The sequence below is a fragment of the Pseudophryne corroboree genome, chromosome 10 (genome assembly GCF_028390025.1).
Source record: "Pseudophryne corroboree isolate aPseCor3 chromosome 10, aPseCor3.hap2, whole genome shotgun sequence".
Taxonomy (NCBI): domain Eukaryota; kingdom Metazoa; phylum Chordata; class Amphibia; order Anura; family Myobatrachidae; genus Pseudophryne; species Pseudophryne corroboree.
In genome coordinates, this window is record NC_086453.1 from 327,773,565 (window position 1) to 327,988,053 (window position 214,489).

At 46.9% G+C, this 214,489-nt stretch overlaps 1 protein-coding gene across 3 annotated transcripts; it reads right to left on the bottom strand.

Annotated features, from left to right (window-relative positions):
• Positions 1-25,592: 25,592 nt before the first annotated feature.
• On the bottom strand, positions 25,593-193,449 carry ANAPC4 (anaphase promoting complex subunit 4). Of its 3 annotated transcripts, none has more exons than XM_063943580.1 (29): positions 193,371-193,449; positions 173,483-173,640; positions 171,957-172,062; positions 171,733-171,865; positions 147,908-147,982; positions 134,241-134,267; positions 127,781-127,825; positions 119,967-120,051; positions 110,335-110,439; positions 110,168-110,251; positions 108,019-108,105; positions 106,737-106,801; positions 103,431-103,473; positions 103,273-103,349; positions 101,573-101,673; positions 100,352-100,403; positions 99,961-100,016; positions 93,312-93,358; positions 93,153-93,209; positions 93,003-93,059; positions 91,060-91,153; positions 89,106-89,203; positions 88,942-89,003; positions 87,410-87,448; positions 87,220-87,321; positions 48,513-48,587; positions 41,542-41,712; positions 40,701-40,824; positions 25,593-25,862 (listed from the first exon to the last, which is right to left on the bottom strand). In XM_063943580.1, exons 2-29 carry the CDS (start codon positions 173,591-173,593, stop codon positions 25,665-25,667), a joined length of 2,376 nt encoding a protein of 791 aa, XP_063799650.1. In that variant the 5' UTR covers positions 173,594-173,640; positions 193,371-193,449; the 3' UTR covers positions 25,593-25,664. The 3 variants fall into 3 exon arrangements, with proteins under 3 accessions (XP_063799650.1, XP_063799651.1, XP_063799652.1); XM_063943581.1 differs by having other exon boundaries at positions 173,483-173,643; positions 193,371-193,436; XM_063943582.1 differs by lacking the exon at positions 193,371-193,449 and adding an exon at positions 193,044-193,301.
• Between the last annotated feature and the right edge of the window lie 21,040 nt (positions 193,450-214,489).

Here is a 214,489-nt window from a genome sequence, read left to right on the forward strand (position 1 = left end):
GGGGGACGGCGGCGCGGCTCCGGGACCGGACGATCGAGGTCGGGCCCTGTGTTCGATCCCTCTGGAGCTAATGGTGTCCAGTAGCCTAAGAAGCCCAAGCTAGCTGCAAGCAGGTAGGTACGATTCTTCTCCCCTTAGTCCCTCGTAGCAGTGAGTCTGTTGCCAGCAGATCTCACTGAAAATAAAAAAAACTAAAATATACTTTCTTTTCTAGGAGCTCAGGAGAGCCCCTAGTGTGCATCCAGCTCAGCCGGGCACAAGATTCTAACTGAGGTCTGGAGGAAGGTCATAGAGGGAGGAGCCAGTGCACACCAGGTAGTCCTAAAGCTTTCTTTAGTTGTGCCCAGTCTCCTGCGGAGCCGCTATTCCCCATGGTCCTTACGGAGTCCCAGCATCCACTTAGGATGTCAGAGAAAGGTAGATTTACCCGCTGTAGCTGTGGAAACCAGGTCCGCGAGCCCCTCCCCAAACAACACTTCACCCTTGTTAGGTAAAACCTCCATATGCTTTTTTGAGTCCGCATCACCGTCCATTGGCGGGTCCATAAGGCTCGTCTCGCAGAAATAGCCATGGCATTGGCTCTGGAACCCAGTAAACCAATGTCTCTTTGAGCGTCTCTCATATATAAGACCGCGTCCTAAATATGGGCTAAAGTTAATAAAACGGTATCCCTATCTAGGATATCAAGGTCAGCTGACAAGGTATCTGTCCAAGCTGCAACTGCGCTACATACCCATGCCGACGCAATTGCTGGTCTGAGCAAAGCACCAGTATGTGTATAAATAGACTTTAACGTAGTCTCCTGCCTGCGGTCTGCAGGATCCTTGAGGGCCGCCGTGTCTGTAGATGGCAGCGCCACCTTTTTGGACAGGCGTGTTAAAGCCTTGTCCACTCTGGGAGAGGATTCCCAACGTACCCTGTCCTGCGTAGGGAATGGGTACGCCATAAGAACCCTTTTGGGAATCTGCAGTCTCTTATCTGGAGTTTCCCAAGCCTTCTCAAATAACTCGTTAAGTTCATGAGATGGGGGAAAGGTTACTACCTGCTTCTTCCCCTTAAACATGTGTACCCTCGTGTCGGGGACAGAGGGTTCATCAGTGATATGCAAAACATTCTTTATTGCAATTATCATACAGTGAATACTTTTTGTCACCCTAGGGTGCAATGTTGCTTCATCGTAGTCGACACTTGAGTCAGACTCTGTGTCGGTATCCGTGTCTACTATTTGTGACAAGGGACGTTTCTGAGATCCTGAAGGGCCCTGTGAGTCGGTCCAATCCGTGGATTGACCCCCTGTTGTCTCCCTGGACTCTGCTTTGTCCAGTCTCTTATGTAATGATGCCACACTTGCATTTAACATATGCCACATATCCATCCACTCTTGAGTCGGCACCACCGACGGGGACTCACTACTCATCTGCTCCACCTCCTCCTTGGACGAGCCTTCCGCTTCAAACATGTCGACACGCACGTACTGACACCCCACACACACCGGGATATAACTATTAAGGGACAATTCCCCAACCAGGCCCTTTGGAGAGACAGAGAGAGAGTATGCCAGCACACACCCAGCGCCCCTTATACTGGAATAACACCAGATAGCGCTTTTCAGTTATAATTAACAACTTCCCCGCTCACTGCGCCAATAATTGTGCCCCCCTCCTCTTTTTCAGCCCTCTGATCCATGTTCAGCAGGGGAGAGTCCGGGGAGCCAGCGTCTCTGCAGCTTCTGTGGAGAAAATGGCGCTGGTTAGTGCTGAGGGATCAAGCTCCGCCCCCTCCAGCGGCGGGCTTCGGTCCCGCTTTAAATTGCAAAAAATGGCGGGGGTTTTACTATTTACTGCCTCCGCAGCCTAATGTATACCAATATGCCAGCCTTGAGGTTTATTGCTGCCCAGGGCACCCCCCCTGCGCCCTGCACCCATCTGTGCCTGCTCTGTGTGTGTTGTGTGGGAGCAATGGCGCGCAGCGTTACAGCTGCGCGCTTACCTCTGTGAAGATCTGAAGTCTTCTGCCGCCTTTGAAGTCTTCTTTTCTTCTAATACTCACCCGGCTTCTATCTTCCGGCTCTGCGAGGAGGACGGCGGCGCGGCTCTGGGACGAACGGCAGGGTGAGACCTGCATTCCGACTCCCTCTGGAGCTAATGGTGTCCAGTAGCCTAAGAAGCAGAGCCTATCATTTAAGAAGGTCTGCTTCTCTCTCCTCAGTCCTACGATGCAGGGAGCCTGTTGCCAGCAGTGCTCCCTGAAAATAAAAAACCTAACAAAATTCTTTTATCAGAGAAACTCTGGAGAGCTCCCCTGTAATGCACCCTATCTCCTCTGGGCACAAGATCTAACTGAGGTCTGGAGGAGGGGCATAGAGGGAGGAGCCAGTGCACACCCATACTAAAAGTTCTTTATAGTGCCCATGTCTCCTGCGGAGCCTGTCTATACCCCATGGTCCTTACGGAGTCCCCAGCATCCTCTAGGACGTAAGAGAAATGGTCTTTAGAAAACTATCGAGTCTCCTATCTGTGACATAATTTATTTATGTTGAAAACAAAAATAATGTAGATTGTCGCAACAATCTAAGGTCTGCGAATCTACTTAGGGAGCCACCCTTCTTTTTTAAACAGTCCCCAGCTGGACGAGGATAATTGGAATTCCATTTTCTGAAATTCTAACTTCCTACTGGGCGTAACCCAACATAATTTCCATCAGCTGTTTTGGGACGTTTAAACACAGCTGCCTTAGTTTCTAACACAGGCTCTGCTACTTCTGAGGACAGAATGGCTTACATAGTACTAATTAGCTCAGGTATGTCCACTGAGCTGAGACCTTCCGAAGTGCCATGAGTCCTCATCTAAACATGTGTAGACTGTGAAGATGTTGTATCATGCCTATGTGATATACTTACCACCGGCCTTTCAGCCTGCCTTTAAGAGGTTGCCATTCCTGCATGTAAGGGTTAATAGGATAACCTATCGCTGGTATAGCAGCTGGCATTATCTGCTCAGCTACACTGGATAATGTCTGTGCAAAGTAGCACATGAAGGTTCAACCAGAACCTGTGCCTGCCTTGGTTACTTAAGAGGCTTTGGAGACAAATAAACCATTTTGCACATAAATCACATTGAACCAGTCCTGATAGGTTAACCTAGCTCTGCAAGACAACATGAAATGAGTGTTGATGCTGCTGTGGAAAGTGTATTTTCCTCACCCTTGCCGCTCTTAGACATAAGAAATAAATCGCACACCTTTCAATGTTATTGCACAATTTGTGACTGTATTCGCTTTAAATTTGTTAAAGTGACATACAATCCGACCCTACCCTGCTTTGCACCAGCATTGAGGATCAGATACACAGAAAAACTGACGGAATTTATAGTAAAGTCAGCAATCACACTAGCAGTCAGTCACAGGTTATAAATTAATATAATAAGCAATATGAGCACATAATCAACTACAAATACATTTCAAGTATGTAGGAGAAACATTTTACTGCATTAACTTATATAGGAGTTTTAAACATATTCAGTTGCACAGCAAAAGAAAACCACAGCAATAGTTATCAGACTCATATGCCTCAGGTACTATATCTAACTATTCATACTCAAAGGTAGATAGAGACAGGTCATGGTGGGAAATTCGGAGGAAACTGGTCATGAACCGGGGGGGAGGGGCGACCAGGGGAGCGTCTAACTCTCCACGGCTAACATCAACCCTAGGGATCGCAGCCTCATACTACCCCTGGAACCTATGATCCCTAGTGCCTAGAGCTGGTGCATCAGCGACTGTTTGGTAGTCTCCTCCCAAAACAGGGCGGCTGTGTCCCTGTTCCTCCTCTAAGCGGAACCGATGCCTTACCTTCTCCCCGTGCTCCGGCCACAGCCTGGTAACGTCTGCTGGACTTGCTAGTTTTATACAACACAAGACTCCTCCCGAAATAGCACTGTACTTGTGGGTAAGCATTGTCGCGACCCGGAGAAGAGTTGTTGGAGCGACTCTTTCTAAGGTACGTATAAGACGCTGTTTAGAAAGATCACTCAGAAAAGACAGTAAGACTATAAAAATAAAATAAAGAAAGCTTATGGCTGCTAAAGCCAGCAGCTAGGGAAGCCAATCCCGTGCCATTTTTTCAATCCCGGGTATCGGGATTGAAAAATGCCCAATCCCGGGATTCCCGGGATTGGCTTTTACATAGGTGGCCGCCCCCTCGCCCCACCCCGCCCCGTACATATAACTCACCATATACCGGGGGCGGGCGGGGAACATGCTGTGAACGCTGCTGGCGGCTCCCACCAGCAGCTAACAGCACAGCGTGACCTCTCACGCTGCGCTGGGGACCCGGAAGCCGGCCAGCGTTTGAGCGTCCTGTGGATGCTCAACACTGATCCCTCAATCCCCGGGATTGGAGCTTGAATCCCGGCCATTTTTGGGCCTAAATCCCGGGATCCCGCCGATCCCGGGATTGGCCACCATACCAGCAGCCCCTAGACCATTGTCCGGCTCCTGCCGCACCAAACAAAAAACTGACTTGACTGAGCCAGGAGGAGGGGGTATATGGACGGGTCCGCTGCATGCTGAGAGTCCAAAAAGCTTTGAACGTTTGGAGCAGATCCGCTGTCGCTCCACCATATATCAATGTATCCTGTGGATACCCTGTGGACCCCGCAGGAGAAAAATTACAATCCCAATGCTTCAGGTAAGGGCCACCAAGAGGCAGGGAGCAGGTACTAATTACCCGGGGCTGACTTGTTGGAGGGGATCGGCAGAGGCCAGGTCCACGGTCTCCACCGCTTACATGCTCAAGCAATTGCAGCAGCATCCTCTTTCCGCGCTGGGCTGCAGTGGGGCCTTAGAGGCTGCTGTCACTGAGCTGCAGCAACAGTCTCCTATGCCTGTGTGGGAAAGGGGATGATCACGCTGATTGCTCCCTCCTTTATATTTGCCCCTGGCTTGGGAGGGTCACGGCACCCCCCCTGTTCTGTGCTGAAAATACCTTTCCTATTTTATTCCTAAGGGGGATGACCACAGCTCTAGCAATTAGGCCAAGCCCCCAAAAAGTACCCGGGCCCGTCCCAGCGCTCTATGGCCCTGCTTCACTTACACAATTATACATAAAAGATGCATAGTAGATGTGAGTCATAATTTTATAATTCATCAATACCCCTTCCCTGATTCTAGGACTTGACGGATAAATAGTCTTCATAGTAGTTATCTGGATATTTCTGAGGCTTAACTTAAAACACATGGATTTAAAGATTAATTTCTCCATGGCATTTATTATTTAATACAAGATATTTATATAGTGCACACATATTCCGCGGCGTTTTACAAATAATATTTGGCCATTCACATTAGTCCCTGCACCCGTGGATCTTACAATCTATATTCTCTATCACATGTACTGTACACACAGACACATTCATGTTAGGGTTAATTTTGTTGGGAGCCAATTAATCTACCATTATATATTGTTTGGATTGTGGGAGGAAACTGGAGCACCCGAAGAAAACCCACCAAGTAATGGAAGAATATACAAACTCCACACAATTAGGGCCATGGTGGGAATCGAACCCGTGACCTCAGTGCTTTGAGGCAGTATTGCTAAGCATTACACCATCCGTATTGTCAAAAATTAAACATTTTTGGACAATAATTAAAATTCCAAAAGTGCTTCGTTTTTCGTTTTAAACTTTAAGCACATATTTACTGCAGTGACAGACGTTGATTCTGGTGCCTGGTTTTCAAATTGTAGGTAGAAATATACGTTATGGTAAGAACTTACCGTAGATAACAGCATTTCTCCTAAGCCCACAGGATCCAGGATACATTGGGATATGATGAAGCGGCAGCGGATTTGCACCAAACGGTCCAAGCTTTTCGGCCTCCCAGCACGCAACGGGCCCGTCCATATATCCCCGCCTCCTGGCTCAGCCAAATCAGTTGTTTTCCAAAGCTCAAGGCAGGAGCATCATATAGAGCCCTAATCAGGCGAGAAGAACCCACATGCGCACCCTTCCGTACAAGAGGGAAGAGGTTTGTCAGTAAAAGGATTCTCAAATCAGGTGCGTCAGGGTGGGATCCCTGTGGACTTAGGAGAAATACCGTTATCAACGGAAAGTTCTTACCATAACGTATATTTCTCCTGCAGGATCCACAGGGATATCTACAGGATACATTGGGATGTTCCAAAGCAATTTAGTGGTGGGGACGTTCCTGATTGGACAGGAGAATCCTTCGCCCAAATTCAGCGTCCTCAGACGCAAAGGTATCAACGGCATAATGTCTAATGAATGTGTTAATGGAAGACCATGTGGCTGCCTTACATATCTGTTCTGCTGAAGCACCACGTTGTGCTGCCCATGATGGACCTACCTTACAAGTAGAGTGAGCAGACACATTAGCTGGAACAGGGAGATTAGCTTGAGAATATGTTTCTGAAATCGTCATCTGAAGTCACCTCGCCACTGTCTGCTTATTAGCAGGCCATCCTCTCTTATGAAATCTGAACTACAATTTCTTCATTAAGATGGAATTTAAACACCACCTTAGGAAGATACCCAGATTTAGTTCTGAGAACTGCTCTATCTGGATAAAAAAAAAATCAGAAATGGAGGACGACATAACAATGCCCCTAAATCAACTGGAAGTCTATTTCGCCCCCCACTGTTACAACTACTGTAAATGCGATGTGGCACACCTATAGATTGGAACGCATCACAGCAGTGTTGCACGACACTCCTGCCCATTTTATTGCGACATGGACCCCTTGGACGGCATATTTTGGCGCTGAACCCTCGCTGGCCACTATATAGTATATAACATATGATATTTAGTTATGGTTATGTGTATGTATTTATAATAAGAATTTACTTACCGATAATTCTATTTCTCATAGTCCGTAGTGGATGCTGGGGACTCCGTAAGGACCATGGGGAATAGCGGCTCCACAGGAGACTGGGCACATCTAAAGAAAGCTTTAGGACTATCTGGTGTGCACTGGCTCCTCCCCCTATGACCCTCCTCCAAGCCTCAGTTAGGATACTGTGCCCGGACGAGCGTACACAATAAGGAAGGATTTTGAATCCCGGGTAAGACTCATACCAGCCACACCAATCACACCGTATAACCTGTGATCTGAACCCAGTTAACAGCATGATAACAGAGGAGCCTCTGAAAGATGGCTCACAACAATAATAACCCGATTTTTGTAACAATAACTATGTACAAGTATTGCAGACAATCCGCACTTGGGATGGGCGCCCAGCATCCACTACGGACTATGAGAAATAGAATTATCGGTAAGTAAATTCTTATTTTCTCTAACGTCCTAAGTGGATGCTGGGGACTCCGTAAGGACCATGGGGATTATACCAAAGCTCCCAAACGGGCGGGAGAGTGCGGATGACTCTGCAGCACCAAATGAGAGAACTCCAGGTCCTCCTCAGCCAGGATATCAATTTTGTAGAATTTTACAAACGTATTTGCTCCTGACCAAGTAGCTGCTCGGCAAAGTTGTAAAGCCGAGACCCCTCGGGCAGCCGCCCAAGATGAGCCCACCTTCCTTGTGGAGTGGGCAATTACAGATTTTTGGCTGTGGCAGGCCTGCCACAGAATGTGCAAGCTGAATTGTACTACAAATCCAACGAGCAATAGGCTGCTTAGAAGCAGGAGCACCCAGCTTGTTGGGTGCATACAGGATAAACAGCGAGTCAGATTTCCTGACTCCAGCCGTCCTGGAAACATATATTTTCAGGGCCCTGACAACGTCTAGCAACTTGGAGTCCTCCAAGTCCCTAGTAGCCGCAGGCACCACAAATAGGTTGGTTCAGGTGAAACGCTGAAACCACCTTAGGGAGAAACTGAGGATGAGTCCTCAATTCCACCCTGTCCGAATGGAAAATCAGATAAGGGCTTTTTCAGGATAAAGCCGCCAATTCTGACACGCGCCTGGCCCAGGCCAGGGCCAACAGCATGACCACTTTCCATGTGAGATATTTTAACTCCACAGATTTAAGTGGTTCAAACCAATGTGACTTTTGGAACCCAAAACTACATTGAGATCCCAAAGTGCCACTGGAGGCACAAAAGGAGGCTGTATATGCAGTACCCCTTTTACAAACGTCTGAACTTCAGGGACTGAAGCTAGTTCTTTTTGGAAGAAAATTGACAGGGCCGAAATTTGAACCTTAATGGACCCCAATTTCAGGCCCATAGACACTCCTGTTTGCAGGAAATGTAGGAATCGACCCAGTTGAATTTCCTCCGTCGGGCCTTACTGGCCTCGCACCACGCAACATATTTTCGCCAATTGCGGTGATAATGTTTTTGCGGTTACATCCTTCCTGGCTTTGATCAGGATAGGGATGACTTCATCCGGAATGCCTTTTTTCCTTCAGGATCCGGCGTTCAACCGCCATGCCGTCAAACGCAGCCGCGGTAAGTCTTGGAACAGACAGGGTCCTTGCTGGAGCAGGCCCCTTCTTAGAGGTAGAGGCCACGGATCCTCCGTGAGCATCTCTTGAAGTTCCGGTTACCAAGTCCTTCTTGGCCAATCCGGAACCACGAATATAGTGCTTACTCCTCTCCATCTTATCAATCTCAGTACCTTGGGTATGAGAGGCAGAGGAGGGAACACATACCCTGACTGGTACACCCACGGTGTTACCAGAGCGTCTACAGCTTATTGCCTGAGGGTCCCTGGACCTGGCGCAATACCTGTCGAGTTTTTAATCATGTGGAAGACTTCTGGGTGAAGTCCCCACTCTCCCGGGTGGAGGTCGTGCTGAGGAAGTCTGCTTCCCAGTTGTCCACTCCCGGAATGAATACTGCTGACAGTGCTATCACATGATTTTCCGCCCAGCGAAGAATCCTTGCAGCTTCTGCCATTGCCCTCCTGCTTCTTGTGTCACCCTGTCTGTTTACGTGGGTGACTGCCGTGATGTTGTCCGACTGGATCAACACCGGCTGACCTTGAAGCAGAGGTCTTGCTAAGCTTAGAGCATTGTAAATGTCCCTTAGCTTCAGGATATTTATGTGAAGTGATGTCTCCAGGCTTGACCATAAGCCCTGGATATTCCTTCCCTGTGTGACTGCTCTCCAGCCTCGCAGGCTGGCATCCGTGGTCACCAGGACCCAGTCCTGAATGCCTAATCTGCGGCCCTCTATAAGATGAGCACTCTGCAACCACCACAGGAGGGACACCCTTGTCCTTGGTGACAGGGTTATCCGCTGATGCATCTGAAGATGCGACCCGGACCATTTGTCCAGCAGGTCCCACTGGAAAGTTCTTGCGTGGAATCTGCCGAATGGGATTGCTTCGTAGGAAGCCACCATTTTACCCAGAACCCTTGTGCATTGATGCACTGAGACTTGGCTCGGTTTTAGGAGGTTCGTGACTAGCTCGGATAACTCCCTGGCTTTCTCCTCCGGGAGAAACACCTTTTTCTGGACTGTGTCCAGGATCATCCCTAGGAACAGAAGACACGTCGTCGGAACCAGCTGCGATTTTGGAATATTGAAAATCCAATCGTGCTGCCGCAACACTACCTGAGATAGTGCTACACCGACCTCCAACTGTTCCCTGGATCTTACCCTTATCAGGGAATTGACCTAGTAAGGGATAACTAAAATTCCCTTCCTTCGAAGGAATATCATCATTTCGGCCATTACCTTGGTAAAGACCCGGGGTGCCGTGGACCATCCATACGGCAGCGTCTGAACTGATAGTGACAGTTCTGTACCATAAACCTGAGGTACCCTTGGTGAGAAGGGTAAATTTTGACATGAAGGTAAGCATCCTTGATGTCCCGAGACATCATGTAGTCCCCTTCTTCCAGGTTCGCAATCACTGCTCTGAGTGACTCTATCTTGAATTTGAACCTCTGTATGTAAGTGTTCAAAGATTTTAGATTTAGAATCGGTCTCACCGAGCCGTCCGGCTTCGGTACCACAACAGTGTGGAATAATACCCCGTTCCCTGTTGCAGGAGGGGTATCTTGATTATCACCTGCTGGGAATACAGCTTGTGAATGGCTTCCAAAACTGTCTCCCTGTCAGAAGGAGACATCGGTAAAGCCGACTTTAGGAAACGGCGAGGGGGAGACGTCTCGAATTCTAATTTGTACCCCTGAGATATCACCTGAAGGATCCAGGAGTCTACTTGCGAGTGAGCCCACTGCGCGCTAAAATTCACTGAGACGGGCCCCCCACCGTGCCTGATTCTGCTTGTAAAGCCCCAGCGTATACTGAGGGCTTGGCAGAGGCGGGAGAGGGTTTCTGTTCCTGGGAACTGGCTGATTTCTGCAGCCTTTTTCCTCTCCCTCTGTCACGGGGCAGAAATGAGGAACCTTTTGCCCGCTTGTCCACGAAAAGACTGCGCCTGATAATACGGCGTCTTCTCATGTTGAGAGGCGACCTGGGGTACAAACGTGGATTTCCCAGCTGTTGCCGTGGCCACCAGGTCTGAAAGACCGACCCCAAATAACTCCTCCCCTTAATAAAGCAATACTTCCAAATGCCGTTTGGAATACGCATCACCTGACCACTGACGTGTCCATAACCCTCTACTGGTAGAAATGGACAACGCACTTAGACTTGATGCCAGTCGGCAAATATTCCGCTGTGCATCACGCATATATAGAAATGCATCTTTTAAATGCTCTATAGGCAAAAATATACTGTCCCTATCTAGGGTATCAATATTTTCAGTCAGGGAATCCGACCACGCCAACCCAGCACTGCACATCCAGGCTGAGGCGATTGCTGGTCGCAGTATAACACCAGTATGTGTGTAAATACCTTTTAGGATACCCTCCTGCTTTCTATCAGCAGGATCCTTAAGGGCGGCCATCTCAGGCGAGGGTAGAGCCCTTACAAGCGTGTGAGCGCTTTATCCACCCTAGGGGGTGTTTCCCAACGCACCCTAACCTCTGGCGGGAAAGGATATAATGCCAATAACATTTTAGAAATTATCAGTTGTTATCGGGGGAAACCCACGCATCATCACACACCTCATTTGATTTCTCAGATTCAGGAAAACTACAGGTAGTTTTTCCTCACCGAACATAATACCCCTTTTTGGTGGTACAGGTTGAGTATCCCTTATCCAAAATGCTTGGGACCAGAGGTATTTTGGATATGGGATTTTTCCGTATTTTGGAATAATTGCATACCATAATGAGGTATCATGGTGATGGGACCTAAATCTAAGCACAGAATGCATTTATGTTACATATACACCTTATACACACAGCCTGAAGGTCATTTTAGCCAATATTTTTTATAACTTTGTACATTAAACAAAGTGTTTCTACATTCACACAATTCATTCATGTTTCATATACACCCTATACACACAGCCTGAAGGTCATTTAATACAATATTTTTAATAACTTTGTGTATTAAACAAAGTTTGTGTACATTGAGTCCTCAAAAAACAAAGATTTCACTATCTCACTCTCCCTCAAAAAAGTCCGTATTTCGGAATATTCCGTATTTCGGAATATTTGGATATGGGATACTCAACCTGTACTCGTATTATCAGAAATGTGTAAAACATTTTTCATTGCCTCAATCATGTAACTTGTGGCCCTACTGGAACTCACATTTGTCTCTTCACCGTCGACACTGGAGTCAGTATCCGTGTCGGCGTCTATATCTGCCATCTGAGGTAACGGGCGCTTTAGAGCCCCTGACGGCCTATGAGACGTCTGGACAGGCACAAGCTGAGTAGCCGGCTGTCTCATGTCAACCACTGTCTTTTATACAGAGCTGACACTGTCACGTAATTTCTTCCAACAGTTCATCCACTCAGGTGTCGACCCCCTAGGGGGTGACATCACTATTACAGGCAATCTGCTCCGTCTCCACATTATTTTTCTCCTCATACATGTCGACACAAAGTACCGACATACAGCACACACACAGGGAATGCTCTGATAGAGGACAGGACCCCACTAGCCCTTTGGGGAGACAGAGGGAGAGTTTGCCAGCACACACCAGAGCGCCATATATATACAGGGATAACCTTATATAAGTGTTTTTCCCCTTATAGCTGCTGTATAGTTAATACTGCGCCTAATTAGTGCCCCCCTCTCTTTTTTAACCCTTTCTGTAGTGTAGTGACTGCAGGGGAGAGCCAGGGAGCTTCCCTCCAACGGAGCTGTGAGGGAAAATGGCGCCAGTGTGCTGAGGAGATAGGCTCCGCCCCCTTATCGGCGGCCTTATCTCCCGTTTTTCTATGTATTCTGGCAGGGGTTAAATGCATCCATATAGCCCAGGAGCTATATGTGATGCATTTTTTTGCCATCCAAGGTGTTTTTATTGCGTCTCAGGGCGCCCCCCCCCCCCCAGCGCCCTGCACCCTCAGTGACTGAAGTGTGCTGAGAGCAATGGCGCACAGCTGCAGTGCTGTGCGCTACCTTGTTGAAGACAGGACGTCTTCTGCCGCCGATTTTCCGGACCTCTTCTGCCTTCTGGCTCTGTAAGGGGGCCGGCGGCGCGGCTCTGGGACCCATCCAAGCTGGGCCTGTGATCGTCCCTCTGGAGCTAATGTCCAGTAGCCTAAGAAGCCCAATCCACTCTGCACGCAGGTGAGTTCGCTTCTTCTCCCCTTAGTCCCTCGATGCAGTGAGCCTGTTGCCAGCAGGTCTCACTGAAAATAAAAAACCTAAACTAAAACTTTCACTAAGAAGCTCAGGAGAGCCCCTAGTGTGCACCCTTCTCGTTCGGGCACAGAGATCTAACTGAGGCTTGGAGGAGGGTCATAGGGGGAGGAGCCAGTGCACACCAGATAGTCCTAAAGCTTTCTTTAGATGTGCCCAGTCTCCTGCGGAGCCGCTATTCCCCATGGTCCTTACGGAGTCCCCAGCATCCACTTAGGACGTTAGAGCAATATATATATATATATATATATATATATAACAAGACCAATTCGTCCTCATACCCAACTCACATTACCTTGCTCCGCGACTCCGGCAGTCGGGACCGGCCGACTATTTCCCCTGATCCCCCCCACTCCTTTCTTTCCCCTCCCCCCTCCTTCTACTTTCTCGCCCCCCCTCTATGCTCTTCTAATGCATATATGTACTAATATGTATGGTGTTCCTGGGCCGTTTTATGGTTCCCCTATCTATTAGCAGCCTATCACTACCATGTGCGCTCAGATACACCTAACATTTTGACTTCCCTTGTTTACCACACTCCTCACTCTTTTATATAAATATTGTTGTAATTGATTATTGATGGAGTGCTGCTTGTACTCTTTTTACGTCAATTGTATTTTCTGCATTTCAAATTTACTGTTATCCACCTAAAAATGAATAAAAATATTTCTCAAAAAACAAACAAAAAAACAATGCCCCTAAATCTGAAAATCTTCTAGTTGAAGCAATAGCCAGCAGAAAAAGAACTTTAGCTGTCAACCATTTAAGATCCACTCTTTTAAGTGGTTCAAATGGGGCAACTTGAAGGGCCTTTAGAACTAAACTTAAGTCCCAAGGCACTGTAGGAGGAACAAAAATAAGATTTTTCTTACCGGTAAATCTATTTCTCGTAGTCCGTAGAGGATGCTGGGACTCCGTAAGAACCATGGGGAATAGACGGGCTCCGCAGGAGATAGGGCACTTTAAGAAAGCTTTGGATTCTGGGTATGCACTGGCTCCTCCCTCTATGCCCCTCCTCCAGACCTCAGTTAGGGAAACTGTGCCCAGAAGAGATGGACAGTACGAGGAAGGATTTTTGTAAATCTAAGGGCGAGATTTATACCAGCCACACCAATCACACCGTATAACTTAAGATAAACTTACCCAGTTAACAGTATGAACAACAACATAGCCACGGTATCACCGAAAACTATAACATAACCCTTATGTAAGCAATAACTATATACAAGTCATGCAGAAGAAGTCCGCACTTGGGACGGGCGCCCAGCATCCTCTACGGACTACGAGAAATAGATTTACCGGTAAGTAAAATCTTATTTTCTCTAACGTCCTTGAGGATGCTGGGACTCCGTAAGGACCATGGGGATTATACCAAAGCTCCCAAACGGGCGGGAGAGTGCGGATGACTCTGCAGCACCGATTGAGCAAACAGGAGGTCCTCCTCAGCCAGGGTATCAAACTTATAGAACTTTGCAAAGGTGTTTGTCCCCGACCAAGTAGCTGCTCGGCACAACTGTAATGCGGAGACCCCTCGGGCAGCCGCCCAAGAAGAGCCCACTTTCCTAGTGGAGTGGGCCTTAACAGATTTCGGTAACGGCAATCCTGCCGTAGAATACGCCTGCTGAATCGTGTTACAGATCCAGCGAGCAATAGTCTGCTTTGAAGCAGGGGCGCCAACCTTGTTGGCCGCATACAGAACAAACAAAGCTTCAGTCTTCCTGATCCGAGCCGTTCTGGTCACATAAATCTTCAAAGCCCTGACTACATCCAGGGACTCGGAATCCTCCAAGTCCCTTGTAGCCACAGGCACGACAATAGGTTGGTTCACATGAAAAGATGAGACCACTTTTGGCAGAAAGTGAGGACGAGTCCTCAACTCTGCCCTATCCACGTGAAAAACCAAGTATGGGCTTTTATGCGATAAAGCCGCCAATTCTGAAACACGTCTTGCCGAAGCTAACGCCAACAACATGACCACTTTCCACGTGAGGTATTTCAACTCCACAGTTTTAAGTGGTTCAAACCAAGGTGACTTGAGGAAACGTAACACCACGTTAAGATCCCAAGGCGCCACCGGAGGTACAAAGGGAGGCTGAATATGCAGTACCCCCTTCACAAAAGTCTGTACCTCAGGAAGAGAGGCTAATTCTCTTTGAAAGAAAATGGATAAGGCCGAAATCTGGACCTTTATGGACCCTAATTTTAGGCCCAAGGTCACTCCTGTTTGAAGGAAGTGAAGTAGATGGCCCAAATGGAACTCCTCCGTAGGAGCAGCTCTGGCCTCACACCAAGAAACATATTTCCGCCATATACGGTGATAATGTTTCAACGTCACGTCTATCCTAGCCTTGATCAGGGTAGGAATGACTTCCTCCGGAATTCCTTTTTCCGCTAGGATCCGGCGTTCAACCGCCATGCTATCAAACGCAGCCGCGGTAAGTCTTGGAACAGACAGGGCCCCTGCTGCAGCAGGTCCTGCCTTAGAGGAAGAGGCCACGGATCTTCTGTGAGCAACTCTTGCAGCTCCGGATACCAAGTCCTCCGTGGCCAATCTGGAACAATGAGGATTGTTCTGACTCTGCTTATTCTTATCATTCTCAACACCTTGGGTATGAGAGGAAGAGGAGGAAACACATAGACCGATCTGAACACCCAAGGTGTCACCAGAGCGTCTACCGCTACTGCCTGAGGGTCCCTTGACCTGGCGCAATACCGCTTTAGCTTTTTGTTGAGACGGGACGCCATCATGTCTATTTGAGGCAGGCCCCACCGATCCGCGATCTGTGCAAAGACTTCTTGATGAAGACCCCTCTCCACCGGATGCAGGTCGTGCCTGCTGAGGAAGTCCGCCTCCCAGTTGTCCACCCCCGGGATGAACACCGCACTTACATGGCCTTCCGCCCAGTGTAGAATCCTGGTCGCTTCTGCCATGGCCACTCTGCTCCTTGTTCCGCCTTGGCGGTTTATATGAGCCACTGCCGTGACATTGTCTGACTGAATCAGAACCGGTCTTCTCCGAAGTAAGTTCTCCACTTGACGCAGGGCGTTGTATATGGCCCTCAACTCCAGGACGTTGATGTGGAGACAAGTCTCCGGGCTTGACCAGAGACCTTTGAAATTTCTTCCCAGTGCCACTGCTCCCCAGCCTCGGAGGCTTGCGTCCGTGGTCACCAGTACCCAGTCCTGAATGCCGAACCTGCGACCCTCTAGAAGGTGAGCACTGTTCAGCCACCACAGGAGAGATACCCTGGTCCTGGGAGACAGGGTGATCCTTTGATGCATTTGTAAATGGGACCCGGACCACTTGTCCAAAAGGTCCCATTGAAAAGTCCTCGCATGGAATCTGCCGAAAGGGAAGGCCTTGTATGAAGCCACCATCTTCCCCAGGACCCGCGTGCACTGATGCACTGAAACCTTCTTTGGTTTCAATAGGTTCCTGACCATGGTCATGAGTTCCTGAACCTTTTCGATCGGAAGACCTTTTTCTGGTCTGTGTCTAGGATCAGGCCCAGAAAGGTCAGACGCGTTGTAGGAACTAGCTGGGACTTCGGTATATTGAGAATCCAGCCGTGTAGCTGCAACGTCTTCATGGACAGAGACACGCTGTCCAGCAACTTCTCCCGAGATCTCGCCTTTATTAGGAGATCGTCCAAGTATGGGATAATTGTGACCCCCCTGCCTGCGCAGGAGCACCATCATTTCCGCCATTACCTTGGTAAAAACCCTCGGGGCCGTGGAAAGCCCAAACGGCAACGTCTGAAATTGGTAGTGACAGTCCTGCACTGCAAATCTCAGGAACGCCTGATGGGGGGGGGGGGGGGGGATATTGGAACATGAAGGTATGCATCCTTTACGTCCAGGGCCACCATCCAATCCCCCCCCTCCAGGCTGGCGATGACCTCCCGGAGTGATTCCATTTTGAACTTGAACCTTTTCAAGTACAAGTTCAGAAATTTCAGGTTTAAAATGGGCCTGACCGAACCGTCCGGTTTTGGGACCACAAATAGGGTTGAATAATATCCCTCTCCCTGCTGGAGATGAGGAACTGTGACAATAACCTATTGAACATACAATTTTTGGATTGCTGTCAACACTGACTCCCTCTCTGACGGGGAAGTCGGCAGAGCCGATTTGAAAAACCGGCGAGGAGGCAAGTCTTCGAATTCTAGCCTGTATCCCTGAGCAACAATCTCTACTGCCCAGGGATCCACCTGCGATTGAACCCAGACGTGGCTGAAAAACCAAAGACGAGCCCCCACCAGATCTGCCTCCCCCCGGGAAGCCCCAGCGTCATGCGTGGACTTTGCAGACGCAGGGGAGGACTTCTGCTCTTGGGAACTAGCTGTGTGCAGCTTCTTTCCCCTGCCTTTTCCTCTGGTAACAAAGGACGATCCCCGCACCTTCTTGTTTTTATTGGAACGAAAGGACTGCATTTGATAATGAGGTGCCTTCTTAGTATGCTGCGGGGGGACATAAGGTAAGAAATTCGACTTACCAGCCGTAGCGACAAGGTCCGAGAGGCCGTCTCCAAACTACTCCTCCCCCTTGTACGGCAAGGACTCCATGTGACGCTTAGAATCGGCATCTCCCGTCCACTGCCGGGTCCACAGGAGTCGCCTAACAGAAATAGACATAGCATTTATTCTGGAACTTAATAAACAAATGTCTCTCTGAGAATCTCTCATATACAAGGCAGCATCTCTGATATGCTCTATGGTCATTTGAATGGCATCCCTATCTAAGGTGTCAATCTCCGCAGATAAGGAATCTGCCCATGCCACAACCGCACTACAAACCCAGGCCGACGCCATAGCCGGTCTAGCAATAGTACCGGAGTGAGTGTAAATGTGCTTCAAGGTAATTTCCTGCCTGCGATCAGCCGGTTCCTTGAGGGAAGCCGTCTCCTGAGAAGGCAGTGCCACCTTTTTGGACAAGCGTGTCAGCGCCTTGTCCACCTTTGGTGAAGATTCCCAGCGTATCCTATCAGTTTGTGGAAAAGGATACGCCATAAGAATCCTTTTGGGAACATGTGGTCTCCTATCTGGAGAGTCCCTAGCCTTTTCGCACAATTCACTTAATTCAAATGATGATGGAAAAGTGACTTCAGGCTTTTTCTCTTTGTACATGTGTACCCTCGTGTCAGGGACAGGGGGTTCCTCAGTAATATGCAAAACCTCTTTAATGGCCATAATCATGTACCGAATACCTTTTGCCACCTTCGGCTGTAATTTTGCATCTTCATAGTCGACACTAGAGTCAGAATCTGTGTCGGTATCTGTGTCATCGATCTGGGATATGGTACGCTTCTGAGACCCCGACGGGCCTTGCGCCACAGGGACATGCATGGATTGGGTACCGGACTGATCCCTAGCTTCTGCCTTGTCTAACCTTTTATGCAATAGATTGACATTTGCATTCAAGACATTCAGCATATCCACCCATTCCGGTGTCGGCGTTGCCGACGGCGACCTGACATTCAAACACTCCCCCTCCATAGTAAGCGAGCCTTCCTCGTCAAACATGTCGACACACGCGTACCGAAACACTTCACACACAGGGAACCCCTTTTCTGAAGACAGTATCCCTGTCAAGGCCCTTTGGAGAGACAGAGAGAGAGTATGCCAGCACACACCCCAGCGCAATAACCCTGGAGACCAACACAAAATGTTTTTCCCCAGCAGCGCTGTGTAATATTTAAACCGCCAATTATGTGCCCCCCCCCCCCTCTCTTTTAAGCACCCTTTCACCGTGTGTAAGCAGGGGAGAGTCCGGGGAGCTTCCTCTCAGCAGTGCTGTGGAGAGAAAATGGCGCTGGTGAGTGCTGAGGGAGAAGCCCCGCCCCCTCGGCGGCGGGCTTCTGTCCCGCTCAAACTTAGTAAAATATGGCGGGGGCTCTTTTATATACATGTACAGAGCCCACCTGTACATGTATATAGTCTTTTTGCCATGCAGAGGTTTATATTGCTGCCCAGCCCCCCCCCCCCCCCCCCCCCCCTGCACCCTTACAGTGACCGGAGTGTGTGAGGTGTATGGGAGCAATGACGCACAGCTGCAGTGCTGTGTGTTAATTCAGTGAAGCTGAAGGCTTCTGCCGCCTGAGACGTCTTCTGACTTCTGTACTTCTGTCTCTGTGAGGAGAACGGCGGCGCGGCTCTGGGGGTGGACGCCCAGTAAGAACCTGCGTTCACCCCCTCTGGAGCTAATGGTGTCCAGTAGCCGAGGAAGCAGAGCCTATCTTTGACAAGAAGGTCTGCTCCTCTCTCCTCAGTCCCTCGATGCAGGGAGCCTGTTGCCAGCAGTGCTCCCTGTGAAAAAGTAGTAAAAAGTAGAAAGAAAAATCCAAACAAAAATGCTTTCAGGCAGAGAACTCTGGAGAGCTCTCTGCAGTGCACCCATCTTGCTCTGGGCACAGTGTAAAACTGAGGTCTGGAGGAGGGGCATAGAGGGAGGAGCCAGTGCACACCCAGAATCCAAAGCTTTCTTAAAGTGCCCTATCTCCTGCGGAGCCCGTCTATTCCCCATGGTCCTTACGGAGTCCCAGCATCCTCAAGGACGTTAGAGAAAGGAGGTTGAATGCGTAGCATTCCCTGAAAAAAAGTGCGCACATCCTGTAGGTTGACAATTTTCCTTTAGAACCATACAGCAGTGGTGACACTTGCACTCTCAAGGAAGCCATCCTTAAACCTTTATCCATTCCTGCCTGAAGGAATGCTAGGATTCTGGGAACTCTGAAAGACCTAGGGTCGTTTCCGTTCACTGCACCATTGAATATAGGCTTGATATACTCAGTGATTAATGCGAGCAGATGATGGATCCTTGCTCTGAGCATTGTTTGAATTACCTGTTGTGAGAATCCTCTTGACTTCAGGATAGAGGTGTCAAGAGCCACGCCATTAAAGACAGTCGATCCAGATGTCTGTGATAACAAGGCCCTTGAGTCGCTAGATCTGGACATTGAGGGAGTAGGAATGGAGCATCCATCGACATCCTCTGCAGATTTGTGTACCAATGTCTTCTAGGCCAAGCTGGAGCTATTAGTATCACAGCACCCTTTCCTTGTTTTACCTTTCTCACCACCCTGGGTAACAGGGCGATGGGAGGAAACACATATGCCAGATGAAAGTCCCATCTCACCGACAGGGCATCCACAAAGATTGCTTTGGGATACTTTGTTCTTGATCCGTATGCGGGAACCTTGATCTCTCTCTGGCAACTCCCATCTGTCGACCAGGGTCTGGAAGACTGCTGGTTGTAGAGCCCATTCATTTGCATGAATGGTGTGCCGACTGAGTAAATCTGCTTCCCAGTTTAGGACTCCTGGAACGAACACTATGGACAGGCTGGAAGATGAAGTTCTGCCCACTTTAACATGTGACTTACCTCTTTCATTGCTTTCTGGTTGCGAGTTCCTCCTTGATGGTTGAGATACGCTACTGCTGTCGCATTGTCCGAGTGGATCTGAACTGGTTTTCCCTGGAGGATGATCTTTGCCTGATTCAGTGCCATGTATATAGCTCTGAGTTCCAATATATTTATTGGCAGGCAACTTTCTTCCTTGGTCCACTGCCCCCGGAAGCAATTCCTTTCTGACACTGCTCCACAGCCCTGAAGGCTGGCATCCGTTGTCAGAATTTCACAATCTGATATCCAAAAGGGTCTCCTTTTGTCCAGATGGGATGTCTGTAGCCACCAGGCTAATGACTTCCTTACTTCCAGAGTAAGGACCATAGTCTGCGTTTTTATTGTCTGATGAAAACCATTCCATTTGATAAGGATCAGATGTTGCAGAGACCTTGAATGGAACTGAGCATACTCCACCATGTTGAATGTTGACACCATCAATCCCATTGCACGCATTGTTGCGTGAATGGATAGCTTTCGACTGTGTAGCAGCTCCTGAATCCTTAAATGTACTTTGGATATTTTGTTCAGAGGTAAAGTTACTCTCTGTAGGCTCGAATCCAACACAGCCCCCATGTGAGTCATCCTTTGTGATGGGACCAGAGACAATTTTGCCCAATTTATGAGCTAACTGTGCTTCTGCAGACACTCTATTGTCTGTTGCAGATAACACAGAAGCAATTCCTGAGACTGTGCCAGGATTAAAAGATCGTCTAGGTATGGAAAAATTCTTATCCCCTGCTGGCGGAGATAAGCTGCCATTACCACCATAATTTTGGTAAATACTCTGGGGGCTGTGGCCAATCCGAAAGGCAAGGCCTGAAACTGAAAATGCTGTTGGAGGATAGCGAACCTTAGATAGCGCTGATGGGACAGGGCGATAGGAACTTGTAGGTAAGCATCCTGGAAATCCAGGGATATCATAAAATCCCCTGGCTCCATGGCCAAAATGATGGAACGTAAAGTCTCCATATGAAAACGAGGCACCCAAATGTACTTGTTCAGCACTTTGAGATTGAGTATGGGCCGGAATGACCCATTTGGCTTCTGGACTAGAAACAGGTTGGAGTAAAAACCCTGTCCTCGTTGTGCAGGAGAAACTTGAATGATTACTCCTGACTGAAGCAATTTCTGAACTGCCTCTTGCAAATCCCTGGCCTTCGTCTCTACCAAAGACGGGATGGTACAAAAAAAAAAACCTTTGAGGAGGGTTTTTCTTGAAAGCAAACGCATAACCGTGAGATACCACTTCTTGCACCCAGGCATCTGTGGTAGACTGCTGCCAGATCTAAGCAAAATGAAGACGTCGGCCTCCCACCCTGGGGTCCCCCAGGTGGAGGCCCGCACCATCAGGCTGATGGCTTATCTTTTGTTTTAGAAGCCGGTCCTCTGGTAGCCCAATGCTTTTTAGTCTTGCCAGACCTGTTGTAGTGGGACTGTTTATCATCACTTTTTCCTTTTGCTTTTCCTTGAGACCGAAAAGCTGAAATTTTTGGCTTGAATTTGTATGTGGAAGGAAACTTTACTTTCTTTTGGAGTCTGCTTCTGACTCCAAAATACTGATTAACTTTACCAAAAAGAATATCTCCAGTAAAAGGTAAAGACTCCAAAACCTTCTTGGATTCTGAATCAGCTTTCCATGTACGTAGCCAAACTGCTCTGCGAGCGGCTACTGCTGAGGCTGATGCTTGAGAGGCAATTGTTTCCATATCCAAGGCTGCTTCTTCCAAAAATATTGCAGCCTATTTGATGGAATTTTTGCTCTCTAGATGCCATTGAAATTTCCCCTTCCAATCCATCCGCCTAGGCAGCCACTGCTTTAGCCATCCAGGGTGAAGCCATGGCTGGTCTTCTGATTGCCCCAGACAGGGAAAAAATGGTTTTTAGAAACCCATCCACTCTCCTATACGTGACATCATTCAATGATGTTGAAGGCAGCGGTAATGTAGATTTTCACACTAATCGAATAACATGCGTATTTACTTTGGGAGCCACCTCCCTCTTTAAACAATCCCCAGCTGGAAGAGGATAATTGGAATTCCATTTCCTAGGAATTCAAAATTTCTTACTGGGCATAGCCCAAGCCTCTTCCATAATTTCTGTCAGCTGCTCTGACCCAGGAAACTCAGTCTTATCTGTTTTGGGACGTTTAAACACAGGTGCCTCGGATTTTAACACAGGCTCTGCTAATTCTTCTAAAGGTAAAATGGCCTTCATTGCATTAATTAACTAACTCAGATATGATTCTGAACCTGGTTGCTGCATGTGCTTTTTTCTAATGGTTGCAACATAAAATAACCTCACCTTCCACATAAAAAGAGCCACAGCACAAGCTAACCATTTTTACAACAGAAATGCTTACATCTGGGACTTCTATACACCATATAAGAACGTCATGCTGATCTCTGCAACACTAAACATTTGATGGAACAGAAGGGTACGTATTGGAGGTTACGACAAGAATTTTCCTGAAGGAATTCGCGACTACGAATGGTGATGACCTTAATGTGAAGATTCCAGTGTGAGACTATATATATCTTATCCCATACTATCCCAGAGGGCGCACTTCTGCACATTGTGACTGTTTTTGTGGACTAAGTGTAAGTGGGGATGACCACTTCAAGCAGCGGTTGCAGCACTACTGATTTGGAGTGCTGGTTTGAATATATTGTATTTCAACTAACTCAGATATGTCCACTGAGCTGAGAACTTCTTCCTCATATTCGTATGCTGAACCAGAGTGTAATGAGTCTTCCTCCTCCGACGAATCCTCATCTGTAACATGTGTAGACTGTGAAGATGTTATTTCATGTCTATGTGATTTACTTACCACTGGCTTATCAGCCTGCTTCTGTTGAGAGGCTTCTGCTTCCCTTGCTGGAAATGATAAACTGCTGGTGGAATGCTGCATATAAGGGTTAATAGTGTAACCTATCCCTGGTACAGAAGTTGGTATCATCCACTCAGCTATACTGGATAATGTCTGTGCAAACACAGCCCATGGGGGATCAACTTGCACCTGTGTCTGCCTTGAATTTTTCTAAAGACCTTGGTGAAAGCTAAAACAATTTGCACACAAACCATCCACAACCAAATCCTGAGAAGTTAACTCAGCTTTGCATGACAAACACGATATGAGTGTTGGTGCTGCTGTGAGTGTATTTTCCTCACCTTTGCAGCTTTAGACATAATAAATAATCAAACACTATCACAGTGTACTACACAATTTGTGACATACAATCCGACCATACCCTGTTTAGCACCAGCACTGAGGATCGGAATAGACAGAAAAAAAACGGACAGAATTATAGTAAAGTCAGCAATCACACTAGCAATCAGTCACAGGTTGTACATTAGTATAATAAGCAATATGAGCACATAATCAACTACATATACATTTCAAGTATGTAGGAGAAAAATATTACTGCATTACCTTATATAAGTCTTAACTGTATTCAGACACATAGTGAAAGAAATTCAACAGTAATAATTATTAGACTTATATGCATTAGGCTCTTATCCAACTATTCGTACTCAAAAGGTAGATAGAGACTTAGTGTTGTATTACCCGCTCAGTAGAATGCGATACAGGGAGACTCACCCTGCATCCAGGACCGATCAATATGTTTGCGAACGCTGAGTGGATCCAGACGCTACTAGTGTACACAATCGCTCCGTGAACCTATAGTGAACACAGACGCCAAAGTGAACACTGACGCACCAGTCACAAAGCTGCCTATACTGCGACTGGGTCCCGAGTACACAGCGTCTCAGACGGAAGCGGAAAAAACAGTTCATGGCGGGAGACTGGGAGGAAACTGGTCATGAACCGGGGGGAGGGGCGACCAGGGGAGCATCTGACTCCCCACTGCTGACATCAACCCTAGGGATCGCTGCCTCATACTACCCCTGGAGCCTATGATCCCTAAGGCCTAGCGCTGGTGCACTCTAGGTGGCAGCCGTACCAGCGACTGTTTGGTAGTCTCCTCCCAAAACAGTGCGGCTGTGTCCGTGTTCCCCTCTAAGCGGAACCAATGCCTTACCTTCTCCCCGTGCTCCGGCCACAGCCTGGTAATGTCTGCTGGACTTGCTAGTTCATCCGACACTGACGCCCGCCGAAACAGCACTGTACTTAAGGGTAAGCATTGTCGCGACCCGGCGGGGAGTTGTTGGAGCGACTCTTTCTATGGTACGTATAAGACGCTGTTTAGAAAGATCACTCAGAAAAATAGTAAGACTATAAAAATAAAATAAAAAATGCTTATGTCTGCTAAAAACCAGCAGCCCTCTGACCGGCTCCTGCTGCACCAAACAAAAAACTGATTTGCCTGAACCAGGAGGCGGGGATATAAGGACGGGCCCATTGCATGCTGGGAGGCCGAAAAGCTTTGACCGTGTGGTGCAAATATGTTGTCGCTCCATCATATCCCAATGTATCCTGTGGATACCCTGTGGACCCTGCAGGAGAAAAGTTTTTTCATGCACGTGAAAATTTCCCTAAACTCTGGATAGAAGTTGATTCTGGTGCCTGGTTTTCAAATGATCAATACGATAGCTACCCATCTAAAATATTCTGGTTGATCAGAGATGTACATTTGCCATTATCAATATAGTATTCATCTTAAATATGTGTATGGGCCCTGTGACTGTCCATCCCTACCATAGGTAGTTTATCTAATGGCTTATGTGACATAAGGTTTGTGCGTTATATTTTTGCAGGAAACCAGAATAAAATGAACCCTTGGGCAACTTACAATGCAAAGTGGCTATGTATAGCTTTTTAAGACAAAGGGGTATATTCACATATTCACTGACTGTAAATCAAGGGAAATCAATCTAAATCGATGTGCTTCCGAGGCTAACACTCATATTTACTAACATTTACAAAATAATATATAAAAAAATCATGTTAGTAAATGTGTTTTGATGCAAAGCAAACACACTCTTGAAATAATATGCTGCCACTTGTAAAAGGGGAAAGGAATCAGCACTCATTAAAGCTGTACTCAAGAGAATCAGATGCAGTCAATTTACCTACAATCAAACTCCCGACGGTCAAAATACAGGCAACCATTGACCGATGGTCAAAAGACAGACAAGGTCAAAATACAGACATTTAAAATGTCGACAGGTCAAAAAAAATCAACATGAGTTTTTGATGATTTTTTTCATTGAAAACGACTTGTTCACACTTTACCATCCCAGTGGACCTGGAGGGGGAATATAATAGTGTGCCGAGCGCAGCGAGCCATGCGAAGGGACGCGGTACACTTATACTGTGTCCATGTCGACCTTTGTCGATATACACACCAATTATTATTATTTTTTCACTTGTGTAGACTTTTTGACCGGTCAACATATTAAGTGTTGGTATTTTGACCATGTCGACATTTTAAATGTCGGTATTTTGACCATGTCTGTATTGTGACCATCGGTCAATTGTTGTCGGTATGCTGACCATCGGGATTTTGATTGTAGGTAAATCATACTGATCCCAGTACAAGGCTTCTAGGAACAATAATGATAGGGATCCGTATATGTGAAATATATAGAGAGGGAATGTTTTATTAAAGGGAAGGTGTCCATAAATGCACAACACTGTAATTGAACTCAAGGTTCCAGACTTTCTTCCGTCACATCTGCAGCTTCCTGGCAACTGTTCTGTGCATCATCCGTAGACTGATAGAACTCTCTCTCTTCCCCTGTTACATCCTGAGAATGAGATTCCCCCTCTTCTTCCTCATCAGCTTCACCATCATCTTCCACATCCATCTCAAACACTCGGACGTGTCGCAAGTTGGAGCTCAGCTACATAAGAAAAATAATATAGTAAATAGCAGCATACATTAGTCATAAAATATACATACACAAACATATATGTATATATTACACACACCCACATACATAGTCATATATACATACATACACAGCCTTTTTACAGCTCCACCAGGTGCTCACAAAAGGGGTAAACATCAATAATATAAGGATGTCTATGCATTTATTAAAAAAAAAAAACCCAAAAGCCACCCTGTAATAATCAGCAAGCCAAATGATGAAATAGGTCACAGTCCCAAGAGCCATTTCGGTGTATGTATATATTTCTCATGGCAGACAATGGCTAACGTCATATGTGCATCATACAGTACCAGGAGGCTGTCTGTTTTACGGTATACAGCAGATCTCTTCACAAAGATCTTTAAGGCTCTGACAACATCAAGAAGACCCATAGAATCTCTGCTGCTGGAGGAAAAGTTGGCACTCGGAGCCGGCAGATGATATGGTCAGCAAAAAACTTTCTACGTTAGAAAGTTAAGACCAATAATATCCAGGGGTTCAAAAGGTGGCTTTTGAAGTGAAGACAGAATTAAACTGAGATCCCATGGTGCAACTGGAGGAACAAAGGGTGGTTGGACATGAAGCAGAACTTTCAGTGAAGACCGTTTCAACCCACTGTCCAAGCCATCCTGCAGGAATGACAGCAGACAAGTCAAGTTGAAGAAAGACGTATGGGCTTGCTTTTGTACACACCAGGGGATGTAAATCCTCCAATACAATGGTAATTTGCAGGTGTGGATCTCTTTCTGGAACTCTTAAGGGTAAATTTACTAAGATGGGAGTTCTGTTTAAGATGGGATGTCGCCCATAGCAACCAATCAGATTCCAGGTATTATCTTCTAGAAGGTGCTAGATAAATGAGAAGTAGAATCTGATTGCTTGCTATGGGCTCCCATTTTAGTAAATTTACCCCTTATGGTCTGAATGACCTGATCAGAGAAGCGCTTAGCTCAGACAATCATGGCTTTAACAGTCATGCCATTAAAGCAAACCGAGCCATGGAAAATGGGCCCTGACTGGGGGCAGCTGGGCAGTCGCTAAGGATAATCCAGCACTTTGCTGAGGATGTCAACATACCACAACCACTTTGGCTAGTTCAGTGCTAAAAGGGTGAGGGAAACTACCTGTGCTTTTGCCATTTCAGCACGTGGGGGTGCTGCATAACCAGCTGAAACAGTAACACTAAGCAAAACTTCCAGGAGACCGTCATTGCGTCCACCATGATTGCATTCTGATGCCTTGGGTGCACACCGTAGCGTGGCAATTTGTGGTTGCATCGAGAGGACATCAAGTCTACCTCCAGCAAACCTCATTTGTCCACAAGCTGGTCAAAGACTTCCTGCTGAAGGGATCATTTCCAGGGATAAACATTGTTGAAAATTCACTTCCCATTTGTCTACGCCAGGAAAGGACATTGCTAATATATCATTGGCACGTGTTATTCTGCCATCAAAAGATCTTGACTGCATCCGTCATTGAGCTGCATGTTCCACCTTTGTGGATGTAAGGCGGGGCATTGTCCGACTGGAACTTGAATGGCTTTTCTCGAATGTGTGACTATTTCCTAAGAAGAGCCATATGAATGGCCCTTAACTCCCAATACATTTATTGGATTGGTCTGGCATTTGTCCAAGTTCAACCCCCTAAACGAAGACCCTGTGTCACTGCGCCCCAGCCCTGCAAACTGGTATCTTTGGTCACTATGTTGCACAGCCAGGTCAACTCTGTTGCAAATTTTGTCTGCAGATATCGATATAGACGGATATAGATGTGCTGTGTGAGTTGTCTATACGGGAGAGGTAGCGTCTCATACAGGAGAAGTAGGGTCAGTCAGCTGGCCGGAGACACAGGAGGGGTGAGACAGCTTTACGTTGGGAGCGCCGCAAATGGAGAATCAGGTACTGGGCTTCACTCCCAGATCACGCTGCCGAGCATACATAAGCTGCTAATCATACCGGGACTCCACAACAAACATCGCGCTGCACAGTGCACAGGAGCCGCGGCCGGAGCGGGGGAACCAGCCGGAGGAGAAAACCTACGTCCAGCACCGTCACGGACATGGTTGGTAGCATAGGGAAAGTTGGCGTACAGAGAACATTTTCGATAAGAACTGCTCCTTCCTGCACGACAAAAACGGAACCCTTCCTTTACCGGAGGACCACATCAATTGAACAAAAGGGCTGTAAACATTATACTGACTACCATTTTTTTCTTTCAGGTATTGCGCTAAAAAATAGATACTAAATATCACCTCAGATATAGCAACATTAATTACAGCTTACATACAATAGTTACATAATTACAAGCGCTCTGTATTCATTTTCATCCTGTTTGTATATGTCACTGTTTTTAATAGAAAAAGAGCAACAGAACATAACAGTAGCATTGGATAATTTGTGTGCGTCTTAGGAAACTGGTTACGGTCTCTTTCATATATGTCTAAAATTAGTTCGATGGCATCACCCTAGTCTTCAGTTAGGACTATCTCAATTATTACTGGAGCTTATAAACATTCATATATCTTAGCTGGTGTGCGGTCTCCTCCCTCATCCTCTTTCTATAAGTAAAAAGCAGATCTTTAATGCTAATCTAAAGGATAAATGTGGCACGAGTACTGACGCCACATTTTTAACCTAAATTTATGCCCCCAACCATCCCCATAAATAATTAAATTAGCATGCATTTTGATAGCACTGCCAGACCCACCAATGAAATATAGTGAAACCCTGCAAACGTAAATAATCAACCTCTTAAATATCACGTCTCCCTGCACCCTCCAAATCACTAAAATGTGCCTTATGGAATGCATGCTCCATTTGTAACAAATTAACATACATCCATGACCTCTTCATATCTAACAAGTTCAATCTGCTGGCTATAACAGAAACATGGCTCATACAATCAGACACGTCCTCCCCTGCAGCACTGTCACATGGTGGTCTCCACTTCACATACACCTCCAGGCCTAGTAAGAGTAAAGGAGGTGGGGATGGATTATTAACTTTCCCAATCTTTCGCATACACAGTTCTACCACCGATACCATCACTCACATTCACATCATTTGAAGTACATTCCATCAGGATTTACACTCCTTTCTCTCTACGTTTTGCAGCTATCTATCGCCCACCTGGGCAACCCAAACAATTTCTGGAAGATTTTTCTGCCTGACTCCTCACTTCCTATCCTCTGACATCTCCACCATCATAATGGGTGATTTCAATATTGCTATTGATAGTCCAAAATCTGCTGCTCATGACTTGAAACTACTCTCTCTAACCGCTCGGCCTCTCCCAATAGACTGACTCCTCTATTCATCAGGAGGGCCACTGCCTTGATCTAGTATTTACCAGACTATGCTCCATTTTTGAACTCACTAACACTCCTTTCCCTCTCTCAGATCACAACCTTTTCACCTGCATGCTCTCCACCATAACTTCAAAGTCATTTAAGTCCTCTAATCCTCCTCAAACCCGCAGAAATATTAACACAATTAATTTTCAAGAACTGTCCACCTCTCTGCAACAACTGCTCTCACCTAATTCTGCATTTACTTCACCTGAACCAGACCCTAGAAATAGCCCTTGACCAAGTGGCTCCATCTACCCATCACACTCCACGCAAGTCTAGATGTCAACCTTGGCACTCTAAATTAACAAGACACCTACAAAAACTCTCATGGAAAGCTGAACGTCAGTGGCATAAAGCGACTTTCTCACATATACTGTAAGACTGTCTACCACTCTTATCGAAATGCCCTGGACTCTGCCAAACAAACATATTTCCAAACTCTCATCTCATCGCCACTATCAAGGCGCAAGATCTTGCTTCCTACTTCAAGGACAAGATTGATAAGATCCGAGATGAAATGGTATGCTCTTCCTCAGCCAGCGACCTGCTCAATTCTCTACCTGAACCCTCTGGCACTCTCTCCTCATTTGATCCCACAAATGAAGATGAAGTGTCAACACTCTTCTCATCCTGCTACTCTACTACCTCTACTCTTGAGCCTATACCCTCACAAGTAAGTAAATCTCTGTCTCCTGTGCTCATCCCAACCTTAACTAACATCTGTAATCTCTCTCTCTACTGGTATCTTTCCTTCACTGTTCAAGCATGCGCTGATTACTCCCATTATGAAAAAAACAAAATTCTGAACCCAACTCTGTCTCAAACTACCGTCCCATCTCTCAGCTACCATGCCTCTCCAAGCTACTTGAGAGACTTGCCTACACTCGCCTCACACACTTTCTTAAATCACACAACTTATTTGACCCACTTCAGTCAGGCTTTCGTTCCCAATACTCCACAGAGACAGCACTGACTAAAGTAGTGAATGATCTGGTCACTGCGAAGTCCAAAGGCCTTATTCACTTCTTATTCTTCTAGATCTATCTGCTGCATTTGACACTGTTGACCATTCTCTTCTCATACAAACACTACAATCCCTAGGTCTTCAAGACATTCCTCCTATCTAATTGCTCCTTCAGTGTTCACTTCTCTGAATCCACCTCCTCTTCGCTACCTCTTTCAGTTGGAGTACCACAAGGCTCTGTATTAGGTCCTCTGTTTTTCTCAATCTATACCTCATCTCTTGGTAAACTAATCAGCTCTTTTGGATTTCAGTATCATCTGTACGCTGATGATACTGAAATCTACCTATCCTCCCCAGATTTGTCACCATCTGTATTGGTCAGGGTCACTGAATGCCTTTCTGCTGTTTCATCTTGGATGTCATCTCGCCACCTCAAACTTAATATTTACAAAACAGAGTTACTTATATTTCCACCAGCCAATAGTAGTTACCAACCTGATATCTCTATCACTGTCGAGAACTCAACAATCAACCCCACACCACAAGCTCACTACCTATAGATGGGTCCTCCGTTATCTTGACTGTTTCTGCGCCTAGACGGAGGTTTAGTCACGCCTAGGCGTTGAGGCGCGACTAGATACTCAGCATGCAATACACATCTCCACCATTGGGTGGCTAATGCTCCACTAATCCAGTACTTTAGATCGAATAGCGGCGGATGGATCTACAAGCTCTGGCAAATGGTCAGTGACGACTGTAATGGTAATAGATGGTGACCAATGGTCAGACGGAGAGCGTTAAAAAAACAAATAAATAGTTTATACAGACACAAACGTGCATGTTAAAACACTTGTGTATGCAGACGCAAGATTGTGTATGCAGACGCAACTAATGTGTGAAATGAATAATGTAGCTCATTGACTTTAAAGTATGTACAGTGCACTAAATACTGTGCGTTTGAAATACATGTATGAGCATCCGAGACCCCTAAGGCATACACCAACACCAATGGGAAGGATTCACTCTTTGCAGTACTTTTACACATGAACTTGTGAATCTCCCATGAAGCGTCGTGGGCTAGCAATGAAGGCTCCCGCCTCCCACGCTGAGAGTCCCGGGTTTGAGTCCCAAAGTGCCAACCTTTTTCTTTTTTTTGTGTGTGACCGTGACATTCACTTTATTATTGATTTTTTCTTTGTTATACATTCAATGGAAGGGTGCACACAGGTTTCACATAAATCAGAGTAAATCTGGAGGAATGACTCATTCCGCTATATACAATACACAGCGGTAATTAGTATAAATTAGTGTATTCTGACGCAACTAACTGAGCAACGCAGTACTGTAGATCGTCGGCGTTTGTGTATTGTACCTGACCCGAACTCCCTCCCTGTCTACTGCATGAACTGTGCAGGCACCCAGGGGGGGAAGGGCGATGGGTGTAGGCGGTGGAAAATACCGTGCTTTTGAAATACATGTACTGTATGAGCGTCCAAGTCCCCTAAGGCATAAACCAACACCAATGGGAGGGAAGTGCCAACCTTTTTTTTTTGTGTGTGTTCCCGTGACAGTCTATTTTTTATTATTTTTTTTCATTGTTATACATTCAATGGAAGGGTGCACACAAGTTTCACATAAATCAGAGTAAATCTGCAGGAGTGACTCATACCGCTATATACAAATACACAGCGGTAATGAGTATAAATTAGTGTATTCCGACGCAACTTACTGAGCAACGCAGTACTGTAGATCGTCGGCGTTTGTGTATTGTACCTGACCTGAATTCCCTCCCTGTCTACTGCATGAACTGTGCAGGCTCCCAGGGGGGGAAGGTCGATGGGGGTAGCGGTAGGCGGTGGAAAATACCGTGCTTTAGAAATACATGTACTGTAAGAGCGTCTGAATCCCCTAAGGCATAAACGGTTTACAATTATTTATATATTTACATAAATATCCTTACTGTACTATACGTGTGTATTTTAGCTAGGGGATTGTGACGCTCCTACAGCATTCCCCCTGTAGCCTGCAAAACTTATACAGTCGCTCACTCCATAGCCAAGTGCTGCCACGAGGTGGGGCTTCATGGCGGCGGCCATTTTGTCAGTTTGCTATGAGATCGAGTCCGGTGTACCGTAATGTGCATAGAGCTCACTTATCCCTATCGCCCCTGTGTATTTTAGCTTGGGTATTGTGATGCTCCTTCAGCATTGTCCCGTAGCCTGCAAAACTTATGCCGTCGCTCGCTCCATAGCCAAGTGCTGCCACGAGGTGGGGGTTCACGGACGGCGGCCATTTTGTCAGTTTGCTATGCGATCGAGTCCGGTGTACCGTAATGTGCATAAAGCTCGCTTATCTCTATCGCCCCTGTGTAATTTAGCTAGGGGATTGTGACGCTCCTTCAGCATTGGCCCAAAGCCTGCAAAACCTATGCCGTCGCTCGCTCCATAGCCAAGTGCTGCCACAAGGCGGGGGTTCACGTGCCTCGGACATTTTGTCACTTTGCGATGCGATCGAGTCCAGTGTATTGTTATGTGCATAGACCTCGCTTATCCCTATCGCCCCTGTGCACTGTATTTTAGCTAGGGGATTGTGACGCTCCATCAGCATTGGCCCATAGCCTGCAAAACCTATGCCGTCGCTCGCTCCATAGCTGAGTGATGCCACAAGCCGGGGTTTCACGTGCCTCCGACATATTGTCACTTTGCGATGCGATCGAGTCCGGTGTATCATTATGTGAACAGACCTCGCTTCTCCCTATCGCCCATGTGTATTTTAGCTAGGGGATTGTGACGCTTCTTCAGCATCGGCCCATAACCTGCAAAACCTGTGCTGTTACTTGCTCCATAGCCGAGTGCCTCCATGGGGCAAGGAGTCACAGGCGGTAGCCATTTCAATTGAGTCTGCCCTGCTTCAGAATTGTATGTGTAACGTACGGTGCATAGAACCTTAACAGTAAAAACGCTCCTGCAGCTTTGCCCTGCTTTATGTAAAACTTGTGTGCACACTTGTATTGAATGTGAAAGTATACTACAGTACGATAGATATAAAAATAAAAAAAATAAAGTGTCTGGAAGAAACTTTCATGCATTCGTACTTTAGGAATCGAACCCTGGACTCTAAGCATAGGAAGCGGAACACTTCACCACTCGGACACTTAGCCGCCGACAGATGAATAAGTCCATTGGTTTTGATTATGCCGTAATGGCTACGGGATTAGGACGCTAACCTACAATATCCCTAACATCAATAGGCAACATGTGCATTTACAGTAACACGTCTGTTTGCGTCTGTGTACACTACTGGTTTTATGTTGATTTCTCTGACTTGGACGCTCACATATTCCTAAAGTACTCTAAATGGACCATACTGTGGCTTTATCACGTTTATTTGCATCTGCATATGCTGTACTAGTTGCGTCTGTACTGTAAATACTGTTATATACTGTATGAAATAATGTAGCGTAATGAGACGCACTAGTAAAGTAGTTCTTACTATGTATTTCAGTATAGTATTTTACGGGAGACCATACGCATGCGTAGTGGTGATTGTAAAAAACGACATCTGGTGGATGATCGCAGCTATTACACTTAAAGGTAACGACAAACGCTCTGTGCGCCTCCCTGCGACTAGGCGCGCCTCCCTGCGACTAGGCGCGCCTCCCTGCGCCCCGGTACGCTGCATATGCCCGATCGCGACTAACGCCTCAGCCAGCCAAGATAACGGAGGACCCATCTGTAGGTGTCATACTTGACTCAGAACTGTCCTTTACTCCCCATATTCAATTTGTATCAAAATCAATTTACATGCATCTAAAAACAGGATTTTGATAACTACCGGTAAGTCCTTTTCTCCTAGTCCGTAGAGGATGCTGGGGTCCACTTCATGATCATGGGGTATAGACGGTTCTGCAGGAGCCATGGGCACTCTTAAGACTTTTCAATGGGTGTGCACTGGCTCCTCCCTCTATGCCCCTCCTCCAGACCTCAGTTATAGGAACTGTGCCCAGGGAGACGGACATTTCGAGGAAAGGATTACCTTTAATACTAATGGTGAGATACATACCAGCTCACACCTCAACCATGCCGCACAACATGGCATTCAACAGAACACACGCCAACAGTCATGAACCAATTACAGCAACATGCTGAAAACTAATAAAACACAACATGTGTAACTCTAATAACAAAACTGAAGGTAAAGTACGCACTGGGACGGGCGCCCAGCATCCTCTACGGACTAGGAGAAAAGGATTTACCGGTAGGTATTAAAATCCTGTTTTCTCATACGTCCTAGAGGATGCTGGGGTCCACTTCATGCCTATGGGGTTTATACCAAAGCTCCAGTATGGGCGGGAGAGTGCGGATGACCCTGCAGCACCGATTGACCGAACTTGAGGTCTTTATCGGCCAAGGTGTCAAACTTGTAGAATTTTGTAAATGTGTTTGACCCCGACCAAGTAGCTGTTCGTCAGAGTTGCAATGCCGAGACCCCCCGGGCAGCCGCCCAGGATGAGCCCACCTTCCTAGTGGAATGGGCCTTCACCGACGTCGGTAACGGCAATCCAGCCGTAGTATGAGCGTGCTGAATCGTACTTCTGATCCAACGCGCAATAGTCTGCTTGGAAGCAGGACACCCAATCTTGTTGGGAGCATACAGGACAAACAAAGACTCTGTTTTCCGTACTCGAGCTGTTCTAGCAACATAAATCTTCAAAGCTCTAACCACATCTAGAGACTTTGACTCAGTGAACGTGTCAGTAACTACTGGCACCACAATAGGTTGGTTTATGTGGAAAGATGAAACCACCTTTGGAAGTTGACGAGTTCTCAACTCTGCCCTATCTTCATGGAAGATCAGGAAAGGGCTCTTGTGAGACAAGGCCTCCAACTCAGACACCCGCCGTACGGATGCCAATGCCAAAAGCATCACCACTTTCCAAGTGAGAAACTTCAACTCTATCTCTTGTAGAGGCTCAAACCAATCCGATTGAAGAAACTGCAACACCACATTAAGGTCCCATGGTGCCACTGGAGGCACAAATGGATGCTGGATGTGCAGAACCCCTTTCACGAAGGTCTGAACCTATGGAAGAGAGGCCAATTGTTTTTGGAAGAACACTGACAAGGCCGAAATCTGGACCTTGATTGACCCCAATCGGAGGCCCGCCTCCACACCAGCCTGCAGAAAATGGAGAAAACGTCCCAACTGAAACTCTTCCGTAAGAGCCTTCTTGGATTCACACCAAGACACATATTTTCTCCAAATACGATGGTAATAATTCGACGTTACTCCTTTCCTGGCCTGAATAAGGGTGGGGATGACTTCCTTGGGAATACCCTTACGGGCTAGGATCCGGCGCTCAACAGCCATGCCGTCAAACGTAGCCGCGGTAAGTCTTGATACACGCACGGCCCCTGCTGCAGCAGGTCCTCGCGATGAGGAAGAGGCCGAGGATCTTCTATTAGCAACTCCTGAAGATCTGGGTACCAAGCCCTCCTTGGCCAGTCTGGGGCAATGAAGATTGCTCGAACTCTTGTTCTCTTATGATCCTGGGCACCTTTGGGATCAGCGGAAGTGGAGGGAAGACATACACCGACCGGAACACCCACTGGGCCACTAGCGCATCCACTGCTATTGCTTGAGGGTCTCTCGACCTGGAACAATATTTCTGAAGCTTCTTGTTGAGACGAGATGCCATCATGTCTACTTGAGGAACTCCCCAAAGACTTGTCACCTCTGCAAAGATTTCTTGGTGGAGGCCCCACTCTCCTGGATGGAGATCGTGTCTGCTGAGGAAGTCTGCTTCCCAGTTGTCTACTCCCGGAATGAAAATTGCCGACAGAGCCTTTACATGTCTTTCTGCCCAGAGGAGGATCTTCGTCACCTCTGCCATTGCCGCTCTGCCTGTTTATGTACGCGACTGCTGTTACATTGTCCGACTGGATCTGCACGGAATGATCTTGAAGAAGATGTAACGCTTGTTGAAGGCTGTTGTAAATGGCTCTCAATTCCAGCACGTTTATGTGAAGGCAGGCTTCCTGACTTGACCATTTTCCTTGGAAGCTTTCCCTGAGTGACAGCTCCCCAGCCTCGGAGACTTGCATCCGTGGTTACCAGGACCCAGTCCTGAATCCTGAACCTGCGTCCCTCTAGTAGGTGAGAACTGTGTAGCCACCACAGGAGCAAAATCCTGGCTTTTGACGACAGGATTATCTTCCGGTGCCTGTGTAGGTGGGATCTCGACCACTTGTCCAACAGGTCCCACTGGAATACCCTGGCATGGAACCTACCAAACTGTATGGCCTCGTAGGCCGCCACCATCGTCCCCAACAACCGAATGCACTGATGGATCGACACACTCGATGGTTTCAATATCTGTTTTACCATTTTCTGGATTTCCAGAACCTTTTCCACCGGAAGAAATACTCTCTGAACTTCTGTGTCCAGAATCATCCCGAGAAAAGACAATCTTGTCGTCGGTTCCAACTGTGACTTTGGATAATTTATGATCCAACCGTGTTGTTGGAGTATTGACAGGGAGAGTGTGATGTTTTGTAACAACTGCTCCCTGGATCTCGCCTTTATCAGGAGATCGTCTAGATAAGGAATTATATTGACTCCTTTTTGATGCAGGAGAACCATCATCTCTGCCATCACCTTGGTGAATACCCTCGGCGCCGTGGAGAGACCGAAAGGTAACGTCTGGAATTAGTAATGGCAATCCTGAACCGCGAATCTCAGATAAGCCTGGTGAGGAGGATAAATGGGAACATGCAGGTAAGCATCTTTTATGTCTACAGACACCATGTAGTCCCCCTCCTCCAGACTGGAAATCACTGCCCTCAGTGATTCCATTTTGAACTTGAATCGTTTCAAGTAGATTCAGATTTTTCAGGTTTAGGATCGGTCTGACCGAGCCGTCCGGCTTCGGAACTAAAAAAAGGCTTGAATAAAACCCCTCCCCTTGTTGTGACAAAGGTACCAGGACTATGACCTGATCCTGGCATAATTTTTGGATTGCCGCTGTTACTGCTTCCCTTTCTGGAAGAGAAGCTGGCACGGTCGATTTGAAAAATCGGCATGGGGAAACGTCTTGAAACTCCAGCTTGTATCCCTAGGACACTATTTGCAACACCCAGGGATCCAGACCAGACAGAATCCAACCTTGGCTGAACAGTTTGAGACGTGCCCCCACCCAAGCGGCCTCCCGCAATGGAGCCCCAGCGTCATGCTGAAGATTTGGCAGAAGTAGGGGTAGACTTCTGCTCCTGGGAACCTGAAGCTGCTGTGGACTTCTTTCCCTTTCCCCTTCCCCTACCCGCAAAGAAGGGGGAACCTCTCACTTTTTTGTATTTATTGGGCCGAAAGGACTGCATGTGTGGGTGATATGCCTTTTTTGCCGGTGCAGGCGCAGAGGGCAAAAATGTCGACTTACCTGCGGTAGCCGCTGAGACTAACGCATCCAGTCCATCGCCAAATAAGGCCTCACCTTTATATGGGAGAGCCTCCATATTTCTTTTGGAATCTGCATCCGCGTTCCACTGGCGAATCCACAACACCCACTGAACCGACACTGCCATGGTAGCGGCTTGTGAACTCAAGAGTCCAATATCTTTCATCGCTTCTAGCATGTATGCGGCAGCGTCTTTGATATTCCCTAACTTAAGGAGTATCTCATATTTATCAATCGTGTCAATTTCTGATGACACGCTTTGACCATTTTTCAATAGCGCGACTCACCCACGCGCAAGCAATTGTGGGCCTGAGCAGCGTACCATTGGCAACATAAATGGATTTCAATGTAGTTTCCATCTTTCGGTCTGCCGGCTCTTTTAGTGAAGCCGTGCCAGGTGCAGGGAGAATTACCTTCTTTGTCAACCTGGACAGTGCACTGTCTAACACAGGGGGTGACTCCCATTTTTTCCTGTCCTCCACCGGGAAAGGATAAGCTATCTGAATTCTCTTGGGAATACGAAATTTCTTTTCGGGATTCACCCACATCCCTTCAAAGAGTGTATTACACTCGTGGGAAGGAGGGAAAGTGAGAAATAAGCCTTCTCCTGAGGTACAGGAGTGGCTTCCGTGACTTCCAGAACATCCCTTACAGCCACAATCATATATTGTATATTTTTTGCCAATTTATGATCTATTTCTCTGGAGTCACTATAGTCGACACAAGAATCAGTGTCCGTGTCGGTATCAGTATTCACAATATTTGCAAATGGTCTCTTATGTGACCCAGAGGGGTCGCCTGCAGATGGAAGAACAGAGCCCTGAAAAATCACATCCTCCACAGATTTTCTCCAGCACTCAGCATGAGATTCAGTTTTATCTAATCTCCTATTGATATGATGCATACTATCACGTATTTCTTTCACCCATGCAAGCTCTTGGTGTGCCGGCAGCGCCACCACATTACACTTCTGTGTCCCTAAAATGGTTTCCTCCGGGGAGGAACTCCCTGCCTCTGACATGTCTTACACACGTGTACAACACACACACAGACACACTGGGACTTATAGGGGACAGACCCACAGTAAAATCTGTCAGAGGGACAGTTTAGGAGCAGCCAGTTCACAACCCCAGCGCCAGTATCTAATGCCTGTGAACACAGAATGCCCACTGACATGCAGCGCTTTTTACACAGTAAAACACACTTGTAAAGCACCAAATTCGCCTGTGCCACCCCCCTTTGCACCCTGATACTTGTAGTCAGAAGTGAAGAAGGACCAGCGATGTCTCTGCAGCCTGAGGAGAGAGAATATGGCACTGAGCAGTGTGCTGGCTGCCTGAGGAAGAAGCTCCGCCCTTTTTACCTCAGAAACTTTTCATAATATTTATACTAGGGGGGGTAGGGCTGTGCCTGGGCATCTTATGCCCCCTTTTTGCCAGTTTATAGAGGTGTTTTTGCTGCCCCCCCCCCCCCCCCGCGCCCTGCAGTGCCTGTGTGTGTGGGTAGCAATGGCGCGCTGCGCTCCCGCCAGCCGCGCTGTACCTCAGCCGTCACTTTTCTTGATAGAAGATCTGTCTTCTTATACTCACCTGTCTTCTGACTTCTGGCTCTGTGAGGGGGGTGACGGCGTGCTGTGGGAGTGAGCATCTAGACACGGCTAGCGTTCAGTACCCTTCAGGAGTTAATGGTGTCCTGTCAGCCAGAAGCAGAGCCATGAAACTCTTCAGGAAGTTGGTTCCTACTTCTGCCCCCTCAGTCCCACGAAGCAGGGAGACTGTTGCCAGCAGTTCTACCTGAAAACAAAAAACCTAACATAAGTCTTTTCAGAGAAGCTCAGGAGAGCTCCCCTAGAGTGCATCCAGTCTGCCTGGGCACATTTCTAAAACTTAGGTCTGGAGGAGGGGCATAGAGGGAGGAGCCAGTTCACACCCATTGAAAAGTCTTAAGAGTGCCCATGGCTCCTGCGGAACCGTCTATACCCCATGGTCATGAAGTGGACCCCTGCATCCTCTAGGACGTATGAGAAAAACATATCTAAAATATGACCATACCTTACACAAGACACTGCAAAAACTCTAATCCATGCACTCATCATCTCCCGCATTGATTACTGCAATAGTCTTCTTACTGGTCTTACCAAAAAGAGACTTTCACCTCTACAATCAATTCTGAATGCAGCTGCGAGGCTAATCTGCCTTGCTAGACGTTCATCGTCTGCAGATCCACTCTGTCAGTCCCTCCTTTGGTTACCTGTATTCTACCGTATTCAATTTAAAATACTTTTACTCACACATAAGGTCATTAACCATACTTCACCTACATCTCTTTGCTCTTCCCAAAATATCTCCCAACCCGACCTCTCCGCTCTTCACAAGATCTACGTCTCTCATTCACACTCATTACTTGCTCTCATGCACGATCGCAGGACTTTCTTCGGGCTGCACCCACTCTGTGGAATGCCCTACAACGCACAATAAGACTCTCCCCTGTCTCCAAACCTTCAAACGTTCCCTGAAAACTCACCTCTTCAGGCTAGCTTATTACATTCCAGAACCGCTCACTCAACCTTCATAAGCTTTCCTATCCGATTATATCCCCACTATACAGTCCGCACATATCTTCCACATATTTTCTCTTTCTTCACTTTCCCTTCTTTCTGACCAGGGTTCATCATTGCTGTGATGTGATATCATGCAACCCACCTAGAACCTTTGCAATCCAGTGTACAAATATGCATTAGTGCCTTTCCTTCTGTATCAGTGCCTATTTCCCTATAGATTGTAAGCTTGCGAGCAGGGCCTTCCTACCTCTATGACTGTTTGTTTATAACCCCGTTTTTGTTTTATCAATGCATCCAATTGTAAAGCGCGACGGATTTGCTGCGCTATAATAAAAACTGTTAATAAATAAAAATAATAAATATTTTACAGTATGTTCCAAGACAATCTGCAAAAGATTCATATATATGCTCCATTTTCTCCACTGTCCGGCAGGGCCTTACAAATAGAGGAAAATAATAAAACTACGATCTGTAGGTAGACTTACCACACATGCTACCTTGCGTATTCCGTTCACAGACACATACTGAGCTTTCATATTTTCCATCAGGCGCCACTGACTCTCCAAGAACACGGTGCGGGTGGGAATGTCAGCACACTGCTCTTCTACTCTGTAAAACGCCACGGAAATAGACATCAGTAAAACATGTGTCCAATGAATATACAAAACACTTCAGGAAACCGGTTGATGTGATGTGCATTTATAGACACGAGATTGGAGCTGGGCAAAGGTGGCCAGACAAGCCCTTACCCGCAGCCTCCGCTCTCTCCCGGCTCTGACCTATGCCCTGCAGGGAGGATGCCAGCACAACCAATCGGTGGGCTCTATAGAGACAGTATTTTATTACATGTAATAAATGTGTGAGGTCATATGGGGGAGGTCTGACAGGGTACGTGGCAAGTTACAAGTGACATTTTGGGTATGTGGGGCATTTCACAGCAAATTAGGAATCTGAGGGCTTCTGGGAGAATTTTGTGATAGGTGAGGGTCTGAGGGCATGCATAATTTTGGAGCAAGTGAGAGCGAAGTGAGTGCAGTTTAATTTGGTGCGCCAGGGTTGTTTGGGGGCTTTTTTTTAGTTCTTGCAATTAACGGTAATGCCTGGCCCTTTCGTAGGTGCAAGGGATGCATGTGTGTCCTATGAAGAATACTGGGTAGCCCATCACTGGATTAGAGACACGTAAGGGCTGGAACAAATTGTTTAAGTGACTTCAGTTCTGGAACAATCGGGTCTAAAAGCATCTATAGGACAACCCCTAAAGCCATGTATTCTAAATAGTAACTACAAAGCAAAATCCGCATATCATCAGAGAGAAGGGCTGCTTACCTCTTGGTTGGATCTCTGATGAACCGGTATTCTGTAGCTTCATCAGAATACACGGAGGACAATGGGAGCAGAGCCAATATCCTATCCTTCCCTTCTTGCTCAGTGTTATCTCTCAGAATCACAGTGACAACATCATCTTCATAGAAGCGAGCATCTAGAAATCTGTACCGGCTGAAGATCATAAGCAGCAGAGTAATTACAGTTCCTTTTTTTTGGGGTGTAGCTTGGCACCCGCAGTAAGGGTCATGCTTCGGAGGAAGGGGGGGGGGGGGGGTGTCTACGGTTAGGCTGCAGTAAGAGAGGGTTAAGGTTATGGGGTAAGGGATAGCTTCCTCCCCGACCCCTGTTGGGATTCTAAACAGCGGGATGAAGCGGCCGGTGATCTGACCGCAGCCATCCCGTACGCCTCCATTTCAGCACCGACCCTATAGATCACCTGTGATATAGGTACAGTTATTTCTGACCAGTATTTTGGATGCTGGGAATATTTGGGCTGTTATTTGTGATTACTTTTTGTGTGACACCCAAAGCTTAAGTATTGTAATAAACAAAACCTTATATAGTGAATAAATGAAATAAACATATAAAAAGCAAGGCAAAAAGCAAGGCAAGTTTAGAACGATTATACAAAATGTCATTTAAGCTATATTCTATATGTTATTGTTTAGAATTTAAATTACGAACATATTTTTCCTATATAACTAAACTTCACATCAGCCGTTTGCTTTCTAAAACACAAATGAGCTGACGCACTGGTTGGGGATCACAGGAACAGAGCATGTCGGCAAGTTGTTTTTGTTGATAGTGTCCAGGCTTTAAAGTACCAATGTCTGGAGCTGGTGACCTGCCTTACTTTATCATCTCAACTGTTCCTCTTCCGCACCAGGGGAGGAGGCCACAGTTAAGCGATATAGACAGGAGAGGAGCCTTTCAATTGGGATGCGGTCAGCATCTCGGCAGCTGACCACTGACATCCCGAAGGTAAGTATCAGGGTGATGGTTAGGTTTAGGGCCTGGGGGTTAGGCACTGGAGGGGAGAGTTAGCTCAACACCCACTAGCCCTAACCCTAAGCACCACCCACTGAAACTTAGCCTTAGCCACCACCCCAGGCATGGTGCGGGTTAGGGTATGGGGCAGAGGAGGGGTGAAATAATAAGAATTTACTCACCGGTAATTCTATTTCTCGTAGTCCGTAGTGGATGCTGGGGACTCCGTAAGGACCATAGGGAATAGACGGGCTCCGCAGGAGACTGGGCACTCTAAAGAAAGATTTAGTACTATCTGGTGTGCACTGGCTCCTCCCTCTATGCCCCTCCTCCAGACCTCAGTTAAGGAAACTGTGCCCGGAAGAGCTGACATTACAAGGAAAGGATTTTGGAATCCAGGGTAAGACTCAGACCAGCCACACCAATCACACTGTACAACTTGTGATAAACTTACCCAGTTAACAGTATGAACAACAACTGAGCATCACTCAACCGATGCTACATAACCATAACCCTTTGTTAAGCAATAACTATATACACGTATTGCAGAAAGTCCGCACTTGGGACGGGCGCCCAGCATCCACTACGGACTACGAGAAATAGAATTACCGGTGAGTAAATTCTTATTTTCTCTAACGTCCTAGTGGATGCTGGGGACTCCGTAAGGACCATGGGGATTATACCAAAGCTCCCAAACGGGCGGGAGAGTGCGGATGACTCTGCAGCACCGAATGGGCAAACACAAGGTCCTCCTCAGCCAGGGTATCAAACCTGTAGAATTTTGCAAAAGTGTTTGAACCCGACCAAGTAGCAGCTCGGCAAAGCTGTAATGCCAAGACCCCTCGGGCAGCCGCCCAAGAAGAGCCTACTTTCCTTGTGGAATGGGCTTTCACTGATTTCGGCTGCGGCAATCCCGCCGCAGAATGAGCCTGCTGAATCGTGTTACAGATCCAGCGAGCAATAGTTTGCTTTGAAGCAGGAGCACCCAGCTTGTTGGATGCATACAGGATAAACAGCGAGTCAGTCTTCCTGACACCAGCCGTTCTGGTTACATAAATCTTCAAAGCCCGGACTACGTCCAGCAACTTGGAGTCCTCCAAGTCACGAGTAGCCGCAGGCACCACAATAGGTTGGTTCAAATGAAAAGATGACACCACTTTTGGCAGAAACTGCGGACGAGTCCGCAATTCTGCCCTGTCCATATGGAAAACCAGATAGGGGCTTTTACATGACAAAGCCGCCAATTCTGACACACGCCTAGCTGAAGCTAAAGCCAACAGCATGACCACTTTCCACGTGAGATACTTTAGTTCCACGGTCTTAAGTGGCTCAAATCAGTGGGATTTCAGGAAATCCAACACCACGTAAAGATCCCAAGGTGCCACTGGTGGCACAAAAGGGGGCTGAATATGCAGCACTCCCTTAACAAACGTCTGAACCTCAGGTAGTGAAGCCAGTTCTTTTTGAAAGAAGATGGATAGGGCCGAAATCTGGACCTTTATGGACCCTAATTTTAGGCCCATAGTCACACCTGACTGTAGGAAGTGCAGGAATCGACCCAGCTGGATTTCCTCTGTAGGGGCCTTCCTGGCCTCACACCAAGCAACATATTTTCGCCATATACGGTGATAATGCTTTGCTGTCACGTCCTTCCTAGCCTTTATCAGCGTAGGAATAACTTCATCCGGAATGCCCTTTTCTGCTAGGATTCGGCGTTCAACCGCCATGCCGTCAAACGCAGCAGCGGTAAGTCTTGGAACAGACAGGGCCCCTGTTGCAACAGGTCCTGTCTGAGAGGCAGAGGCCATGGTTCCTCTGTGAGCATTTTCCACCTGTGGCAGTTCCCACCGACTTGCAATCTGCGTGAAGACTTCTTGATGAAGTCCCCACTCTCCCGGGTGGAGGTCGTGCCTGCTGAGGAAGTCTGCTTCCCAGTTGTCCACTCCCGGAATGAACACTGCTGACAGTGCTTGCACATGATTCTCCGACCAACGAAGAAAGCTGGTGGCTTCCGCCATCGCCACTCTGCTTCTTGTGCCGCCCTGGCGGTTTACATGAGCCACTGCGGTGATGTTGTCTGACTGAATCAGAACCGGTTGGTTGCGAAGCAGAGGCTCCGCTTGACTCAGGGCATTGTATATGGCGCTTAGTTCCAGGATATTTATGTGCAGACAAGCCTCCTGACTTGACCACAACCCTTGGAAGTTTCTTTCCTGAATGACTGCCCCCCATCCTCGGAGGCTCGCATCCGTGGTCACCAGTACCCAGTCCTGTATGCCGAACCTGCGGCCCTCGAGAAGGTGAGCACTCTGCAGCCACCACAGAAGAGACACCCTGGCCCTGGGGGACAGGGTGATCAGCCGATGCATCTGAAGATGCGATCCGGACCACTTGTCCAACAGATCCCACTGAAAGATCCTCGCATGGAACCTGCCGAAGGGAATGGCTTCATATGATGCCACCATCTTTCCCAGGACTCACGTGCAGTGATGCACCGACACCTGTTTCGGTTTTAAGAGGTCTCTGACTAGAGTCACGAGCTCCTGAGCCTTCTCCGCCGGGAGAAACACCTTCTTCTGGTCTGTGTCCAGAATCATGCCCAGAAAGGGCAGATGCGTCGTAGGAATCAGCTGCGATTTTGGGATATTCAGAATCCAGCCGTGCTGTTGCAACACTTCCTGAGAGTGTGCTACGCTGATCAGCAACTGCTCTCTGGACCTCGCCTTTATGAGGAGATCGTCCAAGTATGGGATAATTGTGACTCCTTGCTTTCTCAGGAGCATCATCATTTTCGCCATTACCTTGGTAAATATTCTCGGTGCCGTGGAGAGCCCAAACGGCAACTTCTGGAATTGGTAAGGACAGTCCTGTACCACAAATCTGAGGTACTCCTGATGAGGTGGATAAATGGGGACATGCAAGTAAGCATCCTTGATGTCCAGAGACACCATAAAATCCCCCTCTTCAAGGCTTGCAATGACCGCTCTGAGCGATTCCATTTTGAACTTGAATTTCTTCAGATAAATGTTCAGGGATTTTAAATTCAAGATGGGTCTGACCGAACCGTCCGGTTTCGGTACTACAAACATAGTGGAATAGTAACCCCTTCCCTGTTGAAGGAGAGGAACCTTTACAACGACCTGCTGGAGGTATAACTTGTGAATTGCTGCCAGCACTACCTCCCTTTCCATGGGGGAAGCTGGCAAGGCCGATTTTAGGTAACGGTGAGGGGGCGTCACCTCGAATTCCAGTTTGTATCCCTGAGACACAACTTGTATAGCCCAAGGATCCACCCGTGAGCGAACCCACTGGTGGCTGAAATGTCGGAGATGCGCCCCCACGGCTCCTGGCTCCGCCTGTGGAGCCCCAGCGTCATGCGGAGGATTTAGTGGAAGCCAGGAAGGACTTTTGTTCCTGGGAACTAGCTGCGTGGTGCAGCCTCTTTCCTCTACCCCTGCCTCTGGCAAGAAAGGATGCACCTCTGACTTTCTTGCTCTTTTGCGAACGAAAGGACTGCATTTGGTAATACGGTGCTTTCTTAGGCTGTGGCGGGACATAAGGCAAGAAATTTGACTTCCCAGCCGTAGCTGTGGAAACTAGGTCTGAGAGACCGTCCCCAAACAATTCCTCACCCTTATAAGGTAAAACCTCCATGTGTTTTTTAGAGTCGGTATCCCCTGTCCATTGCCGAGTCCATAAGACCCTTCTGGCAGAAATGGACATAGCGTTTACTCTAGAGCCCAGCAGGCAAATGTCCCTCTGGGCATCCCGCATATATAGGACCGCGTCCTTGATATGTGCCAGGGTCATTAGAACAGAGTCCCTGTCCAGGGTATCTAACTCCTCAGACAGAGTATCCGTCCATGCTGCTACCGCACTACACATCCAGGCCGAAGCAATTGCTGGCCTCAGCAGCGTACCAGAATGTGTATAAACAGACTTCAGGATAGCTTCCTGCTTTCTATCCGCAGGATCCTTTAGGGCGGCCGTATCCTGAGACGGCAGGGCCACCTTCTTAGATAAGCGTGTCAACGCCTTGTCTACCTTGGGGGAGGATTCCCAGCGTAACCTGTCCGTTGGCGGAAAAGGATACGCCATCAGCAATCTCTTGGAAATTACTACCTTCCTATCAGGGGAATCCCACGCTTTTTCACATAATTCATTCAATTCATGTGACGGGGGAAAAGCCACTTCTTGCTTTTTCTCCCCATACATATAAATCCTCTTGTCAGGTACAGGATTTTCCTCAGAAATGTGTAACACATCCTTCATTGCCACAATCATGTAGCGGATGGCTTTAGTCCTTTTAGGCTGCAACTTTGCATCATCGTCATCGACACTGGAATCAGATTCCGTGTCGACGTCTGTGTCAACTAACTGGGATATTGGGCGCTTTTGAGACCCTGACGGCCTCTGCGCTGTGGGAGCAGGCATGGGTTGAGACCCCGACTGTCCCAAGGCTACAGCTTTATCCAATCTGTTATGTAAGGAGCTTACATTATCATTTAACAGCTTCCACATATCCATCCAATCAGGTGTCGGCCCCGTCGGGGGCGACACCACATCTATTTGCACTTGTTCTGCCTCCACGTATCCTTCCTCATCAAACATGTCGACACAGGCGTACTGACACACCGCACACATACAGGGAACGCTCTGACTGAGGACAGGACCCCACAAAGGCTTTTGGGGAGACAGAGAGTATGCCAGCACACACCCCAGCGCTATATAACCCAGGGATTACACTGTACCTTAGTGTTTACCCAGTAGCTGCTGTTTTTATATATATCTATATATGTATACACATATATATATATCTCTGCGCCTAAATTTATGTGCCCCCCCTCTCTTTTTTACCCTCTATTGCACCTGTATACTGCAGGGGAGAGCTTGGGGACCGTCCTTCCAGCGGAGCTGTGAAGAGAAAATGGCGCTGGTGTGCTGAGGAAGAAGGCCCCGCCCCCTCAGCGGCGGGCTTCTGTCCCGCTTCTCATGTGTAAAAATGGCGGGGGCTCACACATATATACAGTGCCTAACTGTATTTATGTATACTTTTGCAATCCGGTATCTTAATTGCTGCCCAGGGCGCCCCCCTCTGCGCCCTGCACCCTACAGTGACCGGAGTGTGTGGGTGTGCTGCGGGAGCAATGGCGCACAGCTGCAGTGCTGTGCGCTACCTTAAGTGAAGACAGGAGTCTTCTGCCGCCGATTTTGATGTCTTCTTGCTTCTGTACTTCTGGCTCTGCGAGGGGGACGGCGGCGCGGCTCCGGGAACGGACGATCAAGGTTAGGTACCTGTGTTCGATCCCTCTGGAGCTAATGGTGTCCAGTAGCCTAAGAAGCGCAACTTAGCTGCAGTGAGTAGGTTTGCTTCTCTCCCCTCAGTCCCACGTAGCAGAGAGTCTGTTGCCAGCAGAAGCTCTCTGAAAACAAAAAACCTAACAAAATACTTTCTTTTCTAGCAAGCTCAGGAGAGCCCACTAGGAGCACCCAGCTCTGGCCGGGCACAGATTCTAACTGAGGTCTGGAGGAGGGGCATAGAGGGAGGAGCCAGTGCACACCAGATAGTACTGAATCTTTCTTTAGAGTGCCCAGTCTCCTGCGGAGCCCGTCTATTCCCCATGGTCCTTACGGAGTCCCCAGCATCCAGTAGGACGTTAGAGAAAATTACCCTGTCCCGCCTGCAGTCTAATTGTCAGGATGTTGGTGTCGGTCATGTGACCACCTGTATCCTAACAGATGGTATAATGTATCACACCCTTTCAGTCCCTGTGCTCTTCTCTAATACAGCAGAAACACTTGGTCCCAGTAAAGTCCCAAGTGGGACCAACAAAACCTAATGATGCAGTACCCTATCCCTATAGCCTTTGTTTCTGCACATTGCCCCTACAAGCCCACCACGCCTCTTCCGGCACTCTGCCGTGGCTTGGCCAGCCTCTGCATTGTATCTTTATAGGACTTAATACAATAGTGTCCATAATCACCTGGTTTCTGAATTCTCACTTGTGCTGTTTAAAGAATTCCCAAATTCAACAGCCACAATATCTTCACTCGTAGCTCTGAGGGGGAAAAATACATAAACATTAAACAGTACCACTCAGGAGAGGTCTGATCATAAGCGTCTTCTGAAAGCAAATACTCCTTTTAAGGCCTCCCGCAATTACCAGAGGTAGATTTTCTGGGGCAAAAAAGTACAATAAAATGTAATAATGTCTTATCTCACATACTGGATACAGCCAATCACTGTACAGCGCCAAAAAGGAGGTGTATAAGACAGCGGTAGCACTGTATTTATTAGAAGCCTAAATCTTGGCACCAATAAAAGTTAGATGGTGTAGCCATACATACTGTGTTACTAAAGGGTGGAATAGTGCTGTATTGCGTCATTGATGGAAGCAGGGGAAAGTAAATGAATGCTATGACCATCGTTTATGTAGTGCCCCCATATTACACAGCACTGTACAGAGAATGTGTCATTCATATCAGTCCCAGCCACAATGAGCTTACAGTCTAATGTGCACACACACACGTATTAATTTTGTCAGAGGACCTGCCAGTATGTATTTGGAGAGATCCGGACTATGGATAGACCGTCAAAAGATCGACACCATATGGTCGACAGGGTAAAAGGGCGACAGGAAAAAGGTAGACAGGTCAAAAGGTCGACAAGTTTTTGTTTTTTTTTACATTTTTTTCAATCTTCGCTTGATTTACCATCCACGTGGACTACGACTGGAAATAGTAACTTGTTCCAAGCGCAGCAGTAGTGGAGCGAGGCTCCTATCCCGAAACATGGCGAGCGGAGCAAGCCCACTAGGGTCTACGCTTCCACTAACTGGGGTCACAGGTGCTGAAAAATACAAAATTGCACAAAAGAAAACCCACAAAAAATAAGATTTTACTCACCGGTAAATCTATTTCTCGTAGTCCGTAGTGGATGCTGGGACTCTGTAAGGACCATGGGGATTAGCGGCTCCGCAGGAGACTGGGCACAACTAAAGAAAGCTTTAGGACTACCTGGTGTGCACTGGCTCCTCCCACTAAGACCCTCCTCCAGACCTCAGTTAGGATACTGTGCCCGGAAGAGCTGACACAATAAGGAAGGATTTTGAATCCCGGGTAAGACTCATACCAGCCACACCAATCACACCGTATAACTCGTGATACTATACCCAGTTAACAGTATGATAACAACTGAGCCTCTCAACAGATGGCTCAACAATAGGCAATAACTATATACAAGTATTGCAGACAATCCGCACTTGGGATGGGCGCCCAGCATCCACTACGGACTACGAGAAATAGATTTACCGGTGAGTAAAATCTTATTTTCTCTAACGTCCTAAGTGGATGCTGGGACTCCGTAAGGACCATGGGGATTATACCAAAGCTCCCAAACGGGCGGGAGAGTGGGGATGACTCTGCAGCACCGAATAAGCAAACTCTAGGTCCTCCTCAGCCAGGGTATCAAACTTGTAGACTCTTGCAAGAGTGTTTTAACCCGACCAAGTAACAGCTCGGCAAATTTGTAAAGCCGAGACCCCTCGGGCAGCCGACCAAGAAGAGCCCACTTTCCTCGTGGAATGGGCTTTCACAGATTTAGGGTGCGGCATTCCAGCCGCAGAATGTGCAAGTTGAATCGTGCTACAGATCCAGCGAGCAATAGTCTGCTTAGAAGCAGGAGCACCCAGCTTGTTGGGTGCATACAGGATAAATAGCGAGTCAGTTTTCCTGCCTCCAGCCGTCCTGGAAACATATACTTTTCAGGGCCCTGACTACGTCCAGAAAACTTGGAATCCTCCAAGTCCCAAGTAGCCGCAGGCACCACAATAGGTTGGTTCACATGAAAAACTGATACCACCTTAGGAAGGAATTGGGAACGAGTCCTCAATTCCGCCTTATCCATATAAAATACAGATAAGGGCATTTGTATGACAAAGCCGCCAATTCTGATACACGCCTGGCCGACGCCACGGCCCACAGCATGACCACTTTCCACGTGAGGTATTGTAGCTCCACGGATTTAAGTGGCTCAACTCAATGCGACTTCAGGAAATCCAACACTACGTTGAGATCCCACGGTGCCACTGGAGGCACAAACGGGGGTTGACTATGCAGCACTCCCTTAACAAAAGTCTGAACTTCAGGCAGTGAAGCCAGTTCTATTTTGGAAGAAAATCGATAGAGCCGAAATCTGGACCTTAATGGAACCCAATTTTAGGCCCATAGTCACCTCTGACTTGTAGGAAGTGCAGAAAGCGACCTAGCTGAAATTCCTCCTTTGGGGCCTTACTGGCCTCACAGCACGCAACATATTTCCGCCATATGTGGTGATAATGGTTTGCGTTCACTTCTTTCCTAGCTTTAAATAGCGTAGGGATAACTTCCTCCGGAATGCCCTTTTCCTTCAGGATCCGGCGTTCAACCGCCATGCCGTCAAACGCAGCCGCGGTAAGTCTTGGAACAGACAGGCCCCCTGCTGCAGCAGGTCCTGTCTGAGCGACAGAGGCCATGGGTCCTCTGAGATCATTTCTTGGAGTTCTAGGTACCAAGCTCTTCTTGGCCACCCGGAACAATGAGTATAGTTCTTACTCCTCTCCTTCTTATTATTCTCATTACCCTGGGTATGAGAGGCAGAGAAGGGAACACATACACCGACTGGTACACCCACGGTGTTACCAGAGCGTCCACAGCTATCGCCTGAGGGTCCCTTGACCTGGCGCAATATCTTTGTAGCTTTTTGTTGAGGCGGGACGCCATCCTGTCCACCTGTGGCCTTTCCCCACGGTGTACAATCATTTGGAAGACTTCTGGATGAAGTCCCCACTCTCTCGGGTGGAGGTCGTGTCTGCTGAGAAAGTCTGCTTCTCAGTTGTCCACTCCGGGAATGAACACTGCTGACAGTGCTAACACATGATTTTCCGCCCATCGGAGAATCCTTGTGGCTTCTGCCATCGCCATCCTGCTTCTTGTGCCGTCCTGTCGGTTTACATGAGCGACCGCCGTGATGTTGTCTGACTGGATCAGCACCGGCCGGTGTTGAAGCAGGGGTCTATCCTGACTTAGGGCATTGTAAATGGCCCAAAGTTCCAGAACATTTATGTGTAGGGAAGTCTCCTGACTTTTCCATAGGCCTTGGAAGTTTCTTCCCTGTGTGACTGCCCCCCAGCCTTGAAGGCTGGCATCCGTGGTCACCAGGACCCAGTCCTGTATGCCGAATCTGCGGCCCCCTAGAAGATGTGCAGTCACCACCACAGCGACACCCTGGCCCTTGGAGACAGGGTTATCCGCCGATGCATCTGAGAATGCGACCAGACCACTTGTCCAACAGATCCCACTGGAAGATCCTTGCATGGGACTTGGCGAATGGAAATTCTTCGTAAGAAGCTACCATCTTTCCCAAGGCTCGCGTGCATAGATGCACCGATACCTGTATTTGTATTGGGAGGTCTCCGTCTAGAGACGCCAACTCCTTGGACTTCTCCTCCGGGAGAAACCCTTTTTATCCTGTTCTGTGTCCAGAACCATACCCAGGAACAGTAGACGCGTCGTAGGAACCAGCTGTGACTTTGGAATATTCAGAATCCAGCCGTGCTGTTGTAGCACTTCCCGAGATAGTGCTACTCCGACGAACAACTGCTCCCTGGACCTCGCCTTTATAAGGAGATCGTCCAAGTACGGGATAAGTACTTCGGCCATTACCTTGGTAAATACCCTCGGTGCCGGGGACAGACCAACGGCAACGTCTGGAATTGGTAATGACAATCCTGTACCACAATTTTGAGGTACACCTGGTGACGAGGGAAATAGGGACATGCAGGTAAGTATCCTTGATGTCCAGTGATACCCTGAAATTTTCCAGGCTTGCAATAATCGCCCTGAGCGATTCCATTTTGAACTTGAACCTTCGTATATAAGTGTTCAAGGATTTCAATTTTAGAATGGGTCTCACCGAACCGTCTGGTTTCGGTACCACAACATTTTGGAATAGTAACCCCGGCCTTGTTGAAAGAGGGGTACCTTGATTTCACCTGCTGGAAGTACAGCTTGTGAATTGCCGCCAGTACTACCTTTCTGCGAGGGCAGCAGGCAAGGCTGATGTGAGGCAACGGCGAGGGGGAGTCGTCTCGAACTCCAGCCTGTATCCCTGTGATACTACTTGCAGAACCTAGGGATCCACCTGTAGGCAAGCCCACTGATCCCTGCAGTTCCCGAGACGCGCCCCCACCGCACCTGTCTCCACCTGTGGAGCCCCAGCGTCATGCGGTGGAATCAGAGGAAGCGAGGGAAGATATTTGATCCTGGAACTGGCTGACTAGTGCAGCTTTTTCCTTCTTCCCTTGTCTCTGTGCAGAAAGGAAGCGCCTTTGACCCGCTTGCTTTTCTGAAGCCGAAAGGACTGTACCTGAAAATACGGTGCTTTCTTTAGGCTTTTGTGAGGAAACCTGAGGTAAAAATTTTTCTTCCCAGCTGTTGCTGTGGATACGAGGTCCCAGAGACCATCCCCAAACAATTCCTCACCCTTATAAGGCAGAATCTCCATGTGCCTTTTAAATGCAGCATCACCTGTCCACTGCCGGGTTTCTACTACCCTCCTGGCAGAATGGACATTGCATTAATTCTGGATGCCAGCCGGCAAATATCCCTCTGTGCATCCTTTATATATAAGACAACGTCTTAAATATGCTCAATGTTAGCAAATATTATTATCCCTGTCTTAGCGTATTAATATTATCTGATAGGGTGTCAGACCACGCTGCAGCAGCACTATTTATGCTGAGGCAATTGCAGGTTTCAGTATATAACCTGAGTGTGTAAATACAGACTTCAGGATCGCCTCCTGCTTTTTATCAGCAGGTTCCTTCAAGGTGGCCGTATCCTAAGACGGCAGTGCCACCTTTTGACAAACGTGTGAGCGCCTTATCCACCCTAAGGGATATCTCCCAACGTGACCTATCATCTGGCGGGAAAGGGTACGCCATCAGTAACTTTTAAGAAATTACCAGTTTCTTATCGGGGAAAACCACGCTTCTTTACACACTTCATTCATTCATCTGATGGGGGAACACAACAGTGGCTGTTTTTTCTCCCCAAAAATAAAACCCCTTTTATGTGGTACTTGGGTTCATGTCAGAAAATGCGTAACACATTTTTCATTGCCGAGATCATGTAACGGATGTTCCTAGTGGATTGTGTATATGTCTCAACCTCGTCGACACTGGAGTCAGACTCCGTGTCGACATCTGTGTCTGCCATCTGAGGTAACGGGCGTTGTTTGAGCCCCTGATGGCCTTTGAGACGCCTGGGCAGACGCGGGCTGAGAAGCCGGCTGTCCCACAGCTGTTACGTCATCCAGCCTTTTATGTAAGGAGTTGACACTGTCGGTTAATACCTTCCACCTATCCATCCACTCTGGTGTCGGCCCCACAGGGGGCGACATCCCATTTATCGGCCTCTGCTCCGCCTCCACGTAACCTTCCTCATCCAACATGTCGACACAGCCGTACCGACACACAGCACACACACAGGGAATGCTCTGACTGAGGACAGGACCCCACAAAGTCCTTTGGGGAGACCGAGAGAGAGTATGCCAGCACACACCAGAGCGCTACATAATGCAGGGATTAACACTATAACTGAGTGATTTTTCCCCAAATAGCTGCTTGTATACATATATTGCACCTAAATTTAGTGCCCCCCCTCTCTTTTTAACCCTTTGAGCCTGAAAACTACAGGGGAGAGCCTGGGGAGCTGTCTTCCAGCTGCACTGTGAAGAGAAAATGGCGCCAGTGTGCTGAGGGAGAAGCCCCGCCCCCTTTTCGGCTGACTTTCTCCCGCTTTTTCTGGAATACTGGCAGGGGTAATTTTACATCTATATAGCCTCTGGGACTATATATGATGTATATTTTGCCAGCCAAGGTGTTATTTATTGCCCTCAGGGCGCCCCCCCCCCCCCCCAGCGCCCTGCACCCATCAGTGACCGAAGTGTGAGGTGTACATGAGGAGCAATGGCGCACAGCTGCAGTGCTGTGCGCTACCTTGGTGAAGACCGAAGTCTTCTGCCGCCGATTTTCCGGACCTTCTTCGTGCTTCTGGCTCTGTAAGGGGGACGGCGGCGCGGCTCCGGGAACGAACACCAAGGTCGGGTCCTGCGGTCGATCCCTCTGGAGCTAATGGTGTCCAGTAGCCTAAGAAGCCCAAACTACCACCTGTTAGGTAGGTTCGCTTCTTCTCCCCTTAGTCCCTCGCTGCAGTGAGTCTGTTGCCAGCAGATCTCACTGAAAATAAAAAACCTAAGTCTATCTTTCTTTCTAAGAGCTCAGGAGAGCCCCTAGTGTGCATCCAGCTCAGCCGGGCACAAGAATCTAACTGAGGTCTGGAGGAGGGTCTTAGTGGGAGGAGCCAGTGCACACCAGGTAGTCCTAAAGCTTTCTTTAGTTGTGCCCAGTCTCCTGCGGAGCCGCTAATCCCCATGGTCCTTACGGAGTCCCAGCATCCACTTAGGACGTTAGAGAAACTTGCGTTGACCTTTTGACTTTGTAGACCTTTTGCACTGTCTATATTTTACCAGCCGATCTTTTCACCATGTCGACCTATTTACTTTGTCGACCTACTGAGTGTCAGCCATATGGTGTCGGCCTACTGACTGTCTACCTTAAACATGTAGATTTCTATACTACACCCGTCTCTGGATTTTGGGGTGAAAGTGGAGTAGCCGAGTGAAAGTCAGGCAAACACGGGAAATCCTATAAACTCCACACAGATAGGGTCTTGGTTGGGAATTAAACTCAAGACCTCAGTGCTGTGAGGTAGTTATGCTAACCACTGTGTCAGCGTGCGGCCTGTCTACATTACAGGTCTTTCTGTCTCTATTTTAACCATAAGTGAATTCCTTTATTTTATACTGTACCGAATATTATCAGATGTCTATAAAGTGGACATTAGTGAAATGTCTGATGCTGAATAGTGCTAAAGAAGCCTGATTATGTCGGTAATGGAATATTAAGTCGACATTTATATAGCTATGTCAACAGTGAACATGTCGACATTGATGAGAAGTCAACATGGTCCGAATATCATCAATCAGCTATTGCTGATAAGTCTACCAATAACCCTAAGCCAGGCATGTCCAAAACTGCGGCCCTCCAGCTGTTGAGAAACTACACATCCCAGCATGCCCTGACACAGCTTTAGCATTCTCTGACAGCAAAACTGTGTCAGGGCATGCTGGGATACGTAGTTTCATAACAGCTGAGGGCCGCAGTTTGGTCATGCCTGCCCTAAGCCCTAAACCTAGTGCTGATGTCAACATTCTGAATGTTGAAATTCTATGTCGACACTGCAAATGACGACTTGATGACTGCCTAACAATATGGTGCCCTGTCATCTGATCACACTTGCTGAAGTCTCAGACAGGGCCGTATAATGTAACTGCTCCTACTGGAAATGAGACTACATAACATACATAAGCGATGGGACTTGAGGCTGTAATTGCTGCCAAAGGTGCAACAACAAAGCATTGAGCAAAGGCTGTGAATACTTACGTACATGTGATTCCTTAGTTTTGTATTTTTAATAAATTTGCAAAAATCACAAAAAACTTTTTTCACGTTGTCATTATGGGGTATAGTGTGTCGAATTTTGCAGGGGAAAAAAAAGGAGATTTATGGTAGACTTACCATGGTTAAATCTCTTTCTGCGAGGTACACTGGGTTCCACAGGGAATACATTGGGGTGTAGAGATGGATCTTGATCCAGAGGCACCAACAGGCTAAAGCTTTAGACCAGTGGTCTCCAACCTTAATTGGGGTGTGAGCTACTTTCGGAAAATAAAACCTCTGAAGGAGCTACCCCCTCCCCCCAATGCGCATGCGGTCCTGCAAAAGTGGGTGTGGCCTCACAACTACAAGTAATACCCCCCCCCCCGCGTAGTGCCAGATACACAAATAATGCCCCTCAGCAGTGCCAGATATACAAATAATGCCTCCCAGCAGTGCCAGATACACAAATAATGCCCCCATCAGTGCCTGATACAATGCCACCATCAGTGCCAGATACAATTCCCCCACAGTGCCATTTAAAATGCCCCCCGCAGCGCCAGATAAAATGTCCCCCCGCAGTGTCTGATACAGTGCCCCACACAGTGCTAACCCTTGCTGGCTTCTTCTACTGCTGCCGGTGCTGCTCCTCCTGTATAAAGGACAGAAGGGAAGGAGGGCAGAAGCGCGCGCCTCTCCTGTGAAGTCCGGAGAGCGGCTGCGGTGAGGGTGACAGAGTCTCCAGCGGCGGCGGGCATTTAAAATATGGTGCCGGTAAGTGAAAAATCAAAAAGGGTGGATGACAGGACAAAGTGCCTAAGTCCGACACCCTCCCAGCAGAGGTAATAGCCAGCAGAAACACGACCATAAGCATAAGGCATTTAAGGTCCACAGACTCAAGAGGTTCAAATGGAGACGCTTGTAGGGCATTTAAGACAACAGACAGATCCCATGAAGCCACAGGAGGGACATAGGGAGGCTGAATCCGTAAAACACCCTGACTAAAAGTATGAACGTCATGAATAGACGCAATTTTTCTCTGAAACCACACGGACAAGGCAGATATATGAATCTGGAGGGAGGCCAGATGAAGGCCTAAATCTAGGCCTTGTTGCAAAAAAGCCAAAAGCCTAGAGGTTCTGAATGAATAGGCATCATCATTTTTAGCAGCACAGCATGTGAAGTAAGATTTCCAGACCCTGTAATAAATCCATGCAGAAGCCGGTTTGCGGGCCTTCAACATAGTTTGAATAACCGCCTCAGAGAATCCCTTGGCCCTCAGGAATGAAGCTTCAAGAGCCACGCCGTCAAAGCCAGTCTGGCCAGGTCCGGATAGACACAAGGGCCATGAATGAGGAGGTCTGGGTGTTGAAGAAGTAGAAGAGGACGCTCTATCAATAGACCCTGCAGGTCTGTGAACCAATGCCGTCTGGGCCACGCTGGAGCGACTAGAAGTAGCATTCCTCTTTCTTGTTTGAACTACCGTAACACACTGGGCAGGAGTGACACTGGAGGGAAAACGTATGGCAGCCGAAAGTTCCATGGAATTGCAATTGCGTCCACGAACGCTGCTCGAGGATCTCTTGCCCTTGATCCGAAGACCGGAACCTTGTGATTGTGTCGAGACGCCATCAGGTCTACATCTGTTAGGCCCCACTTGTCCACTAGGAGTTGAAAGACTTCTGGATGAAGACTCCACTCTCCGGCGTGAACGTCCTGACGACTGAGAAAATCCGCTTCCCAGTTGAGGACTCCGGGAATGAACACTGCCGATATTGCTGGGAGATGGCGTTCCGCCCAACGAAGAATTTTTAATACTTCCAGCATTGCCATGCGGCTTCGAGTGCCACCTTGATTATTTATGTACTCCACCGTGGTGGCGTTGTCTGATTGTACTTGAACAGGCCTGTTCTGTACTAGAGGCAGGGCCAGTGTCAACGCATTGAACACTGCACGCAATTCCAGAATGTTTATCAGTAGGAGAGATTCCTCCCTGGTCCATCGAACCTGGAGAGAGTGTTGCTCCAACACTGCACCCCAACCCCGCAGACTGTCATCTGTTGTCAGGAGGACCCAGTTGGGAGATCCAGAAGGGATGGCCCCTGCTCAACTGTTGGTCCTGTAGCCACCAGCTCAGTGACAGACGAAACCTCCGGAGTCAAGGAGATCATTTGAGACCTGATCCGATGAGGCAGGCCGTCCCATTTGGAAAGGATTAACCTCTGCAGAGAGCGGGAATGAAATTGAGCGTACTCTACCATGTCGAAAGCAGACACCATGCATCGCCGAGTGTATTGACACTCTTGGGCGAGAGAGGAGATATCCTGAAGTTTCAGGAATTTTTCTGGAGACAAAAACAATCGTTGGCTGTGTGTGTCCAGCAGTGAACCATGCTCCGAGCAAGGGACCAGCGAGGACTTTTTCCAGTTGATGAGCCACCTGTGGGCTTGTAGGAATTGGATTGTCAGTTCCAGATGACTGAGTAGAATCTCTTGGGAGTTCGCCAGGATCAGCAAGTCGTCCAGATACGACAGTATCCTGATTCCCTGACAGCGGAGAAGGGCCGTCATTACGGCCATGACCTTGGTGAAGATACGAGGGGCCGTGATCAATACAAAAAGCAAGGCCCGGAATTTATAATGTAGGTTGCCAATAGCAAACCGCAGATATTGCTGATGTGACATGGCAACAGGTATGTGCAGGTAAGCATCATGTATGTCCAGGGATACCATATAGTCTTCGGGTTCCATAACCAGCAAGGTGGAGCGCAGAGTTTCCATACGAAATTTGGATACTCTCACAAACTTGTTCAATGATTTGAGGTTGAGTATAGGCCGGAAGGACCTATTTGGCTTCAGAACTAAAAACAGGGTCGAATAGTATCCCCTGCCTCTCTGAGACAGAGGTACCGGCACTACCATTCCTGTGTCCAGGAGGGATTGTACAACAAAGTGTAGAGCTTGAGCTTTTAACGGATCCGAAGGGAAAACCGTCGTGCAGAACTGGCGAGGGGGACATCTCTTGAAAGAGACTGCGTACCCGTGAGAGACCACTTCCCGCACCCAGGCGTCCGAAGTGGTCTTTAACCAGGCATGGGCGAACTGCAGAAGTCGGCATCCCACCCTGGGGTCCCCCAGGGGGAGGTCCGCCTCTTCATGCACAAGGCTTGTCTTGTTTGGAAGCAGGCTGACAAGCGGCCCAGGTTTGTTTAGATTTGGGCCTAGTGGTTTTGGAAGCACGAGCCTGTCTCGGGTACACCTGATCTTTTGCTTTCCCTGGAGGTCGAAAGGAACGAAAAGTGGTACTCTTAGCCTTCGGAGCAGAAGGATTAGTATTTGGGAGAAACGCAGTCTTGGCAGTTGCCAAGTCAGTCACAATCTTGTTCAGATACTCCCCAAATAGGATGTCTCCCTTAAAAGGGAGCACCTCCAAGGTCTTTTTGGAGCCCAGGTCCACCTTCCAGGACCTCAACCACAGAATTCGGCGAGCCAGGATAGACATAGTAGACGCCTTGGCCGCCATTACACCTGCATCAAAGGCCGCCTCCTGAATATAGTGGGAGGCTGTGGTAATCTAAGACAGATATTGTCTAGCAGTGTCAGAAGAATCCTGAGGCAGCTCATCCTCAATTGCCTGAATCCATGCTTCAATTCCTTTGCAGCCCAGGAGGCTGCCATAGTGGGTCTATGTACAGCACCGGTAAGAGAGTAAATAGACTTCAAGCAACCCTCCACGCGCTTATCCGTCGGTTCCTTCAGTGAGGTGACAGTGGTGACAGGCAGAGTAGATGACACCACAAGACGTGCGACAAGAAAATCCACAGGCGGTAGAGTTTCCCACATGTTACTCAGCTCCGCTGGGATAGGATAACGAGCTAGGATCTTTTTAGACAGGGAAAACTTCTTTCCTGGAGACAACCAGGATTCCCGACGTATGTCAATTAAAGGGTAATGTGGTAAGACTACTTTAGTAACCTTCTGAAGTTTGAACTTATCAGGTTTCTTAGACGTAGTAGTGGGCTCGATCTCATCATCTATTTGGAGAATCAGCTTAATGGCCTCCACTAGGTCAGGAACATCAACCTGGGTTGCAGATTCCTCATCAGAAGCAACTACATCAGTGTCTGACAGATCAGTATATTCCCCATACTCATCTGAAGAATTATCCGAAATATTAGTGGATTGTGAGGAAGAAATGGCCCGCTTAGATGACCCTTTGGCCCCAGAGGGGTGTGGGGTAGACTTGTGACTAACCAAAGACTGATTAAATTGTTGTAACTGGGTAGACAGAGTGTCCACCCAGGGCAGATTACCTACAGGGACAATATGTGGCTGTAATGGTACAGGAGGTTCCACAGGGGGCGTAAGATGTGTTACAAGCGTATTCAGCATACTTGAGAATGCTGCCCAAGGTGGGTCCTGATTGGCCACAGGTGCTGCGGGTTGACTGGGAGGGGTATGGCACCCAGCTCCTGAACCATCAGCTAACACTCCCCCCTCAGGTAAATCTGTGGTGCCAGCACTGCGGGATGCAGGAGCATCCGCGGATTTCCCGCCCTGTGTGGCAGACATTATGGGGAATGTAGCCTTAGAGCGTAACAGTACAATAGAGCCAGACAAATACAATACCTGCAAATAACCCCCTGTGTTATGTGACAGTAAATACAGGGCACAAACAGAGGATTTAAGCGGTATGAGGTGACTGAAAATGAGAATTTACTCACCGGTAATTCTATTTCTCGTAGTCCGTAGTGGATGCTGGGAACTCCGTAAGGACCATGGGGAATAGACGGGCTCCGCAGGAGACTGGGCACTCTAAAAGAAAGATTAGGTACTATCTGGTGTGCACTGGCTCCTCCCTCTATGCCCCTCCTCCAGACCTCAGTTAAGGAAACTGTGCCCGGAAGAGCTGACACAACAAGGAAAGGATTTGGAATCCAGGGTAAGACTCATACCAGCCACACTGTACAACTTGTGATAACCATACCCAGTTAACAGTATGAACAACAACTGAGCCTCAGTAACAGATGGCTCATAACAATAACCCTTTAGTTAAGCAATAACTATATACATGTATTGCAGAGAGTCCGCACTTGGGACGGGCGCCCAGCATCCACTACGGACTACGAGAAATAGAATTACCGGTGAGTAAATTCTTATTTTCTCTGACGTCCTAGTGGATGCTGGGAACTCCGTAAGGACCATGGGGATTATACCAAAGCTCCCAAACGGGCGGGAGAGTGCGGATGACTCTGCAGCACCAAATGAGCAAAGGCAAGGTCCTCCTCAGCCAGGGTATCAAATTTGTAGAACTTAGCAAATGTGTTTGAACCCGACCAAGTAGCAGCTCGGCAAAGCTGTAAAGCCGAGACCCCTCGGGCAGCCGCCCAAGAAGAGCCCACCTTCCTTGTGGAATGGGCTTTTACTGATTTAGGATGCGGTAACCCTGCCGCAGAATGAGCTTGCTGAATCGTGTTACAGATCCAGCGCGCAATAGTTTGCTTTGAAGCCGGAGCACCCAGTTTGTTGGGTGCATGCAGGATAAACAGCGAGTCAGTTTTCCTGACTCCAGCCGTCCTGGCTACATAGATTTTCAAAGGTTACCCAGGGGTGCTCGGGCGCTTTAGGTAGGAGATGATTCACCAAGCGGCAGTCTCTAAGAAGAGCGAAGTCACTCCCATTTACAATGCAAAAAAAAAAGGGGGGGGGGGGGGGGGGGTGAGACTGCGCTAAATTTGATCAATGCAGCAATGATAGTGTAATTAATAAAACACAATTTATTCCTAAAATCAATGCAATAGGTTACAGTTAAAAATTAATTACATGAAGGACAAATACATGTCAGAAACAGCGAGTATATGGTCTATGTTTCATAAAACAATTCTATGGGATTACCCAATACGCCAGGTTTGTAATGTAGAGATTTGGAAGTTTTGAGGTGACCGTTCCGGATTATTTTCCCCTATAGAGCTACAGTCCAGCATGAACAACAGTCTCAGAGATAAGCAATATCCAATGGATAAGCAATTTACCGTTAGAGGGTGGTATGCTCCAGAATCTCTTTGGTGGAGAGCTCCTCATGCATTACGGTTGATGCAGTCCTTTTGTGCGGTTATTGCTATTTGTAGTCTCAGAATTTGGATGGGTCGTCTGGACGAAGTTTAGGGGATGGTCCGGTCCTCCTTCAAAGCAGTTCCTGGCGGGGGTCCCTGGTACACCTGACGCGTTTCGCTGCAGTCAGCTTGCAGCTTTATCAAAGGTATCCATAGTTGAGACATGTGGGGTTTATATACCCCTTCCAATATGGTGGCTAATTAGCCCCTGATAGCACCTGATTGCATAATCACTTTAAAATATATACTTAAAATTAGAGCAAATTTGCAAGGTAGACAGACCTACTTAGGATGGGATGTAGTATACTACATCCCATCCTAAGTAGGTCTGTCTACCTTGCAAATTTGCTCTAATTTTAAGTATATATTTTAAAGTGATTATGTAATTATGCAATCAGGTGCTATCAGGGGCTAATTAGCCACCATATTGGAAGGGGTATATAAACCCCACGTCTCAACTATGGATACCTTTGATAAATCTGCAAGCTGACTGCAGCGAAACGCGTCAGGTGTACCAGGGACCCCCGCCAGGAACTGCTTTGAAGGAGGACCGGACCATCCCCTAAACTTCGTCCAGACGACCCATCCAAATTCTGAGACTACAAATAGCAATAACCGCACAAAAGGACTGCATCAACCGTAATGCATGAGGAGCTCTCCACCAAAGAGATTCTGGAGCATACCACCCTCTAACGGTAAATTGCTTATCCATTGGATATTGCTTATCTCTGAGACTGTTGTTCATGCTGGACTGTAGCTCTATAGGGGAAAATAATCCGGAACGGTCACCTCAAAACTTCCAAATCTCTACATTACAAACCTGGCGTATTGGGTAATCCCATAGAATTGTTTTATGAAACATAGACCATATACTCGCTGTTTCTGACATGTATTTGTCCTTCATGTAATTAATTTTTAACTGTAACCTATTGCATTGATTTTAGGAATAAATTGTGTTTTATTAATTACACTATCATTGTTGCATTGATCAAATTTAGCGCAGTCTCACCGCCCCTTTTTTTTTGCATAGATTTTCAAAGCCCTGACTACATCAAGTAACCTGGAGTCCTCCAAGTCCCGAGTAGCCGCAGGCACCACAATAGGCTGGTTCAAATGAAACGCTGATACCACCTTAGGCAGAAATTGGGGACAAGTCCTCAACTCTGCCCTGTCCATATGAAAGATCAGATATGGGCTTTAACATGACAAAGCCGCCAATTCTGACACACGCCTAGCTGAAGCTAAGGCCAACAGCATGACCACCTTCCATGTGAGATACTTTAGCTCCACTGTCTTAAGTGGCTCAAACCAGTGTGATTTCAGGAAATCCAACACAACGTTAAGATCCCAAGGTGCCACTGGAGGCACAAAAGGGGGCTGAATATGCAGCACTCCCTTAACAAACGTCTGAACTTCAGGCAGTGAAGCCAGTTCTTTTTGAAAGAAAATAGATAGGGCCGAAATCTGGACCTTTATGGACCCCAATTTGAGGCCCATAGTCACCCCTGACTGTAGGAAGTGCAGAAATCGACCCAGCTGGAATTCCTCTATTGGGGCCTTCCTGGCCTCACACCAAGCAACATATTTCCGCCATATGCGGTGATAATGCTTTGCTGTCACATCCTTCCTAGCTTTTATCAGCGTAGGAATCACTTCAACCGGAATGCCCTTTTCAGTTAGGATCCGGCGTTCAACCGCCATGCCGTCAAACGCAGCCGCGGTAAGTCTTGGAACAGACAGGGCCCCTGCTGTAACAGGTCCTGTCTGAGAGGCAGAGGCCATGGGTCCTCTGAGATCATTTCTTGTAGTTCTGGGTACCAAGTTCTTCTTGGCCAATCCGGAACGATGAGTATAGTTCTTACTCCTCTCTTTCTTACTATCCTCAGTACCTTGGGTATGAGAGGAAGAGGAGGGAACACATAAACCGACTGGTACACCCACGGTGTCACTAGTGCGTCCACAGCTATCGCCTGAGGGTCCCGTGACCTGGCGCAATATTTTTTTAGCTTTTTGTTGAGGCGGGACGCCATCATGTCCACCTGTGGCAGTTCCCAACGATTTACAATCTGTGTGAAGACTTCTTGATGAAGTCCCCACTCTCCCGGGTGGAGGTCGTGCCTGCTGAGGAAGTCTGCTTCCCAGTTGTCCACTCCCGGAATGAACACTGCTGACAGTGCTAGCACGTGATTCTCCGCCCATCGAAGAATCCTTGTGGCTTCTGCCATTGCCATCCTGCTTCTTGTGCCGCCCTGGCGGTTTACATGGGCGACCGCCGTGATGTTGTCTGACTGAATCAGTACTGATTGGTTTTGAAGCAGGGGCTCTGCTTGACTCAGGGCGTTGTAGATGGCCCTTAGTTCCAATATATTTATGTGTAGAGAAGTCTCCAGACTTGACCACTGTCCTTGGAAGTTTCTTCCCTGAGTGACTGCCCCCCATCCTCGGAGGCTTGCATCCGTGGTCACCAGGACCCAGTCCTGTATGCCGAACCTGCGTCCCTCGAGAAGATGAGCACTCTGCAGCCACCACAGCAGAGACACCCTGGCCCTTGGGGACAGGGTGATCAACCGATGCATCTGAAGATGCGATCCGGACCATTTGTCTAACAGATCCCACTGAAAGATCCTTGCATGGAACCTGCCGAAGGGAATTGCTTCGTAAGAAGCCACCATCTTTCCCAGGACTCGCGTGCAGTGATGCACCGACACCTGTTTTGGTTTCAGGAGGTCCCTGACCAGAGATGACAATTCCTGGGCCTTCTCCTCCGGGAGAAACACCTTCTTCTGTTCTGTGTCCAGAATCATTTCCAGGAAAAGCAGACGCGTCGTAGGAATCAGCTGCGACTTTGGGATATTCAGAATCCAGCCGTGCCGTTGCAACACTTCCTGAGAGAGTGCTACGCTGACCAACAACTGCTCTTTGGACCTCGCCTTTATGAGGAGATCGTCCAAGTACGGGATAATTATAACTCCCTTTATTCGAAGGAGTATCATCATTTCGGCCATTACCTTGGTAAATATTCTCGGAGCCGTGGAGAGACCAAACGGCAACGTCTGGAATTGGTAATGACAGTTCTGTACCACAAACCTGAGGTACTCCTGGTGAGGTGGGTAAATGGGGACATGCAAGTAAGCATCCTTGATGTCCAGCGACACCATAAAATCCCCCTCTTCCAGGCTTGCAATAACCGCCCTGAGCGATTCCATTTTGAACTTGAACTTCTTTATATGTGTTCAAGGATTTTAAATTTAGAATGGGTCTCACCGAACCGTCCGGTTTCGGTACCACAAACATTGTGGAATAGTAACCCCTTCCCTGTTGAAGGTGGGGGACCTTGATTATCACCTGCTGGAGGTACAGCTATTGAATTGCCGCCAGTACTATCTCCCTTTCCCTGGGAGGAGCTGGCAAGGCTGATTTGAGGTAACGGCGAGGGGGAGTCGCCTCGAACTCCAGCTTGTATCCCTGAGATACAATTTGTACAGCCCAGAGATCCACTTGTGAGCGAACCCACTGGTTGCTGAAGTTTCGGAGACGCGCCCCCACCGCACCTGGCTCCGCCAGTGGAGCCCCAACGTCATGCGGTGGACTTAGTGGAAGCAGGGGAGGATTTTTGTTCCTGGGAACTGGCTGCCTGGTGCAGCTTCTTTCCTCTACCCCTGCCTCTGGCCAGAAAGGATGCGCCTCTGACCTGCTTGCCTTTCTGAGGCCGAAAGGACTGCATTTGATAATACGGTGCTTTCTTAGGCTGTGAGGGAACCTGAGGTAAAAAAGTCGACTTCCCAGCTGTTGCTGTGGATACGAGGTCCGAGAGACCGTCCCCGAACAATTCCTCACCCTTATAAGGCAAAACCTCAATTTTTTAGAATCAGCATCACCTGTCCACTGTCGAGTCCATAATACTCTCCTGGCAGAAACGGACATTGCATTAATTCTAGATGCCAGCAGGCAAATGTCCCTCTGGGCATCCCGCATATATAAGACGACGTCTTTTATATGTTCCATGGTTAGCAAAATAGTATCCCTGTCGAGGGAATCAATGTTGTCTGACAGGGTATCAGTCCATGCTGCTGCAGCACTACACATCCAGGCTGAAGCAATAGCAGGTCTCGGTAGAGTACCAGAGTGTGTATACACAGACTTCAGGATAGCTTCCTGCTTTCTATCCGCAGGCTCCTTTAGGGCGGCCGTATCCTGAGACGGCAGTGCCACCCTTTTAGATAAGCGTGTGAGCGCCTTGTCCACCCTAGGGGATGTTTCCCAACGTAACCTATCCGTTGGCGGGAAAGGGTACGCCATCAGTAACCTCTTAGAAATCACTAGTTTCTTATCAGGGGAACTCCACGCTTCTTCACACAAATCATTTAATTCATCAGATGGGGGAAAAGTCACTGGCTGCTTTTTCACCCCAAACATAATACCCCTCTTGGTGGTAACCGGGTTAATGTCAGAAATGTGCAATACATCTTTCATTGCAGTAATCATGCATCGGATGGCCTTTGTAGACTGTACATTTGTCTCATCCTCATCTACACTGGAGTCAGACTCCGTGTCGACATCTGTGTCTACCATCTGAGCCAGAGGGCGTTTATGAGCCCCTGACGGCCTCTGAGTCGCCTGGGCAGGCGCGGGCTGAGACCCAGGCTGTCCCAAGGCTGCTGCGTCATCGAACCTTTTATGTAAGGAGTTGACACTGTCGGTTAAGACCTTCCACATATCCATCCAATCAGGTGTCGGCCCCGTCGGGGGCGACACCACACTAATCTGCCCCTGCTCCGCCTCCACGTAACCCTCCTCATCAAACATGTCGACACAGCCGTACCGACACACCGCACACACACAGGGAATGCTCTGACTGAGGACAGGACCCCACAAAGTCCTTTGGGGAGACAGAGAGAGAGTATGCCAGCACACACCACAGCGCTATATAACACAGGGATGTACACTATAATAAGTGATTTTTCCCAATAGCTGCTTACTTATCTTATTTGCGCCTAAATTTAAGTGCCCCCCCTCTCTTTTTTACCCTTCTTGTATCCAGATACTGCAGGGGAGAGCCTGGGGAGCTGCTTCCAGCGGAGCTGTGAAGGGAAAATGGCGCTGGTGTGCTGAGGAAGAAGGCCCCGCCCCCTCAGCGGCGGGCTTCTGTTTCGCGTTTTGTGTGACTTAATGGCGGGGGTTTGCACACATATACAGTGCCAGACTGTATTATGTGTATAATTTGTGCCAAAAGGTATTATAATTGCTGCCCAGGGCGCCCCCCCCCCCCAGCGCCCTGCACCCTACAGTGACCGGAGTGTGTGGTGTGCTGTGGGATTAATGGCGCACAGCTGCAGTGCTGTGCGCTACCTTAATGTAGACAGGAGTCTTCAGCCGCCGTTTTCGTCGTTCTCTTCTGTCTTCTGGCTCTGCAAGGGGGACGGCGGCGCGGCTCCGGGAACGGACGATCGAGGTCAGGCCCTGTGTTCGAACCCTCTGGAGCTAATGGTGTCCAGTAGCCTAAGAAGCACAAGCTAGCTGCACGCAGGTAGGTTTGCTTCTCTCCCCTCAGTCCCTCGTAGCAGTGAGTCTGTTGCCAGCAGATCTCACTGAAAATAAAAAACCTAACAAATACTTTCTTTCTAGCAAGCTCAGGAGAGCCCACTAGCACCCAGCTCTGGCCGGGCACAGATTCTAACTGGGGTCTGGAGGAGGGGCATAGAGGGAGGAGCCAGTGCACACCAGATAGTACCTAATCTTTCTTTTAGAGTGCCCAGTCTCCTGCGGAGCCCGTCTATTCCCCATGGTCCTTACGGAGTTCCCAGCATCCACTAGGACGTCAGAGAAATACACAGTACAAAATAACAAACCGTACAAACTGTGTAGCACTATATATATATATATATATGTGTGTGTGTATGTATGTATATACAAGACACTGACGCACCTAGCCCCTCAGGGTACGTAATGTAGTGATAGCAATAATAGGATTTTAATTACCTACCGGTAAATCTTTTTCTCATAGTCCGTAGAGGATGCTGGGGTCCACATTAGTACCATGGGGTATAGACAGGTCCACCAGGAGGCATTGGCACTTTAAGAGTTTTAGAGTGTGGGCTGGCTCTTCCCTCTATGCCCCTCCTACCAGACACAGTCTAGAAACTGTGCCCGAGGAGACGGACATCTTCGAGAGAAGGATTACACAGATAGTGGTGAGATTCACACCAGCTCACACAACAAGGCAAACCAAGCTAACTAGCTTGAAACTCAGCAACAGCTGAAAAACATTACTTAACCAAGTAAAAACGCAGGACAAACTAAAAACAAAGTCGTACTGAATCAAGTAAACACTGCAGGATAACGAAGCGCTGGGCGGGCACCTAGCATCCTCTATGGACTAAGAGAAAAGGAATTACCGGTAGATAATTAAAAATAGGATTTTGGTACTTACCAGGTAAATCCTTTTCTTTGAATCCATAGGGGGCACTGGAGTACTCTTGGGATATGGACCGGGCGTAGCCGGAAATGGCACATATTTAAATATTTAAATTAGTAACTGGCCATCCCCTCGTATTCCCATAGAGCCTTCAATATTTTTACTGGGCCGAACAGGAGTGATAGAGAGGATGAACCATAGAGAATTACATATAACATTATATGAACCTATAACATTATAATATAATGGTCAACAATAAAGTTGACACATAACGTAACTGATAACAATCAGTTGACACCATAACATCGAATGCATTGGTGGTAAAGTGTTACCATAAGATCCGCAGAACTTACCACAAGACAGGTAAACTGCTCTGGGTGGGCGTCCAGTGCCCCCTATTGATTCAAAGAAAAGGATTTACCTGGTAAGTAACAAAATCCTATTTTCTTTTTCATCCACTAGGGGTCACTGGAGTACTCTTGGGACGTACCAAAGTTTCCCGTTGGGCGGGAGAGCTGTTTGGCACCTGTAACACTACACGGCCAAAGCTAGATGCTGATGCCGTAAACGTAGCCAACCTGTAAAAGTGCACCAACATGCGCACTGATGGTCATGCACTGATGACCATGTAGCAGCTCGTCTAAGCAGTTTCGTAGAAACTCCACGACCTGCTGCTCCTGACGTTCCCAAAGAACGTATGGAATGGTCTGACACTGATGTAGGCGGTTGAAGCCCGCTTATGACGTTCACTAGAACGTGTGGAATGGTCTGACCCTGATGTAGGCGTTGTAGCCTATCATGAAGCTAAGCCTGACGTATGACATAAGGTCTGCTTGGAAGCTGGTAAAGCCATCTTCACTACATTATAGAGAACAATGTGTCTGTTCTACGTACAATTGATGTTTGGGTTACATAAACGCATAGTGCGCGTACCACATTCAAAGTAACTTAAGTTCCCGAACATATTGATAACCCAGGAACTACATTAATTAATTGATGCGTGACATTATACTATCTTTGACAGGAAAACGGAATTTGTGCAAAGTTCCGCCCTATGATCATAAAACACCAGATAGGGTGGCTTGCATGACAAGGCCCCCAATGTTAAAACACGCCTTGCTGAAAGGCTAAGGCTAAGAGAAAAGTGTTTACCAATTGAGAAACTTAACATCCACTTGTTGTAAGAATTCAACAAATGAAGACTGTAAAAAAAAAAAACTAAAACCAGATCAAGTCCCTTGGCGCTGTAGGTGGTATAAATGGAGGTCGTCTGAGGAGACCTTGCAGGAAGGTGTGTACAATCGGCAAAGGAGCCAAACACCTTTGCAGGTAAATTGACATGGCAGAGACCTGCACCTTGAGTGTAGAATATAGTCCTTCACCAAACCCAGTCTGTAAAATATTAAAAGACGGGATAACTTGAAAATGATGTTGGAAACTCCTGAGCGTCACACCAACCTATAGAGGCACGCTAAATCTTGTGATAATGAGCTGCCGTACTGGCTTCCCAGCCCCTAACATGGTTTGTATACCAGATTCTGGAATGCCATCCGTTCTTAAGAGAGCGATTTGAACAGCCACCCCGTCAAACGCTGCCGCGCTAAATCTGGGTAAAAGAACGGACCCTGGTGGAACAGGTCCGGACGTGGCGAGAGCGGTGAAGGATCGGCTGCGAGTAGTTCGCGGAGATCCAAGAACCATGCCCTCCGAGGCCAATGTGGCGCCACTAGTATGACTGTCATGGATTCTTGTATGATCCATTTTAGTACCCGAGGAAGCAGCGTAAACGTTGTAACAGATTCACAACGCTGTACAGCCACGCGATCGTGAGAGCATCCCCAGCTGCTGCCTTCGGAGCCCTTGTACTGGACACATACTGGAATGGACACATACTGGGATGTTTGTTTTTTGTTTTTTTTTGCGAGATGCCAATAGATACCCCTGTGGGTAACTCCACCGCTGGACCAACATCTGGAACACTTAAGAATTCAATGCTCAGTGTCCTGGAATAAGCTGCCATCCAGCTGTTCACTCCCAGAATGAACATCGAGCAACTTGCCGCATTGTCATGCGACTTCGAATCCCTCCTTGATCGGTGATGTATGCGATCGCCATTGTGTTGTCTGACCGCACCTGGGCAGTCTGAGAACGGAGCATGTGGGCCGCTTGCCGCAGCGCGTTTGACCGAAATCTTCCGTGATTTGTGAAGTTGATCATTTGGGACCCCAGGTCCCCAACCTCTGAGACTCGCGTCCATTTTTAGAATTATCCAATTCCAGATGCCGGACATTGTCCCTGCGGTAAAATTATGTACTTGGAGCAACTAGAGTAGTGAAACTCTGGCCCTTAGAGACAACCGTACTAGTACAATTTGATGAACTTGTAGGAGCGTGCAAGAACATCCAGGTGAAAATGACCTGAGTGACTCCTTGCGAACTGGAGTGCGTCGAAAGACGTCACTCTCCTTTCCAATAGGCGAAAGGCCAAACGGATCAAGACTGTCCGTGGCTTGCGTACGAACTGTACGTTTTGACCAACAGTTTGTGTGTTGTGTTCAGGCAGGTAAATCCGTTTAATCACGGAATTATCCCTATGCATGAGTCCGATGTTACGGAATGAGGCTTGATATCTCGAGGTTAACAATCTAACCGTGCTGAACGACGCCATTGCACGTTAGTAAGGCCCGTTGCATGACGAAGTTTTGAGACAGAGCTTTAATGAGCAGATCTGCAAACCACGGAACTGTTATCACTTCCAGGGATGAGCTATCACGATAGCCATTACTTGTGACAACCCTAGGCGCCATACGAAGCCAAAACGGTAGCGCTTGAAAGCGAGAATGTTTTTACTGCAACTTAAGTAGGCCTGATGCGTCTAAGTACTTATTCTTGTTGAAATCCAGAATCACTGTGGATGTCAACCTGTAGCCACCAACTGCAGGTATTCCTCTGTTGAATCTGTAGTAAGCGACGCACTTATTGACCTGAAGGGTCAGTATCGGACTGAGTCAGATCGGACAGTCAGTATCGGACAGAGTCAGCCAGCCTTGGAACTAACCCAAACTGGAATAATGACCGTGACTCTGTTGTTGACCGCAGTCAAACTGCTCAATCTACTAGAGCTTGTATGGCGGTGTGCAGAACCGCGATTTTATCTTCTGACCCAGGCAGACCCGTCTTGCAAATTGCAATGGTGGAAAACAATCAACCTTTATCTTGTAAACTGCGAACCCAAAATTGCGGATTCCCCAACTGTGGATGCCCACAACTGACGATCGGCGATGGGCTGGAAACTCATTCTGGCCCTGGCTTTTCAGTGGCTTAGCTGTAAACGCCACTGAAACCCTGGTTAAAGATGCCTGGAAGTAGGTGGCAGCACTTTAACCGTATATTGAGGACAATCAGACAATTAGAGGTTATCGAAAACCACGTTCACTACCACCTGACCCGTCTGTGGCTGTCTGTAGCACGGCCCCGAAAGGACTGAGATGTAAAGACTATATCCTGAGTATATTTATTCTGGAATTTGTCGAAGACAGGACGAAACCTGTAGCCAGCGTAAGGTAATGTTTCTATTCTCGTTTAGAAACGGACGCCGTCCTGTTAAGAACGTAGCGAAAAAGCACGTTGTGCCGCACTAGTGAAGCTGAAAAGCGAGAACTAAACTGGCTGACGTCCACAGAAACTGTACCTAGATATTGAGCAGATTCACAAGTGTGATCAGCGAGAAGCGTAAGCTGTTCTTCTTGTAGGGCAAACGTGAACTGTATTGCCATGCAACCACTGCCCTGTTAAGCCAAAACCCGGCCCAAACCAGGTTAAACAACACCCCTACTGCTGTATACTGTAGGGTACACTGCGACGGGTATCCCTGAAACTGTCAAATTATAAAACAATAATAACAATTGTCCCCAGTCAGTATATACGCCAGCGTCCCCCAACGAGGAACGGCAATAGTGCGTATGTGCAGTCGTATTTGTCCGACGGACTTTGCAGCGAAGCTGCTATGCCTTATACTTACTCCTTATGTACACGGACAAGCAAGTACAGAAGGATAGACCAGTACCGTGACTTAGTACCACGTAAATAAAGTGTGTATAAATCTACATTACAGCACACGTGTTCATCTTGTGCTTGTACAAAACCAAGAAAATAAAATTCCTAACAACACCCCGGCTCCTCTAGAGGCCGAGTGTTGTAGGGCAGCAACTTCCTGGGAAGAACCAGGAAGTAATGTTAAAATGGTGTCCGGCCATGTGCTTGCTTATTGCAAGATTGCGGATACACCAAGCTCTATATATATATATATATATATATATATATAAAAACATAAACATATAGATATATATTAATACATGTATATGTATATACACAGACACACGTATCTGTATACCATCAGTGTGTAAACACACAAACACATATACACACATACATACACACACACACATATATATACATACATACATATATACATACACAGATACACACCGACAGTTATATTGTATATGTAACAGAGACTCTGATATTGGCCACAGGCTTAAAATCCTGATTATTTTGCTGCCTAAACGCAGCTTAGTTATTGGGGCCTCCCTGCGGGCTTCCTCCCCCCCTCTCTCTCCTGCAGAAGAGTATTATTTGCAGGTGCAGGCTTTATTCTGGCTGCCTACTTCCCCCACACTGCTCCCCCCCCCCCCCCCCCCGTTGTTCAGCAGACGGGAGACGGGGAGTGCAAGTCTTACCGCGGCCGTGTGAAGGACTGCATGCCGGAGATTGGTGAGCGGCTGCCAGAGCGGGCCGCGGCAACAGCTGTCCGCGGTCAGCTCGGCCGCTCAGCCCACCAGAGCCGTACCGGGGTAGGGAGGAGGACGGATTGCGCGGACGCTGGACAGACAGGGAGCGGCGAGCGTTCCGGCGGTAGTGGCGGGTACTGGTCGCTAGCTACCCCTGCAAGCGCCCAGCGGCGCCGGGTGACCCGGGGAGCATCGAGCCGCCTGCGCAGTGCCGGGGTTCGCTCGCTGGCTCCCTCTGCAAGTCCAGTGGTGGCAGCAAGGGGTTTTACTAGTGGCAGGCAGCAGGGGAACGTTCACAGCAATTAAAGTATATGACACATACAGTCCCCCCATAATGGGCGGCAGCGTGAGCTGACCGCCTGCAATAGACAGAAAAAGTAAGTAAGTGAGCGGCGGCAGTGAGAGCTGCCTAGCCGCTCAGTACCTGCACCACCTGCGGAGGCCATGACGGGACTTCTCTGTAAGCGCCGTCCTGCGTCCTTGTGCAGCCGGTGGCTGCAATCAGCTGCGCTGATTTTGGTCAATGGCGGGGCCCTTTGTATGAGTACCGGCAGACCATCTGCTGACTAATGCAGCACCAATGATCCTTAACCCGAACTTCTCTGATAAGTTGGGAAGGGATCAGGTAGAAAAAACCAAAATATATATAATCTTGCTTGAAGAATCGAAGGACATTCAGTCCACAGTACCTTCCGACTAGAGGCACAGAAAAATACTGAAGGCTCTATGGGAATATGGAGGGGATGGCCAGTTACTAATTTAAATATTTAAATATGTGCCATTTCCGGCTACGCCCGGTCCATATCCCAAGAGTACTCCAGTGACCCCTAGTGGATGAAAAAGAAATCCTATTTTCTCTTACGTCCTAGAGGATGCTGGGGTCCACATTAGTACCATGGGGATGTACCAAAGCTCCCAGAACGGGATGGAGAGCGCGGAGGCTCCTGCAGAACTGATTGACCAAACTTTAGGTCCTCAGCGGCCAAAGTATCGAACTTGTAGAACTTTGCAAACGTGTTCGACCCGGACCAAGTAGCCGCTCGGTAAAGCTGTAAAGCCGAGACACTAGGGGCAGCTGCCCAGGAAGAACCCACCTTACGAGTAGAGTGGGCCTTAACAGACGTAGGACACGGCAATCCTGCCGTAGAATATGCATGCTGGATAGTGAACCTGATCCAGAGAGAAATCATCTGCTTAGAAGCAGGACACCCAAGTTTCTTGGGATCATGCAGGACAAACAGAGTCCGATTTTCTGTGACGAGCAGTCCCCTTCACATAGATTTTCAGAGTCCTTACAACATCCAAGGACTTTGATGAAATTGAGTCAGTAACAACTGGCACCACTATAGGTTGGTTGATATGAAATGCCAATACAACCTTCGGAAGGAACTGCTGATGTGTCCGGAGCTCAGCTCTATCTTCATGGAAGATCAAGTAGGGGCTCTTAAAAGACAACTCCAACACACGTCTAGCAGAAGCTAAGGCCAACAAAATGACAGCCTTCCACGTGAGAAATTTGACCTCAACCTCCTGTAGAGGCTTGAACCAATCCGATTGGAGGAACTGTAAAACCACGTTAAGATCCCAGGGTGCCGTAGGTGGCACAAAGGGAGGCTGGATGTGCAGAACCCCTTTCAGAAAAGTCTGAACCTCAGGGAGGGAATCCAACTGTTTCTGGAAGAAAATGGACAGGGCCGAAATCTGGACCTTTACGGATCCCAAATGCAGGCCTATATCCACACCTGCTTGCAGGAAGAGGAGAAAACATCCCAGTTGAAACTCCACCGTAGGAAACTTCTTGGACTCACACCAAGATACATATTTTTTCCAAACACGATGGTAATGTTTTGACGTTACTCCTTTTCTAGTGTAACAGTATTGGTGGGGTTGTCATAAAATAACAATACTGACACCAAGGTATATAGTGAAAACAATACAGTTTTACTAGACCACAGGTTCTTTACTACATAAAACAAAACCACCAAGTTGTTCACACCACAACTTGGGGTAACAACAATCTCCCTGGCTGTTTAACATCACACAGCCGCCAGGTGATTATAGACACAGCATACAGTCTATACAACAATGAATCCAGCAGTATAAAGCTTTTTGCCAACAGCACTACAAATAAGCATTCATAACACAGTGTCCTGGGTTATAGTCACCAATGTGTGTAGCGTCCCGCGTCAGTGGAAATGCGTCCTGACAGGAACCACTGACACCGAAGTCCCTTCAAGCATACACAGTCTTCCAGACCCCTGACACTAGCCCCCTTACAGGCCCTAGCTTCTGGCTGCTAGTCAGCATCAGAGGTCCTGCACCTGTGAAAGCTTCAGCCCTTTCTAGGTATTCTACAGGTGCACAATAACTCAGCCATCCTGGCTGCAGAACCCACAAGATCTGGACTGACCTTTGTGGATGGGGCCCGCCCACTTCTCCCATCCACCCCCAGGGACCCTTACTGGTTTTCTACAAAACCAAACTACAGGACCTACAATAGTTCCTTCTGTCTCACTGGGGTTTTCTAAAGTCTGCTGTAGGCATTTTCCAGGTCGTTGCAAAATATGGAATGGATCACATTTCCTTTTTGCGAGGCTCCTTTTGGCTGGTCTGGCACTCCACTTCAGACCGTCTGGTGTCTCTCTCATCACACTAGCCTGTATCAGGGTAGGAATAACCTTGTTCGGAATGCCCTTCCGAGCTAATATCTGGCGTTCAACCTCCATGCTGTCAAACGTAGCCGTAGTAAAACTTGATAAGCGAACGGCCCTTGCTTTAGCAGGTCCTCCCGAAGAGGAAGAGGCCTCGGCTCTTCCAGCAGTAGATCCAGAAGATCCGCGTACAAAGCCCTTCTTGGCCAGTCCGAAGCAATGAGGATTGCCTGAACTCTTGTTCTCCTTATGAGTTTTAAAACTCTTGGAATGAGTGGAAGTGGAGGAAACACGTACACCAACTGGAACACCCATGGAGTCAATAGGGCATACACCGCCATGGCTTACGGGTCTCTCAACCTGGAACAATACCTCCGAAGCTTCTTGTTAAGACGAGATGCCATCATGTCTATTTGAGGTACACCCCAAAGATCTGTTACCTCCGTGAACACCTCCAGATGGAGTCCCCACTCTCCTGGATGGAGATCTTGTCTGCTGAGGAAGTTCGCTTCCCAGTTGTCTACTCCCGGAATGAAGATTGCTGACAGCGCCAACGCATGTTTTTACTGCCCAGAGGATGATTCTTGTTACCTCTGACATCGCAGCTCTGCTCTTCGCTCCGCCCTGTCGGTTTATGTAAGCCACCGTCGTTAAATGTCCGACTGCACTTGAATGGCTCGATCTCGCAGAAGATAGGCCGCTTGGAGAAGACCGTTGTAGACAGTTCTTAGTTCCAGAATGTTTATTGGAAGGCTGGATTCCAGGCCTGACCACCATCCTTGGAAGATTTCCCCCTGAGCGACTGCGCCCCAGCCCCGGAGACTTGCACCCGTGGTCAGAAGGACCCAGTCCTGAATCCCGTACCTGCGTCAGAAGGTCAGTTACAGCCACCAAAGGAGTGAAATCCTGGCTTTCGGCGACAGACGTATTCTCTGGTGCATATGTAGAGGAGATCCCGACCAATTGTCCAGGAGATCCAGTTGGAAGGGCCGAGCACAAAACCTTCCGTACTGTAGAGCCTCGTAAGAGGCCACCATCTTCCCCAGAAGGAGAATGCACTGATGAACGAAACCCGGGCTGGCTTCAGGACATCCCGGACCATTGTTTGTATCACCAATGCTTTCTCCTCCAGCAGAAACACCCTCTGCACTTCCGTGTCGAGGATCATTCCCAGAAAAGACAACTTCCTGGTCGGCTCCAAATGTGATTTTGGAAGATTCAGGATCCAACCGTGTTCCCTGAGCAGATAAGTCGTGAGAACAATGGACTGCAACAACTTCTCCATGGACGATGCCTTTATCAGCAGATCGTCCAGATATGGGATTATGTTCACCCCCTGTCTGCGGAGGAGAACCATCATCTCCACCATCACCTTAGTGAACACCCTCGGTGCTGTGGAGAGGCCGAATGGCAGTGCCTGGAATTGATAGTGACTGTCTAACAGTGCAAATCTGAGATAAGCCTGGTGAGGTGGCCAAATTGGAATGTGGAGGTAAGCATCCTTAATATCCAGGGATACCAGAAACTCCCCCTCCTCCAGACCTGAGATTACCGCTCTCAGAGACTCCATTTTGAATTTGAACTCCCTCAGAAAGGGGCTCAGCGATTTCAAGTTGAAAATTGGCCTGACCGAACCATCCGGTTTTGGTACCACGAAAAGGTTCGAATAACAACCTTTGTTTTGCATACGAAGTGGAACTGGGACAATGACCTGTGACCTTTCCAATTTTTGGATGGCTTCCTGTAGGACAGCCCTGTCTGCCAATAAAGCTGGCAAGCCTAATTTGAAGAAAAGGTGAGGCGGGAGTTCTTGAAACTCCAGTCTGTACCCCCTGGGACACAATATCCTGTACCCAGGAATCCAGACCGAACGACACCCAGACGTGGCTGAAACGCCTGAGTCTCGCCCCCACCGGCCCCTTCTCCAGGCTGTGCGGTCCACCGTCATGCTGAGGATTTTGATGTACCAGAAGCAGGCTTCTGTACTTGGGAACCTGCAGATGCAGGTTTTTGGGATTTTGCCCGACCTCCTCTAAAGAAGGTGTTAGAAGGCTTGGTCCTCTTTGTTTTAGCCATCCGAAAGGACTGCGATGTAGAAGAAGAAAAAGGTTTCTTCGTAGCTGGCGAGGCTGAGGGAAGAAAAGATGACTTACCCGCGGTTGCCGTGGAAATCCACGCATCCAACGCCTCCCCAAATAGAGCCTGACCTGTGTAGGGTAGGTTCTCCACACCTCTCCTGGATTTTGCGTCGGCCGACCATTGGCGTAGCCAGAGTCCCCTGTGAGCCAAGACAGACATGGAAGATATCCCTAGAGCCATCGAACCCAGGTCTTTCATGGATTCCACCATAAATCCTGCAGAATCCTGTATGTTACGTAAAAACAATTCAACGTCACTTTTATCCATTGTATCCAAGTCCTCAAGCAAAGCGCCTGACCACTTTCCAATAGCTTTAGAAATCCATGCACAGGCAATAGTAGGTCGCAGTATTGCCCCTGAAGCAGTGTATATGGATTTGAGCGTAGTGTCAATTTTGCAATCTGCCGGTTCTTTTTAACGCGGTAAATCCCGGGACAAGTAAAACCCCCTTCTTTGACAGTCTGGAAACAGATGCGTCAACTATGGGTGGGTTTTCCCATTTCTTTCTAGCCTCCTCAGGGAAGGGAAAAGCAATCAGAACATTTCTTGGGATCTGGAATTTTTTCTCCGGGATTTCCCATGATTTTTCAAATATAGCGCTTAATTCTTTAGACGCTGGAAAGGTTAGCGAGGCTTTCTTAATATCCGTGAAGTAAGCCTCCTCAACCTGCTCAGGTGTTGTGTCAGCAATATTCAACACATCTAATGGCCTCAATCAACTGCACTCCTTTTGCAAGAGATGTCGCCCCCCGCAGCACATCCCCATCACCGGCTGCCGTGTCAGAATCGGTATCCGTGTCATCTTGTATAATCTGGGCAAGAGCACGTTTTTGAGGATGTACGCTAGGGGCCCCAGAAGGAACAGAACCGGACCAAACCGCCACAGAATTCTGTAAAACCTGAGTTGCAGTCTCAGTCTGCGCTACCCTAGTAGAAACCTGAGAAACGTACCCTTAAGTGAGGCTAACCACTCAGGCTCCCTTGCAGGGATCTGTGATAAAACAGTACAATCCTAATTACATGGAATGGGATCATCCTGAGAGGAATCATCCTCTGCAGCATAGAACACAGAGTCCCTAGACATGGTTTTGGGAGACAGCAAACACTACACACACACACACACACACACACACACACAGTTTCCCCATAAGAATGCCAAGAGAGCCACAGAGATCGGAGCCAACCCACACACAGCGCTTTTTTAGATAGAGGGAAGCCACTACCCAGCGCTTACTGTGCACCTTAATAGGTTACACAGTACAGATATACAGCCTCCCCTTCTACAACCCCCTGGTACTGTACAAGATAGCTGGAGTTGATTTGGAGGGACAGCTCTCCCTGTCAGCGTCTCCACAGTTATCTGCACGCAGGAAAAATGGCGCTGAACGCTGCTGGGTCCGCTCTGAGAAGCTCCGCCCCCTTTCATGGCGCTGCTTCCCGCTCCACTGTTCGTTTACACTGGCCTGAGGATTATGCTGGCATAGGTACCGGGGCCTCTGACAGACTTCAATACCAGTGCAGGGTACGGTGCTGGCTCAGGGAGCCCCTCACAGTACCGCTGAGCCACCGGAGCGCAGTTAGTACTGCGCTCCCACTCTGTTGCCACCATCTTCACACTGGCTCCCCGCTTGCTAAGGGAGCCGGTGACTCACTCCCCACATGAATCTACTGGCTCTGTAAGGGGGTGGCGGCATGCTGCGGGGGTGAGCGATCACCTGTGGCGGCGAACACTCATTCCCCTCAGGAGCTCAGTGTCCTGTCAGCGGAAATAGTGTTTCAGACCCCTCAGGGCGGACACTACTCCCCCCCTAAGTCCCACGAAGCAAGGAGGCTGTTGCCAGCAGCCTCCCTGTGCCTATACTCTAATAAAAAAATAAAACCAGAGAAACTCATATGGAGCTCCCCTAGCTGTGACCGTCTCCTCCGGGCACATTTTCTAAACCGAGTCTGGTAGGAGGGGCATAGAGGGAGGAGCCAGCCCACACTCTCAAACTCTTAAAGTGCCAATGGCTCCTGGTGGTACTATACCCCATGGTACTATTGTGGACCCCAGCATCCTCTAGGATGTAAGAGAAATGTGTGATACAGGAGAATGAAATCCACACAACAGCTACAGGCACACTCAGTCACAGGTACAATGCAGAAATTATTACAGATAAACAATAAAACTGCACTGGACTAGTAAAACTACATATAATACATAATATATGTATGAATATAGATATAACAATGCACAGTAAATACTGGATGTATATCACAGAATACTTGTACTAAATATTCAGATAGCAGTACACTTGTTCTTAACTAACACTGTCTAAAATGACATGTAGAATACTTAAGTGCCTGTAAATGCACAGCGCTGATGAGACAGGCGGTTTTACAGAGGAAACAGTGCCCAGCAGTCTTGGAGATCAGCCCAGCTACCAGTGAAGATGGCGCCAAAATCTGTCAGGGAGTGAGGGAGAGTGAAATGCAGCTCCAGGGCGGGAACAACAGCAGTAGATGGCGCTCGGAGCTGGGGGAGGGGCTACAGATCAGCGCCTTATCCCCTATGCTGGGCCTCACCACTGGGTACTGTGGAGCCTATGTAAAACGGATTTTAGTAAATCCGACCTGTACTCCGTTGCCCTGGTGGATATAGTGGGGTCCCTGTGCAGTACAGTGTCCACGCCAGTGGAACAGTCCGTCTCTTGGGATCCGCGATTTACCGGCAGGTCCCACCTGGGGGACCCTTGTACCTCCTCCCTGATGTGCAGCCACGCGATCCTGGAGAGCGTCAGTGGTGGTGTGCCTGATGACCGGTGCGCCTCCGCTGCAAGTACCAGGGAACCCGGCCGCGGTAGTATACAGCGCCGCTGGGGAGGTGATAGAGCCACAGCACAGAATGTCAGAATGACATAAACAGTGCTGTGGCCCTTGAAGTCTTCTTAAAAATAAGATTTTACTTACCGATAAATCTATTTCTCGGAGTCCGTAGTGGATGCTGGGGTTCCTGAAAGGACCATGGGGAATAGCGGCTCCGCAGGAGACAGGGCACAAAAAGTAAAGCTTTTTCCGATCAGGTGGTGTGCACTGGCTCCTCCCCCTATGACCCTCCTCCAGACTCCAGTTAGGTACTGTGCCCGGACGAGCGTACACAATAAGGGAGGATTTTGAATCCCGGGTAAGACTCATACCAGCCACACCAATCACACCGTACAACTTGTGATCTAAACCCAGTTAACAGTATGATAACAGCGGAGCCTCTGAAAGATGGCTTCCTACAACAATAACCCGAATAAGTTAACAATAACTATGTACAATTTATGCAGATAATCCGCACTTGGGATGGGCGCCCAGCATCCACTACGGACTCCGAGAAATAGATTTATCGGTAAGTAAAATCTTATTTTCTCTATCGTCCTAGTGGATGCTGGGGTTCCTGAAAGGACCATGGGGATTATACCAAAGCTCCCAAACGGGCGGGAGAGTGCGGATGACTCTGCAGCACCGAATGAGAGAACTCCAGGTCCTCCTTAGCCAGAGTATCAAATTTGTAAAATTTTACAAACGTGTTCTCCCCTGACCACGTAGCTGCTCGGCAGAGTTGTAAAGCCGAGACCCCTCGGGCAGCCGCCCAAGATGAGCCCACCTTCCTTGTGGAGTGGGCCTTTACAGATTTAGGCTGTGGCAGGCCTGCCACAGAATGTGCCAGTTGGATTGTGCTACAGATCCAACGAGCAATCGTCTGCTTAGACGCAGGAGCACCCATCTTGTTGGGTGCATACAATATAAACAACGAGTCAGATTTTCTGACTCCAGCTGTTCTTGCAATATATATTTTAAATGCTCTGACAACGTCCAGTAACTTGGAGTCCTCCAAGTCACTTGTAGCCGCAGGCACTACAATAGGCTGGTTCAGATGAAATGCTGACACCACCTTAGGGAGAAAATGCGGACGAGTCCGCAGTTCTGCCCTGTCCGAATGGAAAATCAGATATGGGCTTTTGTAAGATAAAGCTGCCAATTCTGACACTCTCCTGGCAGAAGCCAGGGCTAGAAGCATGGTCACTTTCCAAGTGAGATATTTCAAATCCACCTTATTTAGTGGTTCAAACCAATGAGATTTTAGAAAATCCAAAACTACATTGAGATCCCACGGTGCCACTGGAGGCACCACAGGAGGCTGTATATGCAGCACTCCCTTAACAAAGGTCTGGACTTCAGGGACTGAAGCCAATTCTTTTTGAAAGAAAATCGACAGGGCCGAAATTTGAACCTTAATAGATCCCAATTTGAGACCCATAGACAATCCTGATTGCAGGAAATGTAGGAATCGACCCAGTTGAAATTCCTCCGTCGGAGCACTCCGATCTTCGCACCACGCAACATATTTTCGCCAAATTCGGTGATAATGTTGCACGGTTACTTCTTTCCTTGCTTTAATCAAAGTAGGAATGACTTCTTCCGGCATGCCTGTTTCCATTAGGATCCGGCGTTCAACCGCCATGCCGTCAAACGCAGCCGCGGTAAGTCTTGAAACAGACAGGGACCCTGCTGAAGCAAGTCCCTCCTTAGAGGTAGAGGCCACGGATCTTCCGTGATCATCTCTTGAAGTTCCGGGTACCAAGTCCTTCTTGGCCAATCCGGAACCACTAGTATCGTTCTTACGCCTCTTTGCCGTATAATTCTCAATACTTTTGGTATGAGAGGCAGAGGAGGAAACACATACACCGACTGGTACACCCAAGGCGTTACCAGCGCGTCCACAGCTATTGCCTGCGGATCTCTTGACTTGGCGCAATACCTGTCCAGTTTTTTGTTGAGGCGAGACGCCATCATGTCCACCATTGGTCTTTCCCAACGGGTTACCAGCATGTGGAAGACTTCTGGATGAAGTCCCCACTCTCCCGGGTGAAGATCGTGTCTGCTGAGGAAGTCTGCTTCCCAGTTGTCCACTCCCGGGATGAACACTGCTGATAGCGCTATCACATGATTCTCTGCCCAGCGAAGAATCCTTGCAGCTTCTGCCATTGCACTCCTGCTTCTTGTGCCGCCCTGTCTGTTCACATGGGCGACTGCCGTGATGTTGTCCGACTGGATCAACACCGGTTTTCCCTGAAGCAGAGGTTCTGCCTGGCTTAGAGCATTGTATATTGCTCTTAGTTCCAGAATGTTTATGTGAAGAGACGTTTCCAGGCTCGTCCATACTCCCTGGAAGTTTCTTCCTTGTGTGACTGCTCCCCAGCCTCTCAGGCTGGCGTCCGTGGTCACCAGGATCCAATCCTGTATGCCGAATCTGCGGCCCTCCAATAGATGAGGACTCTGCAACCACCACAGAAGAGACACCCTTGTCCTTGGAGACAGGGTTATCCGTAGGTGCATCTGAAGATGCGACCCTGACCATTTGTCCAACAGATCCCTTTGGAAAATTCTTGCGTGGAATCTGCCGAATGGAATTGCTTCGTAAGAAGCCACCATTTTTCCCAGGACTCTTGTGCATTGATGTACAGACACCTTTCCTGGTTTTAGGAGGTTCCTGACAAGCTCGGATAACTCCTTGGCTTTTTCCTCCGGGAGAAAAACCTTTTTCTGAACCGTGTCCAGAATCATCCCTAGGAACAGCAGACGAGTTGTCGGCATTAACTGGGATTTTGGAATATTCAGAATCCACCCGTGCTGTTTTAGCACTTCTTGAGACAGTGCTAATCCCATCTCTAGCTGTTCTCTGGACCTCGCCCTTATTAGGAGATCGTCCAAGTATGGGATAATTAATACGCCTTTTCTTCGAAGAAGAATCATCATCTCGGCCATTACCTTTGTAAAGATCCGAGGTGCCGTGGACAATCCGAACGGCAGCGTCTGAAACTGATAGTGACAGTTTTGTACAACGAACCTGAGGTACCCCTGGTGTGAGGGGTAAATTGGAACGTGGAGATACGCATCCTTGATGTCCAAGGATACCATAAAGTCCCCCTCTTCCAGGTTCGCTATCACTGCTCTGAGTGACTCCATTTTGAACTTGAACTTCTTTATGTACAGGTTCAAGGACTTCAGATTTAGAATAGGCCTTACCGAGCCATCCGGCTTCGGTACCACAAAAAGAGTGGAATAATACCCCTTCCCTTGTTGTAGAAGAGGTACCTTGACTATCACCTGCTGAGAGTACAGCTTGTGAATGGCTTCCAAAACCGTCTCCCTTTCGGAGGGGGACGTTGGTAAAGCAGACTTCAGGAAACGGCGAGGTGGATCCGTCTCTAATTCCAACCTGTACCCTTGAGATATTATCTGCAGGATCCAGGGATCTACCTGCGAGTGAGCCCACTGCGCGCTGTAATTTTTGAGACGACCGCCCACCATCCCCGAGTCCGCTTGAGGAGCCCCAGCGTCATGCTGAGGCTTTTGTAGAAGCCGGGGAGGGCTTCTGTTCCTGGGAAGGAGCTGCGTGTTGCTGTCTCTTCCCTCGACCTTTGCCTCGTGGCAGATATGAATAGCCCTTTGCTCTCTTATTTTTAAAGGAACGAAAGGGCTGCGGTTGAAAAGTCGGTGCCTTTTTCTGTGGGGGAGTGACTTGAGGTAGAAAGGTGGATTTCCCGGCTGTAGCCGTGGCCACCAAATCTGATAGACCGACTCCAAATAACTCCTCCCCTTTATACGGCAAAACTTCCATATGCCGTTTTGAATCCGCATCGCCTGTCCACTGTCGCGTCCATAAAGCTCTTCTGGCCGAAATGGACATAGCACTTACCCGTGATGCCAGTGTGCAGATATCCCTCTGTGCATCACGCATATAAAGAAATGCATCCTTTATTTGTTCTAACGACAGTAAAATATTGTCCCTGTCCAGGGTATCAATATTTTCAATCAGGGACTCTGACCAAACTACCCCAGCACTGCCCATCCAGGCAGTCGCTACAGCTGGTCGTAGTATAACACCTGCATGTGTGTATATACTTTTTTGGATATTTTCCATCCTCCTATCTGATGGATCTTTAAGTGCGGCCGTCTCAGTAGAGGGTAACGCCACTTGTTTAGATAAGCGTGTTAGCGCCTTGTCCACCCTAGGAGGTGTTTCCCAGCGCTCCCTAACCTCTGGCGGGAAAGGGTATAATGCCAATAATTTCTTTGAAATTATCAGTTTTTTATCAGGGGCAACCCACGCTTCATTACACACGTCATTTAATTCTTCTGATTCAGGAAAAACTATAGGTAGTTTTTTCATACCCCACATAATACCCTGTTTAGTGGTACCTGTAGTATCAGCTAAATGTAACGCCTCCTTCATTGCCAAAATCATATAACGTGTGGCCCTACTGGAAAATACGGTTGATTCGTCACCGTCACCACTGGAGTCATCGCCTGTGTCTGGGTCTGTGTCGACCGACTGAGGCAAAGGGCGTTTCACAGCCCCTGACGGTGTTTGAGTCGCCTGGACAGGCACTAATTGATTGTCCGGCCGCCTCATGTCGTCAAACGACTGCTTTAGCGTGTTGACACTATCCCGTAGTTCCATAAATAAAGGCATCCATTCCGGTGTCGACTCCCTAGGGGGTGACATCCTCATATTTGGCAATTGCTCCGCCTCCACACCAATATCGTCCTCATACATGTCGACACACACGTACCGACACACAGCAGACACACAGGGAATGCTCCTAACGAAGACAGGACCCACTAGCCCTTTGGGGAGACAGAGGGAGAGTTTGCCAACACACACCAAAAGCGCTATATATATATCAGGGATAGCCTTATAATAAGTGCTCCCTTATAGCTGCTTTGTTATATCAAATTATCGCCATAAATGTGCCCCCCCCTCTCTGTTTTACCCTGTTTCTGTAGTGCAGTGCAGGGGAGAGACTTGGGAGCCGTCCTGACCAGCGGAGCTGTGAGAGGAAATGGCGCCGTGTGCTGAGGAGATAGGCCCCGCCCCTTTTCTGGCGGGCTCGTCTCCCGCTATTTAGAGAAATCAGGCAGGGGTTAAATATCTCCATATAGCCTCTAGGGCTATATGTGAGGTATTTTTAGCCTTTATAGGTAATCATTTTGCCTCCCAGGGCGCCCCCCTCCCAGCGCCCTGCACCCTCAGTGACTGCCGTGTGAAGTGTGCTGAGAGGAAAATGGCGCACAGCTGCAGTGCTGTGCGCTACCTTATGAAGACTGCAGGAGTCTTCAGCCGCCGATTCTGGACCTCTTCTGTCTTCAGCATCTGCAAGGGGGCCGGCGGCGTGGCTCCGGTGACCATCCAGGCTGTACCCGTGATCGTCCCTCTGGAGCTTGATGTCCAGTAGCCAAGAAGCCAATCCATCCTGCACGCAGGTGAGTTGACTCCTTCTCCCCTCAGTCCCTCGCTGCAGTGATCCTGTTGCCAGCAGGAATCACTGTAAAATAAAAAACCTAGCTAAACTTTTTCTAAGCAGCTCTTTAGGAGAGCCACCTAGATTGCACCCTTCTCGGCCGGGCACAAAAATCTAACTGGAGTCTGGAGGAGGGTCATAGGGGGAGGAGCCAGTGCACACCACCTGATCGGAAAAAGCTTTACTTTTTGTGCCCTGTCTCCTGCGGAGCCGCTATTCCCCATGGTCCTTTCAGGAACCCCAGCATCCACTAGGACGATAGAGAAAGCTCTTTTCAGGGCTGCCTAGCGCAACTCCACCTGTTAGTGACCTGCTCTGCAGGCACCAATTTACAAATTGAGCTCCAGTGCCTGGAGGCGGGGTTATAGAGGATGCGGTGCAATGAATCCTGGGAACAGTCAAAACTTTAGCCTGTCGGTGCCTCGGATCAAGATCCAACTCTACACCCCCCTGATGTATTTCCTGTGGAATCCCAGTGTACCCCGCTGCAGAAATGAATTTACAGTATTCCATTTTGGAATGAAGCTGTAATATAACAAAATGTGGAAAAAGTGAAGCGCTGTGAATACTTTCCGGATGCACTGTAAGGAATGATTCTGTTCACATGCACAGGTCACTGACATCTGTACCGCCAATGGACAAGAATCTAAGCAGGAAAAATGCCACACAGCTAGAACTTCTCATTATGGGCAGACATCCATTTGCATCCAATACCTTGATAAATCTGTGGATTGTCTGAGAATGATCATCTTGCTGGCGGAGGACTCCAGCATGCGGAACATGACATAGTGCAGATTGCGCGATCGGTCATTCCAGCTGGAAGGCAAGACACACAGTGTGGGTATTAGTCCCATGTTCATGTCCCATAGAGAACCACTGCAGCATAATGCTACATAGATCTTACAGGCAGGGCAGGGAGATCAGCCTTGGACAGGATTCTTCACTGCAAGAGAAACAAAAACAAATGTAAAAACACAAACCACACTAATGGAGATTTCCATGCTCTAGACAGCCCTATATTCATAATCTGCTCGTCCAATAGTAGCCATGCAATCGGGATGGTGACGGTATTCCGGCGTTAGGGATGGTGGCAGTCAGAATACCAACAACGGCATCCTAACGCTTAGGTTTCCGACACCTAAAAGGTAACTATGCTAGCCCTAATCCCTAACTCTCCTCACCTGCAGCCTGACCCTAACCCTCCCTCCCACACAGCCTAAACCTCCCCCGGTGGTGCCTAGCCCTAACCATCCCTCCCCATAGCCCAACCCTTCCTCCCACACAGCCTAAACCTCCCCCGGTGGTGCCTAGTCATAACCATCCATCCCCGTAGCCTAACCCTAACCTTCCCTCCCCACAGCCTAAACCTCCCCCCGGTGGTGCCTAGCCCTAACCATCCCTCCCCATAGCCCAACCCTCCCTCCCACACAGCCTAAACCTCCCCCGGTGGTGCCTAGTCATAACCATCCATCCCCGTAGCCTAACCCTAACCTTCCCTCCCCACAGCCTAAACCTGCCCCCGGTGGTGCCTAGCCCTAACCATCCCTCCCCATAGCCCAACCCTTCCTCCCACACAGCCTAAACCTCCCCCGGTGGTGCCTAGTCATAACCATCCATCCCCGTAGCCTAACCCTAACCTTTCCTCCCCACAGCCTAAACCTTCCCCCGGTGGTGCCTAGCCCTAACCATCCCTCCCCATAGCCCAACCCTCCCTCCCACACAGCCTAAACCTCTCCTGGTGGTGCATAGTCATAACCATACCTCCCTCACCCTAATCCTAACCCTTCCTCCCACACAGCCTAAACCCTCCCCCCGTGGTGCCTAGCCCTAACCATCCCTCCCCATAGCCCAACCCTCCCTCCCACACAGCCTAAACCTCTCCTGGTGGTGCCTAGTCATAACGATCCCTCTCCGTAGCCTAATCCCAACCCTCCCTCCTGGGGCTTATCTTCCCGGTGCCAGTATTCTGACTATGGGATCCTGAACTCCAGGACCCTGCAATCACTGGAATAAAGTACTGCCACTCTACTAGAATTTGCCTCTACAACTCCTGTCCTGCCTATATGTCTGACCGTCATAAATGTTCTCCATTATTCCCACCCCACTCCTTATATCCCTTCCCCAATGACAGCTAGAAGGCATTTCTCATCCATCTGTGGAACCCTCTACATTTCCACGACAGACATAACAATCCTTGCCACTTCCTCCAATATCACCTAATATTATTATTTTCTATGAAGACAATCCAACTTTTGATCTTTCATAGTAACCTATAATTCACGCGTCCCCAGCACCTAATAGACTGTAAGCTCGTTAAGCAGGGTCTTTATCTTCCGCATCTATACACCGTTGAGGAGTAAGTCATAGGTCTATAATAAGATGCCCCTTTTGAACAATGACGTATTATATGCTAGTAACTCGTAAATAAATAATTACCTCTTTGATGTGTGGTATAAAGATATACACTGTTTTTGTTGAACAGACTTTCCTATAACATCCTGTAATATGCAAGAAAACATATAAAAAACAAGTTAGCTACTGTGGGTCCAACAAGCATTTAGTGGTACAAAAGTCACCACTTGGGATAAAAGAAGACTTACAGTTGGTTTTGTCAGACACTGGTCAATAACAGATACCATCTGTCGTTTCATGAAGTGAAGAGACTTTTCTGGATTGTAACGGAACAACAGAGGACTTTCTGAAAAGAAAGAAATACCACATTAATCCTGCAGCCGCTTCTTGTATTTTACCACATTGTAATTGTATTTATAATGAGCTGCAATTAATCTTTAATGAGGTATATTATATAAATCAGATGTCAACAAAAGCAATTAGATGTTCCTTCATTAGGAAAGAGGCCCTGCCCTGCTATGTGCATCTCTGCTAACTGTAATGAGAAACTCAATGGTAGTGTGGTATACGCCAAGTGTGAATTCTTGTATGTATTTGTGAAATTTTGTACAAACACTAACTCTGTGTTGCCAAAGTCTGACAGCACTTACTCTATAGACTGTAAGCTTAATAAAGGCCTTCGTCCCCTATGTACTGTGGTCCCCGCCAGTGGCAAAAGCATTAGCTATGTCCATGGTGTTTAACCATTTCTGCCCATCAGGTGACTAAATAGTTTTAATCATATTTCTAGTCTGTCGAAGGCGGAGTTTGCAAGCTAAAATTTACGGGAAATATTGCTTAAAGAATTGGATTTCTGTTGGAAATTGGTCAGGGCACTTCGCATAAACAATCGTTGTAATTGATTTTGAATGAAGACCAATTACCTCATGAGACATCGGGAAGGGCTAGCTCTATTCAGCAATTCTACTTGGGCTAGACGTTGTTCCAAATCTGCCTGTTGTTGGAGATATTGGGGGTCATTCTGACCCGATCGCACACTGCAGTTTATCGCAGCGGTGCGATCGGGTCAGCGCATGCCAGACGGCAGAGGCGGTCGCTGTGCAGGGGGGGGCGGAAAGGCGGCGTTTGGCCGCCGTTTCGTAGGCGCGGTCCGGCCAACACAGGCGTGGCTGGACCATGTGGGGGCCGGGCCGTAGTGGCTGCGTGACATCACACGCAGCCGCTGCGGGCCGGGGAGCATGAGTAGCTCCCGGCCAGCATGCTAAACCTGCGCTGGCCGGAAGCTACTCCTAAAGTGCAAATGCATCGCCGCTGTGCGATGCTTTTGCACTTCTGCAGGGGGGAACCGGCACTGACATGCGGGGCGGGATAGCCCTGTGCTGGGCGTCCCCCCCGCATGTCTATGGTCATGGTCGTAGCCCTGCAAAATTGCCCTGCAGGGCTACGATCAACTCGGAATCACCCCCATTGTCTCATCAAGCAAGCCCCAGTTTGGATAGCCACACCCCCTTAGAACCGCCTTAAGGGCACACCAATATATAGAGATTGACGTATCAGATGTGGCATTTATTAGCCATATCGGCTTCCAAAGTCTCTGTGAGTGCTGTGTATGCGTCCGTTGTTGACCACATATATTCTGGAAACTGCCATGATCTCGGAGGAAATCTAGAGCTATAGAAATCCCAGGTCCAAGATACCATCGCATGATCAGACCAAATACTAGACTGATGGTAATGTTGCAGTGTCCATTTAACTAGTAAAATCAGGTTAATGAGTGAATACGAATTACACACATGGGAAAAATATGTATACTCTCTGAACGTTGGGGAATAAGTCTTCCAAACGTCATAAAAGTCAAATTCTTTTAAAAGAGCACGAAAAATTAACATGTCAAGTTTCCCTCTCATATCTCTAGCCGAAGGTTACTTATCAAGTTTCATATCTAGTATTAAGTTAAAGACTTCCATAATTACTACTGTAAATGACCCTTCTGAACTTTCTGAAGGACTCCCATCACTTTTTGAATAAATGGTATTTGTCGTGAATTCAGAGCATATATAGAAACGAGGAAGACCTCCTTACGAGAGAGACCTCAGTGCTTTAATATAATAATAACAACAACTAACATTTAGAAACGCTCTATTAATAGATGATGGTAAATAACCTTTACCAGATGTCCTGTTGATAAGCCTAAATAAATACCTTTGAGAGGTGCACTGTTCTGGAGGAAGTTGAACCACTGGTTACCCTCTGTACTTGGTGGTGACATCAGGTTCTCATCTTCATCTTTCAAATACTACAAAAGGATTATGAATAGGATTCTAAAAATGCCTGAAACTAAATTGTGAAGATCCTTAAACAGCACCTGCCGTGACTTGTAATCTAGTGACATTAACACAAACTTAATTACACTAAGGCCTCATGCTCACTTGCACAATTTTGCATGTTGTACACACATTTTGAATGCAAGAAATAAAATGACCCCAGATGCACACAAAATGATACTACTCTCTGGGAGCATTGCAGTGTTGTGGTTTTTCAAATGGTGCTTGAGCCATGCCAAGCAGTGAATGGGAATAATTACCAGTAAAATCCCTTTCTCCGAATCCATGGGGGACACTGGAGTTACATTGGGGTATAGACGACGTGTGAAGCCTGGCACTTTAAATCTTAAGAGCTTTAGCATGGCTCCTCCCACTCTATACCCCAGTTTTTTCAAGTTGATGCAGAACCCCAAAGTGACATGAGCTGGGACTGTGTTAGATTCAGAAACTCCAGAGTTTGGGTGTGTCCAGTTTTGAGGAAAACTGAACCACTCATCTCAAAAAAACCGTAGCACTCAATTGCCTAGTACCCCGATGGGTTCTTTCATAGCCATTGAGTTTAAGAAAGGGCAGACATCCACAAAGAGAGACCATTAGAGATATGAGAGAAGTGGCAAGTAGAATCTAGGGGAAGAGAAGAAAAGGTATGTAATGACAGCACAAGAAGAGGCATTGGAGGCCAAGAAGCGGATGACATCGCCAAGCAAGGAGGTGTAAAAAGAAGAGAAAGGGACCAAGGACAGATATTTGGAGAAAACTAACAGAAAGTGGAAGAGATGGCTAGGTAAAGTTGGCGGTAAAGACATAGCAGGAACAATTGTAAAGGTGTACAGCCAAGGAGGAAAGGGTGAAGGAGGAGAGGCCAATGAAGGAGGAGAGGGTGAACATCTGCATCCGAGGTAGATGAAAAGGGCTAATCTAAACTTTTTGATTTTGGTGGGGTCAACAATAGTGGTGTGGTTATTTTCTTTATCAATAACATTCCCTCCAAGAGTGGGAGTTTCTAGCTACAAACAAGTTTAGTATCATGTGCCAGCTTCTTTAGTGTGCCCTCTGGACCCCATGGGTGCCAGTGTCCCCCAGAACAGATGAAAGAAACAAACTAGGGATGTGGTGGGGACAGGGGCGTTTCTAGAGAGGTGGAGGCCCGTGTGCAGGCTCCGGCTGGGCCCCCTACTCTCTAGCCGGCAGCCTACAGAGCATGCGCAGATCTCCGGGAAAATGACACGGCGGCATTTTCCCAGTGATTTACCTACTGTGCATGCGCAAAACACTGGGAAAATGTCGCTGCGCCATTTTCCCAGTGATTTCGGCGCTGCTGCTGTTGCGCCACGGGACTCCGGAGGGTAAGTAGTTCTATTAATGGGTGCACCCGTTATAAATACGCCAGTGTGTGGGGAGTTCAATAATGTCACAACTCACATGCTTTACCATCTTGTCTGAAGTTGTAAAGCAGACACATAAAATGCTTTAAATCGTTTTATTAACATGTATCATGCTGGGACTGACCAGTTATGAATATTGACATTCTATACTTGCTTACCCAACCCGAAAAACTATTACCTGAAATTACTACACAATCTATAATAAACGTTTTTAAACGACTTCTTATTTTGCTACATCTGTCCTTACCCGAAGAGACATATTAGTCTAGATCACCATTAAACGATACATACAATTAACATTGCATGACTAGAATAAAGAACTTTTGTGCAACTGAACAGTTATGTTTGAGAAAGAATGACAAAATCCCCTGTCTGATTGGACACTTACATTACACATTATTATCAGCTAAGAGTTCTAAAAGCAATATCACTTTACCTGACCAACTCTTTCTACGTTGAAGTATTTGCCTTTCTGGTTATACAAGTCTGGTGCCTAGAAAGAAAGAAACCAACACTATAAACAGAAACACACACTACATGTTTGATAACTACTCAGGGTGATAAGGTTAGTACAGTGGAGACTTACCTCATTGAAGTGTTCAGTAAGAAAGTCTGCTACAAAAGTGATGTCTTTCTGAGTCATCTACACCGGAAACAGACCAATATAAATACAAAACCTATAAACTTACATATAACTGCAAAAGAAAATGTTAACAAACATTATATATATATATATTTTGAGTACCTTGTTCAATTCAGGAAGAACATGATCTTCGGACATACGTAACATAGCTAAAAAATAATAATAAATTATTAGTAAAAAAAAATAAGAATTTACTTACCGATAATTCTATTTCTCGGAGTCCGTAGTGGATGCTGGGGTTCCTGAAAGGACCATGGGGAATAGCGGCTCCGCAGGAGACAGGGCACAAAAAAGTAAAGCTTTACTAGGTCAGGTGGTGTGCACTGGCTCCTCCCCCTATGACCCTCCTCCAGACTCCAGTTAGGTACTGTGCCCGGACGAGCATACACAATAAGGGAGGCATTTTGAATCCCGGGTAAGACTCATACCAGCCACACCAATCACACCGTACAACTTGTGATCTAAACCCAGTTAACAGTATGACAACAGAAAGGGCCTCTTAAAGATGGCTCCTTAACAATAACCCGAATTAGTTAACAATAACTATGTACAAGTATTGCAGATAATCCGCACTTGGGATGGGCGCCCAGCATCCACTACGGACTCCGAGAAATAGAATTATCGGTAAGTAAATTCTTATTTTCTCTATCGTCCTAAGTGGATGCTGGGGTTCCTGAAAGGACCATGGGGATTATACCAAAGCTCCCAAACGGGCGGGAGAGTGCGGATGACTCTGCAGCACCGAATGAGAGAACTCCAGGTCCTCCTTTGCCAGGGTATCAAATTTGTAAAATTTTACAAACGTGTTCTCCCCCGACCACGTAGCTGCTCGGCAGAGTTGTAATGCCGAGACCCCTCGGGCAGCCGCCCAAGATGAGCCCACCTTCCTTGTGGAGTGGGCTTTTACAGTTTTAGGCTGTGGCAGGCCTGCCACAGAATGTGCAAGTTGAATTGTGTTACAAATCCAACGAGCAATCGACTGCTTAGAAGCAGGTGCGCCCAACTTGTTGGGTGCATACAATATAAACAGCGAGTCAGATTTTCTGACTCCAGCCGTCCTTGCAATGTATATTTTTAAGGCTCTGACAACGTCCAACAACTTGGAGTCCTCCAAGTCGCTAGTGGCCGCAGGCACCACAATAGGTTGGTTCAGATGAAATGCTGATACCACTTTAGGGAGAAAATGCGGACGAGTCCGCAGTTCTGCCCTATCCGAATGGAAGATTAGATAAGGACTTTTATAAGATAAAGCCGCCAATTCAGATACTCTCCTGGCAGAGGCCAGGGCTAGTAACATAGTCACTTTCAATGTGAGATATTTCAAATCCACCTTTTTCAATGGTTCAAACCAATGGGATTTGAGGAAATCTAAAACTACATTTAGATCCCACGGTGCCACCGGAGGCACCACAGGAGGCTGTATATGCAGTACTCCCTTGACAAAAGTCTGGACCTCAGGGACAGAGGCCAATTCTTTTTGGAAGAATATTGACAGGGCCGAAATTTGAACCTTAATGGATCCCAATTTGAGACCCATAGATAATCCTGATTGCAGGAAATGTAGGAAACGACCCAGTTGGAATTCCTCCGTCGGAACCTTCCGATCCTCGCACCACGCTACATATTTTCGCCAAATGCGGTGATAATGTTTCACGGTGACTTCCTTCCGTGCCTTAATCAAGGTAGGAATGACTTCTTCTGGAATGCCTTTCCCTTTTAGGATCTGGCGTTCAACCGCCATGCCGTCAAACGCAGCCGCGGTAAGTCTTGAAAAAGACAGGGACCCTGCTGTAGCAGGTCCCTTCTCAGAGGTAGAGGCCACGGTTCGTCCGTGAGCATCTCTTGAAGTTCCGGATACCAAGTCCTTCTCGGCCAATCCGGAACCACTAGTATTGTTCTTACTCTTCTTTGCCGTATGATCTTCAATACCTTTGGTATGAGCGGCAGAGGAGGAAACACATACACTGACTGGTACACCCAAGGAGTTACCAGTGCGTCCACAGCTATTGCCTGTGGATCTCTTGACCTGGCGCAATATTTGTCCAGTTTCTTGTTGAGGCGAGACGCCATCATGTCTACAATTGGTCTTTCCCAACGGTCTATTAACATGTTGAAGACTTCTGGATGTAGACCCCACTCTCCCGGATGAAGATCGTGTCTGCTGAGGAAGTCTGCTTCCCAGTTGTCCACGCCCGGGATGAACACTGCTGACAGTGCTATCACGTGATTCTCCGCCCAGCGAAGAATCTTGGCAGCTTCTGCCATTGCACTCCTGCTTCTTGTGCCGCCCTGCCTGTTTACATGGGCGACCGCCGTGATGTTGTCCGACTGAATCAACACCGGCTTTCCTTGCAGGAGAAGTTCCGCCTGGCTTAGAGCATTGTAGATTGCTCTTAGTTCCAGAATGTTTATGTGAAGAGACTTTTCCAGACTCGTCCATACTCCCTGGAAGTTTCTTCCTTGTGTGACTGCTCCCCAGCCTCTCAGGCTGGCGTCCGTGGTCACCAGGATCCAATCCTGAATGCCGAATCTGCGGCCTTCTAATAGGTGAGCCTTCTGCAACCACCACAGAAGTGACACCCTTGTCTTTGGTGACAGGGTTATTCGCAGGTGCATCTGCAGATGCGACCCTGACCATTTGTCCAACAGATCCCTTTGGAATATTCTTGCATGGAATCTGCCGAATGGAATTGCTTCGTAAGAAGCCACCATTTTTCCCAGGACTCTTGTGCATTGATGTACTGACACTTTTCCTGGTTTTAGGAGGTTCCTGACCAGATCGGATAACTCCTTGGCTTTTTCCTCTGGAAGGAAAACCTTTTTCTGAACCGTGTCCAGAATCATTCCTAGGAACAGCAGACGAGTTGTCGGGATTAAATGGGATTTTGGAATATTCAGAATCCACCCGTGTTGTCTTAGCACCTCTTGAGATAGTGCTAAAGCTGTCTCCAGCTGTTCTCTGGACCTTGCCCTTATTAGGAGATCGTCCAAGTATGGGATAACTAATACGCCTTTTCTTCGAAGAAGAATCATCATCTCGGCCATTACCTTGGTAAAGACCCGAGGCGCCGTGGACAATCCGAACGGCAGCGTCTGAAACTGATAGTGACAGTTTTGAACAATGAACCTGAGGTACCCCTGGTGTGCGGGGTAAATCGGAACGTGTAGATACGCATCCTTGATGTCCAAGGATACCATAAAGTCCCCTTCTTCCAGGTTCGCTATCACTGCTCTGAGTGACTCCATCTTGAACTTGAACTTTTTTATGTAGAGGTTCAAGGACTTCAGATTTAGAATAGGCCTTACCGAGCCATCCGGCTTCGGTACCACAAATAGAGTGGAATAATAATACCCCTTTCCTTGTTGTAATAGGGGTACTTTGACTATCACCTGCTGAGCGTACAGCTTGTGAATGGCTTCCAACACCCTCTCCCTTTCGGAAGAGACGGTTGGTAAGGCAGACTTCAGGAAACGATGAGGAGGATCCGTCTCTAATTCCAACCTGTACCCCTGAGATATTATCTGCAGGATCCAGGGGTCTACCTGCGAGTGAGCCCACTGCGCGCTGTAATTTTTGAGACGGCCCCCCACTGTCCCCGAGTCCGCTTGAGAGGCCCCAGCGTCATGCTGAGGTTTTTGCAGGAGCCGGGGAGGGCTTCTGTTCCTGGGAAGGAGCTGCCTGTTGGTGTCTCTTCCCTCTTCCTCTGCCTCGTGGCAGGTACGACAAGCCCTTTGCTCTCTTATTTTTGTAGGAGCGAAAAGGCTGCGGTTGAAAAGTCGGTGCCTTTCTCTGTTGGGGAGTGACTTGAGGTAAAAAAGTGGATTTCCCGGCAGTAGCCGTGGCCACCAAGTCTGATAGACCAACTCCAAATAACTCCTCCCCTTTATACGGCAAAACCTCCATGTGACGTTTTGAATCCGCATCGCCTGTCCACTGTCGTGTCCATAAGGCTCTTCTGGCTGAAATGGACATAGCACTCACCCGAGATGCCAGTGTGCAAATATCCCTCTGTGCATCACGCATATAGATAAATGCATCCTTTATTTGTTCTAACGACAGTAAAACATTGTCCCTATCTAGGGTATCAATATTTTCAATCAGGGATTCTGACCAAACTACTCCAGCACTGCACATCCAGGCAGTTGCTATAGCTGGTCGTAGTATAACACCTGCATGTGTGTATATATTCTTTTGAATAACTTCCATCTTTCTATCTGATGGATCCTTAAGTGCGGCCGTCTCAGGAGAGGGTAACGCCACTTGTTTGGATAAGCGTGTGAGCGCCTTGTCCACCTTAGGGGGTGTTTCCCAGCGCGCCCTAACCTCTGGCGGGAAAGGGTATAATGCCAATAACTTTTTTGAAATTATCAACTTTTTATCAGGAGCAACCCACGCTTCATCACACACGTCATTTAATTCTTCTGATTCAGGAAAAACTGTTTGTAGTTTTTTCACACCATACATAATACCCTGTTTTACGGTATCTGTAGTATCAGCTAAATGTAACGTCTCCTTCATTGCCAAAATCATATAACGTGTGGCCCTACTGGAAAATACGTTTGAATTTCTACCGTCGTCACTGGAATCAGTGCCCGTGTCTGGGTCTGTGTCGACCGACTGAGGCAAAGGGCGTTTTACAGCCCCTGACGGTGTTTGAGGCGCCTGGACAGGCATTAATTGATTGTCCGGCCGCCTCATGTCCTCAACTGACTGTTTAAGGGAAGATAAACCATCACGTAATTCCACAAATAAAGGCATCCATTCTGGTGTCGACCCCCTGGGGGGTGACATCTGCATATTTGGCAATTGCTCCGCCTCCACACCAATATCGTCCTCATACATGTCGACACCACGTACCGACACACACCGCAAACTCACAGGGAATGCTCTAATGAAGACAGGACCCACTAGCCCTTTTGGGGAGACAGAGGGAGAGTCTGCCAGCACACACCACAAAGCGCTATATATACAAGGGATATCCTTATATTAAGTGCTCCCTTATAGCTGCTTTAATATATATATATATAGCCATTAATGTGCCCCCCCTCTCTGTTTTACCCTGTTTCTGTAGTGCAGTGCAGGGGAGAGACCTGGGAGCCGTTCTGACCAGCGGAGCTGTGACAGAAAATGGCGCCGTGTGCTGAGGAGATAGGCCCCGCCCCTTTTTCGGCGGGTTCTTCTCCCGCTATTTTTCCAGTCAGGCAGGGGTTAAATATCTCCATATAGCCCCTATGGGCTATATGTGAGGTATTTTTAGCCTTGTATAAGGTTTATATTTGCCTCTCAGAGCGCCCCCCCCCAGCGCTCTGCACCCTCAGTGACTGCCCAGTGAAGTGTGCTGAGAGGAAAATGGCGCACAGCTGCAGTGCTGTGCGCTACCTTATGAAGACTGAGGAGTCTTCAGCCGCCGGTTTCCGGACCTCTTCACGCTTCAGCATCTGCAAGGGGGTCGGCGGCGCGGCTCCGGGACCGGACTCCACGGCTGGGCCTGTGTTCGATCCCTCTGGAGCTAATGGTGTCCAGTAGCCAAGCAGCAAATCCACTCTGCATGCAGGTGAGTTTACTACTTTCCCCCTAAGTCCCACGTTGCAGTGATCCTGTTGCCAGCAGGACTCACTGTAAAGAAAAAAACCTAAACTAAACTTTCTCTAAGCAGCTCTTTAGGAGAGCCACCTAGATTGCACCCTTCTCGTTCGGGCACAAAATCTAACTGGAGTCTGGAGGAGGGTCATAGGGGGAGGAGCCAGTGCACACCACCTGACCTAGTAAAGCTTTACTTTTTTGTGCCCTGTCTCCTGCGGAGCCGCTATTCCCCATGGTCCTTTCAGGAACCCCAGCATCCACTTAGGACGATAGAGAAATATAAGTGTGTGTCCAAACTCAGAGGGGTAAATTTACTAAAGATCGATTTTGCAAATCGGAGATCTACTGAAGGCAAAATCGTCAGGAAACTGCATGTCATGTATTACTGAACATGTCAACAGACAGCAATGCACCATCAAAGCACACATCGTATCCTTTACATAGATGCAAATAGAAATGCCAGTCTTACTAAAAATCATGTATGTAAAATCAATCAAACTTGGACCATGATAGAAGAATTAAATAGACCTACTAGTGAACGGAGGGGTCGTCCGAAGCACTACACCAGAGGTTCTCAAACTCGGTCCTCGGGGGCACACACAGTGCATGTTTTGCAGGTCTCCTCACAGAATCGCAAGTGAAATAATTAGCTCCACCTGTGGACCTTTTAAAATGTGTCAGTGAGTAATTAATACACCTGTGCACCTGCTGGGTTACCTGCAAAACATGCACTGTGTGGGGTCCTGAGGACCGAGTTTGAGAACCTCTGCACTACACGGATGAGTATGATCTGTGCAGGCTATTGTGTAATAGTGTAAAGAAAGGGTTAAAAGTTTAACCCTTTATTAATAACAAACAAAACCCACACTTCATACTTACCTACTTCACGGTTGAGCTCAGTCGCCTTGTCCATGTAATAGGCCAGGCTCTTGGCAAAACAAAACACGCAGTTCCCCGAGGAATAACGGACATGCGGTACAGTATGTACCGCGCGATCCGCAATGCGACATTTCCACTGCTCTACACAATGGTGACACACCGACTGGCTAAAAGCATCCGACTCGTAGCCAATCAGTCGTCGGCTGCACCACAACAGAACCAATATTAAAACATAGAGAACACAGTTACTCCACCCCCTCGGAACGGGTGTTAGAAAAACTTTCTTACCTACGTACAACCAGCGAAAGAATGCTTTGAAGTTTTTCATACCGCTGTCTATAACTCTGAAAGACAATAATGAACCAGTCTACTTTGAAGTCAATCCAAAGTTGAAGCACGTGTAACAGTAAATCAAAGTGTTAATCTACTCAGTGTATAAATGACCGTTCCAGCTTCAGTACAGAATTCCTCTTTGGTTTGGTCCTTTCATTAGTAACGGTATCCGGATGATAGGTCGACAGGTCGCCCGAATATGTCCGACATGCATTAGGTTGACGTGGACAAATGGCCGACATGTAAGATGTTGACAGTGCTTATGGCTGACAGGTACAAATGGTCCACACATGGCCGCTACAACTGTCTAGGTAACAGTGCAAGGAAAATAACATTTGGGCCTTACTGTAGAAGCTCATTTGCTTTAAGAATGAAGGAGCCAACAGATGTAATTGCATCTGCAAGAGAGAGAAGAGATCTAAATGAAACAGATACATTTAATATTGAATGACTCAAATAATATATAATATGCTAGGGAATAGAGACAGTGACAGATTTCTATAGATCTCTCACATTGGGGCAGATGTATTAACCTGCAGGAGGCATAAAGAAGTGATAAACCAGTGATAAGTGCAAGGTGATAAACGCACCAGCCAGTCAGCTACTGTCAATTTGAATATTGGAGCTGATTGGCTTGTGTGCTTATCACCTCGCACATATCACTGGTTTATCACTTCCTTATGCCTTCTCCAGGTTAATACATCTGCCCCACTCTATCTATGCCCACACACACACACACACACACACACACACACACACACACACACGTAGCCAGTAAACGTTATACTCAAAGAAGAAAAAAGTGAGTATGTAAGTACTATAGCATTACATATCAGCCATTCCTGATAACCGTACCGCAAGGCAAAATGCATGTCACCATTCATTCACTGCTGTATAATAGGTTGGGGATGGTTACAAAAAGGGCAAGCAATAAAATGACCCATGTAAGGCTAGGGCCACACATAGCGGGTGGCCAGGAGGGGGTTTTTGTTTGCACACGGGTCATGTTCTGCAGAATTCCACAGAACAGGATCCGGCCAGTGACACACAGGATTTCAATAGAAGACACACAGCCGCACTGTGTGAACACATACATTTCAACGTATGTGTTCACATTGAAATCGTCCTGTCATCCGGCCCAACCGCAGCATGCAGCGGTAGGATCCGGCGGCGGCGGTACTGCCGCATATGTGTGGGCGCCTGCATAGGCGCCCATGTGCAGTCTCACTCCGGCCAAGCGGGTCCCACTAAACGGGACCCACTTGGCAGCTATGTGTGGCCCTACCCTAAAGCTCCAATTAATATTTATGACATTAGGCAGAACAGTGGAAAATCTTTATAAACAAATGAACTGATTTGAAGATCCTGCTGTGTGTAAATGATGCAGTGCCGAGAGACTAATTTACACACCTGACATGGCATTAGTGACAAGTTCTCCAACACTTCCCTTCCCGGTGATAGGTCTGCAGTTAATCACGTGCTACACTGCACGTGTAGAATTATATACACATAATATGTCACAAGATGGAATTAAATATGCATTTCTAAGACAGTCCCAGCAACGCACCTTCAATTGCCTTGGAATCAAGACCAAGAGGCTCGTACTTCTGCTTCCACAAGGCCATCCCTTTCAGCTCACTAAGGTGGTACAGCAAAGCCTCAGCTCCACTGCAAACCAGAGACCAGAGATTACAACAATTCCCCAAGATCTCATCTATCCATTACCATTTTATTTATAAAGTAGATTCGTTCTAATTGCTTTCAAACTTTGATGCACAGATAGTCTCAGGTGACAGTCACCATGATGCACAGTGCTCCCATCCCTGCTGCCCCAGGTGACAGTCACCATGATGCACAGTGCTCCCATCCCCGCTGCCCCAGGTGACAGTCACCATGATGCACAGTGCTCCCATCCCCGCTGCCCCAGGTGACAGTCACCATGAGGCACAGTGCTCATATCCCCGCTACCCCAGGTGACAGTCACCATGATGCACAGTGCTCCCATCCCCGTTGCCCCAGGTGACAGTCACCATGATGCACAGTGCTCCCATCCCTGCTGCCCCAGGTGACAGTCACCATGATGCACAGTGCTCCCATCCCCGTTGCCCCAGGTGACAGTCACCATGAGGCACAGTGCTCCCATCCCCGCTACCCCAGGTGACAGTCACCATGATGCACAGTGCTCCCATCCCCGTTGCCCCAGGTGACAGTCACCATGATGCACAGTGCTCCCATCCCCGCTGCCCCAGGTGACAGTCACCATGATGCACAGTGCTCCCATCCCTGCTGCCCCAGGTGACAGTCACCATGATGCACAGTGCTCCCATCCCCGCTGCCCCAGGTGACAGTCGCCATGATGCACAGTGCTCCCATCCCCGCTGCCCCAGGTGACAGTCACCATGATGCACAGTGCTCCCATTCCCGCTGCCCCAGGTGACAGTCGCCATGATGCACAGTGCTCCCATCCCCGCTGCCCCAGGTGACAGTCACCATGATGCACAGTGCTCCCATCCCCGTTGCCCCAGGTGACAGTCACCATGATGCACAGTGCTCCCATCCCCGCTGCCCCAGGTGACAGTCACCATGATGCACAGTGCTCCCATCCCTGCTGCCCCAGGTGACAGTCACCATGATGCACAGTGCTCCCATCCCCGCTGCCCCAGGTGACAGTCGCCATGATGCACAGTGCTCCCATCCCCGCTGCCCCAGGTGACAGTCACCATGATGCACAGTGCTCCCATTCCCGCTGCCCCAGGTGACAGTCGCCATGATGCACAGTGCTCCCATCCCCGCTGCTAGCCACCTTCATACAGAGGGCCCCTCTTCTAAGCTATCAGGAACAGATAGCCCTCTCCCAGTTGCCAGACACCTTGATGCAGAAGGAGCCCACCACTCCAGCAGCGCCTGATAAGCAGAGAACCTCCCTCGCCCATGCCAACCTGCTTGATAAACAGAGTTCCCATTTCCCAGCCACCCTGATCCACAGAGTTCCCCCTTCCAGCAGCACAAGCACACATTTCCATCTGCCAGCTACACTGATGACCCGAAGCTCGTTTCCAGGCCACCAGTGGTAAAACATCTATGCTGAGCCTCAGTCTGCTCATCACTAGCCAGGGATCTACCACTGGCTCATAAAATCCAGCGAGGGGCACACTGACAAAAAGCAATTGTGCTAAAGTTCTGTAGCTAGCATCCCTTACACTACTCAGGCTTACCAACTGAGGCTTACCAACACAAAGAGCAGATGCCACGGTGACAGTAACATACCTTTGTAAGTGACTGATTACTAGTTTTTGAATAGTGGAGTAAGAAGACTCGACGGACTGTCCAAGTTTCTTTAAGCCCTAACGACAAAGAAATGGGGTAAGTTTCACTGTATATCAATGACTTAGAGATATTACTGAGACGAGATCTTGGATACTCACTTTCACAGTCAGTTGATTCATCAGTAACGCCTGGAGCTCAGGACTAAAAGCCAGTAATTAAAACAAAAAGTAATAAAAGTTACCTTGCTGCATAAAATCAATGCGGACTGCGAAAACATATGCACTGAACTGAAGCAGAAGTGCGAACGAAAGGATCGCAGAGCGGCGGCAAAGTTTTTTTGTGCAGTTTCTGAGTAGCTCAAAACCTACTCAGCGCTTGCGATCACTTCAGACTGTTCAGTTCCCGTTTTGACGTCACAAACACGCCCTGCATTCGCCCTGCCACGCCTGCGTTTTCCCGAACACTCCTAGAAAACGGTCAGTTGACACCCATAAACGCCCACTTCCTGTCAATCACTCTGCGGCCAGGAGTGCGACTGAAAAGCTACGCAAGACCCTGTGTGAAACGACATCGTTCGTTGTAATAGTACGTCGCGCGTGCGCCGCATGCGCATAAGTGCCGTTTTTTTGCCTCATCGCTGCACAGCGACCGAAAACAGCTAGCGATCAACTCGGAATGACCCCCCTGTATCTGTTATTGTGTGAATAATAATTTATACTCTGATCTCACAAGATCAACTACTCACTATTCTGTGCATGATGCTTCCCACCCACAGCTGCTCACTATACACTCACAGTAAGTAATGCTCTGTTAACCCCATCTAGACTGCAGGTCATTTACAGCCACACCAATAGCATGTTTGACAGCTTTAAGTCCTACAACTTTGCTTGTAATAAATATTCAAGAACTTAGCGCGCCCATAAAAGTATTATTTTTCATTTTTCGTGGACATATAGGGTTTTATTTGAAAGCCTGATGAAGCTGATAGTGTTTATTATACAAGCTCTGAACAAGAGATGAACAAAATGAGTATACTGTACCTAGCCAGCTATATAACAGAATAAGACTGCTGGAGACTAGCTTCCAATCCATCTCTAACAGGGACTAATTTGTCTGCCCATATTTTTAAAGTGGCAATCGTTTACAAGGCAAAACCACCATGGATTATCCATGTAAATAATTGGCGCTTTAAAAATCGCAGTCTCACAGGAATTCCCGCGCAGACTGCAGCTCACAGGCTGTTACATGAGGCCCATAGTCTGCACAAAGAACTCAAACTATTTATAAACCAATACTGAATGAATAGGGACTGAATCTGGAAAGAACTTAACACTTGTAATTTATTCACTGTATTATCCCTGGTGCAGAATTTTCCTTCCTTCCAGATCCTACATTTCTCAGGGTATTATCCACTCCAGCATTAGATGGATTTAAAACCGATGAAAAAACAAAACTATGAAGCTATTTTGTAAAGAAGCTACCCCCTTCCAATGATACCTTTGGGTGAAGTGGGGGGTGGTATGAAGAATCCCTCCGGGATCCACTACTGTTATTCCAATATTGCAATATTATATCACAACTGCATTATATCAATATGCTTAGCCAGACTTACATACAGTACGTGACCAGATCTGACCTACTCAGTCCTCTAACTTGGAGTCAGACATTTACTTGTCATTTCACATGACTGCATCACATGTATGAAAAAATTTAACAAGAATTGTAATACAGCATGTTAATAAAACCAATGTACAGTCAGGTCCATAAATATTGGGACATCGACACAATTCTCATATTTTGGGCTCTATACACCACCACAATGGATTTTAAATGAAACAAACAAGATGTGCTTTAACTGCAGACTTTTTGCTTTAATTTGAGGGTATTTACATCCAAGTCAGGTGAACGGTGTAGGAATTACAACGATTTCTATATGTGCTTCCCACTTTTTAAGGGACCAAAAGTAATGGGACAAACTGAAACTTTCACTTTTTAACACTTTGTTGCAAATTCTTTGCAGTCAACTACAGCCTGAAGTCTGGAACGCATAGACATCACCAGACGCTGGGTTCCATCCCTGGTGATACTCTGCCAGGCCTCTACTGCAAATGTCTTCAGTTCCTGCTTGTTCTTGTGGCATTTTCCCTTCAGTTTTGTCTTCATCAAGTGAAATGCATGCTCAATCGGATTACAGGTCAGGTGATTGACTTGGCCATTGCATTACATTCCATTCCATTCCACTTATTTGCCTTAAAAAACTCTTTGGTTGCTTTCGCAGTATGCTTCGGGTCATTGTCCATCTGCACTGTGAAGCGCCGTCCAATGAGTTCTGAAGCATTTGACTGAATATGAGCAGATAATATTGCCCGAAACACTTCAGAATTCATCCTGCTGCTTTTGTCAGCAGTCACATTATCAATAAATACAAGGGAACTAGTTCCATTGGCAGCCATACATGCCCACGCCATGACACTACCACCACTATGCTTCACTTATGAGGTGGTATGTTTTGGATCATGAGCAGTTCCTTTCCTTCTCCGTAGTGTTCTCTTCCCATCACTCTGGTACAAGCTGATCTTTGTCTCATCTGTCCATAGGATGTTGTTCCGGAACTGTAAAGGCTTTTTTAGATGTTGTTTGGCAAACTCTAATCTGAACTTCCTGTTTTGGTGGCTCACCAATGGTTTACATCTTGTGGTGAACCCTCTATATTCACTCTTGTAAAGTCTTCTCTTGATTGTTGACTTTGACACATATTATACCTACCTCCTGGAGAGTGTTCTTGATCTGGGCAACTGTTGTGAAGGGGTTTTTCTTCACCAGGGAAATAATTCTTCTGTCATCCACCACAGTTGTTTTCCGTGGTCCTCCGGGTCTTTTGGTGTTGCTGAGCTCTCCGGTGCGTTCTTTCTTTTTAAGAATGTTCCAAACAGTTGATTTGGCCACACCTAATGTTTTTGCTATCTCTCTGATGGGTTTGTTTTGATTTTTCAGCCTAATGATGGCTTGCTTCACTGATAGTGGCAGCTCTTTGGATCTCCTATTGAGAGAGTCGACAGTAACAGATTCCAAATGCAAATGTCACACCTGGAACCTGGAATCTACTCCAGACCTTTTACCTGCTTAACTGATAATGAAATAACGAGGGAATAGCACACTCCTGTCCATGAAATAGCTTTTGAGTCGATTGTCCCATTACTTTTGGTCCCTTAAAAAGTGGGAGGCACATATAGAAACCGTTGTAATTCCTACACCGTTCACCTGATTTGGATGTAAATACCCTCAAATTAAAGTGGAAAGTCTGCAGTTAAAGCACATCTTGTTTGTTTCATTTCAAATCCATTGTGGTGGTGTATAGAGCCCAAAATATGAGAATTGTGTCGATGTCCCAATATTTATGGATCTGACTGTATACCATATTTTCTGTTGGCCATTTAAAATTGGGTTCTTTAAACATGTGTTACCTTGCTTTACCCCACAAGAGGAGCTGCATGAACTCATCGTGAACGGAGGTGGTCGTATTTTTCTCCTGAAAACATGAAGAACAACATTATGCACAAAGCTCCGCCACATGTTCTTCTGACATCTCAGCACTTGCACTAGCAGTGGGCTGTGTGTACTTCTCCACGACCCTCACTTTAAAGAAAACTGAAATTCTATAAAAGGTAAAGCTTTACATACACTCATATAGATCACACCTATTGTTAAGCAGCTTGCAAGCTCTTCTTACCCGTACTGCATTATTTGGGGGATATTCAAATGTTTAAAAAGTCGGTTGGGTGTCTGTTTATTCCTGTTTATTAGATAGGGGGAAAAAACAGACCCCCAACTGACTTTTCAATCAATTGAATACCCCCCTTTGTGTTGTTTTGGGAATTTACTTATACTAAGGGATCAATCCAGTTAGGGCAGCGGTTCTCAATTCCAGTCCTCAAGCACCCCCAACAGGTCATGTTTTCTGAATTTCTATAATCATGCCCAAGTAAGTTAAATCTATTTTGCTGAATCCGTAAGTATCCCACCTGTTTCGACTGATAGATATCCTAAGAACATGACCTGTTGATGGTTTACAGGACTGGAGTAGAGAAGCACCGTCCCTGCGGTAAAACATAACACACAACCTGAGCCCCTCATTGCAGAAAAAGGAGATTCTTTTTACTTTTAGGTCACCCAAACGAAACACCTATAGTTCTGTTCTAGCACCCTGCACCTAATCAGTGAGAGAGGCATATTTTAATTTTGAAGGGTAAAATCTTAAACGTATCTGTAGTAGTGATGAGCGGGTTCGGTGTTACTCGGTTCTACTCGGTTCTCAAAACGGCATCTTATTGGCTCACGGATGTCACGTGTTTTGGATAGCCAATAAGATGCCGTTTTGAGAACCGAGTAAAACCGAACCCGCTCATCACTACCCTGTAGTGATACATCACATATAAAATTTTGCCCTTCAAGAGTAAAATATGCCCTCCGCACTGATTAGGTGCAGGGTGCAAGAATCAGCATTGAGGGGCAGATGTATTAAGCCTAGAGAAGTGCTAAAGCAGTGATAAATGCAAGGTGATAACGCACCAGCCAATCAGCTCCAATATGTAAATCGACAGTTAGGAGCTGATTAGCTGGTGCGTTATCACCTTGCACTTATCACTGGTTTATCACTTCTCCAGGCATAATACATCTGCCCCTGAGTTACTCACAGTATAACAAGACTTTCATTTCATACAACTACAGGTACAAATTCATACATACCTGCACAAATTTTGTTAATCGAGAATCCATCTGCACCAGAATTTCTTCCCAAGCTTCACACATACACGTCAACGATAACGTTAAATACTTAAAAAAGAGACAATTAAATAAAAATGAAAGTGCTCCAGCTTTATAAACCATTTGTAATACCCCCTTCCCGGACACCCGGTTTTTCCTTTACATTAAAATGTATTACTTCTGTTATATCACCTCCTCTGTAACCATCCTCACTATGCGAATTTCTGTACCATGTTTTAAAGGTGGCATTATAGAAAGGCTGTGCTTGATATGCAGGTGTTTGAGCTAGTCGGTGAGGTTCTGTGCTTTGGGGGTCTGTGGAGACTAAAGGGTATGGGATGCCGGCCCTCCAGCACGGAACCCGCGCCACCAAACCCCAAAACCATCTCTAACCCACGGAAGATTATCGCCACTTTTGCACCTGACATTGTTATATTGAATTTAAAATGCAATATTTCTCTTATGAACTTGAATTGGACCAAAACAATGTTCATTGCTTGAGGATCACACCATATAACTTTATGTCTTTGTGTTATTTTGATGGTCACATATATCGCACCTAAATAAGTCTTGTCATGCACATAGCCATTCCGTATTAATTTAAAGTTTCTATTTTGTCCATTGCGGAGCAACGTGCGTGAAGTGATGTCGCACAGCCCCACTGAGACAGGTAGAACAGAGAAGCCACAGTGACCGGCGGCCAGAAGACATCAAAGAAGGTAACTGTGCTGGCTGGGGCTGCAGCCTGCCTTTGACGCACAAAAGCTCACACAAAGCGAGGCAGTTGGAGGCAAAGGACAAAGGGAGTTAATAAGAGTTGTCAGCAAACAAAAAAAGTTTGCAATTGTGCAAAACCGTGTGCACTGCAGGGGGTGGGGGGGCAGATGTGACATGTGCAGAGAGAGTTAGATTTGGGTGGGGTGTATTCAAACTGAAATCTAAATTGCAGCGTAAAAATAAAGCAGCCACTATTTAATCTGCACAGAAACAATATAACCCACCCAAATTGAAATCTCTGCACGTTACATCTGCCCCACCTGCAGTGCACATGGTTTTGCCCAATTGCTAACTTTTTTTGGTTTGCCAACAACTCTGTATAACCTCCAAAATCTTGCCTAGGGCACCAAGTTGGTCAGGACCGGCTCTGTCCGTAAGTGCTGTGCGAGATTCTGCAGAGGAGTCTTTGGCGTGAGTTTAGCAAAGCTTAGTAAGGACACATCTGTATGTTGTGTATTTTACAAAGATGCATTTATTTAGCATATACAATGACACTGGGTGCTAGTGTGAAATACAGGAGTTAATGGGAGGAGGAGTTGTTGTTCCCACACATGTATAAACCACTATAGCAGTTGTATACCGGAATGTACTGTGTGTCCTAGAAATTGGTTCCAAACATCAACTAACCATCCGGTAACGAAAGCCGGCTTCATTCAAAGCACGATATCGGCTATTACCCATTCTCTTCTTAGGAGGGTACGTGTCAGAGAAGTGCGGCCACTTCTAACATCCAGAACTGTGTGTTTGTTGTACATACTTTACCACATGAAGTCCAACTAAATTTCAGTCTAGACAAGAAAAACAAAAGGAATTTTTCCCACGCACTCTGCTGGCTGTTAGTAAGAAGAACTATATACTATGAAATAATAGAAAATGTAGAGCTCTTCGTTACATATGTTTTGCAAAAGATATGATAAGCCTCTTTCTAACCCATAGCTTCTGCTTCTTTCTTAACACATATTAACACTTTAGTGTTTCAATGGTGTGCTGCCCTAGGGTGGTCGGGCCTGAGCCGACTTTGTGGGGTCCAAGCCCTGGACTTATGCTTAGTTAGGGACCTCCAGTAATAGAGCAGCCGTGAAGTGGCCTGGAGGCTTATCATATCTTTTGCAAAACATATGTAACGAAAAGCTCTACATTTTCTATTATTACATAGTGTATAGTTCTTCTTACTAACAGCTAGCAGAGTGCGTGGGAAAAATCCCTTTTGTTTTTCTTGTCTAGAGTAACCCCCTCCCGCAGCACCTGGGGATTGTTACCAGCTTGATTAGAGCAGTTTGCCACCATTTATTTAAATTTCAGTCTAGTTCCCTTTGCCAGCATAGGAAAACAGGCTGTTAAAAAAGGTACCTACCTGAAGAAGAGTTGAAATGTGGGTAAATTTTCTGGCCATTCGGGTAACCTCAGGTAAGTAATCAGATAATAAACTAGTGTCCAGCTATGAAAATAAATAGGTAACAGTAAAACGGTTGTAAAGCACATTGCAGAATCCTATACACTATGCAACGTAGTCCCACTCACCTGGAAATAGGTGATCTCTGGTGTAGTGTTTGTGGCAAGCTCAGTAACCACAGAAAGGGACTTTAGGTCGCTGGACAAGCACAAGCCAAGGCAGGAACCATACACCTAACAGAACAAGCCAAATACTGAGTACACTGACAAGAGCCTCAGGTCAGACAGGAGCACGCATCACACAGTGGAAGCACCCACATTTATGAGAATACAGGGTAATAATTCTATAGTGACCAGTGAAGGCACTTGTCACTGAAGAATCCATAGGCTACAGTCCCCTTAATATATACAGATTCAGTCTGCAAACTCTCTACTGCAATACAAAGACCAGATTCTACTGGGTACAAAGTTCTCTAGGAATAACGATATACTCTTATTAGGATAAAGCACAAAAAGTTACCACCGTGTCATCAGGTGCTAGAGGTATGCAGATAAATATATAATACAGTAGCTGTCCTTTTGCGCATTAGCGATTAAATCAGAAAGTACAATCCAAAATAACAGATTCTGTGAAAATGCTCAAAATACAGGGGAAAAGATTTCCATAGCATAACTGTGTGGTGTCAACAAGCTCATTCTCTCATTCTGTTCATATGTGGAGACTCATACCAGACAATGTGATCTACTGAATAGAGCAGACAAAACCGCTTTCAAATGAGAGGACAATGCTCATATTCTGTCCAAATCCCAAATCATTTAGTCTACAAACCTAGGTAGACAATAGGCATGAACGTAATGACCAACCAGACGTCCAGCCAGGTGGAAGTCCAAATGTCCCAGGTTCTCCTCACCAACACGTTTCGATACCTGGATGTTATCTTTTTCAAGGCATGAGGAGAATGTGTACCTAGACTGGTATATATCCCCCATATCAATTAGGTTAATACAACATGTCAGAGCTAATACCAGACACGCAACAACTAACATAGTCGGTGAGGTTGAAAAAAGACTAGTAGTCCATCGAGTTCAACTTGAATTATATTGTATTCCCTAATCTATTTAGGTTAAAGGCTATATCCTCGTAAATAGAGAGGAGCGGGTTCGGTTTTATTCGGATCTCAAAACGGCATCTTATTGGCTCACGGATGTCACGTGTTTTGGATAGCCAATCAGAAAAATCCGGATAAAACCGAACTGGCATTAATGCTGGCGTTAAATCTGAACCCGCTCATCTCTACTCGTAACCACTTTGGAAAACATTATCCCCCTATAGAGAGTCCGTTCGTGCTGCTCCACTTTTCATTAATGCTCCAGCCATATCAGGTGTGCACAATTAAAGACCGGCGCGGGTGTGTCACGTTCGTCCTACTTTCGGGTGCTCCACTGTGCAGCCGGCAGCCTGAGAGGAAAATTATCACTTTTTTTATGATTCGCGCAATGATGAATCATGAAAAAAAATAGTTAGAGAATGCAGTGAGAATTTAAAACTAAAAATTCTCATTGCACAACATGTCCTCTCTGTCCCCCTGCATGAATAGTATGCGAGCGATCGCATCCCGCGACACCGGCGCCCCCGTGTGGAGCGCACGACCACACAGTTGTTATAATAATTATATATTTTAATGGAGGGGGTCTGGCTACACCTCCTCCATTTGGCCATGCCCCCTCCCTTCTACCAGGGCACGCCGGAACTGTCAGCGCCCCTGATTATATATATATATATATATATATATAGCTGCATGTTTCTAGAGCCTGATGACATAGTGGTAACTGTTTGTGATTTGTGAAACTGTCTGAAGTGCAGGTGATACTTTCATACCTATAGTTCTACGGCAAGCTTGATTGGCACACTTACCTATATCATCACTACTTTGTTGTGCCTTATTAGGATAGTCACAAGGTACTTATCCACATGGTAAAACCTTTAGTACACCAAATGGCATAGAGCTCTCTCCCAACACTTCAGTTACAGGATTACAATTTATGCTTTTTGACAGCTACTGTAGGCTTCATCAGGAAGAACATGCTACAGTGAGTTAGTGGGCAGCACTGATCGGGAAGCCTGCATGGACACTATTATACACAGATCTCCATATTCTTACCCCCATTACTAGAAAAGAGCCTTGTATCTGCACACGGAGCTTGTTTCATTAATGTATGAGCGAGCTTCTACACTCGTAGGTGACCAGACCTGTATACACTATATAAAGATGTGCTGTGCTCAGCTTCATGTTCCTTTGGTGGAATGGGCAGTGTTGGGGCTGAACAAAGGTGTCCCACATAAAACTACCTATATATACAAATACATCAGACGGAATTCGAATGTTTGGCAACCGGCAGCCACTAGATGGCGCCCAAACTGAGCTATTCAATTGTTGCTCCGTTTGGGCGCGATGGCTGCCGGCGTCTGCCTTTCAGCTGTAGTGCGTAAAAAGTGACCCATTTGGGCGCCCAAACGACACTTTGTATGATCGCGTCCAGCACTTTGGTCAGTCTTAGCTGCTTTACGTGGCTAAACCCAACCTTTATGGGAGCGATTTGTGTGAAAGAAAATAAAACAATTGAATTGCGCCCATAGTGACATATGCAAATATACTCTGTAAACGGACAATGGATCTAAAAGTGCATAAATCAATTATCAGCTTTTACGTGTAGTAATAAAATAAATGTAGTACCTTGCATCTATAATACAATAGCATGCAAAAAGGGGGACTCTATACCATAAGGTTTCAAGAACACCTCTCCTCACCCCACTAGGGCCTGAGGAAGGAAGGACACTCCGAAACGCGTTCGTGTTAAGAGACTCCACTACTGTTTGGTATACCATAGGCTTTTTTCCATCTTTTAGAACCTTGTACCTTAGATCCCAGGATGACTGGGGTGAGGAAATATATTCTTGAAGCCTTATGGAACAGAGTGGAACAACCATATTAAACCCTCGAAGGATTGTATTGCTTTATGTTTTATTTAAACTATTTTTTTAAACCTGTTATACAGTATATGGAACTTTCTGTATGAGATAATAAACCATTTTCCTGTCTGTGAAAACGTGGAGTATTCAAAACCCTGTCCCTAACCCCTTACTGCTGTAAGGATATATCGGCTGATGTGGTATTATCATCCACTGGGGAAGCTGGTGACAAAGAAACCTTTTGATGATCGTACCAGTTTGAACCCGAGATGAGTGTGCATCCAAATGAGAGTGCAGAGTTTGCTGCCTGGGAAGGGTGTTTCACAACGAGAAAGAAACCTTTATGTGAAGGTATCTCACTGTGTTTAGGTGAGTTTAGAGACCCAGCGCCATGAGGAAGGAACAACGTGTATGACTGGATAAACAAATGTTATTTTCCTTTTGTGAAGTATACAGGACGCCTTCTACAGAGACATCCACAGCAGAACCTGACAGCGCTTGTGGACTCCTCTTTTGTACTTTGTAGTTGCTTGTTTGTAGCTGAAGTGTCAGGAGAAATCTATCGGCCGGATTTAAGTTTGTACCCGATGGTTTATGTACAAATCTGACGTTTTAGGGTCTGCGCACGAATGAGGACACATCTGTCCATTAAAAGCAAATCCTGAACTTATGAATTAAGTTAAAATGAATTAAATCATTTTTAGTTTGCAAGAGATAAGATATAATGTAATGCACGCATTCTTAATTTCACTAAGGATAAAGTGATCCTACGGAATATAAAGGGTGATATGAGCAAGTCCAATAGAACACCAGCTCATTACATAATCAGATCTGTTAGCCATAAGGATTTGTGCTATAAAATGCCAACTCAGAATTACCCCCAATATTTTAGAGTTTTGTTTCCCCCTGAAACAAAACTCTAAAATATTGGGGGTAATTCTGAGTTGATCGCAGCAGCAAGTTTGTTAGCAATTGGGCAAAACCATGTGCACTGCAGGGGAGGCAGATATATCATGTGCAGAGAGAGATTAGATTTGGGTGTGGTGTGTTCAATCTGCAATCTAAATTGCAGTGTAAAAATAAAGCAGCCAGTATTTACCCTGCACAGAAACAAAATAGCCCACCCAAATCTAACTCTCTCTGCAAATGTTATATCTGTCTTCCCTGCAGTGCACATGGTTTTGCCCAACTGCTAAAAAAATAAGAATTTACTTACCGATAATTCTATTTCTCGGAGTCCGTAGTGGATGCTGGGGTTCCTGAAAGGACCATGGGAATAGCGGCTCCGCAGGAGACAGGGCACAAAAAGTAAAGCTTTACGATCAGGTGGTGTGTACTGGCTCCTCCCCCTATGACCCTCCTCCAAGCCTCAGTTAGGTACTGTGCCCGGACGAGCGTACACAATAAGGAAGGATTTTGAATCCCGGGTAAGACTCATACCAGCCACACCAATCACACTGTACAACCTGTGATCTGAACCCAGTTAACAGTATGATAACAGCGGAGCCTCTGAAAAGATGGCTCACAACAATAATAACCCGATTTTTGTAACTATGTACAAGTATTGCAGACAATCCGCACTTGGGATGGGCGCCCAGCATCCACTACGGACTCCGAGAAATAGAATTATCGGTAAGTAAATTCTTATTTTCTCTATCGTCCTAGTGGATGCTGGGGTTCCTGAAAGGACCATGGGGATAATACCAAAGCTCCCAAACGGGCGGGAGAGTGCGGATGACTCTGCAGCACCGAATGAGAGAACTCCAGGTCCTCCTTAGCCAGGGTATCAAATTTGTAGGATTTTACAAACGTGTTTGCCCCTGACTAAATAACCGCTCGGCAAAGTTGTAAAGCCGAGACCCCTCGGGCAGCCGCCCAAGATGAGCCCACCTTCCTTGTGGAATGGGCATTTACATATTTTGGCTGTGGCAGGCCTGCCACAGAATGTGCAAGCTGAATTGTATTACACATCCAACTAGCAATAGTCTGCTTAGAAGCAAGAGCACCCAGTTTGTTGGGTGCATACAGGATAACAGCAAGTCAGTTTTCCTGACTCCAGCCGTCCTGGAACATATTTTCAGGGCCCTGACAACATCTAGCAACTTGGAGTCCTCCAAGTCCCTAGTAGGTGCAAGGCACCACAATAAGCTGGTTCAGGTGAAACACTGACACCACCTTAGGGAGAGAACTGGGGACGAGTCCGCAGCTCTGCCCTGTCCGAATGGACAAACAGATATGGGCTTTTTTGAGAAAAAACCACCAATTTGACACTCGCCTGGTCCAGGCCAGGGCCAAGAGCATGGTCACTTTTCATGTGAGATGCTTCAAATCCACAGATTTGACTGGTTTTAAACCAATGTGATTTGAGGAATCCCAGAACTACGTTGAGATCCCACAGTGCCACTGGAGGCACAAAAGGGGGTTGTATATGCAATACTCCCTTGACAAACTTCTGGACTTCAGGAACTGAAGCCAATTCTTTCTGGAAGAAAATCGACAGGGCCGAAATTTGAACCTTAATGGACCCCAATTTGCGGCCCATAGACACTCCTGTTTGCAGGAAATGCAGGAAACGACCGAGTTGAAATTTCTTTGTGGGGCCATCCTGGCCTCACACCACGCAACATATTTTCGCCACATGTGGTGATAATGTTGTGCGGTCACCTCCTTTCTGGCTTTGACCAGGGTAGGAATGACCTCTTCCGGAATGCCTTTTTCCCTTAGGATCCGGCGTTCCACCGCCATGCCGACAAACGCAGCTGCGGTAAGTCTTGGAACAGACATGGTACTTGCTGAAGCAAATCCCTTCTTAGCAGCAGAGGCCATAAGACCTCTGTAAGCATCTCTTGAAGTTCCGGGTACCAAGTCCTTCTTGGCCAATCCGGAGCCATGAGTATAGTTCTTACTCCTCTACGTCTTATAATTCTCAGCACCTTAGGTATGAGAAGCAGAGGAGGGAACACATACACCGACTGGTACACCCACGGTGTTACCAGAATGTCCACAGCTATTGCCTGAGGGTCTCTTGACCTGGCGCAATACCTGTCCCGTTTTTTGTTCAGACGGGACGCCATCATGTCCACCTTTGGTATTTCCCAACGGTTTACAATCATGTGGAAAAAACTTCCCGATGAAGTTTCCACTCTCCCGGGTGGAGGTCGTGCCTGCTGAGGAAGTCTGCTTCCCAGTTTCCATTCCCGGGATGAAACACTGCTGACAGTGCTATCACATGATTTTCCGCCCAGCGAAAAGTCCTTGCAGTTTTTGCCATTGCCCTCCTGCTTCTTGTGTCGCCCTGTCTGTTTACGTGGGCGACTGCCGTGATGTTTTTCCCACTGGATCAATACCGGCTGACCTTGAAGCAGAGGTCTTGCTAAGCTTAGAGCATTATAAATTTACCCTTAGCTCCAGTATATTTATGTGGAGAAAAGTCTCCAGACTTGATCACACTCCCTGGAAATTTTTTCCTTGTGTGACTGCTCCCCAGCCTCTCGGGCTGGGCTCCGTGGTCACCAGCATCCAATCCTGAATGCCGAATCTGCGGCCCTCTAGAAGATGAGCACTCTATAACCACCACAGGAGAGACACCCTTGTCCTTGGATATAGGGTTATCCGCTGATGCATCTGAAGATGCGATCCGGACCATTTGTCCAACAGATCCCACTGAAAAGTTCTTGCGTGAAATCTGCCGAATGGAATTGCTTCGTAGGAAGCCACCATTTTTACCAGGACCCTTGTGCAATGATGCACTGTTTTTAGGAGGTTCCTGACTAGCTCGGATAACTCCCTGGCTTTCTCTTCCGGGAGAAACACCTTTTTCTGGACTGTGTCCAGAATCATCCCTAGGCACAGCAGACGTGTCGTCGGGATCAGCTGCGATTTTGGAATATTTAGAATCCACCCGTGCTGTTGTAGCAGTATCCGAGATAGTGCTACTCCGACCTCCAACTGTTCCCTGGACTATGCCCTTATCAGGAGATCGTCCAAGTAAGGGATAATTAAGACGCCTTTTCTTCGAAGAAGAATCATCATTTCGGCCATTACCTTGGTAAAGACCCGGGGTGCCGTGGACAATCCAAACGGCAGCGTCTGAAACTGATAGTGACAGTTCTGCACCACGAACCTGAGGTACCCTTAGTGAGAAGGGCAAATTTGGGACATAGAGGTAAGCATCCCTGATGTCCCGGGACACTATATAGTCCCCTTCTTCCTGGTTCGTTATCACTGCTCTGAGTGACTCCATCTTGATTTGAACCTTTGTAAGTGTTCAAAAATTTTTTAGAATAAGTCTCACCTAGCCTTCTGGCTTCAGTACCACAATATAGTGTGGAATAATACCCCCTTTCTTGTAGTAGGAGAGGTAATTTAATTATCACCTGCTGGGAATACAGCTTGTGAATTTTTTCCCATACTGCCTCCTTGTCGGAGGGAGACCTTGGTAAAGCAGACTTCAGGAGCCTGCGAAGGGGAAACGTCTCGACATTCCAATCTGTACCCCTGGGATACTACTTGTAGGATCCAGGGGTCCTGTACGGTCTCAGCGCCATGCTGAGAACTTGTCAGAAGCGGTGGAACGCTTCTGTTCCTGGGAATGGGCTGCCTGCTGCAGTCTTCTTCCCTTTCCTCTATCCCTGGGCAGATATGATCTTATAGGGACGAAAGGACTGAGGCTGAAAAGACGGTGTCTTTTTCTGCAGAGATGTGACTTAGGGTAAAAACGGTGGATTTTCCAGCAGTTGCCGTGGCCACCAGGTCCGATGGACCGACCCCAAATAACTCCTCTTCCTTTATACGGCAATACACCTTTGTGCCGTTTGGAATCTGCATCACCTGACCACTGTCGTGTCCATAACATCTTCTGGCAGATATGGACATCGCATTTACTCTTGATGCCAGAGTGCAAATATCCCTCTGTGCATCTCGCATATATAGAAATGCATCCTTTAAATGCTCTATAGTCAATAAAATACTGTCCCTGTCAAGGGTATCAATATTTTTAGTCAGGGAATCCGACCAAGCCACCCCAGCTCTGCACATCCAGGCTGAGGCGATCGCTGGTCGCAGTATAACACCAGTATGTGTGTATATACTTTTTATGATATTTTCCAGCCTCCTGTCAGCTGGTCCTTGAGGACGGCCCTATCTATAGACTGTACCGCCACTTGTTTTGATAAGCGTGTGAGCGCCTTAGCCACCCTAAGGGGTGTTTCCCAACGCGCCCTAACTTCTGGCGGGAAAGGGTATACCGCCCCTAATTTTCTATCGGGGGGAACCCACGCATCATCACACACTTTATTTAATTTATCTGATTCAGGAAAAACTACGGTAGTTTTTTCACATCCCACATAATACCCTCTTTTGTGGTACTTGTAGTATCAGAAATATGTAACACCTCCTTCATTGCCTTTAACGTGTGGCCCTAATAAGGAATACGTTTGTTTATTCACAGTCGACACTGGATTCAGTGTCCCTGTCTGTGTCTGTGTCGACCGACTAAAGTAAACGGGCGTTTTAAAACCCCTGACGGTGTTTTTGAGACGTCTGGACCGGTACTAATTGTTTGTCGGCCGTCTCATGTCGTCAACCGACCTTGCAGCGTGTTGACATTATCACGTAATTCCCTAAATAAGCCATCCATTCCGGTGTCGACTCCCTAGAGAGTGACATCACCATTACAGGCAATTGCTCCGCCTCCTCACCAACATCGTCCTCATACATGTCGACACACACGTACCGACACACAGCACACACACAGGGAATGCTCTGATAGAGGACAGGACCCACTAGCCCTTTGGAGAGACAGAGGGAGAGTTTGCCAGCACACACCAAAAACGCTATAATTATATAGGGACAACCTTATATAAGTGTTTTCCCTTATAGCATCTTTATTATATATTTCTAATGCCAAATTAGTGCCCCCCCTCTCTGTTTTAACCCTGTTTCTGTAGTGCAGTGCAGGGGAGAGCCTGGGAGCCTTCCCTCCAGCCTTTCTGTGAGGGAAAATGGCGCTGTGTGCTGAGGAGATAGGCCCCGCCCCTTTTTCGGCGGCCTCGTCTCCCGCTCTTAACGGATTCTGGCAGGGGTTAAATATCTCCATATAGCCTCCGGAGGCTATATGTGAGGTATTTTTAGCCAAAATAGGTTTTCATTTGCCTCCCAGGGCGCCCCCCTCCCAGCGCCCTGCACCCTCAGTGACTGCCGTGTGAAGTGTGCTGAGAGGAAAATGGCGCACAGCTGCAGTGCTGTGCGCTACCTTTAGAAGACTGAGGAGTCTTCTGCCGCCGATTCTGGACCTCTTCTTACTTCAGCATCTGCAAGGGGGCCGGCGGCAAGGCTCCGGTGACCATCCAGGCTGTACCTGTGATCGTCCCTCTGGAGCTGATGTCTAGTAGCCAAGAAGCCAATCCATCCTGCACGCAGGTGAGTTCACTTCTTCTCCCCTAAGTCCCTCGTTGCAGTGATCCTGTTGCCAGCAGGACTCACTGTAAAATAAAAAACCTAAGCTAAACTTTTCTAAGCAGCTCTTTAGGAGAGCCACCTAGATTGCACCCTTCTCGGCCGGGCACAAAAATCTAACTGAGGCTTGGAGGAGGGTCATAGGGGGAGGAGCCAGTACACACCACCTGATCGTAAAGCTTTACTTTTTGTGCCCTGTCTCCTGCGGAGCCGCTATTCCCATGGTCCTTTCAGGAACCCCAGCATCCACTAGGACGATAGAGAAAACTTCCTGCTGCGATCAACTCAGAATTACCCCCATTGTGTAGAATCATACACCAAGCAAGCATCGTACCTCTGTAATTGTTGCAATCTTGTACATCCCATAGGCATAGATCTCAATCTGCCCTGAGTCTCCACCGAGAACCAAAGCATTAAGCCTTAGGAAACAAAATGTTCACACATTAAATATTACTAGTAACTATGTTGAGAATAATTTAATAATTATTTTACGTGTAATATATACTAGCAGCCATGTCATTGGGACGTAGTCTGGATACCGGCAACTGGGATCCCGACAGACAGAATCCAGACATCGGAATCCCGTGAGTATTAGGGTTAGTTTTAGAGTTAAGCTGCGGTAGGGGGCCGGGTAGGTTTAGGCTGCAGGAGGGGTAGGTTAGAGTTAGGCTGCGGTAGGGGGCCTGGTAGATTTAGGCTGTGGGAAGGGTGGGTTAGAGTTAGGGTGCGGTAGGGGGTGGATAGGCTTAGGCTGCGGGAGGGGTGGGTTAGAGTTAGGCTGTGGGAGGGGGCGGATAGGTTTAGGCTGCGGGAGGGGTGGGTTAGAGTTAGGCTGTGGGAGGGGGCGGATAGGTTTCGGTTGTGGCAGGGGTGGGTCAGAGTTAGGCTGTGGGAGGGGGCGGGTAGGCTTAGGCTGCAGGAGGGGTGGGTTAGAGTTAGGCTGCGGGAGGGGTGGGTTAGAGTTAGGCTGCGGGAGGGGTGGGTTAGAGTTAGGCTGCGGGAGGGGGTGGATAGGTTTAGGCTGTGGGAGGGGTGGGTTTGAGTTAGGCTGTGGGAGGGGGCGGATAGGTTTCGGTTGTGGCAAAGGGTGGGTTAGAGTTCGGCTGTGGGAGGGGGCGGATAGGTTTAGGCTGTGGGAGGGGTGGGTTAGAGTTAGGCTGTGGGAGGGGGCGGATAGGTTTCGGTTGTGGCAGGGGTGGTTTAGAGTTAGGCTGTGGGAGGGGGCGGATAGGTTTAGGCTGCGGGAGGGGTGGGTTAGGGTTAGAGGTAGGGTTATTAAACTCGCCAGGACCAGTCAGCATTCTGAGCGTTGGGATTCCGGTGTCGAGATCCCGACAGCCAGGATTTCATACTCAACCCATGTCATTTGTATCCAGATTATGACGACTACGGGTGTCACATGGGCTCTCTAAAATCTAGCGATGGTCCAGTTTCTGAAGCACTCATGATTAATTTTACTTATGTTTTAAAGCAGAAATAACACCATTTATAATGAGCACTTAAAACGATTTGTGTGGCAGGATCTGCTCAAACACAGGGCTGAAAAAAAAATGTTTAAAAAAAAAATAAGATTTTACTTACCGGTAAATCTATTTCTCGTAGTCCGTAGTGGATGCTGGGAACTCCGTAAGGACCATGGGGAATAGCGGGCTCCGCAGGAGACTGGGCACTCTAAATAAAGATTTAGTACTATCTGGTGTGCACTGGCTCCTCCCTCTATGCCCCTCCTCCAGACCTCAGTTAAGGAAACTGTGCCCGGAAGAGCAGACATTATAAGGAAAGGATTTTGGAATCTCGGGTAAGACTCATACCAGCCACGCCAATCACACCGTATAACTTGTGATACACTTATCTAGTCAACAGTATGAACAACAACAGGGCATCAACAATGGATGCCAACATAACATAACCCATTATTAAGCAATAACTATGTACACGTATTGCAGAAAGTCCGCACTTGGGACGGGCGCCCAGCATCCACTACGGACTACGAGAAATAGATTTACCGGTAAGTAAAATCTTATTTTCTCTGACGTCCTAGTGGATGCTGGGGACTCCGTAAGGACCATGGGGATTATACCAAAGCTCCCAAACGGGCGGGAGAGTGCGGATGACTCTGCAGCACCGAATGGGCAAACTCAAGGTCCTCCTCAGCCAGGGTATCAAACTTGTAGAATTTTGCAAATGTGTTTAAACCCGACCAAGTAGCAGCTCGGCAAAGCTGTAATGCCGAGACCCCTCGGGCAGCCGCCCAAGAAGAGCCCACCTTCCTTGTGGATTGGGCTTTCACTGATTTTGGATGCGGCAATCCAGCCGCAGAATGAGCCTGCTGAATCGTGTTACAGATCCAGCGGGCAACGGTTTGCTTTGAAGCAGGAGCACCCAACTTGTTGGGGGCATAAAGGATAAACAGCGAGTCAGTTTTCCGGACTCCAGCCGTTCGGGCTACATAAATCTTCAAAGCCCTGACTACATCTAGTAACCTGGAATCCTCCAAGTCACGAGTAGCCGCAGGCACTACAATAGGTTGGTTCAAATGAAAAGATGACACCACCTTTGGCAGAAATTGGGGACGAGTCCGCAATTCCGCCCTGTCCCTATGAAAAACCAGATAGGGGCTTTTACATGATAAAGCCGCCAATTCTGACACACGCCTAGCCGAAGCTAATGCCAATAGCATGACCACCTTCCACGTGAGATACTTTAGCTCCACGGTCTTAAGTGGTTCAAACCAGTGGGATTTTAGGAAACCCAACACCACGTTGAGATCCCAAGGTGCCACAGGTGGCACAAAAGGGGGCTGCATATGCAGTACTCCCTTAACAAACGTCTGAACTTCAGGAAGAGACGCCAGTTCCTTTTGAAAGAAAATGGATAGGGCCGAAATCTGGACCTTTATGGATCCCAACTTCAAGCCCATAGTCACTCCAGACTGTAGAAAGTGCAGAAATCTGCCCAGTTGGAATTCCTCTGTAGGGGCCTTCCTGGCCTCACACCAAGCAACATATTTTTGCCATATGCGGTGATAATGCTTTGCTGTCACGTCCTTCCTAGCCTTTATCAGCGTAGGAATAACTTCCTCCGGAATGCCTTTTTCCGCTAGGATCCGGCGTTCAACCGCCATGCCGTCAAACGCAGCTGCGGTAAGTCTTGGAACAGGCAGGGCCCCTGTTGCAACAGGTCCTGTCTGAGAGGCAGAGGCCATGGGTCCTTTGTGAGCATTTCTTGCAATTCCGGGTACCAAGGTCTTCTTGGCCAATCTGGAACAATGAGTATTGTTCTCACTCCTCTTCTTCTTACGATTCTCAGTACCTTGGGTATGAGAGGAAGAGGAGGGAACACATAGACCGACTGGAACACCCACAGTGTTACCAGGGCGTCCACAGCTATCGCCTGAGGGTCTCTTGACCTGGCGCAATACCGTTGCAGCTTTTTGTTGAGACGGGATGCGATCATGTCTACCTGTGGCAGTTCCCATCGATCTGCAATCTAAATGAAGACTTCTTGATGAAGTCCCCACTCTCCCGGGTGGAGGTCGTGCCTGCTGAGGAAGTCTGCTTCCCAGTTGTCCACTCCCGGAATGAACACTGCTGACAGTGCTTGTACGTGATTCTCCGCCCACCGAAGAATCCTGGTGGCTTCCGCCATCGCGACTCTGCTTCTTGTGCCGCCCAGGCGGTTAACATGAGCCACCGCGGTGATGTTGTCTGACTGAATCAGCACCGGTTGGTTGCGAAGCAGGGGCTCCGCTTGACTCAGGGCGTTGAATATGGCCCTTAGTTCCAGGATATTTATGTGTAGACAAGTTTCCTGACTTGACCACAACCCTTGGAAGTTTCTTCCCTGAGTGACTGCCCCCCACCCTCGGAGGCTCACATCCGTGGTCACCAGGACCCAGTCCTGTATGCCGAATCTGCGGCCCTCGAGAAGGTGAGCACTCTGTAGCGACCACAGAAGAGACACCCTGGCCCTGGGTGACAGGGTGATCAGCCGATGCATCTGAAGATGCGATCCGGACCATTTGTCCAACAGATCCCATTGAAAGTTTCTCGCATGGAACCTGCCGAAGGGAATGGCTTCGTACGATGACACCATCTTTCCCAGGACTCGCGTGCAGTGATGCACCGACACCTGTTTTGGTTTTAAGAGGTCTCTGACTAGAGTCACAAGCTCTTGAGCCTTCTCCGTCGGGAGAAACACCTTCTTCTGGTCTGTGTCCAGAATCATGCCCAGAAAGGGCAGACGCGTCGTAGGAATCAGATTCAGAATCCAGCCATGCTGTTGCAACACTTTCTGTGAGTGCGCTACGCTGATCTGCAACTGCTCCCTCGACCTCGCCTTTATGAGGAGATCGTCCAAGTATGGGATAACTGTGACTCCTTGCTTTCTCAGGATCACCATCATTTCTGCCATTACCTTGGTAAATATTCTCGGTGCCGTGGACAGACCAAACGGCAACGTCTGGAATTGGTAATGACAGTCCTGTACCACAAATCTGAGGTACTCCTGATGAGGTGGATAAATGGGGACATGCAGGTAAGCATCCTTTATGTCCAGAGACACCATCAAATCCCCCTCTTCCAGGCTTGCAATGACCGTTCTGAGCGATTCCATCTTGAACTTGAACCTTTTCAGGTAAATGTTCAGGGATTTTAAATTCAATATGGGTCTGACCGAACCGTCCGGTTTCGGTACCACAAACATTGTGGAATAGTAACCCCTTCCCTGTTGCAGGAGGAGAACCTTCACCACCACCTGCTGGAGATATAATTTGTGAATTGCCGCTAACACTATTTCCCTCTCTATAGGGGAAGCTGGCAGGGCCGATTTTAGGTAACGTTGAGGGGGCATCACCTCGAATTCCAGCTTGTATCCCTGAGACACAATCTGTATAGCCCAGGGATCCACCTGTGAGCGAACCCACTGGTGGCTGAAATGTCGGAGACGCGCCCCCACCGCTCCTGGCTCCACCCGTGGAGCCCCAGCGTCATGCGGTGGATTTAGTGGAAGCCGGGGAGGACTTCTGTTCCTGGGAACTAGTTGTAAAGTGCAGCTTTTTTCCTCTGCCCCTGCCTCTAGCAAGAAAGGAAGCACCTCTGACCTTCTTGCTTCTTTGTGCGCGAAAGGACTGCATTTGGTAATACGGTGCTTTCTTCGGTTGTGGGGGAATATATGGCAAAAAGTTTGACATCCCAGCAGTAGCTGTGGAAACCAGGTCCGAGAGACCGTCCCCAAACAATTCCTCACCCTTGTAAGGTAACACCTCCATGTGTTTTTTGGAGTCGGCATCACCTGTCCACTGCCGAGTCCACAGGACCCTCCTGGCAGAAATTTACATTGCATTAATTCTAGAGCCCAGTAGGCAAATGTCCCTCTGGGCATCCCTCATATATAGGACAGTGTCTTTTATATGCCCCAGGGTCAGCATAATAGTATCCCTGTCTAAGGTATCCATTTCCTCAGACAGATTATCTGTCCACGCTGCTACAGCACTACACATCCACGCCGACGCAATTTGTGGCCTCAGTAGAGTCCCTGAATGTGTATAAACAGATTTCAGGATACTTTCCTGCTTTCTATCTGCAGGATCCTTTAGGGTGGCCGTATCCTGCAACGGCAGGGCCACCTTCTTAGATAAGCGTGTCAGAGCTTTATCTACCCTAGGGGAGGATTCCCAGCGCACCCTGTCCTCAGGCGGGAAGGGTATGCCATAAGTAACCTTTTGGAAATCAGGACTTTCTTATCTGGGGAATCCCACGCTGTTTCACATAACTCATTTAACTCATGTGAAGGGGGAAAAGTCACCTCTTGCTTTTTCTCCCCATACATATAAACCCTCTTGTCAGGGACGGGGTTCACCTCTGATATGTGTAAAACATCCTTCATCGCTATAATCATGTAACGTATAGCTTTTGTCATTTTTGGTTGCAATTATGCATCATCGTCGTCGACACTGGAGTCAGAATCCGTGTCGACATCTGTGTCAACCATTTTGGATAGTGGGCGCTTTTGAGACCCTGAGGGCCTCTGCGCTGTAGGATCAGACATGGGTTGAGACCCTGACTGACCCGAGGTATCAGCTTTATCCAACCTTTTATGTAAGGAGTTTACATTATCATTTAACACCTTCCACATATCCATCCAATCAGGTGTCGGCACAGTCGGTGGCGACACGTCAGTCAACTGCACTTGCTCTGCCTCCACATAGCCCTCTTCGTCAAACATGTCGACACACGCGTATCGACACAGCACACACACAGGGGAAGCTCTAAATGAGGACAGGACCCCCAAAAGGCCTTTTGGAGAGACAGAGAGAGAGTATGCCAGCACACACCCCAGCGCTATATAACCCAGAGATTACACAGTAACTTAGTGTTTACCCAGTAGCTGCTGTATTATAATTAATGCGCCTAAATTTATGTGCCCCCCTCTCTCTTTTTCACCCTTCTACCGTGATTCTGCAGGGGAGAGCCTGGGGAGCTTCCTCTCAGCGAAGCTGTGGCAGGAAAATGGCGCTGGTGAGTGCTGAGGAAGAAGGCCCCGCCCCCTCAGCGGCGGGCTTCTGTCCCGCGATTTCTTGTAAAATAAATGGCGGGGGCTCATACATATAACAGTGTGCCACTGTTTATATGCAGCATTCGCCAGGAGGTAACAATTGCTGTCCATGACGCCCCCCCCTGCGCCCTGCAGCCAACAGTGACCGGAGTGTGTGGGTTAGTGTGGGCGCAATGGCGCACAGCTGCAGTGCTGTGCGCTACCTCATGTGAAGACAGGAGTCTTCTGCCGCCGATTTCGATGTCTTCTCTGCTTCTGCCGGCTTCTGTCTTCTGGCTCTGCGAGGGGGGCGGCGGCGCGGCTCCGGGAATGGACGACAAGGTCAGGTCCTGTGTTCGATCCCTCTGGAGCTAATGGTGTCCAGTAGCCTAAGAAGCGCAACCTATCCGCAGTTAGTAGGTTTGCTTCTCTACCCACAGTCCCTCGTAGCAGAGAGTCTGTTGCCAGCAGAAGCTCTCTGAAAATAAAAAACCTAACTAAAATACGTTCTTATTAGCAAGCTCAGGAGAGCTCACTAAAAGCACCCAGCTCTGTCCGGGCACAGATTCTAACTGAGGTCTGGAGGAGGGGCATAAAGGGAGGAGCCAGTGCACACCAGATAGTACTAAATCTTTCTTTAGAGTGCCCAGTCTCCTACGGAGCCCGCTATTCCCCATGGTCCTTACGGAGTCCCCAGCATCCACTAGGACGTCAGAGAAAATCCTTTTTTTTTGTTTAAATCGTTTTTGTTTTGGTTTAAACCAGGTTTTAATAAAAAATTGAATCGTATTAGAAATCTTTATCATCCATGTTTTGATGCTTTCTAACATTGATAATGTTATGAGGCTTTGATTTGATTTGTTTTACTTCTCTCAATAAAACCAATTTTTTCAGCTTATTATTTCTATTACATCTGAATATGGGATGTATTTATGTGACCAGCCGTCACAATACCGACGGCTATATCCCGTCCCCCTCACAATTCCGACAGTCGCCATGCCAACTAACAGGGACTATTCCTACTCGTGGGGGTCCACGACACCCATCGAGTTTGAATGGAACCTGTGGTGAGCACAGCTCGTCAACGAGCCCGCCCCTCCCCTCCCCCTTCCTGCCAGCCATCTAAATGCCGGGATCCCACTGTCGGTATGGTGACCGGCGGTCATACGATATTAACCCAGAACATATGTAGATAGACTAAACATATTACAACATACAAAGTACACTCACAAATAGATGCATTTGAAAATAAGAACAACCTTAATGTTAAGCATTAGTCCTACTTATTATAAATAAAATACTATTAGCACTGGGCATGGCACTTGTATTGAACATTTTGGGGGAGATTCAAATGTTTGAAAAGTCAGTTGGGAGTCTGTTTTTTCCTATCTAATAGACAGGAAAAAACAGACACCCAACCGACTTTTCAAACATTTGAATCTCCCCCTTTGAATAACAAAAACAATTTTTTTTATATAATAGGCTTTTTTTAAGAAATCGCGGCGCCATGCCACTAGTCACAGCATAATAAAAAACCACAATATTTTTTTTTTTTAAACCATTAGGTTTAAACCAAGGTGGTTTAATGTGAATAGCGATGTCACACCCACATACCTTACATCTCCCAAAAGCTTCAAGATTTCATCAGATTTCTCCTCACTAGAACAGAAAACGTCAGTGTCAGTTACTGGGGCACACCAGCACCTGCTTTGCTAAATTCTATCTTTTTGGAAGAGTGAAGGTTATTCCCATGAGGGCTAGTATCTCATTGATATCTCCTGGGGTTTCTGTTACAATTGTATTGTTGAGCAGGCCACAGAAGCATTTATTAATCTGACTGCTAATATTTTATAGCAGAGAATGGGATACGGTGTCTGATGAAGACCAATAAAGCCACATTTAGGTAAGTATCTTAGGTTGTCATTACTTCCTATCAGGGTGCCCTATTGGGAAGAGAGGAACTGAAAAAGAAGAAGAAAACCTGGAGTTCCACAACAGGAGTAACAAAGTTCCCTTACAAAGATTAACAGACGAACTGGATCAACAAACAGCCACAGAGAGATCACAAGAAATTCCATTTAAGACCCTCGTCAAAATGGGGAAGTCCCAATACCAACATAGTGAGTCAGGAGAGATCTATCGGCCGGATTTAGGTTTGTACCCGATGGTTTACGTACGAATCCGAAGTTTTAGAGTCTGCAAAAATATAAGGACACACCTGTACATTAAATCTTAATCCTTATATGAATTTATGAATTAAGTTAAATGAATAATCATTTTTAGTTTGCAAGCGATAAGATATAATGTAACACACAAATTCTTAATTGCACTAAGGATAAAGTGATCCTACGGTATTATAAAGGGTGTTATGAGCGACTCCAACAGAACACTAGCTCATTACATCATCAGATCTGCTAGCCTTTAATGAGTTGAGGTCGATGTTTGGTTACTAAGCAGGAAAACCAGGATTTAGTAACTATCCACTCCTACAAGGCAGGCAGCGGGAGTGTGGCGTCGGGGAACCGCAGCTTACCCGTCCGGGCATTATGGCCGCTTCCTCTGCGGCGGTGGCTGGCTGGTGCGGGGCGGCCGATGATTGCAGGGAGGTCCAGGGAGCAGGAGGAAGCTGGGGACGTCAGGGGAAGCCTAGTATGGCTGCAGTGTGGGCGGCACTGGGCTCAGGGCACCGCCATCTTGGTTTGGGTCACATGTGCACAAAGGCCAATCAGAGGCCTGATTTAGACAATCCTGTTGCAGCCAATCCCTGGGAAGGGCAGGGTATATCTGGGAGCATTCTGATGCCAGTGCAACATCTTCTGCAGCTAGTCTGCATGCTAGTGCTCTGTGTTCCCAGTTTCCAGTGTGAGCCCTTGCTCCTGGTTCCTGTTGTTATTGCAGTCCCGGTTTCTGGTTCCTGCCTACCTAGCTCCCACGTTTCTAGTCCCGAAAGGCTCGAGTGGTCCAACTGCTGATGTCATCCAGCTTCAGCCGCCTCCGTCACCGCTTCAGTCTGCGAAGGAGCGACTCAGCCTCTGATCACGGTAACCGGCTCCTACGCCTATCCCAGTGGAGTCAATCCGGATCTTCAGTACCCTCATCATATTTCTTCTTCTTCTTCATCTTTAAAGTCTACGTCTTGAATAATACACTTCATGAGAAGGAACTTTATTCAGTCAGCTCCCTTCCATCCCGGAGAGATCGCCTCCCAGTTAGAACTTAGCTCAAAAGTACCAGTACCAGCCGACACCTCAGTGCTAACACAGAACCTCGTCCAAACAGGACACTTCCATCCCGGAGAGTCCGCCACCCAGCCTGAACCCAGTTCAGAATCACCAGACCCGGCTAGTGTATCCCTGACACTGTCCTGTTGCAGACCGCGCTGGTTTCGCCTTTCACATTATTGACGATTTAAAAATACTGGCTAATTCACCAGAATTTTGCACATGCCTACCACTCGCAAGATACTACATAAAGACTGAAGCCTACAAAGTGCTTTGAAGTCTTGCACAACATTGGTAGATGCTGAGGCCATAAGTTTGCCAGAGTCCAAAGAAGCAACATCATATATTGCTGAAAATGCAAATTGGTTTATTCCCAGCGCAAAATAAGTATAAATGAGTGACAGGTATAGATTAAAAAATATTTTTTTATTTTTTTTTCAATATTCTAAGAAGAATTCATAAAAGACATATCATGTAATAAATAGTATGACTATGCTCTGATTATCTCTGGATGAGAGAAAAGGACAACATATAATTAAAAAAAGGGAATAAATAATGTGTATGAGACACCTATTACCGGTAAACAGGAGACAGACTACATAAAACACATAAATTACTGGAGCCCGTATTCACCCAGACTATAGGCATATACTGGGTGTATATAGGCTAACGGAATATATGAGCAGTCAGAGAGAGTGCACTATTTAGCGACTTATCCTCTCTGTCTTTATGCCGCAAAGTTTTTATAAGGGCAGCCCCCAATAGGCAGTGTGCAAATGAAGAATGAGGAAGAAGATCACAAGTTCATGCTTGAATCACTCAGTCTTATGAATGAGTTAGAGTCAATATCAGGTCCGGAAAGTTGCATACATGTAAGGCATCAGTGGGTTGCAATTACCTCGGCATTCCCTGCAGCTGAATTCCTTGCTGGTGGGGTTGTGGTCCAATGGCGTGTTATTCCCCTATGATGGGTGAGTCTGGAGTCCGCCGGCGGAGATCCTGCCAGATCTAAAAAAGCATCCATACATCTGTCTGGATCTTCTTCTTCACTATCTTCTGTTTCTGTATCCTTTCTTCTTGGGGGACTTTTTTGGACTAATGACATGATCTTGTCATTAATTCTGCTTACAAGGTTTCTTGTCGAAAGGGTCTCTTCTTCCTCTTGGTCCTTTCTTCCTCTATTGAAGCTATTGACCAGTTCTTTGTTAGATGGATATCGGGATCCTCTGTAATCTTCGCGTGTGTATCCTCTGTCTCTTCCACTCCCAAAATGTTCTATTCTCCTTGTGGTGGAGTGATAATTCTGTCTCCCTTCATCATAGTTGTTTTTATGATTTCTGTCCAGATAGTCATTTCTTTGATTCCATCTGGTATTCCCTCTCATATAGTGATAAGACTGGTTGTTATGTGGTGGTATCCTTCCTACTTCTTGACTGCCCGATGTTGAATTGGTCCGGAATCTTCCTTCTCGACTCTGCTCATACTTTGTGGGTGGGGGAACTTCTCGTATTCTTCTATCTGTCATTTGGCCGTGGTCCCTATGGTCCTCACTCATTTGGGGTCTTCCTTCTCTTTGTTGGAAATGTGAACTGGTGAATCTTTCCTTTCTCCAATTTCTATAATCTGATTTGTAGTCCTCTATATCTTGTGTAAATTTCCGTTTCTTTTGATCTATAATGTCCATTTCTAAGTTTTTCAATTTGTTCTCCGTAAGTGACTCTAATTTAATGAAATCCTCTAAATCTTTTAAAGGTTCTATCAGTCTCCTAATCTGTTTAATTTCTGTTTCTATTCTCCTTAAATAAATTTTCCTATCCTCTATGATAAATTGGATAAGTTTAGTGGAACACTCATCCAGAGTTTTGTTCCATTTATCTAAGAAATCACCGTCCATGGAGTGGAATGTTGGTTTCTTTATGATCCTTAGACCTCTAGGTATCATGTTCTGTTCTAGATATCTACTTAGAGTGGTACTTTCCCACCATTGTTTAATTTCATTGATTTCTAATCTTTCCAAAGAGAGATATAAATCACAAAAGGTGGTGTAAAGAACTTAATGGGACCATCTATAGAAAAGTTAATACAATCAGGTGCGCAATCCTTAAGATTTAATAAATTACTACTGGAATGCAAACCAAAGGGAAAAAAAAACCCCGTGTCTATGCAGTACACACGATACCGGAAGCAAAATATTGGCTTTGGAACGCAAATTCAGGAAATGGAACAACCGTGGAACGCATGTCGTACCAGAAGTACGGTACAACGTCATCATGTGCAACCTCCTTAAATAGACGGGACGATGCCTGGTGGATTTATCTGCTATCCTGAGGAAGCCTTACCGAAGGCGAAACGCGTCGATCTCAGATCCAATCGATCCTGCACACTGCCGCTCAGCGCTGAGAACGGCTCATGCAGGATCTCCGCCGGCGGACTCTGGACTCACCCGTCATAGGGGGATAACACGCCATTGGACCACAACCCCACCAGCAAGGAATTCAGCTGCAGGGAATGCCGAGGTATTTGCAACCCACTGATGCCTTACATGTATGCAACTTTCCGGACCTGATATTGACTCTAACTCATTCATAAGACTGAGTGATTCAAGCATGAACTTGTGATCTTCTTCCTCATTCTTCATTTGCACACTGCCTATTGGGGGCTGCCCTTATAAAAACTTTGCGGCATAAAGACAGAGAGGATAAGTCGCTAAATAGTGCACTCTCTCTGACTGCTCATATATTCCGTTAGCCTATATACGCCCAGTATATGCCTATAGTCTGTGTGAATACGGGCTCCAGTAATTTATGTGTTTTATGCAGTCTGTCTCCTGTTTACCGGTAATAGGTGTCTCATACACATTATTTATTCCCTTTTTTTTAATTATATGTTGTCCTTTTCTCTCATCCAGAGATAATCAGAGCATAGTCATACTATTTATTACATGATATGTCTTTTATGAATTCTTCTTAGAATATTTAAAAAAATATATATATATATATTTTTTAATCTATACCTGTCACTCATTTATACTTATTTTACGCTGGGAATAAACCAATTTGCATTTCCTGTTACAACAGCGGAATTGGGTAGTGATTCCGCACCTTTTCCCACAGCAGCATTTATAGTAAAAGTGAGTGCACTTTTCTGTTAGCACAGTGCCACACACCCCTTTTGTTCTGATCATATATTGCTGGCCTGCAAGGTAAACGAGATCATCTGAAGCACTCTTTCCTTGATCTATGCTTATTAACTCACAGCACTGTGACTGGTATTTGAATGGCAACTCCTGCCTTGGAGGAACTCTCTATAAGGAAACCTCAAGGCACTTATTAGTAGCGTCACTGAGGGATGCCTAATGAGGAATGGACGTTGTGGTCTGTTTTGTCAAGATTGAGAGACCAGAGCATCAATATGGAGCTGGACTAGGGAAACTGAACTCACTATGGATTCAATCCATTAGGCTGAGGTTGAGACCCCAATAAGGATATCGGGGAGAAGTGCTCTGTGTGAGTGGGCTAGCAAGACAAAGAAAACGACCAACTGGACCAACATGTGGACCAGATTTGTGGTTAAAGAGGATTGAATGTCTATGGATTAGCAAAGTCAGTGGAACTTTCCAGCTAAACTGAGGTTGGTGGAAAACAGACCCCACATTACCAAGATATAGTTTGGACTGGTGGCAGACATTCTGCCATTGAGGCCGAGACCCACAAGGATTTGGTGAGGGCTTCATAGTGGATCCATGAGTTTAGAGATGCTATGGGTAGGGTGCCCAATCCCGGGCCATTTTTCAAATCCCGGGAATCGGGATTGAAAAATGATCAATCCCGGGATTGGCTAGTTTTCAATGAGTCCCAACCTCATTGCCCTGCCCAGCCCAGATAACTCACCGCAATCTGGACGTGCAGGAGGGAGACTTCTTGTGAGATCCAACAGGCAGGAATTGCAGGGCGACGTTGAGGTCCGGTGGGTGGCTGGCTGCACAGCGTGACCGCTGACTTCACGTTACGCTGCGCAGTGCGTCAAGCCACAGCCAAGGGAAGGTGGGAAGAGGGAGCCGGGCAGCGCCTGAGCCTCCTAAGGAGCTAAACGCTGCCTGGCATAGAAAATACTAAAGTGGTGGCCTATCCCGAAATCCCTGAGATTGGAAGCTCCGATCCCGGGATTGAATCCCGAACAATTTTAGGCCGGAATCACGGGATCCCGCCAATCCCGGGATTGGCCACCCTAGCTATGGGGAAATAAAAACAAAACAAAAAACACAGTGAAAATGGTAATTACACCACAGAAAACAAATGTCTTTGCAATGTGAAGGGAGGAAATAGGTGGCTGCAAAAGTTCTCAGAAAACTCTTCTCCACAGACAAAGTCTGAGGGAAGGCAAGAAGGACCTCTTTCATAAACACTGACTGCATTCGGTATAATGGAGTAGCACAGTTCAGTGTGCCCATCTAACTCTCCCCTCTTGAGGCATTTTTGTTCATATTACTCCCCATAAGGAAGTAGGAAGGAGAGGAAAGGCAGTAGAAGAAGAGACTACAGCCCCTCTACTGTCACAAAATGAATGTCAGACAAAAAGACTAAACAAGAAATATAGGAGGCTTTCTTCTGGAAAACTAAAAGGCAAGACACTATATGCTAGAACCACAGTTCTGCTCATTCTCATGTACCAAGAGCGCCGAAACAAGAGGAGCTTCCCAGTCAAGGTGGGGTAGAGCAGGATACAGTCAGATAAAGATGGACACGGTTTAAAATGCTATTCCTACTTTATTAATACAACACATACAGTGTGAACTAACCCGCTAATATGAGGCGGATTGCACTGTAAAAAGCAATTAAAAAAATACATCTTACCTGAAAATTTTTGCAGTGGCATTATAACTGTAATAAAACACACATTCAGTTAGTACACACTGCGCGTAATATGGTGACACATTTAGAGATTACTTATCTATTATACACTGCATTTATCTTGGACAACAAACCAAACCGTCAAGTAGCATTTAAATTAATTACCAATCAGGACGCTGACAGAACTCGGTGACTTTCTCAGACTATTCTTCAGCAGTCACGCCTTTAAACTTATTCAAATATTTTCTTTTTTTGGACAGTATCACACAGCTGTGCCTGGAGCGGGTTGTGGAGTTGCCATAATAGCACCTCCTCCTGCTGGTACGCAACCCAGATTGTTTCAGGCAAATTGTCAAATCATAATATAATGCACCATTAAATGTTACAGCCTCAAAGGTATAACGACTGTTAATGAAAGCAAGTTATGGTAAAGTCCAGTGCCAAGATGAAGAACGTAATAAGCTCCCCAAAAAAGTCAACATTTTACCTTTTTTTTTGATATTTGACAAATATTGTGCAACATCAGAAATGTTCAAATGGTAATGGGGGTAATTCTGAGTTGATCGCAGCATCAAGTTTGTTAGCAATTCGGCAAAATCATGTGCACTGCAGGGGGGGGGCAGATATAACATTTGCAGAGAGAGTTAGATTTGGGTGGGTTATTTAGTTTCTGTGCAGGGTATATACTGGCTGCTTTATTTTTACACTGCAATTTAGATTTCAGTTTGAACACACCCCACCCAAATCGAACTCTCTCTGCACATGTTATATCTGCCCCACCTGCAGTGCACATTGTTTTGCCCAACTGCTAACAAATTTGCTGCTGCGATCAACTCAGAATTTGGCCCTATATAAACAAAAATGTGAAATTCCAACTTGGCGTGGACCATCTTAAAACATCAAGAAATAAACACTGTTTTAGAAAGTTTTAAACTATGGGCTTTTTTTTGTTTCTTAAATCTGATTTGGAATGTTTCCTTTTGACCTTCAAATATTGACATCCTTTAACCTAGACGTGCGGTATCTTAAATAAAGTCAGTAATGTTCCGTACAAAAAGTTTAGTGGTTTCAGAAAATATTTTAATACTGGTTTGAAGAAATTTGTTTTGTTTTTTTATATGCTCTTAAGAGATTCAATTTTCTGATTTTTTACACTTTCAAAACCTCATGACGCGAAAGCTATAAGAGTTAAATGTATTTTTTGTGACTTTCTCATTTAATGTGTGCAAAGAATAAAAGTAAATTGCGTGGTAATTTGCATTGGATTGCTTGACATGGAATGACCCCAAAACTACAAGATGTTTCAAAAAAACAAAGGTAAGTGAAACTTGTATGTGTATATTATGTGTTACAATAGATGTTGAGTGACAGCCGGTGCGCCATAGTACGCCATCCAGGATTGTTCATGGTGTGTGGAACATTACTTCCGTAGTTACAGGACAGGATGGAATGGCGGACATTCCCTGGTATCCGTAACAGCTGGGTTACAGGACAATTTCCAGAGACCAGCACCACCAAACAAAACTATCTTGTCTGTGGTGGAACTGTTCCAGCAAACAGAGTCCGTGGCTAGTCATAATAAAGGACGTTCCAGCACCACAAGCAATGTGTGAGGACGGAACAAAGTTTGTTACTTTTTTTTTTTTTTTTTTAACACCCTGTATTATTACTATGTTGTCATAAAAAAGAGGATTTTGGTACTTACCGATAAATCCATTTCTCTGAATCCTCTAGGGGACACTGGAGTTCTATACAGTAGGGGTGTGAAGCCTTGAACCGGAGGTGTGGCACAATCTAAAATTAGCATTGTCTGCACAGCCGGCTCCTCCCCCTTCACATCCCTCCTCCCTCAGTTTGAAAAATTTGACTGAGAGAATAGGACATGACACTATAGCACATGGCGAGGAACCGAACCGTACAACATATCAAACAGCGGCCAAGAACTCTTAACCGAAAAAAAGGAACGCTGTTTATACGAACAGTTTTAAAACAAGAACTTAGAACACAGCAGGTTGACAGCACCGAGGCGGGCGTCCAGTGTCCCCTAGAGGATTCAGAGAAATGGATTTATCGTTAAGTACCAAAATCCTCTTTTCTCTTTCATCCACTAGGGGACACTGGAGTCCTATACAGTAGGGGACGTCCCAAAGTTTACCCCCAGGGTGGGAGTGCTGTCGGTGGCCTGCAAAACTAAACGTCCGAACTTAGATTCTCCGGACGCAAAAGTATCAAACTTGTAAAATTTTGCGAACGTGTGGGCTGAAGACCACGTCGCCGCTCTGCAAAGTTGAGTAGTGGAAGCACCCCTGGCAGCCGCCCACGAGGCACCCACTGAACGGGTAGTATGAGCACCCGTCTGAACCGGAACCTGTTTTCCACAGGAAATATAAGCTTGCCGAATGGTAAGTCTAATCCATCTAGCCAAAGACTGCTTAGATGCTGGCCAACCCTTCTTTGGCCCATCATAAAGAACAAACAAATGGTCTGACTTTCTGAAGGACGACGTAACCTGTATGTATACCCGTAAAGCTCGGACAACATCCAAGGACACGTCCTCATCTGTGAGACCCTGGAAAGATGGAACCACTATTGGCTGGTTCACATGAAACCCCGACACCACCTTCGGAAGGAAGTCCGCCCTTGTACGGAGTTCCGCCCTATCTTCATGAAAAACTAAGAAAGGACTCTTACAGGATAAGGCTCCCAACTCAGAAACTCGCCTAGCCGAAGCCAAGGCAAGTAATAACGTGACCTTCCAAGAGAGATATTTCAGGTCTGTTCTTGTCAACGGCTCAAAAGTCGGTGACTTCAAATATTCTAACACCAAATTCAAGTCCCATTGTGCCGTGGGAGGACGAAAAAGGGGGTTGAATCCTCAGAACCCCCTGTAAAAAGGTTTGAATCTCTGGCAAAGATGCTAACCGCTGTTGAAAAAGGATGGAGAGCGCCGAAATCTGAACCTTCAGAGAGCCCAGTCTGAGGCCTCCCTCTAGACCGGCCTGAAGGAAAAGTAGAAGTCGAGATAAATGGAAGTCCGTTGTATTCCATCACCGCTCCTGACACCAAGTCATGTACCGTCTCCAAATCCTGTAGTAGTGCCTGGCTGTGACCGGTCTTCTAGCGGCAATCATTGTAGGAATGGCCGTTCGTGGAATCCTTCTGTTTCTTAAGATCCGGGTTTCAATAGCCACGCCGTCAAACGCAGCCTGTTCAGGTCGGGGAGTAGGAATGGTCCCTGAGATAGCAGGTCCTCTCTCTGAGGTAACCTCCAAGGATCTTCTGCAAGTAACCCCCGCAGGTCGGAGTACTAACTCCTGCGGGGCCAATCCGGTGCGATTAGAATGGCCCACACTCGTTCCCGCTTTACCCTCTTCAGAACCCTGGGTATGAGTGGGAATGGTGGAAATATGTAAACCTTCCTGTAACACCAAGGAAGTGTTAATGCGTCCACTCCTTCTGCTGCTGGATCTCGCGTCCTTGACACATATCTGGGCAGCTGATGGTTTTGTCGAGACACCATTAGGTCCACCTGAGGTAGACCCCATCTTCTCACAATCATGTTGAAAATCCGTGGGTGAAGGCACCACTCTCCCGGATGCATGTCCTGGCGACTGAGGTAATCTGCTTCCCAGTTCTCCACACCTGGAATGAACACTGCCGAGAGAATGATGTCTCTTCTTTCCGCCCACAACAAGATCTTTGTGGCTTCCTTTAACGCCATCCTGCTCTTTGTTCCTCCTTGACGGTTTATGTAAGCCGTCGTCGTGACATTGTCTGACTGAATCCTGATGTGTTGATTCACGACTAGGTCTTCTGCTAAGAAAAGTGCATTGTAAACTGCTCTTAGTTCGAGGATATTTATGGGTAGTTTGCTCTCCTGTAGGGTCCACCGTCCTTGAAACTGATGGTCGTTTAGATCGGCTCCCCAACCTCTGAGACTGGCATCCGTCGTCAGGATCCTCCAATCCCAAATGCCGCATTTTTTGCCGGCTGCAAGGTTCTTGTGTAACGACCACCATAACAGGGAGACCCGTACCTGTGGGTGAAGTCGGATTCTCCGATGGAGAAGCCAGTGCGAGCCTGCTCCCTGAGCAATGAGGTTCATTTGGAATGGTCGTGAATGAAGTCTGCCGTACTGGAGAGCTTTGAACGACGCCACTATCTTCCCGAGAAGTTGCACACAGAGGTGCAGAGAAACGGTTTGCGTCCTCAGTACCTGAGCCACTAATCTCTGTAGGTCCTGGACCTTGTTCTCTGGTAGGAACACCCGTAATAGGAACGTGTCCAAGATGAGACCGAGGAATTGAATCCGTTGAGTCGGTATGAGGTTGGACTTTTGGAAATTGACAATCCATCCATGTTGGATTAGGAATTGATGGGATGTTTGAACATCCTTTAGCAGTCGATTCTGAGATAGAGCCTTGATCAATAAATCGTCCAGATAAGGTATAATCGTGACCCCCAACAGTCTCAGTCCTGCAACCATGATCGCCATGATCTTTGTGAAAATTCTTGGGGCTGATGCTAGGCCGAACGGCAATGCCCGGAATTGGTAGTGATCCGCCACCAGTGCGAACCTTAAGTAAGCCTGGTGAGGAGTCCAGATTGGAATATGCAGATATGCATCCTTTATGTCCATGGATACCATGAACTCGCCCTGTTCTAAGCCTGCAATGACTGATTGGATTGATTCCATCTTGAATTTGTAGACTCTTAAAAACTGGTTGAAAACTTTTAAATTGAGTATTGGTGTGACCGTCCCGTCTGGCTTTGGCACGACAAAAAGATTGGAATAGAACCCCGTTCCTCTCTGAGAAGCGGGAACCGGAATAATGACCTCTGCTTGTAGCAATTTGAGAATTGCTGCCCGTAGAGCCCTTGCTTTCTGAGGGCACTGAGACAATCCTGTTGTAAAAAACTGACTGTGAGGCCTCTGTTGAAATTCCAGTTTGTATCCCTGAGAGATCAAGTTGTTCACCCAAAGTTCTGGTGAGGTTTTGGCCCAGATGTCCCGAAAACCTTCCAGTCGGCCGCCCACCAAGGGGGACCCCAGGTGAGCTGGGAGGCCGTCATGCCACGGTCTTGTCAGCGGGTTTATCCTGCTTTCTGGTTGTTGCTTGTGAGCGGCCTCTACCTCTGCCCCCACGTGCTTGTGTACCGAAACCCCGTCCTCTGGCTCGAAAGGACTGAGATCTAAATGAAGTAAATGCTGGTCCCGAATAACCTTTCCTAGTTTGTGGAGCGGTTCTCGTATACGGAGTAGGCAGAAAAGTGGACTTCCCCGCTGTAGCCTGCGAAATCCACTTGTCTAATTCTGGTCCGAACAGCATTTCACCCCCAAAGGGGATGGATTCTACCGCCTTCTTGGTCTCAGAGTCTCCCTGCCATTCTCTGAGCCATAAAATCCTTCTAGCCGATATGGCCGATGCAGATATGCGCGATGCTATTCTGCTAATATCCTTAGAAGCTTGACACAAGTACGATGCAGATTTTCGAATGTGTTCTGCCAGTTGGGTAATCTCTTCTAAGCTTTTTTCCTCCTCAATAGCTTGTACAATACGGCCGGACCATGCACCCATGGCCTTGTTGACGATCGCAGGTCTCTGCGCTGCACCAGCTGCAACAAAAATTGACTTTAACGCAGTGTCAACTTTACGGTCTGACGCATCCTTTAAAGTAGTTACGTTAGGAATTGGTAAAATTTTCTTTTTTGACAACCTTCCTAGGGAAGCATCCACTACCGGCGGAGTCTCCCACTTGTCCATTACACCCTTAGGTAGGGGATAAGTTACCTGAAACCGTTTCGGAAATTGAAACCGTTTGTCAGGTTGTTTCCAAGCCTCCTCTATCTGAGATTGGGGGGATTTAGGAATAGGAAACACTGCTGAACGCGGCTTCTGGGATTCGAACAAATCGAAATCCTCCGGCTCTCGTATTTCCTCGTCCTTAAAGCTTAGGATCTCTTTTACCGCGTCAATTAAGGAGTCTAGACCTGAGATTGCCGAGTCCTCTTCTGGAAAGTCGGCGTCTAGGTTAGGTTCAATTAACTCACCTTCCTCCGTATCAAGAAGAAAACCCTCTTCCTCCTGTGATTCTGGTATCATAGGGAGAGTTCTTTTAACAGCTTTGCGCACACTTGTTTCTGCGTGTGCAGGCGGCGTTAACCTGATGAGAAATTCCTCCATCGTTTTTGAGAATCCCGCAGCCCATTCTGATTGCTGCTTGCGCGACTCTGCCATCTCCATGGAGATTCTATTAGCAAGGTTGTCTTCCCATGCTTTAGCCAGAGCACTGCTCCCAGGTGGAGCGTCCTTGTTTAAGCAGGAGTCGCACACCCCGGAGCTGCCAACCCGCGTGCTCTTCTTGTTACATTTCGTACAAACATAACAGGTCTTGGAGGTCTTAATTGCCTTAGACATGTTGTTTTGAAAACCCTGTACCAGGGTAGCCCGCCGCGCTTTCACCCTTTAAACTAGTAAGAGAAAGACTGGGAGATGACGGAAGCGAAAGTATTGGATCCGGCTGGAATTACCTGTCCTTTTCGTATATAAAAGGAACAGGCCAATCTTTACTTTAACTAACAAAAAAAAAAAAAAATTAAAAACACCAGCCGACTCGCAATCCTAACACCCCAACTGTAAATCAGCTACGATGTTAGAGTTGGTATTCGCTTGCTTCCGTGTATTTTCTGCAGGATCTTTGAAACAGAAGTCCTTTGAAAATATAAATTGTAAAGTTTGATTACTTTTCAGGAGATCCTCATCTGTATATATATTATCCACCAGCAGGGGGAGCTGTTACCTAACGATCTCCCTGCTATATTATACTATGCAGGCAGTGCAGCAGGGGGAGCTAATTCTTTAATAAACAACCTTCCCCTACGTACTCTACTGGGGGGAGGGAGAGGATCCATTGCCTCAGCCTGGCGCCATTATCATTAAATATGGCCCTCACTAAATGTCCTGCAAGACTGCATGGGAGAATATGCTCTGTCAGGAACCCTAGCCATTAGGCTATATGAGCTCCACTTGCTGCTGCCTCAGATGTCGCTGCCACCCTCCTCACGGTATGGATATGTCTAGCCCCCTCTCCACTATCTGGCGCTCTGTGAGGTTTTTGGCGCGCTCCGGACCCGCTGGCCGGCGCGCGCCGGGACAGTTTACCGTAGAGGCGCCTGTGCTCCGCTTCGGCTGTCAGTCTTCTCGCTGTGCAGCACTCCGCTCTGCCTTCCCTCCCTGCTCACAGGGAGGAAAAGCCGAGTCCCGCGCCGCACTCTGCTCCCGCGCCCGCCGCTGTAGCTGCAATGTGAGGGGCTATATTACCGGAGGCAGCATTACATGCAGTGATATTTTAGAGTTCTATTACAGGAGGCAGAAGTGATATTTACAGAGATCTATTACAGGAGGCAGCTTTTTTTAGTGATATTTTAGTAAGGAAGGTCTCTCCCTGCTCACTATAAAAATAAATAAAAATACATGAAGGACCCTAAGCTACTTTTTCCTTCGACCAGTACTCACTGTTAGAAGGACTTGGAGGATCTCCTGTGGAGAGAGGCAGGTCCCTTCAATAGGGATCTTTATCTCTCTGGTATTAGGCAGCCTTTTCCCCCTTTTATTAGGGTTACGCAGCCCCTTTTAGATTTTTAGTCAGGAGCTCAAGTGCTCCACGTGCTGTTACCTCCAGCACAATTTTTCAAACTGAGGGAGGAGGGATGTGAAGGGGGAGGAGTCGGCTGTGCAGACAATGCTAATTTTAGATTGTGCCACACCTCCGGTTCAAGGCTTCACACCCTTACTGTATAGGACTCCAGTGTCCCCTAGTGGATGAAAGAGAAAGGAAGCTAGTTACAGTTATCTATGTGGCTGGAGAGGAAGGTGTTTACTCCCTGCTAACGTCAAGTCAGCATTTGCTCATCGTATTGTAAAATTTATTAAGATGTATATGGAATAATTTACTAAACATACTGGTGTAAAGATTGATTCCATCACACCTAGTACACAAAGATTGCTACATTTAATACAGGACTAAAACTAAATATTGAAATATTCAGATATGAACCATGAAGGTAACGCACATTGCGCAATATTAACCTCATGTTCCAATGCATCGGTGTTAAAGAGTAAATGTATTATGTCCCCTCAACATGACAGACAGCTGCAACTGCTTCCCGGCAGACGGGATGCCAGCTGTCAGTATACCAACAGCTGCGCTCGCCACGCATTGGGCCCGGTGGCTCGATTCGCATTTCACCGGCTGTCAGAATCCGGCGATGGTCTCCTGAACGCCGGGATCCCGTCAGCTGCGCTCGCAATGCATTGGACCCGGTGGCTCGCTTCGCATTTCACCCGCTGCCGTATTCCGGCGTCAGTCTCCTGAACGCCGGGATCCCGTCAGCCGGTATATTGACTGCATCCACTCCTAAACAGGGGATAACTTCTGCCAGTTAAATGAAACCCTGTGTGTGTAAAATGAACGCTTTGTGGAGCATCAACAGCTTTACTATCAAAAAATGGTCATCAGAGTCTGGATCCATGATGGCTAACCTTGACACGCCAGCTGTTCTTGAACTACATATCCCAGCATGCCTTGCTACAGTTTTGTTATTTGGCCATGCTAAAACTGATGCAGGGCATGCTGGGATGTGTAGTTCAACAACAGCTGGAGTGTCAAGGTTAGCCATCAAGGGTCTAGACATAACTTCTAAAGGATCACATCGTCAGTCACAGCCAAAGGCTATGAGGGAACTGTAATAGCCAATGAGATGCGGGCATTGGTGTGATTACACCGAGTCTGTCAGAAGTTTTAAAGCAGCAATAATTTAAAGAGGCAGAACTAAGTTTTGCCTTTTTAATTATTGCCAGTTTAAAACATCCGGGGAGACCCAGTGGATTTATGCCGATGCAAGCTATTACATTTCCCCCTATGGCTGAGGAGGAGGAGGAAGCATGGTCTCTTACAAGATAAATGAGAAGGAGAAACCGATGACACAAAGAAGCTGCTGCCATCTAGCATTAAAAACAAACTGTTGAGTAAATTGGACACCAAGACCCAGATTTATCAAGCCTTGGAGAGTGATAAATAGCACAGTGCTAAAATACCAAGTAATCAGCTCCTGTCATTTTTCAAACACAGCCTGTAACATGGCAGTTAGGAGCTGATTGGCTGGTACTTTATCACCATGGTCAAGGGCGTAGCTACCATAGGTGCAGGCAATGCAGCTGCTATGAGGCCCCAGAGCTAAGAGAGGCCACCTTCCCTGTCACAGTTACATGTGTTATATACAGGGTGTAGCTACCATAGGTGCAGGGAGTGCAGCTGCTATGAGGCCCCAGAGCTGAGAGAGGCCACCTTCCCTGTCACAGGTACATGTGTTATATACAAGGGTGTAGCTACCATAGGTGCAGGGAGTACAGCCGCTATGGGGCCCAGAGCTGAGAGGAGCCACCTTCCCTGTCACAGCTTCATGTGTTATATACAGGGTGTAGCTACCATAGGTGCAGGGAGTGCAGCTGCTATGAGGCCCCAGAGCTGAGAGAGGCCACCTTCCCTGTCACAGGTACATGTGTTATATACAGGGGTGTAGCTACCATAGGTGCAGGGAGTACAGCCGCTATGGGGCCCAGAGCTGAGAGGAGCCACCTTCCCTGTCACAGCTTCATGTGTTATATACAGGGTGTAGCTACCATAGGTGCAGGGAGTGCAGCTGCTATGAGGCCCAGAGCTGAGAGAGGCCACCTTCCCTGTCACAGGTACATGTGTTATATACAAGGGTGTAGCTACCATAGGTGCAGGGAGTACAGCCGCTATGGGGCCCAGAGCTGAGAGGAGCCACCTTCCCTGTCACAGCTTCATGTGTTATATACAGGGTGTAGCTACCATAGGTGCAGGGAGTGCAGCTGCTATGAGGCCCCAGAGCTGAGAGAGGCCACCTTCCCTGTCACAGGTACATGTGTTATATACAGGGGTGTAGCTACCATAGGTGCAGGGAGTACAGCCGCTATGGGGCCCAGAGCTGAGAGGAGCCACCTTCCCTGTCACAGCTTCATGTGTTATATACAGGGTGTAGCTACCATAGGTGCAGGGAGTGCAGCTGCTATGAGGCCCCAGAGCTGAGAGAGGCCACCTTCCCTGTCACAGGTACATGTGTTATATACAGGGGTGTAGCTACCATAGGTGCAGGGAGTACAGGCGCTATGGGGCCCAGAGCTGAGAGGAGCCACCTTCCCTGTCACAGCTTCATGTGTTATATACAGGGTGTAGCTACCATAGGTGCAGGGAGTGCAGCTGCTATGAGGCCCAGAGCTGAGAGAGGCCACCTTCCCTCTCACAGGTACATGTGTTATATACAGGGTGTAGCTACCATAGGTACAGGGAGTACAGCCGCTATGGGGCCCAGAGCTGAGAGGACCACCTTCCCTGTCACAGTTACATGTGTTATATACAGGGTGTAGCTACCATAGGTGCAGGGAGTGCAGGTGCTATGGGGCCCAGAGCTGAGAGAGGCCACCTTCCCTGTCACAGTTACATGTGTTATATACAGGGGTGTAGCTACCATAGGTGCAGGGATTGCAGCTGTTATGGGGCCCAGAGCTGAGAGGGGCCACCTTCCCTGTCACAGGTACATGTGTTATATACAGGGTGTAGCTACCATAGGTGCAGGGAGTGCAGCTGCTATGGTGCCCAGAGCTGAGAGAGGCCACCTTCCCTTTCACAGTTACATGTGTTATATACAGGGTGTAGCTACCATAGGTGCAGGGATTGTAGCTGCTATGGGGCCCAGAGCTGAGAGAGGGCACCTTCCCTGTCACAGTTACATGTGTTATATACAGGGTGTAGCTACCATAGGTGCAGGGATTGTAGCTGCTATGGGGCCCAGAGCTGAGAGAGGCCACCTTCCCTGTCACAGGTACATGTGTTATATACAGGGGTGTAGCTACCATAGGTGCAGGGAGTACAGTCGCTATGGGGCCCAGAGCTGAGAGGAGCCACCTTCCCTGTCACAGCTTCATGTGTTATATACAGGGTGTAGCTACCATAGGTGCAGGGAGTGCAGCTGCTATGAGGCCCAGAGCTGAGAGAGGCCACCTTCCCTGTCACAGTTACATGTGTTATATACAGGGTGTAGCTACCATAGGTGCAGGGAGTGCAGCTGCTATGGGGTCCAGAGCTGAGAGAGGCCTCCTTCCATGTCACAGTTACATGTGTTATATACAGGGTGTAGCTACCATAGGTGCAGGGAGTGCAGCTGCTATGGGGCCCAGAGCTGAGAGGGGCCACCTTCCCTGTCACAGTTACATGTGTTATATACAGGGTGTAGCTACCATAGGTGCAGGGAGTGCAGCTGCTATGGGGCCCAGAGCTGAGAGGGGCCACCTTCCCTGTCACAGTTACATGTGTTATATACAGGGGTGTAGCTACCATAGGTGCAGGGATTGCAGCTGCTATGGGGCCCAGAGCTGAGAGGGGCCACCTTCCCTGTCACAGGTACATGTGTTATATACAGGGGTGTAGCTATCATAGGTGCAGGCAGTGCAGCTGCTATGGTGCCCAGAGCTGAGAGAGGCCACCTTCCCTGTCACAGTTACATGTGTTATATACAGGGTGTAGCTACCATAGGTGCAGGGATTGTAGCTGCTATGGGGCCCAGAGCTGAGAGGAGCCCAACTTCCCTGTCAAAGTCACATATGTTATTACAGGTTGAGTATCCCTTATCCAAAATGCTTGGGACCAGAGGTATTTTGGATATGGGATTTTTCCGTATTTTGGAATAATTGCATACCATAATGAGATATCATGGCGATGGGACCCAAGTCTAAGCACAGAATGTATTTATGTTTCATATACACCTTATACACACAGCCTGAATGTCATTTTAGCCAATATTTTTAATAACTTTGTGTATTAAACAAGGTTTGTGTACATTGAGCCATCAAAAAACAAAAGTTTCACTATCTCACTCTCACTCAAAAAAGTCCGTATTTCGGAATATTCCGTATTTCGGATATTTGGATATGGGATACTCAACCTGTATATACATTTTTCACCATTGGGTGGTACATAGGAGTTCTTTCAAACTTTTCCTTGCGGCCTGCAATATATCTCAGTATGCCCCTGGACCTGCTCATTGTAGTGTGTTATAAAATGAACTGGAGGGCCTTTTAATGCTATATAATATGAACTGGGGCACTGTAGTGAGGCACAATATGAACGGAGAGCACTATGGGGTATATTCAATTGGTGTCGAATCCCGCAGTGGATTTGACAGTTTTCAGATTCGACAGAATTCGACTGTCGAAACCCTCCACCCGGTGCCCTGAATTCGACATATTCAATACAAAATGGATTTGACACGCCTCCGGTCGAAAAGGGACCAATGGTCGAATAGTGGGCGGCCTGGATTCGACTTCCCGCGCTTGTCTTCGTATAAACTGACTTGTTTGCTGCGTGCTTAGAAGCCACTTTGGGAACCTGCAGAGCAGAGTGAGGAGCTGCAGAGTGAACAATTTGGCTTTCCTTGCTGTGGTATCGTGCACTTTTGTGGACCTACACCCAGCAGACTTTCATCCAGGACGGACAGAAGACCTTCAGCCAGCCCGGAGGAGAGTCGTTTTTGGTCAAAATTCGACATTTTTAGGTAAGTACAACATGTGCTATATCATAATGTGAATTGGGGGTACTGTGTGGCATAATGTGTACTGGCAGCTCTGAAATGTGACTTAGGGTGAACTTAAGCACTACTGCGATTCATAAAGGAAACTAGGGCACAATAGAAGTGTCTCTATAGAAGCATTAGGACGCATTAGAAGCATCAAAATGTTGCTATGGAGCCCACAAAGTTCTGGCTACGCCCCTGACCATGGTATTTATCACTCTCCAAGGCTTGATAAATGGGGGCCATAGTGAACTAGCAAAGACCAAGTTGATTTATCCAAGAGGATGATTTTGTCCATAGGTTAGCATAGTACTGGAATAGGGACAAACAAAATAACAGAAGGAACTCTGAGATAGGACGATCCCTTTCTAGGATCAGTCTTCCCCCAGCATGAAATACTGCATTCTCTTATTTCACACCTACCCCATGGTCCGTCAGAATAAACTTAAATATTGAACAAATTGGTAGTGAAAGGGAGAAAACCTTAGCGGTAGATCTACTATTTAGTGGTTTATCAAAGCCACCAAAGATCAGCTCTGACCGAAATATTTAAGGTGGCAACAGAAATAAATGCATGCCACCTTAACTCCATTGGTCAAAGCCGATTATCTGCATCTTTGACAAACCGGTGAATGGTAAATCTCTTCGTATTTGTCCAGTGTTTGGCTAGTAGCTCACACCTCTCTAGCTACCTGCACTATTGTGCATATCCACCAAGAATACATTAATTGGTCCGGGATTTCCTGCCATGTGACCAAACAAACGATGAGCAGTTTGATCCGTGAACTCGTCTTTTTATTTTGCTGGTAGATAGCTGCCAATCTTCAGACCAGAACAAGAAGAGTAGTTCACAATATCCAATTTTTCTTGTGCAGAAAAATGAGTCCTTGACTGAGTGAATGTTCTTTTATCTTCATGCTTCATGTATTAAAAATTAAATTTTAAACTCTACACCTAAGTCCTTTATTACATGTCCTTTCATGATAAACATTATATCAAAGTGAAAGAATCATCTTACGTTTTCGGCAGTGGAGGTAACCTTGGAAGAAGAACGTTCGATTCATCTTCTGCATTATAAAACGATTTCAAGACACTAGGAGGAGAAAAAACAAAAACAAAATAAAAAGGATATACAGATCTGTGCTATACCAGACCATTTACAGTGTTCTAATGAACTGGAGAGAAGAGCATAGAGGACTTCCCCAAGCACCTCGTAATCATCACAAACCTAACAGAGGGGGTAATTAAAAGTTGATTGCAGCAGGATTTTTGATAGCAACTGGGCATAACCATGTGCACTGCAGGGGAGGCAGATATAACATGTGCAGAGAGAGTTAGATTTGGGTAGGTTATTTTATTTCTGTGCAGGGTAAATACTGGCTGCTTTATTTTTACACTGCAAATTAGATTGCAGATTGAACACACCACACCCAAATCTAACTCTCTCTGCACATGTTATATCTGCCTCCCCTGCAGTGCACATGGTTTTGCCCAGTTGCTATCAAAAATCCTGCTGCGATCAACTTGGAATTACCCCCAGAGTTCCTGGGGACTATTTCGGATTAGAAAGAGACAGACGTTGTACTAAAGTCATCCTCCCCTTTAGTGTTGTACATGAAGTGGTATGCTCGTTGCAGCATGCATGTTAACCATAGAAAATATTATAAGATATTCAATTAAGCGTAAGGTGTGCGGTACACGTGCGGTTAATTATGGTAGGTAAAGCCTTGCTCGTTTTTGCTCGCCTTACTATGGGGTGTGAGCAAAAACCAAGCAAAGTTACCTTCTTCGTTATCCCGTGTAATAGTAGAAAAAGTATTCAAGCTAAAGTTATTATAGTAACCCTCAAATAGCACACCATAGTGCATCAAACATATTCACATTAGGTCCCTTGTGTTTTAAAACGGCCTGTCTAACCACTTACTTCCCTTAAGACAATTTGTTTAAAAAAATAAAAAAATAAAAAAGACAATTGCTCAACAAAGAGGAAAGGTGGTTTATTAAAATGTCAGATTCTAAAAATAATTAAAGATAACACAAAGCGATTTTGTATTTTTTAAAATACTATATTATTTTATACATTTTTATTTCTTCCAAGTTTGCATTGTTTGCGCAAGAATTCACTTATACCCCTTTCAGACATGCAGCTAAAGCCCAGGTTTACAAACAAAAGAAATGTTCTGCGCTCCCAATCACTTAGAGTTAATTGACCAATCAATTAAAGGCAGTCTATCATGGAGAATAATTGACTCAATGAGGCTTGACCCCTTTTTAAAAAAAATATTTTATCAAACAATTAGATACCACATAAACACATAAAACAAACAATACATGAAAAATTGACAATTTAAAAATTCAGAGGTTAATACCTCTAGCATATGTAAGCAGAAACACTGTATCTATAATTGTAAATGTGCTATTAAGACAGTATACAATGTAACTAAAGTGCAAAATTGAATATCTTTAGAGAGAGGCTCTCTATCAGAATGTCAATTGATTCTCCCACTGGCGTCCCAGTATCAAATCATATATACTGTCCACAGGAGGCTCCGCAAAAACTAGTATGGGACTATTAAGGCAAAACAAACAATGATAGGTACCCCCGTGCTGGTTCCTGGAGTTTATCACAGGGTCCTGTATGCAGATGCACGAGGTAGATGTAATGATTTTTAGTTGATGCCTCAGTGATAATTGGAAGGCAAACTTGCTGAAGTGCTCTCACCTTCGTTAGAGAAGCCGGCAATTGACCATATGATGCTATTGTATTAGGAACTTCCCAACAGGGGATGTGATTAATTCAGCTGGTGATAGCAGTGTGGTAAGGCAAGTCCGCTGATGGCTGATGATAAAGTGGTCTCACTGCGGAGATCCGTTCGTATCCCTAGTCGCGGCAGTTTCCAAAAATACAATGCCGTGTAGCTGAAATCACCTTTTGCCTCACTGCGGAGGTACGGTTCCTGAAGGTCACTTGGCTGCAGTGTAAACGCCGGAAGGTGCCGGGAGCCGAGAAGCTAAGGAGCCTGTCTGCCAGATATCAGATGTCCAATAATGAACTCGTAGAAGGGGGCGTCGACGCGTTTCGTCTCCTAGCAACGGAGACTTCCTCAAGACGAATACCCTCCTACTGAGAGCTGCAGTATTTATACCTAACTGATTGCACAAATTGATTCTGATGTGTTAATTAGTAGTCACATTGGAATAAAACTTATTCCTAATATCACACATAAATTAAACTAAACAGAAAAAAGATTACTCCTAATTAGAATTAAATAATCATAAAGAGTCAAGAAGCATTGAGTCAAGAGTAACAATAAATCATACATTGAATAAATAAAAAATAATAAGAGATCATAAAGAACCTGCCTTTAAATATTTAGACTGATCAGATCTTAATTAGAGCGACTATTGAAACACAGAGAGGAAAGACCAACAATAGTTTAACCCTCTCTACACTTAGACAGGGGTAATTGAAATAAATGTGCATTGATTTGAATAAATTTGATCCTTATTGTGCTACACAGTTTAATTCTACTTGTTTATTATTACCAAGTATAAAAAGAAATAAATATATTAAGTAATTGTACATCCGCATGAGTACATACGAATATAAAAATATGTATGTGCACAATATTTCTATGTTTTTCTTAAAGTGAGATGAAACGAAAGTTCTTTAACTGTTATATTCATGTTCATTATATAATTCTTATATCTATATGAATTCAAATAAGATATAATAAACTTGATTTCGCTGATTTTTTGAATAATAACACTTATAATCTTAAATTCACTCACAATTTTGACACGGTATTAATGAACTTCCTTGATGTCACCTTTTCAATAATCGACAATAAAATTATCTCAACAAATTACAATAAACCAGTAGGATCAGGAAATTTTTTACATTTCACAAGTGGTCACTATCGACCATGGGTTAAAAATATCCCAAAAAACCAAATAGTTAGATTAAGGCGTAATTGTTCATTGAATTCAGTTTTTCTCTCACAGGTTGAAACTTTACTAAAACAGTTTCAGGAAAGAGGATATCCACTGTATATGTTAGAAGAATCTAGACGATATGCAAATACCCTTATAGGTAATGAAAATCCATCATCAAAATTAGTTCTAGGCAGTAAGTCAGAGAACAAGCAGTTGAATTATATGGAAGATAAGACACCTATGAGGGATTCAATAAAGTTTATCTCTAAGTTTAACGAAAAATCCAATACTATTAAGAAAATAGTTCAAACCAACTATGAACTAATTAAACAAGATCCAGTTCTAAGCAAATGTTTACCTGATAAGCCTCTAGTCATATTTAGAAGAAACACCAATCTGAAAGAAATGTTAGCTCCTAGTTTCCTTAATAAACGAGATCAGATGTCCAATAATGAAATCTGGCAGACAGGCTCCTTAGCTTCTCGGCTCCCGGCACCTTCCGGCGTTTACACTGCAGCCAAGTGACCTTCAGGAACCGTACCTCCGCAGTGAGGCAAAAGGTGATTTCAGCTACACGGCATTGTATTTTTGGAAACTGCCGCGACTAGGGATACGAACGGATCTCCGCAGTGAGACCACTTTATCATCAGCGGACTTGCCTTACCACACTGCTATCACCAGCTGAATTAATCACATCCCCTGTTGGGAAGTTCCTAATACAATAGCATCATATGGTCAATTGCCGGCTTCTCTAACGAAGGTGAGAGCACTTCAGCAAGTTTGCCTTCCAATTATCACTGAGGCATCAACTAAAAATCATTACATCTACCTCGTGCATTTGCATACAGGACCCTGTGATAAACTCCAGGAACCAGCACGGGGGTACCTATCATTGTTTGTTTTGCCTTAATAGTCCCATACTAGTTTTTGCGGAGCCTTCTGTGGACAGTATATATGATTTTATACTGGGACGCCAGTGGGAGAATCAATTGACATTCTGATAGAGAGCCTCTCTCTCAAGATATTCAATTTTGCACTTTAGTTACATTGTATACTGTCTTAATAGCACATTTACAATTATAGATACAGTGTTTCTGCTTACATATGCTAGAGGTATTAACCTCTGAATTTTTAAATTGTCAATTTTTCATGTATTGTTTGTTTTATGTGTTTATGTGGTATCTAATTGTTTGGTAAAATATTTTTTTTAAAAAGGGGTCAAGCCTCATTGAGTCAATTATTCTCCATGATAGACTGCCTTTAATTGATTGGTCAATTAACTCTAAGTGATTGGGAGCGCAGAGCATTTCTTTTGTTTGTGTTTCATAGTGTTTTTCAGCCTAGCCAGCTGTTTTGCTCAGCAGCCGTAATTTCACTATTTTTGTATCGATCACCATTTGGTTAATTTATTATTATTATCTATAGCGCCAGATTTATACAGTTTGGGATTTATCTCCAGCTGTATTTATATACAAGTTTCTACGTAAAGCCCAGGTTTACGCAAGTGACGGCGCATGTGCAAGTCCCGGGTCCCCGACCCTGCTCCCGACCAGGGTCACGAAGCCGAGACCTGGCAAATTCCTGGGTTACACGTCTAACAAATAAACACATCAGAACAACAATGAAGGCAAGAGAACAGCGACGGGCGGGCGACCAGTGTCCCCTATGGCTTCTGAAAAAGGGATTTATCTGTAAATTCCCAAATCCTCCTTTCTCCGTCAGCCACTATGGGACACTGGCACAACTTCAAGACTGTGGGGACGTCCCAATGTTTCCCCCCTGGGTGGGAGATTGCTGAGGAACTTGCAAAACAAGACGGCCAAATCGAGAAGATGAAGCCGCAAAAAGTATCAAACTTGTGGAATTTGGCAAACGTATGAATACTGGACCAAGTGGCTGCCCTACAGAGTTGAGACGTGGTAGCGCCCCTACTAGAGGCCCAGGAAGACCCAACTGAGCATGTAGAGTGGGCCGCAATGGATAATGGAGATCGCCTAGAGTGGTGTAGATAGGCTTGACGAATAGTCAATCGAATCCAGCAGGCCACCCTCGACGCGGGAGATCATAAAGCATCAGTCTTTCGAAGCGGTGCAGTCCGTTCCACGTAGATCTTCAACGTCCTCACTACATCCAGAGAAGAAGGTGTCCCAGAATCCTCCTGCAGGGACGGTACCACAATAGGATGATTGATATGAAATGCCGACACGACCCTGGGAAAAAAAGAAAGCATGTGTTCTCCACTCAGCCCCATCAGGATGAAAAATCAAGAAGGGAGGCCTATAAGACAAGGAACTTAATTTAGATACCCTCCGGGCTGAATCTATGGCAGTAGAATAACAGTCTTCCAAGTAAGATAGTTAAGATCTGCTTCTTCTAAGGGTTCAAAACAGGGCGACTGTAGATAATCCAGCACAAGATTTAAATCCCAAGAAGCTGTAGGAGGAACAAATGGAGGCTATACCCGAAGGACCCCTTGTAGGAAAGCTTGTACATCCGGTAGGAGTGCCAGGCGTTTCTGAAAGAAAATCGATAAGGCAGACACTTGAACTTTCAGGGATTCCAGACAAAGTCCAGAATCTAAACCTGTCTGAAGAAAAAGCAAGAACCGTGAGAGACGAAAATAATCTGATTGAAACCCTTTTCGGTCACACCCCAAGATATTAGACTGCCAGATGCGATGGTAATGGGCTGGCGTAACCGGTTTCCGTGCCCGCAACATTGTGGGGATCACACTTTCCAGAAGTCCTTTTCTTTTCAGGATGTCTGCCTCAATAGCCATCCCGATAACCGTAGCCGTGGTAAATCTGGATGCACGAAGGGACCTTTTTGGAGTAGATACGGACGCAGAGGAAGATGCCAAGGATCGTCCGCCAGTAGAAAACGCAGGTCTGAATACCAAGCCCTCCGAGGCCAATCCAATGCCACCAGAATCACTGTGATTGACTCCTGTTTGATTCTCTTGAGAAATCGAGACAATAGAGGGAACGGAGGAAACACGTAAACGAGGTCGTACGGCCAAGGAACGGCCAAAGCGTCCACAGCTTCCGCTTGAGGATCCCAGGTTCTGGAGATGTATCTTGGAAGCTGATGATTGGGACAGGATGCCATGAGATACACGTCTGGACACCCCCAGCGTTGTATTAGATCGTTGAACACCTCCCGGGGAAGAGCCCATTCTCCCGGATGTAGATCCTGAAGGCTGAGGTAGCCTGCTTCCCAATTGTCCACTCCTGGAATGAATACTGCCAAGAGGATTACTGCGTTGCGTTCTGCCCTTTGGCGAATACGTGACACCTCTCGCATTGCCTGGCGGCTGCTAGTTCCGTCTTGTTTGTTTGTGCAGTTGCATTGTCCGATTGAACTTTTACCGCCTTGGATCGAAGAATGTGGGCGGCTTGTACCAGCGCATTATAGATCGCTCTCAGGTCCAACACATTTATTGGCAACAGCGATTCTTGTGGAGACTAGTGTCCCTGAAGATGGGAGCCCAACACAACCGCGCCCCATCCCCTGAGGCTGGCATCCGTTATGAGGAGCGTCCAGTCCCACACACTGAACTGCCTGCCCGCAGTGAGATTGTGCAGCTGGAGCCACCAAAGAAGCAAAAGCCGTATCTCCAGTGTTAGCCAAACTAACTGTTGAAGGTGTAGATGCGACCCCAACCATTGTTGTAACAGATCCAACTGGAAAGGACGTGAATGAAAACAGGCGGACTCCAGAGTTTCGAAAGCCGCTACCATTTTCCAAAGCAAATGCATAAATGGACCGATACCAGTCGTGGCTTGCGAACAGCTTGGACCAGCTTTGTCTTGAGGCAGAAAAACTCTCTGTACATTGGTGTCCAGGACCACACCGAGAAACTGGATACGCTATGACGGCTGAAGGTTGGATTTCGAAAATTGATTATCCATCCGTGTTCCACTAACACATTGTATGTTAATAGAGCATGCACCTGGAGAACAAGATCGGATGGAGCTTTGAGGAGGAGGTCGTTTAGGTATGGTATTATTGTGACTCCCAATGATCTGAGGTGAGCAATCATCACCAACGTGACCTTGGTAAACACCCTGGATGCTGTGGACAGACCGAATGGTAAGGCTCTGAACTGAAAATGATCCTGTTAAATCGCGAACCTGAGAAACGCTTGGTGAGGTTCCCAGATCGGAATGTGGAGATATGCATCCTTTATGTCTAGAGATATCATAAATTCCTTGGGTTTCAGGCTCGAAAACACTGAGTTGAGCGACTACATCGTGAACCGGTAATAAGACAGGAACTGATTTAATGATTTCAGATTCAGAATTGGTCATCCAGTACCATCTGGTTTTGGTACTACGAAAAGATTGGAATAGTAAACCTTCTTTCGTTGAAGTAGTGGTACCGGTACTAACACAGCCGATTCCATCAAGGACTGTACTGCACCTTGAAGGGCCAAACGATTGTCCAGAAGAAGCGGAAGACTTGTTGTAAAATATTTCTTTGGCGGCAAAATTTTGAAATCTAACTTGTACCCTTGGGAGATGATATTGCAAATCCACGCATTGTCTGATATCTTGAACCAGGCATCTTGAAAGTTTCAAAGCCGCGATCCCACTATACTTTGGACCCCGGTGGGAAGGGAGACCGTCATGCCACGTTCTTTTCTGCATACTTTGGGTCTTGACAACGCGCAACGACTGGTTGCTTGCCGCGACCTCTACCTAGCAAGGGTGTACTTCTACCGCGTCCTCTAAAGGGCTGATTGGAATGAAAGGACCTGAGCCACTGTCTGCGGTTGTTTACTGGATGTGACCAAGCGTTTTGTGAGACCTTCTACTGACTTGGCTAGCCCTGCCACCCAGGGTGGTTCCGTAGTAATAGAGGGTACCTCATTTTGAGGCATATCACTAACCGTCTCACGAGTTTTCTGTAAAGCAGCCACCTCATTATGTAATTGAGAGATGGTTCCTGTGAGCGCTACCGCCCAGGGGGGAAAATTTGCATCTTGGGATGGATTAACTAAAGTAACCTCCGAAGCACATGGACCACATAGGGAGGAATCGTCTGTGTGGGCTTTTTTGTTACACTTTTCACAGACAAATAATTTTTGTGACGCCTTATTCGCTGGTCCCTTGACTGTCATTGTGACGGACACGATGGAGACACAGACAATGGACACCAACACTCTCAATAATAGAGACAGAGAGAGGAATATCAGAAGGATAGAGGGAGGTATAAAATTGGAATGACTCCCCTATTCTAAATCCCCTCAGCCACCAGCCTGTATTTTGTGCAGGCTCCCTAGTTTCTCTGTAGTAATGTGCACCTGTCTCTCTTTTACAGAGCAGATTCCTGAGGAGAAAAGAAACAATATTGCCATTCAATGCCTATCTGAGAGAAGCACTTTTGATTGACAGGTTAAAACCCGCCAACTCCGCCGCCTCCTATGCAGAGGCACCCATCCCCAAGCGCCATCTTGAATGTGCATTGAATGCCTAGCGCTTTTTAAAATAAATATATGCCTGGAGATTGTTCTTCTCTGCACAGTGCAGTGTTGTTTTCCCTGCTTCCTAAAACCGCTGCTATACCTGCCAGCACAGAAGCGGTGAGAAAGAGAGAGAGAGAAAGAGGGGGGGAAAGTGGGAGCCAGAGCAGAGTTATACGAGTCCGCCACTATTCCCCCTTTCACGCTGCCACGCCGTGCAGTATCAGCGCGGCAGTGCAGAGAGACCGCCTCCCACCCCGGCCAGAACACAGAGCGGGCGAGGAAGACGCTCGCCCGCCATCCAATTACCCCGCCTCCCCCCCAGCGCTGCCGTGCTGTGTACTGTCAGTGCGGCAGCATACAAGGGATACACGCGGGCAGAGGAGGGATGGAAAGGCGGCGGCGCCGCGCTGGACACGGGAGCCACTGTGCTCCCAGAATGAAGCTAGCTCACCAACCAGGATTTTTGCCTCAGGATGCGGCTCACTCAGGAATGATAGCTCTTCCCTTTTACGTGCTATTCCTATTGCAGTTGTGGTGTATATCTCAATTCTCTGGGACAGCGCTTCTCTGATAAGCGCTGTTCCTATTGCAGCTGAACGCTGCTGGTTTGTTGCCCGGTCCCCCTTCTCCCATATAAGTGGGGAAGGGTTCTGAGGCCAAATGGAACTGAGTGCCTAGTACACTGAAAACAAAAATAAAATAAAGTAACGGAGAAGGAGCTCAGTCAGCAGTGAGCGGCTCCCTCGGCCCAAATTCAAAACTAAGGGATGGTGGGGGAGTGTGCCAGCTCCCTGTAAGCCACCACCATCACCCCATAGTCTTGAAGTTGTGCCAGTGTCCCCTAGGCGCTGACAGAAAAATGTAAAGTGCCAGGCTCCCTATAGCCATTCGTCTATACCCCAGTGTCAGCATGTTCCAGTGTCCCCTAGTGGCAGACTGAGAAAGCAGCAGTGCATGTTTTTACCATGATTAGGTAATGTACTGTATATTAAAATTAGCACATGCTTTATAAATAGGAAGCAGGCAGTGCAATTATTTCCAAAGCGGGATGAAAGCCTCAATTTTTACTTCCAGAGCACCAGGCACTGGTTCTGTAAATGTGCCTTGCCTATATAAACTCTATACAGGTTGAGTATCCCTTATCCAAAATTCTTGGGACCAGAGGTATCTTGGATATGGGATTTTTCCGTATTTTGGAACAATTGCATACCATAATGAGATATCATGGTGATGGGACCTCAGTCTAAGCACAGAATGCATTTATGTTACATATACACCTTATACACACAGCCGGAAGGTAATTTTAGCCAATATTTTTTGTGACTTTGTGCAGTGAACAAAGTGTGTGTACATTCACACAATTCATTTATATTTCATATACACCTTATACACACACTCTGAAGGTCATTTAATACAATATTTTAATAACTTTGTGTATTAAACAAAGTTTGTGTACATTGAGCCATCAAAAAACAAATGTTTCACTATCTCACTCAAAAAAGTCCGTATTTCGGAATATTCCGTATTTCGGAATATTTGAATATGGGATACTCAACCTGTAGTTTGATGACAGTGATATAATATAGAGCTTTGAATGGATTACTCCATATAAACAAAAACACCAATCACTTTGAGCTTAATAAGGACTTAAGATGTTATTAATATAATTCCCATTGGTTAACAGTGGAGAGTGGAGTGGCCAAGTCCAGAAACCTCACACATTCCGCTATACTCACCCCTGCGTTGCTGGCTAATGAACAGTTTGCCAAGGATTGACAAAGAACTGAATTAACACAGAGAGGTACCATTGTATTAAGAACGTAGTCTGTTCAATAACCATTCATAATTTAATAGATGGATAGAGAAAGCACAGTAATCCTGCAGAGCAGCAGTGAGCACAGAGAAGCATCTATGGGGGCTACGGACATGAAGGTCCCACTAGTTACGGTAGAAAGGTGGTTTTATTAAGCACAATTTTAGTGCAGAGTACTTCTTTAATAATGTGCTTTTAAACATGCAATAATGAGCTGCTACACACAGAAATCTGATTTTTTTACTTTTAACCAGGCTAATTAAAACCAATATCGTTGTGCTACCAATGGGTTAGAGCAGTGGTTCTCAAACTCGGGCTCTAATTCAGAGATGTACACAGTTCTCCCAGCCGCTGTGTCTTTGTGCGATAATGCTACAGGATCCAGATTAGGATCTCAGATCCGCTGCAGCACCCAATGGCGCAGCATTGGATCATAAGCGTGAACAGCAGTCATCTGAGTAACCCGCAGGTTACTCAGGGTTGGCCGGGAAAATCACACGGCCACTGGCTTCAGTACGACCGGAAAATCGGGCCAGCAAGCCTCCGTTCTCTAAAATGCTGCCTGTTGCCGCCACCCCCGAACGCATGCAGCATGTCAATGTGGCATTGCGGCTCTGGAGCTACGCATGCGCAGGTCCTAAAAACATTGGAGATGTAAACATCAGGATTATGTACATCTTTGAATTAGGCCTGTCAAAGTCAGAAAAATATCTCTATGCACACTACCATATTTGCACCTCACACAGGTCCGTGCTGCGCATGCGTACGCTCTCCCGTACGTGCGCATACTCACAGTCGCGGGCACCTGCAGGCGCATGGTATGCGTATTTACGGTAGAGTTTATGCGATCGTAGCGTGCGACTCAATCATTACATATTTTCACTAATAATGTAATTTGTAGATCATGGTCCCTTTGATAGATTCTGAAAGTTTGGTTAATATAGAATGTTTATGAACAGAGGAATCCCTCTTTGTTTGATACGAAGGGTCAGACAGGAGTAATACAGTGGTGTTTAGTATCCATCGGAAGAATATTTAATTAGAAATATTCCGGTGTTGGTTTGAAGCAGATCAATCGCTCGTGCGAATAGTTATGGACATAAGAAGTTTATGAACATTTACTTTATTTGCATTTTATTACCCATGCGGCGGGAAACCCAGTTTCCCTCCCACCTGAGCAGTTGGAAATAGTCACAGCCCACCTGTATGAATCAACCTATGACCTTTTGTTATAATGCGAAGCCGAATTCCTGTGTCCAATGAACAATGAGATTGTAGGGACCATTGAATTGTATTGTGTGTGGGGCATAAATAGGCAGGCCGACCGTATCCAGCTCTCTCTCTTCAACGGTTCTCATTGCTGATAATCGGGAGCTGGATATCGAGGCGCATGCGATCGTTTCCCTTTGTGCGTAAGTTTTCTCCGTAATCATATTGTCTTACTGTGAGCCATCTCTCTCTCTCTCTCTCTCTCTACTCTTTCTCTCGTATTTTCCTTTAATTGTATTGTATTGTATTTCCTGTGTAGTTTATCTGGTTAGTTGGTTTATGTTATATTGTAGTGTATGCTTTGTACTGTGATTCTTTTTGCAAGTATAATAGTCATAATACATATAATAGGTTTCGGACCCTAAGCCCAGGTATCTGTGTATTCTTTATAGTGTTAAGTATTCTCTGAGCGTCGGTGACGCTCAAGCAGCTTTGTAGTTAATCAGGTTACACCAGGTTGCACTTACACTCTGTCTCTACACTAAGGTATACTGTGTATCTCACTGTTAAAGGTATAGATATAAAGGTTTAACGTTGTGAGCGTCTGCATCGCTGGTGATCTCCTCGTGGTCCCGAGCGTCCGCTACGCTATAGCGAATCATTATGTTAGTCGGCAGCCAATAGCGTGCCTGCCTGTGATCACTGGGCCGTAAGCGAACGTGACGCTTGAGCGTCTCGACTACGGCTGAGCGATCGCTACGCAACTTGCGTACCCTTACGGTACTTCTTACGTAGATAGCGTACAGTGTTCTTAGACCTCTTAAAGTGATTTATATACGATAAATATTCAGCTTTATCAATTGGCGGCTCGCCCGTCCTTCACATATCTGCACTAGGTAGATCAGCAGACATTATCCCTCAGCAAAGGGCGGGAGGTTGTATCCCTCGTAGTGCTGACAGGATAAGCGTCTGCTTCACTTAGGTAAAGAGTGCTGAAGGAATCCGGGAACCGGAGGTAAGAACAAAACGCTAGTGTCTTTTAAAAAAACTGTTTATTTTTCTGTCTTGCGTACACACGCACGCACACATATATATATCTGCATTTCTTTTTTCATTTTCGTATATCACTCTCCTGTCTGCCAGTTTTATAGTTGATAGAAGTGCTAAAAGAGATTTGCCGTTATTTCATAGTTTAAGAGTAAAGATAATATAGTTAAAAGATAGACAAACACACAGTTTTGCCTGGGAGATAAGGCGAAGTCAGTGTGTTGTGTGGTAGATGATCAAGGATCATCTACATTGATAAAAGTATAAAATTGTGTTACGGTGGATCTTTGCTTTGCGTATACGTGTCTCTAACAAAGACTTGCGTACGCAATCCAAAGGCCGACGCACGCAGCGTACGTTACGCAACGGAGCGTCCGGTTACGCCCACGTAGCTCAAGTCACGATAAGTTGATTTTTAACGCAAAGCGATAAATAACGCAAAGCGATAAATAACGCGAGGCGAGAAATAACGCAAGTCTATTTTTGGGTGTCCGAAATTTAATTAACAGATCCTGCTCCTAATTGGTAACACACCTGATCTGAAGAAAAATTTCTGCGCAGAAATAGAAATAGAAACAAAAGTGTACATGTGATGAGTGAGTGTTTTTACAATTTTTAAAGGTTGAACCACAAGAAAAGTCGAGTACTCGTGAGGTACATGCGTGTAAGTGACGTGCACGGTGGCTAGGGAGGCATCTCTGGTTAAATATACAATTTTGAGCATTAGAGTATAGCAGACCAGGAGGTCATACTGTAACAAGACCAGGAGGTCGTACTGTAACAAGACCAGGAGGTCATAACAGACCAGGAGGTCCAGGTACAGCCGACAAGGAAGTCCGCTATACAGTTCACAGGCACAACACCGAAAAGGGTTGGTGCAACACCCATATAGGCCATATAAGCTCTGGCTGAAGGAATTCGCAGTCGTAAGTTTCGATTCCATTGGTCTTTCCGTACATAAGCTTAGTTGTTTGTGTACTGAACGACTGGACCGCACGTAATTGTGTACAGTAGTTAGTAATCTGACCTAATACCATTAGAGTAAAGGGGTCACAAACGCTATTTGTACACTCTAACGTGATTTGTGTAATTTTTTTATTTTAAGGGAAGTTTGCTGCTCACTCAGGAACTATCCAGCAACCAATAGTTACTGGAAAGAGTAAGTGTTCTTCGGATAACCCTCGCAGGTTCCAGTAAATAGAGGTTCAGGTCGCAGGGGCCCTAGGTCGAGTACGCCAGCACCATATCGGTGTGATCAGGTCGTATTGGTCGGCGTGGGCGAGTGAGTGGGGTACTCGGTAAACCGCCACCGTCAGCCTATTGTTGACATTTGGTTTTGCGTAAAGGGTTGGCTAAATAAAGCAACACTTTCGAGCTATGGGGGCCACTTGTTCAGGTAGGGGGCGATCAACCTCGGTTCGGGTTGATTCAGTGGTCCGACCAATTGGGTCGGCCAGGTATATAATGTGTGAGAAATATGGAAGTCACACAGAAACTTTATGTGATGAATGGGAGAGAATGACTGTACATGACGGGGAGAAATTCCCAAGAGTAGGGAGCTTCAGCTCAGAAGTGTTACAAAATTTAAGGAGGAGGATATGTCTCATAAAATCAACAAAGAGACGAATCCAGCATTATGATTATTTTCAGTTGTTGCAACAGGAAGGTGAGATACAGAGAGGTTTGGCTCAGGCGGCGGGATCTGGCTCTAACAGAAAACTGATTGCCACGGCCCCGCCGCCACCATACATATCAGGAGAGAAGTTGATTGCGGAGAAAGACGCACTAAGGTGTAACACAAAATCACTTAGTAACTGTGTAAATGTTAATGATAATGTTAACCCATTAACCCATGCAAGTATTAACCCGTGCAAGTTGTACCCTGTTTTGAACTTTCCTCAGGAGTGTGATCAAGAGGACGAATCGGCAACGATTTCAGCGCTCTCTCTAGCAGCCACCATAGCAGAGACCACAGTAGGCACAGCTCCACCCACGAGATTAGTAAAGGCCCCTAGCGGAGGGATAGGTGAGGTCGTATCAACTGGTAAGTACGGCACCATGCATTATGCTGAGACTATTTCACCACAGCCTGTAGAATCTACACAGAATGAGGTTGTTAGAATTACACCTGTTAGAGTAATAGCAGTGCCAAATGGGAAAACAGACGCATCAGGAGCCACTCCCATTAGGAACATTGCCATGTACACTCCATTTTCCCGAATGGAATTAAGGACCATAGTGTCTGAATTTCCTGACCCTAGAAAAGACTTAGTTGCCAGTCAAAAATACATCAGAGACTTAGGTAACACTGCAGAGCCCAACAATAAAGACTGGCAGATATTGCTGACAGCATGTTTACCCTCAAATGTCGACGCAACTCAATTTTTAGCTGATTGCGGACTAGATCATGATGTACCTCTTACAGATGTGTACAACCAAGATAATGTGAAAAGAATAAACTTGCAGCTAAAAGAGTATTTCCCAGCAGTAGCTAAATGGAATAAGATATTCTCCATTAAACAGAAGGAGTCAGAGACAGCTGCAGAGTATTTTCACAGAGCATTATTAGAAATGGCAAAATACACAGGCATAGAGGACATTAAAACAGACACAAACCATCGGGAAGTAGCAGTATCGGTACTGATGGATGGTTTAAAAGAGTCATTGAAGACTAGGGTACAGACCACACAACCATGTTGGCGAGGTCTGTCTGTGGCTACTTTGAGAGAGGCTGCTATTGATCACGACAGAAACATCACCAGACACAGGGAACAACAAGGTGACAAATTAATGTCAGTAAGTATACAGGCTCTGACCACAAGGCAGCCTTTGTTTGTATCACCAAATCCTGTGGGTAAGTCAAGTATGGTTACTTGTTATTCTTGTCACAAACAGGGACACATGGCACGAGATTGTAGAGTAAAGAATCCACGAAACTCATACCAACCCCCTAGACAACGACACGACACACGACATTGGGAGCAAGGTCCGCAGAAACGGAGTTATGAGCCACATACAGGGGAAACAAAAAGATATCCCCCAAACAGAGACTGGCATGCCTCTGGTAGTTCCCAACTATCTCCCTCACAAGTAGTTGCTGCCAGCGGGATTCAGGGAGGTCACCATACCCAATAGGGGTGTGGCCATACCTGTAATCTGCAGCCAGTAAAATTAATTGCCAATCTTGGAAGTGAACCCGAGATCGCAATTAATGTAGCTGGTAAAACTTTAAACTTTCTTGTAGACACAGGGGCGGCCAAGTCAGTGATAAATTCGACAGTGGGCATGAGAACCACTGGTAGGACAATTCCAGCCATGGGAGTAACAGGAGTAGTCCAGCACTACCCTGTTAGCAAACCAGCCGAGATTACAATAGGGCCTTTGCATACCAAGCATTCCTTTTTGCTGGCTGCATCGGCACCAACCAATCTCCTGGGAAGAGACTTACTGTGTAAAATGGGGTGCGTCATTTATTGTACTCCTGAAGGTGTATTCTTGGACATACCTGAGAAACACGCTCAGGAAGTGCGAGACATGTTAGACTCCCCATCAAAATTAATGTCACATACCATTATGACAAATAGGAATCCATCCCAAATAGAAGAGATGACATCTCAGATACCAGAGTCACTTTGGACAAAAGACGGACAAGACACTGGATTAATGGCAAACGTAGCTCCAGTAGTTGTACAAGTAAAAGATGGTAGGATAGCTCCAAAAATCCCACAGTACCCTCTGAAGCCAGAGGTGGAGTTAGGAGTTTACCCAGTAATAGAGCGCTTGCTACAACAGGGCATTCTGGTAAGAACGTCCAGCACTGCCAATAGTCCCATCTTCCCTGTTAAAAAGAGTGGGGGGAGGGGTTACAGACTAGTGCAGGATCTAAGGGGGATTAACAAAATAGTTGAGAGTCAGTTCCCCGTAGTGCCAAATCCAGCTGTCATCCTAATGCAAATCCCTCCCACTGCCAAATTTTTCACTGTTATTGACCTCTGCTCCGCTTTCTTTTCGGTACCTCTGCACCCTGACAGCCAATATTTGTTTGCATTTACATACAGAGGAGTCCAATACACGTGGACTCGATTACCCCAAGGTTTCATAGATAGTCCAAGTATATTTTCTCAGGCTTTGCATGATTGTTTACAGTCTTTCCAACCAGACAGTGGATCAGTATTGATACAGTATGTGGACGATTTATTACTGTGTTCAGATTCACTGGAAGCATCTCTGAAGGATACGAAACAGCTCCTGTTTCATCTTTCAGACACAGGACACAAGGTGTCCAAAGACAAGTTACAATTATGCCAAACTAAGGTAAAATATTTGGGACACTGTCTAACACAAGGACTGAGACACCTGACCACTGATAGAATCCAAGCAATTAGAGACATGACTCTGCCACAAACCCAGCAACAGATCAGAACGTTTTTAGGAATGTGTGGGTATTGCCGTAATTGGATCCCAGGGTTTTCCATTTTGGCGTTACCTTTGCAGGAAATGGTCTCCTCAAACAAACCTGATAGGATTTCGCATACAGACGAGTCCGAAACAGCATTTGAGAGACTCAAACAGTGCCTAACGCAGGCACCAGCACTAGGTATGCCAGACTATGGGAAACCCTTTGAACTATACGGAACAGAAAGTGCTGGTTGCGCGGCAGGTGTACTAACCCAAAAACACGGTGATGCCAGTAGGCCAGTTGCATACTACAGCGCTCAGCTAGACACGGTAGCGCGATCCCTCCCCACATGCTTGCGAAGCGTTGCTGCGATAGCATTGCTAGTGACAAAAAGCGAAGATGTCGTGCTAGGCCACAACCTCACAATCCATACGCCACATGCAGTATCAGCCTTATTGAATTCTGCCCAAACCAGACACGTCTCATCAGCGAGGTTTACAAGATGGGAATTGGCACTAATGGCCCCCGTAAACATCACCATAAGGAGATGCAGTGCATTAAATCCTGCAACGTATCTCCCAGGTGTGCCTGGTCAGGCACAAAGGGTGGAAGGTGAGAGTGATGGGGAAGGAGGATTTAATACAAAGGAAGATACACATGATTGTATGGAATATTTGACCCAAAATTTTACCGCAAGGCCTGACATCAGTGACAACCCACTGGAAGATGCAGAACTCACGTTCTACACGGACGGTAGTTGTCATAGACAGTCAGACTCGGGAGACTTGTGTACTGGATACGCAGTCGTAGATGACCAAGACACCATAGAAGCGGAACCACTAGGCCCACCTCACTCAGCCCAGGTTGCTGAACTGGTCGCCCTAACCAGAGCATGTGAATTGGCTAAGGGTAAGTCAGCCAATATCTACACCGATTCTAGATACGCATTCGGGGTAGTCCATGATTTCGGAGCCCTATGGCGCCTCAGAAATTTCATGACGGCAGCTGGTACACCGGTAGCGCATGCAGCTCACATAAAAAGGCTTCTAACAGCGATACAGGAACCCGACAGAGTGGCTGTTATCAAATGTAAAGCACACACATATAGCCAAGACCCGGTATCACTTGGTAACAGCCGAGCAGACGAAGCTGCTAAGTTAGCAGCTGCTACCCCCATACAGACAGACACCACACAATTAATGGTATTTAATACCATTAACACACAGAAGTTGTGTGAAATGCAAAATTTGTGTTCCACACAGGAAAAGGCAGTCTGGAAGGCAAAGGGATGTGGCCAGGAGTCTTCAGGACTCTGGACGGATGGACATGGTAAACCAGTGGCCCCCAGAGCATATCTTCCATGTCTGGCTGAAGCAGCTCACGGGCTGACTCATCTAGGCAAGGAAGGGATGTGCAAATTGGTAAGAGCCTATTGGTGCGCCCCAGGATTCTCCTCTCATGCGAGTAAAAGAGCAATGTCATGCCTTACCTGTTTGAGAAAGAATATTGGAAAGGCAATACCTACAGAACCATCCCATATCCCACCTGCCGGCGGCCCTTTCCAGGTAATACAAATTGACTTTATACAATTACCCCCTTGTCGGAATTTGAAATATGTACTTGTTTGTATAGATGTTTTCTCAAATTGGGTCGAAGCATTTCCTGCGGCTACAAATACCGCTATGTTTACTGCTAAGAAAATTGTGCAGGAATTTGTATGTAGATATGGTATCCCTAGAATAATCGAAAGTGATAGGGGTACCCATTTTACAGGTGATGTCTTTCAAGGAATGTGTAAGTTGATGGGAATTGATAGCAAGCTGCACGCTCCGTACCGTCCACAGGCGAGTGCGAAGGTCGAAAGAGTGAACAGCACTATTAAAAATAAATTGAGTAAAGTGATGGCAGAGACAGGATTGACATGGCCAGAAGCTTTACCCATTGTATTGTACAGTATCAGAACCACTCCCAGGTCCCCTCTTAATCTGTCCCCTTTTGAAATCTTGTTTGGTCGACAACCGCATGTCATGATTAACCCTCAGGATGATTTGAAATGTAACAATGAAGTGACTGTAAAGTACTTGATTAACATGAGTAAACAGTTAAGGAATCAAAATGATAATCTGAAGTTGGTGATTCCTGATCTACCTGATAGTAATTGTCATGACATTGAACCTGGGGATTATGTAATGATACGGAATTTTCTACGCTCAGGTTGCCTTATTGACAGATGGGAAGGACCATACCAGGTCTTATTGACTAGCACTACGGCATTGAAGGTTGCTGAGAGAGAGACTTGGGTCCATTCATCCCACTGCAAGAAGGTTGCTGATCCAGAGAAGTCCCGTGATAAGGAACAGACGGTAGAGGTTGTATCACTGGAGTGTCTGTTCCAGGAGGACTGAGGCGGCACCTGAGCCTTGAAGACCGAGAGCTGTTGTCGACTCCCCACTCCCTTTTATTGTTTTTCTCCACTTCCCATCCCCTCTCCCTCAAATTTATTTTTCCTCCTTCTCATTCTTCTCCGTTTCCTCCTATAAGATGGACTTGCCCCAAGAGACTGTGATCCGGATTTTCCTGTTGACCATGATGTTGACCAGAGCAGTCTGTTCCGGCGAGAGTACCATGGAGGTCGATAGAGGTTCTGGAATGGGTTCTGATGATAAAGATGGAGGCGTAGTTTTCCAAGATCAACCTAACCAACAAGCAAAGGCGAGTATCAGAAAACGATCCGATAGCATTGACCATAGAAGAAATTGTGACGGATTGTTAGCTGAAGAAAACTGTATCTGTAGGCTCTGTAACAATGTCATTGAAGATGGGTGCATTAAGAAATGCCAATCCAGTTTTAATATCCATATGGACCGGCATCCATTGAGTGACTATCACTCCTTAGTGGGTAATGTGTTAAACAAAACAGATTGTTGGGTATGCTCTCAAGTACCTCAAGGTCATAGCAAATCAGGGCTAGTGCCATTTCCTTTAACGATAGGGGAGGTACTTGAGTTAAATGGTGGGAGACCGGTGGACAGGAGGTTTAATATCTCCAGCCCTCCTAGTTTGAAGCTCCACCAATACCATGTGGATAGGTCCCTATTATGTTTCAACATCTCCAATCCCAGAAAGCCGGGAAATTGGGAAGTGTCATGGAGTAACCACACCATGACCTTTTCGCATAGAGCAGATAGAATGCCTACAGATACAGAGCTTGTACGCCACATAGCCAGTAGAGGAAAATCTTTCCGGTATAGGTACACCTTAGGAAATAGGATTACGAGAGTTGGAGAAGTATCACCAGGATACTGTGCACATATCGTACAACCTGATACGTGTATTAAGCAGATGGAAGAATTAGGGTTAGGAGATTTCACCTGGAAGGTGTGTAATATGGTTATGTCCTTCTCCGTCCCATATGTTCTCCCCGATGATGCATATTTCATATGCGGGAGAAAGGCGTACAAGTGGCTTGCCCCAAACTCTGAAGGATTGTGTTATATTGGAAAAGTATTGCCTGAAGTAATGACTGTAACACATGACAAAATGAAGGACATACATCGTGGTGCCCAAGCTCCTTATACTCACACCCATTACGAGCACGTTGTTAAAAGGCACCTGATAGAGAAGACAGAGCATCCGGCCTCTGATCTGATAAGTGAATCCACCGGGATTCAATTCTTAATCGCGTTAGATTTCACCCGCACCGCTAGAGGAGTGCTAAATTATAAATACATATCGGCGCTCGCAAATTTGTTAGATAATATCACTGAAATGTATGATGACACGTTTAGATATACTGGAAGGGAACTTCAAGCTTATAAAACAGAACTGGTGCAGCATAGAATGGTTCTTAATTACCTCACAGCAGTGACAGGCGGATATTGTGTTACATTGGCAACACAGTACGGCGTGAAGTGTTGCACGTATATCACGAATAGCACCGAGGATCCGGTCGAGGTCATAGACCAAAAGATGGACGATATTCTCCAATTGAAGTGGGAATTTCGCCGAAAACACAATCTCACTCTTGCTGCTGTAGGTAATGAGCTGACTGGTTGGGTATCATGGTTGAACCCGCGAAATTTGTTCTCCGGTTTGGGAGACTGGGCTCAAGGAGTCATAATGGATGTTGGGAAGTTTCTCCTATGTATCTTAGGTGTTGTCATATCCATTGGCTTGATATTTAGATGCGGTCAGGCTTTAATGAAGTGCAAACATCGTACCAGGGTAATGAGTTTGAGGAGTGAGGAAACTGTAATTAACCTGGATTTGATTTATGACCCAATGATAGAAACAATGATGTGATGAAAATGCGATTTCTACGGTCCGTTTCTTTCACCTGTTTTTCTGGTTTTTCTCCAAGATAAAAAGACCCACTTGGACGAGGAAGTTGACGAGACGCTATACAGACAACGGATAGACCAAAGAAGAAGTTTTGACCACTTGAGATACGGACATTTGATGAACTTTGCCATGGATCCCCAGTTTCCCTAGAATTCTTAAACTTACGCTAGCCCAACATTTTTTGTAAATCTAATGGCATTGACAAAGCTTTTTGCTCACACCTAATGGGCAACACAGCGCAAAGAAGACGACTTTCAACTGATACCGAACAAAACTTCAACCGACAAATGTACATTAACCTGACATAGAATACCACCGCATTTACCGTAATTATGTCTTTTCTTCATTTCTACAACCCTCAGGTAATGACACACATAGTATAGGGAATACAGGCACAGATATCAGCAATCACATATTCCCCCATTCATGTATCATCAACTAAAATGTGCTCCCCATTTTGTTCAAAATCCGAAAAGAGCTCGGTAAAGTTTGACAGCCCATCCACAGACCCGTACCACGGGATAAGAAGGAATTCAAATGTATACTTCGCAATACCTCGAAGCTTGATTTACAACACGTACGGCACGATGATACATGACCCCCCAAACATGGACTCATACACACATGCTTCTGATATCTCACTAGGTCATACCCTCTTCCCACCTACTCCTCTCTCCTCCCTTACCCAACCATGGAAATGAATTAACCCCTGACATATATTTTTCTCCTTTTGAAATGTTTTAGAAGGTGGCAGTTATTATTGACTGCCAAAGGGTGGACTGTCAAAGTCAGAAAAATATCTCTATGCACACTACCATATTTGCACCTCACACAGGTCCGTGCTGCGCATGCGTACGCTCTCCCGTACGTGCGCATACTCACAGTCGCGGGCACCTGCAGGCGCATGGTATGCGTATTTACGGTAGAGTTTATGCGATCGTAGCGTGCGACTCAATCATTACATATTTTCACTAATAATGTAATTTGTAGATCATGGTCCCTTTGATAGATTCTGAAAGTTTGGTTAATATAGAATGTTTATGAACAGAGGAATCCCTCTTTGTTTGATACGAAGGGTCAGACAGGAGTAATACAGTGGTGTTTAGTATCCATCGGAAGAATATTTAATTAGAAATATTCCGGTGTTGGTTTGAAGCAGATCAATCGCTCGTGCGAATAGTTATGGACATAAGAAGTTTATGAACATTTACTTTATTTGCACTTTATTACCCATGCGGCGGGAAACCCAGTTTCCCTCCCACCTGAGCAGTTGGAAATAGTCACAGCCCACCTGTATGAATCAACCTATGACCTTTTGTTATAATGCGAAGCCGAATTCCTGTGTCCAATGAACAATGAGATTGTAGGGACCATTGAATTGTATTGTGTGTGGGGCATAAATAGGCAGGCCGACCGTATCCAGCTCTCTCTCTTCAACGGTTCTCATTGCTGATAATCGGGAGCTGGATATCGAGGCGCATGCGATCGTTTCCCTTTGTGCGTAAGTTTTCTCCGTAATCATATTGTCTTACTGTGAGCCATCTCTCTCTCTCTCTCTCTCTCTACTCTTTCTCTCGTATTTTCCTTTAATTGTATTGTATTGTATTTCCTGTGTAGTTTATCTGGTTAGTTGGTTTATGTTATATTGTAGTGTATGCTTTGTACTGTGATTCTTTTTGCAAGTATAATAGTCATAATACATATAATAGGTTTCGGACCCTAAGCCCAGGTATCTGTGTATTCTTTATAGTGTTAAGTATTCTCTGAGCGTCGGTGACGCTCAAGCAGCTTTGTAGTTAATCAGGTTACACCAGGTTGCACTTACACTCTGTCTCTACACTAAGGTATACTGTGTATCTCACTGTTAAAGGTATAGATATAAAGGTTTAACGTTGTGAGCGTCTGCATCGCTGGTGATCTCCTCGTGGTCCCGAGCGTCCGCTACGCTATAGCGAATCATTATGTTAGTCGGCAGCCAATAGCGTGCCTGCCTGTGATCACTGGGCCGTAAGCGAACGTGACGCTTAAGCGTCTCGACTACGGCTGAGCGATCGCTACGCAACTTGCGTACCCTTACGGTACTTCTTACGTAGATAGCGTACAGTGTTCTTAGACCTCTTAAAGTGATTTATATACGATAAATATTCAGCTTTATCAGGCCCTCAGTCCTTATGAAACCCTATCAGTGCATGTTTTCAAGCAATCCTCAGTAATAATTAGTACCACCTGTAGATCTACTGTGTTATTCAATTAACACACCTGTGCTCCGGCTAGATGATCTGGAAAACATGTACTGTTAAGCTAGGTACACACTACGTGATCTGTGTACCCAACGACATCGGCAGCGATGGGACTGGAGCGGGAGCCAGCATCGGCAAGTGCATACACACTTTTCGATGCAGGCAACGACAGGGGCCATGCTGCATCCGTCGGCCCTGCATGTAGGGTTGACGGAGGATGTCGCCGAGCGATATAGTGGGTACACACTAGATGATGTGCCCGATATGTCGGTCCGATTCAGCTTTAGGGGTCCATGAGGACTGGGTTTGTGAAACACTGTGTTAGAGCTGATGTTCTCCTTGCACAATTTTGTTAAACAAGTGCCTATGAAAAACCCATTGGTGTACTCACCTGTTCTCCTCGGTCACCTCCATCCAGTGCATGCAGGATACCGGAGTATCCACGGAGAAGGAATGGAGGCTCTCTGGCTTTTCCACATCACAAAGGACAACCCGCTTGGTATCAGCCAGACCAAAAGCCAGAACTATTGGCATAAACAGAAAGTAGAACTGAAGGTACTTCAGCAGCAAACCATAGATTTATCCCAGATACAATTTATCACCAGTTCACCTTACTTTTGCCATCGGGTCTCCAAGCTAGGCATGTCACGTCCTTTCCTGTATTCTCATTAGGGGGCAAATTCCACACTCTCTGAATATTAGCCAGACGATGAAGCAACACCTTCATAGAGAAGACACCACTGGTCATTGATGAAGAAAATCCAGTGAGGATTCATACACATATAAATTCTAAAGGCCATGAGCACCAATGGCAAATCCTGTGGTATGACCTTTCACCCAACGCAAGCGCAAATGTGTGAAAGAAACGCAATGCTTCTAATCAGCAGATTTGATCTTGTGGATATATTTTGTTCTAGTACACATTAGGTCATACGTTTATTACTGTTTATTTATATTGTACCAGCATATTGAGTCTTACAAAAAAATTGGGAACAAACAGTAATAACAAAATGGAGTGTTAAGAAGGCCCTGTTTACCGTATGAGGTTAAATGATGCATATCAGTCTAGCCACCTGGAGGGCACTACGATCCAATCACACAGCAATGTTAGTCATGGGTCAGAGGGTTGTTTAAGTATAGAAAGGGAACACATGTAAGTTTTGTGTGAACTGTGTAGCAGAGGGTCAGTAACTGGGAAGAAATGCCTAAAACGAATTTGGTATGATATCCCGATGGGTGGGATGCCAGAAGTAAGAATACAGACACCGGCATCCCGACCATCAGAATCCCAACAGCCCCCCCAGAAAGTACTCTAACCCCCCCCTACCCCGACACTCCATTTTGGGTGCCTAACCTTAACCTTCCCTTCCCCGCTGCCTAAACCTAACCCTCCCAGCTTCCTGCCTAACCCTAATTTCCCCTTGTAAGCGCCTAACCCTAATCCCCCTCCCTGTTGCCTAAACCTAACCTCCCACCCCCCGAGGCAGGACACTAGCGCATCCCGCTAAAAGAACGTTCAGGACTCCAGACCTCTGTATTTTGACACCGGCCTTATGCCATTGTTCAGGATTTCGGCTTTGATATTTCGACTGTCGGGATCCCGTCTGGCGGCATTTTAACTACATCCCACCAAAAACAGTGGTTCCCAAGCTCGGTCCTCAAGGACCCCCAACAGTTCACATTTTCCAGGTCTCCTCACAGGATTGCAAGTGAAATAATTAGTTCCACCTGTTTGATCTTTTAAAATGTGTCAGTGCGTAATGAATACACCTGTTCAACTGCTAGGTGACCTGGAAAACATGAACTGTTGGGGGGTTCTTGAGGAACGAGATTGGGAACCCCTGGCCTAGAAGGATCAATGGGTGGTTCAACAATTTAATAAGCTTGTCTAAAGAGGTTAGTATTCAAGATACACTTGGAAGTTTAGAGGCTAACAGAAAGTCCTGCTGTGCAAGGGAAGGCATGCCACAGAATGGGTGTATCCCAAACACGCAGAGTGTTGCGTTGAGTTAGGAGACATTCTGAAACAAGTGGTGTATGTCTGTTGCTAGTTACTTTTCCAAATGAATAAACCAGAATTGTAAGAAGTTTATACATTTACGGTGTACGTCATGAATAGGTAGCAGAATTAGGGAACATACCTCTCCAGCTTTGTTGACAAGTGCAATGAGATCTCTTTTCGGTGACCATGACATAAACAAGATCTCGTGGGGCAGCTGCTTCTCCCCAACCTGACGAAACAATGGCATCATGGAGATCAAAGAGGCAGCCACTCAAACATAGGCGGAGGCGCTGACCCCTGCTTGAAGAAAATTATTACAAACTTTATGATTAAGTTATGCTGAACTATAAAAACAATGTTGGCAGTGTTTAAAGCCACTGAATTCATTCATTCATTGCTTGAAAACAGCATAGGACAGTCTGGATCATTTGATGTGATCAGCAAACATGAACATCCTGACTGTCATTCTGCTGATTTCATGCAGGGAACGGTGCATTATGCGCATACACTGTTCAGCGTAGTGAGGGACGGCTATTATTGGAACATCGACCAGCCCCTCTACTGCTTGGTTAGAGCCTACAAATTCTGCAATCTATTACCAGCATAAGACATATGAAGACGCGGGACATTACAGCTTAGAGTGCTGCCATTCATTGATCACTTTATATAAATCCTAACGGAAGGGCACCTGAGCAAAGTATTTTCCCCTATTCCCGGAACGAGTGCCACAATACTGTGGATTATACCCGAGCGAGTGCCACAACACTTTGGATTATACCAGAGCTAGAGCCACAAGACGTGGGTTTATACTGGAGCAAGTGCCACAAGACTTGGGTTTATACTGGAGCAAGTGCCACAAGACTTGGGTTTATACTGGAGCAAGTGCCACAAGACTTGGGTTTATACCGGAGCAAGTGCCACAAGACTTGGGTTTATTCCGGAGCACGTGCCACAACACTGTGGATTATATCGGAGCGAGTGCCACAACACTTTGGATTATACCAGAGCTAGAGCCACAAGACTTGGGTTTATACTGGAGCAAGTGCCACAAGACTTGGGTTTATACCGGAACAAGTGCCACAAGACTCGGGTTTATACCGGAGCAAGTGCCACAAGACTTGGGTTTATTCCGGAGCACGTGACACAACACTGTGGATTATATCGGAGCGAGTGCCACAACACTTTGGATTATACCAGAGCTAGAGCCACAAGACTTGGGTTTATACTGGAGCAAGTGCCACAAGACTTGGGATTATACCGGAGCAAGTGCCACAAGACTCGGGTTTATAACGGAGCAAGTGCCACAAGACTTGGGTTTATACCGGAGCAAGTGCCACAAGACTCGGGTTTATACCGGAGCAAGTGCCACAAGACTCGGGTTTATACCGGAGCAAGTGCCACAAGACTCGGGTTTATACCGGAGTGAGAGCCACAAGACTTGGGTTTATACCGGAGTGAGAGCCACAAGATTTGGGTTTATACCGGAGCGAGTGCCACAAGACTTGGGTTTATACCGGAGCGAGTGCTACAAGACTTGGGTTTATACCAGTGCGAGTGCCACAAGACTTGGGTTTATACAGGAGCGAGTGCCACAAGACTTGGGTTTATACAGGAGCGAGTGCCACAAGACTTGGGTTTATACAGGAGCGAGTGCCACAAGACTTGGGTTTATACCGGAGCGAGTGCCACAAGACTTGGGTTTATACCGGAGCGAGTGCCACAAGACTTGGGTTTATACCAGAACGAGTGCCACAATCATAGGTGTGTGCAGACGCCGACACGGTTGTGCCGCTCCGGACTTCCCCCCTCCGCCGGGTTAAAAACTACCTCCTCCACCCCTTGCTCTGGGAAATAAGACTGCTCACCTGGGCCTGCCAGGTGGGCAGTCTATGTCCTGGACAGAGGGGGGTGGGGGTTTGGTGGGAGGGAGTAGACCATATAAATAACTGGTAATAAATAATAAATACAGCAGTGGAGGGGGTTGGGGGGCAGAGTCCGTGTTGGCGTCTGTGCACGCCTATGGCCACAATACATTTGTTTATACCAGAGTGAGTGCCACAACACTTTGGGTTATAGTGCAGTGAGTGCCACATGACTTTGGTTTATACCGAAGTGAGAGCCATAAGACTTCTGATTAATAAGCGGCGCACAGGCCGTCCCCATATAATCAGTGGCATCCTTGAGGATGGAATAATCCAAGCCTTTAGGCCCCATGGTTCTCATGACTAAACCAGCGACTGTGCAATCAGTAACACTGTACTGCAGACTGTGATACAATGGAACAGATTACAGTAACAGGTAAATAAGATTTTACTTACCGGTAAATCTATTTCTCGTAGTCCGTAGTGGATGCTGGGGACTCCGTAAGGACCATGGGGAATAGACGGGCTCCGCAGGAGACAGGGCACTTTAAGAAAGAATTTGGATTCTGGTGTGTTTGGGCTCCTCCCTCTATGTCCCTCCTCAAGACCTCAGTTAGAGAAACTGTGCCCGGAAGAGCTGACAGTACAAGGAAAGGATTTTGGAATCCAGGGCAAGACTCATACCAGTCACACCAATCACACTGTATAACTTGTGATAAACTTACCCAGTTAACAGAGCATCAGATCAATCCTGATGCAACTATAACATAACCCTTATTTAAGCAATAACTATATACAAGTATTGAAGAAGAAGTCCGCACTTGGGACGGGCGCCGAGCATCCACTACGGACTACGAGAAATAGATTTACCGGTAAGTAAAATCTTATTTTCTCTAACGTCCCCGTGGATGCTGGGGACTCCGTAAAGACCATGGGGATGATACCAAAGCTCCCAAACGGGCGGGAGAGTGCGGATGACTCTGCAGCACCGAATGAGCAAACACAAGGTCCTCCTCAGCCAGGGTATCAAACTTGTAGAACGCAAAAGTGTTCGAACCTGACCAAGTAGCTGCTCGGCAAAGCTGTAATGCCGAGACCCCTCGGGTAGCCGCCCAAGAAGAGCCCACCTTCCTTGTGGAGTGGGCTTTTACTGATTTTGGCAGCGGCAATCCAGCCGCAGAATGAGCCTGCTGAATTGTGTTACAGATCCAGCGAACAATAGTTTGCTTTGAAGCAGGAGCACCCAGCTTGTTGGGTGCATACAGGATAAACAGCGACTCAGTTTTCCTGACTCTAGCCGTACTGGCTACATAAACCTTCAAAGCCCTGACCACATCTAGTAACTCGGAATCCTCCAAGTCACGAGTAGCCACAGGCACCACAATAGGTTGGTTCATATGAAAAGATGACACCACTTTTGGCAGAAATTGTGGACGGGTCCGCAATTCTGCCCTGTCCATATGGAAAACCAGATAGGGGCTTTTATGTGACAAAGCCGCTAATTCTGACACACGCCTAGCCGAAGCCAAGGCTAACAGCATGACCACCTTCCACGTGAGATATTTTAACTCCACGGTTTTTAGTAGCTCAAACCAGTGTGACTTCAGGAAACTCAACACCACGTTAAGATCCCAAGGTGCCACCGGAGGCACAAAAGGGGGCTGAATATGCAGCACTCCCTTTACAAACGTCTGAACTTCAGGCAGAGAAGTCAGTTCTTTTTTAAAGAAAATAGACAGGGACGAAATCTGGACCTTAATGGAACCCAATTTTAGGCCCAAAGTCACTCCCGACTGTAGGAAGTGAAGGAAACGGCCCAGCTGGAATTCCTCCGTAGGGGCATTCCTGGCCTCCCACCAAGCAACATATTTTCGCCATATACGGTGATAATGTTTAGCCGTCACGTCCTTCCTAGCCGTTATCAGCGTAGGAATAACCTCATCCGGAATGCCATTTTCTGCTAGGATCCGGCGTTCAACCGCCATGCCGTCAAACGCAGCCGCGGTAAGTCTTGGAACAAACAGGGCCCCTGTTGCAACAAGTCCTGTCTTAGAGGCAGAGGCCATGGGTCCTCTGTGAGCATTTCTTGCAGATCTGGATACCAAGTCCTTCTTGGCCAATCCAGAACAATGAGTATTGTTCTCACTCCTCTTTACTTATGATTCTCAGCACCTTGGGTATGAGAGGAAGAGGAGGAAACACATAAACCGACTGGAACACCCACGGTGTCACTAGTGCGTCTACAGCTATCGCCTGAGGGTCTCTTGACCTGGCGCAATACCTCTGTAGCTTTTTGTTGAGGCGGGATGCCATCATGTCCACCTGTGGCAATTCCCACCGACTTGCAATCTGCGCGAAGACTTCTTGATGAAGTCCCCATTCTCCCGGGTGGAGGTCGTGCCTGCTGAGGAAGTCTGCTTCCCAGTTGTCCACTCCCGGAATGAACACTGCTGACAGTGCGCTTACGTGATTCTCCGCCCAGCGAAGAATTCTGGTGGCTTCCGCCATCGCCACCCTGCTCCTTGTGCCGCCTTGGCGGTTTACATGAGCCACTGCGGTGATGTTGTCTGACTGAATCAGAACCGATTGGTCGCGAAGCAGGGTCTCCGCTTGACGTAGGGCGTTGTATATGGCCCTTAGTTCCAGGATGTTGATGTGAAGGCAAGTCTCCTGACTTGACCACAGACCTTGGAAATTTCTTCCCTGTGTGACTGCCCCCCACCCTCGGAGGCTTGCATCCGTGGTCACCAGGACCCAGTCCTGAATGCCGAACCTGCGGCCCTCGAGGAGGTGAGCACTCTGCAGCCACCACAGGAGAGACACCCTGGCCCTGGGGGATAGGGTGATCAGCCGATGCATCTGAAGATGTGATCCGGACCACTTGTCCAACAGATCCCATTGAAAGGTCCTCGCATGGAACCTGCCGAAGGGAATGGCCTCGTATGATGCCACTATCTTTCCCAGGACTCGCGTGCAGTGATGCACCGACACCTGTTTTGGTTTTAATAGGTCTCTGACCAGTGTCATGAGCTCCTGAACCTTCTCCATCGGGAGATAAACCCTCTTCTGGTCTGTGTCCAGAATCATGCCCAGGAAGGGCAGACGAGTCGTAGGAATCAACTGCGACTTTGGAATATTCAGAATCCAGCCGTGCTGTTGTAACACTTCCAGAGAGCGTGCTACGCTGATCAGCAACTGCTCTCTGGACCTCGCCTTTATGAGGAGATCGTCCAAGTATGGGATAATTGTGACCCCTTGCTTTCGCAGGAGCACCATCATTTCCGCCATTACCTTGGTAAATATTCTCGGTGCCGTGGAGAGACCAGACCAAACGGCAACGTCTGGAATTGGTAATGACAATCCTGTACCACAAATCTGAGGTACGCCTGATGAGGTGGAAAAATGGGGACATGAAGGTATGCATCCTTTATGTCCAGAGACACCAAAAAATCCGCCCATTCCAGGCTTGCGATGACCGCTCTGAGCGATTCCATCTTGAACTTGAACCTTTTCAGGTATATGTTCAGGGATTTTAAATTCAATATGGGTCTTACCGAACCATCCGGTTTCGGTACCACAAACATGGTCGAATAATAACCCTTCCCTTGTTGAAGGAGGGGAACCTTGACCACCACCTGCTGAAGATACAATTTGTGAATTGCAGCTAACACTATTTCCCTCTCTAAGGGGGAAGCTGGCAGGTACGATATGAGGTATCGGTGAGGGGGCATCTCTTCGAATTCCAGCTTGTATCCCTGAGACACAATCTCTATTGCCCAGGGATCCACCTGGGAGTGAACCCACTTGTGGCTGAAATTTCGGAGACGCGCCCCCACCGGGCCTAGCTCCGCCTGTGGAGCCCCAGCGTCATGCGGTGGATTTAGTGGAAGCCGGGGAGGACTTCTGTTCCTGGGAACTAGCTGTGTTGTGCAGCTTCCTTCCTCTGCCCCTGCCTCTGGCAAGAAAGGACGCACCTCGGACTTTCTTGCCTTTTTGTGATCGAAAGGACTGCATTTGGTAATACGGTGCTTTCTTAGGTTGTGAGGGAACATATGGCAAAAAATTTGACTTTCCAGCAGTAGCTGTGGAGACCAGTTCCGAGAGACCCTCCCCAAACAATTACTCACCCTTGTAAGGTAAAACCTCCATATACCTTTTTGAGTCGGCATCGCCTGTCCATTGCCGAGTCCACAGGACCCTTCTGGCAAAAAAAATCGACATTGCATTTATTCTAGAGCCCAGTAGGCTAATGTCTCTTTGAGCATCTCTCATATATAGGACAGCGTCTTTTATATGCCCCAGGGTCATTAATATAGTATCCTTGTCTAAGGTATCAAGTTCCTCAGATAAGGTATCCGTCCATGCTGCTACAGCACTACACACCCAGGCAGACGCAATTGCCGGCCTTAGTAAGGTACCTGAATGTGTGTAAATGGACTTCAGGGTACCCTCTTGCTTTCTATCCGCAGCATCTTTTAGGGTGGCCGTATCCTGTGACGGCAGGGCTACCCTCTTGGATAAGTGTGTTAGAGCTTTGTCCACCCTAGGGGATGATTCCCAGCGTAACCTGTCCGTTGGCGGGAAAGGATACGCCATAAGCATCCGTTTGGAAATCTGCAGTTTATCTGGAGATTCCAAAGCCTTTTCACATAACTCATTTAACTCATGTGAAGGGGGAAAGGTCACCTCCTGCCTTTTTTCCCCATACATATGAACCCTCTTGTCAGGGACTGGGGTTTCCTCTGTGATGTGCAACACATCCTTCATTGCTATAATCATATAACGGATGGCATTAGCCAATTTAGGCTGTAACTTTCATTCATCGTAATCGACACTGGAGTCAGAGTCCATGTCGGTATCTGTGTCAACAATTTGGGATAGTGGGCGCTTCCGAGACCCTGACGGCCACTGCGACATAGGATCAGGCACGGGCTGAGACCCTGACTGCTTCAGCTTTATCCAACCTTTTATGCAAGGAATTAACATTATCATTTAAAACCTTCCACATATCCATCCAATCAGGTGTCGGCGCCGACGGCGGAGACACCACATTCATTTGCTCCCGCTCTGCTTCCACATAGCCTTCCTCGTCAAACATGTCGACACAAGCGTACCGACACACCACACACACAGGGGATGCTCTTTTTTGAAGACAGTTCCCCCACAAGGCCCTTTGGAGAGACAGAGAGAGAGTATGCCAGCACACACCCCAGCGCTATATGTCCCAGGAATCACACAGTAACTTAGTGTTAACACAGTAGCTGCTGTATATTATGTTTTTGCGCCTAATTTATGTGCCCCCCCTCTCTTTTTACCCTCTTCTACCGTGAATCTGCAGGGGAGAGGCTGGGGAGCTTCCTCTCAGCGGAGCTGTGGAGAAAAAATGGCGCTGGTGAGTGCTGAGGAAGAAGCCCAGCCCCCTCAGCGGCGGGCTTCTGTCCCGCGTTTCTGTACAAAATTATGGCGGGGGCTCATACATATATACAGTGCCCAACTGTATATATGTCTAACTTTTGCCAAGAGGTCCTAATTGCTGCCCAGGGCGCCGGTGCCCCCCCCCCCCCCCCCCCTGCACCCTACAGTGACCGGAGTATGTGGGTTTAGTGTGGGAGCAATGGCGCACAGCTGCAGTGCTGTGCGCTACCTCAGTGAAGACAGGAGTCTTCTGCCGCCGATTTTGAAGTCTTCTTGCTTCTTTCACCGGCTTCTGTCTTCCGGCTCTGCGAGGGGGACGGCGGCGCGGCTCCGGGATCGGACGACAAAGGGTGAGATCCTGTGTACGATCCCTCTGGAGCTAATGGTGTCCAGTAGCCTAAGAAGCAGGACCTGCACTCAGTGAGTAGGGCTGCTTCTCTCCCCTCAGTCCCTCGTAGCAGAGAGCCTGTTGCCAGCAGATCTCCCTGAAAAAAAAAAAACCTAACAAAATACTTTCTTATAGCAAGCTCAGGAGAGCTCACTAAACAGCACCCAGCTCGTCTGGGCACAGATTCTAACTTAGGTCTGGAGGAGGGACATAGAGGGAGGAGCCAGAGCACACCAGAATCCAAATTCTTTCTTAAAGTACCCTGTCTCCTGCGGAGCCCGTCTATTCCCCATGGTCCTTACGGAGTCCCCAGCATCCACTGGGACGTTAGAGAAAATAAGAATTTACTTACCGATAATTCTATTTCTCGGAGTCCGTAGTGGATGCTGGGGTTCCTGAAAGGACCATGGGGAATAGCGGCTCCGCAGGAGACAGGGCACAAAAAAGTAAAGCTTTACTAGGTCAGGTGGTGTGCACTGGCTCCTCCCCCTATGACCCTCCTCCAGACTCCAGTTAGGTACTGTGCCCGGACGAGCATACACAATAAGGGAGGCATTTTGAATCCCGTGTAAGACTCATACCAGCCACACCAATCACACCGTACAACTTGTGATCTAAACCCAGTTAACAGTATGACAACAGAAAGGGCCTCTTAAAGATGGCTCCTTAACAATAACCCGAATTAGTTAACAATAACTATGTACAAGTATTGCAGATAATCCGCACTTGGGATGGGCGCCCAGCATCCACTACGGACTCCGAGAAATAGAATTATCGGTAAGTAAATTCTTATTTTCTCTATCGTCCTAAGTGGATGCTGGGGTTCCTGAAAGGACCATGGGGATTATACCAAAGCTCCCAAACGGGCGGGAGAGTGCGGATGACTCTGCAGCACCGAATGAGAGAACTCCAGGTCCTCCTTTGCCAGGGTATCAAATTTGTAAAATTTTACAAACGTGTTCTCCCCCGACCACGTAGCTGCTCGGCAGAGTTGTAATGCCGAGACCCCTCGGGCAGCCGCCCAAGATGAGCCCACCTTCCTTGTGGAGTGGGCTTTTACAGTTTTAGGCTGTGGCAGGCCTGCCACAGAATGTGCAAGTTGAATTGTGTTACAAATCCAACGAGCAATCGACTGCTTAGAAGCAGGTGCGCCCAACTTGTTGGGTGCATACAATATAAACAGCGAGTCAGATTTTCTGACTCCAGCCGTCCTTGCAATGTATATTTTTAAGGCTCTGACAACGTCCAACAACTTGGAGTCCTCCAAGTCGCTAGTGGCCGCAGGCACCACAATAGGTTGGTTCAGATGAAATGCTGATACCACTTTAGGGAGAAAATGCGGACGAGTCCGCAGTTCTGCCCTATCCGAATGGAAGATTAGATAAGGACTTTTATAAGATAAAGCCGCCAATTCAGATACTCTCCTGGCAGAGGCCAGGGCTAGTAACATAGTCACTTTCCATGTGAGATATTTCAAATCCACCTTTTTCAATGGTTCAAACCAATGGGATTTGAGGAAATCTAAAACTACATTTAGATCCCACGGTGCCACCGGAGGCACCACAGGAGGCTGTATATGCAGTACTCCCTTGACAAAAGTCTGGACCTCAGGGACAGAGGCCAATTCTTTTTGGAAGAATATTGACAGGGCCGAAATTTGAACCTTAATGGATCCCAATTTGAGACCCATAGATAATCCTGATTGCAGGAAATGTAGGAAACGACCCAGTTGGAATTCCTCCGTCGGAACCCTCCGATCCTCGCACCACGCTACATATTTTCGCCAAATGCGGTGATAATGTTTCACGGTGACTTCCTTCCGTGCCTTAATCAAGGTAGGAATGACTTCTTCTGGAATGCCTTTCCCTTTTAGGATCTGGCGTTCAACCGCCATGCCGTCAAACGCAGCCGCGGTAAGTCTTGAAAAAGACAGGGACCCTGCTGTAGCAGGTCCCTTCTCAGAGGTAGAGGCCACGGTTCGTCCGTGAGCATCTCTTGAAGTTCCGGATACCAAGTCCTTCTCGGCCAATCCGGAACCACTAGTATTGTTCTTACTCTTCTTTGCCGTATGATCTTCAATACCTTTGGTATGAGCGGCAGAGGAGGAAACACATACACTGACTGGTACACCCAAGGAGTTACCAGTGCGTCCACAGCTATTGCCTGTGGATCTCTTGACCTGGCGCAATATTTGTCCAGTTTCTTGTTGAGGCGAGACGCCATCATGTCTACAATTGGTCTTTCCCAACGGTCTATTAACATGTTGAAGACTTCTGGATGTAGACCCCACTCTCCCGGATGAAGATCGTGTCTGCTGAGGAAGTCTGCTTCCCAGTTGTCCACGCCCGGGATGAACACTGCTGACAGTGCTATCACGTGATTCTCCGCCCAGCGAAGAATCTTGGCAGCTTCTGCCATTGCACTCCTGCTTCTTGTGCCGCCCTGCCTGTTTACATGGGCGACCGCCGTGATGTTGTCCGACTGAATCAACACCGGCTTTCCTTGCAGGAGAAGTTCCGCCTGGCTTAGAGCATTGTAGATTGCTCTTAGTTCCAGAATGTTTATGTGAAGAGACTTTTCCAGACTCGTCCATACTCCCTGGAAGTTTCTTCCTTGTGTGACTGCTCCCCAGCCTCTCAGGCTGGCGTCCGTGGTCACCAGGATCCAATCCTGAATGCCGAATCTGCGGCCTTCTAATAGGTGAGCCTTCTGCAACCACCACAGAAGTGACACCCTTGTCTTTGGTGACAGGGTTATTCGCAGGTGCATCTGCAGATGCGACCCTGACCATTTGTCCAACAGATCCCTTTGGAATATTCTTGCATGGAATCTGCCGAATGGAATTGCTTCGTAAGAAGCCACCATTTTTCCCAGGACTCTTGTGCATTGATGTACTGACACTTTTCCTGGTTTTAGGAGGTTCCTGACCAGATCGGATAACTCCTTGGCTTTTTCCTCTGGAAGGAAAACCTTTTTCTGAACCGTGTCCAGAATCATTCCTAGGAACAGCAGACGAGTTGTCGGGATTAAATGGGATTTTGGAATATTCAGAATCCACCCGTGTTGTCTTAGCACCTCTTGAGATAGTGCTAAAGCTGTCTCCAGCTGTTCTCTGGACCTTGCCCTTATTAGGAGATCGTCCAAGTATGGGATAACTAATACGCCTTTTCTTCGAAGAAGAATCATCATCTCGGCCATTACCTTGGTAAAGACCCGAGGCGCCGTGGACAATCCGAACGGCAGCGTCTGAAACTGATAGTGACAGTTTTGAACAATGAACCTGAGGTACCCCTGGTGTGCGGGGTAAATCGGAACGTGTAGATACGCATCCTTGATGTCCAAGGATACCATAAAGTCCCCTTCTTCCAGGTTCGCTATCACTGCTCTGAGTGACTCCATCTTGAACTTGAACTTTTTTATGTAGAGGTTCAAGGACTTCAGATTTAGAATAGGCCTTACCGAGCCATCCGGCTTCGGTACCACAAATAGAGTGGAATAATACCCCTTTCCTTGTTGTAATAGGGGTACTTTGACTATCACCTGCTGAGCGTACAGCTTGTGAATGGCTTCCAACACCCTCTCCCTTTCGGAAGAGACGGTTGGTAAGGCAGACTTCAGGAAACGATGAGGAGGATCCGTCTCTAATTCCAACCTGTACCCCTGAGATATTATCTGCAGGATCCAGGGGTCTACCTGCGAGTGAGCCCACTGCGCGCTGTAATTTTTGAGACGGCCCCCCACTGTCCCCGAGTCCGCTTGAGAGGCCCCAGCGTCATGCTGAGGTTTTTGCAGGAGCCGGGGAGGGCTTCTGTTCCTGGGAAGGAGCTGCCTGTTGGTGTCTCTTCCCTCTTCCTCTGCCTCGTGGCAGGTACGACAAGCCCTTTGCTCTCTTATTTTTGTAGGAGCGAAAAGGCTGCGGTTGAAAGGTCGGTGCCTTTCTCTGTTGGGGAGTGACTTGAGGTAAAAAAGTGGATTTCCCGGCAGTAGCCGTGGCCACCAAGTCTGATAGACCAACTCCAAATAACTCCTCCCCTTTATACGGCAAAACCTCCATGTGACGTTTTGAATCCGCATCGCCTGTCCACTGTCGTGTCCATAAGGCTCTTCTGGCTGAAATGGACATAGCACTCACCCGAGATGCCAGTGTGCAAATATCCCTCTGTGCATCACGCATATAGATAAATGCATCCTTTATTTGTTCTAACGACAGTAAAACATTGTCCCTATCTAGGGTATCAATATTTTCAATCAGGGATTCTGACCAAACTACTCCAGCACTGCACATCCAGGCAGTTGCTATAGCTGGTCGTAGTATAACACCTGCATGTGTGTATATATTCTTTTGAATAACTTCCATCTTTCTATCTGATGGATCCTTAAGTGCGGCCGTCTCAGGAGAGGGTAACGCCACTTGTTTGGATAAGCGTGTGAGCGCCTTGTCCACCTTAGGGGGTGTTTCCCAGCGCGCCCTAACCTCTGGCGGGAAAGGGTATAATGCCAATAACTTTTTTGAAATTATCAACTTTTTATCAGGAGCAACCCACGCTTCATCACACACGTCATTTAATTCTTCTGATTCAGGAAAAACTGTTTGTAGTTTTTTCACACCATACATAATACCCTGTTTTACGGTATCTGTAGTATCAGCTAAATGTAACGTCTCCTTCATTGCCAAAATCATATAACGTGTGGCCCTACTGGAAAATACGTTTGAATTTCTACCGTCGTCACTGGAATCAGTGCCCGTGTCTGGGTCTGTGTCGACCGACTGAGGCAAAGGGCGTTTTACAGCCCCTGACGGTGTTTGAGGCGCCTGGACAGGCATTAATTGATTGTCCGGCCGCCTCATGTCCTCAACTGACTGTTTAAGGGAAGATAAACCATCACGTAATTCCACAAATAAAGGCATCCATTCTGGTGTCGACCCCCTGGGGGGTGACATCTGCATATTTGGCAATTGCTCCGCCTCCACACCAATATCGTCCTCATACATGTCGACACCACGTACCGACACACACCGCAAACTCACAGGGAATGCTCTAATGAAGACAGGACCCACTAGCCCTTTTGGGGAGTTTAGGAGAAAAAGAAGAGGGGATTCTGTATTGTCGACGCACAGAAAAATTTATTAATTCTAAAAAATAGCCTTTATTAGATATGTATTAAAATATGAATATGATTAATTCATTCCCAACTACAGTGAAACATAGAATTAAAATCACAGACAAACAGGTAAGTGAATCTAAACAAAAGATTGAAAATGTGTAAATAAAGATTTTAAAAAGCGTGTCCACGTGTGTTTGCAAGTATGTCTTAGTATTCGGGGGTTACTATATTGGTACAGACACCATCAATGTTTCTACATCCATCCAATGTTATTCGGCCACTGTCAACATCAACAGTGTCGGTACATACATATAATGTCGACCACTATTTGAATCTAAGATGTCTGTGTCTATTGTTTTGAATTCCAAACACTTTGGGATCGTATATAAGGTGAAACTTCAAGTTCCTCACTTTTGTTATTTATGGTGACTATAGGTCATCTGTGGATATACTCACAGATCTGATCCTCTTAGAATCTATTTCTGATATATTGAGAGCCTCTCACATTGGCTGTCAATATTATTGGGGTATCTATGCATGAAAACATACAGCTTCAGAGAGTATATTATTCCCTGCTTATATAAAGAACAACTGTCTTATACAGTGATGTTATTTGTATATATGGTGTCCACCTGTGTTACACAGATTTCAAAGATACTGCTTGTGTTAGGGGTGTTGCAGCCCCAATTGTACTAGTTAGAGAACAACTGTCTTATACAGTGATGTTATTTGTATATATGATGTCCACCCGTGTTACACAGATTTCAAGGATACTGCTTGTGTTAGGGGTATTGCAGCCCCAATTGTACTTCCAAAGCAGACCGTTTATCAATACGGTTTATTCCTTATACATCAAATATTAGCCATGGTGTCCAACTATATTACACATATTTCACAGATACTGCTTATATTAGGGGTATTGCAGCCCCAATTATACTTCCAAAACAGACCGTTTATCAGTACGGTTTATTCCTTATGCTTCAGATATTAGCCATACCATTTAGCTGATGATGTTATTATACTGTATAATAGTTTTAGTTTTTAAATTTTAAACAAGCTGATTCTCATGCATAGTACTCTCAATTAACAATAAGGGATAGGTCTTATTTACTTATATAAGTAAAGGGGTGATCAGAAATTATCAAAAATTATCAGAGAATATAGTGACCCATATATATATTCATTAGATCCACATTTATTAAACTCAGAATGATGTGTGTTTTGTTACAGATATTTAATGGTGTTTATCATTGGATAGAGTTTTGGTTTTACACTGTGCCCCAAATTCTAAGGTGTCTATCGTTGTTGGTAGTTATAGCATCACAATATATTTAATATATATTAATGAAATTTGTGAGCTATTCATGCACTGCTTTTAGCAGTAGTCACTTCGGACTGTTGAGTCTGTCTATTAGTGTGACAGAATTTTGCTACAATGTATGCACTTAAAGTATCTTATTCAGAGCATGCAGCTGCTATGCTCCTGAATGTTGCCAATTGTTGCAGTGTGATACTATTGTAACATAGGCTACTTTATCAGTACTTGCTTCAAATGGCTGTTAAAATCTGTACTATTGCAGCTACACTATTGTTCATATAGATTATAGTAGTGTAAACGCTTGGTATTCACAATGCTTTTACAGCTACATACATTCTATCCTATAGGCTCTGACTGTCTTAATCGTGGCAGTCTATGTAAGCAGGTCTGGATATGACATGCAGGTATGAGCATGTGTCACTGTACTTAATACAGATAGCTGCAATCTATTGTGCCTGATTTTCTTTATTCATTAAACTGCCAGCTGACGTCTCATGTCAATTTATATAATTGCATCATAGCTTTCTGACTGTCTTTAATCGTGGCAGTCTATGTAAGCAAGTCTGGATGTGACATACATATATAACTGTGTTTGATACAGATGGCTACAGTCTATTGAGCCTATTTTTTCTTATCAATAAACTACCAGCTAACGTCTCTAATCAATTAGTATAGTTGCATCATAGCTTCAAACACTAAAAACGCGTGGACACGCTGTGCCCTACACGCGTGTTTCACTGCACTTATGGCAGCTTCGTCAGGGAGCAACAAGAGCGCTTTCCCGTGGACATGTTTAAATCAGATTCGTGCTGCCCAATCAGCATTATGAGTTCAAAGCTCCAATGCCGCCTGCCAATCATATTGCGGCTACGGCCCGGAGCGTCATATGCCGCTTACCAATCAAAGTGCGGCTATGACTCAACGCGTCACATATATCCGCCCGCCAATCAGATGTTTTCCTGTTCGGGCATGTGACGTCCTCGTCCAATCGTGGCGTCTAGATATAAACAATGTTATGTCGATTTGGAACGGGGTTTCTCTCTCATTATGCCCCGGTATCTGTATGAGAAATAATTCTATCTTTATGCCGGTATGAGTTCTTAAGTATTATGTGAAATATAAATCCCACTATTTTCCTCCACCTCACATTAGCCGGGTAATCATATCCTACGTATTCAGGTTTTAGCATTTTCATTTCTTCTTTGAAAATAAATTGAATGAATGCATGTTTCCGGGTCAGTCCTTTTTCTTTATTATTTTAGACCCTGTCACATGCACTGTATATAATCTATATCCCGCTTTCATATGGCATTTAGATGTCTCTAATATACATACATCCGCATATATATATAGATAGAGTTAGGGGTTCAAGTCCCCGTCGGGCTATAGATTATTGGTAAATTCTTTACATAGAAGACTTGATCTTTCAAGGGTCCGGTATATTAAAAGTTAGTATTACTGTAAAATGAATTCTCGGATTTTAGAGTGATCAGGCTTATTCCACACTTCATATCCATACATGTATGACATATGTGTTTGTTCACCTATCATGTAGATTGCACAATAGTATATGCCCGTCAGATTATAGTAATGAAACCATATTTATTTGATTCATACGCTGATGTCATAAATTATATTGTTCGGCATTGAATTCCGTGTATAGAACCTCCTAAGTATTTTCAAATATCTAATTATATGTTGAATATTAATAAATAAAACTGATAATCAGTATTAAAAAGGCTGAGTGATGGTAGTGCCACTAGGGAAAGTGATACAGTGAACATGGTAGATAATAAGAAGAGAAGATATATATATATATATATATATATATATACATATATATATATATATATATAAGAAGATTTAGTGCTGGCCGTGCTACAGAAGGATGTGACCAAATGGTAGTGTAAATATCTAAAATGATATATCGATGTGATGGGGTAGTAATGTAATTGTGACAATAATTATTATGAAAAATAAAAACGCAACTAGATAAATAAAAAGTGAACAAACAAAAGTGAAAAAACAAATAACACACACTAGTGATGGTGAAAAGGTATCAGGACATCTATATATAATTTAATATAATTGTGATACTTTCTACACTGTAATATTGAGTATAGGAGGAGTTAAATGTCAAAGGGATTGTGTATCTCTCAATAAAACAATCCTTAGATATTCAATATGTACCGTACATATATCTCTTATAATAGAATTGCCTTGCTTTGTTCTTACAAACATGGGTTCAATTCACAAAGGGAATATAGCTATTTGACTCATTCATCCCATGCGGGTATACACTATTAAGCAGGAAAATCATTTTGGTTTCAAATTTCAGTAATTCCTGATCTAGATCTCCCCCTCTGATGCCAAGTTGTATATGTTTGATCCCAAAGGCTTTGAGGCCTGTTGGGTCTCCATTGTGATGGTTTAGAAAATGTCTGGCTACAGGTGGTAAGGGTTTAAACCTAGTTAGATCTTTTTTGGCATTCCGGATACTGCCAATATGCTCTAAAAGTCTAACTTTCAAAGGTCGTGACGTCTTTCCGATGTATTTTTTACTACAGGGGCATTCGAGATGGTAAACCGTGCCTATTGATGTGCAGGTGATTTTGGAGGATATAATCCATTTCTTTCCATATTTATCTGTGAATTGTTTCGTAGGGATCATAAACTTACAGGCCTTGCAATTACCGCAAGGAAATGACCCTTTCTTTCTCACATCATTTGATATAAGTGGGGAAAGATGGCTGTGTACTACCTTATCCCTCAAGTTGGGTGATCTTCGCCAACTGGTTAATGGTTTATCAGGAAGCAGCCTGGCTAAATCTTCATCAGTATGAAGGACAGGCCAGTGTCTGGTTAGAATGGTGTTAATTTCCCTCCAGTACGTATTGAAGGTTCCTACATATCTAATGGGTTCTTCTTTTTTGCATTTGATTCTTGGCGTTAATAGGGAGTCTCGCTGGTAGGTCTCAACTTCCTTAATAGATTTTTTAATCAATCTATTGCTGTATCCTCTCTTTTTGAAGCGTTCACTTAACTCGTTCTGCCTTAATCGAAAGGTATCTTCAGTGGAACAGTTCCTTTTAGTTCTTAAGAGTTCCCCTTTAGGAATGCCTTTAATAGTTGCTGGGAGGTGGGAACTTGTTGAATGCAGTAAACTGTTGGTAGCTGTGGGTTTTCTGTAAAGATCTGTTAAGATATTCCCATCCTCATCAATCTGGATGGTTATATCTAAAAAGTTGATAGATCTTTGACTGGCTTCCAACGTTAGCTTTAGATTGAGATGATTGATATTCAGAATATCAATGAATTCCCGCAGCTCTCTGGAGGGGCCTTCCCACAATATCAGGATATCGTCAATGTACCTCAGATATACCAGAATGTTATTGGTATATCTCTCCAACGATTCCTGGAAGACCACCTCCCTTTCCCACCACCCCAGGTAGAGGTTGGCGTACGTGGGGGCACATGCTGTCCCCATCGCCGTCCCTCTAACCTGGAGGTAATGGCGCTCATTACAGGTGAAATAGTTGTGGGAAAGTAAAAATTCCAGCAATTCAACAAGAAAGTCATTTCGTTCGTTTTGAGCCTCCATATTGAGAAAATATTTGGTGGCTGCAATGCCATGTTTATGGTTTATGCTTGTATAGAGACTCTCCACATCACATGTCACAAGCCACACCCCCGGGCTGACATTCAAGTTGTTTAATTTGTTCAGGACGTCCATTGTATCTCGTACATACGAAGGAAGGGTGGTGACGTGTTTACGTAGATAATGATCTACGAAGATGCTGGCATTTTCCGTCAGACTGCCCATCCCTGAAAGGATTGGTCTTCCTGGAGGTTTTCTCTCATTTTTATGTATCTTCGGCAGTAAGTAAAGTGTCGGTGTTTTAGGTTTGGTCATTTTCAAAAATTCCCAATCTTTTTTGGTTATGACGTTGTTGTTATATGCCCTCTGAACAAGATTGTTATATTGTTGAAGATACGTATTTGTGGGATTAAAATAGAGTTTTTTGTAACAGCTTGTGTCCCCCAGCTGTCTCTCTAGTTCTTCTAAATATAGATTTCTTGGCCATAATACTATATTGCCCCCTTTATCTGAGGGCTTTATTATGGTATCTTGCCACTCTGTGATCTCCTTGAGTGCCGATCTTTCTTCTGTATTTAGATTATCAATGTGATATTTGTTAGATGAACATAGTGAGTCTAAGTCTTTGGACACAAGTCTGAGAAAGACTTCTATTTGAGGACAAATCTTCATGTCTGGAAGGAATTTGGATTTTCTAGTTATCCGTGATCTATCTTCCACCTCTTTGTCATTAATCGACTGAGGCAAAGGGCGTTTTACAGCCCCTGACGGTGTTTGAGGCGCCTGGACAGGCATTAATTGATTGTCCGGCCGCCTCATGTCCTCAACTGACTGTTTAAGGGAAGATAAACCATCACGTAATTCCACAAATAAAGGCATCCATTCTGGTGTCGACCCCCTGGGGGGTGACATCTGCATATTTGGCAATTGCTCCGCCTCCACACCAATATCGTCCTCATACATGTCGACACCACGTACCGACACACACCGCAAACTCACAGGGAATGCTCTAATGAAGACAGGACCCACTAGCCCTTTTGGGGAGACAGAGGGAGAGTCTGCCAGCACACACCACAAAGCGCTATATATACAAGGGATATCCTTATATTAAGTGCTCCCTTATAGCTGCTTTAATATATATATATATAGCCATTAATGTGCCCCCCCTCTCTGTTTTACCCTGTTTCTGTAGTGCAGTGCAGGGGAGAGACCTGGGAGCCGTTCTGACCAGCGGAGCTGTGACAGAAAATGGCGCCGTGTGCTGAGGAGATAGGCCCCGCCCCTTTTTCGGCGGGTTCTTCTCCCGCTATTTTTCCAGTCAGGCAGGGGTTAAATATCTCCATATAGCCCCTATGGGCTATATGTGAGGTATTTTTAGCCTTGTATAAGGTTTATATTTGCCTCTCAGAGCGCCCCCCCCCAGCGCTCTGCACCCTCAGTGACTGCCCAGTGAAGTGTGCTGAGAGGAAAATGGCGCACAGCTGCAGTGCTGTGCGCTACCTTATGAAGACTGAGGAGTCTTCAGCCGCCGGTTTCCGGACCTCTTCACGCTTCAGCATCTGCAAGGGGGTCGGCGGCGCGGCTCCGGGACCGGACTCCACGGCTGGGCCTGTGTTCGATCCCTCTGGAGCTAATGGTGTCCAGTAGCCAAGCAGCAAATCCACTCTGCATGCAGGTGAGTTTACTACTTTCCCCCTAAGTCCCACGTTGCAGTGATCCTGTTGCCAGCAGGACTCACTGTAAAGAAAAAAACCTAAACTAAACTTTCTCTAAGCAGCTCTTTAGGAGAGCCACCTAGATTGCACCCTTCTCGTTCGGGCACAAAATCTAACTGGAGTCTGGAGGAGGGTCATAGGGGGAGGAGCCAGTGCACACCACCTGACCTAGTAAAGCTTTACTTTTTTGTGCCCTGTCTCCTGCGGAGCCGCTATTCCCCATGGTCCTTTCAGGAACCCCAGCATCCACTTAGGACGATAGAGAAAAAGGATTACACTAATACTAAAATTAACTCACATTAATTAACAGACACATAAAAGAAAACTCATGTTCCCCGGAGTTATGTTGGCTCCTGCTGTACCCGTACTGTGTGATCTAGGGGAGAGCACACAATGACTGTACTGCAGCTCTCACCCTATACCCAGTACAGATAACTGAGGACATACAGGCGCCTATGCATGCACTGATGCTATAGATGTGTGTGTGTTATCCCTCCCCTGTACAGCCGTGAGCGCTATGACACGGGGGACTGGCTGAGCGCAGCCTATACATGAGACTCCCAGACCCAGACACCGAGCCAGTGACACAATAACACACAGGGAACGCGCGTCAGCCGCAGTGTACCTGCAGCAGCGGCACCGGCCATCCCTCACATGGGCGGAAGCGGGAACATAGCGGCCTGGTGACGTCACCTGCCATGCTCTGACAAGCCAATGACCGGAGGCGCCGCTGTCCAATCAGCGCGAGGGGGCGTGGTCGACAGACGGGACTGAGGCGCAAACCATTAAATGCTTACCAAACATCGCAACGCCGCCATCCCACTCTGCCGTCGCAACGTAAACATCGATAGTTGCGAATCATCGCAACTATAAATATTCCGCTAAAGTACAGCTACAGACCACTGGTGTTTTTATAATGGGTGCAATTTGTGAGGTGCACACAGCCCTTGGGTCCAGGTAGAAGCGGAAAAGGAGGGGGGTGGGGGCGGGTGCCCACACTGCACCCATTTTTAAATAATTACCTTTCCAGAATTTGCGTTGTGCGCTGCAGCAGCAGGAAAAAAATCACACCCAAAATGGCCATTGCGCATGCGCAGTAGTGATATGGTAGCGTCTAGTTTACCTTCATGGAGAGGACCTTTCCCATAACCCCCTGGGTCCATGTCACAAACTATTTGGAATAGTAAAGTGTGGCGAGCGAAGCGGAGCGAGACACCGAGCTCGCGAGGGTCCAATGCTGCACAGATTTTTTTTTTACCCCAAACGAACGGAGAACGAAGAAAACATTTAGGTGCTGTAAGGGCGGAATTTCTCTACTGCCTTCTCGTTTTGTCACTTTCAGGTCCTGAGCACTAAGGTAAGGGTGGTCTTCTGTATGCCGGCGGCCGGGCTCCCGACGTCCAGCATCCCGGCGCCGGAATCCCGACCGCCGGCATACCGACATTTATTCTCCCTCCTGGGGGTCCACAACCCACCTAAAGGGAGAATACGCGCCACCGTGCCCGCAGCATGGCGAGCGCAGCGAGCCCGCAAGGGGCTCATTTGCGCTCGCCCAGCTGTCGGTATGCCGGCGGTCCGGATTCCCGCGCCGGTATGCTGTTCGCCGGGAGCCCGGCCGCCGGCATACACTACTACACCCCTAAGGTAACGTACACACAACCGTGGTGATATATACTTACTTATACATCAGTGCCGAATTAAGGCTCCAGTGGGCCCGGGGTACTTAAGACAAGGGGGTCCCCTCAGGCCAGACGTCCCCGGCCGGGACTGGAGGATCCTCTGTTCCCGCACTGTCTCCGCCAGTGTTGGACTAGCCCACAGGAGTACAGGGGAAACCTCTGATAGGCCCCAGTGCCTAGGGGGGGGTCCACCTCTTCTTGTTCCAGACTGTGCACTTATATACATATGCATCTGTTCCCTTATAGTGCACAGGACTATGGTGTATTTTCTACAGGACATTGCTGTTACTAATCTGGTACATTATCATGTATACACTAGCAGTATTTACTATGTGTATTTATCAAGGGGCCCAGACCATGCAGTCTTTAATTGTTATGCAAACCAATATGGGTGCTGGCCACACTCCTTCTGGATACTGGCCACACACCCTAAACATGGGCCCCTACCACTGCATCCCCCCCAGTGGGCCCTTCAAGCCCAAGTCCGACACTGGTCTCCGCTGTTGCGGTGTTGCTGGCCTTGGTGGCATAGGGGTCGCTGACCATGTGTCAGGTACCCAGCATCTCATAGTGGGTGGAGCTGCCTGTCAAGCTGACCAGCACTGGGATGAGGATGACCAGCAGTAGCACCATCGACAGCCCCAGGGCACCAGCTGCCACCAGGCGGCTCAGAGCTGGCCGTTCCTCCTGTCTGTATTTCAGAGGAATCTTGAAGCCTTTCTAAGCACCAACCCATAATACGGATATTTTCAACCTTTTACAACTCGCGGCACACTGAACAAGATCTAAATATTGCCAAGGCACACTCAAATATAATGGTGATGCATGGTGCAGTTGTATGTCCTAGGATGTCATGTCGCAGCTGCTCCATAGGTAACGCCTGAGCCAGATCTGAGAAAACCAGAGGAGCCCAACACTGCCCGGGCCCAAAATTAGAACTGGCCCTGCAGCCGCTAAACCCACCAGTATTGATCGTTCCAGGGCCTCAGTAGCGGCAAAACACTGACAGGCCTGGCTCTGCTTCTATGGCAGCACACCTGGAGACTGCTCAGGGCACACTAGTCTGCCACGGCACAGTGGTTGAAAAACACTGCTATAATAGAAGACAAAGATCAGGATAATAAGAACAGAGTATCCGGGGAGCCGGCGCTGCGACTATCACAGCTGGAGTGTAGTCGGGAGCTGCTGTCCAAGGTGCTGACCAGCTTCTGCTCCAACAACGCCCTGCTCAGCTCTTGAACCCGGCCCCGGACTGGCTCGCTTTTGTCCAAGTCTGTCGGACTGTCCGTGAGGAGCAGCCTGTATGCACAGCTGCTCCAATCATGCTTGCGGGTGGCCATGGCTGGTTCAGGGACAGAGACAAGGCTGTCTCCATCTCTGAACAACAAAATTCATGCAAACGGTAGGATCAGGGGGGCACGGGGTGATGTTGCCCCTGCTCCCCACACCCCTCCTTAATCTGGCTCTGCTATACACATATAATGCCTCCCAACTTTGTAGGCATCCTAATCGGGACCCTTCGTATACAATGTATCATTAACAGACTTCTATAATTCCAAGAGGCTTACGGTCATTAGGTCGACCACTATTGGTCGACATGGTCATTAGGTCAACATGAACAAGGTCGACGTGGAAAAAGATCGACATGAGTTTTTCAAATTTTTTGACCTTTTTCATACTTTAACAATCCACATGGACTACATTTGGGAACGGTAAAGGAGCGAGGCACCTTGCGGGACACGGTGCACTAATTGGGGTTCCCCGTCACTTTACAAAGAAGACGACACCAAAAAAAGTTTTAAAAAACCCTCATGTCAACCTTTTTCCATGTCAACTTTGTTCATGTCGACCTAGTGCATGTCGACCAATAGTGGTTGACCTAATGACTGTCGACCTAATGACCCATACCCTTCTCAGATAGGCTGCTGCTCCTGAGCTAGCAATATGTGAACACCCATGACGTGCCCTTCTAGAATGGCGGTGGCTGCAGCCAGTGAGCCAATGTCCGAGAAGCAGAACATGAAGCCTTCCATGTATCATTACTGGCCCTCTAAATGCATTCTGTCTGGGAGCTTGCAATCACTGCCCCCCTACAGCCTCAGGATCCCCCACCCATCACAATATCTGCATAATATTGTGCTTTAGAATGGAAGTTCCCTGCCTGCCACTGTTTTGATATTAGGGCATGCCATAACTGTGGCAGGGCATGCTGGGAGGTGTAGTACCACAGCAACTGGGTTGCTTCACATTGCCTACACCTGTGCTGAAAGGGATGCTAATTGACTACAGACAGACATCAGAACCCTGTTATCCAATGGTAGACACAGGGCACAGGTACCAGTACCTCAGCAAAAATAGGATTTTGGTACTTACCAGATAAATCCTTTTCTTTGAATCCATAGGGGGCACTGGAGTACTCTTGGGATATGGACAGCTTCCGCAGGAACAGGGCACTGAATATTTAAATTTAGAACTCTCCACCCCTCCATATCCCAGAGTACCTCAGTGTTTTTTACTGAGCCGAACAGGAGCTAGAGAGGTTGACAATGGAGAATTACATATAACATAACGGACAACAATAAAGTTGACACATAACGTTACTGACAACTAAACAGTTGACACCATAACCAGCACTTGATATTTTGAACCAGTCGGTGAGAGTGTGTTACCATAAGATCCCCTGAACTTACCACAAACCAGGTAAAACTGCTCTGGGTGGGCGTCCAGTGCCCCCTATGGATCCAAAGAAAAGGATTTACCTGGTAAGTACCAAAATCCTATTTTCTTTTTCATCCACTAGGGGTCACTGGAGTACTCTTGGGACGTACCAAAGCTTCCCCCGTGGGCGGGAGAGCTGTTTGGCACCTGTAACACTAGGCGGCCAAAGCTAGATGCGGATGCCGCAAACGTATGAAACTGTTAAAAGCGCACAAACGTGTGCACTGAAGACCATGTAGCCGCACAGCAAAGCTGCGTCGTAGAAGCTCCACGACCAGCTGCCCATGAAGTTCCCACAGAATGTGTGGAATGAGCTGTTACTGATGTAGGCGGCTGTAACCTAGCATGAAGGTAAGCCTGACGTATGGTCAGTTTTATCCATCTGGATAAGGTCAGCTTAGAAGCTGGCCAACCCATCTTGGCAGCATCATAGAGAACAAACAACAACAGTAGACGTTCGGGATACATAAACGCGCAGTGCGCGTACCACATCTAAAGTTCCTGAATCTCCTGTTAACACAGGAACTACTATTGGTTGATTGATGTGAAAAGATGACACTACCATTGGTAAGAAAGCGGGATTCGTCCGAAGTTCCGCTGTGTCATCATGAAACACCAAATACGGTGGCTTGCAGGACAAGGCACCCAAATCTGAAACACGCCTTGCCTAAGCTAAGGCTAGGAGCAAAATTGCTTTCCAAGTGAGAAACTTAATATCCACTTGTTGTAAGGGTTCAAATATGAAGACTGTAAGAAATCTAAAACCAGATTCAAGTCCCATGGCGCTGTAGGTGGAATGAATGGAGGCTGTACTCTTAGGACACCTTTGCAGAAAAGTGTGTACAGACGGCAATAGAGCCAATCGTCTTTGAAAGTAAATTGACAAAGCAGATACCTGCACTTTTAGTGTAGATAAACGCAGTAGAAATAACAAAAGACGGAATAACTTGAAAGATGATGTCGGAAACTTCCGAGCTTCACACCAACCTATATAGGCACACCAAATACTGTAATAATGAGCTGCCGTAACCGGCTTCCTAGCTCGTAACATGGTTGGTATAACCGAATCTGGAATGCCCTCTCTTCTTAAGAGGGCGGTCTCAACAGCCCCCCCGTCAAACGCAGCCGCGCTAAATCGGGGTAAAGGAACGGACCCTGTTGTAACCGGTCCGGACGTAGTGGGAGCGGCCAATGATCGTCTGCGAGTAGTCCGCGGAGATCCGAGAACCAAGCTCTCCGAGGCCAATGAGGCGCCACTAGTATGACTGTGACGGACTCTCTTTTGATTCGTTTTAGCAACAGAGGGAGCAGCGGAAACGGTGGAACCAGATACACGAGGCTGTGCGGCCACGCGATTGTGAGAGCATCCACCGCCACTGCCTTTGGATCTCGCGTTCTGGACACATACTGGGGCGTTTGGTGATTGTGGCGAGATGCCATCAGGTCCACTTGAGGGTAACCCCACCTCTGGACCAACATGTGAAACACCTCTGGATTCAATGCCCATTCTCCTGGATGAAAATCCCGACGGCTGAGATAATCCGCCTCCCAGTTGTCCACTCCCGGAATGAAGACTGCCGACAATATCACTTGGTGATGCTCGGCCCAATCGAGGATTCGAGCTACTTCCCGCATTGCCATGCGGCTTCTCTTTCCTCCTTGTTTGTAGATGTACGCGACTGCCATCGCGTTGTCTGACTGCACCTGGACAGGCTGAGACCGAAGTAGGTGCACTGCTTGTCGCAGCGCATTGTAAATTGCCCGGAGTTCCAGGACATTTATAGACAGCAATCTTTCGTGATCCGCCCAGAGACCCTGGAGCTGATAATTTTGAACTACAGCTCCCCAACCTCTGAGACTCGCGTCCGTCGTTAGAATTATCCAATTCCAGTCGCCGAACCGTTTCCCTGCGGTTAGATTGTGTACTTTGAGCCACCAGAGTAGAGAGACTCTGGCCCGTGGCGACAACCGCACCCTGTGGTGAATCTGCAGATGCGAGCCCGACCACTGTGCGCGCACATCCAGTTGAAAAGGACGTGAGTGAAATCTTCCGAACTGAAGCGCTTCGAAAGCCGCCACCATGGTGCCTAAGAGGCGAATGCACAAATGTACCGAGACTGTGCGTGGCTTGAGCACTAATCGTACCAGATGACGAATTATCTGTACTTTCTGTTCTGGTAGGTAAATTCTCTGATTTACCGCATGGAGGATCATACCTAGGAATTGCAGTCGTTGAGACGGAATCAGATGTGATTTCTTGAAGTTGACAATCCAACCGTGCTGAACTAGTACATCGTACGTCAGCAATGCATGTTGGACAAACATCTGTTGAGATGGAGCTTTGATGAGCAGATCGTCCAAGTACGGAACTATTATCACTACCCGGGATCTGAGATGTTTGGTGAATACCCGAGGCGCTGACGAGAGGCCAAACGGTAGAGCCTGAAACTGGTAATGGTTTTGCCGTATTGCAAACCGCAAGAACCTTTGATGAGGTGGCCAAATCGGAATGTGTAAGTACGCATCCTTGAGATCCAGCGCAATCATGAATTCCTGTGGCTCTAAACCTGCAATTACTGACCGCAGAGATTCCATCTTGAATCTGTAGTAAGTGACGTACTGATTGAGGCCCTTCAAGTTCAATATTGGCCTGACCGAGCCATCCGGCTTTGGTACCTCCAAACAGACTGGAATAATAACCCTGACCTTGTTGGTGTACAGGGACCGGAATCAAAACTGCTGACTCCAGCAGGGACTGAATGGCAAATTGCAGAACCGCCCTCTTGTCGTCCGACACAGGCAGTCCGGTCTTGAAAAACCGCAGTGGCGGGAGACAGTCGAACTCTATCTTGTAACCTTTAAACACTAAATTGCGGATCCACCCATCTGTGGATGTCTGGAACCACACCAAATGGAACGTCTGAAGGCGTGCTCCCACAATTGGAGATCCAAGATGGGCTGGGAGTCCGTCATGCCACTGGCTTGTCGGTGACCTTAGCGCCTTGACGACTGGCGTTGGTTTGTTGGAAACCACGCCCTCGACCTCGTCTACCGGGCATGGCTGGTCCTCTACCACGGCCTCGAAAGGGCTGAGGCTGAAAGGATTTGAACGCCGGGCCCGAGTATTTCCGTCTAGGTACCGTTGGAGGCAATGGTAAGAAAACCGACTTACCTCCCGTGGCCTCAGCAATCCATTTGTCCAATTCAGGACCAAACAACTTCTCGCCACCGTAAGGTAACGCCTCTATACCTCTATGGACCTCCGCCTCCGCTTGCCAAGAGCGCAGCCAGAGTGCTCGTCGTGCTGTAACTAGCGACGATGAAAGGCGAGAAGTGAGCTGTCAGACGTCAGTAGAAGCTGTACATAGATAATCAGCAGCTTCCCAGATTTGATCAGCGAGAAGTATAAGGTGATCCATGTAGGGCAGACTTGAGTTCTGTTATCCATACCATCAGCGCCTTAGTAACCCAAATGCCAACCAACCCAGGTCTAAGCAACACTCCTGCTGCTATATACATGGATTTTAGCATAGCTTCTATTTTACGGTCTAAAGGGTCTTTAAGCGTAGTATCGTTGGTACTGGTATGGTTAATTTCTTAGTAAGTTTAGACACAGACGAATCCACCAATGGCGGATTCTCCCATGTAGCTGTCACAGCCTCTGGAAACGGGTAACTAGACTTAAATCTGCGAGGTATAGAAAACCGTTTATCCGAATTCTGTCGCGTTTCCAGTAACATCTTATTAAGAGATCCCGAAACAGGAAAATACATCGGAGTCCTCTGCCGTTTAGCAAAGACGACTTCATTATTTGTCAGAGGCTCCTCAGTTTCCGTAAACTTCAGACTGATGCACCGCTCGGATGAGATTATCAATGCCTGGGCTGTCAAAACAAATGAAATTTATCCCTACTACCCAAAATGGACTTGGACTTTTGGCAAGGCTGAGACCCCTCCGGTAGTTCTAGCGGTCTCACCCTAGACTCAGATCTTGCCGCTTCCAGCTCCTGTCAAGCGGCGGCCAATTCTGATTGCAATCCAGCCATGACATTCGCTAGCGTAGCCCATGGCGGGTCCGGGGATGAAACCGGTTGTGAAACCGGAGTAGAAATTGTATTCGTAGCTGCATCCACAAAACATACTGTACATGTGGTATTGTTACAGACATGGCAGGGAAACTGCTTTTTTGGTTTTGCTGGTGCCTTACTCATTATGCAGACAGACAATACAATACAATACAATACACAAAGACAGACAACTTGCACGACTCAGTAAAATAGTACTAAGGTGTGTCTATATATATATATATATATATCTGGCCAAGAGCAGTGCACGTGGCCACTACTATATGAAACCTGATCCCAAATTCCCACTAACACCCCTGCGCCTCCGGTGGAGTAGAGATGTAGGGCAGGAACGTTCTGGAATCACAACAGGAAGACAGGAAGCATGGTTAAAATGGCCCCCATGCCTCACAGTGCAGTATATTTAACAAGTGCAGCAAACCCGTTAATATAGGCTTAACAGCCTATGTCATTAATGCTGTCACCCCCTTTTTGCAGCCCTCCGCTAAAGTGTATCCCCCCCCCCCTTCTGCTCCCTCCCCTGTGGCCCGTGTACCGCTGTCTGAGCGGGAGTTACCGGGGAGCGGGTCCGCGATCGGGTGCAGGGAGCCGGGGAGCGCTGTAATGGAGAGCGGTCCTGCAGCGGCGGCCGGCGGGTGAGAGCGGCGGCCGACGGGGTCTTAGCGGTGGAGGAGCGCGGCGATGATCGGAGCGGTTGCCGGGGCGGCCAGTTAGGAGAGGCGGGTGCGGGCGCAGCGGCGCCGGCTCTGAACATTGTCCCCACACAGCGGGGCGGTCAGCGCACACTGCCGCCCAGCATACCTGACTCCAGAAGCGATGGCTGTGACGGGGCTTCTATCTGTAAGCTCCGTCCAGCTGTAGCAGCAGTCTTGTGAGCTGCGTGTGGCTGTGAGGGTGCTCTTTGTGAGGACCGACACGCCATGCGCTGCTCCGTGCAGCGGCACTATCCCGGACCCACGTTTTTACAGAAACTGGGAAGGGATGTGCTTAAGTTGTAAAAAATAAAAATGAAAAATTCAAATCAAAATCAAAAAATATTCACTAAGTGTGGCAGCCCCACACCAGCCCTGTTGCTCCGATGAGCACAGAAAAAACACTGAGGTACTCTGGGATATGGAGGGGTGGAGAGTTCTAAATTTAAATATTCAGTGCCCTGTTCCTGCGGAAGCCGTCCATATCCCAAGAGTACTCCAGTGACCCCTAGTGGATGAAAAAGAAATAAATTGTGGGGCCCCTAGGCTACAGCCTAGTCAGCCTAACAGATAATATGGCCCTGCCCTGCAGCCAGGACAGATTCTTTACAGCGGCATTCAGCTTTGTGTACATCACAAGGGCATCACAAGGGCATCACCTCTGCACCATTTGATGGCAACTAAATATCGAAAACTACCATCGGATGGAAAAACACCATCATAAAAAATATTGGTGTCCATCTTCTACAATTGACTATAATGATAACACATTATAACTGAATTTCTTTGATTAAACCAGAGCTGTCATATTGACGGTTAGGATGACCGTATCGTATTTCTCCAGAAAAAAAAACTATTTTTTCACGATTTGTGGCCGATTTTCATGATCGAGCTATCGAATTAAATATACATTATGGTAAGAACTTACCGTTGATAACGGTATTTCTCCTAAGTCCACAGGTTCCTCCTAAGTCCACAGGTTCCACAGGATAACAATGGGATATGATGGAGCAACAGCGGATTGGCACCAATCGATCAAAGCTTTCTGATCTCCCAGGATGCAACGGGCCCGTCCATATATCCCCGCCTACTGGCTTAGGCAAATCAGTTGTATTCCAAGGAGCATCATGTAGAGCCCTAATCAGGCAAGAAGAACACACATGCACACCTTTCCGTACAAGACGGAAGAGGTTAGTGAGTAGAAGGATCCTCAAATCAGATGCGTCAGGGTGGGATCCCTGTGGACTTAGGAGAAATACCGTTATCAACGGTAAGTTCTTACCATAACGTATATTTCTCCGGCAGAGTCCACAGGTTATCCACAGGATAACAATAAGAATTTACTTACCGATAATTCTATTTCTCGGAGTCCGTAGTGGATGCTGGGGTTCCTGAAAGGACCATGGGGAATAGCGGCTCCGCAGGAGACAGGGCACAAAAAGTAAAGCTTTAGGATCAGGTGGTGTGCACTGGCTCCTCCCCCTATGACCCTCCTCCAAGCCTCAGTTAGGATACTGTGCCCGGACGAGCGTACACAATAAGGAAGGATTTATGAATCCCGGGTAAGACTCATACCAGCCACACCAATCACACTGTACAACCTGTGATCTGAACCCAGTTAACAGTATGATAACAGCGGAACCTCTGAAAAGATGGCTCACAACAAATAATAACCCGATTTTTGTAACTATGTACAAGTAATGCAGATAATCCGCACTTGGGATGGGCGCCCAGCATCCACTACGGACTCCGAGAAATAGAATTATCGGTAAGTAAATTCTTATTTTCTCTATCGTCCTAGTGGATGCTGGGGTTCCTGAAAGGACCGTGGGGATTATACCAAAGCTCCCAAACGGGCGGGAGAGTGCGGATGACTCTGCAGCACCGAATGAGAGAACTCCAGGTCCTCCTTAGCCAGGGTATCAAATTTGTAGGATTTTACAAACGTGTTTGCCCCTGACTAAATAGCCGCTCGGCAAAGTTGTAAAGCCGAGACCCCTCGGGCAGCCGCCCAAGATGAGCCCACCTTCCTTGTGGAATGGGCATTTACATATTTTGGCTGTGGCAGGCCTGCCACAGAATGTGCAAGCTGAATTGTATTACACATCCAACTAGCAAAAGTCTGCTTAGAAGCAAGAGCACCCAGTTTGTTGGGTGCATACAGGATAACAGCAAGTCAGTTTTCCTGACTCCAGCCGTCCTGGAACCTATATTTTCAGGGCCCTGACCACATCTAGCAACTTGGAGTCCTCCAAGTCCCTAGTAGGCGCAAGACACCACAATAAGCTGGTTCAGGTGAAACACTGACACCACCTTAGGGAGAGAACTGGGGACGAGTCCGCAGCTCTGCCCTGTCCGAATGGACAAACAGATATGGGCTTTTTTGAGAAAAAAACCACCAATTTGACACTCGCCTGGTCCAGGCCAGGTCCAAGAGCATGTTCACTTTTCATGTGAGATGCTTCAAATCCACAGATTTGACTGGTTTTAAACCAATGTGTTTTGAGGAATCCCAGAACTACGTTGAGATCCCACAGTGCCACTGGAGGCACAAAAGGGGGTTGTATATGCAATACTCCCTTGACAAACTTCTGGACTTCAGGAACTGAAGCCAATTCTTTTGGAAAAAAAAAAATCGACAGGGCCGAAATTTGAACCTTAATGGACCCCAATTTGAGGCCCATAGACACTCCTGTTTGCAGGAAATGCAGGAATCGACCGAGTTGAAATTTCTTCGTGGGGCCTTCCTGGCCTCACACCACGCAACATATTTTCGCCACATGTGGTGATAATGTTGTGCGGTCACCTCCTTTCTGGCTTTGACCAGGGTAGGAATGACCTCTTCCTGAATGCCTTTTCCCTTAGGATCCGGCGTTCCACCGCCATGCCGTCAAACGCAGCCGCGGTAAGTCTTGGAACAGACATGGTACTTGCTGAAACAAGTCCCTTCTTAGCGGCAGAGGCCATAAGTCCTCTGTGAGCATCTCTTGAAGTTCCGGGTACCAAGTCCTTCTTGGCCAATCCGGAGCCATGAGTATAGTTCTTACTCCTCTACGTCTTATAATTCTCAGTACCTTAGGTATGAAAAGCAGAGGATGGAACACATACACCGACTGGTACACCCACGGTGTTACCAGAACGTCCACAGCTATTGCCTGAGGGTCTCTTAACCTGGCGCAATACCTGTCCCGTTTTTTGTTCAGACGGGACGCCATCATGTCCACCTTTGGTAATTCCCAACGGTTTACAATCATGTGGAAAACTTCCCCATGAAGTTCCCACTCTGCCGGGTGGAGGTCGTGCCTACTGAGGAAGTCTGCTTCCCAGTTTCCATTCCCGGAATGAAACACTGCTGACAGTGCTATCACATGATTTTCCGCCCAGCGAAAAGTCCTTGCAGTTTTTGCCACTGCCCTCCTGCTTCTTGTGCCGCCCTGTCTATTTACGTGGGCGACTGCCGTGATGTTTTATCCCACTGGATCAATACCGGCTGACCTTGAAGCAGAGGTCTTGCTAAGCTTAGAGCATTGTAAATTGCCCTTAGCTCCAGTATATTTATGTGGAGAAAAATCTCCAGACTTGATCACACTCCCTGGAAATTTTTTCCTTGTGTGACTGCTCCCCAGCCTCTCGGGCTGGCCTCCGTGGTCACCAACATCCAAAACTGAATGCCGAATCTGCGGCCCTCTAGAAGATGAGCACTCTGTAACCACCACAGGAGAGACACCCTTGTCCTTGGATATAGGGTTATCCGCTGATGCATCTGAAGATGCGATCCGGACCATTTGTCCAGCAGATCCCACTGAAAAGTTCTTGCATGAAATCTGCCGACTGGAATTGCTTCGAAGGAAGTCACCATTTTTTTACCATGGCCCTTGTGCAATGATGCACTGATTTTAGGAGGTTCCTGACTAGCTCGGATAACTCCCTGGCTTTCTCTTCCGGGAGAAACACCTTTTTCTGGACTGTGTCCAGAATCATCCCTAAGCACAGGAGACTTGTTGTCGGGATCAGCTGCGATTTTGGAATATTTAGAATCCACCCCTGCTGTTGTAACAGTATCCGAGATAGTGCTACTCCGACCTCCAACTGTTCCCTGGACTTTGCCCTTATCAGGAGATCGTCCAAGTAAGGGATAATTAAGACGCCTTTCCTTCGAAGAAGAACCATCATTTCGGCCATTACCTTGGTAAAGACCCGGGGTGCCGTGGACAATCCAAACGGCAGCGTCTGAAACTGATAGTGACAGTTCTGTACCACGAACCTGAGGTACCCTTAGTGATAAGGGCAAATTTGGGACATGGAGGTAAGCATCCCTGATGTCTCGGGACACCATATAGTCCCCTTCTTCCCGGTTCGTTATCACTGCTCTGAGTGACTCCATCTTGATTTGAACCTTTGTAAGTGTTCAAATTTTTTTAGATTTAGAATAGGTCTCACCTAGCCTTCTGGCTTCAGTACCACAATATAGTGTGGAATAATACCCCTTTTCTTGTTGTAGGAGGGGTAATTTAATTATCACCTGCTGGGAATACAGCTCGTGAATTGTTTCCCATACTGCCTCCTTGTCGGAGGGAGACCTTGGTAAAGCAGACTTCAGGAGCCTGCGCAGGGGAAACGTCTCGACATTCCAATCTGTAACCCTGGGATACTACTTGTAGGATCCAGGGGTCCTGTACGGTCTCAGCGTCATGCTGAGAGCTTGTCAGAAGCGGTGGAACGCTTCTGTTCCTGGGAATGGGCTGCCTGCTGCAGTCTTCTTCCCTTTCCTCTATCCCTGGGCAGATATGACTCTTATAGGGACGAAAGGACTGAGGCTGAAAAGACGGTGTCTTTTTCTGCAGAGATGTGACTTAGGGTAAAAACGGTGGATTTTCCAGCAGTTGCCGTGGCCACCAGGTCCGATGGACCGACCCCAAATAACTCCTCTTCCTTTATACGGCAATACACCTTTGTGCCGTTTGGAATCTGCATCACCTGACCACTGTCGTGTCCATAAACATCTTCTGGCAGATATGGACATCGCACTTACTCTTGATGCCAGAGTGCAAATATCCCTCTGTGCATCTCGCATATATAGAAATGCATCCTTAAATGCTCTATAGTCAATAAAATACTGTCCCTGTCAAGGGTATCAATATTTTTAGTCAGGGAATCCGACCAAGCCACCCCAGCTCTGCACATCCAGGCTGAGGCGATCGCTGGTCGCAGTATAACACCAGTATGTGTGTATATACTTTTTATGATATTTTCCAGCCTCCTGTCAGCTGGCTCCTTGAGGACGGCCCTATCTATAGACGGTACCGCCACTTGTTCTGATAAGCGTGTGAGCGCCTTATCCACCCTAAGGGGTGTTTCCCAACGCGCCCTAACTTCTGGCGGGAAAGGGTATACCGCCCATATTTTCTATCGGGGGGGAACCCACGCATCATCACACACTTCATTTAATTTATCTGATTCAGGAAAAACTACGGTAGTTTTTTCACATCCCACATAATACCCTCTTTTGTGGTACTTGTAGTATCAGAAATATGTAACACCTCCTTCATTGCCCTTAACGTGTGGCCCTAATAAGGAATACGTTTGTTTATTCACCGTCGACACCGTCGATTCAGTGTCCCTGTCTGTGTCTGTGTCGACCGACTAAAGTAAACGGGCGTTTTAAAACCCCTGACGGTGTTTTTGAGACGTCTGGACCGGTACTAATTGTTTGTCGGCCGTCTCATGTCGTCAACCGACCTTGGCGCGTGTTGACATTATCACGTAATTCCCTAAATAAGCCATCCATTCCGGTGTCGACTCCCTAGAGAGTGACATCACCATTACAGGCAATTGCTCCGCCTCCTCACCAACCTCGTCCTCATACATGTCGACACACACGTACCGACACACAGCACACACACAGGGAATGCTCTGATAGAGGACAGGACCTACTAGCCCTTTGGAGAGACAGAGGGAGAGTTTGCCAGCACACACCAAAAACGCTATAATTATATAGGGACAACCTTATATAAGTGTTTTCCCTTATAGCATCTTTTTTATATATTTTTAACGCCAAATTAGTGCCCCCCCTCTCTGTTTTAACCCTGTTTCTGTAGTGCAGTGCAGGGGAGAGCCTGGGAGCCTTCCCTCCAGCCTTTCTGTGAGGGAAAATGGCGCTGTGTGCTGAGGAGATAGGCCCCGCCCCTTTTTCGGCGGCCTCGTCTCCCGCTCTTAACGGATTCTGGCAGGGGTTAAATATCTCCATATAGCCCCCGGAGGCTATATGTGAGGTATTTTTAGCCAAAAATAGGTTTTCATTGCCTCCCAGGGCGCCCCCCTCCCAGCGCCCTGCACCCTCAGTGACTGCCGTGTGAAGTGTGCTGAGAGGAAATGGCGCACAGCTGCAGTGCTGTGCGCTACCTTAAGAAGACTGAGGAGTCTTCATGCCGCCGATTCTGGACCTTCTTCTTGTTTCAGCATCTGCAAGGGGGCCGGCGGCGAGGCTCCGGTGACCATCCAGGCTGTACCTGTGATCGTCCCTCTGGAGCTAATGTCCAGTAGCCAAAGAAGCCAATCCATCCTGCACGCAGGTGAGTTCACTTCTTCTCCCCTAAGTCCCTCGTTGCAGTGATCCTGTTGCCAGCAGGACTCACTGTAAAATAAAAAACCTAAGCTAAACTTTTCTAAGCAGCTCTTTAGGAGAGCCACCTAGATTGCACCCTTCTCGGCCGGGCACAAAAATCTAACTGAGGCTTGGAGGAGGGTCATAGGGGGAGGAGCCAGTGCACACCACCTGATCCTAAAGCTTTACTTTTTGTGCCCTGTCTCCTGCGGAGCCGCTATTCCCCATGGTCCTTTCAGGAACCCCAGCATCCACTAGGACGATAGAGAAAATGGGATTTCCCAAAGCAATTTAATGGTGGGGATGCTCCTGATTGGACAGGAGAACCCTTCGCCCGAATTCAACGTCATGAGAGGCAAAGGTATCCAAGGCATAATGGATAATGTGTTAATGGAAGACCATGTGGCTGCCTTACATATCTATTCTGCTGAAGCACCACGCTGTGCTGCCCATGAAGGACCTACCATACGAGTAGAGTGAGCAGAGACATTAGCCAGAACAGGGAGATCAACTTGAGAGTATGCTTCTGAAATCGTCATTCAAAGCCCTCTTACCAGCGTCAGTTTACTAGCAGGCCATCCCCTCTTGTGAAATCCGTAGAGAATGAAGAGAGAATCGGTCTTCCTGATGGCACTGGTACGATCCACGTAGATCTTTAATGCCCGGACTACGTCCAGCGATGCATTTCCCGCAGAAAGTCCCAGTACCTGAAAAGCCGGAACTACAATTTCTTCATTAAGGTGGAATTTAGACACCACCTTAGGAAGATAAAACAGTTCTCAGAACTAGATCAGGGTATCTGGGTAAAAAATCATAAATGGGGAATGACATGACAGCTCCCCTAAATCTGATACTCTTCTAGCTGATGCCATAGTCATAGTTTAGCTGATACCATAGTCATAGAAAGAGCACTTTAGCTGTCAACCACTTAAGATCCACTTTATTATGTGGTTCAAACGGGGCAACTTGAAGGGCTTTCAGGACTAGACTTAAGTCCCACTGCACTGTAGGCGGAACAAACGGAGGTTGAATGCGCAGCATTCCCTGGCAAAAAGTACGCACATCCTGTAAATTGGCAATTTTCTTTTGGAACCATACAGTCAATGCCGATACTTTCACTCACAAGGAAGCCACCTTCAAACCTTTATCCATTCCTGCCTGAAGGAATGCTAATACCCTGGAAACTCTGAAAGATTTAGGTTCCATACCACCTTCACTGCACCAATGAATATAGGCCTGCCATATTCGGTGATAAATACGAGCTGAGGAAGGTTTCCTTCCTCTGAGCATTGTTTGAATTACCTGTTGTGAGAATCCTCTTGACTTCAGGATAGAGGTTTCAAGAGCCACGCCGTCAAAGACAGTCGATCCAGATGTATGTGATAACAAGGACCCTGCGTCAGTAGGTTTGGACGTTGAGGGAGCAGAAATGGAGAATCCATCGACATTCTCTGCAGATCTGTATACCAATGCCTTCTGGGCCAAGCCGGAGCTATAACTATCACGGCACCCCTTCCTTGCTTTATTTTTCTCACCACCCTGGGTAATAGGGTGATCGGAGGAAACACATAAGCCAGATGAAAGTCCCTTCTCACCGACAAGGCATCCACAAAGATTGCTCTGGGATCCTTTGTTCTTGACCTGTATGCGGGCACTTTGTTGTTCAGACGGGATACCATGAGGTCTATCTCTGGCAACCCCCATTTGTCTACTAGAGTCTAGAAGACCTCCGGGTGTAGAGCCTATTCGCTTGCTTGAATGGCGTGTGTCGACTGAGAAAGTCCGCTTCTCAGTTTAGGACTCCCGTCACGAACACTGCAGACAAGGCTGGATGATGAAGTTCTGCCCACTTAAGTATGTGACTTACCTCCTCCTTTGCTTTTTGGCTGCGAGTTCCTCCCTGATGGTTGAGGTACACTACTGCCGTTGCATTGTCCGAGCGGATCTGGACTGGTTTTCCTTGAAGAATGTCCTTTGCCTGAATCAGTGCCATGTATATGGCCCGAAGTTCCAACACATTTATTGGCAGGCAACCTTCTTCTTTGGTCCATTGCCTCATGAACCACAATCTTCCCGCACTGCTCCCCAGCCCTGAAGACTGGCGTTTGTTGTCAGAATCTCCCAATCGGATATCCAAAAGGGTCTCCCCTTGTCTAGATGGGATGTCTGTAGCCACCAGGCTAATGACCTTCTTACTTTTACCGAAAGTACCATAGTCTGTTTCTTTATCGTCTGATGTAATCCATTCCATTTGGCAAGAATCAGACGCTGCAGAAGTCTTGAATGGAATTGTGCATACATACTCCACCATGTCGAATGTTGATACCATCAAACCCATCACTCGCATAGCTGTGTGAATGGATACCGTTTGACTGTGTAGCAAGTTCTGAATCCTTGACTGTACCTTGGATATCTTTGTTCCGAGGTAAAATTACTCTCTGCAGACCTGAATCCAGTACAGCCCCCGAGTCATCCGTTGTAACGGAACTAGAGACGATTTTTCCCAATTTATGTTGAAGATGACATAGGAGCAATTCCTGTGACTGTGACAGGATTAAAAAATCGTCAAGGTATGGGAAAATTCTTATCCCCTGCTGGCGGAGATAAACTGCCATAACCACCATAATCTTGGTAAATACTCTGGGGGCTGTAGCCACCTCAAAGGTAGGGCCTGGAACTGAAAATGCTGTTGGAGGATAGCGAACCTGAGATAACACTGATGGGACAGTGCTATAGGAACATGTAGGCAAGCATCCTGTATATCCAGGGATACCATATAATCTCCTGGCTCCATGGCCAAGATTACGGAACGTAACATCTCCATGTGAAACCAAGGTACCCAAATGTATTTGTTCAGTATTTTGAGATTGAGAATGGGCCGAAATGACCCATTTGGCTTCTGAACCAGAAATAAGTTGGAGTAAAAACCCTGTCCTCGTTGTGCAGGGGGAACTGGAATAATTACTCCTGGCTGAAGCAATTTTTGAACTGCTTCTTGAAAAGCCCTGGCCTTCGTCTCTACCCAAGACGGACTAGTACACAAAAACCTTCGGGGAAGATGCTTCTTGAAGGGAAAAGCATAACCTAGAGATACCGCATCCTGCACCCAGGCTGATGGCAGATCTGTGCAAACTGAAGAAGTCGGCTCCCTACCCTGGGGTCCCCCAGGTGGAGGCCCGCACCATCAGGCTGATGGCTTATCTTCTGATTTGAAAGCCGGCCCTCTGTTAGCCCAATGTTTTTTAGTCTTACCAGACTTGTTTTATTGGGGCTTGCGATCACTTTTTCCCTTAACTTTTTCTTGAGACCGAAAGGGCCGGAAACCCGGAACTTTAGGTTTGTAGTTGTATGTGGAAGGAATCTTGATCTTCTTGAAGTCTGCTTCTGACTCCAGAATATCTGTCAATTCTTTACCAAAAAGATTATTTCTAGAAAAAGGACAAAGATTCCAAAACCTTCTTGGATTCTGAATCAGCTTTCCACGTATGTAACCAAACTGCTCTGCAAGCAGCTATTGTTGAAGCCGATGCCCTGGAGGCAATAGTACCCATATGTAATGCTGCTTCTTCCAAGAATATTGCAGCCTGTTTTATATGATCTATATGGGATTTCTGCTTTCTAGAAGCTACTGAAAAATCCCCCTCCAATGTATCAGACTAGGCAGCCACTGCCTTTGCCATCCAAGCAGAAGCCACGGCTGGCCTTATGACTGCCCCGGACAGGAGAATATGGTTTTTAGAAACCCATCCACTCTCCTATCCGTGACACCATTTAATGATGTTGAATGCAAAGGCAATATAGATTTTCATACTAATCGAATCACATGCGCATCTACTTTAGGAGCCACCTCTCTTTTTAAATAATCCCCAGCAGGAAGAGGATAATTGGAACCCCATTTTTTTTTATTCTAAATTTCTTATTGGGCATAGCCCAAGCCTCTTCCATGATTTCCGTCAGCTGATCTGACCCTGGAAACTCGGTCTTAACTGTTCTGGGACGTTTAAACACAGGTGCCTTGGTTTTTAACACAGGCTCTGCTGAATCCTCTAAGGATAGAATGGCTTTCATTGCTCTAATTCACTCGGCTATATCCACTGAGCTGAGACATTCTTCCTCCTCTTCGTATGCCGAAGTAGAATTCATTGAGCTTTCATCTTCCGATGAATCCTCATGTGTAGCCTGTGAAGGTGAAGATTAACACCATCGATCAGCTTGTTTCATTTGAGAAGCTGCTGGGGGAAATTATATACCGTAGGTAAGGAGCTGCATGTAAGGGTAAAAAGTGTAACCCACTCCTGGTACAGAAGCTGTAGGAATTATCCATTCAGCTATACTGGACAAGGTCTGTGCAAACATAGCCCAAGGTGGATCCATCTGTACCTGACGTTGTACGGGGATCTGCCTTGTATATTGCTGAAAACTAAAACAATTTGCACACAAACCATCCTGAACCAGATCCTGATAGGATAATACAGTTTTGCAAGACAAACATATGAGTGTTGGTGTTACCATGAGTGTACCTTCCTCAACTTTGCCGCTCTTAGACATGATAAATAATCAGCACTTTCAGTGTACTGCTCAATTGTGACTGTAATCACTTTAAACCTTTTAAAGTGACATACAATCTGACCCTACCCATGCACCTGCATTGAGGATCAGAAAAACCAACTGACATTATATAGTAAAGTCAGCAATCACACTAGCCAGTCAGCCACGTTCTACATTAGCAATATGAGCACATCATCAACTACAAACACATTTTTAAGTATGTAGGAGAACATATTACTGACCCTGTTTAAACAGATCTAACGTATTCAGACGCAAAGCGAAAGAAACAGTAAATGTATACAAACTCATATGCAATAGGCACTTATCTAACTATTCGTACTCAAAAAGGTAGCGATTTAGTGCTGTATAGCCTGTACTCAGAGTGGGATACAGGGAGACTCCCCTCGCTTCCAGGATCGATAAATACGTTAGCGAACGCTGAGTGAATCCAGACGCTGTTAGTGTACACTGCCGCTCCATGAACCTATAATGAACACAGACGCTCAGTGAACACAGATGCACAGGTAACACAGCCGCCTATGCTGCGACCGGGTCCCCTCGTGCACAGCGTCTGGGACGTAAGCAAGGAAACAGTTCATTGCGGGAGACTCAGAAGAAACTGGTCATGAACCGGAGGGAGGGGCGACCAGGAGAGCATCTGACTCCCCCTGCTGACATCAACTCTAGGGATCGCGGCCTCATGCTATTCCTGGAGCCTAGCACTGGTGCACCCGCGGTGGCAGCAACGTCAGCTACTGTTTGGTAGTCTCCTCCAAAAACAGTGCAGCTGTGTCCGTATTCCATCTAGCTAAGCGGAGCCGATGCCTTACCTTCTCCCCGTGCTCCGGCCACAGCCTGGTAACGTCTGCTGGACCTGCTAGTATATCCGACACAGACGACCCCCGAAACAGCACTGTACTCGTGGGTAAGCGCTGTCGCGACCCAGCGGAGAGTTGTTGGAGTGACTCTACCTAAGCGTATAAGACGCCGTTTAGAAAGATCACTCAAAAAAACTAGTAAGACTATAAAAATAAAATAAGAAAGCTTAGGGCTGCTAAAAAAAAACAGCAGCCCCCTGACCATAATCCGGGCTCCTGCTGCACCAAACAAAAATCTGATTTGCCTGAGCCAGTAGGCGGGGATATATGGACGGGCCCGTCGCATCCTGGGAGGCCAGAAAGCTTTGATCGATTGGTGCCAATCCGCTGTCGCTCCATCATATCCCATTGTTATCCTGTGGACCCTGCCGGAGAAAACAGTTTTTTTTTCGGGTGAAAAATGGCCCGTTTTCGGCCAATATCACATGGGATCCGGGATAAGTATCCAGACCCATGTATTATCGTGGCTCTGAGGGCTGCTTATAGTGGATTATGCTTTGCATAATCGTCAAGAAATGCCTGGTATCAGGTGCTAATTGGA

Excerpts from the sequence above, each read along its gene's own strand:
- ANAPC4 (XM_063943580.1), bottom strand. The coding sequence starts at position 173,593 with ATGATGCCATTGTTTCGTCAGGTTGGGGAGAAGCAGCTGCCCCACGAG. Across the intron at positions 100,017-100,351 it reads AAAGCAAATGAGCTTCTACA|AGTTATAGACAGCGGTATGA; the intron begins GTAAGGCCCAAA and ends ATTGTCTTTCAG. Across the intron at positions 93,359-99,960 it reads CTTTCGCTGGTTGTACGTAG|CTATGTTACGTATGTCCGAA; the intron begins GTAAGAAAGTTT and ends ATTATTTTTTAG.